At 32.9% G+C, this 288,358-nt stretch overlaps 5 protein-coding genes and 1 long non-coding RNA gene across 23 annotated transcripts; 2 read left to right on the plus strand and 4 right to left on the minus strand.

The window, feature by feature from the left end:
• Positions 1 to 60,824: 60,824 nt before the first annotated feature.
• Csas (CMP-sialic acid synthase) lies at positions 60,825 to 78,612 on the minus strand. Of its 6 annotated transcripts, none has more exons than XM_076470060.1 (5): positions 78,465 to 78,612; positions 74,305 to 74,457; positions 72,696 to 72,848; positions 62,442 to 62,580; positions 60,825 to 61,029 (listed from the first exon to the last, which is right to left on the minus strand). In XM_076470060.1, exons 1-5 carry the CDS (start codon positions 78,478 to 78,480, stop codon positions 60,909 to 60,911), a joined length of 582 nt encoding a protein of 193 aa, XP_076326175.1. In that variant the 5' UTR covers positions 78,481 to 78,612; the 3' UTR covers positions 60,825 to 60,908. The 6 variants fall into 6 exon arrangements, with proteins under 6 accessions (XP_076326175.1, XP_076326173.1, XP_076326172.1 ...); XM_076470058.1 differs by having other exon boundaries at positions 74,305 to 74,487; positions 78,465 to 78,594; XM_076470057.1 differs by lacking the exon at positions 78,465 to 78,612 and adding an exon at positions 77,735 to 78,120.
• Positions 78,613 to 92,775: 14,163 nt separating this feature from the next.
• Mnat9 (microtubule-associated Nat9) lies at positions 92,776 to 109,677 on the minus strand. 6 transcript variants are annotated; one of them, XM_076469257.1, is made up of 7 exons: positions 109,251 to 109,677; positions 107,330 to 107,439; positions 102,071 to 102,124; positions 98,696 to 98,776; positions 96,721 to 96,780; positions 94,711 to 94,805; positions 92,776 to 93,134 (listed from the first exon to the last, which is right to left on the minus strand). In XM_076469257.1, the coding sequence occupies exons 1-7, from the start codon at positions 109,268 to 109,270 to the stop codon at positions 93,009 to 93,011; spliced, it is 546 nt and encodes a 181-aa protein (XP_076325372.1). In that variant the 5' UTR covers positions 109,271 to 109,677; the 3' UTR covers positions 92,776 to 93,008. The 6 variants fall into 6 exon arrangements, with proteins under 6 accessions (XP_076325372.1, XP_076325371.1, XP_076325373.1 ...); XM_076469256.1 differs by having other exon boundaries at positions 108,885 to 109,285; XM_076469258.1 differs by lacking the exon at positions 109,251 to 109,677 and adding an exon at positions 108,739 to 108,870.
• A 3,109-nt stretch (positions 109,678 to 112,786) lies between these two features.
• On the plus strand, positions 112,787 to 124,579 carry LOC143235396 (uncharacterized). The gene is made up of 3 exons (XR_013019157.1): positions 112,787 to 112,856; positions 113,328 to 113,523; positions 124,399 to 124,579. It is a non-coding gene; the product is annotated as an uncharacterized LOC143235396 (long non-coding RNA).
• On the minus strand, positions 122,912 to 188,736 carry LOC143235395 (uncharacterized). 3 transcript variants are annotated; one of them, XM_076473524.1, is made up of 20 exons: positions 188,504 to 188,729; positions 181,046 to 181,209; positions 173,552 to 173,691; positions 171,007 to 171,075; positions 169,208 to 169,368; positions 164,535 to 164,639; positions 162,461 to 162,643; positions 161,637 to 161,738; positions 160,158 to 160,298; positions 152,857 to 152,953; positions 152,254 to 152,320; positions 151,237 to 151,320; positions 148,398 to 148,516; positions 146,029 to 146,233; positions 141,385 to 141,460; positions 132,451 to 132,598; positions 131,987 to 132,051; positions 126,378 to 126,517; positions 123,827 to 123,880; positions 122,912 to 123,222 (listed from the first exon to the last, which is right to left on the minus strand). In XM_076473524.1, exons 1-19 carry the CDS (start codon positions 188,608 to 188,610, stop codon positions 123,867 to 123,869), a joined length of 2,187 nt encoding a protein of 728 aa, XP_076329639.1. In that variant the 5' UTR covers positions 188,611 to 188,729; the 3' UTR covers positions 122,912 to 123,222; positions 123,827 to 123,866. The 3 variants fall into 3 exon arrangements, 2 of the variants coding, with proteins under 2 accessions (XP_076329639.1, XP_076329640.1); XM_076473525.1 differs by lacking the exon at positions 122,912 to 123,222 and adding an exon at positions 186,281 to 186,461 and having other exon boundaries at positions 123,711 to 123,880; positions 188,504 to 188,615; XR_013019156.1 differs by lacking the exons at positions 122,912 to 123,222; positions 141,385 to 141,460 and having other exon boundaries at positions 123,711 to 123,880; positions 188,504 to 188,736.
• Positions 188,737 to 188,859: 123 nt separating this feature from the next.
• On the plus strand, positions 188,860 to 201,364 carry LOC143235398 (guanine nucleotide-binding protein subunit alpha homolog). Of its 2 annotated transcripts, XM_076473527.1 has the most exons (3): positions 188,860 to 189,345; positions 193,762 to 193,812; positions 197,630 to 201,364. In XM_076473527.1, the coding sequence occupies exons 1-3, from the start codon at positions 188,866 to 188,868 to the stop codon at positions 198,203 to 198,205; spliced, it is 1,107 nt and encodes a 368-aa protein (XP_076329642.1). In that variant the 5' UTR covers positions 188,860 to 188,865; the 3' UTR covers positions 198,206 to 201,364. The 2 variants fall into 2 exon arrangements, with proteins under 2 accessions (XP_076329642.1, XP_076329643.1); XM_076473528.1 differs by lacking the exon at positions 193,762 to 193,812 and having other exon boundaries at positions 188,861 to 189,345.
• A 6,047-nt stretch (positions 201,365 to 207,411) lies between these two features.
• Positions 207,412 to 274,756, minus strand: LOC143235397 (leucine-rich repeat-containing protein 45-like). Of its 5 annotated transcripts, none has more exons than XR_013019158.1 (23): positions 274,560 to 274,756; positions 271,104 to 271,222; positions 269,365 to 269,504; positions 261,331 to 261,392; positions 255,027 to 255,097; positions 253,499 to 253,586; positions 247,226 to 247,316; positions 233,962 to 234,090; positions 231,059 to 231,171; positions 230,050 to 230,108; positions 227,880 to 227,957; positions 227,313 to 227,448; positions 226,024 to 226,101; positions 223,750 to 223,861; positions 220,924 to 220,994; positions 220,354 to 220,446; positions 219,808 to 219,900; positions 216,152 to 216,217; positions 213,846 to 213,953; positions 211,891 to 211,984; positions 210,032 to 210,233; positions 208,085 to 208,160; positions 207,412 to 207,541 (listed from the first exon to the last, which is right to left on the minus strand). XR_013019158.1 is itself a non-coding variant. In XM_076473526.1 (22 exons), the coding sequence occupies exons 2-21, from the start codon at positions 271,187 to 271,189 to the stop codon at positions 210,040 to 210,042; spliced, it is 1,962 nt and encodes a 653-aa protein (XP_076329641.1). In that variant the 5' UTR covers positions 271,190 to 271,222; positions 274,560 to 274,756; the 3' UTR covers positions 207,412 to 208,160; positions 210,032 to 210,039. The 5 variants fall into 5 exon arrangements, 1 of the variants encoding a protein (XP_076329641.1); XR_013019159.1 differs by having other exon boundaries at positions 209,945 to 210,233; XR_013019160.1 differs by lacking the exon at positions 226,024 to 226,101.
• Positions 274,757 to 288,358: the final 13,602 nt, after the last annotated feature.

The raw sequence follows: 288,358 nt of genomic DNA on the forward strand, positions 1-288,358 counted from the left end.
CCAAATAAATGCAAATATATACGGGAAAAGTGCGATTTAACTGGGACCTGGTCACAAGCTTGTGACGAAAAAGAGCGAGTGTCACTTTATTTTATCAATCGTCCTAGAGGCAGAATGTAAACGTGACAAGCACACGTTCGGTAAATCGTGGCTGAGGAATCTCTCAGAGTATACAGAGTATATCATTGTAAAGGCTACTAATCTTGAATACGATTGGTAATCAATTAGGTAAACCCTGTCATTCTCTCGAGGAAGCAAGAAGAACAAGTTTCTTAGACTAACCTCTAAACCGGAAATATTCTATGTCCATGCTCAGATCAAATTGTTAAATATATTTTAGGTCTACGTTTACAGTGACAGGTTTGGCGTAAAGCCATATTTGTTTTTACTAAGTAAATTCATAAACCAGAAACTTTAATTTTAAATAATATAAACATGAGCAGGGGTAGGGATTAATCATGTAAGAGTACCATGAATATTGTGCTAATTGTTTTACACACAAACTTTGGGGCAAATGAACAAAAATAATTAGACTTGTTTATATTTATTTTCGATAAATAAGCAAAAATCAGACATCAAAGGATTGACAAAGTTAACAAACCAGCTAAGTATCGAAAACTAATGATGAACTGAAAACGATCTAGAATTTGAAATCTAGACCAGTGGTGAAGGGTGTCCATAGCTTTCTTCTCTTTTGTATGGAGTGTTACAACAGCAATTTATAGTTTTATTGAGGTCTAAGATTCATTTGCTGGTTTCGCTAAATGGAAGTCACTGATATCTCCTGAAAAACTCAAATTTATAATGTGGTTTACTTTTTTATTTTAATGTTCACAATCACAGTAAAACAAGTAACCGCAACTTGCTTGCCCAACGCGGACTCAAAACCGTCCATACTTTACACTGGAAATCAGAGGAACCTCTTTTGTTGGGTCTTGAATTGCGTGCTAGTTTCTAGCATCACTGTAGATTCATGGATTTTTCCAGAAAGTTATAGGAGATTGATTCCGAAATGTAAGGCTTCTTATAGCGAACCAGTAGTGTCGGCAAGATTTGAATCAAATATAGTGAGGATTCTGGAAGTTCTCGTAGATCAGTACCTCAGGATTTGCTATAAATCGGTTGTACTCTTTAGTAATGTTCTACTAACCTTGAACTAATGGTGGCTCAATGTGTGTGAAGACAGAGCGGATGGTATCAAGCTTCACGTGATCCTCCTATTAGTGTAAGTTTTTCCCGTATAAACCTACCCATTAAATGAGATAGATGTCGCTAAACTACCTTCAGGTCAGAAGAGCACGTTTATACCAGATGACTAGATGCAAAATTTAAAATCTCGCGCAGCACGAGTCAGAATACCTTAATCCGGTTTCCTAGTTCGACCCATGCTGACATTGTTGTTTGTGCTGCATTTAGATAATTCCTAGACCAATAAACTAAACGTCTTAAAATGCTGCCTTGCACTAGGATTCATAACAAGCACAAGAACACATTGATTCGCTCCTGTACTTGGGCATACAAGGAAGTGTTTAAAATAATGGTACAACTCTCAAATAAAAAACAAAGTCTTTCAAGTTTCATACATGCATATTTAGAATTACTGCTTAACTAGTAAACGAAATTCTTCTAGATCTACCACGAAAATTATAGAAATATTTTAAATCGAAATTTTCTATAAAACATCTTTTTTGAAGCCAACAAATCAATTAGTAGATTGAAAATTATCGTATGAAACATTCACTTGTTTCTAGAATGAATCACAGACAAATTTATTGCGTAAAATTAGAGACAAGACTGACAAAATATCGTGTTTTTAAATAACCAAATATACCAGAACAGAGTGATACTGTAGTGAAAGTAGCTATGAAGGAAAACTTCGTAATCACAAGACAAGCTAAATAAAGGTTTGCAAATAAACCAAAAATTATTATAGAGAGAAGTATTTTTCGTTTGTTAAAAATCCCGGAACGAGATACTGTATGGTTCAACAGAGACTAGTGAGTGGTATTTTATATTTGTTGTGAATCTCAGTAGCGAGGTATTGTATGGTTCAACAGAGACTAGTGAGTAGTATTTTATATTTGTTGTGAATCTCAATAGCGAGGTATTGTATGGTTCAACAGAGACTAGGAGTAGTATTTTGTTTGTTGTGAATCTCAGTAGCGAGGTATTGTATGGTTCAACAGAGACTAGTGAGTAGTATTTTATATTTGTTGTGAATCTCAATAGCGAGGTATTGTATGGTTCAACAGAGACTAGGAGTAGTATTTTGTTTGTTGTGAATCTCAGTAGCGAGGTATTGTATGGTTCAACAGAGACTAGTGAGTAGTATTTTATATTTGTTGTGAATCTTAGCGAGGTATTGTATGGTTCAACAGAGTAGAATCTCAATAGCGAGGTATTGTATGGTTCAACAGAGACTAGTGAGTGGTATTTTATGTTTGTTGTGAATCTCAGTAGCGAGATATTGTATGGTTCAACAGAGACTAGTGAGTGGTATTTTATGTTTGTTGTGAATCTCAGTAGCGAGATATTGTATGGTTCAACAGAGACTAGGAGTAGTATTTTGTTTGTTGTGAATCTCAGTAGCGAGGTATTGTATAAATCAACAGACACTAGTGAGTAGTATTTTATATTTGTTGTGAATCTCAATAGCGAGGTATTGTATGGTTCAACAGAGACTAGTGAGTGGTATTTTATGTTTGTTGTGAATCTCAGTAGCGAGATATTGTATGGTTCAACAGAGACAAGGAGTAGTATTTTGTTTGTTGTGAATCTCAGTAGCGAGGTATTGTATAAATCAACAGACACTAGTGAGTAGTATTTTATATTTGTTGTTAATCTCAATAGCGAGGTATTGTATGGTTAAACAGAGACTAGCGAGTGGTACTTTATGTTTGTTGTGAATTCCAATAGCCCCACAATGTCAAACATATCTTCTGCCTCCATTTGTATTTCGTCCTCCGCTGGTACAGCGGTAAGTCTACGGATTTACAACGCTAAAATTAGGGGTTCGATTCCCCTCGCTGGACTCAGCAGATAGCCCTATGTGGCTTTGCTACACGAAAAAACACAGAGAGCGAGATAGCTGATCACGCGGTACCTCTGGAGTTATAAAACACATATAATTTCGGTGATGAAGTGCGCGTTATGCCGTTCCTTGGGCCCCCCGCTAGTACAGCGGTATGTCTCCGGATTTACAACGCTAAAATCAGGGGTTCGATTCCCCTCGGTGGGCTGAGCAGATAGCCCGATGTGGCTTTGCTATAAGAAAAACACACACCCGTTCCTTGGTGTTGGTCTACATTACGGCGATAGGTGTGTGCTGCAAGACATATCATGGCTGCTATTGTTGCTCCATGCTCAACCTTTAACATCTTAATGCTCCACTGTGTTGCGAATCTCAGTAGTTTATTAAAATGCTAGTTGCGAGACATTATATTCAGTATAGACTAGTACGTAGTATTTCGGTGATATTTAACATTTGTTATGAATCTGAGGAGTAACCTTGTATAGCTCAATAGATATGAGTAGCATTTCATATTTGTTATGAATGCAATTTTAACAGGGTATTGTATGGCTCCTGGAGACTAGTGAGTGTATTTCATGTTCGTTATGAATCTTAGTAGTTATTAGGTATCATATGGTTCAGTACAAGCCGTTAATATTATTTCATGTTTATTATAAATCCTAGTAGTAACATCGTACAGTATAGTTCAATCAAGATTAACAATTAGTATCTTACATTCATTACTAATCCACTAATAATGAAAGAATGATAAGAATTCAATGAGTTATATTTGGTGTATGTGTTTATATGTACTCTTCTTATAGCAAAGCCACATCGGGTTATCTGCTACGTCTACCGAGGAGAACTGAACGTTTTAGTGTTGTAAATCTGTGAACTTTCCGCTATCCCATCAGTGGATATGTTGTAAACCATTCAATGACAGACACAAGAAAGTGTAAACAAATAACTTGACTCAGCAAAAATCAGTAGAGAAAATTATACACATGAATAAAATTAATATCAAAATATTATTGAATGAAAAACAAACAAACCTGGCAACTGTCATTCACAGAAACATAGCAATAAATGGAATTTTAAGTAGCTTAAATTGAAAACAAAAGATTAAGTGAAAGAGGCTTGTCTTTACACCTGGATTAACTGCATGGATTAATTCAAAGTCACTTAGCGACAGAAACAAGAGTATATTAACAGTAGCTTTATGAATGCAAGTTGTCAGGGCTTACACTCAAACCAAGTATTACTGCGACTTCAAAACTGATCATTATAAAACATTACTTCAAATTACGTTAGGTGCTATCCACAAATAAGATAATAAAACTGAAATGTTTCTAAGAAAAAATATTTTTTGCCATTTAATTTGAACACGTTGTATCAAGGGCAGTTGATGTAACGCCTGAAGACTTCACTAGTTTTTATAAGGTTCTCTCCTTCATTTGAGACAAAGAGAAACAAAAGTAGCACCTCCTTGACAGAAGGAATGTCCAGAAGAACCTGAAAGGTCGACGTTACTTTTTAAAACATTGTTTTAGGAAGCTGATGAAAGTTGGCTGTGTTATAACCAGAGGATTGTTTCCAGGAGAAACAAAGGCTGGAAAATGCTAGTCGGTGGGACATTGTTAAAAGTACTTTCCTTTGTTAGTTGCTGAACATAGAAGAGAAATGGAAATAAACAGAAGTGAAAGAAGCAACTGACATGAAAAGTTTGTATTGTTTTAGGGCACTTCAAATGCACAACTAAACACGTAATTGTTTAATTACCGAGTAAAGAAGCTATTGGTAGAGGCTGATCCATATAAAAACTGGACTTTTATAGAAAAATAAAGGTTACCATAAGAAACTTGGATATAAAGTTGAAAAAATAAACATCTTGTCATTGCTGAGTTGACTGGACTTTCCTTTATTGTTTTTTCTTCGAATAATCACAAGATCCCACTCAATAACAAAATCATCACAACAGTAGCGCCTGGTATAAGTTTATTTGGATGAAGTAGAATGATATCCAGACTCAACTTCAAGATGACGAAGAATACTCGAAGTAAGATTAAAAATTTTATTATGTAAAAAAAAAGTGGAAAGAAGACCAAAAAGAAACAGAAAATCATAACATGATCAAGAAGATTTGTTTGTTTGTTTCTAATTTCGTGCAAAGCTACACAAGGGCAATCTGCGCTAGCCTTCCCTAATTTAGCAGTGTAAGACTGGAGTGAAGGCAGCTAGTCATCACCACCCACCGCAAACTCTCGGGCTACTATTTTACCTACGAATAGAGGGATTGAGCGTCACATTACGGCTGAAATGGTGAGCATGTTTGGTGTGACGGGGATTCTAGCACGCGACCCTCAGATTACGATTATAGCGCTCTAAACATCTGGTCACCTCGGCTTATCAAGAGGAAAGAAATAAAAAAATTAAAGAAAGATCAAGACGTTGTTCAATTGATAATTGAACTAAAATAAATTAAAGTCATAGGTAACAAATTAAAACTACACTCCAAAAATACTGTGGAAACAGCAATTTCTTGTGATAGCAGTTTGTAACATATATCAAAGGATCAATTAAAAAAAGTGTTTGATTAGAATGGAAAAGTAAAACGCAGATCAATTGGTGTTTCAGTTGTAAATTAAAAAGGTATATGGGCAGAAACGGCAGACAAAGCATTTAAGAAGCGAAAACTGCTCTCAGTAGATCACGAGAAAAGGAAACTGTTGTCATTGTGGAAAATACGGATATCTCTACCGAGAATGGAGTAAGAAGGTGAATTGATGCAAAGAATAAGTGGATATAAAATTCCAGCAAAAGGAGAGTTAGAAGCAATCTCGCCTATAGAAGCTTCTTCACACAACATGATGATATAGCGGAAAAATGCATATCTAAGCAGAAACATAGATTTGAGGTTAGGCTCACTTCAAATTGTTTCGAAGTGTGACCAAGATACTCCATATACTATCCGACAATTACATTTGAATTTTTAGTGACAACAAGGACGGATGCAGAAGCTAAAAAAATCTAACTTAAAGTACAATAGAGCAAATTATAAATAAGCAGATGATTTGAGCCACATTTTATCCACTCTTTGTTTTTAGAAGATATTATCAGGAAAATGGCTAACTATGCAGCTTTAGAAAAGACTTGGCCAAAGGCAAATAAACCTGTTGAAGATCCTAAGATTTGCAATTGTACGTAATTCCAAACAAACACTTTACTTGATAGGAATACTATCTAACTCTATTCTTCAGACGTGAGTTTTACCCAACGAAAAAATCTAATGCTCATGTAGAAATATTAATGTCCGAAGTTAATTCACTGAAGTTTGTAACGTTCGAAATCTTTAGAGAAGACTTGGCCAAAGGCAAATAAACCTGCTGAAGATCCTAAGATTTCTGTCTTAGTCACTTCCAATGCATCAACAGATGTGGAACCATCAGTGGATTCCCTTGAATATCTACTTGAAGAGAATTTTCCCTGTGATAAAATAGCACGTGATGATTGTTAGAAAAAGTTACTTTTTTCACTATTATATACTTACTAGTATAATGGGTAAGTAAACATATGGGTATGGGATAAGACTTCTTCTCCAGTAAGGGTTTTTGACTTGTTGGTGATAAATTTTAAAAAAGTAAACGAATATCACACACTTTACTTGTTTCCAAAATAACATATATATATTCAGAACAAGTTAAATGTATGTAAAAAAAGTCTTTATACTACGTAGATCATACTTATATCTTAAACACTTGTTTTCCAAAGTCCATTTAGGCCTAAATAATGGCTTTAGAATTCAGTTCAAATGCCGAACTATATTTTCTATTTCTATCACAAGTCTATCAGTACATCATTCATTTATATTATCATACAACTTTAGTTGTATCGCGTACTTCAAAAAATCGTCATTTTCCTTTTTTGTATATCCAAGAATCATCTGCCTTTTGTCATGGTCCACTTAGATAAATTCAATTACTTTAGAACATAATCTGACAAAAAATGTTATTCTCCTTATCGTTTATGAAACTCTTAATCTGACTAATACAGGGGCCACCAAACTATGGCCCTCGAGGTCATTTTGTCCGGCCCGCCAACAGCTAGCGGCTTGGAAATAAAAAGTGACATTTCATCAAATGTCCGACTGTCATAACAAAATAAATCACACTGATGGTCGCTTTAAGCTGGCAAACACAAGACGTTATGATAAAAAGAAACAAGGCTGTCACGCGCATTTTTAACCAATAGGAAAATTCTTCTTTCGTCCTTGCTGCCCGTTTATTCATATCGAGGCACGTATCTATGAAAGCATTGGGATTTCGAAAACAAGTACAGACTGAACCCTCGTCCTATCGACTCGTCTTGTAAATTCAGCGGCCTAGGTTACCGCTTCAGCAAGCTCATTTCTCTTAGTAGTCGGGTTAAAAGAATAGGAGGTAACATTCAGTGCGTTAATGTACACATATGGACATAGTTTCACCAGATCACCAGATGTTATTGATTTGGCCTCTGATCAAAAAGCTTATGTAGTTAGAGAGGAATTTAAACCTTTTTATGTCTGTTAGTTCTGTGTCTTTGACAAATGACACTGGTAATCCCATACCCGTTCATAATTTACGTGATACTGGAGCGACTCAATCATTGATGTTAGATTGCGCTTAGATTTGAGATCTGCCACTAGTGAGTCTGTTATTACTCAGGGTATTGAGAGTGGTTTTGTTAATGTTCTTCATAACGTTTGTTTAACATCAGATCTAGTTTCGGGACCAGTTCTGGTTGGAATAAGACCTACCCTGTCTGTTGGGAAAAGATTTGGTTGAGGAAAAAGTTGCCGAACCCAAATCCCAAATCAACTGTTGCTGAGGAGAATCCAGACTTGTTTCCTTCTTGTGCTGTGACTCGAGCTCAGGCTAAGAAATTAAGCCAGAAAGAATTGACAAACACGTGTTCAGAGGACGATATTATGGATTTGTCTCAAACATTTTTTGGATACAACGAGGATCTTGTTAATAATTGTCCTACTAACAATTCATTGATAAGTGACAATAATGAACGTGAGGAATCTGATTTAGCTGAAAAAGTTCCCTTTTCCAGAAGCAAAAAGACTGAATGATAAAAAGATGAACTGTAGAAAGTTCAAAATGGTTATTTTTTCAAAAATTGTGCGTTCATGAGAAAATAATAGAGACAATTAAATGTACTACCAGCTCCAGAGGACTGGGCCGTAGTTTGCCAAGTTGTTGTTTCAAAAGCATATCATTTTGATATACTGAAATTTTCCAATGAACTTCCCATGGGAGGTCACCTAGGTGTCAACAAGACTTGTAAGAAAATTATGAGACATTTCTTTTGGCTGAAAATTAGGCAAGATGTTTCCCAGTTATGTAAAAATTGTAAGATCTCTCAATTGGCTAGAAAACCTAATCAGAAAAGTTCCGTTTCTCCTTTAAAATCTATCTCAGCTTTCGAAGAACATTTCAGTCATGTGATTATTGATTGTTTCTAGCCAAAACGATAACATTTTTATTTAAACACTTTCACGTATTACATAATGGTACTGTCATATGATTATTTATATTAATTGTGTTATATATTGTCGTGATTTTTGCAATTGTATAATTCTTTGACAATGTATTGTATTTAATGCATTTCTATCAACATATATATATATTTAGTTTGTTATAACGTAAAAACAAGCCGAAAAAAATATATTAAACAAAAATCGCTACACTAATTGAAAAGATTCAAGTGTAGAAACTATAATGTGGAATTTTAAAATGTACCCCTAGGTTTAGGAGGTGACTCCGGAATAGGACCTACATTTTGTTGGGGATACACCGTTTATCAGTCTTAACCTCCATTCGCCAGTCTCACATAAGAAACAAAAGAGTAGCAACAGATATAGAAATTAAGAGATTGAGATGTGGGTACTCAAGCCCACAACGTCCCACATCTATATCAATATAGATATTGATATAGTCAATATATCAATTGAACTATATCAAAAGAACGCTAATACATTCTTAACCATTGTTTAACCTTCCTTATCTGCATACATTTGTGGGAAGGTGACTGCTCTCCAAAGTAAAGAAGAAAAATTAAATGGAATAAATATAAGAATAAGAAAATAAGGTAGTACCATCTGAGGGTACGTAAGTTGAAAACTTACCTCTTGAAGTTAGCATTCCAGCCCCCAACATGTTAGAAAGACACTAACTGACAGCACAGAAGACGAATTATATTAGTATGGAGAGTCCCATCTAGTTATCTAAACAAATTAGTATAGCTCCCAACCTCCACCCATTTATTAAGTCTACTAAACAAGCCTTTATGTACGGCAAGGTGTATATCTGCATAAAGTGTTAAGTTGGTAAATGACCTTATTCACAACTAAAAATAGCTATTAGAAAATTTAAGTAAAATTTCTCTAAGTTTTATTTCTTTATATTTATTTAATACATTCTTACATATATTTATATATATATTCTTTTAGTTAAAAATTGGCGTTAGAGGATTTTTAACTATCTTAGAAGAGAGGTGTATCAGATTCACCGTTATACGTTAATTTTAATATCTAAGTGTGATTCAGTTTAATGTATGTCACGTATTTTGTTGCATGTGAATTAAATATCTTCGCCAGAAAAACCTTGTAACCGCTGTGAGGCCAGCCAAGAAAAGACAAAGCTAGCTTAAGCTAGGTGTAACAATATCAATTCAGAATTAATTTGTTCGTCATGGACCTGGATCGTTGATAAAATATTCAGTTCTATACCGGGTATAAGATTCAGTATTATCTGTAAGTTTGTTTGTTTTTGAATTTCGCACAAAGCTACTCGAGGGCTATCTGTGCTAGCCGTCCCTAATTTAGCAGTGTAAGACTAGAGGGAAGGCAGATAGTCATCACCACCCACCGCCAACTCTTGGGCTACTCTTTTACCAACGAATAGTGGGATTGACCGGACATTATAACGCCCCCACGGCTGGGAGGACGAGCATGTTTGGCGCGACAGGGATGCGAACCCGCGACCCTCAGATTACGAGTCGTACGCCTTAACACGCTTGGCCATGCCAGGCCGTGTAAGTTTGTGAAAAGGTTGTATATAAATCATTATTTGTAATAGCTATTTGTAATAACCGTTATTATAAATTTTATTGTTTGTATATTAAAATATGTTTGTGTTAAGAAAGAAGGTTATGTGTATCATTCTTACTGGCAAATATCATAAATTTGTTACACATTAACATATAATTAACTTCTAAATTCAAAATCAGTTCTCCGGCTATTCGAAATCGTTAACAATAAATCGGAGACTTATCCGAGATAAATTATATGTAACAATATTTTGTTGTTAATTATCGAAAACTACTTTTTTAATATGCCATTATTTACTTTTTATATAGAATTGTCTAAGGCAGTTCACAATTCAGGGAGGGGTCAGTTTTATAAATTATGTTATTAATGAACAATTTTCTAAAAATCTATTTTATTTTTTTAACCAGAAGTTTAATATAACATAATGGATGTGGTCGTAATGTATTTTCTTCAAAGCTCAAAAACTATTTGACCCACTTATAGAAAAAGAAAAGTGAGTTAGGCTTGTTATTTTCATATATGCCCACCACAAGTACAGCGGATTTACAACGCTAAAATCAGGGGTTCGATTCCCCTCGGTGGGCTCAGCAGATAGCCTGATGTGGCTTTGCTATAAGAAAACACAAAATATTTTCATATGAATCGCGCTTTCTAGTGTTGTGATGGCGAAGCATGATTATAATTAGTTATACTTTTCGTAAGAAGGTAATATAAGGCCTGTTATATTTCTAAATAGTAAATTATTGATCTAGTACCTCGATAATTTCAATAATTAGAAGAGTGTATAATGATAGTATTTAAACCACACTGAATTCATCGTATCCACTGCTAACGACTCGTTTCGATTAATCCAGGGCTCTTCGAAGAGGCTGCGATACATCATACGTCATTTATATTAGCCATTTATTACAACAACAATACTGACGCACTTTCCACCCGTATTTATTATCAAATATTCCAAATGAACTCATTCAAAAGCAGACACCATTTCAATACTAGTGTTTTGTTTCTTATGGATACCAGTACGTGTAATGAGGTTGTTGTGAGGCAAACTGAAAACAAACTATCAAGAATATTATCTGGTTTTACAGACTTCTACAGATAACATGTCTAAATGTTTTGTTTTTGTTGAATTTAGTGAAAAGTTACACGAGGGATACCTCCGCTAGCTATTTCTAATTTTGTAATGACAGCTAGAAAGAAGGCAATTAGTCTACATGACCCACCACCAACCACTCGACAACTTGTCAGACCGAAGAGTGGGAACTTGATAATCACTCTTATAGTGTCTTGTACCTCACGGCCAGGTGGTTAAGGTACTCGACTCATAATCCGAAGGTCGCAGGTTCGAATCCCCGTCACACCAAACACGCTAGCCCTTTCAGCCGTGGAGGCGTTATAATGTCACGGTCAATCCTACTCTTCGTTGGTAAAAGAGTAGCCTAAGAGTTGGCGGTGGGTGTTGATGACTAGCTGTCCTCCCTCTAGTTTTACACGGCTATCCCTCGTGTAACTTTGCGTGAAATTCAAAAACAAACTTGTTAACGGCGTTTATTCGTTCATTGTTAAGGTTAGCATGTATATGTAGACAGACATTAACTGTTATAAATGCATATTTTAGTATAGGCTAGTGATTCGATTGTTTTAATTAGATATTACATTCATGTAACATTTAAATCAAAAGACCTGCTTCAGAAGTAAATGAAAAGACGTAGTCGACAAAACGTTAAGCCATGATGTCATAAGTATTTGAAGTTTATAAAATAGAAAAAAAACCGTTTAAAATTGTACACTTGATATTTTTGGTGATAAACATAAAAATAAACGTTTGATTCTTTTACTCGATCATCACGGTAAGCCACAAAGCTTACTACAGATTGCTATTGCTATGAGCTAATCAACTTTACCAAGACATGAAAAAGAACGGTCACTTTATGTGTATTCCCCAACAACCTGGCAAGCATCGTAATTCCAAAAGAATAAGCTTAAATAAATATAATTTAAGTTGCAGGGTTTAAATATGGGTAGGCAACAGAGAAGAGAAAAAAAAGTTAACCAGTCATCAAGCCATCAAGTCCAATTAACGAGTTTCACTCACAAGTTCTAAAGTTATAACATTCAGCACGAGCAACTTGACGTTGTTGTAACATGAAAAAGTCAATGACCTGAAACATGTTCAAAGACTGAACTTTCAAGATGACTTAAATTTCTGTAAACTTCAGAAAAATGAGAAACAAAGCACGTGGTGTGATTCATCGCTTCTCTGCTGACAGTTTTCAACTATTTAATGTGAAAAACACATACACACAATGTTTATGAGCAGAAAACGTTTACTAGAGGAGCGTTAGTGTGTTGAATAAAACATTAGTTTTAGTATTAAACAATAAAAAACCGCTATAATTCCAGTCGTCCTTTGTAAAATAAAATTGAGTAATATAAACTTATAGTGGCATTTTTAGTATATGCACTCCTGTTCTATCTGAATAAGTTCAAATATGATATGGTAATAAAAAATTAAATTTACATCGTTTCTTAACTATGTAGATTATAAGCAAAATGTATACTAAAAAACTAAAACTTTGAGTAAATGAGATTTAATTTTCATCTCTTTTAATTTCATTTTAATAACCATAATTGCCTGTCTCCGGATTTATTATTTAATAAAGTAAGAAATACTGAACATATGTTGAGCATTAATATGTGTCTTTGTTAGATTTGTGTGTATTGGTTTAAATTTGTTCGTGTCTGATAGGATGTTCTTCATTTTTTTGGATGTATTCATTCGTGTTCATTATGACTATAGCATTGCCTTTATCTGCTTTTAGAATTTTATGTTTTTGTCTTGTTTTAGGTTTTTAATGGAATTAATGTCTCTTTTTGTGAGATTGTGTTTTAGCTTTCTGTTATGTGAAATTATATTGATGGTTTTGTGAGAAAATTTTTTGAAAAAATCGTTTAAGAAGTTGTTTTTAGGTGTTTCTGGAAAATATTAATTTTTAATTTTTTCTGGAAAGTTTGGCTGTTGGATATCAATAAAATTGTCTAAGTTGTCTTCTTTCTGTTGGTTGTTTTCTTGTTTTTGTTTTCTGTAGAAAGTATCACAAGTCTCCTGGCTAGATCTTCTAAACATGCATTGATTTCCAAGGTTGGAATGTACCTAGGTGCTATTGCAAAGTTGAGTCCTTTGTTAAGTAGATGTATCTCGTCTGTGTTTAATTGTCGGTCGGATATGTTAATTATGAATTTAGTCAACAGTTTGTCGTGATATTTTTTCTGTTGTTTGCATCTTAGTTTTTCTAGTTTTTTGTTGTGGCAGATCTTTTTGTCTCTATTATTCTTAGTGTTGATTTGGTTTATGTTTCATTGTATAAATCCGTAAATCTCTGGTTTAATGCAGCATGCCAGTTGATGGTCTAGGTTCATTTTTTTGTTTTTGTAAGCCATATAGTTCTTTGTATTTCATGTTAAACATGGCTTTAAGTAGCTGTCACAAAAGTGGAAACACACTTTGGAGGGACTGAGAAATGTGAGTATGCATACTGACCTTAAAAGCTTGCTTTAGTGAATTCTCCAGTGCTTGCTTATCTCTTATCTCTTGGACACTAATGTCATTGACAAATGAGTCGGAGCAGTGTTATCATAGCTGCTAGATGAAATAGAATGTTTACTCACGTATGCTAGACATATATTTATTATTTCTGCACACAGCTACTGTATGATAAAAAGAGAAACTGCTTGCTGTGATAAAACAGTATCACCACTTCTTGTATGGTAAGAAGTGTACCATATGGATGAAGCTTCATGGTTTGTAAACTTTAAAAAGTCTGAAAGAGTTAATAGGAAATTGGATAAAAATGTTACAAGAATATGACTTTATTATGGTTTTTTGCTCGATCTAACAACACAAAAATTCAAATGGACTATCTCACTACATGGTCAGATATTGTCCATTTGTCCTGATCCTGAGCACTTTATGAGGGTTGAAACCATAGTCAATTAACCAAGCAAAAACTGATGATGAAGTAGGTGGCTCCACCAAAACATAAATGTTGAAGTTGTTGCAAAAAGGTGTGAGGCAGTAATATTACTAACCTCCAAGGTGTGGTACTCTGCCGATGTTAGAACTAGTGGTCCTTAGAACTCTGGGCAGGAAATACTAAAGACTTTACACAACAAAATGTCTGGATGATGGTGAGATGTAACCTGCATTTGTGAGTAATTCAAGATGTTTAGCTCTGGCGTTAACAGTGTATGGTGGGTGCTGTCCAAAGAAAAAATGGCAGAGGCAAGGTAAACTGAAATGGAGAATTGTGATAACCCTGGATATTACTGGTCCACTTCTGCCAGTTGAAAGAGGTTCCTTACTACATTGTCATCAATTTTCATGAAGGGACAAAGCGTTGGTCAATATTCTAGTACAACCATTGCAAATGTGTTAGCTGAGAATAAAATAGCATAACTAGGAGAACTGGAGACAATTGACATGGACTAGGAAGCTACCTTGAACAGTCAACTTTTTGCTGATTGCTATTTCTTTATAAATAAAGCAGGCCTATCTAATGTTCATGCAACAATCAGTTTCACCTGAGTGTCAGATATAAAAGAAAGACTGTTTAGTGTAGGTACTAGTATTAATTAATTAATTTTATGTTTGTGATTCATTGATTTTGAGACCATCAAAGACAGTGCTTTTGCAATCCATTGATGTCAAGGCTAAAGAGATCTCTAAAAGGTCTAAGTGATAGACCAGACTAATGGAAACAAAGTATAAATAAAGTGAGGTGAAATATAAGTTCAGTCATAGAAAAATTATAAAACATAAAGTGAACTGTTGTGGGAGTGCGTGGCCTAATGGTGGATATGTTAGAGCGAGAATAATTGTTTGAAAAAAAAAATAAGGAGAATAATTTGTTTTGTCAAAGATCATCATAAACTAATTGAACTTGCCTATGTGGACTTTGACAAAGGGAGACAGTAAGTAGGAATAAATTGTTTGTGAAATTGTGTTGGCTTTTCATTTTTAGTAGTATTTTGTTTAGTTGCGTCTTGTGTGTCTTTGTTGGATTTGTGTGCATTGGTTTACATTTGTTTGTGTCTGATAGGATGTTCTTCGTTTGTTTTTTGATATATTCATTCGTGTCCATTATGACTATAGCTTTTGTTTTATCTGCTTTTAGAATTTTAATGTTTTTGTCTTGTTTCAGGTTTTAGCACATGAAACAAAACAAAAACTCAACATACTAAGAAATTAAATAAAGAAACCACAAAACTATGCTTACCAGATAAAATTAATGATGAATTAGACAAAATAAAACAATACTTCATTAATATCAATAAGTTTCCTCCACAAACCGTAGAAAACATTATACGCACACACCTAGACACAAAGCAAAATCAACTAACAAAAGTAAATATACCCCACGATTTAAAAAATCACGAAACCATATACTGCTGCATACCATATATTCCCGACATCAACAGAAAAATAACCAACATTTGACAAAAACTAGTAACAAAATATGACATTCCAGTTAATACCAAATTCATTCAAAAACCAGGCACAAAACTAAGGTCTATACTATGTAAAACCTTCACTGACAAACACCACACCAACCTTATTTATAAAATACAATGTGATAACTGCCACGACTTTTATATTAAAGAAACGAGTAGAATAATGAAAACCAAATTCAAAGAACACAAATAATCACCTTCACACGTTTTCGAACACTGCAAATCAAATAAACACAACATAGCCATAGCAAACACTCAAATACTAAATAAAGAAACAAACATAAACAAACGCAAAATTAAAGAAGCCTTACTTATACAACAACTCAACCCAAAAAATAAACCAATACAAAGAAATACCTTTATATCTATATTGATAAATATAATCCAACATCTAAACACGCCCTCTACATTCCTACACTCAATTACACAATCGCCTTCAAACATGTGATCAGCTATCGGTCAGTTACCTCTTTCTTTCTTTCTGAACATGACGGTGACCGAAGAAAGTCGAAACGTTGTTTGCTCTTTTACGTAGTGCTTTCTCTATCCATACCAACCGTTTTTACATATATAAATATCTTCATTATAATTATAAGCAACGATAACATTGAAAACGTGTTTTGTATTCAAATATCAACATACTCTTTATCAAATACATTTTTATGACAAAAACTAACAGATACAGCGCAAATTATTTCATATGTTATAATATTTAACATTTAAAATTCCCAACAATCTTTTATTGTTGAAATGTAAATATAAAACTGTGTACGACTCCTAAACTCAGATAACAACCGGTACATGAAACCAAAACAAATTAGAACATTTACTCAAAGTAGATCATTTTCAAATAAGGACTGGCAAAATCAATGACCAAAAATCGAGATCATAGTTAATACTGAAGCAGTATCTGACTCAGATAAGTGGAATAAAAGTTCGATTTTTTTAACATTGATTTTAAGTCAACGTTATCAACATGAGCGATATGACAAATATTTGCATTTTGTTCAGAAACATCTCTAAAGTGAACTAAATAGGTTTTTGCATATTAAAATAAGAGGGTTATTACAAATGACTCTAATATGTTTGATGTTTTGTCCATATAGTCTGGATTCCAGGAACTCGACAGACAATTTTATTTTTATAAGCAGAATACAAAGGCTCACCAATACCATAATATATCTCACCCGACGAGAAAAGAGTTGTTATTTTTGTAAACATAATACATAGATTCACCCGTACAGTAATATATCTGACTTGATGTCTCAAAAGTTACTTTTATTTTTCTAAGTAGAATACGTAGATTCACTAGAACAATAATATATCTTAACCTGACGAACACAATAATTGTTGCTATTTTTGTAAACATAATACATAGATTCACCAGTACAATAATATATCTAATCTAACGAGACAAAAGCTTCTATTGTTCTTGTAAGAAAAAAACTAAATAAAATCACCAGCTCATTAATATATTTAACTAACGAGGCAAGAATTGTTGGCTCCCGCTAATACAGTGGTAAGTCTACGGATTTACAACGCTAGAATCAGGGGTTTGATTCTCTTCGGTGGGCTCAGCAGATAGCCCGATGTGACTTTCCTGTAAGAAAACACACACACACACAAGAGTTGTTTATATAAGTAGATTACATTGATTCACCAGTACAGTAACATATCTAACCTGGAGAGACAAAAGTTTCTATTGTTTTTGTAAGTAGAATAAATAAATTCACCAGTACAATAATATATCTAACCTGTCGTTGTTAATACGTACATTTATTCTTTTAGCAATTGTTATTTATATTGCTATAGATGACTTATTAACATAGAATATTATGATAGGCCGGGCATAACTTATAGGTTAGCCAGCGCAGACTATGAATGTTAAGATTCACGATTCGTGTCTCCTAGCCATAAAATTCGCTCCGCGATGGGTTTGCTAAACAAGTGACCATGAAATCCCACTATTCAGTCACGGAGAAATGTCTAGAAGACTGATGGTAGGTGTTGTTGACTAGTTGCCTTCCCTCTTGTCTGACAGCTGTAGATAGAATAAAAAAGTTATACGCAGATAGCCCTTTGTGTGGTTTTGCGCGAAAAACATTTTCATAGAGAAAACTAATACATCTACATAATATCAGACTAACTTAAGATGCTTATTGTTAGCTTGTTTAACATTCGGTTATGATACTATTGTAAATAGTAGATTTTGTGTGTACAGCATTTTGAGGCAAACCAGACGCGCCTTACCGAACCAGTGCTGAAGTTCATGTTAAGATATGCATAAGCTTCGCGACCAGTTTTTCACAAACATAGTTATATATATGTGTAACATCTTTAATAAATTCTATAAAATCTATAAAGCCAGAGGCGATACAGTAATTGTATGGTATCTGTATGACACTATGCTGAAATAACTGGAATGTTGTTTAGTTGTAATTAAAGAGGTAATTTTATGCTTCGTTGTTATTGATTGATTATTGAAAATGATTTAAATAATAATGATCTCACAGTCGATACATAAATACAACTTTAAAAAGCGAGAAATGGAGTATAGTGTCTTCTTTATATTTTCGCAAAGAAGGTGTTGTTTAATAGATATTCATTTTTGTAGCTGCGTCAAAACAGCTCTTAAAATGGCTCTGCGTTTTTTAAATACAAACTTCTAGTTCATAAATCCATCACCTCTTGACAATTGAGATATAATTACAGTTTTGGACTGAAAATGTCAAACTCTTTCGATTGATGCATCTGACTGCATCCAAGGTATCATAGATTTATTCTAATCCTGCCTAAAATAATTTCAGTTTAGGGTAGGCTGATAGAGATGCTGATGAGTAATACATTTGAATAGGATATATGCGCGACCCAGGCTAGGTTTTGTTGACGCACAAAAATATACCTAATAAAAGGGCGAGTGTTTTCTTATAGCAAAGCCACATTGGGTTATGTGCTGTGTCCACCAAGAGGAATCGAACCACTGGTTTTAGTGTTGTAAATTCAAATACTTACCGCTGTCCCACCAGGAGACAATAATATACAGAGGAAAAAAGGTATCATAGATTAATTTACTGTAATCCTACCTAAAAGAATTTCAAATGTCGTGGCTAATGAGGATTCCCTCTTGGTTCACAAATGGGTCACTTAAGCTTAATTAATTACGCTTTTTTTGTTACTGATTGCTTTATGCTTTAATCTTCTTCGAAAAGTAATTTAAAACTGTTTTATATTAACATCACATTTATTTATGTGTTTAAATTTGATTATTTTAAATCTTTCATTTTTATTGCTTACAAAACAGCGCAATGCACTGAGTATTAAAGACGCCTTTCTGTGAGATAATCCTAGGAATTTTTCCAACACGTAACTCTAGTTTCCTGGCAACAATCCTTAGCTAGTCCTGAGAATTGGTGGATACAAATAATCTATAATCACCATCTGTTGTATCATGGCTGATTTCCAGAATGAAATAGCCTGACAAATACCAGTGCTTGCTGTATTTGTCAAGCACAAAAGCTCAGCTTTCGTATGTCATTATCTTTCTATTTTTACATACTATGATTGGATAAGTATTTAAATACAAGTAACTAGCAATAAGAAACAGTAAAATCTCCCAAAGGACTTAATCTTCATTTTTTATCATAATTTGGTCATTAGTCATGGGATGTGTAAATGAAGAACATAGTACAAATTACTTGTAACCTGTTACTATAAAAAAGGTGGAACCATTCCTTAGTCTTCAGTTTCACAATGTTTTAAGCTAGATTTTTTTTGCTATGTATTCCATATGCTATAAAAATGAATGTTATACTTCTTTATGTTGTACTGAGTCTGATAAAGTAATTTATATTTCAGTTATTTTTAGAAAAACTTCTACACAAGATAAAAAAAAAGGGCTGCCACATCCCTATCGAAACCAGAAATGTTATTCCTCCCTTTAAAAAAAGAATGGCCCGGCATGGCCAGGTGGTTAGGGCGCTCGACTTGTAATCTGAGGTTCACGGGTTGGAATCTCTGTCAACAAACAAACGTGCTCGCTCTTTTAGCCGTGGAGATGTATATTCAACTGTAAATCCCACTATTCGTTGGTAAAAAAGTAGTCCAAGAGTTGGCAGTGGGTGGTAATGACTAGCTGCCTTCCTTCTAACCCAACACTGCTAAATTAGAAAGCCCTTATAAAGATAACGTTCGTGTAGCTTTGCGCGAAATTCAAAACAAAAAAATTGCTCCAGCGTTCAAAGTGATGATGCCTAAGTAACTAACGCGTTTGAGATTGAATAAAGAAAATGTTTATATGAAAAAATACTTTTCGAAAAAAAGAGTCAAGTGTTAAAGCAAATCTCTAAAAAAAAGATCAACGTAGGAAAAAAGTCAGAAAAGCAGCCCAACTTCAAAGAGCAGAAAATGATACATTTCCACATAGAGTTGTTTTGTCACTGCTTCTTCTCGTTATTCAAACAGCTAGTGTAAGAGTTGTGATAATAATGTTTATGGCATCAAGATAGCATTGATGTTACGCCTGTACACTTGACGTGCAATCGTTTTGGCTCAGAAATATGATGCGTGGTTTACAGGTATTGCATCGAATGATTAGTCTTTCAAAACGCCAGTGCAGTTCTTTAATTTATGTAATTATTATTATGTGATATATGGTGCTTCATCTCCTTAACATCCCTGCCATGATGTATCTTTTAAGCATGTGTTGTTGTGGTATAGGAAAAAAATCCTGTGCGAAACTTCTTATGATATTGAGTATTGATAAGCAGCTTTGCACAAGGCACTTCTCATTATATTAATAAACAGCTTTGAATATAACACTTTTCAGGATATCTGTTTTGCATCACAGGCATTAGAGGGTTTGACCTGTTTCAAAAATTAACATTCTGAGGGAATTAAGACAATAATCCACTAAGAACATAAAATAACTCGTGACTGGTAAAAAATAGATAAAATTGTTTTGTGATTCTACTCACATCGGTAAGCAAAATATACATCTCTTCTTACATGAACTAAGATAGTTTCGCAAGTGCACGCCATTGTATTTCGTTACAGGCCGTTTTACAAGGATATTTCTATAAGCATCCTTGATTGACCGAGAAAACAACGCTTACCACGTTTATCTCACTTTTTAACAACTCTGATACTTGTTTTTCACGTTAGAGGAAATTAAATTCGCATAAAAATTATGATTAATATAATCTAAAACAAGAATGACCTAAATTATTTCTAAGAATCATCTGATTCGAAAATGTCTCATTATACGTGTACTTAAGCACAGTTGCATCCAGAGAGTCTTAGACTTTGTTTCAGCAAGGATACTGTAAATAAATTTGAAAACAGAATGTATATTAGAAAATAATTACTAGGTTTTTCTTTCTATTTTAACATTCGCTAGATGCTAAAATTATCTTTCTGAATGCAGTATGAATTCCCAAGTGGTTCAGCGGTAAGCCTGAAGGGTTATAATACTAAAAGTCGAGGTTCGATACCTGTGGTCAGTACAGCACATGTGGCCCATTGTGTAACTTTGTGTTTAGAAGCTTAACAAGCCCATACGTATTTACTTTTATCTAACTTTTAATGTTATACTTATTCTATATGAGTTTAAATTAGGATGTTTATCCTGAACTTTAAATGACCATGGGCTAAACGGCAACGTCAGAGACACTTATAGTTCACATATAGCCTTCATTTATTTTGATTTACTGACCTGAAGCAACAGCAACTGTCTCGATTATACGAAACTTCTCTAGATCTTTGAATTGAACATTAGATTTGTTTGATTTTGAATTTCGCGCAAAGCTACACAAGGGCTATCTGCGCTAGTCGTCTCTAATTTAACAGTGTAAGACTAGAGGGAAGGCAGCTAGTCATCACCACCCACCGCCAACTCTTGGGCTACTCTTTTACCAAGGAATAGTGGGACTGACCGCCGCATTATAACACTCCCACTGTTGAAAGGGCGAGCATGTTTCGTGCGACTGGGATTCGAACCCACGACCCTCAGGTTAAGAGTCGAACGCCTTAACCCATCTGGCCATCTCAGGCCTCGAACACCCTGAATATAGAGTGTGTTTTTTTCTTATAAAAGAAACCACATCGGGCTACCTGCCGAGTCCACCGAGGGGAATGGAAACCCTGATTTTAGCGTTGTAAATCCGTAGTCTTACCGCTGTACCAGCGGGGGATCACTGAAAATAGATAATGTGAAAATTGTAAAAAACCATTATAACCATAAACACTCAAGCAAAACAGGTATGGGAATACTCACTGGCGTGCTTAAGTTACGGCCTCCCAGCGTCAAATGGCAACTGCTTTTGGTATTTATCAAAGATTAATCAGTAGAGTCGAGATCGTTGTTGTTAACTAAAGAACATAACAACAACAACAACACAAGACTGGTGCCTGACAATAACTGCTGAGCGTAAAAGTTGTTCACTCGCAAGATATTCCATAACAACTCTAGCAGGCAGATGGAACTAACGATAAAAAACAAACAAACCTGAAGTTTATGCGCCAAAACACCATCAAATGTATACCCACAATTAACCTTACGACATCGGCTAAAAGTCTTAGAACGTGAATATGTAGAATGTACAATGAATCAACAGAGTTGTGGGAAAGATTAACCACAGTTCAAATTTTCTAGATGCTTTTAGGAGACCATTTATAGGCGCGGTGGAATATGTTCCTTCATAATGGTCGACAATATAAATATGTCATTAGAATACCACAACTCTGTGGCACAGTGGTAAATATGACGACTTAAAATCGTTTTTCGATATCCGTGGCGGGCACAGCAATAAATACCCCATTGTGTAGCTTTGCGCTCAACTACAAACAAACACGCAATAAAACTGTTGGAAATAGTAACTTATGTTGATGTGTGTGTGTGTGTGTGGAAGTTCGTGAGCCTTACCATACTCAAATCCTTGTTTGTTATCTTGTTATCTCAACAAACAGATTCCGGGCACGCTACGCCAAGAAACATGCCCAGTTTTTTTCTGCAATGACGTTTTGGGGATTCTAAAGATTTCATTCGTAACCATAACCATTGCAGACGAGAATATTGTTTCTAAATGGCTTTGGTGTCTGTTGTTCTAAATGCACGGCAATGTATTGTTTTCTTTCGCTTTCATGGATAACATTAAAAGCTCTCTTCAGAATGTTCTGTTTGATTCTACAGCATATAACATCATTAATTCTACAATCTCAAGTCTGTACATGGCGCATTGCACTGTTTAATGGTGGAGAATTCGCAGTGAATTAAGCATATAGATTATAATAAAGTTGATTATAATATTATAATGTTCTTTAATAATAGAGTGGTCCCCTAGTGACAGAATGGTATGGCTGCAGACTTCTACTGCTAAATACCTGGTTTCGATACCTGTGGTGGGCAGAGCACAGATAGTCATTTGGTAACAAAACAAACAATTGAGTGCAGTTGTTAATATACTGTATAGCAGTATAGTCTCTGCCTATCTAAAACACGATATTTTTTTTCAAAAAAGGAAGGTTTTCGAGAAAAATAATTCAAACATTAAAAAATATATACATGTTATTTTTATACTTAATGACAAGTGTTAACCATTTCTAACTATCTCACATTTTTATGTTGCTCAGTCTATGTCTAACCTGTCATAAGCATGAAAATAAAAACATAAGAAAATATATAAATTAATTGATTATTATTGTAAGACCTGGATGTTACATATGTCAACAGTAGGACGTGCCTTCAAGTGAAAACTTGCGTGAACACCGCATGTAAAATTTTCAGATACTGCTAAAACCCGGTTTTTAGCAGTATAAATCTGCAAATATATCGTTGTGCCACTGGGTGGCGTTTGAAATGAAGGAAAAAAAAAAATTTTCTTTTAATTTTGGTTTTATTTACTTTTGAAATAGAACACTTTCATGAACCCTGTGAAAGTAACCCTGTGTAACAATTGAACAGAGTATTTAATTTCTAGGCTAACACATTACAACATATAACATATTAGTTATGTCCCTAATAAAACGAAACTAAAATAATTACTCTTGATAAATATAAATATTATGTTCATAACGTGGCATTCAGTGAGAAATCCTCATTATTGTGTCTGTGCTAGTCACATGTCATTCAAAGCAAAATTCAGCATTACTGTAGTCCTTATAGCAACGTGGCACTCAATGCTTAAATCCTGGTTTCGATACCGTGATGGGCAGAGCACAATTAGCCCATTGTGTTGTATTATGCTTAACTTAAATCAAACAAACCAGAAAATTTTAAGAAAAACGTTTTAGACTATTCTTGTACATTAAAATGTTTTTGATATTGCTGTAATTGAATATTTGATACCTAAAATTTTATTTATTGTGTAAGAATAAAAGTTAACAGTGATTCAGAAACTACTAACAAAACTTGAATGTAACAATAAAATTCAACACTTTAGAAATGTACAATAATATTACCACATTTTATGGGCTTTGACGTATAGTCCTTTGCTCGCCACCAATAACCTAAAATACTTTAGATGTTTGGATAATATGTAGCTGTACTGTAACAATTATTTATTCATTGGTATTGAGTGAACAAACTTGTAATTTATTTATGTTGTTTTTTTTTACTCTATCAAAAGTAGTAAATTCGGTAAAGGAAAAGAATTCTTTGCTATTCGAAGCAATGCTGGTGATCTGTCAATTCGGTTAAACTAGTCTATTACAGAGATCGTAGCAGTTCAAAGAATTGGTTAGGCCCCCTCGTCATTCACGATTATTTCTTTCTCCACTGAAACTACATGCTTTGATAAAGGAAGATAATTCACATATAGGTGGCCTGGCATGGTCAGGTGGTTAATGCACTCGACTTGTAATCCGAGGGCCGCGGGTTTGAAACCTCGTTGCACCAAACATTCTCGCCCTTTCAACCTTGTTGGCAATATAAAGTGACGGTCAATCCTACTATTCGTTGATAAAAGAGTAGCCCGAGAGTCGGTGGTGGATGGTGACGACTAATTGCCTTCCCTCTAGTCTTACACTGCTAAATTAGGGACGGCTAGCGCAGGTAATCCTCGTGTAGCTTTGCGCGAAATTCAAACCAAATATAGATATTTTATCATGTCTTTATAAAATGTTATATGAGAATATTGTTGTACTTATTTATGGCATGCTGGCAACAAGGAATGCTGCTGTGTATTTCTTCCTTAGAATACAATCAGAAGTGATTGTTCCTAATAATAATATCAATAACTTAAATTTAGCAAATGTAAGCCTAATTTGTTATAATATTTCTTCGTGTTATTGCCTGATAATAAATATAATGATCTATAAATTCTGATAATCTTTTCAATAACAACCTCGTGAATTTACCTTATTTTTGATACGCTTTTTAATATATGTAAATATATTTATTTATTTGTTCAAATTGATTCATTCGTCAAAAAACGAGTGTAATCATTAATTTTGAGATATTGTTTTTATCAAAATATTTCTGTTTAAGAAGCCTATTACTTTCAATTCAATGGTCATGAAAAATTAATACAATCAATACAGATATTGTTGACGGAAAAAAAACGATTCTCTAAAACTAAGAAAGAACTGTCTTAATGACATTTAGTATAATACCCGCTTAATTTCATAATATTTCTTTTTGTGTAGTTTTATTAAATTTTGGTGCTTTAATTCAAGATTTTAGGAAACAGTGCAATGCATAACTTTATCAAGTATCATGTCACCGTCGACACAAAAAGTTGAATCGTCGCTAAAAGAGTGTGTTTGTGTGTTTTTTGTATAGCAAAGCCACAAAGGGCTATCTGCTCAGCCCACCGAGGGAAATCGAACCCCTGATTTTGGCATTGTAAATCCGGAGACATACCGCTGTACTAGCGGCGGGCGCTAAAAGAGAGATCTTGTTGGTTGTTATTAAGAACAAAGCTACACAAAGGGCTACTTGTGCTCTGCCCACCGCGAATATCAAAACCCGTTTTCTAGTGGTATAAGTCCACAGACATATCGTACCACTGTGCCACTGAGCGGTGAGTGAGCTGTTGGAGATTTGTCTCCTATTTTTAGTTTGAGGGAATGACTTATTTTATTTAGCTCTTACTTTTTACCGGCATTTTATAACTTATAATTAATACTTTAAGTACGTTCCATAATTTTTAGGAGACGTAAAACTATACCACCATAAATTAGCAGAAAAACTATAAACCCGTCAGACGTTACAGATATATCTATAGTTTCTAACTATAATATACTGTTTTCTCAATTCTGCCATGACCCAAACTTTTATGTGTGCTGGAAATAATACTAACATCAATATGTCTCTGGATGACAGGTAACGTATTGATACTGTAATAACGTTCGATGCTTAAAATTTATTTACACCAAGACATTGTTTCTCAGAAAAGGTATTTTCCAACAGTTAATAAACTACATGCAACTACGTTATGCAGTAATATATGCATATATATATGAATAACCAGTATTTTAGTAATTATATTACCTACTTCCTAAGAGTTAAAAAACAAAATTTCCTGAAGAAATAAAAACATTTTCAAATGTTTTGATTTTAATGTTCAAATACCTCCCATTACACATATATAATGTTCAAACACCTCATCTTAGTTGTATCTAAAGTTCATATACCTCCTCTTACTTATATTTATGGTCTCTAATGGTGGTAAATAGGAATGAGAGACATGTGTTGCTGGTGAGTTGCAGGAAGCTACTTATAACAGCAACGTTCCCCAGCCTAATTATTAACAGCTGCTTTACTGTCAAAATGGCGCACACTATGGGAAGAAACCTTGCTTTTTGAAACCTGTCCAAAACTCCACTAAGCCACTAATGAGTTTAAGTTTCGAAATCCGGCGCGTGACTTTACCCGTAGAAAGCCTCCACGGGTTTCTCCAAAATATTCCTGTTTTTACTCATTGACTTAGTTACGTGAAAAAAACAAACACATTTTTTCCTGTTGTGAAATACATGTGAATTTTGAAAATCTGCTAACATAAGATGTTCAAGCGTATTAGGGGTCGCTCATTAAATGACATGATTTCATGATACAAAAGTCAAATAAAAGTCAATAAAATGCTATTTCTCCATATATAAATCCATAGTGCGGTATGTCAACACAAAAGGTGGCTGTACAAAGTACAGAAGAATCTTATTTAACTCTTATTTAACCTTTTATGGTTACGGTTAATGTGATACCGTGTACCTTCTCAAATTACTAACACGTACTCACTATAAAGACCACAGAACACAAATGACACAAATAGTCTTAAATGAGGAAGAATAAAAAGTACTTGTCTGACAGCCGAATATCAGTTATACTGCAAACTAAAACAGAAATAATGTGGCTTCTGTAGAAATAAGTTTCCTCAAATATACGTTTAAGATAGGCATGATGTAATGCCACTTTCGAATAATCACAAAAACACCATTATTACAGTTTTGGACACCGACAATATGCCGTTTTCGGATCAACAGAGCTACAGAAGAACGGCCAACCCTTCGTTTTTACATTTCAGCTGTCAGAAAACATCTCTACATAAACTTGTCTTTGTATCGAGGTGACGATAAACCGGAATGTTCAATCTTCAGGCTGATGGTGAAGTAGGCCTCACAAACCACTACACAGCTTGATGTGATGACAGAAATCTTATCACTACTTTATCGCAGCTGTTTCAAAATAAAACATCACGAATATATTTGTTGGCTAGCAATCTGACATCTTCATTCAGATTTTAATGTAAATCTGTCTGCTTTACTAGCGAGTTAATATTAGAAACCGGAAATATTCGGTTATAATTTGAAAAATAATTCCATTTTGCTATAATATAAATAAAATGTCTATGCATTTGCAATGCTAATTTAAAGTTATCGTTCAACATAATAGATTACTTACTATGTGTCAGATCAACTTTATAAGCGACATTCATTTCAGTTTTCTTCGGAGAAAGAAAGATAAACAAAATAGATTCGTGTGTTAAAAAATAATTCATAAAGCAGTTGTAAATATTACGATATTAAAATGTAATTTCAATGATTTTACTGGTGGTGAAATGTTTTATAACACTGGTATCACAGCCTAAACACAGTTTCTCTGCTAATATGGCAGACATACGTATATACAGAGACAATGTGTTTTTTCCGATACAGGTGACACGTACAATCACAAAATGTGTAATAGCTACTTTTGTTTAAAGTAATACACTAAATTACATTATAAGTGATAATAAGGTATAACAAAGCAAATGGTCAACTAGGTTAGCTGTGTTAGAGTAAATAAATTATATTAATTACAGTGCAAAAACAGGGTAGAAAACATTAGCTCAAGGGCTGATCTAACTCAACTAAGGGTGTAGCAGAGAAGCTAAGTCGTGAAGTCATTAACTCACCAAGATCAAGGTCTAGTGATTAGCGGAAATTAACTAAGGGAGTTTGAAATAACTATATCGTGAGGTCATTAGGTCGTTAGGAACAATGTCTGATAATTAGCGGAGGTTAATTAAGGGTGTCATTGGTGCATTAATAACTATATCGTGAAGTCATTAACTCGTTAAGAGCAATGTCAAGCAAATAGCAGAGCCCAACTAAGGGTGTCCGTAACAATTATACCGTGAATTCATTAACTCATTAGAATACAATTTCAATAATTAGCAGAGCTCATTTAAGTAGATGCACTAGAAAAGTTAGATTGCTAATCTACAGAAGAAAATCAGCCTGCAGTGGCTAAATGAGCTGAACCAAAAGTGTGCATAACATACGAAGACAAAATGTTCTTTACCATTAGAGCTGGTAGAAAACAAAACAGTTAATTGTCGATACAACTAAAAGGGCCACTTACTTTGGATGCTGCAAACCTAGTAATGTTTTTTTTATAATAAATTGATGGAAATAGCACTACTGAGATTACACATGAAGCATTGGCTTCCCATTACCTTATTGCAGTATTTCGGAACTGGTAAGACACTCGGAATACCCCCTTTGAAATATAATCCATTCAACCAGAATCCACATAACCGGAATGACTACTCATGATCCTTAGTCTGATTGCAGAACCAAAGTGGAACTTTGGCATCATATGTAAACCTGATGTTAATTATTCCTTTAACCCATATTTCAGAGAAATACCACGATGCGTATTTAGTTTCTTCCGTATCACTTCTGTTTTAGGCTCAACAATGTTTTAGGAGGTCTTTCTTTGTGTATATAAAGGCGTAAACATTGTAATAATTTGTAAACCTGCCTGTCTTTCTACATTACGATTTAGTATTTGACCAGTGTCTTGAATGGCATTGCTTCCTTCTAGCTTATTCCTTAATAGCCTCAGTAACGTTTAAGATGCTATTATAGAAAGTTCTCCTCTCTTACATGTATCTGTAAATAGAGACCTGGTACCTTTTTTCGTCCTCAAAATTAAGCACTATTTGTAGCTCAGGATATGCTATAATCTTTTTAATACCATGCCTGAAGAATTCTTTTTTAATTTCGCGCAAAGCTACTCGAGAACTATCTGTGCTAGTCGTCCCTAATTTAGAAGTGTAGGACTAGAGGGAAGGCAGCTAGTCATCACCACCCACCGCCAACTCTTTTACCAACGAATAGTGAGATTGACCGTCAAATTATAACGCCCCCCCACGGCTGAAAAGGCGAGCATGTTTGGTGTGACGGGGATGCGAACCCACGACCCGCAGATTACGAGTCGCACCCATCTGGCCATGCCAGGCCTGCCTTGAAGAAATGGTGCTAACAGATTCTATAAAAAACAAAACAAACGAGGCATAAAGGAAATGATGAACAATAAACAACCACAGCTGTACTTATTTAGTTAGCATGAGTACACAGAAAAAACCACTTTTCACAAGTTTTATAAAATGAATATATGCGTAGAAGTAATTTCCAGTTTTAATAGACACACGTATTGATTAATTTTAAGTTAAATAACTATGTATTCGAAGTATTATATTAAAAAATACCTTTATCTGTATATTTAATACGAAATCAATGAAAGTAAACTTTCTAACAAACATTACTGTAATTAAAAAACTAATAATCGAAAAGAAACTTCAGAAACAAGGTAGGAAATTGTTTGTTTAAGAATTTTCGCATAAAGTTAAACAAAGAGTTATGTGAGTCATGAATTTTGAACTAATAGATTATAAAGAAAGCACCTCGTCACAACTCTCTCCACCAACTTTCAAGCAACTATCATCTGGTCATATAGTGGGATTTCACTGCCACTCTTGTAGCGCATCTATGATCTCCAAGTGCAAAGTCGGCTTTTGCAACAATGAACTTCGATTATTACAGTGCAAAAGACCCAGAATGGCCAGGTGGTTAATGCGTTCGAATCGCAATCTGAGGATCACGACATTGAATCTCCGTAACATGAAATATACTTGCCCTTTCAGCCGTGGGGGCGTTATAATGTTACGGTGAACCCACTATTCGTTGGTAAAAGAGTAGCCCAAGAGTTGGCGGTTGGTGATGATGACTAACTGCCTTTCTTCCAAGTTTTACACTGCTAAATAAGGGACGGCTAGGGAAGATAATCCTCGTGTAGCTTTACGCAAAATTCAAAACAAAAAAAAATACTACAATCTGAGAATGATAACCCATAGGCTATAGTGTACGCAAGAATTAAATAGAAAGACTCTTAAAAGGTGCAAGTATATTGATGTATGTGAGTCATAAGCTTCATTTAACAAATATTTAAAATTAAATAATAGAAAAATTTGTAACTGTACAAACTGAGCCTTAGGTGGTTTGGTGAATTATAAGAGTAACCACTAACTACCTCTATTCGATAGGAGTAGTCCAAGAGTTGGCGGTGAATGCTTTTGTCTAGTTGTCTTCCCTCTAATCTAACAGTCCAAGGTTAGAGAAGGCTATGAAAAGATAACCCTTGTGTAGCTTTGTGCGAATCTCTGAAGAAAAAAAGAATAAATCTCATTGGAACCCCAAATTTTAATTTTAGAGTAATTCAACTTTTACGTATTAGCTACATTTATTCTATTATTATGAAATAACTGCTTAACAAATTGTTTTGGGTGCAAAGCTACATTAGGGCTATCTTCGCTAACCTTCCCTAATTTAGTAGTGTACCAGAGTAAAGGCAGCTAGTCATCACTACTCACGGCTATTCTTTTTACCAATGAATAGTAAGTGGAATTGACCGTAACATTATAATGCTTATACGGCTGAAAGGCGAGCATGTTGGTTGTGATGGGGATTCAAACTCGAGACCAACAGATTACGATTCGAGTGTCCTAACCACTTGGCCATGCTAGGCGTTAAACAAATTGTAGAATTACTAAGTAGGAGGACCTGTGAAATGACAAATCATAAAATTAATTGGAATTCTAAACGACACACACTGGATTGGTCTATACATAAATAAAACTTCAAACGCAAAAGTTTAGTTGTTAATCCATATTAGCTGCAGTAGCCGTCCAAGAACGGTGAAATAAAAAAACCTCATTCCTAACAAAAGATATGAAATTGTGCTTCTATGTTTTTTCCTAACATAATAAACATTAAAAGTACAGTAAAAATACTTATAAAGGTACCGACACTGAAAATGAAAATATACTGTTTGCAAAAAAATCAATCAGTATGAAAAAAGATGTGGTCTACCCTTTCTCCTCATGAGCTTCCTCATGTCATTCTGTATCAAGTTGTGCTAAGTTTATAGTTTTCCAGAAATTAGATGAGGGTTCAACCTCACACCCCTTCACGACCTTCCTCGTGCCATGTTGTATTACTACGTTAAGTTTGATACTGATTGATCAAGGAATGTGGAAACGTATAATGAACGGATAAACACGCACGCAAACACATATTGACGTTTATTTATACAAATTTGTAGAAAGTACTCATCCAGGTTCGGCCAGGACAGTCCATTTTTTCAGTAGTTTGTCCCACTGTCCCCGTCCACTTCAAATTCTTGGAACGCGGAAAACATCCCGATTTTATGGTAAATTCATCAAACTATCAGTCTCATCCAATTACAAATGTAATAGGCCTTAACTGACTTGCTCTTTGTCGTAACACGTACTCTTCTGCCGATAAACTCTCTCAAACGTCTCGACTGTGCGTGGTGAGAAACCCAGATTTTTTTAAAAGTTAGTAATACTGTTGTAGATCTGCAGAAGTTAATGGATGTATATCTGTCACCATAAAACGCTGTTGAAATTAGTTCAAAAACAATGTTAGTGTTAATATATTTGGAAATAGGGCGGAATACTTCAATGAATTTAAAGTAAATTAAATAAAAGTGAAATTATTTCAAATGTGTAATAATCATTTTGAAAGTAGAGGTCAAAATTGTGCTGTCTCAGTTTGGATATTTGGCTGCCCAAGACGATATTACGTCATAAAGTTGTCTCTATCAGTATTAGTGACTGAACTATACACTGTTTTATCTTATTATTTAGTTTTTCAACGTCATGTAAAGAACAAATAAGTTAGAAAACACAATAAGACGAAGGTAAAGTAGCGTTTTATGTATATGTGCCTACACAGTGTAACAGTGTGGTACTAAACTGTAAGAAACAAAGTTACATGTGCACAATACAATATCCTAAATATAAGGAGTAAATTGAAAGTGCTCTTTTAGAAAACTAATCAACTCATTCTTCACTGGTGCAGGATCCTTATTGTTAAATCATTGTGTAAGTCATGTGAAAATACTGTATTTTACCGATATGTATTACTCAGTAAGTACACATAATGGTGTAAGTTATCATCAAGGATTTCCTCCGAGTCTCAGCAATACGTCTTAAGGATTATAGCGCTAAAATCTGGTTTCGATACCCGTGGTGAATAGATTATGTATAACTCCTTGTGTAGCTTTGTGTAACTAATCGATAAATTTTAGAGAAATTTAACTATCTGCTTTATACTATCTACAGTCAGTATTAACAAAGCAATCATTTGGACAAAAATTTATCCAACATATAAAAATAAAAGCGGATGTATCGTGTATGATCTCAAACTTTGTAATGTATGGTGGACAACATGAAATTGGTGATATTGTTTGTTCATAACTATTTTAGTTTTATTCGACGAATCTTTTCTACTAACCAGTTTCTACAAAGGAACTTTATAACACTTTGTGAATGACCGTATAATGATGTTCTTATTTTATAAGTACAAAGCTATACAACGGGCTATCTTCACACACACACACACACTCCAACGTGGGGAATTGAACCTCGGATATTAGTATTGTATGTTTGTAACCGCACTGCTGAACTACCGGGACGAATGGCAATGCAATATCATTAATTTAAAACTCATAGGTGAATTACTATTCTATAATGTGAGATGTTTATAACAGAATAGTTTCTTTTAACACTTAACTCAAATGTAGAGTTTTATTCTAGCAAGTTCTAGGTTTTAAAAACAACTTCAAATAATAAACAAAGGTCAGTACCTGCTGTTTATATAGCAACGAAGTGTAACATTTGTCTAAGGAAATGGCCATTCCATTAGAAACATATAGGTTAACCGAAGCGAGCTTTAGAAGGATGGTTATATCCGATTTCACTTCGTTCTGGATCTGTAAGAGAAGATACGGCCACGTCTGTCTGTGTTTACAGACAAGCTTTCAAACTACTGGGAAAGGGTTATTTGGAGGAAGGTTGGCTGCTTATCATGCGACAGTCGCGAAGACACGAAAATAAAACGTGAAGTACTATCTCTTAATTAATAGTAAAAACGACAAACTAATTAATATATATTATTATTTACTTGTTACAAGATAGGAAGTGACTTAGTGGTTATCTGGCCGACGTCGAATCGAAAAGTCTAAAATTCGCTCCCTGACATTCATGTAAACACTCTACAATTTCTGTTGTAGGTGCGTTATAAGGGTGGCTAGGCAATCCCTTTGTTCGATTTAAAGTCAGACAAAATCATTGTGTGGGTAAGTGCTTTTGACTAGATAACTTCTCTCTAGTCAGTAGCACAAAATTATGGAAAGTGATACTTGAGCCCTAAGGGTCTTTGAACTGGTCATTTAACCCATTCATGCATTTGGTGCCGTTAGGGATGAACATGCTAACACTTTTAATAAATATACAAGTAAAAAGATAGAATGTTGTGGATAAAACTATATAGAACAAAAAGCGTTTCTGAAAAGGTTTATAATCTAACTTTTTTCTTTTCTTTTTGGTTTTCACATCAAAAAGATAAACATTGTCTTTTCACAGTTTCTGTGTACTTATTATATACACTTGTTTCAGGTTTATTTGAATAAAATTTACTTTTTATACGTAGAAATAAGAAAGAATTTTAAAGCGAATACAAATCTACTAAACATATATTCCCTAAAACTAAGTTTGTCTATGAACGATACAATTGTCTGGATAACGGATGTATAGACAACCACAGTCTCGCAGTACAATGCTGAAAAAAGATTTATGCGAAATCGGTGTGTACTATAAATAATTTCTTAATTGTCATGGTTCATATTTATTTGAGTAAATTATTGTTTTAAAAATTTGAACTGGAGTTTTTTCTATTTCTCTACAAACTATTCAAGATCGCAATCCACATCGGGCTATTTGCTGTGTCTACCGACTGGAATCGAACCCTTTATTTAGTGTTGTAAATTCGTAGGCTTACCGCTGTCCCAGCGGGGAACATTCAAAATAGAGTCCACGTTTTTGTATGTTTTCATTTACTTAAGCTGACATCAGTTTTGTATTTTTCGTTTCTAGTTAACATTCATTTTATCACTAAAATAGCATTCACGAGACATATTTATCTATAAATAGAGGTACTATTTTCTCGATCTTGTCGTAACAATTAATATTGATTAGGTTTAGTCGTAATTTCTAATAACTATTTGCATATGTGGGTATACACCATGGTATCACAAGTGACATGTTTAGCACCTTTTTAAAGTTAAGGCTCAAGAGAAGGTGTATTCATACAGCGAAATAAAACTAACAGGAGTATATAAAGTGCGATTAACCTTCATACCTTAGGCGTCCGCAAGGGTAAAATAATCTCTCTACCATATTATCTAATCAAAAGTTAAAGGACAACATAAATGATAAAACAAAAAACGCATTTCCCTAGTTACAGCTTTGATATCATTTTATCATATTCTCCCCCGCCTCTGTAACATAACGTACAAACACCCATGCTTCATACAGAACGTAATACATCGTGTGACCCTATTCGAGTAGGTATGGTCTAGTAGTCAGCGTATGTGGATTATTAATCTCAACAATTTTGGTTCGCATCCCGTTGCCGTGAAAATACACTCCGCACTTTAGGTCGTTCATGCCTTAAAAGAGGGAGAGCTAAGTCCCACTCTTTTGTCAGGTGAGAGTAGCCCGAGATTAAACAACAGGTGTTGTTGATTAGCTGTCTTCCCGCTTGTGTATGAGTTCAAAATTGGAGTCAACTATAAGCAGAAACACCTTTGTGTAACATTGTGCGAAAATTCTGAAATAATTATTAGCGTTTCTGTTCTAGATTATCTTCAGGTGTCAACTTTTTCACTAATTCTGTACGATAGTTTCATAAAACATCAACTCGTTTGTTTGTTTTTTCAAAGTAAATTTTGGTGGCTTTCATACTGTAATTCCTTGACGTAAGCGTAGGACAGGCGGTATCACTGCCTATCTAAGGATGGCTCAGACTGTTCATTAAAATGGTATTTAAAATATCTCCTCTGTATGTTACACTGAATAACAAAGTTTTTGCTTCTTGAACACTGTTGGGTGTTCCTTATAGATTTTGGCTGCTGATCACGAAAATCACATCCAAATTTGCCCATCACCTACCGTTTCATCACGATGAAAGGTTTCACCAGGACATTGCTACAATGGGAAAACGATATAAGGGCAACTGGAATCTGTCAATCCTTGCTGACTACTGTTGAACACTGCAACGTGATGCACCGGACATTGAATACAAACGAAAATCAGGAGTAAAACACTTTTAATTATGTTGAACTTAATAGCGTATTAGAAACATAAACGCAATTAAATACGTTATTGCCGGTAAACAGTTAACTGTCTATTTCTCAGAGTTTCTACGTGATGAAGGAAAACGAAAACTATATTTGTGCATACCTACCAGATACCTGTCACAATCAGCAAAAACTTTTCAGGAAGCAAAACTTTTCAAAAAAATTGTTGTCCAGTGAATTATCAGAACTTTACAATACTATACAGTGATTCCTTTCATAACAGTACCTATGTAAAGACTGAGTCACAAGATCTTTAAATATCATAAAAAAGTTTGAATTTTTTGTTCTTCTTTCTTCTTCTGCTTTTTTTTTTATTACATTCGAGCCTAATTTACTGTGACAATGTAGTTATGTTATTCAGGTAACTAAATCATAGCAGTAATTTCTGAGTATGGGGGACATGTTTTACCCACTTTTTAAAGACTGATAAATCGTCACCTCACCTTTTCGAAAGATGGCAGTGTGCTTTTTTTCGGCTTAATTATTATCTTCTTTATTCTTCTTTACGTAAAATCAGTTGTTGCAATAAAGTCTGCTCTAGGACCGTACGGATATTCACGTTACATAATGGTTGCCTTAGTCTTGGCGTGGCTTATGTGGAGTGTTTGAAACATAGACAGTTGGTAACTGCTGACAACTAAAGAAGGAGAAACAAGAATCGCCAGTCTGTAGCTTTGAAATACTGGTAGAGTAAAACATTGTGTCCATCATTTCACTTCTATAAATCTTAAATGATATTTGTGCGTACAAAAGGACCGTTTTCTAAAAAGTGATTATCTGTAATACTAATCAATGAATCAAGGACATTTTAAAAACTGATTAGAAAACTCAATGTAGAAGCCAATTATTGAGTTTTTTAAATAAATATTTATATTCTTATTTTTTTATAGTGCTTGTTTACAATCAAGAAGTAAATGCAGTTATTTTTGTTTTTTACCATTAAGACATAAAGGAATAAAATGGTGAAAGTAAAAACGTATACATTTTGGAAGGTATTGTCGAAAACACAGTGTTTGATTTGTTATCCAAAGGAAAGAATTCCTTCCATGTGGCCACTGTGGATGTAAGTAAATAAACATGCTATTCTTTCTTAAACTTTTGAAAATTTCACACCTGGAATTATTTATACATAATCTAAACAAAGTGGAACGAAAATGTGGAGCACAATAATAGGATGAGTCGAAATGTATATGCAACGAGGGACTCAGACAAACTGAGAACTTAAGAAATTTATGCAATTGTTTAGTACGAAGAGTAAAACAGTTAACAAGTTTTTACACACACAAATGTTGTAAATCTCCATTATGCTAATATAAGAGTTAGTAAAGTAGTAGCAGATGTTTTCGATTTTCGTGAATTAGGAACTCGTTTAGCTAGTTGTTTTGTGAAATAGCAGATAGTACCTTAACATCTCTGGTAGTATCTTAACATCCCCGATATCTCCTCCCAAAGGACTATTTATTTATTTCGCTTCTGTACAAGAAATGTAGGTTTAAACGGCAATGTGTTCTTTGAATATTTTCAGCTGTATGTATATTTATACTCGTTCAATAAATTTACTCGATATGATTAAATATCTAATCTTAAGGAGATTCAATGTGGAAATCGTGGTCAATATTTATAAGTTACAGATTATAAAAGTAGATGTGTATTTCTACTGAGTCACCAAAACCGTATTAAGTGGACCAAGAGTTAGCCAGCTTAGAAGTTAAATATGTACTTATGAGGGAAAAGCACTGAAAGAAAAGAAACTAAAATAGAAAAATAATTTAAATCCAGTGGTATAAGTTGGCTTTGTCAACGTCTTTTCCTTCTGCTCTACTGGGGATACTGACGGAGGATGGAGAAAACCAGTCTAACTCAGAGAAATGAACCATCCATATATAATTGTTCGTTTGTAATTAAGCAGAAAGCTGAATAATAGGCTATCTGTGCTCTGCCCACCACGGGTATCGAAGCCCGGTCTCTAGCTTTGTAAGTCAGTAAACATTCTAATGCGCCAGTAGGGGGGTAGGGGGCATGTGATATATAAAACAGCTCAATCCTTGTAAGATTAATTGGGCCAGGCGTGGTAAATTATAGTAAATAGACAGACTCCGCACTCGAGAATTCGTGATTCGCGACCTGTTGTTCCAAAAACATACCCCATAATTTGAGATTGTGGGCGAGCTATAAAAATAATGGTAAAATCTTATTGTTCTGTGAGACAAGAGACGAGAGTAATCCAGGAGTTGGCGGTGGGACCTGTTGACTATTTGCCTTCTCTATATTCACCCAATACACGCTGTGTATTGTGTAGCTTGATGCTAAATTCTGAAACAAACAAACAAAAACAATACACTTGGAAATGGTACAAAGCTATACATAAGAGTTTGCTTTAAATCAATTTTTGTGATGAGGTCGTACTCAGTTAGATTAGATTTTTGTAGTTTGCGTTAGTGGAGTTTGCAAATTTATCATTTTCTGTCTAAAGTTTTGATGATAAGTTCTAAGACAAAATCAACGAAGACATTAGAAGCAGGTGGGAAGTAAGATGCATGAACACATTACTCGTATTTGTAAAATTAAAGATCCTTTAAAAATGTTATTTTTTACACTTTAGAAGTAACCTATTATGTAGAACACAAAACTATACTGTGTGAAACGCAATAAGTTGGTAAAATAAGTTTTCAATAGTTGCATGAATGTTTATATCTTCCAGTAGTTTTTATTGTTATTTTACACCGAAGGAAATTATTTTGCATTTTTGCGATAACATATTTATTTAAGAGTAACTCCAATCTTTTAAATTTGCTACGAGTTAACACTGTTCTGATTGCAATCACATAAATAATTAATAGTAAGGATTATATCTGAATGCTCAATTAAAGTTTCGGATTTCTTAGCAATTGATTTATGATATTAAATAATCTTTTTAGTTTATTATACAATATTGTCTTCATTAATGTATTGTTATTTTCAAATTCTGATCCAGTTAGCTTTGTTCACCAAAAAAATCTTAATTTGGTATTAGGGTATTTTTTGAAGTAGATATAAGATCTCATCGGAAAAAATTAGAGAAATGGTTACACACGTAAACCAATAACTCTAATTTTTTAAATAAAAATCTTGTTAAATTACAGATGTTTATTTTTACTTTACACCTTTTGATATATCCTTTACACTAAGTTTAAATTAGGAAGATATAAAAATATCACAGCAGATCTATCGTTTTTTTTCATAATTCAATGTTCGTTTAATACCAGTTAAACTGAATGGCGAGAGATAAAAAGCTTGAAGTAAAAGAATTTTAAAATGGTTGTTTTAACGCGATACTACACAGTGCTATACCACAACAGAGAATCGAGCTCCAGGACTTAGTAAGTCCCTAAACTTCTTGCTTACGAACTGGAAGACAAAGTTTAAAATTAAGATTTTGATGGAGGGAAGTTGGCAAAGGATTATCAAACGACAGGTCTTATATTTGTGAGTAAAATTAAGTTACAGTTTAAATAACGTATATATTTTTTTACAAATGTCTCTTTTTTAAATTATAAAAGTGTAAACATTTTGTACAGTCTTCTTATTCTAATTACATAATCAGAGACTTGTTTATGTTTATATTTTTTATGTTTATGTACTTTAAATTTGACATCAGTTAAAGGACAAACGAAAATAAATACATACATACAAGGCCAAAATTAGAGTTCCATTATACATATCAGATATCAATACATTATTAAATAATTTCGTATATATCAGCTTGACTTACATTGTAGCTATAATAGTAATGTGTGTAGCTGGCATATCCATAATTACTTATAATATTACTCCAATATATTGACGAAGTAGTTCGCACTACAACAGACCACACAGATCTAGTAAGTTGAGTATCGTAGATATCACGGTTTTAATTCTGTAAACACATCATGCTTTTGACGACTGCAAAGCATACAGCTCCAAAGACGCCATCGGACGCTCGTCAGACCATATCTCATAATGTCTGCACTTCTTTTGATATTATATAATCTATTTCTCATAATTGTCGCTTTACTAATACTTTAATTATATAGTTAAGACTGTATGCATTATTCTTTCCGTCCTGTTCTTTTGGTACTAAGATCTAAGGTGTTCACGTTACTTCCTGTTTGGTTAATTTGATGCCATGATATAAGAGATTTAGGTTGTTTCCTGTTTAATACCAAGATCTAAGATGTTCAAGTTGTTTCCTGTTTTGTTACTTCGATATGTATAAGTGTGTAAATGCAATATTAACATTACAGTCTTGTAAGAATAAAATAAAATGTGAATAGCTAAAACTTTGTGTTAAGGCATATTGGCTAATTTGATTCTTGGAAATTCTGGACTTCTTGAGATAACATGGAAGAGTCTTGAACACATACTTGTAAACCCATAGCTAGAGGGGGTTTGAGGGTTACTTACAAATTCCCCAGTCCTCTCGCCTATTAACATTTTTTCCCTTTCTTTGATGATGGCCTCTCATTATATAATTGCTTTTGTAATAACGTGCGTACATACACAAATATTTTTTTTTTATATTTATCAGACGAAATTTAATATTAATGTTTATTTTCAGTGATAATAAAGAAAGCATTATATATATTTCGGGCAATATTTTTTTCATTCCCAGGCATTAAAGTTACACATAAAACGAGTTCCACCTTAGATCAAAGAGAACCAGACCTGGCTACGGGCTTGAATGCTTGAATCTTAGGAAATTATATTTGGTTGTAGGAGTAGAATCGACAAATTAAAGTAGCCATGCATTTAAAAAGTATTATCGACAGCAGAAATAAATTTGAGATATTTAAGTTAAAACATTGTAAGAGAAGTAAAAGAAGGTGAACAGAAACATAGAAAAAGTGTTTTTGGAAAACTGGACTAGATAACGTTACTGAAAGCTTTATAGAAACCGTCTTAAGAGCGAGATTAGAAAATTAAAATATGTGATGAAACTGAGACTATGAACATGACCAGAAATGTGGAGAAAAAAGACTGGGAAAACTTCTACAAATTTAATAGAAAACTGGAAGAGCATGAACAAAACAGCAAGGCCGATAGTTAAAGTCATATAATTAACAATAATATGCTTGAGAAGATGCTATGGCTGTTAAGGCTATATAAATGTAAAGAAAAGTATTGGTGAAATCATGATATGATTCCCATACAACATGAATAAATGGGAGAAAATGTTTTCACATTAAGATAAGAAGTAGGCAGTTGAATAACAATCTTATTGCGGAAAAGAAACTTTGAAGCCAGTAATTCTATCTAAAGGTTACTTTAATCACAACCTAGCAACACAAATAAAGCTACATAACACGATATGAAATAAATAGTGCCTATAACTCCATCCAAAGATTACCCTAATCATTACATAACGACACCAATAAAAATTGTTCGATTCCCTTCGGTAGACTCAAAAGATAGCCTGATGTAGCTTTACTATAAGAAAAGACACACACAAATAAAACTGAAGAAATACTGCTTTTGTGACCAGTAATTCCTTTCAAAGACTATTCTAATCATTATATAACAACACAGATAAACACTATATATTACAATATGAAGAAGTGATGTTGTGACCAACAATTTCATCTAAAGGGTATATAAGAAAATAGATAATTATATAGCACGACTTGTAGAAGAGACTTTTTGACCAGTAATTCCGTACAAAAACTATTATAATCATTGTATAACAACACAGATAAACATTATGTAATACAATACGAAGGAGAGGTTTTGTGACCAACATTTCTGTCCAAAGACTACCTTAATCTCCACATTATAGGAAAGATATAAACTATATAAAGCTACATGAAAAAGAAACTGGTTTTCTAAATTCTTAGAACTTATGAGTGAAAGTAAAGAAATATGTATAACTAAATGTCAACAACATTGTATCTTATAATATGGTCGTTCATAGCTTCTTTCTTTTCGTCGACGAAGTTACACATTTTAGTAAGAAAAATAAAAATTCACAGTTAACTCATATTATAACTTGATATGTTCTATGATAGCTAGCGCCAAGGTTCGTAATTCTTAATGAGATACTGCAGACACAGTCAAAACTGAAATGTTATTATATTAGTTAGTCCGAATGGATCTCAGTTTTTATAATATCACCCCTATTTTGTTTTGAAAAAAAGGAATTTTTAAAAATTCAAGTTTTTATGAAGTTTAAAATCGTTACCAGAACAGTGACCTTTCATGAAGTGTTATCATGAAGTGAAACGTCATGACTGGAAAAATTACCTTTCATAAAGTGCCATCATAATGATGTTCGAAGCCACTGTTGGGAAAGTATATTTTTTAAAGCGTATTCATATTCAAAGTCATTTGCTCAAGTAGTGACGTTACATAACATGTTATCATTGTGTCCAAACTCGTTACTGAAAAAGTGTCCTTTCATAAAATTGTTTCATATTACTATGATGTTTGAAGTCATTGCCCAAACAATAACGTTTTATAGTATTCTCTTATATTACCGTTATCTTTAAAACTATTAGTTTTTTATTTAGTTATCAAGAAAAACTAATTAATTTTTTATACTGGAGATGAAAGTATGTAATATTTTCATTCATTAAATAAATAATTTGATGCTTGAAATATTTTTCGTAATATTTTCATTCATTAAATAAATAATTTGATGCTTGAAATATTTTTCGTAATATTTTCATTCATTAAATAAATAATTTGATGCTTGAAATATTTTTCTACACAGCTGGGTGTAATGAAATATAATTATCAAATCCGTTCATGGGCAGCGCGCTGTATTCTCTCATTTCAGTTTTGTTTATTATTGAGCGCAAAAATGAATAGAGTGCTAATTGCGTTGAACGAACCCCAAATATTAGCGTTATAAGCGTTCAAACTCACCAATGAACCACCGAGGAGGGAGGACTAAATTTCAAATATCTATAACATATGATTGAAATTTTAATTTATATAAAACTGCTGTTATTATAGAAATATGTATATACATATATGTATATTGTATGATTTGTGTTTTAATTTATAAAACGCCTTTTTATATCATCTGAAATGCTATACTTAATTAATAAACACAAAAATGATTGGAAATAATAATCATAATTATATTACTTTGAAGTTTGAACTTGACAAGCTTTAAAGTCCTGTATACTAGATAATTATTCGCGTTTGATGGCACATTCCACAACTTGGTAATCTTTGGGGACTTATACAATGGATAAGTATTCGCTGTCGGTAGCACTTGTCCACAAAGTATTCTGCTATGCCAATGATGAAAATCTGAGCGCCAGAGTGGTGGCTCAAGGCCAAGTGCCATCTATCTTAGAATTTATTATGAAGATAAAAGTCTTTACTTTGTGGAATTTGAATGAACTTGAGGTACAGTCTGGAATAAGTTATCTACAAATTAATATACAATGAAAATAAAGAGACAATTGCATAAATAGAAGATACAGTAAATCAATGTTAAAAGTTTCAATCAAAGTTCTGATAAACAAAACAATCATCTTTATTATCTTACTTAGGATTTCCAAAGCACTTTTTCACAGTTTTGGTGCAATGATAAGACGATCATTTGTCTTTCACTGTTACTTGTTCTTTTTTCACTGGCGGACTTCTCTCCATGTAAATATTTAGTGAAGTAGTCCCATCTCTAGTTAATCTCTGGAGGTGGTCTCTACAGGACAATCGACCTCTTCAGCAAGTTGACTTTTCACTCGTAAAGTCTCTGTTGGAGCTGAGAAGTTTGCAGTTCTCTTGTCTGTTGATGTCCTTCCAAGAACTATCACAACAGAAAACACTGTATTATTGTTACCTGAAGTCCAATTTCTGATGGTGTAGTTGTCATATAGTGCTTAGTGATTTCGTGCTTACAGACTGTGAAGCTATTTGAAGCTACTATAACCTCACATCCACGTTTCTTCATGAATTTTATGGCTACTTGCTGTATGCATCAACCAATCTTTGTTCTTCTTCAATTACCAGATTGGTTCGAACAGCTGTATCCGCTCAACATATTGCAATGCTTCCCATCAATAAAAACATTGACTCATGGACTGCTTTCTCTAAATAACACACTTCTAACTTCCTTTGGGATGGATTAAGTATTCTCGTACTCAAGAATAGTCTCCTTGGTTTGACCAAAATCTCGAACATAATATACGTTTTCCACACAAAGCAGTTTTTCTTTCCTTTGGAAGTAATCTGTCTTTTAAACTTACATTTGAAACACCTTCTACCCTGTGGTTTATTTCTTCTATACTCTGAGTCAACCTTAAAAATCAGTTAAGCTATTCTTGACTTACTACTTGATCCGATGATCCCGTAACTTATAAATGGTGTTTTTCGTCGCTTATCTGCGACTTTAACTGATCCTAGTTTCACCACTAACAGGACAGCTTACTTTAACGACATTCTCCCTCCTTTCCTTTAAGCTAGTTTGTAGATTCTCGTCTTTCATGGCATCTATTTTCTTTTATAATTATTTTGCATAAATATGTATCAAATTACAATACATATACCAACCGTGTCCATTACCACTGCATTTATGGACTATGGTGTTATCTTCAAGGGTCGGCTCCGTGCCAGCTGGCAGTCCACTTGGAGTGAGCAACGTGACAACAAACTTTTTCAAATCAAACCCAAAATTGGACTTTGGCCATCTAGCTTCCGTAAAGTTCGGAAGGAGGAAGTTGTTCTCACTAGGCTACGCATTGGTCACAGTTTTTTAACTCATCATTTTCTTTTATCTGGAACTGATGCACCAATGTGTAATTTGTGTAACACTCAAATCACTATCAGCCACATTTTACTTTCTTGCCATCGTTACAATTCTCAACGACGGCAATATTTTAAACATATTTTTTCCCAGGGTCAATCTGTAACATTGGACAGAGTTATTGGTGATGGTGACTCTGTCCACCTTGATAATGTTTTTAATTTTTTAATGGCCATTAACCTTTTTAATCTCATTTAAGTGTTGCATGTTTATTTATTACACCTTTTTAATTGTGGTTCCTTTTTTACAGTTTTAATCTCTCATTCAATTTGACATTGGACAATAGCCAGAACATTAAATAACTCGACACCGGGACTGGAAAGGCCAACTTCAGGTGACTAACGCTCCTGTTTGAACTATCCGTTTGAACTACTCGTTAGTCATCCTGGCGAGTTGTTATTATACTTTACTGCATGTCATTTCACACTTTTACTAATTAACTTTTTAGTACTGGCCATATTGACTCATAACCCGGAACCAGGACTGGAAAGACCAACTTCAGGTGACTGACGGTGGTTTTTATACTTACTTGTTAGTCTTCCTGGCGGGTTACGATCATTACCATTCTGCTACAGGTAGTTCTTTACAACTTTGTTGACTGGATGTCAACATTGGTTTTTACGCCATTTTCTGTCTTAATTGCCGTTTTGCTTTTATCTTCAATTACTTCTACAAATTTTACTCTATTTACTTGACTTTATCCTTTTACTGGACATTTGGCTACTCATTATTACGATTTTGCGGAGTGTCTTTTAAAACTTTTACTTTCTTTTACATTTTGATAATAGCTGCTATGACACATAACCCAGAACCAGGACTGGAAAGGCCAACTTCAGGTGATTGACGGTGGTTCTTGAACTTACCTGTTAATCTTCCTGGCGGGTTATGATCATTACCTTTTTGCTAGAGTAAATACCTTACAACTTCTTATACTCTACCTTTTATCTTAACATTGTAGACTAGGTGTCAACATTGGTTTTATACTTTTTTGTTTTACCTTCAGTTCCATTTATGTCTGTTACTACATTTATTTATTTATTTATTTTTTTACATTTTTACCGAATGTCTGGCGCAGATAGCCTCGCTGCTTTGTGCCATAAAACACTAAATCAATCAATCAATCAATCAATCAAACCACTGCATTTAAATGCTGAAAACTGCGTCATACAGTTAATGACAGTCGCCCTGTGTAATGAATATTACAAATTCGTTCCGATCGAGTTGCGATTAGTTTGACAGATTACCCGTTTTGTTAATCATTCATAGTTGTACTCCATGAACTTATTTTAGCTGAAATACGTATTTTTGTTGAATATCTCATCACATTGTTACAATGTAAGTCTGCTAATAATCAGCCAGTCTAAAAACAAACCAGTTAATAGCACAATATGAACAACTATTTTTTTATTATACAGCATACATACTGTTCAAACTACCGTTCTCCGATAATGGCTTATAAACAAACAATAAAAATGGAACCTAACAACAATTACAAACTGTTTAACTTTAAGTAAGGATTATCTTCTTCTTTGTGTAGGTACATCTGTATGAAACTAGCTCAGTTAGATTTAATGTCTTTAGACTTCATATTTAATACTTCCTCTAAAGTGTATTCTAGTAAATGATGTTTATTGAGTTAAAAATCCAAATGTTAAAATATTTAATATACAAGCAATTCACGAACTAGGTGAAAGTGGTCCAGGGTAATCCTGCATGTCTTTCATAAAATATTAATGTAAGCTGAATTTCATACAAAGCCTGGGAATTTGTTATGCTTAACACTCACTGATAAGAATAAGAAAAGGTTGCTAATCGTTGTAAGGTTATATTGAACAAATTTAACGTCATATGAAATTCAGATCTCTTGAATTTTGATGTATCTTAGTTCTAGGGTATGCTCAAGGTTAACGCATAACGCTTTGAAATACAGAACTCATACAAAAAAGTCACTGAACTCACTTGTAAATGGTGGAAAACTTAAGTGTTACCTATTTAATAAATGTCATCTGGCTTTTAATTATTTTTTCCACTTATATTCATTAGATATGAATGACACCGCGGGCAGATTTAAAACCCACGAAACACTTTATAGAGCGGAAATGAAATTAATTGTAATTAGTTTTCAAATATTAAACAAATAAATACTCATCTCAGAACTTAGAATCTGGTGTGTTGCCCGTATCATATCGCTAGATTTTTGTGACTAAATTTTTTGAATGCAACTTCTCGTTTCTAACATTCCACTGGGGTCTAAGAACAACATAAACTGTTTATACACGTGCTAAAAACAGTCTAATGTATCAAAATTATTGTTTATAGAATATTTGAATTATTACGAAATAAAAACCTTATGGCTAAATAAAGGGTGAGTTAATATTGTGTCATGGCCAAGCGTGTTAAGGTGTGCGACTCCTAATCTGAGGGTCGCGGGTTCGCACCCCCCTCGCGCCAAATATGCTCGCCTTCTCAGCCGTGGGGGCGTTATAATGTGACGGTCAATCCCACTATTCGTTGGTAAAAGAGTAGCCCAAGAGTTGGCGGTGGGTGGTGATGACAAGCTGCCTTCCCTCTAGTCTTACACTACTAAATTAGGAACGGCTCGGTGCAGTGGGCTAACAACCTACTCACTTAAATACCTGTTGAAGAATCCGCAAGCGATTGCGGCCCTATGTTCCTTGATGGAATCTAATGGTGATAACTAACTAATATTGTGTTATGGCCAAGCGTGTTAAGGTGTGCGACTCCTAATCTGAGGGTCGCGGGTTCGCATCCCCCTCGCGCCAAACATGCTCGTCCTTTCAGCCGTGGGGGCGTTATAATGTGACGGTCGATTCCACTATTCGTTGGCAAAAGAGAAGTCCAAGAGTTGGCGGTGGGTGGTGATGACTAGCTGCCTTATCTTTAGAAGTCTTACACTGCCAAATTAGGGACGGCTAGCACAGATAGCCCTCGAGTAGCTTTGTGCGAAATTCAAAAAAGAAGAAAGAAAGTAATAACAATTTCTTAGTTATTATTGTTTTACGTGTGTGTGATATCTAATTGAACAACTGGAAAAACCATTGGAATTATTTAAGTTTGCTAAAATATAATTATCAGCTAGTTTGTAATTTACCGCTCGCGATACACAGAAGCTGCAGCTAATAACTAGCAGACGGTAAATGTCACACTTCAATCTTCCTTTTAAATTGTAAAAAACGTACACTGGCAAGAACCAAAAACTGGGAGACGCTCAGCTATTCCTCGGCTGCCGCCAGACTGCATGCCTGCATTTGTTTAGACTGTGTAGTGTATTTATATCCTTAGAGGTAAATACATAATGAGCTTGACATTAAGATTTGTAACCTGAAAAGGCCAGAAAATAATTTCGAAAAATGAAAATCTACGGTCTTGCGTTCGAGTTAGTGATTAAACACGCAAAAAATATATATAATATAAATTATCCTTTCAAATGCACTATACTATAATGTTTTATATTATATACATCGGCCCCAAACTGGTTTATGTTGAAAAACTATTTAATAAATACGAATAAATTCAATTTTTAATCCGCCATGCCACAGTAACTTCAAAAAGACGTAAAGTTAGCACGTTGTCCGTCGAATGTGACAATCGTATGTATGCTGTATGTTCAGCATAAAATCTATTGTGATACTACCTATGTTATTAATAACAATGTAATATATTTTATAATAAATAACTGTATTCACGGCAAAACGAATCCGATGATGAAAAAATGACGGTTTTCTCAGTTGTACTCAAAGTGAAACTTAACTTTCTTATTTCAAGTACAGAGAAATGCAAACGTCGACTTTTCAGTGTTTTGTCTTTACAACTGTTCACTGATGATATCACGACACATTATCACAACAGGATCACTTCCTTACATTATTGTAAGTTTAAAGATGTTCTAATTAATTACTGTCACACCCACACACATAAAACAATCCGTAAGAGATAAGCTTCACTGAAAATCTTGTAAGAACAAGACATGGAAACGTCACGGACATGGACATCATATATATCCTCCTGTATTATCAATATTATTATGTTTATGAACAATATTTGCATCATTCTATATTATCAATATTAAAATGTTCATGGAGAGAATTTGTATCCTTCTGCACTTTCAGTTTCTCATGCTATTATCATGTATTATCTTTGGAGTAAAATGTTCGTGTAAACATCAATTAAAAGTATAGACTAACATAGAGTTAGGTGCAATGCAGACAGCATAAAGTTTTTTGTTTGTTTAGAATTAAGCACAAAGCTACACAATGGGTTATCTTTACTCTGCCCATCATGGGTATCGAAACTCGGTTTTTAGTGGGGGGAGTTTGCAGACATAACGCTGTGCCACTACAGGGGCTAGTCCAAATATCCGGTGTAGTTTCTAAAATTTTTATTTGCTGATTTAACGTTTTGAGATACTTCATTTTATTATTATTTTTTCCATAATGCCCTTTATCACTAACGACTTCTTTAAAAAAAAGCCTTAAATTTCAGTGTATAAAGAGGAAGTGATTTGGTTTGTTTTGAATTTCGCGCAAAGCTACTCAAGGGCTATTTGCGCTAGCCGTCCCTAATTTAGCAGCGTAAGACTAGAAGGAAAGCAGCTATTCATCACCACCCGCCGCCAACTCTTGGGCTACTTTTTTACCAACGAATAGTGGGATTGCCCGAACATTATAATGCCCTCACGGCTGAAAGGGCGAGCATGTTTGGTGTGACGGGGATTCGAACCCGTGACCCTCAGATTACGAGTCGAGTGTCTTAACCACCTAGCCATGCCGGGCCAAGAAAAAGTGAAACCTTTCTGTAACGCAGTTTTACCTGGTGGAGTATAATACTACACAAAACAATGATTTATATGTAAAAACAGCTGGTATGGGTTGAGCAAATTTTTTATATAAAGATGCGAACAACTTCGACAATTTTATTGACATCCAACAGCTAAATTTCCCAGACAAAATAAACAATTTATATTTTCCACAAACATCTAAAAACAACATCTTAAACGATTTTTTCAAAGAAGTTTCTCTCAAAACCATCAACACAATTTCACAAAACAGAAAACTAAAAAAATCTTACAAAAAGAGACATTAATTCCATTAAAACCTAAAAAAGACAAAAATATAAAAATCCTAAAAGCAGATAAAGGAAACGTTATAGTCATTATGAACACGAATGAATACATCAAAAAATGAATAACATCCTATCAGACACGAACAAATTTAAACCAATACACACAAATCCAACAAAGACACACGAAACGCAACTAAGCAAAATACTACTAAAAATGAAAAAATCCAACACAATTTCACAAAACTTTATTCCTACCTACGTAAAACCGACTCACGCACACCACAAATATACGACATCCCCAAACCTCATAAACCATTACGACCAATAATGTCCATATATGAATCGTTTAATTACAATCTTGATAAACACATAGGAGATAAAATTAACAACGAATTAGACAAAACAATACTTCATCAACATCAATAAGTTTCCTCCACAAACCACAGAAAACATTATTCGCACACACCTAGACAAAAAACAAAATCAACTAACAAAAGTAAATATATCACACGATTTAAAAAATCACAAAACCATATACTGCTGCCTAATATATATTCCCGACATCAGCAGAAAAATAACCAACATCTGGCAAAACTAGTAACAAAATATGACATCCCAGTTAATACCAAATTTATTCAAAAAACAGGTATAAAGCTAAGGGCTATACTATGTAAAAACTACACTGACAAACACCACACTAACATTATTTATAAAATACAATGTGATAACTGCCACGACTTCTATATTGGAGAAACAAGTAGAAAAATGGAAACCAGATTCAACCACAAAAACACAAAAAGTCACCTTCACACGTTTTCGAACACTGCAAATCAAATAAACACAACATAACCATAGAAAACACCCAGATACTAAATAAAGAAACAAACGTAAACAAACGCAAAATTAAAGAAGCCTTCCTTATATAACAACTCAAGCCCAAAATAAACCAATACAAAGGAACACCTTTATACCTATATTGATAAATATAATCCAACATCTAAGCACGCCCTCTACGTTCCTACACTCAATTACACAACCGCCTTCAAACATGTGGTCAGCTACCAGTAAGTTACCTCTTTCTTTCTTTCTTTTTGAACCTGACGATGACCGAAGAAGGTTGAAATGTTGTTCGCTCCGCTACCTAAAAAATTTTCTCAATCAATACCAGCCGTTTTTACATATATATTTTTTTATACAAGTGGGTTTTCTCGTCATCACGGAAAACAATGATTTGTGTCTGAGACTAGATGTCTTCATTACATTTCCCTTCGGTACCAACACCTATCAACTTTTATACGTTTTACATAAAGGCTTATATTTGAAAGCTATTATCGTGGTGACTATTGTGTTGACGGTTAAGAAAGTTTCTTGAAAGTAATTTTTTGTGTCGTAAAAATCACCCAACAGTAGTGACGATAAATTGACCTTTTTATGAAACATTTTTGTCATGTATCTAACGAAGGAAAAGTTGTTCACACATTTAGTATGTTTATGGCTTCTATAGCAACTTCTAGCACTGCAAATCTATTGGAAATAAATAAAATTCTGTATTTAATCTCAAGTTCACTTATATTAATATTAGGTTGTCCAGAAATAAATGTTCGAATTCTCACGATGACATTTAGAAGCTGAATATTATATAACTTATAGTTGGTTGATTGGTTTAATTTAATGTTTGTCGCTTACAAGGTGTCTTAATTGTCTGCTGTTTCAACTCTACTTAGAATAAGTTTCGCAACCCCCCAAGGCAGCATGGACAAGAAGAACTTTTGTCTGACTTTCCTCTACGACTTCAAATTTGGTCGAAAAGCTACCGAAACTACACGGAACATATGTCACTGAATGTACACTTCAGCGTTGATTCCAAAATTTTCGACATGAAGGTGAAAGTCTTGAAGACTGCGAAGGTCGTGAAAGGAAGCTATCCTTAGATTAAAACGTGTTAAGGGAAGCAGTTGAGAAAGATCCTCGGTACGTTAGCTTGCAGAAAAGCTAGGCACAAGCAAGTAAAGCATTGCCAACCATCTGAATGCGATTGGGAAGAAGAACAAGTTGGATAAGTGGTTTCCGCATGAGCTGACTCAAGATCAACCAAATCGGCGTTATGAGACCTGTCAAGGATGACGCTCCAAAAATTGAACGAATTGGAAATCGAGGTTCTGCCTCATCCTACTTATTTCCCAGACCTTTTCCTCTGCAGAAGAAGTTTTTAGGAAGTTCATTGACCATGGAAACTCTGATTTCTACAGCAGGGGCATAAACAACATTGTTGCACGTTGGCAAAAGTGTGTTGAAGCAAATGGTGCTTACTTTGATTAAACCATGTTTTATAACACTGGTTTACTTTTCCGAACTTCGCAGTTCAAAAACGACGTTTATTTCTGGACAACCTAATATTAACACACGTAACATAGCTTAATGTAAGTTTTTATTCTTTATCTTGAAGTTTATGCACATTTTATCAGTGTTTTTTACATGTTGCAGTTATCCACATCGTTTTGAAAATGTTATTTTACTGATACCACAAAGTACCCCTAACTTTAAGTTGTGTTTAAAATGATATTTTACTGATACCACAAAATACCCCCTACTTTAAGTTGTGTTTACATTTCAAGAGTAACAGAGACAACGGCATATAGACTTGGTATCTTGCCATAAGTACAAGATACGAATATTTTTTATTAATAAAGGATCATTTTACTGCTCCACAGATATAGTAGTCATTGTTCAATAGTTATTGTCATTCTTTTTAATCCATCTGACTTATGTACTAACTGTGTTTTTACCACACAAAAAAAACTAAACTGTGTTAGTGTTACCTAGACGTGTGTTATCTACTCCAATCACGTCGATCTTCAGAACTATATGTCTATAACCGTCTTTACCGCTACTTAGCCTAACCCGCTCTGTAAGATGTTACAGCAACCACTGAATGAGCACAGTTAACTTGAAACCAATTTTGAACAAGTTATTTATAAAAGTAACTTTTGGTATTCGTTTGAACCACAATTGTAAGAGCTCTATTTAATTTGTGTGTACTGTTGCCACACTTTTCAAGGGATGGGAAATCTGTGATAGAACATGAAGTAAGCAACTACGTTTTATATAAAAACTACATCACGTTATTACCTTAAAGCTAATTTCATTAAGAGCATTGTTAAAATCTTTAATATTTATTTATTTACCCTTTATTTTTTCTCTTATAAAGATTATTTTGTATTACCAACTTGGTATGTAAATTAAGAACTGACCTACATTTCCTATGCTGGTTGAACTTCATGAAATATTATTGGAATCAGAAGCGTAGATTTTTTACACCCGATGGGGGGGGATGAATTTATAACCACTTATGTGAACTGTTCAATTTGCAAATTGGTAATCTCTGATTACGTGAACCTGAAAGCTGTAAACATGCAGTCACAGAGTAATTTTGTTGCCACGATACTTCAAGGTTTCCATGTAGATTTGTATAAGTGAGATGTTGTGAACAGTTTTCAAAATGTTAATAGAATAAAGACAAATGTGTCACAAATTAACTGCCACATGAATTTATTCCTGCACACTGCACAGTATAAAAGATGTACATTATACTTGACAAGGTTACTAATAGCTTTCATTGCATGAATTACGTTTTTAAATATTAATAAAATTAATAATTACCCTTGATAAGTTTATATATACTGAAAAACTGTTCATGTTGTTTGATAAAAATAATTAAAATGTCTTTGTGAACTCTTGAAAATTACACATCAATACAATGTAGCAGATAATTATTCATACTTTTCATTGAAGTAAGATTCATTTAGTCCTCTAGTCCACATGTTCCCAAACGTAGACCTCCTTTGTGATGATCTGTTTATGAATTCTTTCATAAGCTCTTCTATATTTATCTTGCCGACCTCATCTTTGTGAGTGTGACAAACTGCCACATGGTTAAGGTGGCACTGAGACATAGTTGACCTTAACCACGTCTTCAACCGTCTTAATGCAGAAAAGCTGAGTTCACATTCGCAGTTGGATACTGGACATACAAGCAAAATTTTCATGAGAAGAAACTCTTCACTAAACACCTGCTGGCTTGTTTCATGCATTTTACAGTAAGCATCCTTCGCACCTTTCAGAGATACTGCTTTTGTTGTTCCTTTGAACATGGGCAACTGAAACTCGAGCCGTTGTGCAGAGATTTATGGATAGAAGTTTATAACTGAGTTGTCAATCTTGTCAGATGTGATCATATTATCAAGTGCCAGATATTGCCTCAAATCATTGTTGTAATCTCTAGCTGTTGCAGAATGGTGTGCTGAGCTATCACCTGTGATCCTTCTGGGGGGTCTGTGAATGCGTGGTAGTTCAACAGGCACCAGATCAAGGGAAGTTACCTTTTTCCTAGCTTCATCAAATATCGTGTTGTAATTTTCATCTGTTCGCAATACCCGCAATTGCTCAACTGTCATTGCAGATGCTTCAATCATGTCAGATACTGTCGCTGATTTTGCTTGGAATGCACGGTTTAATTCCTTTAATGCAGCTAATGGATGCTCAGCCATCAACAATCCTAAAACTGTCTTTCCTTTGTTAAATCTGTCCAGCAGACTACGTGCTTTCACTGCTACATCTGATTTTTCATTTGCTAATTCAGACAAAGAATCAACAATGACACTGTAGTGATTATTAGCACATGTAATTGCAGATATGCGACACAACCAGCGTATTGGACACAGTGGGCGGATGTATTTAACTGGACTATTGTGGCTATCTGACGATACAATATTTTCAAAGATTGTCTTGTATTTGCCTGACCTCTGAAGCAAGACACCAAGTTTATGTACCCACTGGATAAAATCTCGAACATATTCACAAGCTTCAACTGCATGTTGCATTATTAAATTAGCCTTGTGTGTGCTCCGCAGTGAAAAACAAAGCTGGCGGTTGCTTCTCTTTTATTTTTGCCAGGCATCCACTGTACGCACCACTCATGTTAGCGGCTCCATCATAAGTTTGTGCTCTTAATCCTGACAGTGGTAAATTGAGTCTAGTCCGTACATCAAGTATAGTCAAGGATATTGTTTCACCAGTTGTATTGGAAACACTGTACAAACCAAGAAATGTCTCATGGACGTCAAGGTTCTCATCTACGTATCGTACACATATTGCTTCCTGTTCGGCACCTGTAACATCTTGAGTGCCATCAACCATTAATGCAAAGATTTTATTTTGCTTCACTTCGTGTGCTATGTTCCTCAGTATTTGATGGCTGAACATCTCCATTATTTCATTCTGAGCCTGGGGTGATGTGAATGTGGTTTTCTTTGACAAGTAGGCCGTCAACTCAGGATCTTCCTCTTCCAGGAGCTTCATTAACTGCAGGAAGTTCCCCCTCCGTATCAGTATATCCACGTAATGCTAAACCTTAACGCAGTAAGAAACGTAAACTTCTAAATATTTTGGCTAGACTTCTTTTGCATTCTTCCTGCTGTTTCTTTTTTTCCATCATGTAGCTGGACAATCACTGGAGTTACATCAAGTGAACCTTCTTGAGATATAGCGAATCTGTGCTGAGAGAAGGATTGGTGTTCGTTGAATTTCTGTTTTGCCTTTTTCCAGTTACAAAAACTGGTGGATATGAAGGTATACTCCACTGGCCTCTATTTTCCGCCCAGGCACAATGAAAACATATGACTTTTTGAGTTTGATTGTCGAAGTGCGGCCATGGGAACTCATCAAACCACTTGCCCTGGAAGTTGATATTTTGAGATTTTGCTTTCTATCGTGGTATTAGTTGTGCATCTGGATGATATGGCTTTCTCCACTGTATCTGTGGAGTGTAAGATTTTTCATTACTGCACAAACTTGTTTCACAGCTATCTGGTGGTTCATGATGTGCAATAGTTGCACAAGCATTTTCAGACTCGTCCTCTGATGAACATGGTATTTCCTCTGTATGGCAAGTTTCTATTCCTTTGTTTGAGGTTGTTGGATTATCCTGTATCTGCATTGTCACTTGTAGTACTAGTAACTGGCTTGCAGAACTGTCTAATATCGGAAAGTTTCAGACGCTTGCTTGTCATAATTGGAATCTGTTTCCCAGATGACTCAACAGGCTAAAATACAGTCTTTATTGAAAAACTCTAATGTACAACGAACAAAGCTAGAACAGAATGGAAGTAGGACTGAACTGTACAATGTATTGAAGTCGAACGCGCGAACCTCACGGTGACTACCGAGCTGACAGACCGCCTGGGCATCGCTGGGACAATAATGTGTGCCAGTTATAACACAAGTAATTACAAGTTTCTCGAAAAATACTTAAACAATCACAAATATATTATATTCCTGTTAAAGCTCATCAAAAGGCAAACACGTTGTGATATAATGTCAATAAGCACATTTATTAAATAAAAACACCTAAACAAAAACTAGCAATACAATTCGAATAGAGGCTTCAGGCCGTTGAAATCGCTTCTTTTGTGTTCTAATTATACAAGAAAATACAATATTTTTCTATCTATGATAAGAGAATATATTGTTCTTTTACCATAAAGCACCAGGACTTTATTAGAGGGCGGTGATAATCTAAAATTTCATGGATTAATGAGGGCCACAAACACAGGTCTAATGAGCACTGTTGTAAAATCAAGGCTCAGACTAAAGGGAGCGGATGGGGTGATGTAGGGCGCGTCTGGATCCGAGCGGCCCGAACCTGTCGTTAACTGTACACAAAACGTACACTATGGTTAGCGACTTCGGCAGCAAAGGAGAGTAAGGCATTCGACAGTAAAACCGGCTAGACATGCATAAGAATAAATGGCGTAGAAAAACCGCACAATATACACATAAGATTGATGCAGCTACAAGTTACAAATGGCCTGCCAGATCTAGATCACAGGAGTTTACGCTTGGGAGTAATATTTTCGAATTTCATGCTCTGTTCAATCTGTTGTGATGAAGATTTTACTTATTTATATGCAAAAACGGCTCGTTTGGGTTGAGAAAATATTTTACATAGAAGAGCGAACAACGTTTCGACCTTCTTCGGTCATCGTCAGGTTCACAAAGAAAGAGGTAACTGACCGGAAGCTGACCACATGTTTGAAAGGGGTTGTGTAACTGAGTGTCGGAATGTAGAGGGCGGTGTTAGATGTTTGAATATATAATTTTATTATATTAATATAGGTATAAAGGCGTTCATTTATATTGGTTTATTTTGGGTTTAAGTTGTTGTATAAGTAAGGCTTCTTTAATTTTGCGTTTGTTTATGTTTGTTTCTTTGTTTAGTATTTGAGTGTTTTCTATGGTTATGTTGTGTTTTTTTGACTTGCAGTGTTCGAAAACGTGTGAAGGTGACTTTTTATGTTCTTTGAATCTGGTTTCCATTTTTATACTTGTTTCTCCAACATAGAAGTCGTGGCAGTTATCACATTGTATTTTGTAAATAATGTTGGTGTGGTGTTTATCTGTGTAGTTTTTTACATAGTATAGACCTCAGTTTTGTGCCTGGTTTTTGAATAAATTTGGTATTAACTGGAATGTCATATTTTGTTACTAATTTTTGCCAAATGTTGGTTATTTGTTTGCTGATGTCAGGAATATATGGTATACAGCAGTATATGGTTTCGTGATTTTTTGATTCGTGAGATATATTTACTTTAATTGGTTGATTTTGCTTTCTGTCTAAGTGTGTGCGTATAATGTTTTCTACAGTTTGTGGAGGAAACTTATTGATGTTGATGAAGTATTGTTTTATTTTGTCTAATTCATCGTTAATTTTATCTGGTGAGCATAGTTTTATGGCTGTGTTTATTTGGTTTCTTAGTATGTTGAGTTTTTATTTTGTTTCATGTGCTGAGTCCCAAGGAATGTATTGTTCAGTATGTGTGATTTTTCGGTGGATTTCTGTTTTGAATTGTGTGTCGGTTCTTTAAATTACAAATTTATATTTTTCCAGAAACACCTAAAAAAAACATCTTAAACGATTTTTTCAAAGAATTTTCTTACAAAACCATCAACATAATTTCACAAAACAGAAAACTAAAAAACAACCTTACAAAAAAAGAGACATTAATTCCATTAAAAACCTAAAACAAGACAAAAACATAAAAATTCTAAAAGCAGATAAAGGTAACGCTATAGTAATAATGAACACGAATTAATACATCCAAAAAATGAATAACATCCTATCAGACACGAACAAATTTAAACCAATACACACAAATCCAACAAAGACACACGAGACGCAACTGAACAAATTACTACCACAAATGAAAAAAGCCAACACAATTTCACAAACAATTTATTCCTACCTACATAAAACTCACTCACGCACACCACAAATATACGGCATCCCCAAACCTCATAAACCAGATTGTCCATTACGACCAATAATGTCCACATATGAATCGTTTAATTACAATCTTGGTAAATACATAACATGGGCATTCTCCAAATATGTAACATCAGCCAGCTCATTCATCAAAGACTCTTTTAATTTCAAGTCTAATCTAAATCAACTTAATCATAAAGCCTTAATGGCCAGTTTCGATATTATATCCATCTTTGCAGAAGTTCCAACCACTGAAGCCTGCAAGATAGCCCTAGAACTCTATATTCGAGACCCTAACCCAACCATAGAAATTCCCAGTAACCAGTTAGCAACCCTAATAGAATTCACCACTATAAAGACGAACTTCATGTTGAACAACCAAAACTATATACAAACAAATGGCCTAAGCATGGGCAACCCAGTATCACCAGTTCTAGCCAATATTTTTATGACACAAGTTGAAACACAAGCAATTAACACAGCATTACATCCACCACTATACTGGTACAGATATGTAGATGACACGGTTGCGGGATTCAAATCTACAGAACACATACTTAATTTTTCAATCACATTAACTCTATACATCCCAACATTAACTTCACATGTGAACAGGAAGAAAGCAATCAAATATCATTTCTTAACCTCAAAATTACAAGAACCGACACACAATTCAAAACAGAAATCCACCGAAAAATCACCCATACTGGACTATACATTCCTTGGGACTCAGCACATGAAACAAAACAAAAACTCGACATACTAAGAAACCAAATAAACACAGCCATAAAACTATGCTCACCAGATAAAATTAACGATGAATTAGACAAAATAAAACAATACTTCATCAACATCAATAAGTTTCCTCCACAAACTGTAGAAAACATTATACGCACACACCTAGACAGAAAGCAAAATCAACCAACTAAAATAAATATATCTCACGAATCAAAAAATCACGAAACCATACACTGCTGTATACCATATATTCCTGACATCAGCAAACAAATAACCAACATTTGGCAAAAATTAGTAACAAAATATGACATTCCAGTTAATACCAAATTTATTCAAAAACCAGGCACAAAACTGAGGTCTATACTATGTAAAAACTACACTGACAAACACCACACCAACATTATTTACAAAATACATTGTGATAACTGCCACGACTTCTATATTGGAGAAACAAGTAGAAAAATGGAAACCAGATTCAAAGAACATAAAAAGTCATCTTCACACGCTTTCGAACACTGCAAATCAAATAAACACAACATAACCACAGAAAACACCCAAATACTAAACAAAGAAACAAACATAAACAAACGCAAAATTAAAGAAGCCTTACTTATACAACAACTTAAACCCAAAATAAACCAATATAAATGAACGCCTTTATACCTATATTAATAAAATAAAATAATATATTCAAACATCTAATACCGCCCTCTACATTCCGACACTCAGTTACACAACCCCTTTCAAACATGTGGTCAGCTTCCGGTCAGTTACCTCTTTCTTTGTGAACCTGACGATGACCGAAGAAGGTCGAAACGTTGTTCGCTCTTCTATGTAAAATATTTTCTCAACCCAAACGAGCCGTTTTTACATATAAATTTCTCAACAAGTGGGTTTCTCGACATCACTGAAGATTTTACTTAATCTTACTCTACGTACAAGACGTAGGTAGATTCTGTGATAGTGCTTGCAAGCCTTGTATGTATACTTAGGCCTACTGATTGATACTTACGAACTATCGCTTAGATCGAAAAGCTTGAAATCACGCCTATATTAAAAATGTACATTTCGGCTACTGAAAAAAAGCCTACATCTAGGCCTAATTATCTAATTTGATTGGTAAGAACACGAGAATCACAAGAACAAACAATTTGTAGGCCTGTAATGCAATAAAACAATTCAACAGACCAAACTGTAGGGGGGGATAATTGTATGCACCATACCCCCTACCTAAAATGAAGGGTGATGTATTCTCCCATCCCCCCAGCATCTACGCCCTTGATTAGAATTAAGGTTGAAAATACCACTAAGACTTGGGGTACTCAACTGATGGCTCAATGCATACTAATTATTTCGAGTCTTTTTGAGGCATGGCAAACTCCTAGTTAAACCAAAAAATATTCAATTCATAATATTGCTTGCTTGGTTACTTTTTAGTTCTGGTCTGTAAGAGCTTGCTTTGGTCAAAAGGTATTGATAACGCTGCTGTATGTTTGTGTGTATAGCTTGTTTTGATCAAAATTAATGAATAACTCTGATGAAATATTTTTATTCAGCCTAATGATGATTGCTGAAAACGTATACACGAAAGACTGGATTTCCTAAAAGACTTGTATACATTCCACACGTGTAATAAATAAGAAAACTGAGCGATATAGTGTAACGAGATAAAACTCTAATTGTAACGCATGCTTGTCGTGGTAAATAAGGAAACTAACTATGTGTTATAATGTGACGTGGTTAAAGTCATATTTGAACCCACGCTTTTCATGGTAAATAAGGGAACTATGTGTTATAACATGACGTAGTAAAATCTTATTGGAACGCACGCTTGTCATGGTAAATTAGAGAACTATATGTTATAATGTGACGTGGTAAAATCTTATTGTATGCACGCTTATCGTGGTAAATATGGAGACTGGATGGCATAATGTAACATAGTAAAAACCTGACTTATAAAATATTTAAAATTTTAAAAATATAAATCGTGGTTATGACGATGACAAACATGACGATCATGAAATAGATATTTTTTTTACTTTCCTTTTTTTTTACTTTTACGTTCTCAAAGGTCAGCATCTCGCGCAAATAAAAATCATACTGATTATATTGTTGTAAAAGCAACTCTTCTTTTACAAACGTCCAGTCATCGCAGCATAATACAATTGTGGTAAAAATCTTAAGTTGAATACTAAATAATGAAAAATATTTTAGGAGTTAAAAATGCGTTGAAAGAATCAGTATAGGGAAAGGTGTATGGAAACCTATATAGAATTTAAACTAAGACGATACTAAAAAAAGATACAAAAATAAAAATGATTTATAAAACTTTGTTGGATTTATTTCTGTAAGTTTTTTCACAGTTATGTATATAAATATTCTTTAAAAATGCATCATTCATCAAGATGTTCCATAATCTCCATAGTAACCGAAAAATTTGACTTGGTGTTCTGCCATCATCCAGTCAAATTCTGAATCTATTTCTATACATAATTCAGCCGGAAGCTCAACATAACCACACCTGTCGTAATACAAAATATATATATGTATATAACTGACACTTAAAGGTTTTTCATATCTACTTGTAATGCAAACTATTGAATAAAACACTACATGAAGTGACTTATTTAATTTTAGTACGTTTTATGTCTTCTCAGAGTAATATAGCTCTATGATTAGAGCTGATGATATATTATTGTAACAACAGTATAAACTCGTCAAGAATCATCACAAAGTTTATTCTAGTTAATGCCAAGGTTCTCTAATAGTTATACACTAAAAATGTGTTTAGTTTCTACATTAGATATGTAAGTATTATAGTGTTATTACGGTAACACTGCAACTGCCGAAGTTATATTCAGTAAATATGTAACACTTTTCCTTCCAATAGTGAAAGACTGCAATGTATTTAAAATTTAATACATTCTTCATGACGATTAGCATATGCAATAAAAAGCAATGAAACTAGATACTATTACCAATATTGGAATGGATAAAACTAAAAGAAAAATCACAAAGGAAAAAGGATGTAGCTTGGCTATGCTCTTAGATTATTCAATGAAACAAATTAACAGGTATGCAAAAATTACGAACTCTGACAATCAAATGTTTAAGTAAAAAGCACGAGTTTTCTTTAAGTTTAGACTGAGCTGAAATGAGTTTAAATGTTATATATCTTTCGCTGCTTGTCCTTTTGTTGTTCTTGAATCAACGGTAAAATTTCACTTCAAGTACGTTTTTTATACTGAAAAATAACCTATATAAAAGTGACGAATTTTCTTTCAAAAGTCATTTTTTATAACTTTATAATAAAATTCATAATGAGTATATTGAAAGAATTTGTAAGAATGGATGAAATTAATACTTTGGCATTATTTAACAGAACATTTATTTCAATTTCTAGAGGTGAAAAAGTAAATCAGCATGTCTCCTTTCACTGTTATTTTTATTAGTTTTTATTCTCTAGAAAAATTTGTTCGGATATTTTCCAGGTATATTCACCGAGGACGAATTTCAGCGCAAATCCGCGATAGCCTCAAATATCATGTTTTCTTTAATGAAAATTTAAATATTAAAAGGAAGGAGATATTTAGAAATTTCATTTGCCCAATCATTTTCTATTATGTCGTTTCGACTTAACTATCCAACGATCACTAAAACACTTATGCCTAGGTAAGATATAGGGGAATATGCTGATTAATATTCTGAAAGCTTGAAATTTAAAATTTTATAGCTTGTATAAGTATCTTAGTACCATAAGTCTTGATAATTGATATTAGAATTTGAAATGGTGTGGGAAATATATCTCATATCTCATAAAACCTCAATAACATAATAACTATAGTTTCAAAAATTATAAATCTAAAAACATTTGCTCGAGCAATTGCTCTCTTTTTTGGCCATCTTTTAAAATTTTAGAAACTGATTACTAACCTTCTTCCCTGCAACATACCACTCATAACCAAATAACGTCGAACGAAATAGAAATGTCCACTTTCAACTAATTCTCCTGGCCAATCTTGACGGCGAGGCCTCTTGGCTGGATCAAAATTCAAAGCTTTTGTGTTGCCACCTATTAGATTAAATTTATGTGTATAGATTTATGAAAGTAGTTGGGGCCATATTTCAACATCCAAAGCATGTCACCTCAATGGGGAGTATGTCATGAAAGATGAAGACGTCATAGTTTTATAGCTTGCCACTAGACAGCGACACAGTTCGTGAACCTCATTTGTGATGTCATCGATAATGTTATAGTATCAAATTTTGTTAACCTCCATGATGCCAAAATTTATCACAAGAGGGCGGGTCGTCAGTGATACGTTGTCGAATGCTCAAATGTAACCAAGAAAGTCATTGTATATGTAGATTGAATATAGGTATATGAGAGGGAAACTCAATATTTGTCTGTTACTTTTACTAGCCTGAAACCTTGAACGTGTCGTTAAACACTCAGCCCCTAATTTTTTCTTAAAAAATGGTAAACATCAGTTTACCATCCAACAAGATCAATGATAGCAAAACTGTTGTTTCAAAGTGTCTTCCTTCTCTACGAGTAACCATTTATTCTTTAATATAAAAACTTATTTCATTTGTGCTAGTTGTAAATATCAAAGATTGTTATGCTGTCAGAGGACTTTGACTCTCAGATAAAAAATTGCCCATATTGTAAGATGGGCGGTACTGATATTTCTGTATGAGCCAAAATGATTACACCTTCAAGAAGTTAGATAATGTTTGTAACGTTGTGTGTTATGTTTAAAGGACAAATGTGTGAGTTCTAGATCAAAACCAGAAAATAGTAACCTAGAAATACAAAATAACTTCCTATTGAACCACCAAATATCGTGAACGTACATTTAGCTTTCTGTAATATTATATAGAATGTAAGGTTATAGAGATTAATTTTGATACAAAAATACTGTCAGAGTTAAGGTATAGTGGACATGCAGTTTCCAAATGTTTTGTATAGTTTCTAAAATAAATAAACTTTGATTACTTGCTCCTTATGTTTCATTTACGGTAATTAATAACACTGCACAACAAAGTTTTTGCTTCTTGAGCACTGTTGGGCGTTCCTTATAAATTTTTTGGCTGCTGATCACGAAAATCACATCCAAGTTTGCCCGTCACGGTGAAAGGTTTCACCAGGACATTGCTACAATGGAAAAACGATGTAAGGGCAACTGGAATCTGTCAATGCTTGCCGACTACTGTTGGACACTGCAACGTGATGCACCGGACATTGAATACAAACGAAAATCGGGAGCAAAACACTTTTAATTATGTTGAACTTAATAGTGTATTAGAAACATAAACGCAATTAAATACGTAATTGCCGGTAAACAGTTAACTGTCTATTTTTAAGAGTTCCTATGTGATGAAGCAAAACCAAAACTATATTTGTGCATACCCATTAGGTACCTGTCACAATCAGCAAAAGCTTCTTAGGAAGCAAAACTTTTCAAAAAAATTGTTGTGCAGTGTAATCTACTTGAACAAATATGTATGGCAGTACGATTACTTTGAGGTGTATGTCAGTATTTTATAAACTAAGAAGTTTTCTTAAATAACATTAGTATATCTTGAAGTATTGTTGACGAATGTTTCAGTGAGCTTGTTAAATACGTGATTTTACATACATATAAAACTACATCAAATAAAGGTTTGTCAAAAACTAATATTCATGGTGTGTAATTTAACCAAACAACTAAGCTTGATATTTATTTATAACCCAAGAAATTTTCGTAAATATTATCCCAGTCTATGTTGAAGTTTTGTAAACAAATGTTTCAATGTATGTAATAACTTAAATACAAGATTTTACTTACGCACACTAAAGATAGTATACTAGTAGATGTAGAGAAATGAGTTCAGTGCAGGAAACTCACAGAACTCTGCTTTGTAACTGATAATTTTATACATTTGATAAAGTGTAAATGAATAATTAATTCATGTTACGGTAACAGTTTTAGAGTTCACGTGAGGTAATATAACTGTTTCGAAATAGTTAACTAATAATAACTTGAATTATATGTAAATGTTCTTTAAGGATTGGCCCAGCATGGCCAGGTGGTTAAAGGCACTCGACTCGTAATCCGAGGATCGCGGATTCGAATCCCCGTCACACCAAACATGCTCGCTCTTTCAGCCGTGGGGGCGTTATTATGTGACGGTTAATCCCACTATTTGTTGGTAAAAGAGTAGCCCAAGAGTTAGGGACAGCCAGCGCAGATAGCCCTCGTGTAGCTTTGCGCGAAATTCAAAACAAACCAAACCAATCTTTAAGGATTATGACTGTCAACTCTGATTTGTGAACGAGTTTATCAACAAAAAATTAACTCTGTTACTACATAGTGTATAATTAAACATCATACATATCATAAATTAGAACTGAACTGGTATTTCATTCTGACAACTATTCTAAGCCGACCGATACAGTCTGAACTTCTGACCATTTGATGTATGTTGAACACAGTATGCAATAATCGTACACTGAATGAACAACTTGTTTGGATTTTAAACAGGATGCATCTTTAAAATGTGAAGAAACAGATATCTAATTTTCTTGTCTTTTATCTTAAGAAGCTTGAAAGATACGAAAACATAATTTTTACTTTGTCTGTTCATTTTGTAGAAATGAATGCAATACTTGTTTTTTTTCAGTCGAAGTATCGGTCAAAACACAGACTCAGTTAGTAGTGTTACATCATTACTTATGGTACTTACGTTCTGATGCGACTTTCCAGCTAATACTACTTTGAGAGATTTACTATTATATGTCTGTTTTAATATCGATGTTTGTTTAAGATATATTTAGAAATGTACATAACTTATACGTTTAAATTTATATTGCAAAACTCCCGTACATTCATTAAACTTGTAGAATATTTTTAAGAGTAAGAATTAACAATACATGTGTACTCCTTGATGACGAGAAACCAACTTGAAATAAAAATATATTTCAGAATAGCTGGTATGGGTATTTGCAAACTTTCTCTTTGTTAATTTGAAGATGGCCTAAGAAGGTCGAAACGTTGTTCTCTGCTTATCAATAAAAGTGTAAATACCCATACCAGCTGTTCTGAGATACAGTACGTGTGTACATAAATACTGGTGTATCGTCAATATTTTTGCATAAACTAAAATTTCGAGAAATTCTCCTCATGCTTATAAGACCTGGAATGGCCAGGTGGTTAAGGCGCTCGACTCTCAATATGTTGGTCACGGGTTCGAATCACCGTCTTACCAAACATGCTCACCCTTTCAGCTGTGTTGGCATTATAATGTGATGGTCAATCCCACTGCATTGGTAAAAGAGTAACCCAAAAGTTGGCGGTGGGTGGTGATGACTAGGTGCTTTCGCTCTAGTCTTTTTCTACTAAATTAGGGGCGGCTAGCACAAATAGCCCTCGTGTAGCTTTGCGTGAAATTTAGTTTAGAAATATAGTCAGGAAGCTATGAGCCTCAGAAACTATAACTGTGATTATTATAACGCTTTCAATCGGGAAGTTTAGATATTTGACCAAGAACATTTATATATTTAGAATACTACAAACCATTTAACTTTGGCGAATTCACATTATACATTGTATTTTTATGAAAATATTATATAACTTCAGTGGTGGAAAAATTTGGCGTGTTGCTAGCGATGAAAGAAGACTATAGAGATACCTAGCTCTCTGTTAAGCAAATGGTATCTATATCAACTCGAAATTAATTTGCTCATCGTGAACCTTTGAAAATATGTCAATGAAGTTCCACTTCATATAAATGATTCAATATTGTTTACAAAACTTTTGTAATTATTTGTAAATTATGCTACTGCTTGCTTTTGTATCAAAATATATGCGTATTAAAAAAAAAGAAAAGTGTGAAAATCAGTCTTGTTGGCAAGTATCATATATTAGATATATATCAACATTTATTTAACTTACAAATATAAATTATCATTTAACTCAGTGTCAGGCCATTCAAAATTTAAAATGCTATATAATAAACTGGAGGCATATCTGGGTTAAATTACGATACATGATACTATAAACTAGGTATTGATCAACATATGACTAAGGAACAAGGGTCAAAGCACTGGTCACTCTTTGGTTCTCTTCTTAGAAAATTCCTTTGTTCTATATGTATGCATGTGTGTAAAATAATAAACAAAAATAGATAAAGCCATGGGTTATGACTGTATTCTTTGAAGAATATTTTCTAAATATTCAATCATGTGATCAGCATCTCTGAACAAATCACTTTGGTGAGTATCCAGTTTGATTTGTTTATGAAAATGTATTTTATTTATGTAGTCATGTGATTGAACATTAAATACTTCACTGGGCCATTGGTGTTTTCCAAAATAAGCATAATGTATTTCAAATGAGTATTTGAATGGAAGGTAAAGGCTATTCTTCTTCTAAATGAAAAAATTTTGTTTAAATGTATGAAAAGTTAAAGGTCTTTTTCAGGACCATCACATTATAAAAAAGAGAAAGTTAAAATTGCACATGTCACCTTTATCAATGAAAATTTTCTCACTTTTTATACTTAAAGTAAAAATCACCATTATTTATTGTCTGACTTTTTTAAGGTTTATATTCTTAGTGAGATCAACTTTGTTAATACTATTTATGACTATGAAGTATGATAATAGAATATTTGGTTTGCTTGTCATTCTGTAGAAATGATCACATTACTTGATTTTTCTCTCAAGTAGTAGTTGTGTCGGGCACAGTACATGATAACTGATGCTAACAGAAATGTCTCAAATACACAATTGTACATGATAACTGATGCTAACAGAAATGTCTCAAATACACAATTAATGTGTAGGATCACTGTGTAATGAACTTACACAAACAGCAAAACTGCTTTATCATTGATAACTACATTTTAGAAATATACAGTTTAGTTAAATACAATTTTTGTATTTAACAAATATGAGTCATTACATATTTACAGTTTTCTGAAGTGAACCATGTATTTTAAGTTTATTGTAAATACATAGATAACAACAGTATGTTATAATTTACTTTTATTTTAATAGAAGATCAAACAAAAGTGTTTATATGTTACAAATAAATAACAATAAAGATCATGCTATACATCAGTGTTTACTCTCTCTTAACTTCAGTTTGAGATCATGTGATGAATCGATTTTTCATTTTAAAAACTATTATAATGGGACTGAAATACTCTAATAATTATGTAATAATCATATGCTGAGTAATAAAATAAATATTTACAATAATAATTACAGTAAGTGATGTTTTGTTAGAGGTGGATAATAATATATGGCAAACATTGCATTGTATAATTCATGTTACCAAAGACTTTAATCACCTGTACCAGCTAGCCAGTTTGATTGTGTTTTGTCAAAGAGATGTGGTCAACTCAGAATTGGCCTTTGTTTTATTAACCAAACTTGTCTGACCTACAATGTGTCAGACTTTATAAACTATGTGTTAAGGGTTTGTGATGTCAGTATACCCAAAGTACTGCAAAAGAAAGCTTGACATTTGATCATATGTTGTCACAATCCTTTCTTCTGACAGTAATCCTCTATATGCATGTTCTGGTTTGATATCAGATGCTATTATGTTAGTTTTGTGAACTTACAGAAAATGATGAAACATGTACAATCAACCAAATCTAAGTAACTTGTTTATGTGCAATTTCCTGGTAGTGTCTGAACATTAGAGTCTGAAAATTCTGGTATTTTAAATAATAATCATCCTTTGTTGTATTTAGTTGAAGGGGTATTATTGCTTATAATATATGATTTGTGGAAGTGAAACAGTAAGTACCCAACAGAATATTTTCTGAAAGAAGTTATATGATCTATACTTTTACATGACTTCTGTTCGTTTTCCAGTAATCAATGGCTATATAGAAAACGGATGGATACACTGTATGTCATTTATTATTTTTAGTATAGACGTTAAAATATGCAAAATGATAGTTTTAATATAATTATATCTAGACACTGATGATGTGTAGAAGTACCATCACAACATATTTGTTAAAATCTTACAGGCAGTTGTTAAAATAACTAGTAATCAAATATATACATACGTAAAAGTACACCTTTGTAAAACATGAGACACAGTATCGTGTGTAAAATATTATGTCAAGTTATAAGTTCAAATTAGTAAAAGTGTTATTACATAAGAAATATTTTATTTAGTGTAAATTGTTGTATAAAGTTAAATTAGTAAATGTATCAGTTTTAATTATTGTATGATATCATCCTTTCTAGAGCAATTTAAATCTATAGTTATGTATCATGGCCACCTGACATGGTGATCTAGCAACATGTTATCTGTTTCATGGATGGTCTAGCTATACGTTCTGATTTGTTAAAATAGACAGTTATTAAAATAATGGTAATTAATTGATGTTTCATGTAAATATATCCTTAGCAAAAATGAATGTAAATCAGATTTCAAAATTGAAAAATAAAAATAACTAAAAATTGTGTTAAGAATTTAATATATTTATGTTACTGAAAACCTTTACTCACTTGATTTAGTAAGATAGTCCTTTCAGGACACAAAATGTAATTAACTAATAAATTAATACTGAAAATCTTTAAACACTTGTTTGAATAAGTTTTAATTATTCTATTGTCCTTGTAACATTAAATAAATGCGAGCAAATGTAATGTCCTTTTTAGGACTTGACTTAATTATGTTTTAATTAACTAAGGAATTAGTGCTAAGAGTCTCTTCATATAATTATTTGATGAATTAGTTATAAATGATTTAATTATTTAGTGTATGTGCGTGTTTTTTTTTACAGCAAAGTCACATCGGGCTATCTGCTGTGTCCATCTAGGGAAACCAAACTCCTGATTATAGACTTGCCGTTGTCCCAGCGGGACACTAATTATTTAGTGTTTAGCATCTTTTTTTTTTACAATGATTATAAATTTGTTATTGAATTAGTGTTAAGTGTCCTAAAAAACGATTTAATTATAAATAATTTAATTTTTAATTAGTGGTTAATTGTAGACATGTATTGTATGAGTCATGGCAGCCTAATAATTCATCCTCTACTTCGTGGTACTATTATGTACTCGTACATAATAGCAGCCTAACAGTGTGCCCTTTGGTGACAACTGAGGCTGAAATGCTGTAGCCTTCTCTGGTGGCAACTTGCATCTTTGATGACGTAGTCCCCCAATTCCCGTTAAAGCGGTATGCTTTGGATGTTGAGGTAGGACCCTAACTACTTATGAAGCCATCCATTAGTGTCAATGATTTGATGATTTGTAATTTTTCAATCTATTCGTAAAAAGTTACCGTTATATTTTGCTACATAACCAAAATAACCCGTATAAAAACTAATAGATTACCGAGCTACGTCAACAGTAACGAAAATATTATATTAAATGGGCAAGAACTTATTGACGAAAAGGGTAAGGCGCTTCTGAAGCATCCTAAGACAAGCTTTGAGAAGGGTGGGATGAGAGAGAGAGACTGTAAAGATGAGGGTTAGTTACCTCTGGTACATATAGGGTAGAAAGCCATAAAAAGCAAACACGTCCTCTTATATTCCTATTCAATTGGGTTTATAAACACTTTTAAAATAAAAAACTAAACAATGAATGTTTACGAATTAGGACTTAAAATAGTACATCATAATTATTACTGATATTGTTTTTGTAAATGCCCGCAAGTCCCTATACGCCTAACATTTAAAAACTGGAGTTTTTTTGTCCTTTTTTTCCTGATAATCATGCAACCATGAAATAAGGCACATTTTTAGTAAAGCATGACAATTATTTATGACTTACAGAAAGTGCACTTTGGAAGCATAAAAACGGCCATGGCCCCTTTTATACATCACTGATAAACATGTTATTCAGCTAGTATGAGCTCATGTGTAAAAATCGTTTAACGCCAGAGGATATTGTTTTACCATCTTCTCAGAAGGTTTCAGATTGTTAAAGATAAAGGAACTGACAACATATATATATTATACTGTAGTTTTGTTTATTTTTAATTTACTTTATACTATATGTTTATCTCCAGTGTCTGTTTGTTAGATGAGACGTTTGAATATGCAGCCTCAACAACAGATATAATTTAACACCCAATAACAAGCATGCACTCAAAAGGAAAAACTAACACTGACTCCCTGTGATACACATGAATCTGGCAGTGACAAGCAGTGTTAACACAAGCTCATGAATATCTAACCATGGATTCCTATAATAAAACAAGAACTCGAAAGGAAGGTTCAAAATCGCCTCCCTCTAATATAAACTCATTAATAAGGTAGACCTAGATTTGTTTCCTATAATAAACGTGCATTAGTAAAGAAGACCTAAAATTATTTCCCATAATAAATAAACATTCATAAAGAATATTTAACAGTTACTTCGTATGTGAACACACTATTATTAAGAAAGAACTAACAAATTGCTCCTTATAACAAACATTTACTAGTACCAAAGGCTTAACGACAGCTCCCTCTAATAAACATGCAGTAATACGAAAGGCATTACAATTGCTTTCTCTGATAAAATGTACTAATAGGAAAGGCTTAGCAATGACTTGCTATAATTAACATGCTTTAACAAGGAAGATCTAACAATGGCTCCCTGTAATAAACATGTACTAAGAAGAAAAAACACGGCAATATTTATCTATAACTATTAATAAGTTAACAAAGGCTTCCTATAATAACGTACTAATAAATAAGACGTAATAATAAATCCTCATAACAAACATATACTAATAAGAACATACCTAACAACGGCTTTCTATAACACTATGTAAACACAGATTTTGTTCCTGGACAGTACGAGTTATTTCTTAATTGCTTGTATTGTAAAAGTACAGAAAATGGCCATTATTCCCTTCAAACATTGTTTTGTGACCTGGATAACGAAATTTAGAAATTAACCTATTTTCTATGTAAAAACGGGCAAATTTGCACATTTTCATTTACATAAAGTCTCAATAAAACCACATATAAATCAAGATTTACATGTATTTATACTAAAGTTATACAAAAATGAACCAAAATGTTTAGAAGCGAGTAGTTTTGAGAGATTTGCGACTGTAATGTAAATCAGTTTCACGTATCAGACCCCAAATATTGTCTCCCATCAGGTTTTCGTTATACGCTCCCAGGTCACAAAAGCAAAGTTTGAAGAGAAAAATGGGTCTTTTCCAGTTACTTTAGGCGCAAGCAACTGGGAAATAACACTTTCTGCCCAGGAACAAGAAAAAGTAAAAAAAAATTTGTTACATAGTATAATTAACCTGCACTAGCAAAGAAATCGTAACAATAGGTTCCTAAAATTAATAGGCAAAATAAATTAGGTCTTCCAGTGGCTTCCTATAATTACCATACTAAGAATAAAGTTCTAACAGTAGAACTAAAATTAACTAGTACTAATAAGCAAGATCTGTCAAGGATTCATAAAATTAACACGTACTAATAAAAGACTTATAAACAGCTTCCTACAACAAGCATGCACTGATAAGCGAGATATAAAAATGACTCCCTGTAACAAACATTCACTAGCAAGAAGAACCTAATGGCTTTCTATAATTAACATGTACTAATATGTAAGCTCTAATAATAATTTACTATAACAACCTTTTACGATTTATCACAATAACCTCTTTTTATAGCTAATAAATCAAAGTTCATTATAAACACCAAGTACGTAGTATATCAGTGTTCCATAACCTTTCACAAAGTTCAGTACAGTCTGTCAAGTTGAAAAAAAAAAAAATGATAGAAAATTGTATGTATACTCACACACACACACACACACACACACACACATTGTTTGTATACGAGTATGAAAGGATCTTTCCTGATGTTGCTTATGGTATCATTAGTCTAAACAAACACCTAACTATCTGTGTTGACTAATGATACTATGAGGAGATTGGAGGAGGGAGTTGTATAAAGGATATCCTAATTCACTTTCATTAATGATTTTGTATCTACAACTAAGACTATATAAACTTTAGTTGTTTAAAGCTGTGGTATTTAATATTAAATCTTGAGAATGATCGTATCGGTGATTGAAACACCGTATTGTTCTATAAACAATCACACTGACTGTAAAGCCGTAACTTATGAAGTAATGTTAAATATTGTTAATAATATTTAAATAACATATACGTTAGAAATAATTAGTGTATTTTCAACACAAATCTTAACCTTCGAAAACTTCGCTCCACCTCAGTTTACGCTGACGAGTGACCGAGAACACCGAATCGAAGCAGCTGTTTATGATCATCTCGTGGGCATTCTTTAAATAGTTCGGATGAATACACGGAGATGTACACTGCACTAACGCCACCACTGTAACTTCTGTAAGCACCAAATATCAAATAGTTTGTAAGTCCTTTATTTCCGACATTTAAGAAATGCATAGATATTTCAGTAAGTTCTAAGGACCAGAAGTTTTTAGATAATTACTAAATATTATTTTTCATAGACTATCCAAATTACTGATGTCGATAATTAATTTATTTTCAAAAATTGGAACCGTTTAAAATATATTTTAACATATATATTAGTCTATAATTCAAATTCCGCTTTAAGGTAAAACTTAATATGCAAAATCACGCATTTATAATTAAACATGCGGGGTTAGTTTGTAAAGAATCATACATCTAGTACATTTGTGCTAGGAGAAAAGTATCTAGTTTGCAGATGAAATGTATGAAGAAAGTGAAAAAGATTATTTCCAAAAAAAATGCAATAAAAAAGAAAACACTTTCATGTTTCATAATTGAAAGATGAAATTATTAGGGTACATTTCAAAATGTGATGTTTGTGCTTTGCGTCCTGCCACACGAAGCTTTGAATGTAACTTGCAGAAAGAATAATGAGTAGGAAAATTACTAATTTTTAAACACCCCAAACGGTGAAACACCAAAGAGCAACACAAAAAAGCATGCTTAGTAAATGATTAAAAAGCGTAAACCGTGTTGTAAAAATGATGTAACGGTTGATGGAGTAAGTGCTAATGATAATTAAGTTAACGATAGCTCAACCTCGACCATGTTCAGTGAATATAACTAAAATGTGTCAAACTGTTAAAAATTGTTAAAAATTCTTATTTGCTAGAATGTTATCCTTTACAACAGTAGCCTGATTTATGTGTAAACAGAAACAGGCCATGGTATAAGCAGTTGAGAACATGTAGCATTTATGAAAGCTGCTGTAAATAATGATCTGCAAATTAGATTTACAAACACAACCGTTATCCACCTTTCTTAATTGTAAGATCAGGAGAATTTTTTTTCATACATATTAACTCGTGATGAAACAAATGGTTAAAGAAATTGTTAATGTCTTATTTAAAAAAAAAAGAAAGAATGTTTATGATGTCATTAAATCCGCAATAGACTGTTTGTTTGTTTGTTTTGAAATTTCGCACAAAGCTACTCGAGGGCTATCTGTGCTAGCCGTCCCTAATTTAGCAGTGTAAGACTAGAGGGAAGGCAGCTAGTCATCACCACCCACCGCCAACTCTTGGGCTACTCTTTTACCAACGAATAGTGGGATTGACCGTAACATTATAACGCCCCCACGGCTGGGAGGGCGAGCATGTTTAACGCGACGCGGATGCGAACCCGCGACCCTCAGATTACGAGTCGCACGCCTAAACGCGCTTGGCCATGCCGGGCCATCCGCAATAGAACAGAAATCATTGACAGTGTGTAACCAGATTTAAACACTTTTAAAGTTTTTCAATCAATATGTTTAAGTTTAAACCAAAATAGTTTCAAGTGTATGAATAACAAAGTAACCTATCTACCTGGATGATAAGAAAGGAATTCTTGAACTGCTTCGACGGAGGTAGCACGATCCTGAGACGTACTTGGGGAACGCCAAAAAATACTTGCTCCCCAGTTGCTGGCTACTTCAGCAATATCATTATCATCAGTAGCTACCCACAGAGAATCGAATCCTGAGTAAGAGTACACACAAGACGCTTCAACTATACGGATACATTAAGAGTAAGAAAAAACAATGTCACAACAAATAGTAGATTATGTTGTTATAATTCTAAGAACATATAAGAAAAAGTGAAGAAGAAAGTATAACAAAATCTCCTTCGCACTACATATACTATATTCAATACCGAATGAGGCCTTTCTCTCAATATCAGGGCTCATCAGGCTGGGTGGGATACGACAGACAAAGTAGTAGGAGAAATAGTGCTAATATTATCAAATTGCATGAAAATCAACAGTTATGAAATAGCACAATGTTTAAGAACAAAAAGGGACCTCCATCTCGTCTGTCCCATCGTCTAAACTAAACCAAAACTTTTTTTTTTTAAATCTTAAAGCCAACCCTTTTCATTCATATAGTTATCAAGTTTTCTCTTATTTTATTAAATTTGCTGCCTTCATAACATCTGAAGACAACCTATTCCAGAGGCCAACCACCCTGTTGGAAAAATAAAACTGTCTTACCTAAAGGTGACTCCTACCTAGCCAAAATTTATATTGGTGTCTCACCGTTAAGTAAGAAAAAAAAGATGATGCATCAGCACTATCAATTCTCTTTACAATATTAAACATCTCAGTTATATTCATCTAACTCAAGAGAAAACAAGTTGACAAATCTTAAGCTCTCCTTATATGGCAGATCCTCAATCCCAGGCATTATTCTATATGGTAAGGAGCCCAAGACTGGACACCATATTCCAAATGTTGTCTAACCAGTGATCTGTTTGTTTTTGTTTTTAAATTTCGCGCAAAGCTACTCGAGGGCTATCTGCACTAGCCGTCCATAATTTAGCAGTGTAAGACTAGAGGGAAGGCAGCTAGTCATCACCACCCACCGCCAACTCTTGGGCTACTCTTTCACCAACGAATAGTGGGATTGACCGTCACATAATAACGCCCCCACGGCTGAAAAGACGAGCATGTTTGGTGCGACTGGAATGCGAACCCGCGACCCTCAGATTACGAGTCGCACGCCTTAACCCACCTGGCCATGCCGGGCCACCAGTGATCTACATAATGAAATTATAAACTCTTTAGACTTGACTTCAGTATTTCTGTAAATATAACCTAAAATCCTATTCGTCATACCACTAGCAAAAGTATACTGCTTCAATGGCTAAAGAGACTGATTCCTTTCTTTCATGACACTGTTAAGGTAATTCCCATCGAAATTATAATTATCATTCAAATTACGATAACCAACATGCAATATCTTGCATTCATTATAATTAAAACCCATGTAAAACAAAAAGAGCAAAGGTCCTAAGATTGAGCCCTTGTGACATTAATCCAGTTTGGCTGAGCTCCATATGTAACAACCCTCTGCTTTCTTCTATTCGATTAGCTATCTTATCCACACACCTAAAGAGATGATTTTTTATAAACCTTTTCTCTGACACTTTGTCAAAGACTTTATGAAAATACAGATACACCAAATCTACACTCTTATCCTCATTACATAAGCACTAACATTTTCAAAGAATGTCAAAAAGCTTGTACGGCAAGATTTTCACTTAGTGAAAAAATACTGGTTACCCAATAAAATTCTAAACTTTGTTAAATTACTTTGTAAAGCATTTTTATCATATTTACAACACGTTTTCCACAAATAACGTAAAACCAATAAGCCTATAATTACTAGGACAATGTTTATTACCTCCCTTAAAAACAGGAGTGACATTAACTTACTTCCAGTCCTTTGGCACCTGCCTTTTAATCAAGGATGTAGCAAACTTAGTAGCTAGCAGCTTACATATCCAGTCCCTAACCCTCGTAGAAATATCATCTGGTCAAGGAATCTTATCATTTTTTTTAAACTTCACAATCTTTCTTCACAACATCAGAATTAGTGCAACCATATTGCCGACCCTGTCTCCATCTCTCAACTGTTAAAGATGAGGAATAGTGCCTAAGTCTTCATAAGTTAAAAACCGAGAAAAAAGCAGAATTTAATAACCAAGCCATTTCACAATCATCGATACAATCCTTCTTTTATCATCCCTCAAGGGTCCTATCTCGATCCTAACAGTTTGTTTACCTTTAATGCACTTAAAAAGATCTTTACTGTCATGTTTTACATTTTCAGCTAGCCTTTTACATACATTCTTTTTGATGTCTTAATTTCCTCTTTTACCAACTTTCTCGATCTTCTATAATATTCTAAATTGTCCTCCAGCGGGCAGAGCACTCAGAGCCCATTGTATAGCTTTCTGCTAAACTCCAACCAATCTTCTAAATCTCCTAATCATATCAGTCAATTTAAATTTTTTAACTTTGTAATGCTTTTCTTTAATTTTACTCTGTTATATACTTTGCGCATCATTTTTTTTCTCGCAACTACCTTTTTCTTTCTATAAGGAATATTTTTATCTCGATTAAGTAGGTGAAATGTGATATTTATTGATTTTATATGAGTCATTTACCAATCAAAATTTGGATAAGAATTAATAAAACAGCTTTCTTTATTTATTTTAACGTCAATTCTTTATTCATTATCATATGATATGTATATAATCATAAAATATCATGACCTTTATGAGATATACGATATCGTTCCCTATTACTTCTTCAATGTTATTTTCATTAACGATTTTGATTAGAATCTTTAATTATTAAGTTTAACCACTTACTGTGGGTCTAACTACGACCATAAAGTTAGATCGGAGAGTCTTTTTAAACAACTTAAAAATAAGCCATAACAATAATTTCACAAATAGCGAATTTTGCTTAGAAGTACGTGAATGAGATTATGTACCTCCTTCTGTTGATGTCATTCAACACAGTATCCTAAAGCGTGTTTTCTTGATTCTACAGATTTACCTTCAATGATGCTTTAATTTTATCATAAATAGTTATAAGTCCATATTCATTTCACTGGGTCTTGGTGTGTTTATTGCCTTTATGACAACCTTAAATGAACAAATGATTGTTGCAACAGAATTTCATATTTAAGAAAATGTAATTTGAAATCCATGAAGTAAGCATTTAGAAACATATGTCACCATTTGAAACTATAGAATATGCAAGAAAACTGTTAAAACACTCGTAATAAAACGTGCAGTTCTCATGAAACCAAATATATACATATTCTTAGCCCCTCAATAACACAGCGGTAGACTTACAATGCTAGAAACCGGGTTTCGATATCCGTGGTGTGCAGAACACAGATAACCCATTGTGTAGCTTTGTGTTCAATTGCAAATCAGCAAAACAAACATATTCTCCACATACTTTTATAATCTTTCATCGGCCGTAACGCCCAAGCCAGGAGTGGAATTCCATTTAGAATGCGAATGTTTTTCCTGGGAAGCTCACTACTGTTTCCTCGTGCGAGAACTAAACCGGCTACATGCTCTTCCAGTGATGTGGCGTTTGTGATCATCGTTCAAACAAAAGAGATATCTCGAAAGTAATCTGCTTTATCAGTAACCGTCTCCTTTAATGTAGATTATGTGACAGCAGACATTTACGTACAGCTGAACAAGGGTAATACTTTTTGGAAAAAATTATTATAATACTGCAGTTATTCCAAACCGAAATTTCAACACCGCTTATTACGCAATATGTCTAAATTGGCGTCACCAAGTTATCGATCGATAAAAAGAACATTCTGCCATCTAGTGGCGGTGTATAACATAGGCGAAAATTGGACGCTTTCATGCAGCTAAAAATCAGATGAATTAAATCAAAGACAGATAAAATATAAATATAAACATCTGTTGTAAATTTTTAGAAAACTATCTCTGTAATGCAAGAACCATTTGCCCATCAATATATTCCTTTCCCCTTCCTGTACTTTACAAGAATTTGAACGCAGAATAAACCAGCTGCGAAACGGAATGTATTAGTGACACTTCGGTTTATATTATACTGGTCCTATTTACGAGGCATTCTACATATTAGCGCTCTTACCACATACTCTATTTTCGTACTTTTTGCAAATCTTTTATCAAATACTCACCAGATTTAAACCCCATCGAACATCTTTGGGACGAGCTGGACCGACTCTACCTCAGCTTGCAGCAGCTTTGCAGGCTGAGTGGACAGCCATTCCACAGGATGTGATTCGTCATCTCATCGCTTCCATGGGCAGGAGAAGCTAAGTAGTTATTGATGCTCACGGGGGGGGGGGGGGGGAAGGGGCATACTCGTTATTGACGTTGAGTGACGTTAAACTTCAACTAGTAAGCGTGGACTTCGCCTCTGTAGACTTTGGATGTTCAGCAGTGAATGTGCAAAGTTACACACATGTCATACAGAACTACCCGGACTAAACTTGTTAACAATTTGTCTCAAATTTTGCCTTTTGCGTTTCTTTTTTTGAAGAGTATATATTTGTAGCAATTGAATATTTTTGCGTTTTATACATTTTACGGTTGTTACTTTCCGATTATAGCTGTTTTGAGATTTATGATACATTATAGTCGTCATTAAATTTGCTTTAATTAATTGTGTGTACAAATGCGCCAGTTAACATCATCGTTGAAAAGTTTCTTCTGTACGATACAAGTTAAACCATGTAATTTGACATGAATTTTGATAATAGCAGTCTTGAAACTAATGACTACAAATCATCTTGACCTACCGTTGAGATATGAAACTTACTTGGATAACATTAAAATTCTGTTTCATTAACCTAGTTCAGCTAATGAGAGATATATAGCTCCAAAATCCATTCTTTGTTGGCTATGGAATGGTATTTGGTGTTATTCAATTTCAGTAAACATATATTTCATATTTTATTTAAACAACAGTTTTATCGAGCACATAATCACAACTCTTACTGCAATATCTCACTAAACTGAACCTTATTATTATTATTGTAAAATAGCATGACAATAATTGTGTCAAATAAATTTAAAATAAGATTTTGTCACACTGTGGCTAAGAGTTACTGTTTATGGACACAATATTTTGCACTCACTGTCCCATCAGTAAGCATACACAGGCATACCTCTCCTTGTCATCTGATCATCAGATACTAGACTAGTCCTCACTGCACCCAACATCTCACATATTTTTTGCATGTTGACATATTATGATTTCTATACCTCTCTCAATATTTTTAATCTGTTCTTATCGCTACTGATACTGTTGATCCATCTGCTAACTTGAGCTAACCATTAGTCATTCACTGATCAATCATAGAATTAACACTTGTGATTAATCTGACATTTTCTTGATCCTGTTTCTTTTGGCAGTAGCATTCAAGGTGCCAGTCACTTTTTTCTTGTTTCTTACCAGCACTATCTTTGTAAATAGCTCCAGCTGCTTCATACTGAGATTTTTGCTGTTGCTTGCTGGTAATAGACATGTATTCCTTTGCAATGTGTTCTATTTAACCTCCTGTCACTTTGGTATATTCTTGCTTTTGTCCAGCTATAACTGAATGTTTTTGAGCTTGCCAGTTATACTCCCCTCCGTGTGCTTCCACATATTTTATTATATTGTTTTGCTAACTCAGTCATCTCCTCCACATCTTTTGATGCTCTCTCCTTTAGGAACAGTGACTTGTCAGTTGAACATATGATCATGAACTGCTCCTGTACTAATAAGTCTGCCAATCAGTCAAAACTATTGCCACAGACTTATCACAACCTGAAATAAAGTTTCTCCTGTGTCAGATTTGACTTCTCTAAACTTCTGGCAAAAATATTCTTCAGTAAATTCATATTGTTTCAGCTAAGACATTTTTAACTTGTCCATAACATCTTCTCATATCATGCATGGCAAGACTTGTAGGCCTTTTCCTGGGAGAAGCAGGCTAAGACAGAGTGCCCTGTCACCTTTGTCTCAGTTCTGTCTTTCATATCTCTCCAAGAAAGCATCCATGTCATCTTTCTGTTCATGAAATTTGAGCAGCTTAAGTCAGCTGGCCCTGACACCATTGCCATTCTTGGCAATCTCAATTTGTGCTCTTATTCTCTCTATTTCTAGTCTCTTCTCTCTCTGTTTGTATCCTCATTCTCTCTAGTTTCTTTTATTCTTTACTTTTATTTTCTTCTTTTATTCTTTCTTCATCTCTTCCCTCTCCAGTTTTAACAAATTCTTAGTTCGTCGTTTTTAAATCCAAGACACACTCCTTTTTCCATCCACTTGTCAAAATTTGACATGATTATACAGCATGGTTGTAATCTCCACACACAGGCTTACTTATTGTCGCTGTTCTTCACATCTTTTTTTTTTTTTAATACCACCATTTACCACCTCATAACTCTGGCTGGTTTGCCAGATGTTAGAACAGTTTAGTAGTATATATTGTAATATAAATATATGAATGTTTGGGCTAAGGATTCTTCTACAGTAGGTGTCTGTGACTTAGCAACAGGTTTGACAGTTAACAAATAGCATGCACTCCACTTGTCTTTAAAATAATATAACACATACATATTTGAAGTAAGTTAAATGTATCTACAAAAGCTCTTTACACTATGTAGAACGTAGTTGTATCTTAAACAATATACAGTTTTTTTTTGTTCTTGTTAAAAGTCCACTTAGGCCAATTCAATTGCTTTAAAATTCAGTTGACAAGCCAAACTGTTTTTGTCTATTTTTTATCACATTAGTATCTGTGTATAATTGATTTGTGTTATTGCATGAGCTACCACAGTTGTATCCTAACTTCCAATAATTGTCTCCCTTTGTCAAAGTCCACATAGACAAGTTCAATTAGTTTATGATGATCTTTGACAAAACAAATTATTATCCTTATTTTTTTTTCAAACAATTATTCTCGCTCTAACATATCCACCATTAGGCCACGCACTCCCACAACAGTTCACTTTATGTTTTATAATTTTTCTATGACTGAACTTATATTTCACCTCACTTTATTTATACTTTGTTTCCATTAGTCTGGTCTATCACTTAGACCTTTTAGAGATCTCTTTAGCCTTGACATCAATGGATTGCAAAAGCACTGTCTTTGATGGTCTCAAAATCAATGAATCACAAACATAAAATTAATTAATTAATACTAGTACCTACACTAAACAGTCTTTCTTTTATATCTGACACTCAGGTGAAACTGATTGTTGCATGAACATTAGATAGGCCTGCTTTATTTATAAAGAAATAGCAATCAGCAAAAAGTTGACTGTTCAAGGTAGCTTCCTAGTCCATGTCAATTGTCTCCAGTTCTCCTAGTTATGCTATTTTATTCTCAGCTAACACATTTGCAATGGTTGTACTAGAATATTGACCAACGCTTTGTCCCTTCATGAAAATTGATGACAATGTAGTAAGGAACCTCTTTCAACTGGCAGAAGTGGACCAGTAATATCCAGGGTTATCACAATTCTCCATTTCAGTTTACCTTGCCTCTGCCATTTTTTTCTTTAGACAGCACCCACCATACACTGTTAACGCCAGAGCTAAACATCTTGAATTACTCACAAATGCAGGTTACATCTCACCATCATCCAGACATTTTGTTGTGTAAAGTCTTTAGTATTTCCTGCCCAGAGTTCTAAGGACCACTAGTTCTAACATCGGCAGAGTACCACACCTTGGAGGTTAGTAATATTACTGCCTCACACCTTTTTGCAACAACTTCAACATTTATGTTTTGGTGGAGCCACCTACTTCATCATCAGTTTTTGCTTGGTTAATTGACTATGGTTTCAACCCTCATAAAGTGCTCAGGATCAGGACAAATGGACAATATCTGACCATGTAGTGAGATAGTCCATTTGAATTTTTGTGTTGTTAGATCGAGCAAAAAACCATAATAAAGTCATATTCTTGTAACATTTTTATCCAATTTCCTATTAACTCTTTCAGACTTTTTAAAGTTTACAAACCATGAAGCTTCATCCATATGGTACACTTCTTACCATACAAGAAGTGGTGATACTGTTTTATCACAGCAAGCAGTTTCTCTTTTTATCATACAGTAGCTGTGTGCAGAAATAATAAATATATGTCTAGCATACGTGAGTAAACATTCTATTTCATCTAGCAGCTATGATAACACTGCTCCGACTCATTTGTCAATGACATTAGTGTCCAAGAGATAAGAGATAAGCAAGCACTGGAGAATTCACTAAAGCAAGCTTTTAAGGTCAGTATGCATACTCACATTTCTCAGTCCCTCCAAAGTGTGTTTCCACTTTTGTGACAGCTACTTAAAGCCATGTTTAACATGAAATACAAAGAACTATATGGCTTACAAAAACAAAAAAATGAACCTAGACCATCAACTGGCATGCTGCATTAAACCAGAGATTTACGGATTTATACAATGAAACATAAACCAAATCAACACTAAGAATAATAGAGACAAAAAGATCTGCCACAACAAAAAACTAGAAAAACTAAGATGCAAACAACAGAAAAGATATCACGACAAACTGTTGACTAAATTCATAATTAACATATCCGACCGACAATTAAACACAGACGAGATACATCTACTTAACATACGACTCAACTTTGCAATAGCACCTAGGTACATCCCAACCTTGGAAATCAATGCATGTTTAGAAGATCTAGCCAGGAGACTTGTGATACTTTCTACAGAAAACAAAAACAAGAAAACAACCAACAGAAAGAAGACAACTTAGACAATTTTATTGATATCCAACAGCCAAACTTTCCAGGAAAAATTAAAAATTAATATTTTCCAGAAACACCTAAAAACAACATCTTAAACGATTTTTTCAAAGAATTTTCTCACAAAACCATCAATATAATTTCACATAACAGAAAGCTAAAACACAATCTTACAAAAAGAGACATTAATTCCATTAAAAACCTAAAACAAGACAAAAACATAAAATTCTAAAAGCAGATAAAGGCAATGCTATAGTCATAATGAACACGAATGAATACATCCAAAAAAATGAAGAGCATCCTATCAGACACGAACAAATTTAAACCAATACACACAAATCTAACAAAGACACATGAAACACAACTAAATAAAATTCTACTAAAAATGAAAAAAGCCAACACAATTTCACAAACAATTTATTCCTACCTACATAAAACTCACTCACTCACACCACAAATACACAGCATCCCGAAACCTCATGAACCAGATTGTCCATTACGACCATTACGTCCACATATGAATCATTTAATTACAATCTTGGTAAATACATAGCATGGACATTCTCCAAATATATAACATCAGCCAGCTCATTCATCAAAAACTCTTTTAATTTCAAGTCTAATCTAAATCAACTTAATTATAAAGCCTTAATGGCCAGTTTTGATGTTATATCCTCTTTACAGAAGTTCCAACCATGAAGCCTGCAAGATAGCCTTAGAACTCTATATCCGAGACCCTAACCCAACCATAGAAATTCCCAGTAACCAATTAGCAACTCTCATAGAATTCACCACGATAAAAACAAACTTCATGTTCAACAACCACAACTATATACAAACAAATGGCCTAAGCATGGGCAACCTAGTGTCACCAGTTGTAGCCAATATTTTTATGACACAAGTTGAAACACAAGCAATTAACACAGAATTACATCCACCACTACACTGGTACTGATATGTAGATGACACGATTACGGGATTCACATCTACAGATGTTCGCTCTTCCACATAGAGCTTTCTCTATCCATACCAGCCGTAGTTATATATATATATATATATTTCTCTACAAGTGGGTGTTCTCGTCATCACGGATCAATCAAGATATCTGTTTAGTTGCTTATAGTTATAATGAAGATATTTATTTAGTTTTCAGCTGTGTATATGATCGTCACGGATATATCAAAGGAAAAAGAAATTGCAATGCAGTTAGATAGTTGCTATTACTATGGATCAGCCTAACATGTTATTTCTACCCAGTATGTAAAAAAGCCTCATAATATATATGTTCTTATCATTATTTAAAAACATACTGAAAATTATTCTTAATATAACGTCGCAAACATGTCACGGTTTCTAGTATTTCTGTGATTTCGAATCTTATATTTAAACAAATAATCTTATTATAAAGATGATACATTACGTGTGTGTATTTATGTGTTTTAGCATCAATTACTCAGAGTTGGCTAGCTTGAATTACCGTATTTTTTAGTATGGCAGCTGAAAACTGTCAGACAGTATGGACTGAGTTTTTGTTCAAAGATTTTTATTCGAGAAGGTGAATTTGAAATAAGGCACATTACTATTTTTTGTTAAATTTTGGTTTAGAAGTTAAAGACATAAATACTTAATCAGTTAAATGAATCACATATTACCTTTTACAAAGTGAGGAGAGAATGTTATGTCTTTATACAGTTTTGTACCACTAGCTAATAATAATAATAATAACAGAGTTACAAACAAGTACCTACCTAATGTGAAATGCTCAACATATGTTCAGTATTTCTTACTTTATTAAATAATAAATCCGGAGACAGGCAATTATGGTTGTTAAAATGAAATTATAAGAGATGAAAATTAAATCTCATTTACTCAAAGTTTCAGTTTTTTAGTATACATTTTGCTTATAATCTACATAGTTAGAAAACGATGTAAATTTAATTTTTTATTACCATATCATATTTGAACTTATTCAGATAGAACAGGAGTGCATATACTAAAAATGCCACTATAAGTTTATATTACTCAATTTTATTTTACAAAGGACAACTGGAATTATAGCGGTTTTTTATTGTTTAATACTAAAACTAATGTTTTATTCAACACACTAACGCTCCTCTAGTAAACGTTTTCTGCTCATAAACATTGTGTGTATGTGTTTTTCACATTAAATAGTTGAAAACTGTCAGCAGAGAAGCGATGAATCACACCACGTGCTTTGTTTCTCATTTTTCTGAAGTTTACAGAAATTTAAGTCATCTTGAAAGTTCAGTCTTTGAACATGTTTCAGGTCATTGACTTTTTCATGTTACAACAACGTCAAGTTGCTTGTGCTGAATGTTATAACTTTAGAACTTGTGAGTGAAACTCGTTAATTGGACTTGATGGCTTGATGACTGGTTAACTTTTTTTTTCTCCTCTCTGTTGCCTACCCATATTTAAACCCTGCAACTTAAATTATATTTATTTAAGCTTATTCTTTTGGAATTACGATGCTTGCCAGGTTGTTGGGAAATACACACAAAGTGACCGTTTTTTTTTCATGTCTTGGTAAAGTTGATTAGCTCATAGCAATAGCAATCTGTAGTAAGCTTTGTGGCTTACCGTGATGATCGAGTAAAAGAATCAAACGTTTATTTTTATGTTTATCACCAAAAATATCAAGTGTACAATTTTAAACGGTTTTTTTTCTATTTTATAAACTTCAAATACTTATGACATCATGGCTTAACGTTTTGTCGACTACGTCTTTTCATTTACTTCTGAAGCAGGTCTTTTGATTTAAATATTACATGAATGTAATATCTAATTAAAACAATCGAATCACTAGCCTATACTAAAATATGCATTTATAACAGTTAATGTCTGTCTACATATACATGCTAACCTTAACAATGAACGAATAAACGCTGTTAACAAGTTTGTTTTTGAATTTCACGCAAAGTTACACGAGGGATAGCCGTGTAAGACTAGAGGGAGGACAGCTAGTCATCAACACCCACCGCCAACTCTTAGGCTACTCTTTTACCAACGACGAGTAGGATTGACCGTGACATTATAACGCCTCCACGGCTGAAAGGGCTAGCGTGTTTGGTGTGACGGGGATTCGAACCTGCGACCTTCGGATTATGAGTCGAGTACCTTAACCACCTGGCCGTGAGGTACAAGACACTAAAAGAGTGATTATCAAGTTTCCACTCTTCGGTCTGACAAGTTGTCGAGTGGTTGGTGGTGGGTCATGTAGACTAATTGCCTTCTTTCTAGCTATCATTACAAAATTAGAAATAGCTAGCGGAGGTATCCCTCGTGTAACTTTTCACTAAATTCAACAAAAACAAAACATTTAGACATGTTATCTGTAGAAGTCTGTAAAACCAGATAATATTCTTGATAGTTTGTTTTCAGTTTGCCTCACAACAACCTCATTACACGTACTGGTATCCATAAGAAACAAAACACTAGTATTGAAATGGTGTCTGCTTTTGAATGAGTTCATTTGGAATATTTGATAATAAATACGGGTGGAAAGTGCGTCAGTATTGTTGTTGTAATAAATGGCTAATATAAATGATGTATCCCAGCCTCTTCGAAGAGCCCTGAATTAATCGAAACGAGTCGTTAGCAGTGGATACGATGAATACAGTGTGGTTTAAATACTATCATTATACACTCTTCTAATTATTGAAATTATCGAGGTACTAGATAAAGAATTTACTATTTAGAACTATAACAGGCCTTATGTTACCTTCTTACGAAAAGTATAACTAATTATAATCATGCTTCGCCATCACAACACTAGAAAGCGCGATTCATATGAAAATATTTTGTGTTTTCTTATAGCAAAGCCACATCAGGCTATCTGCTGAGCCCACCGAGGGGAATCGAACCCCTGATTTTAGCGTTGTAAATCCGCTGTACTAGTGGTGGGCATATATGAAAATAACAAGCCTAACTCACTTTTCTTTTTCTATAAGTGGGTCAAATAGTTTTTGAGCTTTGAAGAAAATACTATACATTACGACCACATCCATTATGTTATATTAAACTTCTGGTTAAAAAAATAAAATAGATTTTTAGAAAATTGTTCATTAATAACAAATTATAAAACTGACCCCTCCCTGAATTGTGAACTGCCTTGGACAATTCTATATAAAAAGTAAATAATGGCATATTAAAAAAGTAGTTTTCGATAATTAACAACATTAATATTGTTACATATAATTTATCTCGGATAAGTCTCCGATTTATTGTTAACGATTTCGAATAGCCGGAGAACTGATTTTGAATTTAGAAATTATTATATGTTAATGTGTAACAAATTTATGATATTTGCCAATAAGAATGATACACATAACCTTCTTTCTTAACACAAACATATTTTAATATACAAACAACAATAAAATTTATAATAACGGTTATTACAAATAATGATTTATTTTGCATGGCCAAGCGTGTTAAGGCGTGCGACTCGTAATCTGAGGGTCGCGGGTTCGCATCCCGGTCGCGCCAAACATGCTCGCCTTCCCAGCCGTGGAGGCGTTATAATGTGACGGTCAATCCCACTATTCGTTGGTAAAAGAGTAGCCCAAGAGTTGGCGGTGGGTGGTGATGACTATCTGCCTTCCCTCTAGTCTTACACTGCTAAATTAGGGACGGCTAGCACAGATAGCCCTCGAGTAGCTTTGTGCGAAATTCAAAAACAAACAAACAAACTTACAGATAATACTGAATCTTATACCCGGTATAGAACTGAATATTTTATCAACGATCCAGGTCCATGACGAACAAATTAATTCTGAATTGATATTGTTACACCCAGCTTAAGCTAGCGGTCTTTTCTTGGCTGGCCTCACAGCGGTTACAAGGTTTTCTGGCGAAGATATTTAATGTCCTCAAAGAAATTTTAACGTCCAAGTAATTCGCTGAAGTTGAACAGTTTGTATTGTTCAAAATCTATAAGTGTTGCCGGTCAAATTCTGTAGTTTTCCGATTAATTAGCGTTAATCACATTATATCCTCTTTACAGAAGTTCCAACCACTGAAGCCTGCAAGATAGCCTTAGAACTCTATATTGGAGACCCTAACCCATCTATAGACATTCCCAGCAACTAATTAGCAACCCTCATAGAATTCACCACTTCATGTTCAACAACCACAACTATATACAAACAAATGGCCTAAGCATGGGCAATCCAGTATCACCAGTTCTAGCCAATATTTTTATGACACAAGTTGAAACACAAGCAATTAACACAGCATTACATCCACTACTATACTCGTACAGATATGTAGATGACATGGTTGTGGGATTCAGATCTACAGAACACACATTTAATTTTTTCAATCACATTAACTCTATACATCCCAACATTAACTTCACATGTGAACAGGAAGAAAGCAATTAAATATCATTTCTTAAACTCAAAATTACAAGAATCGACACACAATTTAATACAGAAATCCATTGAAAAATCACCCATATTGGACTATACATTCCTTGGGACTCAGCAAATGAAACAAAACAAAAACTCGAAATACTAAGAAACCAAATAAACACAGCCATAAAACTATGCTCATCAGATAAAATTAACGATGAATTAGACAAAATAAAACAATACTTCATCAACATCAATAAGTTTCCTCCATAAACCGTAGAAAACATTATACGCACACACCTAAACAGAAAGCAAAATCAACCAATTAAAGTAAATATATCTCACGAATCAAAAAATCACGAAACCATATACTGCTGTATACCATATATTCCTGACATCAGCAAACAAATAACCAACATTTGGCAAAAATTAGTAACAAAATATGACATTCCAGTTAATACCAAATTTATTCAAAAACCAGGCACAAAACTGAGGTCTATACTGTGTAAAAACTACACTGACAAACACCACACTAACATTATTTATAAAATACAATGTGATAACTGCCATGACTTTTATATTGGAGAAACAAGTAGAAAAATGGAAACCAGATTCAAAGAACATAAAAAGTCACCTTCACACGTTTTCGAACACTGCAAGTCAAATAAACACAACATAACCACAGAAAACACCCAAATACTAAATAAAGAAACAAACATAAACAAACGCAAAACCAAAGAAGCCTTACTGTGTGTTTGTGTGTTTTTCCTTTAGCAAAGCCACAAAGGCTATCTGCTCAGCCCACCGAGGGGAATCGAACCCCTGATTTTAGCGTTGTAAATCCAGAGACATACCGCTGTACTAGCGGGGGGCGAAGCCTTACTTATACAACAAATTAAGCCCAAAATAAACAAATACAAAGGAACACCTTTATACCTGTTAAAAATAATAAAATAAATAATATAAAATTATATATTCAAACATCTAACACTGCCTTCTACATTCTGACACTCAGTTACACAACCCCTTTCAAACATGTGGTCAGCTTCCAGTCAGTTACTTCTTTCTTTCTTTGTGAACCTGACGATAACCGAAGAAGGTCGAAACGTTGTTCGCTCCTCTGCGAAGTTCTTCGGTTTTGCTAGTTCTCAATTAAGTGTTTTTACTTGTAACATTTCTTTTTAATGGGATGGGACAGGAAGAAGTATGTTGGGATTTCAATCATAAATGTTTAGTCTTAAACCTGATGTTTTATGTAAATTAATTATAAATATCACAGTATATTTTAATTTATCAATTTTTCTTTAAAGAGGAATTCTTATTATTTGTAATCACAGTAGATTCGGTATACATAAATCTGTTGCAGATGAAAAAACATTAGTTTTGGAATCATACTAGACACACCTAAATGGTCTTTTTGTACATTGAATTCAGGAAGAAAACAAAATAAATGGTTAAAAGTGCCTTAAATGTAACAAAGCCACTAAAACATAATAACAGCAGCAGCTAAGACATAATAGAGATAGTTGCTACACAAAACTTCTGAATCCTTTAAATTACAGAAAAACATGTAATCAAAGCCTAGATACAAAGCACTTACATGACCAACTCAGATTATGAAAATGACAACCAAAATAACATTATTGCTCAAAGAAAGATGTTTGGTTACATTAAAATACATTCCCATGAATCTGCTTTTCAAAGGCCCTAAAGTCTATGCCTTTAATAAAAATTAAACACAAAGCTACACAATGGTCTATCTGTGATCTACCCACCACAGGTATCAAAACATGGTTTCTAGCAGTGTGAGTCTGCAGAAATACTGCTGTGCCACTGGGGGCAGTAGTAGTTCTAAGCTAGTTAAAAAGTAATGTCAGGTCCAACATCCTTGGGTAAAATAAAATTTCACTGCTTATTTATTATTATATTTCAAAAATATTTCCACAGCTTTCTTTTAGCTCATTCATTTTTATTAAGATATCTTCAGAAATGGATAAAATTTTCCAAAAACATGGTGTATGTGTTACTTAGTGTAGTTAAGAGGAACCCTGACCAACTATTTACTTTGTAATTTAACATGTCGATGTAAACAAGTCTAGGCATAATGGATCCTAATCTGAATTTACTTGTCAGAAGTCAGGGTGCCATTAATTTTGTGCAGATAACTTACACTGTCGGCTGAGATATGGTCCCAAATTTGTATCTATCTTCTACAATTCTGCACTTAGATGTTATACATTAGGTATTCTTCATTATGCTGTCTAACAAACTGAACCTGACTGTTGACAAATAATTTGAGCTTGGATCCATCTGTAAAAACACAAACCTAAAGCTTTGTTTCATTCCATTGTATTTAGTATAATGTCCATTTTCAATCTCTTTGTTTGGTTTGTTTGGTTACCTCTTTTGATTAGTGGAGTTTCAGCAGCTACATATTTACTGAAATCATTTCATGCAAATATGTATCTTATTGTTCTCAATACAATATTCGCACCACCATTTCACAATCCTTGCATACAACTCCTACTAAAACACAGATCCTTTCAGTAACTTTTTTTTGCATGGAGCATCTTTGATCAGTCAAAACAATGATTTCAACACATTTGTCATGTAGTATTTTAGTTACAGAAGCCATGACTAGATTCACACTACAGTTACTACTGGGTATAGTAGGACTGCCCGTACTTTTATAGGCTTAATACTACTGTGACACTTTTATTGGTTGGACAATAAATCACTGTATAAACTATCAACAAATAACTGTATTCTGGTGCATTCTTGTGACAGTTACCTTTTACAAAATTTTTCTTTACTGTTTCCATAATTATTTCTATCTCTGCATATTTATTAAATTTTTAAAAATTAATTTTTTCACTATTTTAGTAGTTAGCAACTTCTCAAGTAACTTTTGGCATTAATATCAAACTAATCTTTTATATAAATACTACAAAAATTCACTGAACAGGCTTACTTATCTTAAATTTACTGCAAGAGAGAGAGAGCTGGTTTGGTTTCTTTTGAATATTGTGTAAAGCTAAACAAGGGCTATCTGCAATATCCATTCCTCATTCAGCAGTAACAGACTAGAGAGAAGGTAGCCAATCAACACCACCCACCACCAACTCTTGAGCTATGCTTTTAGAAACAAACAGTGGAAATAATATTCAGATTTAAACACCCCTATGTCTAAAAAGGCAAACATGTTTGGTGATGGGATTTGAAGCTGCAACCCACAGATAATGAGTCAAGCACCTTAACCATCATGCTATGCCAGGCCCTAAAGAGCCATAACTAACACAATATGTAAACTGATTTTAACTCCCAGAATTCATACAGATTATCATACACATGATAGCCTTTCAACTGTTGAAGATATTTACCTTCTTTTCTTCACCTGTAACAAATGATGTGAGAACCAATAATTACTGTTTTTATAATGTAAATTATTACTTTTAAAGAAACATGAATGCACTTGTTGAATCCAACTGCAGAAGCATTATCATATTTTCTTCATATGATTTTTAAGATGTATTAAATTTGTAAGTTGAGAAAATGTCAGTTTACTCCATAGTTATCTTTTAATAAATATTCATTACAATCAATATTCATGAGTATGAAAACTTTCTGAAAAACATACATTATAATTAAGACTGGGTAAAATATATTGTGCATTTTTACCTCTTTTGTAAGATAAGACACTTTTGCATAAATTTCTAACTGCCAATATATAATGAAAGTAGATCATCTGTTGAGTTTTTTGTTTATCTTTAAAGCCCAAATCTACACTGCAATTATCAAAATCCAATTTTTAGTATTATATGTTCTCAGACTTATTGTTGAGCCACCAGAGGGTTATAGTTTCGTGTGCGTGTTTCTCTTATAGCAAAGCCACATCGGGCTATCTGCTGAGCCCACCAAGGGGAATCAAACCCCTGATTTTAGTGTTGTAAATCTGTAGACTTATTGCTGTACTAGCAGTTTGGTAAATGAAAAGATAATTTGCATCTCTAAGGCTTGTAACAAAATTGTTTTGAAGCTACAATTTATAAAGGTAAAAACAATATCCAATATAAAATGCATTTTAAAAATATTGTTTAAAGTATTTTTGTCAATTTTAGATGCTGATAACAGAATCAGAGCATTCTGGGAAAAAGGGAGTATTTTTTCTGTTAAATTAGAAATACATTTTGCCCTGTTTACAAAGGTGTTGATGTTTTATTGATTTCTAATGTTTCATCATTCCAATATCAACAATAAGTAAAAACTTGTATAACGAAAAATCAAGTGTACAAACATTTCAACTGACTGCAGTTTTACATAAGTTAAAAATTAATAAAACCTGGGCTAAATAGAATCAGATCATTTTAATATTTTAAAAGGCTTTTACAATTTACTCAAAAGCTTTGAATTTTAAGTGTCATAAATCTATCACAAATCAAGTTCTCCAAATTGTGTACATGTACAGTTAACCATGATTTCTCTCTTTCTTGTAGAATTAACTTCTGAAAAAAAATCTTAAGTTAGAAAACTAAACATACTTTATGCACAATAAACCTCAAACAATGAAATAAATGATTTTACTATTCATATAGTGGATTATATACATGAATGTGGTAACAATTTGTTTGAGATAACAACCACAAGAACCATTCTTCTGTTACAACCAGTTGTAAAGTAAGTTCTTCAAAAATATCACTTTGAGAAACCTATATAAAAAGAAAGAAAATGTAAAACCTAAGATTTAATATAAATGCAATCCCAGCAGTACTGTAATTACATACACACTTGTTTTTCACTGAGACTCAAGTGCCCATCTCATCTATTTACTCAATGTGACGTAAACAGTCCTTTAATCAATGCCTATTAATTTCTGAATTCTTTCTATATTTAAAAAGAAGTGTAATTTTTATTAGCTTTAACTAACATTAAAGTTTTAGTTTTCTTTCAAATGTGTCAAAGATATCTCTTAAGGCAAAGACAAGTTTCAGTAACTAATTTTGATTATTTCTGACAACTTATTACTAAAATAATAATAGTAATCAAATATGCTACAATTTTTTATCAATACACAAAAGTTCTAATAATGTTTAACAGAAACTTCTTACTATAAAGCTTTATAACACTACTTTGAAATTTTATATTTTAATGCTGACAACAGATGTTAGCATTTAAACTGTATGGTTCACCTTTACTGTGTGGCAACTACATTGGTAATAGTATTTAACTAATAGTTCAACATCAAATCCTTGTGAAGAAGTTTAATCTAGGGTGTTGCCTAAAGCTAAGCAATTAGTTGAATTTACTAGTTGATGAGTTGTTAGTATCACTGATTGATTACCATCAACTAATTGACTCTCTTCACGAAGTGGCTAAAAACAATCTTATAATGCTAAAAATTGTAGTAGGCAGAGCACAAAGAGATCACTGTAGAGTTTTCATTGATGATGACAGAACTTTCTACAGGGTGTTTGGAAAGTCACTGGGTAGTTTTGCCTGTTAATAAATATATAAGTGCACAGTGACTTTCCGAACACCCTGTATAATGTTAAACTTTTAATAAAATTTTCCTCATTACTCATTTGAGCTCTCTTCATATTTTATAAGCTGAACATACTTGAATTGACTGAAAATGATGAAAAATAATAATACCAATAGTAGCTATTTGAAATGATTGTTAATGCTAATTTTGATCACTGGATAGTTAAAATAATCAGCTGTAGTAACTGAAAACATCATACTATTATTTTCATGAAAGTAATCAATTTAATCATAATTTTGATTAGCTAGTTTATATAATATGAATCAATCTAATCAATACTCACCAAATATCAGTGTCCTGAAACTATTACAATTTAAATACATAAATACATATTATAATTTAACTGGTTTTATAAACAAGCTATATGTGCATTAAAAATATTTTCCCTACTTGACTGAGATAATCTCAGTAATAAAAAACTGTGAAACTGACACACAGTAACTTAACTGATTACGAGAATGAGCTAATCTTATAATGAAACAAATTATCTTAAAACCTTCTTTTTGTATTGGTTATAAGTAATCCAATAGCAAATGTCAGAATTATTCACAGTTTATAAAATCTGCATGTGCTAAAAGGAAAATGGCAATTGGGTTTCAGTTTATGGTATATAACTCATTAAAGCAAGGGCAAATGCTACAAGTTTTCATTTTAGCTCAGGGATATCTAACATACAAGTCCTCAGAAACTTAGGATGTAATATATGAAGAACAGCTAAAAATTAAAATAATTACTTAATATACCTCTTTAAAACCAATCTTTTCAAACATATTTTTGCTAGGTAGATTTTTCATTTTCACTTTTGCAATAAATGAGGTAACTTGAAGTTGTTCAACTCCTGCAAGATATAAATAAAACTTTCAATGGCAAATAAAAATATACTTTGTTCCATAATGCAGAAAAACATGTAATCAAAGCTTAGATACAAAGCACTTACATGACCAACTCAGATTATGAAAATGACAACTAAAATAACATTATTGCTCAAAGAAAGATGTTTGGTTACATTAAAATACATTCCCATGAATCTGCTTTTCAAAGTCACAGTTATTAACAAATGAAAATACTTTCTTAAACTAGGCATAAGCAAAATAGTTATGCACTACTATTGCAAACATAAAAAAAGTTCTTTTCTGAAAAATATTTCCATAATCAGAGTGATTTATGTTTTTGAAATGTTTCCTAAGCCATGTAAATATTTGAACAGTATATTATATATATATTATATATATATATATATATATTAAATTTACAGGGATGAATTTTACAAGAAAACAGCAAATATATCATTGTCATATGTAAACAATTACACAGAATTACATGTAATGCTTGGTAAAAAGAATGCTCTTTCTCAATACCATAAAACATATATATATCTAATAGTTTAAATAAATATAAATCAAATCTGTAAACCATCAATATTTCAAAGAAAATGCAACTTGTTTGGTGTCTTAAACCATTCATTTTTTTCATGAAATTTCTTGATCATGGATCAGTTTCACTTTATGCAAAAGATGAAGAGCCTGAGTCTGGTTTAGCTTTTACTGCTACATCAATAGTAGTGCTAAAACAAAATAATGAATACCTTCAAAGATACCAGTCTACAAGAAGGATGAAAACAAGCATGCATTTTAAAACATAACTATTGAAGTATATGTTTTACAATATAATTTGAAAAGTTCAGATTGTATAAAGTGGTTTGTTAAATAATGGAATCAGAACTAGCTGGTCCTCAGATAGAAGAAGTTAGGGAACTTCTAGACAAGACTATGTTTAAACCAACTTACGTGGAATAAACTATGTACAGCATAAACAACCCCTGAAGAAGAAAGGTCTGTCTTTTGAAAATGCTTAGGTTATAAGATATTGTATTCTTGTATTAAATTAATTTCTTGAACCTATTTGTTTTTCTAACATCACAAATACATCAAAATGATATTTAAACTCATTTAGATGGAATAGACTATGTACAGCATTAACAGGATACTCAGACTGACTTAGGTAGACTACAGTATATACAGCATTAATATAATATTTAAACTAATTTATGTAGTTTTAGACTATGTACAACATTATTAGGATATTTAAACTGTTTTAGGTAGACTAAGTATAGCAACAAGAAGATGTGTAAACTGATTTATACAAATTAAATATGACAAAAACACAAAGAAGAATCTTTTAGTTCCTCATGAACACCTGCATATGATCCAGGTTGTTCAAGCACTTTGAGTGACAAATCAATTTCTAAGGAATTTTAACACTGTACATAAAGAGTGAAACAATTCTTACCAAATAAATAGTCACATTAATTTCAAGTAATACTGGATTAGTTATATAAGTAAAATAACTTACCTAAATCACCTATAACAATAAGAAAAATTATTATGAAAAAATTAAAATCCCTAACTATAAAATATAAATTTACCTTTTTTTTTTAAAGACAGTTTTACTATAGAAACACTCTCAAAGTAGAATAGTTTGTTCAAACATTTGCAGTCATAAGGTTCAATTTTAGCACAAACAGTAAATAGTAATTAGATGTGATGTATAAGGTTAGTTTTTTACCAGTATAATTTTCAAATACCATACTCATAATTAAACAATATTTTGTAAATCATTTCTACATTTCATAAAAGCTTTTCCAATATTAAAAAATCAACAATGAATAAGCTTTTACACTATTCTTCTATCTAAACTTGACACTTGTGAGAGTACTTCATGTTCTGCAAATTTTCTTTCGTCAACAGACTCACCATATCGTAACATGAACAGTAAAGCTTCCTTCCCTTTACCTTGGCCACGTTTATGCTCCTCTAGTGATAAAAAAAAATTGTTTTGTTCAAGAACTAACATGTTAGTCTATATTAATCACTTGTAATATGTAATAAGCTGGAATCAACAGCCTTGTAAAATATAAATTTTGATGTAGAACTATACATCTTTAAAACCTATAGTAGTATATTAGTTTTAAACATGAAAATTACTATTTATAGTAAAGTTAAAGTTTACCTACAAAAGTAAGTTCATTACTGATTATGTATATATATATTGGCAATACAAACACCCCTTTCTCTATAGGAACAGCACATACGTATGCTAATTCTCTTTGTGGTTCTTATAGCATGAATGTATAGACTAATATGCACAAATCTATGCAAGGTTTACTGTTAGCTTTCCTTAATTTTGAGCTGACTTGAAAAAAAATAGCTAGTCAACAATGCCCACCACCAACTTTAGAGCAGTATATTGTAATTTCAAAACTGGTAATTTGTCTGTCACTTTTAAAATACATCCAAAAGTGCAATTTTGTAGAAATGGAACATCTTTAGATTCATGGTTCAACAGGCTAGCCACTATGCCTCACCTGGCTTAAAAATTTATGTGAAAATATAAATGACTATTGAAACTTTTACCAAAACATGTTACTAATGTAATTCATGTGTACAGTCAGTGAAACATGAAATGATGCTGTTAAAAAATAAGAAGAATATAGACATCCATAAAACATGTTTTTCTATAATAAATTAGACTGCAATACTTTTAACAGTCCCAATAAACCTAACTTCACATGTCAAAATTATTATGAATATTTCCATTCTTAAAATTCCAGATTACATTGTTAGACATATACATGATCAGCCATACATATCATATATCAACATAACTAGATTCATAAGGAGAAAAACAAGGTGTACTAAAGGAATGTTGAAAAATGAACTAAAGTATATTTGTAAAATGTAGCTAGTCTCATACCCTTCCTACTTACTGCTTAAAATATGAAAATGTTTTACTCAAATTAATGGTTACATTTTAAATTAACAGTTTTTAATTTAAATTTCAAAATTAAGGTGAAGAGCATTTTAAAACATATCTGCTTTTATAAAGATATACAAGTAATTAAACAAAACATTACAAAATATATGCAATCAAAAATAGTCTTACAAAAAAAAAAAGAGTTGCTTGACCACTTTTAGGAATGCGTACACACCTAACACATTTTACAAATTACAAAAAAAAATTATTTCTTAAAATGTTACTGTAAAATTTGGGTACAGTAGAAAAGTTTTAATGTTTTACAAACATAGATTTAGGGCTATTTGAGGAAGAATAAAGTGAACATGGACAGTTCATGAAAACAGACTATCACAAGAGTAGTTTTAAACACAAAGTTCTTTATTTAACAAACACAGTATTAAGTTATCCAAACTAGCCAAGTTGCTGCATTGTCAACAAGAAAAAATTTGAGAGCACTTAAAAGCCAGAAAGACTTAAATTCCCTGGGAAAAATACAAATTTGTGTATCACAACACAAGTCCACAGGCTACATATTTCATGGCTCCATACACAGTCTTAAGCAAAGTCAGTTGTACAAGTTTTTGTATTGTCTGTTTGAATAAGTTAACCTCCAATTAGTCCATACAAAAATGTATACATGTTAGTTAGAGACTTAGGAAGAAAGCTGCAGTATATGGCCTTTACCTGTTAAAAAAGAACAGCACATGCTTATGTTCATGAAACTTGTGATAAACACAAATAAGAATAACTACAAGTTGAAACTATAGATATTTAGAAAAGTATCAGATGAATTTACCTAAATAAAAAGACATTTGATGTTAATTACAGAATGGTCAAATTCATGACTATTTCAGGAAATTACACTTCTAAACAAGTGGTTAACCTTCCACTGCTTGTTCTATAAAAGTAGTTTGAAGATTCCCATGATATTACCTGCAATCATTATTTCAACTTCCCCTTGCTTGAGATTTTCAGGGTTGTTGAGGAATAAGTTAACATCTCCTATCATTGAATCTGTAGCATGTTAATAATACATAATTTTAAAATCATTACAGCGTACTCATAACAACTACATACTTCAATTTTTGTGTTACCATAAAAAAATAAGGGTCTTAATTAAACAGACAGTGATTAAATCCCAATAAAAAAAATTCACATACATTGATAGAGTTAAAATTTTAATTAATCATGTATAATGGTTCCTATGCCTATGCCTTTTAAAGTAAACCTTCAGTAAACATTAAGTCTTTTGTAGACAAAAAATCATAATTTTTATTTAAGGATGTTTTACTAAAACTGTAACTGTACAGTGTCAGAGCATTAACTACTTCAAGTGCAAGGTGATTTTTATGTTAAGACTAAAAATACTTTTCTTCTTCTGTAAATTTTAAAATTTTATTTGCATAATCCCTAAAAACTTCCTAAGTAAATATCAAATAGTTTTATTTCACACAAACTTTACATTTTATCTGTTATTTTCTATACCTTTTTTTTCATTTTGGGATGAATGCAAATTATAACAGAAAACTACAATTGTTTATTCTAAGTAGGTTAAAACTTGTAACAGCATACATCTGTTTCTACTTAAATGTTATTCTTTTATTGCTCTTTGAACTGTCTCACAAAAAATCCCACCATGAGTTGCAAATCATTCAGTAAACTCATAGCTCAATTACTTTATCAATATAGTTCATGTATACCTTGTGAACAATTTTTATTCATTTTTTCTCTTTATTTTATCTAATCTCACCTAATAAGTTTCTAATGTTTACATTCTGTTATTTTTATTATAATAAATAAAGAATACATATGAAAAACAAAACCTAAAGTACCTAAAGCTTATCCTTTTATGCTAATGGTGCTATCACACTAAATATTTTATTTAACGAAATAATACACCTAAGAATACAAAATATAACAAATTAAAAGCAGACAATGTTCTACAACTACCGTACTTTTTCTGGCTTTTTAACTAAGTGATAAGAATCATTAAAAATCCAGCTAAGGTTCTCCATGTGTTTTGTGGGGGAATAAAGTTAGAACTGGAAGCAAAATAGACAATTTTCCATAGAGAAAACAAAGTTATGTAATATATCATTTAATAGATTAATACTTTGGCTTTCTATTGGTTATAAATAATACAGTATTAAATGTCGGAGGGAACTAACGTCAATTTGTGAAAAGAAGGATGTGACAAAGGGGTTTTGATTTTCTAGTTTATGGCTCTGTAACCAATTAAGATTGAAAGCTATGAAAATTATGCTTTGTGTAAGCAATAACAATGTTATAAAGAGTATTTTATTTTAAATTACATATTTTTCAGAGGGGTGCTGAACAAATTAGAGAAAAGACCTAGACAGTAAATGTCACAATTTTCATACAAAATGAGATTAAGGATTTTTTAAAGTATTTCCTTATAAATTAAAACAAAGAACTTATCTAATATTAAAATTTGACTTATTAGCCAGGCTTTGATTCCAAGAGTATATTTATATACATTGATAATAAAACAGTTTACTTAAGTTTTGAATGTAACTCTGTAAAAGGCTGTGACATGCACACTTTTACCTACCTGATATGGAAGAGTTAATGTGATTGACATCTTCACATACAACAATTTGCAATGAAGTTACTTTTTAATCCTAAACTAATGTACAAAAAAGTGTATAATATATGCAACATAATATGTAAACTATATCAAGCTGATCTGAATATAAGATTAACACCATTTTCATGGGCTTTTCATAAATATATTTTGCCATTTTTTACACAAAATGTTTAAAAGACAAAAAATGTTTTGTTATTAAATATGATACAACAGGTAGATTCCTATAATAGTGAATAATATAAAAAACAAATAAGTACTTTCTAGTTGATAAATTCACAAAGCTACTGAAAATCTGTATGTTTATACTAACTGTTACAACTGATTTTAGTGATTGCACAGAAATGAGTATAGTTTTTTACTGATGCTGCTTTACACAACAACTACATTAATGTCCTTGATAAACAAGGTTAAAATGTAAAATCAAATAAGAAAAGTCATGGGAAATTGGCTGTGTATATAGTTGTAAAAAAGTATAGTTTCTTATGTGCATTTTAAAAATACAAAGTTGTACATTTGAAGATTAAGAAACATGAAACTAAAGTGTTTCATGAATAAAATAATTGTCTTTAATACAATAAAATAAACAAAATGTTTAATAAAAAAATTCACATTCTAATGTGAATAACTCCTGATAACACAGGCCTATGATGGTTTTATTGGCTGGAAATATTTCCATGTTCTACAGCACTTCCTGTATGCTGAATCCAAAAACAATATTCATTTTTCTAGCATATTCAGGGATTTTATTTCAAATCCACAGTTAAAGTTAAAATGAGACTTTAAACAGTAGTAAATAGTGAAATTGATGATTAATGTCAATCAAAAGTAAATGTAGAGAAAAACAACAAATAATTACTGGGATATACCATGTTAAAAAACAAAGGCCAACTAAGAATATTTTATCTAATGTAAAGTTGAACATGGAAAAGGAAAAATTCCAAAGTATTTTACTTTTAGTGTCTTCAATCTTTAACAATTTGCTGATATAAAATTCATTAAATGAATTTAAAGTTTTAGAGTGATGATTCATAAAGATGAAGATATTTGTCATTGTCAGAGGGTGTTCAAAAGTAATTAAACCCATCTGTCTGAACTCTGACAAAAAAAAGAAATATTTAAAGTCCTAGATACAACTGTGACAACCAACAGTTATAGTGTGATTTTCAAGTGAGTTTCATAACTTGTACTGTCAAAATATGGACGGAGAAGAATGATTCATTTTTTGGTCAATAGTTTTCTTGAGATAGGTTCAATGATATGACTAACACAAATACTTTATTTAATGGATTATATGTTTGTTTCAGTAAATAAGTTCAGCAGCCTAAATGTTTGTCCCTAATAAATCATACTGTTTTACTAGATATATAACCATCCAAAAAAATTTTTTATAAAAATCTAAAAAAGTCGTTCATCACCAAAATATCTAATTTGTACTTGTTTGTATTCAGGACACAAAGTTACATGAACATTCAAACAACTATTAAGCATCAATAACTTTAATGTTAATATTGTTGACTAAGACATTTAGAGAGGGTTAAAAAATAAAGCATACTCTGGCATATAAACTGAGAAAAACTTTTAACCTTAATGTGTTAAAAACAATTATGTAGTGGTTTCATCTCTGTAAATGTTTAGTGAACTTTGATTTATCTTCACAGTTTACAATGAATGGTAAAAAGGTATAACACTCCAACACCTACCTACTTCACTTTTTTGTTCCATATCCTTTTTATCTAGAACTATGAAAGTGCATTCTGTAAATAAAAAGAAAACAAGTTACCTTTATAGTATTTAAAATTTGATTTCAAACTAAAACTGTTAAATAAAACTTCCCTAAAATACACATGAAACTTCAACATTATATACACGATATTTTCAGCTCTATTGTTTTCATCACACTGAACCTTTATTTATACAGGATTTGAAGAACTATGTAACAATAATACATACGTAGAAACAGCTTATTTGGGTTGAGAAAATTTTTTACGTAAAGGAGCAAACATATATATTTTTCTCTACAAGTGGGTTTTCTCAACATCACTGATTATGTAACAATAATGATACTAATTTATTTTTCTGAATTATCCAGTTAATGAGCTGTTTCAGACATTAGACTGGAATTCATATTTATTTTTAATAAACTTCAACACATTTAGATATTCCTAATACTTCAAAAATTAAAATATTAATAATACATTCTTGGGCACAACTACACATTACAAAGTAAAATGGCTACATATAAAAAAAACAGTATAGCTAATTTTAAAAAGTAATAACCACCATTTCATATAACTGTTCTTTTTTACTTTCAACAATAAGAAAATAAAAGATCAGAATATTACTATATACAAGCAGTGGCAATTTTTAAGAGAAATATTTTCAAAAGCAGCAGTGAATAGTTTATGTTCAGCTATAAACATCCATATCGTACTCTTAGTAGAGGCTTTTATACCATCAACATTATTAGTCTGGTCCAAATACTTCTGTTCCCAGACTAGAATGTTCATAAAACAATAAAAATTTCAATAATCATTATCCAGATAAAGGATTGCATTATTTCAATTACACATATGAGTCCTGAATAAAGTAAAATTACAATGATTGCTGGATATACAAGACTATTCAGTTTAAGATTTATTATTTAGTTGATTGAATCTTTAATGATTTAGTTCTATAACAATAGCATTAAAAATTAATTGTTTTAAAAGTTATGTAAAATTTTGTTATGTAACTCTGCACAATTTATACATTGTATATGCAATTTAATTGTTGCAGTAGGCTTTTGTAATACTGTTGACACCATCTTACTCGAAACTTTTTTGTTATGTTTAACACTGTTGTTATTAGAGGACTAGATATTTCTAAATTGTTTATGTTATAAGTTATAAATATGTCATGTACAGAAGTAAGTAAAAGTGAAGTTAGACTATGTGGTTGGCAGTTTATCCATAATGGCAATTTATAAAGTGAGAGTGTCACAGTTTATAATGTAACAACCGAGAGAGTGAGAGAAGAATTTGTCTTGCCAAAGGGTGTTCTAAAGAAGTTGAACCCATGAATTCTGATGAAAAAGATATAATTATTTAAAGCTTTGAATACAAGTGTGGCAACCAATAGTTATAGTGGTGATTTTGAAGTGAGTTTCACAGCTTGTATTGTAATAACATAGATAGAAAAGAATGATTCATTTTGTCAATTTGATTCTAAAGTAACTGAATGAGCCTGTGTGAACTTTTAACAAAAAAAAAGAAGAGAATTATTTAAAGCTCTGGATACAACTATGGTTAAACAACAATGAAATGAATTTTTGTACATACATGTGGCTTGATTTGAATATATATTATTTCAAAACAAGTGGGTTGTATACCATCTGTTTATTGTTGAAATTTATCACCAAAAAGTCACAGACACAAGTTTTAAATAAATATGAAAAGCATACTATATGCAAAAAACATAATTTTTTTTATAAAATATTTTTTCTAAAGATTTTTTCTGTGAACTTACTGAGTCAGCCTAACTCAGATGCTGTTATTCTCCTAACAAATCTCATGAAGAACAGTCTGCTTTTTCTATCGGTTATAAATAATTCAACACTAAATGTCAGAGAGAATTATTGACATTTCTAAAAACAGAATGAGAAAGATAAGGCATGGTATGTTAATTTGACTTTTGTTTTTTTATATGTGAGTAAAACAACTCTGAAGGCTAGAAATTTATATTTCAAATTGTCAATATTTATACTATGAATGTGTAATTGGCAGGGCACTCATAAAATCTTATAAGGGTAAATAGAAAATATAAAAGGGGCAATTTGGAGCAGAGATGCATTAAGTGATACACAGAAATGAAGACTAGGGATTTATTTAAATAATATAAAAACTTTGGATTACAAACTACATTTTTATGTCTAGTTTACTAAAATATGTTGACAACAAAGTTGCTTAATTAAATTTAAAATTTAACTTTGTAAAATGACCTTGGCAAAAACACTTTGACCCTCAGGTACACATAAAATGAATATTTGTGGTAAGGTTTATCCACTTTTCATGGTTTAATGATAAAGCCCATTCATTAAAAGATTATTTTAGTGAACAAAACTGATAGTAATGCATAAAGCTGTATGCCCTGATGTTATAAACATGGTATTTAACCTATACAAATAGCATTTTATCACATTCTACATCACTTTGACAGCAATAGTCTCATGTTATGAAGCTCAATGAGTTAAAAAACACTCACTTATGTCAAATCAGCTAAACATATGCACTTAAGTGTTACAATCTTACTACTGAAAGTAAGAAAAATAAACAAATGTGATTTTGTACAGAAGCATCTTCTATAGCACTGAACATCAAGAAACATTATAATCGAGAGATAAGATAGTTTTAATGCATATTTTTCTTATACTAATTTTAGCATGAAGTACCTTTTATGTAAATTTCAAAGGAACTTTATTTGGTTTAACATATGTCTGGATTAACTTCATCTGGCTATAAAATTTGTATCAAGTAGCTAATCTGACCAAGATAGTGCATTATTAAAGCAACAGTTCACTTTTCCAGAGTGTATTTACAGTATACTGCATGTGTAAAATAGGCCAAATTGTACTGAATAACACACCATTGTGTTTAGTGATCCAGCCAATTCTCACACATAATAATAAGAAAATATCCATTTTATTCCTTTTGTGCTTAAAACCCAATATTATAATAATAATAACTATATTATCTTTATTATGTAAAATTAGTGATTGAAGTGGAATGGGATACCATCTCCCTTCTTTTCAGGAGGATCAAAAACCACCCCTCTACCTTTTAGTAGATTTGAAATCTCACTGCTACTTTTACAGTTGCCCAGGGCTATGTCAAATATCTTATCTCTGCTTTCCTCTCCCTTTCACACCAGTATGGGCAGAAAGATCTGACACTAAGAAAAAAATAAAACAAAGTGCAACACAATGAGTCACATAAGATTTTGTGCACTACTACTTTCCATAAACAGTATAGTTCACTAACTCACTACTCTGAAAAGTTGTCATGACTGTAGACTTCTGAAAGGGAAAATGTTAAGTAGATGAAGCAATAAATATTTTCATTTTAGTGTCAAGAGACTAGACAGATGATCTATGTATTTTTTCTTAAAATGTTATGTAAGGGTGAGGTAGGAATGAGACAAATATTTCAAAGTTTTTGTGATTTGAAGCAAAAATAAACATGCCTAGATTTATGCACAGAATGAGTAGGTTTCACAGCAGCCTACTAGCAATGAGTTGAAGGTTAAATCTGTACCTATAGATAAACATGTCATTAAGTCTCATGTTCCTCAACTTTGTTGGTCTTTGGTCTTCCACTTGAACTTTTTTTAAGCCATGACTAGGAAAAACCTCCTACATATTGAATACACTTTCTGTCCTGCCACTATAGTTACAAGAATATAAAAATAAAAATTCAGTTAATAATCAATGCATACCTCTCATGCAGTGTTGATCACATTTGGCTCTAAAAAATATGAAAATATGCAAGTCAGTATCAACTGACATGGAATATTTTTAGAAGAATAATTTTCTACATAAGACCACCAAGTTTCATCAAAATCTGATAATTTTTGACTGAGTTATAGAACACAAATAATGTGAACAATTAGTTCCCATGTTAACAAGTTAAAAAGATTTTTTAAATTTTTGTGACCTTGACCTTCCAAAAATTAACCACTTCTAAGTTGGATCACAGTCTGAATGTATACCAACTTTTGTCCAAATATATTCACCTGTTTTCAACTAATCTTGCTGACAAAGACACACACAGGACTGAAAATGTAACCTCCATCCACCTTTGGAAGTGGAGGTCACTTTAAAAATTCATAGTAGTCATTTCACACTGATACATGTTAACCTAAACAAAAATTACACAAAAACCATCCTGTTTAAATACCCAATTTAAATAAGCCTCTTTAAAAACACTCACTGAATCATCTTGAAACCAATGCATCACATCATGTATTTTTCATAAAACTTACACACTTTAAATATTAAAATACAGAAACAATACCTGTATACTAATTGCATAGGAAATCACTCACTTAAAAACTACATATAACAGTGTACACAAGTTGTTGTTCTTTTCATTCTTTTTTTTCTGATGCCTTGGACCTTCCATAACTACATTTATGAAACATTTTTCGTAATCCCAATATAGTTTCTTTATTAAGTTATGTTGAACTTATTTCCAAATAAAAGAAAATAAAACCACATTTCAATTCAATAAAAATAGTATGATTTAACTTTTGATTAGCTCAACATTATAATTCTTGACATTGTTTCCTAACAGTATTTTCAATGTGTTATTTCAAAAGATATTTGTTTTACAGGCTAATATTCTATATTTATACTACTTAACTACATCTTTGAGTAAACTGCTGTCAGAAATTACTTCTTAGGTATTTCATTTTCTTAACCAATGGAACACACAAATAGTGACTCTACAGACTGAGATTTAACAGTGAAAAATTTGAGGGCACCCAGTAAACATGACAAAAATCTTGCATTTTTTCCTAGAGGGCAAATTTTAAACAGAGTTGTTAAATTTCAGAAAGCTATCAGAAATAGCTAAACAAATGTAAATATTATAAACTACACAGAGCTCTTTCTACTTTTAAAGTTTCATATGAAAAAATACTTATATTTTGCACTTCATTCATTAGAGCTTTGTATTAAGTAAACAAAACAAATTCTATAATAATTAGTTGGTAAGTTTTATATCTGATTATTTTATTTTGTTTTGTTAATTGAAAAAACATGATTGAAAATGCTTAAATACTGTTCTATTATAACTTCTTCAGCATTTAAAATATTTATATGCATTATATAAAAATTACAACTATCAGAAAACAAAACAACTAAACAGCTATATCAAATTGACAGAAAAAATTAAACTATTTAAAGTTAAAAAAAAACACACAACTGTCATCATCTTCAAGCCATGATTGCTGCATTTCATATTCCTGTTCTAAGGTTAAAGGTTCTGATGCTGTCAACTCCTGTAGTTTTTGATCCTTCATCCACTGATGATATCTGAAATTGCAATATGATATTATTTAGTTAAATATTTCAAAATATGTACAACTGTTTATATTCAACTCAGTAATACCATTATGGCAAAATTTGTTTTTGAGGGTATACAAAGTTGAACCTTAATTTTAACAAACTATGTGATCTATTTGTAGAGGACACAGCATACTTCAGAGTCCATACACCAACTATAATAACTATGTAAGAACTAGATGGTTATGAGGAACATTCAAAAAGAGAATAGAAACTTCAACTTAGCACTTTGTATATAATAATATTAGTAATTTCCTATAAATGTAGCTTATTAACTAGACATTTTACACTTCTCAATTAAAAAAATAAAATTTCAAGAAAACTGGTATCACATCTATAGACAAGGTTGACTTTTGCCCATTTTACCTCTCACATGTCCCTATCTATATATCACAAATATCTTGTTACTTGGTAAGTTTATGAACAGACAGAAGTGAATATTTCTTATTTATTGATGCTGATATTTTCATTGGTGGATGTTTTACTAATATATTTTGTGAAAAAGATTGAATTTACAAGTCTTAAGCTACCTCTGAAATGAAAGAAATAAAGTCCTCATAATTCATTAATTCCCTTAAATACACCAAAACAATCAACATCCAAAAAAGATCATAAATACACTGAGTAGTACTGTAGTAAAATAAAAAATATTTTCATAATACAAGTTTTCATTTGATATAAAATATAAAGTAGTGTTACAGAACCATACATCATTTATTAAATGTTCACTGTAATGATTTGCATTGTTTATTTTAATATTAAATGACAAATATACAGCTCACTCAATTACAAAAATATTAGTTTGTGTACCCTTGCATTATTATAAACCAGTAACAATGGTTAACACACATTTATCATGCTTCAAAACATTATCATTAACTTTACTAGTGGACATAATTTTCCTATATATGCAAAAACGGCTATATATACAAACGACCCGTTTTTGCATATATATTTCTCTACAAGTGGGTTTTCTCGACATCACTGATAATTTTCCTAGTCTTTCAATTTTCAAGCCTTAATTGCTACCTCACAATTGTTGTATTTGCTACATCGCTGGAAATTTTTTGGTCCTTTTTTTTAATCACCAAATGATTAAGATTTTAACCTTCTTATGGGATCTAAAGTATATTATTTCTACATGCTACATTCTATTACGATTTCAAGTATTTGTAGCATCTGAAGCACTCCTCAAGTAGTAGTACTACTAATAGTATTGGTGTAGCAGTAGAAAAACTAAAACTACACATAACAACATTACATGCTTACACAGTTTCCATTACAACTGTTCACAGGCATAATCATTTATTTTTCTTTCCCTAATACACCAACTCATGCACATTGTTCTAAAACCATAACAGTGTAAGCTTTACTTAACTGAAAAATAGTCTAAACGTTAGGCTAATAATACTCACTTCACTACATGATAAATCTTGTACGGAACTAAAATAACCCTCGATCCCCAAAGTGAAATATTTTCATTGACTTTCATTACGTATATATCACAGGTATCATGAAGTATCTCAAATCTTGATAAATTTCAAATCCTATTTAAAACTCCACACTGAAGTTCGTAGTGTTTCGTTTATTATGACCATATTATATCAGTCCAACTTAACATTAACTCATTAAATTTCAATCACTCTGACTTTCTGTAGTTCGAGCAAAACTAAATAAATAATAAACACTTTTTGAAAATAAATGTATTCTGTTTTCTAGTATATAAAAAAAAAAAAAAATTAGTTCAGTGATGGAAGTTTCGTAAAACCCATATGGCTTACATGATCGCGATTGTCGTCATATCCTTTACTTCCCAAAGGCTGCGGGTAAAACAAGTCACCAGGCTCTAAGTTCACAACTCAAGCAGTCAAGATAAAATGATAACTTCACGCAGATATCAATTTCCATGTCTTTTGAAAAATTGGACACTAGTATATGCAAAACATTATATAATTAACCTCAACTCGTCTAGTGACCAATGAAACCCATTAAATGGCTCCAACAATTTGACTTTATTAGAACAGCTTAACATAGTTATGTTTAATTTTTAAGTTGATTATATTTGAGCATTAGGTAGCAACTTCGGAACTGTCCTTACAGTCTCTGCTCCTTACGTTGAGATTGACTTCTGCACAGAAGACAATAGAGAGTTCTTTCACTAATGCTACCAATAATCTACTGCAGTGGTGCACAAAGTCTGTCCGGCGGGCCGGATCAGTCGTCGAGTGGCCCGCGATGTCCAACGGGAAAGTCAAACATAGAGAGTTCTCCGCCTGCGCGGAGATTAAGCGCTATACAAGAATATGCATTAGATTACATACTGGATGGTTCCATATTTGTGTCGAGCAATAAAGAAAATTTAATAAGCAAATCTCGTTAATGTATAGGCATTTAATCATTGGTGCAATGACGTAATATTTCCGTAATTACGAAATCTCACGCGTTCCAATTGTTCTTCGAGATTTACTTACGAGCCCTATTTTGATATTATTTCGTAACAAAAATGGCAGCTAATCGTAAAAGAAAAGTTGACGACGAAAACCGGCAGTTTCATGATGATTGAACTGTGCAATACTGTTTTGTTCAACAACAGAAGAATGTGATTTGTCTGCTTTGTCATTCGACAGTAGCAGTGGCGAAGGTATCCAATATAAAGCATCATTATGAGTCGAAGCATAAAGATTTCTTCAACGTTGTCAGTGATGAACGAACAGCTCGAACTGAATCTCTGCGGCAGTCGCTGAATCACCAGCAGAACGTTTTCTCAAAGTAGTCAGGAGATTTAGGTGCAGCATGTGAGGTCAGTTACGATATTTCCATGATGATAGTGAAATCTGGCCGACCATTCACTGATGGTGAATTTGTCAAGCAATGTATGATTACTGCATCGGAAAAGTTGTGTCCGAAAGCATTTCGCAAACTACAGACAGTGGCTTTGAATCGAATGACAATTCAATGAAGAATTTTACACCTCTCAGCAGACGTAACAAGGCAGCTTACAAATAAAGTAGCCAACTTTGTCTACTTCTCTTTGGCAGCAGACGAGTCGACTGACATCAGTTCAACAGCACAGCTACTAGTTTTTGTTCGTGATGTGTCGTCATCGTTTGATATCACAGAGGAACTAATCGGCATGGATTCCATGAAGGGTCAGACAACTGGGTCTGCTTTATTCGAGGAGACAGTACGACTGTGTAGTAGTGTTTCATTGAATTTCACGAAACTGGTAAGTGTGACAACTAATGGAGCACCAGCCATGATCAGAGAAAGTAGCAGGCTGGTAGCACTGTTGATGAAGCATCGAGGAAAGCAGAACATACAGTTGGTGAAGTTGCATTGTATTATTCACCAACAGAACCTGTGCAGTAAAGAACTTGGTTTTCAGGCACTGATGGCATTAGTGACGAAAACCATTAATTTTATCAAATCACGAGGGTTCAATCACTGTCAGTTTCGAAGTCTTCTTGAAGAAATTGATTCAGACTATGGTGACCTTGTGCATCACTGTGAAGTTCGCTGGCTGAGTTGAGGGAAGATGCTCAGAAGATTCTGTGAGTTGATTGATGAGATGATAGAATTCCTCAGAAGCAAGAACAAAGACACAGAAGTAATTTCGATGACTGATCCAGCATGGCAAGCTGATTTGACCTTTCTGGTCGACATAACACAACACATGAACGATCTAAATTTGAAGTTGCAAGGCAAAAATCAGCTTGTCTGTCAGCTTGCAAATCACGTCTCAGCTTTCAGGACAAAGTTGCAGTTGTTCTGGCAGCAAGTAGCATCACGCAACTTTGTGCACTTTCCAACTTTTCAGTCACAGCTGCAGAAGAATCAGGACATTGACACACAAGTTTATGTTGAGAAGCTAGATACCTTGATTCAATCCTTCAACTAACGGTTTCATGACTTTGACCAATGCAGATTGTTGATGAAACTTTTTGCTGATCCATTCAGTGTGTCAGTGGATGACTTGTAAGCAGTATATCAGCTCGAACTTACTGATCTGCAGGCATCTGATGAACTGCGTGCTATTTACCGAGAAGAGAGTTTGCTTGACTTCTACAAAACGTTGCCTGATACATTTTCTAATCTGAAAGAGAACGCACTTGTCCACACCAGCATGTTTGGCAGCGTGTACTGCTGCGAACAGGCTTTCTCGCATATGAAACTGAACAAAAACAACACTCACAATCAACTGACTGATGATCATCTGGAAGCAGTCTTGCGTCTTTCAACGTCAAACATCAAGCCAGATGTTTCTAAGCTCGTAGATGACATGCAGCTCCATCCATCGCACTGACTTTCTGACAGTTGACGTATCATAACATTTCTTAGAATAATGTGCACACTCTTTGATGTAATCATTATTTTGTGTTCTTAAATGTGATGTATATCTTGTGTGAAACAACTGTGGGACGATTTTAATCTTCACTTTTTTGTGGCCCCCAACAGTTACGAGAAGTCTGTTTGTGGCCCCTGTCTCAAAAAGTTTGTGCACCACTGGTCTACTGACTTTATGCTTTTCTACTGAATACCTATCTTTTGTTTTCGTAGTTACACTATACAATACTTAGATTACAATATTTTCATTTCCTCTCTTTCAGTGTTTGGGTATGATATGTTTGTACCATAGAGGGCCAGATTCTCTTTGACCTCTTCCTCCTTCCCGTACTTATGTGGTCTTGCAGTATTTGATATTGATACTTACTTGATTTTTGGGTCAAATTGAACTAAATATTTATCGGACCCTTTTCAGGGCAATGTCCATGTATTGTGATACATATATGGGTATTATTTTGCCCTATCAGCAAGATGTCAAGTTTGTTGGTGGCACTTTTTAATTTTTTTAAATTTATTATATGTGTGTATATATATACATTTATATTTATTTATTTATTGCTATTTATTTATTATTTATTTATTTATTGCTATTTATTTATTTATTTCTATTTATTTATTTATTTATTATTTTTTATGTATAAAATATATATTGACCAATATATATTGGAGAGATGTTTAGGACTAACTTCATCATGTATGACAGTGGTTCTTTTTTATGCCCCGTACCCCTAAAAAATTTTAATATGTTCTCGCACCCCTCACAGTAATTATTTATTTAAGAATAAAGGTGAAGGTGGCCAAAACAAATTTTTATAATTAGTTTTTAATGATATATAAACAAAAACGAAACATTTGGAAAAGAGAAAATATTACAACCAACTAAAAGTTGCATAAACTAAATTTTTTCTCGCACCCCCTGGAACGCGGGTGCGAGAATCCCTGGTTGGGAACCACTGATGTATGAGGTACCTATCTAGTTCGCATAGTAATTCGTTTTTCATAGTACGTTATTGTACTATGTAGGAGTTTATCTGGTATTGTTGGTATGTTCGAATATTTGTGTATGAATTGAAATGATGTAGTTCTTGGAACTCTGTATGCTGTTGTGAGGATTGTATTTTGGATTGTTTGTAGTTTGGTTTTAATTATTTTGTCGTTTACAGTTATCCATGCTGGAGCTGCGTACTCTATTATTGGTCTAATATATGTTTTGTAAATTTTTAGTATGTTGTCTGTAGATGCTCCATTGTTATTGCCAGTTAGACTCCAAGCATAGTTGGTTCTTCGCCAGACTTTGTTTTTTATTTCATTTACATGGTTAATCCAAGTTAATTTTGAATCATAGGTTAGGCCTAAAAATTTTGCCGATGTAGCAGTGTGAAGTAGCGTGCCATTCATATATATTTCTGACTTAGTTTTTTGTGTTTTGTCAATTTTGTAAAGACTACAAGTTGTGTTTTTGTTGTGTTTATTTCTATTCTATATTTTTTACAGCATTCACTTATTCTATTTAGTTGCGGTTGGATGTTTGTGGCTGCTATTGTTGGTGTTGCGGCATTTTTCCAGACTGCCACATTATCAGCGAACTGTGAAGAGAAGCCATGTTTAGGATCCTTCAACGGTATATTGTTTACATACATGATGAAGAGTATAGGGCTAACAATCCCTCCCTGAGGGACACCAGCTTCTGGAGTAAAGTACTCGGAAAAGGTACCCTCTACATTCACTCTACACTTACTATTTTCCAAAAAGGTAGATAGCCATCGAATAATTCCACGCGGTAGTCCCATTTCATTCATTCGGAACCTTAAACCATCGTGCCATACATTGTCGAATGCTTTCTCGATATCAAGGAAGCAAGCGACAGTGCATTCTTTTTTATTGAAGCTATTTATTATAGTTTCGGTTAACTAATTAAATGATTTGTTGTTTGTCTGAATTTCCTGAAAATCCGTTTTGTTCTTCTGGTAATTTTGATGTTATCTCCAAGAATGTGGAGAGTCTATTACTGATTATTCTTTCGAGAATTTTACCTATACAGCTGGTTAGGCTGATTGGTCGGTAGCTATTAGGTTTATTTGCTGGCTTTCCTTCCTTATGGAGCATTAATATATTAGTGAGCTTCCAAGAAACTGAGATGTATCCTGAGGATAGGGAGAGATTAAAAAGTGTTTTTAGGTGGTCAAACAATTTCGGAATGCCCTTTTTTAGAAGGATGGCTTGCATTTCATCTTCACCTGGAGATTGTTTTTTTTTTGTGTTTCTTGTTGCTTCAATAAGTTCTTATAGGAATATTTCTTTCGTTAGTATCGTGTCTTCGTAGTTTTCATAGTTTGTGATTTGTCTTGTTTGTCTCAAATATGCTCATTGAGAAAATTGGTTCAAAATATTTTTTTATTCTTTAGTATATGGTTGGTGACTTTATTGTAGAAATATGTATTCGTATCTGGATCAGAATGAGTTTTAAATATACAGTGGTACCTCGGTTCTTGAACGACTCTCTTCTCGAACAATTCGGTTTTCGAACATATTGTTTGAGAAAAAATTTTACCCAAAACATTTTACCCGCACCTGTCGCTCAGTCCACACACCCGCTAAAATCTGCTGTAAACGTTCTCGTTTTTCTTTTTGTTTTTCTGTTGTTTTCAAATATTCTGATTAAATAAGTCACCATGAGGTCAAAGAAGGATAATGAAAGCAGCAAACCAAAAAAAAAGTTGTTAGAGCCACAATAGAGGTGAAAAAAGATCTCATAGCGAAGTATACCATACTGAAAAATAAAGAGGTCATCAAAGGAGCTGACTTTGCAAAAGGAGTGACAGTGCTCACGAAACAAAAATCACAAACAATGGAAGAGGTAGAAAAACTGTTGTTGATTTGGGTAAACGAAAAACAGTTAGCTGGTGATAGCATTTCTGAGACCATCATTTGTGAGAAAGCAAAGCAGTTGCATGCTGACCTCCTGAAAAACACCCCTGGAACGAGTGCTGATATAAGTGATGCCTTTAAGGCTAGTAGGGGGTGGTTTGAAAAATTTAGGAAGAGAAGTGGCATATATAGTGTGGTGAGACAGGGGGAGGGTGCCAGGCAGAAACAAATCTCATTAGACAAGTTTTTAGTGAAAAATAGGTCCAGTGAGTCTCAAGCAGGTTGTAGCAGTGCAAAGAGATAGAAAAGAGGAAAAACCCCAGAAGGAGAGTTACCTGACGTTTTTATGGAAGGTGACTCCCCTTCCAAACAATAATAACCCTCCTACTCTCCACGTTTCTCACAACCTTTCACTTACGTCATCAGCTCTCCTGTGCAGTTAAATTTTTTTTTTTTTTATTATGTTTGACTTTATGTATGTGAGTATTATTATACAGGTATAAATAAGCAATATTTGTGCTTAAAATGCTTCATAATGCGTTAGTTTTGGGAGTTTGTAACGGATTAATTTAATTTATAGTATTTCTTATGGGAAAAATTGATTTGGTTTTCGAACAGCCTTCTGGAAAGGATTAAGTTCGAGAACTGAGGCACCACTGTATTTTGAAGTTGAGCTTTGAAAGCGTCATTTTTTTCTTTATTTGTGTGTGCTGATGTATTATTGTGTTCAGGTGGAGGATGTTTCTTTACGGCTGTATTATCATTGGTGAGTCTTTTAAGATGTGTCCAGAATTTTTTCGGGTCAGTTTTATCATTCAGTTTTGAGCAGAAGTTATTCCATTTTTCTTACTTTTGTTGTTTTATTTGTGCTCTGATGTGGTTTTTTATATTGTTTATTTGTGTTTTTGTTTCTCTGCCTCTTGTTATCATGAACTATCTTCTTAATTGTCTTCGTTTTTTAATTAGGGAATTATTTCGGTATTGGGTTTCCATGTGTTATTTGTTGTTTTGGTATTGTTTTTGGGCTGCTTTCTGATGGCACTCCGTTATTGTTTGACAGTAGTTATCCAATTCAATATGGGTTTTAACTTCTTTTATGACGTTATTAGGTAATAGATTGTCTAATTCCTGTTTATAATTTTGCCAATTTGCTTTACTATAATTAAATTTTTCTTTCTTGTAGGTTATATTTTTATGGGGGGCGAGATCGAAGACGCAAAATATTGGTAAGTGGTCACTATCAACATCTTTTCCCACCTGGAATTTTACTAGTTTTTGGCTCATGTTATATGTGCAGAAGCACAGGTTAAGTATGTCACTGGTGTTAGTGGCATACGCTGTGTGTGTAAGGGTGGTATCATTTAGTAGGATTATATTGTTATCATCTATGAACAGTAGGAGACTTCTTCCATTGTTGTTTGTGTACCTGCATCCAAAATTCACATTTTTACTATTTAGGTCTCCAATAACTATAGAGTTATGGTTGTGGGAAAAAATGTTGAGTTATGCTATGTCTAGTTGTTTATTTAGTGAGCAGTATTCAATAATGTCGAGAAAACCCACCCAAACGAGCCGTTTTTACGTATATATGGTGAGTAGTATATTCCTGCTACAGTTACTTTTGTATTGTTTCTTTCCACAGTAATATGTTAGTTCTCACTTCTCAATCTAATTTCTGTAACTGATAATTCCGTTTTGTAAAGCAACATAATACCTCTATTTACATCATTTTTGTTAATTCTATCTTTCCTTATTGATGTGTAATTTGGTATTTTAAATCTATTGTTATTTATATTAAAGTTTCGCTTACTATTATAATACGGGGGTTAGTTTTTTGTATAAGGTCTTCGATCTCGTGTTTCTTGGAAGCTATTACACCTTGGATGTTGATATATACAATTGTGAACATTATGTTGTTAGCATGTATCCGGTAAGTGTTGTTATTGTGTGGTATATCAGGTGTAATGTGTTTTTTCATGATGTTAATTAACATATCGATGCAGTTGGTTGTTTGGTTTTGTGTATTCTGTTATAACTTCTGTTAATATGTTTTTGATTATGGTTGTCATAAGGCTTGTTTTATCAGGTGTGTTAGCGTTTGTTTCTGGGAGTGTGGTGTTGTTTTCTTGTGGCTTTTGTGTTTGTGTGAAGGTGTTATTTTCTTGTGTAATATTATTTTGTTCTGGCTGTTTTTGAGGTTTGTTTCCTTTCCACATTTGGACATATGTGGTTTTAGTTGTTTTGTTAAATTCTGTTGTGTTTGTTTTTTGTTGTGTATTTGTACTTGGTTGTTCCTGTTCTGACGTTGCTGTTCTTATCTGATATATACGTTGTTTTATTTGTTTATATTTGTCGTATCCTTTGTAGTTGGCTGGGTGTGTTTGTCCACAGTTACAATATTTGGGTGTTTCTTTTTTTCTTTTTACATTGGGAGATATAGTGTTCTCCGCCACAGCCGCAGAAACATGTCCATATCTTTGACAATTGTAGCATTGAGTTACTACAACTGCCGGAGTTTTTAGTTGTTCCACCTGGTATCTTTGATACTAAAGCATTATTCCATTATTGATAAGATTTAATGTTATAACTATCATCAATGTCGATTCGTATTAGATTTGTGGGTGCTTGTTTTGTTTTGGAAATTATGCGTTGTATATTCGTATGTGGTATATTTTGTTCGTCTAATGCTTGGATAATTAAAAAAAAAAAATTCATGGCAGGTATTTAGTTTTTAAGGAAGATGATCTTCCCAACTGGGGTGTTCAGGGATATTTATATCCCCCTTCGCGTTAGAATTTTGTTATAGATCATGTTTAATTTCTCCTGATGATTCAGTATGCCGGATGTTTGGGAAGTTAACATATTGAAAATAGCTTCAGAGAAAAGCAACGAAAAAGGCCGGACGATTGAAGCCAACAGAGCGGGCGTAGTCCAAGCTGATATGAAGAAGAACGAAAAGAAGCGGCAAACCAACAACATACCAAATGCCCCCTGTTTAGGGCCACCGAGTGGCTGGGATCTATAAATCCAAATGCCTCTGAATTTGATGTATGGGGAAACGGGAGTACCCCGAGAAAACCCACTTTCACAAGACAGGCGCCGAATAATCTACCTGCCTTGTGCCCAGTGATGGAATTAAAGAAAAGCATCGAATTTCGATTAGACAGTAAATTTAAAAAAATTAGTTTGACTAATTGGGGTCTTGAAGGCTAATCTTCTTATCTTGTGACCAGAGCTGAAATAAAGAGGAAAAAGCTTGGGTAATTGTGTCAAGGTTAATAGTTTGGTGTACTCCTCTTACGACTATGGCTTTACGCTGCGGCTTACTTCCTGGCAGGTGGATTTTAATTTTGCCAGGTTTAAATGCATCTGCTGGCCATTCTTTCAATAGCCTATTCAGGTCAGCAGCCTCTTGCCCTTGAACAAGGACACCGCCTCTGGGCAGATGCTTAATACTGACAATAGACGCATGTGGCTTTTAGCTTTTGACCACCTGTCGCAAGTAGCGGTTGGCAGTAGTGACCTGAAATACCTTCTATTATAACTGAATATTGTGGAGGTTTTTTTTGTTTTTTTTTGCGAAATATGATTACTTACTGTTTTTTCCTTTTGTGATGTATTGTGTTTTTGTCTTTTGGATGTAACTGTTATAAAGCCTTCTTGGTCATCAGAGTCTGGTTCACTGTCTGTAGGGTTTTTCGTGTTATTTTTTGAACGTTTACAGTTGTTTTATCAACAGCTAAGGTGTTAGATTTTTCTGCTGCTACATTTATTTTGTTAATTGCAGGAGAAGCTACCTCTACCTCGGTATTGATTGCTACGCCTGCTTCTTCCTCATTTTCGGAATTTTCCGTCGAATTTGTTAGTTTAATAATTTTTCTTTGGACTTTACGTCTTTTTCTTATGTTATTTACATTAGTTTTGTCCACTGTACTTAGTTCTTTTTTTTGCTATTGTACATAACGCTAGCAAGGGTGAGCTTGTTTCATTATTTATAGTTTGGCCACCAACAAAACTTGATTTACTTTTTCCGTGTTACTTGAACAACTTAGGTAGTTTTTCCGTCTGCCATGGCGTATCTTGGCCCAGTTGTAGCCTCTAGGTGCGAATTTATCGCGGTTTCTCGCTCTATCGTGGGAGATTTGTACAGGGGTCCCCGATGTAGTTTTAATCTACTTTCCTCTGTTTAGTCGTTCGCCCGGGTAAATAAGTACAAGTCTTTTATATTGTATTGGTCAAGGAAGCCTACTTATTCAATCTTTCGGTTAAGAGTTGCGAAAAACACGTCTGTATCCTTTCTCACTCGCCAAAAAAAAAACAACCCATCCTTTCGTTTCCTCTCAATGCCACAGAAAACTTTCTATAGTTCCCGCTTTCACCTTAATGTTGTTACTCTTCTAGATTACGAATGCTGTAACGGATTTAATATTTATTTTAACATATATGTTTGTTTTAGTTTAATATATATTTAGAAACGCATACAATTTATATTAAATATCAGAGAAGACTGATATTCTTTCAGTCGAGTTGTGCGAATTTTGATAAACAAAAAAGGGTTGACTCATATATCCAGGTAATTATATTGCAATACAGTTGCTCTAATTATTTTTTGCCATCCATCTGGATACCAACCAGTATAAATAGTATGCAGTATTACCTATGAGTCACACACAAATATTGTATTGGTGACAATATCTGTTTGCAGTTCATTGCTTTTAGGAAGCAACTGGATATCCTGATTTATAACTTTCAACTCTATCCTTGTGCTGCTTATTGGAAGCTTGAATACTCCACCACCCTTATACAAAATGTTGGCCAGGTAGTTAAGGCACTCGACTCCTAATCCGGTAGTTGCGGGTTCGAATCCCTGTCACACCGAATATGCCCCCTCTTCAGCCGTGGGGGCGTTATAATGTGACTACCAGTCCCACCCACCACCAACTTTTGGGCTACTCTTTTACCAACGAATAGTATGAGTACCTTCACTCTAGTATTATATACTGCTAAATTAGGGACAGCTAACACAGATAGCCCTCGTGTAGCTTTACACGAAATTCGAAAACAAACAAACACACACACAAATGTTGCTGAGGATATAGGGAACACTCTGTGGGAAAGATCTGTTTGGGATGAGAAAGATGATCTGTTAAAGAAATGAATGTACCCTGAACATTATACACAATAAAACATAAGTGAAAACCATTAAGTACAGACAAAAGAGTATGTCTAATGTTTAAAAAGAGAGCAAACATGAACAGGTACTACCATGTTCATTGATGTAAGAGACAACTATCAAACTGTTGGAATAGAACCTGATCAATGTGGTTTGTACGTACAGAAGGAAAGAAATGATCCAAAGCTTGATGAATGTCCAGTAGTTTCAAAGTGTTGATATGCCTGGTTGTCTCAACAGGAGACCAACGACTTGAAACCTCTTGATGCTCTAAACACACCTCATAATTCATGAGTGAAACATCTATGAACAGGTGTTACTCGGAAAATTTAGGGACCATGTGAAAACAACTAGGATGGATAATGGGAGATGGAAAATAGAATACAAAAAACCCCTGGCAATGTTCCATCAGTTGTATAGCATTCATTGAAAGATCTACAAGTGATTATATCCTAAGGGCATAAGAGCTTCCATGGAAATCAATTCCCCAAAAGAGAAAGAATCTCACAAACAGTAAGTGTAGGAGACGTAATGGCTTTGGTGACTAAAAACTCCAAGAAGGCTTGGCTTGGCTTAGGAGTACCTGAAAAAAAGGACTCCCAAGTGGACAAAGTGTTGGGTAGGTTAAAGGAAGGATTTCTTAGTGATCCAACCTACATGAGCTTCTTCTGTTAAGAGTAGCTACGTGTGTTCATGTGATATTAGTTTGGATGGAGCCAATTGTCCATGTAATGATAAAAATGCAAGTACTGGGTATGGAGTAGTCGAGCAGGATCCCTGACTACTCAACAAGACACACTAACAACAGAAGAAGGGAAGTGAATGAAATGGCCCTTAGAGAGCACCTGAAGAACTTAAGAATCAGAAGTGAACTCTGACCAAATGTAAATAAATCTGGCCAAGCAGGCATCTACCATGCTAGATACCAAAGGATAGTCACTGGTACCATAGTCAGCATGTGTTTCTGTGGCAAAGAATATGATGACACACCATCAAAACCTTGGAGAGACAAACAGGAAAAAGTTGAGAGGGCATGGCATGCAAAATGGGAGTAGGAGTAAATGAAGAAGAAATAGTGGAATGTTGCTCCACAGACTCCAATCACAACTCAAAATGATTGTGATACCTTCCTATATATGGATCCATTCTCAAATTGTGCTGATGGGTAGCAAGTAGGCATACCTGATACAAAAATGCATCCATACCCAAACAATCCCAGCAGCAGAGGAGCCATGTTTATAGGGAAAGGACTAAAGAGAATAAACAGATTAGCATGGAAAATATGAGAGTGTAGGTTTCCCTCAAGAAATCCTGCAGAGGATCATTGGATAGCCTTAGTTAGGAGGTGCATGGTAGACAAGTACTTAAGGATAGAGGTTAGGATCAATTGGAGTCTGGAAAACTGGGCCTGGAAGAACCTAAATGGGTAATCAGGATTGGCTCCCACACACTCATATCAAATATTCCAAAAGTTGTGAGCCAAGAAAATTCTACTAGGTGGTAAGTCAAAGCAGAAAACTTCAAAGATCTAAATTGGATGCAAACAATATGTAGCATATCTGTGAAATGATGTTAAAAAAGGCTGAGGGTGGGTTAGCTTTCCAAACCTTCAATATCAAAACCATATTACTCCAGTGGAGGAGGATTTTTGCATATTCTGGAGAAGCTGGCTGTGTCATGTTGTGGTCAAGCTCCTGTCGAACTAAGGATGAAACCTCCTCAGACAAAAGTGTAGAACCTGAAACCTGAAAAACAACAGATTAAGTGGAAGTAATCACAACAGTGGTTTTCATGACACAGAATTTAGAATCCACTTTGCAACTCTGGTAATTCCACAAAAAATAAAGAAAATGTTTAACAGTTGCAAAAAAAAAGTACTTCAAGAAAAAAATGCAAAGGAAAATGAAGTGAAAAGTTAAAAAACAGGAGCAAAATTTTGTATTGTCCAAATATGACTGTGCCTAGACAAGAAGTGAAGGTTAGACAAAATAGTACAAAGGAAATAGCTTGCATCAGAAAAGTGCATCATGGTTTTATTGGTGAAGGTTTGCTTCATGCAAAGATACAACAGAATGACACTAAATGCGAGTAGGTAGGAGTTTCAAGACTAGTAGTGAGCAAAAAAATGTGTGCATAAAGAGAGCAGCACTGAACAAAAGGAGCTATTATGTGAGAATAGGTGCAATACTGCATCAGAAACTGTGTTTATAGTTAACCTTCTCTCTATAATTTACTGATAAGAAAATTCTGTAACAAGAATACAAATGTATATCTGTTCCATGATCAGACCTTGCTACAAAATGTATCACCTCAGGATTTAGTACATTCGATATTTACAAAAAATTGTAAGTTTTTGTAGAAATGAAATATGTATATAATATGATGTAGTAAGAGATGTCATAGTTGTATTACATGGTGAAAATAATAAAAATATATTTTTACAGTTTTCTATTGTGCTAATTGGAACCTGGAGAGACACACAGCCAGAATATACATCATATGAAATTCTTTGTCAGCTTTTATAACATAAAGAGGTTGTGCAATTTTGATCCAGTTTTTAGATTACTCATTTTGAAAAATTTCAAAAACAAAATACATAAAAAAAATTATCATTTTTGTCTCCCGAGTTCTTTTAATAAACTTTCAGCCAATTAGCTTTCTGTCACTATTACAAATACTCTTTCAAACCACTGGTTATACCCTTCAAATTAACCCATAGTTAGAGAATAATTTTTACTCCCACCCCCTTTCATAAAATGTAATTATAACTTGAATAAATATTTAACACTCCTAAATAATTTCTTTATTTTTTAAAAACTGAAACAGAAGTAATATAATGAAAACATTTTCTTGCTACAAACTCAAAAATATAATTGTTATACTTGTATTCAAATTTAACCATTTCTGAAAGCATTAAGGAAAATCAAGTTTCTGTGAAAATATATGTAAATCAAAGCAACCAGATGCCAGGTGGTCAAACTCTTACTCTTCAGAAACAAACTTCCACTAAAGAAAACCAAAAACTTCTACCTCAACCAATAAAAAGACATATACTAGTTGTTCTTGAAAATGTTATTCTTTTTAATGTTAACACTTTAATAACATTTGTTGATTTATTATCCAACATACATGCATATGAAAGCACAATTACAGATTTACACTCATGTGGTAGTATCATGAGTATGTAGCAACATTAATATGAAATTTTATCCACCACACTATATTTTCTACCATCTTATAAAATCTTTTGTCCTACCAACCTCCTCATATATTAGCACATTCTGTTCTCTTTTTTGATATGCTGCTTGTTATCCTCAGTAATTGAAGGCCATATTTCAATTATTGAACATTCAAAAACCTCATTTTATCTGTAAAAAATTAAGTTTTATAGTACAGAAATTTTTTAATAAAGTGAAGTACTAGTATTGTGTTTTAAAAGTTAAGTTGTAAGTTTTTACTGTAGGTGAACAGGTTTATTGACAAAAGTATAAAATTAACCTTATAATACAATGCAAAATCAAGAAAAAACATTAGTCATGGAAAAAAAACCAGTCAAGATAGTATATTAATTTTTCAAAATTAATTTAAGAAATATCTTATAGTACATTTCATTGTAGACCAATGTTAATTAATGATTCAGAGAAATCTGTCAATTTAAATATTTTTATAAAGAGGTTTAATTACAATGTTTTTGATGTGTTACAATGAATATTTCACTGTATAAAAGAATAACACATTTTTAGAAATTTTAAGTAAAAAGTGCATTATGACTACATATTTGTTTTTCTAAATATTAACTTTGCATATATTTACACATTATCCTAGATTTCTGCTTTTCTCAAAAGTACCACAACTATTTCATAAATAATATTTATTAAAGTACTGCAGATTACAAAAATTCTTATTAAGGTAAAAACTTTGGTAATTCTTTAATTCATATCATCTTCAAGGGTGTTGACTGTATGTTTTTACCTGTCTTTTCTAGGCATACTGTAGCCTATCATGTCAACGATCAATGTCTGGTAGCTGTAATTAATTGAAAATTTTTAAATAAGTGAATTTAAAACAATTTCCGTCTAGTAAATGAAATCTATGATTTGTCATTATTACATATTAGGTAAGACAATTACCATACAACAAACAAAAACTAAAAAAAATATACACATGTACTTAATTCTGAAGACTAAAGTTCAACAGCATTTGTATTAAACTATTATCAAACTGTTTTTGCCATATAACTTGTATTGAATTCAATATATAAAAATACCTTCCTAAAAGGAAACAGTTCAACATAATGTAAAAAAATAATGATTACTTAACGATACTAGGTACATAACTATGCATATGTATATCCACAGTCTCTTGACTAACTCTTTGAATAGCACTTGGTTTATATGGTATCATACTTTTGTGTTAAACTGATTTCTTGAACCTATGTATTTTTCTAGTATCATGAATGTACCACTATTTGTTAAGACTAACACACTATAGTGTTAATATTGTAAGTACTTTCATTTTTTATTTATTCTTTATATCATTTACAGAATCAATGCATATTTACCATCTGAACTGCAGCCACAAATTTTGGGGTTTGAATGAGCCCTTTGAAAAGAACCACTACCCAGGAATGCATTTGGTAGGATTTAACTTCTAAAAACACCCTCCTGATTATAATTTTTTCCCGTTTTTATGAAAACATTACGTATCTCATAAATAAGTCTTGATTCAAATACAGTAAACCTATTTCAATATCTTATTTCCTAATTATTTAGATGTATACATGTTATTTTATGTGATATGTTCTCTATAGTGATTAATTGTCGATGTAAAAGAAGCAAAAACAGTTCATTTTTTGTTTATGCAGATACACATACAGAGTTGAACACAACAAACAGCCTTAGCATAAATACCTGATATTATGGACAATACCTATTTATTCTCACAACAAAAAACATGATTCTTAATGTTACTTGTGATGGATTTACTACTATATATTTATTTTAATATTGATGTTTGTTTCAGTTAAACATATATTTTGAAATGCATGTAACTTATATTGTTATATGCATATTGTGAAATTCCCACCTATTCCCTAAATTTGTAGAAAATTCTAGAACATAAGAATCAATAACGTATATATGCATGTAAATACCACTATTGTTGCAAACTGAAATTTTGAGATTCTCACCTAACAATCATAAAAGGTAGCCATCGCAAGATGCTGAGAGACAGTATATACTGGTGGCTTGTTACAAGTGGTATACTACTAATCTCAGAAGCTATAACTGCCTTTAACACTTATTAATCAGAAAACTACAGATATTTGGCCAAGAATGTTTATAGATTCTGAACATTACAATACAAACTATTTAACTTCAGTGGATTAATTTAGGATGTAGCATTTCTACGAAGACATTGTATAACTTCAACTGTGAAAAATGTTTATGTGATCAGGGAAAGCTAGCTAGTCAGCTGTTAAGTAAGCTGTACTGATATAAACTCAAAATTAATTTGCTTATTGCAAACTGTTGATAAAATATTCAGTTCCAGACCAAATAGAAGACTCAATATTGCTTATAAGTTTGTAAACCTTTTGTATATAAATCATTAGTTGTAATAATCATTATTACAAATTGTATTATTGTTTGTGTATTAAAATATATTTGTATTAAGAAAGCAAACTGAGCATAAATCTTGTTGACAAACATCATAAATGTAATACATCTCTACATTTAATTAACTTTTAAATCTAAAATTACAATTTAACTCAGTTTCAGGCTATTTGAAATTGTTATATGTAACATAAAAAATCAGAGACTCCTCTGAGATGAATTATAATACGTAACATACTGAAAACGTTTGTTTGTTTATTATTAACACAAATTTTTACTACTGTTTTAAATACACTTTTATTCTGTTTGTTTGACAACTACATGACTATGTATTTGTAATTTTTCCTATATCCACACTGTTACTTGGCCTATTGAAACATTCTCCTACTGAAAAATGTTGTTTTTGGTTTTGATTTGAAGGAGTTACAAAATACATAAGAACAAAATGAAAAAAAAGCTTGTAGTGTACTGTAAGACTTAAATGCAAACAAAATAATGGTGTCAAGCAAGAAAACAGAACAAGTTTTTTTGTCAATATAATAAGATAAAAAAATAGTCCTTTTCTCTTAAATATTCAAATTAACACAACCACTATGTTATCTTCGTAATTATATAACCACAGACACATATAAACCCAGAAAACTTCATGTAGTTTACTTTGTACATAAATTAGGTTTTAGCAAAGTCTAGTTTAAAATTTCATATGATTCTTGAACATGCTTACTATCCTCCTATTATTTTGGAATGATGGTAACTTGATAACCCATAATATATCATTTATTATCAGAATGTTGATTCTCCCTACAATATTAGGAAAAAAAGTTGGGGATACAACAGAGATAAAATACATAAATAACAAAGACATATATAAGGTTAAAAATACTAACATCTTGAATAAAAAGTTTGTTCACCTTTTTCCTTTTCTATAGCTGGCTTCATTAGACCACAGGCTGCTAAAAGAGCATCAGGAGAAGGGTCTCTTCCACGAAATCTTCGAAACACCTCACTTGGATGACAACCTCCTCCCAGAGATAAGAAAGTATCTCTGAACCTGAGAAAAAAGCAATTTTATTCAACTTATTTATACTTTTTTATAATTTATATACAAAAAACAAAAACAGTCAGAGTAGAAAGTAACACTGTGATTAACCATTTTTCCATGATGTGGCCTGATTTTATCATATTCTCTCTATATTTTTTTCTTCAGAATATGGATGCTTTCCTGTTTTGTCTACATATTGAACTATATCAACAAGTAAAAACACATAAATATATGTGTAATTACTGTAAACTTGGAAATAAAGAAAAAGATTGAGTTTATTCTTTATCACATCAATAATTAATCAGAAATATCAAACATTTTATGAATACATTCAGGAAGCCATGTCTACAGACCAAACAACTTGTGTAACAAGACCCATTTGGTAGATGCTACTGGGTTAATGTGGTGACAGTGCTAGATAACACAATCCAACATGCTTAATGGTGTCCCATTGCATACACCAACAGTAATTACTGTAACATTTATGAGGCAATAATAGTTAATCTACAGTCTAGGATAGTTCATGATATCAAATTTTCTGCACCAATAGAAGCTACTTTCATATAAGTCTATATTACAATAAAGTTTGCATTAATAATAACAGATCATTCAGCTCAATATAATAAAATATTCACTATAACACTTCACTGACATTATTTAATCTGACAAAATCATGACCACTTTTGATGTGAAAAATTCAGTTTAACTGATCAATTAGAGGGTAGGGAACTAATCAACAGCATCAAGCACTATTTCTTGGGCTACAGAGGAACCTGACAATAACTCTTAATAATGCACCACACCAATAGTTTCACTAGGCCATTCCTGTCCTAGTGATGTGAAAAGCTAAATTCAGAAATTATTTAAGTTTGAAGTTAAATCGATATTTCCAATTTCCTGATAAATTTTATACACTTGGCTCTAGACTAGGTGATCCAACATTACATCTTTACTTTAGGCATATTATACCTACACTCACAATAATCATAAGGTTTCTTGGCACACAAACACATCTTATGACCCCCTTGCACCCTGTCACTAAAACCATAATGAGCAGAAAGTGATCAAACTGTTCAATCTGGATAAATGCATTTTAGATTTTATGACTCCTATTTTGAGAAATTAAGCATGTTGTGATGCACATTGGCTTTTATACAAGTTAGATTACTGTGAATTTTAGGTTTGGTTTTTCTATCATTGATTATAGAGTACTGCTTACACCATATGTATTTGATACCAACACATACAGAGGACACTAATTCAACCCAAGTGTGAATGAATCATGAAAAAGCAGATATAAGGGTACTTCTGCATTTTATCAGCTTTAATGCTGAAACCTTGGTTGTTTATGCAAGAGGCACTGTGTCCTTATATTTATCGCCCACTTTCAAATAATATATGAAAGTTATGGATAGTGGTTGGTACTTCAAGAAAGCAAAAGCAGATTCCTATGAAAAAAGTATTATAAAAGTTATCTCTAGGATCTATATAACCACTTCCACCATTTTATGCACAGTAAAGATGGGCTCAAAATTCAGCAGAAGTGGGCATGGAAAGTGTTCTTACAACACAATTTGTTTTCAAATCTTGATAAACAGGAAAGAAGGTGAAAGAAACCAACTGTTTACTCTTCACAAAAACAAATATTCCAGAAGCTCTCCTGCCATCAAGTGATGCCCCAAGTTTCATATGTAGGTTCATTACCATGTCAAAGTATGGGAAGAAAGACCAACCAGCCAGTACTTTTCACCCCAACATAATGGGATGGCATTAAAAGACCAAAAGTCAAATACCATTCCTAATGTTGTTTGTAGCCATCCTAGAAAGATGCATAGAGATTAGAACTTGTAAGTGAAAAACAGGATGTAAAATCCTCACCTCTACTGCAATAATTGAGAAACAGGAGACAAGTTCATCAACTAGTAAGCATGTATGCATAAGGGAAGAACATACGCTTAATAATAAATGTTTATACTTTGGAGTACTATTGAGAGTTAAAACTTTTGTGTACATTGTAACAAATCTTGCCTTAAAATGATGTGCCTTAATGAGAGTTAAGATGCATGATGTAATACAGACAATATTCAACATTTCTCGTATTGTGATAATACAGTGAATTAGTTGTTGCACGCACATAACGTAATAAGAGATTGGTGAAAAATGTTAATTTGTCATCTTCGTATTTAACTAGATGTTTGTTATATTTCTTCAAGTTACTCTGAGACAGATATGAATACATTTAGCTTTTATTTAAAGCTCGACCATAATATCTTTACAATTATTTATCCTCAAAAGCTCCAGACTTGTAAAACATTATATCCATTTCATTTAATTTTATGTGTCATTGCTCATTGAACTACACCTAACTACCTCAAATAACATAAACCATTCAGTGGGAATATGGATAACTTAGGGAAAACAAAATTTAGGGTTTCATCATGCAATGTCTGTGTACATTCCTCATGCACTACTTGAAATGAAAAATATATTTATTTTTTAGTTATGTAACCTAATAAGTGTATAATTTCAACATTTTAGTTGCTTTGTCAAAAAATAAATTACACGTAAAAAATACAAAGCTTTCAAATATGTTTTATTAAACCAAAACAGTAAATCAGAATGTCCCTAAACTACCATAATTTATGTAGCTTTTTAAATTACGTGTACGAAGACTTTGAAATTTTATTAGTTACAAGAGCACCAATTTCAGTCTTCATTTAATAAAACCTGTTTGGGGAATTTTTTACTAAAATAAATTAACATAGACTTCATAATCAATAATCAGTTAGTTCACAAAATGACTTTTCCAGTGGTTATACAAATGTATCATTGAGAAGACAGATGGATAAATAACTTCATAAGAAGGACGAGTTCAGAGAGGTTTCTGTAGCTGATGTAGCAAATATAGATATCTTAAAAGAATAAAGAAGATGGACAGCCTGTCAATATTTGTAGTTGGTGTGTCTACTTGGTGGACACTCTGAAACTCATTTAACTCCCTTAACATGGGCTTGGTTGATTTGACCAATTCATACTCATTTAAAATCTTTAGTTTTGATACTATTAACTTTTAATATACTATTTCTACAAGATTTCTCAGACTTTCAGTAAATGTTGTAAGTCTTTCACATACAAAAAGTCATAATTTTAGCGAAGCATTTTTAATAAAATAAAAAAGATTTGTCCATAGATATATTGAGCATATTTTTTACTAGTCCATGTTTAAAGTGATTTTTATGTTATGATTAAGAATACTTTTCTTCATCTCAAAAATCTCAAATTTCATTTCGGTAATCTCTAAGACCTCCTAAGTAAATTTCAAATGTTCATTTTCAGTAAAACTTTATATTTTATCTGTTACTTTTCTACCCTAACTCTATACAAGGTTTGATAATTTGATTGACCATGTAACCACCATAAAAAATACAAAATAAACGTAAATTACTTTTTTTTTTCTTTTTAGAATGACTTCAAATTGTATCATGGAACCACATTTGTTTATTCTTCAAACTCATAATAGTATACATCTATTTTCTCTTAAAATTTATTGTTTTACTGCCCTTTGAACCATGACTAACTACTATTTGTGTCATTGTAAGTTATAAATCACTTAGGAACATAGAGCTCACATCACACTAACAAATTACATTACCCATATGTTGCTTGTGTGTGTGCTTCAAGAAACAATTTTATTATCTTATTATTATTAATTTTACCTAATATAACTTAAAGAGGTCTATATTTTTATATTTTGGTTATTTCTATAATAATAAATAAAGAATTAACATGAAAAACAAGAAATAAAGTACTTACCTGAGTTGTTTTTTTGTTGTTGACCACACAACTCTACTTTTTTTAATGTTAATGGTGGCAATTCACTAAATAATTTTTATTTAATTGAATGATGCACCAATGAATATACACTAACAACGTGCAAAAATCATTAAATTTTCCCTATCACACTTTTTCTGGCTTTCTAACTATCTGACAAGAGCCGTTACAAATTCATCAATGCTAGTTATTATCTTTCCCATGGGAAAAAAGCTTGTACTAACAGAGAAATTGACAATTTTCCATTCAGAACACGACATGGTATTCATTTGATAGATGAAAACCTTGGTCTTTTATTGATTATACAGAATATAAAACTAAATGCAAAAGAGGACTAGGAACAAGTCCTGAAATATAAGATGTGACAGGTGGTGTGCAAAAGGGAGGTCTGATTTTTTATTTGTTGGCTCTGTAATCAAATAAAATTTAAGGCTATTTAAGAAAAAACAATTTTACAGTGAGTAATTTATTTTAAATTTCGTACTTATTGAAGGGGTGAAGAATGAAACAAAGAAGATGGGATGTGTAAAGAAAATACATCACATTTCTCACAATAGGGGAAATTCAGGATTTTTTTAAAATCTTGTCTTAAAAAATTAAGAACTTAAGATGTATACTATTAAAATATGAACTATTAGCTACAATTTTATGTTATATTGATTGGTATAATATGAACAAAAAGAAGTTTAATAAAACGTTGAATACTTTTAGTGACATATATTCAAAATTTTATAAAACTACTTTTAGTTCATGTTATACCAATCAATGTAGCATAAAATTGTAGCTAAAAAACCTCATGACATGTGCAGTAAATGACACTTAGGAAAGAGGGTTAAAGGAAGAAATAAAATCTAAAAACGGAAATTCAGAGCAGAAAGGCATCACATGACACAGAAAAGTGAAGTACGAGAATTTACTTAAATATTTCTTTCTTAAATTAAGAAATTAGAAGTTGCATTAAAAGTTCAATTATAAACTACAATTTGATGCCAAGTTCATTAACATATATTAATAACAAAGTGCTTAATTATATTTTGAATGGAACTCTGCAAGAGGTCATGATGTGCATTTTTATACCCTTATCCTTGCACATAGGGTTAATGGAATAACATTAAGTAGGGTATTTGAAATTTCAGATGTATCACCTAAATATAATCATCATAATTATTTATTAACAATGCAGTCTTTTTGCTGGTTACTTACACTTGTAAATGTGGATGCATTGTATTTAAATAATGCTACTCAAATTACAAAGGAAAGAATTTACTACTATAATTGTTGAGAAATAAACTTCAGGTTATAAGTAATTTCAAGTGGCACATCCACCTGCCCCATAGAGTGAGAAAAGTGTATAATCATAATATTTCTAGAGTATGCCATTATACTGCTATAAAAAAGAGAGTGAGAGACAGAAAAAAAAGGTTAAGCCCTCTCATACAACAATTATCAAAACTCAATAATAAATAATAAAATGGTAAAACTGAAATTTAATAAACAAGAAAAAAAATCTGACCTTACTATTAAAAAAAATATATACCAAAAACATTGTAAACAGCTCTCATGGAGGTTTTATGTGTATTTCTGAAACTGGGGATATTAGAAAATATGTGAAAGTTTCTGCTAGTCAATCAGAAAACTTTAACAAACCTTTGACCAACTTCACTGTCCAATCCTGCTTCTAAAAAAGCACTGAAGGCATCAGCTGCTATCATCTGGAGCAACAAAAATACCAAATATTACAAATTTTCAAATATATATTAAACATATTATAGACAATACTGATTTCATCAATAGCATTTCAGACTAATTATAACACATAACACCATTAGTGTTTAACAAATAACATCACATAAAACTATTTTCAAAATTATGAGCAATACAATTTTAACAAGGTCCTTGTTGTCAATTTTACTAACTGAAAAAAAAAAGTTCCTAATTTTTGAATTAAAAGATTCCCATAGACATGAACTTATATGTTAAATAACTAAAAATATATATTTTTTAGACAAACCAAAAACAAATGAGACACTTGTTTTAACTGACAGATGAGAATCATTTTTTTCAAAACTTTCATACTTATAATAAAAAGCACTGCCTACAAACAACAATACCTCAGCCCATTTGAAAGAAAAGTAGGAAGCAGGGTACTCATCACAGAAGATTTCTGGAAAAGAGCAAGGGTGAGCATCTTGCTTTTCCAGAGGAAAATTCATATACTCTGGCCAGACACGTTTGGTAACATCTAACCAAAACTCTTTGCTGTAAAATACAAATTTTTCTCAGACATTATCATCACATGTTAAGTTCTTATATCAAAGAAGGCTTGTTTTTATAGTCAGATTTACTGAAACCAGTGCATTTTTATAGCAACCTAATGATAAAATACTCTCCACTTATTTGTTTGATGAAAAAAACTGAATGGTATATTTCAGCTAAACACACTAGAAAAACTACACTGAAGTTTAAATTTAATTACTTTTTTTTAATGACATATAAAATAAAAATTTTAAATCCCAAATAGAAAAATATTTACTTTTGCAAATTATGATGTAAATACTAAATAATAAATGTTAATATTTTCTTAAACAAAAAATATATTTCCAATAATACTTATCTCCCCTCACACTAGTGCTATTACTTGACTGTCAAAAGTCTCTTTCCCTTGCCCACCTAAGCATTGGTTCAATTTTTTCTTGCTTGCTCCAGTCTTTTCATTCTCCACTCAATGCCCTTGGCAATATGTCTTATAATGCTCTCATCTATGTCAATGTGATCTCTGTCCTGCTACTGTATATAAGCACCTTGTTCAGATAATAAGATCCACTTTTTTTAGACTGACCCCTACCGTAGTCTCTAATGCTGCCTCTTAGTAGGGAGGAAGCGTAGGAGTGTGTGAATGGAGATACGTAATATTGGAAATACATTTTACATTTAAGAAAATATTAATACTTATCTCCTCTCACACTGAATCAAAGGGAGGTTATTATAAAATACAGAATGTATGTGCATAAATCATCTAGAACCTAATTCATGCACTATGGATGGAATTTGACATGATCTGTCATCACTGTTGGCCAGCCAAGTATCTGAGCTTTCACTGCTTACTGTTTGTAGGTTGGAATTATAGGGCCATGGCCCTTAAATCCATGTTGGCGGTTAGGGTGCATTTAGATTGCAACATATATACTTGTGACTGGATCTCAACCTGCAGCTACAGAATGATCTGTTCTGAACTACTGGAATCATGAAAAGAATGTAAGCAACAGTGAAGTGGACAAACCCTCTTCTCAACTTGAAGAAGTCTGCAAGGCAACATAATAAAATCAGAATGACTGGATCCTGTATGCTATATAATCAATCTGTGGAAACACTATTCATCTGGTATGGTATTATGACCACTCATTCTTGCTCCCAAACTGTGTGAACATGGCAAATTCCACTTGTACCCAGAATTATGGCAATGACATGAAACAAACTATGCTTAACCTAGGACTTAGGATAAAACCACTCTAAATGAACTATTAGGACAGAAGTCAATGAAATCTCTTCTACAAACAATGTACTGAGGTAATATTGATCAAAAAATGGTCACGTTCAACCCAAATAGGTAGCTGATCATCAAATCTGAACTGGTATTATAAGTAGGTTTGCACACAGGTTCGTTCCTCACCTACTAATATCTGGTAAAAAATATCCAGGGTTCTTTGCCATCTTCTGTAAGTGTGGGGGAAATTCACTCAAACACTCTGGAGGACTAATCTCTGTCAACCACCCCAGTGACTGGAAACTAGGTGTGGTATGAGCTCCCTAGCTCAATTAGTTGAATATGGGAGTGAGGGGTGTACACATGGGAGCCTTAAGGAATAGTTGTTTGATTGGCTGGTTTAGTGTTTTATGGCACAAAGCAACTAGGCTAACTGCACCAACAATCTGGTAAAAAATTAAAATTAAAGTAAAATTATTAAAATTCTAAAAAGGAAATTAAGATAACACAAAACAAAGTTTAATTTTTGACTTAAAAACATAAATAGCATTAAATCCAATTTTTATATATAGTCTACAGCAGTAAGAGAAAAACTACAGTCATACAAGTTGTAAAGGATTTTCTGTAGCATAACTATAATTATCATATCTCACCAGGATGACTAACAAGAAAGTTCAAAAATCAGCATTAGTCATCTGAAGTTGGCCTTTCCAGTCCTGGTTTTGAGTTATTTGATGTTATGGCAATTTTAAGAAGGTAATGTAATACAAGTTTTAAAAGACTTGTAGCAAAATGTTAATTATTATTACTTGCCAGGATGACTAAGGGGTAGTTCACATATCAGCATTAGACACCTGAAGTTGGCTTTCCAGTCCTGGTTTTGATTTATTTACATTATGACCATTTTCTAATTTCAAACTGAACTAGATGTAGTTTGATTCTTAAAAGGGAATCACATTAAAAAAAGGTCTAATGTATCAATTGAAAAACTTGAATAACATTAAAAAGATTAATTGCCACATTGGTATTTGCAGGAATGGGATCGCCAACACCACAACTAGATCTGTCTGCTCTGGCACTGCCACTGCTGTGCCTGTTCCATACATGGACTATGGTCCTGTATTCAAGTCTCAGCTCTGTGCCAGTTGGCAGTTGGCTTGGAGTGAGCAATGTGAAAATAGTCTTTTCCGAATAAAGCCCTCTATTGGACTTTAGCCATTCTGTTCATGATTATGGCTTTTTTCTTTACTGTCTTTATTTGAGGGAGGTCTGTCGACTTCCATGGATCATGCCCTGGGTCGATTGGGCTGGTCTTTGTCATTGGAAGAGGATTCCAGCAACTGAGGACGTGAATGAATGATTGTTTTGCATCTTGGGGTGGGAGAAAAAGATGCAATACAACAAAAACACATGAAAACCAATTAAACAAAATACTACTACAAATGAAAAAAACAAACACAATCTCAGAAAACATTTATTCTTATCTACGAAACACCAACTCACACACACCACAACAAACTTCATAAACCTGATTGTCCACTACAACCCATAACGTCGACTTATGAATCATTTAACTACAACCTCGGTAAATATATAGCATGCACATTTTCTAAATATGTAACATCCTTCTGTTCCTTTTTCAAAGGCTCTTTTAATTTTAAATATATTCTTACTCAACTAAATCATAAAGTCTTAATGGCCAGTTCTGATGTAATCTCCCTCTTCACAGAAGTTCCAACAACTGAAGCATGCAAGATAGCTTTAGAACTTTATATCCAAAACCCCAACCCACTGATACACATCACCAGCAACCAATTAGCAAAACTTACAGAATTTACTATCACAAAAATTAACTTTATGTTCAATAACCAAAACTATCTACAAATAAATGGCCTCAGTATGGGGAATCCCTCGTCACTAGCTCTAACCAACAATTTTTATGACAGATTGAATCTCAAGTGACCTTACACCCACCACTATACTGGTACAGGTATGTTGATGATACAATTGTTGAATTCACATCTACAGATCACACACTTAGTTTCATCAACCACGTTAACTCCATACACCCCCAACATTATGTTCATCTGTGAACAGGAAAAAAAACTAACCAAATAGCATTTCTTACCCTCCAGATCACTAGAGCTGATACACAATTCAAAACAGAAATCCACAGAAAAATCACCCACACTGGATTATACATTCCATGGGACTCAGCACATAAAACAAAACAGACACAGCCACAAAACTATGCTCACCCGATAAAATTAATGATGAAATCAACAAAATATAACACTTCACCAACATCAATAAATTTCCTCAAAAAATCGTGGAAAAAATTATATGCACACACCTAGACCAACAACAATAAATCCCAAGATACAAAAAAACTACAAAACCTTATGCTGCTGCATACCATATGTTCCCGACATCAGCAAAAAAATAACCAACATTTCAAAAAACTTATAACAAAACACAACATTCCATTAAAAACCAAATTTGATGAAACTTTGTAGAATGGACAGCAAATGCCTACAAGTGTAAAGGACGACGTTTTGAAAGTCTTCCACCTTTCGTCTTCAAGTCAGTGTGTGTAAAGGTGTTGTCGGTCTTTTATAGTGTCCTGGTGGTTTGTGGAGAGTGTGTTATGATTGATTGGAATATCACTGTTTCTGATCAAAAAAGAGATTTCCTGTAGATTCAACCAATGGCTGCCACGGGTTACTAACCTCTAATCTGGAATCTCTGTTTAGTGAAAGTTTAATAGTGTTAATATACAATGATTCTTTGATTTTTCTTGTCTTCCAAAGTTTCATCATGAACACTCTGCCTAAACAATCTATCAAAGAATACCTAAAGAGCTGTTATGAACCAGTCTCTATCTAGGAGATCAATGACTACATTAAGAACCTTATAAAGCTCGCACGTTGCTCTAATCACGTGACCTTCCTATTATGCTGCAAGGATTCCAACGTCATTCCAAACTTTCTAAGACTCAAAGAAACTACTTTCACTAGAACTACTAAGATAAAATATGTCCTCGGCAATACCAGCAGACACCTTCTGAGACTACAACATATAAAAGAACAGAGACGGAAGAAACACCATCTACTCAACAAAACTGGAATACAATATACTGAGCTTCAACAACTTTTCTCCACAAACATTAGAGCACTAGATATCCTCACCTCTACATCAAACACTATACAGCCAACTTAGAAAACATCAAGAAAAAACAAGTTCAAAAAGTCAACAGACTGATCAAGATGGATAATCCTATATCTATAAGCATAGATATATCACAATTACAGTTCGAGAGTACTATGTGCTACAGAAAATAAGTTCCTTAACTGAAGTCTAAATTTCACCATCCAACCTAGCACAGCTCCAACTGTTGATATAGCTGCAACCTTAGAATCTGCTGCACATAGCCTCTCAAATCCTATGGCTGAACAATTCCGGCATCACACTTGCACCATCCTCTAAAATGCCAAGAAACCAAAACCAAATATAAATAAAAAATGAATGCAGCACACTGAGCCATCTAAAATGAGACAACAACATTAAGATTCTACCAGCAGACAAATGAAACAGTATAGTCATCCGAAACATCAACGATTATGACACGAAAATCAAACAGTTACAATACAAACACTAATATAAAAAGATCACCAATGATCCTACAGAAAAGACAAAGTCTCATCAATAGAATGCTGAACAAACAAAAGAAACAAGGCTCAATCAACGAAAAACTAGCCAAAGACTTAAGATTCAAAGAAAATTTCCCTCCTTAGTTCTACGAACTACCTAAGGTACACAAACCTAATATACCTCTAAGGCATATCATCAGTGTTCAATACTCACCTTGTCATCAACTGGCTACTTTCCTAGTACCTATCTTATCTCCACTCTGAGGAAACACTAAACATCACATTCAAAACTTGAGAGTTTTCACAGGGCAACTTGGAAAGCTTCACCTCAGAAACCCTTCACATCACCAGACAACAACTTCTGAATAACAACTCTCTACCACACAGAACAGATATGAAAATAGATGCTATAATGGAACTAACAACTATTTGCCTACAATCAACCTATTCCCAATACAATGAGGAATTCTATGAACAAACGGATGGTCTAGCCATAAGATCACCACTTTCTCCAATCCTAACAGACATTTTCATGGAAGACTCTGAAGAAAGAGCCCTTTCATCCACACCTACAAAACCAAGTTTCTACAAATGTTATGTCAACAACACCGTCGTTATTTGGCCCCACCATCATGAAAACTTACTAGCCTTCTTAGAACATCTCAATTCTGTAGACAAATAGAGGATCAAAACAGTTTATCATTTCTTGACATACTTATCAGCAAACAAGCAAGATAAATAACCACAACTGTATACAGAAAGCCCACCCATACAGTCAGGTACCTACACTTCCAGTCCTATCATCCAACTTCGATAAAACGTGGCATAATCCAATGCCTAAACAAGAGAACAGAAAACATTTGGGATAAGACATCCATTAAAGCAGACAGCCAAAAGATTTTAGAGTTTTAGACAGAATCATTACACCTCCTCCTTCATCAAAAACTCCTTGAAGAAGACAACAGAGAGAAAACATCAGAAGTTACCACCACTACCACCATTTATCTACCATACCTATAACATTTAAGTGAAAAACTCAAAAGCATATCCAAAAAATTCAACATAGAAGTCTGGTGGAAATTCTACAATACCTTAAGGCCCATTCTGGTAAAAAACAAACAGCGACCTACCAAAGAGAATCTCAGAAACATCGTCTATGAAACTCAGTGTTCCTGCAATGATATGTACACTGAAGAAACAGGAAGGAATTTGCAACAAGAATAACAGAACAAAGATAGTACAAGACTCGTGAAAACACAAAATTCAGCCATTGCAGAGCACACCACATCAACTGGACACAGAATAAACTGGGAGAAAACTAGAACTATCAACACAGACACATTCTGGAAGACAAGAAAAATCAAAGAATCATTTCATATTAACACTATTAAACCTTCACTAAACAGAGATTCCGGATTAGAGGTGAGTAACCTGTGGCTGCCATTGGTTGAATCTACGGCAAATCTCTCCTTCGATCAGAAACAGTGATAATCCAACCAATCATAACACATTCTCCACAATCCACCAGAACATTATAAAAGACCAACAACACCTACACACACACACTGACCTGAAGACAAAAAGAGGAAGACTTTCGAAACATTGTCCTCTACACTTGTATCTCCACAACAGGCAGTTGCCATCCATTCTTCAAAGTTTCATCATGAATACTCTGCCTAAACAATCTATCAAAGAACACCAAATTTATTCAGAAACCAGGTACAAAACTAAAGTTCACACTATGTAAAAACTACACTGACAAACACAACATCAACATAATTTATAAAATACAATGCAACAACTGCCATGACATCTGTATTGGAAAAAGAAGCAGAAAAATAGAAACTACATTTAAAGAACACAAAAACTCATTCACACGTTTTTTAACATTGTAAATCAAATAAACACAACATAACCATAGAAAACACTCAGATATTAAATAGGGAAACAAATATCAACAAACACAAAATAAAAAAAGCCCTAGTTATACAGCAACTAAAACCAATATAACTTTTGTACCTATACTAATTAATAACCTAACATCCACCTCCAATGCCCCTGAAATCCTGTACTCATTTATATTCTCGTCCCTAAGACATGTGTCCAGCAAAGGTCACTTTCAAACTCTCTCTTTTGTAACCTGAAGATTACCTAGTTAGGTTGAAAAGTTGTTCTCTCCTTAGCAATTAAAGTGTTAATTCCCATACCAGCTGTTCTGAGAAACATTTGTATTTCAAGTGGGTTGTCATCAAGAAAGGATGCTTCACATAACTCATGGAAGATGGTAGCCAGTAGACGAATGCTCTCCAACAATGCATCTCTACCCAACAACATATAAGCCAAAAGACTAGTGAAAGTGCAGAAGCTGACAACTGAATCAAGGTAGGTGCCAACAGTGGTCCAAACTTATCATCACGTTGATGTGGTAATCATTGAAAGGCTTCCAACAAAAGTTGGAGGCATGATAAATATCTCAGAACACCACTTAGGGTCAGATGAATCACAGAAAATAGTGATCTATTTAAGTTAACCACAGACTCCATTCTGGAAACCCACATTGCCAGGAGAGGGTCTATTCTTTGGGAGTCTAAATACATGTCTACCTGTCAATGGTAGGCGAAAGCATGTTGTTCCAATAAATGTGGTGGACAGTACATAGCTATCCGTTCATGTAACTGAATAGTAAACCTCCTTGTATGAGCATGAAATATCAAGGATGGAGAATGAACTAAGTATTCACCCTCAGACCTTTCTGGCATGAAGTTAGATGTAGACCTAAAACATCACATTCTCAATTGACCAAATGAAGAAAAGAAGCCAGAAGTGGCTGATCCAAACTTGTCTCAGAAGAAGTCAAAAGGGTAAAGGAAGATGCTGGAAAAAGCAAACCTGAATTCTCTCCAGAATGGCCAGAATCACCTGAAAGTGCAGCCTCAGAGCTCCCTGGAGAAACACACCACCAGTCTAAATGTATGTCTCTATCACACTACAAATAAGGTCATAAACAACCTCAACTTAGAGTAACTCCCACTCAACTTTTGAGTAATGCTAGATATTAGAAGTGGGATTGGAGAACCTGATTTGTCTCGATGCTGGAAGCAGTAATCTGGGAATTAATGGCATATATAGCTTGCCATAATGAAAAAAACAACAACAAAGAAACCTAGGTCACAGTACCTTCAGTGAATCTTCTGTTGAGAAAATGTGATAATATTATCTGAATGAAATGTTTATATACAGTACCAGGATAGAAGGTTTGCTGACATGGATCAAAAGTGTCATGAGACAGATATCACCAAGTGCAATTAAATAGGAAATAAAAGACTGGAAAAAGAAAGAAAAAATCACTCTAATGTTTCGATAAGCAAAGGAAGGAAACCCTAGCAGTTTCAGTAATAACTGTAGTGTGAGATAAGGTAAGTACGTTTTGGAAGTAATTTCTCACATATCCACTCTAAATTTTTACCATAATATGCAAAGTGCACAGCACATCTCATGCTGAAATTGTCAGAAAACATTTAAATTTGACCAAAGCTCTCTATTAAAACAGAGAAATGCTCTTTTTACAAACAGTAAGTGCCAATGATAATTCTTTCTTCAAGATTAGTTTGTTAGCATACGATAAATATGTTTTTGGTGAAGGATGTCAAAGAATAATTGTCTGATGTAACTCTGACATTTAAATTAAATCCTGATAATGATAATTCTGACCTTGTTAACACGTGAGAGGAACACTTTTCTACTGAACAACTTCAAGGAACAGTTCTACTACCTAATTCAGATAACCTAATATCCTCCTCTCAAAACAGATCAAGGATCATAAACCATGCTGATGTGTGAAGAAACATGTTTTTATTAAAAGATGTCAGGTAACAGTTACTTTTTTCATAAAAATCTAATATCTTACAAACCTGGAATACAATTCTAAATCCAAAGCACTAAGATACAATTCCTTAGTAAGATCATATCCAGCCATGTGACACTCGGCTGTGTGGGAAAAAAAATGTCAATAAAAAATAAGAAATTAATCACAGTGTTTAAATGACCTATAGACACTCGTGTTTTTAAAACAGTATGAACCTTTTCATGCTTAATTGACCACAAAGCATGGTAGGAAAACCAAAAACATTAAATATTTATTTTAACATAAATTAGTGCTCTATTAAGAGAAACCAAGGTCTAATTTCAAACTCAACATGAAATTTTTCCATAACCATAATTATTTATTAAATGGTATCTTAGTGAACATAATTTTAAGCCTGTGAGCACCAGCTAATCTTAAAAGTTAAACAGCTTATGCAATTCAGAAATTAATTAAATTCTAAAAATGTGTTTTGTATACACACGTTAAACCTGAATGAAATTCACCCACAGTCAAAAGTTCCTTAAACATTGAATAAAGCACTGGAAAACTGAATTCAACATTTACGAATAATTAAAGTGATCTCAAAATATCATAGAGGGCAGTGGTTGCTAACTTATGTTGTGGGGTATACACAAAAACTCTTGAAAAACTCTAAAAGTAAGCCCTAAACCTCAAAATTGTACAGCAATTACAGTGAATTACCCGTATTCCATTAACTCCTACTTAACATTCATGTATTGTTGACTCACCTTTGAAGTATCTCTTACTAACGTTTTTATTTTATTAACAAATTATTCTTCATAGGTTTTTTAATGAATGATATGCAACAGGAATAACCCACTGTCTGAGGGAACACAACATAAAAAGTGAGTATTATACAGTTACCTTTACGTTAACCTTTTCTCCGCACAAAAATAGTGATTGACAGAGTAAATAAATCTAGGTTAGCCTACAGGTTAAGAAAAGCAAAAATTTAACCATAAAATCTCCAATGCAAAATATTAATAAAAATAATATTGATCAAAAAGACGTAATAACCTAACCCCCCAAAAAATCAGCTTGGTTTCAACATTAAACTTCACTGGTTAAATGAAGTTTAATAACATATAAACCAGAGCAAGGTGTTTCAACTCTGAGAAAATAAAATGTACCACAGATACAGAAGAAGATCACTTAATAAACATAGGCCCGGCATGACTAGGTGGTTCAGGCACTCAACTCATAATCTGAGGGTTGCGGGTTCAAATCCCCATCGCACCAAACATGCTCACCCTTTCAGCAGTAGGGGTGTTATAAAGTTACAGTCAATCCACTATTTGTTGGTAAAAGAGTAGCCCACTTCTAAATAAGGGAGAGCTGGCACAGATAGCCCTCGTGTAACTTTGCATGAAATTCAAAATCAAACAAACAAGCACTTAAATCTATATGTATAATTAAAATGAATTTATATCTATTTCATTCAACAATGTAGAAAGGAACAACTAACCCCTAATTTTGTAAAGGTAAAACTTTCAAAAAATGTTAATAAATACACAAACATTATCCAAAATTTACAGAAAAAACTACTTAAAGCCATGTTGAACACAAAATACAAAGAACTACATGACTTACAAAAAAAAAAAAAAAAGAACCTGGACCATCAACTGCCATGCTGCATTAAACCAGAGATTTACGGATTTATACAATGAAACATAAACCAAATGAATACTAAGAACGACAGAGACAAAAAGATCTGCCACAACAAAAAACTAGAAAAACTAAGATACAAACAACAGAAAAGGCACCAACACGACAAACCGTTGACTAACCTCATAATTAACAGATCCGACCGACAATTAAACACAGACGAGATACATCTGCTTAACAAAGGACTCAACTTCGCAATAGCACCTAGGTACATTCCAACCATAGAAATCAAAACATGTTTAGAAGATCTAGCCAGGAGACTTGTGATACTTTCTACAGAAAACAAAAACAAGAAAACAACCAACAGAAAGAAGACAACTTAGAAAATTTTATTGACATCCAACAGCCAAACTTCCCAGGTAAAATTAAAAATTTATATTTTCCAAAAACACCTAAAAACAACATCTTAAATGATTTTTTCAAAGAATTTTCTCACAAAACCATCAACATAATTTCACAAAACAGAAAGCTAAAAACAATCTTACAAAAAGAGACATTAATTCCATTAAAAACCTAAAACAAGACAAAAACATAAAAATTCTAAAAGCAGATAAAGGTAACGCTATAGTCATAATGAACACGAATGAATACATCCAAAAAATGAAAAACATCCTATCAGACACGAACAAATTTAAACCAATACACACAAATCTAACAAAGACACACGAGACGCAACTGAACAAAATACTACTAAAAATGAAAAAAACCAACACAATTTCACAAACACTTTATTCCTACCTACATAAAACCGACTCACGCACACCACAAATATACGGCATCCCCAAACCTCATAAACCAGATTGTCCATTACGACCAATAATGCCCACATATGAATTGTTTAATTACAATCTTGGTAAATACATAGCATGGACATTCTCCAAATATGTAACATCAGCCAGCTCTTTCATCAAAATTTCTTTTAATTTCAAGTCTAATCTTAATCAACTTAATCATAAAGCCTTAATGGCCAGTTTCGATGTTGTATCCCTCTTTACAGAAGTCCCAACCGCTGAAGCCTGCAAGATAGCCTTAGAACTCTATATCCGAGACCCTAACCCATTAATAGAAATTCCCAGTAACCAATTAGCAACCCTCATAGAATTCACCACGATAAAGACAAACTTCATGTTCAACAACCAAAACTATATAAAAACAAATGGCACTACTTCCACAGAAGAGTGCAAAAAGAACAACAAAGGTTATGACTAAATTAATTTCTACCTATTTTATTGGTCAAGCTAAATTTCAACACAACACAGTATAAACTCATTTGTATAATAGGGACTCTGTCAGATCTATAAGACTTTTTAGTTTAAGAGTTATTATTTAATACAATTAGCGATTTAATATTTAATGCTTATTTAGTTTTCCTAACAAGAGTATGAAAAGTAATTATTTTAAAGGCAGTAGTTATAACAACTGTTGTAACACAACTCAGTAAGAGTCACAGGTTTTGTGTGTGTGTGTGTGTGTAGTTCAATTATTGTAGTACTGTTGATGTCAACTTTCTCAAAACTCCTAACTTTTTCTCCATATGCAGGTATTGTTACATCATAGCATCTTCTAGCTTGTAGAATGTTCAAGGCCTCAGTTAGACAGAGTATATATATACAGGGTGTTTGGAAAGTCACTATGCACTTATATATTTATTAACAGACAAAACTGCACAGTGACTTTCCAAACATCCTGTGTATATACACATACATACACACATATAAACAACAAAACAAGCACAAGTAAAGTGACATGATAACACTCAGATAAAACTTATTAGTTAAAGAAAATGCAAAGTTAGTTGGAATGTGAGTGATTAACTTTAACATGTGATTTCTACAGTGTGTTTCACAGCTGTATTACAGCAACTGAGATAGGAAAAATAATTTATCTTTTCAACTGGGTTCTACAGTAACTGAATCAGCCTGTGTGGACTTTTGATACAAAAAAAAAAGACAATTATTTAAAGCTACGGATACAAATGTGAAAAAATTATTTTAATAAACATGAAGTTAGACTGTGCAATTGTTAGTTTAACTATAATGGGCAATATTTCAAAGTGAGTTTCACAGTAAACAAAGAAGATAATAAGTTGTCTTATCAAAGGGTGTTCAAAAGTAATTGAAACACTTTGTAGACTCTGATGAAAGGAGACAATTGTTTAAATTTTAAAATACAACTGGGGTAGCCCACAGGTTAATATAAAAGAATTTATCATAGACTGTACAGTAAGAAACTGTTTATTTGGAAATAAGCACAAAGCTACACAATGGGTTATCTGTGCTCTGCCTATTACAGGTATTGAAACCTGGTTTCTGGCATGGTGCATCCACAGATATATATGGGTGTGCCACTGGGGAGCCAGTAAGAAACAGACTACAAAAAATAATTTGTCTTGTCAATTGCGATTGAGTTCTAAAATAACTGAACTCGCCTGTGTGGACTTTTGAGAGAAAAAGAGAATTATTCAAAATTTTAAATACAATTGTAATATACCATAATGTAAAGACTTTTTTGAACATACAATTAACTTGTTTTGAATATATTATCTTAAAACAAGTGGATTGCATGCTGTCTGTTTACTGTTCAGATTTATTTCCAACAAGTCACAGACACCTCTTGTAAAAGAATCCTAGTCTCTATTCATTTATCAAAACCTGACAGACTTATGGTATTTTTATTACGATAATTGTGTAGGATTTTACATTTAACACCAGGTAACTTAAGACCTTTTAAAAATTAGTCAAACATGCTTTGGAAGTTAATACAATATTAAAAAGAACAGCAGTGTATAAAAGTATCTAAAAATTAATCAAAATTTGGTAAAGACATTATAAGAATCATTTATATTTAATTTGTTCATAATCTAAATTTTCTTTGTTTTTTTCATTTTCTGCACTTGATTAGAAACTCAGACTTTCCCTATTATATAATCTGTATTCCTGCATTATTAAATTAGCTCAGGAAAGCTTCCTACCTTTTTATGATTTAATTAAAAATGACTCCTCACCTTTTAGCAGTTGATTATAAAGATCTTCAGAAATAGCATTACCATTCTCCACGTGTGAAGAACAAGAGACTATCGTATTGTAATCTTTTAGCCAATAAGACATAAAGTGTGGACAGACATCTACAACATCCCATTCAAGATTAGTCAAACCAGACACATCACTGTAAGGTACAGTTGTTAGAGAATTTTGCAAAAGGTGGCCAAACTAGGAAGAGACAATCACTTCTTAATGAGAACAAATCTTTGAAAAGTAGCCTGAATGTGGGTGACAGAATAACAATAAAAAAAAAGATATACACTGAAAAAAATGTAAATAAAATACAGTTTTAGAAAAATGAAAATGTATATTATTATTTCATTTATATAAAATCCAAACAATGTCTTATACATCAACATTTTTGATACTATTCCTCAAAGTAACAGAAAAAATACAAAAAAAATTAAAGGATGTTCCTTGATGTATAAAACAATATACTCAATTAAAACCTTCTCTACAGGGAAATAATGTAGTTTTTAATTCAGGAACCAAAATATTCCTTAATACAGAACAACAGATACTATACTATAGGTTTCCAATTACACATTTTAAATTGAAATAATCTATGTTTGCTTGTTTCTCATTAAGCATGCAACAATTTCAAGGTTATGCGTGGATACAGTTATTTGAATCTCTGCAAAAATGAAAAGTTTGTGAATCTAATATGTATAAGAACATATGTTGCAGGTAAAATGAAAGAGACAAAACTCAAAGCTGAAGTCAAAATAAAAATAAGATACTTTAATTTCTACCATAAGGGAAACATTGACAAACAGTTGAATGTATGTGATCAATGTAAGTGGTAGCATTAATGGAGGTGAAATAATTGTGAATTACAAGGTCAGTAAGCAGAAATTTAGTGAAACAAGAACAAGAATTTCACAAACATATCTGGACTCTGGCAGCTTAAAAATAAGATACTTTTCTTGAAAGTCAGAGTGAATTTGTTCTAAGATTGTCAAAAATGCATACATAGTACACATTTTCTCTGCAGCTAACTAATCATGAACAGAGACACCAAAATGTGGAAGCATCTTTGATCCTTGTAACTACTGCTATCCCCTAAACACAAGATCAAGAAGGGTATAATACAAATATCCTATGAAACAGTACATCAATTCATTGGTCAGTGAAGCTGAAAAAAGCAACAGCCAAAGATGAACTCTTGCATACAGTCTCAACCAGAATTTAGTGTTCCAAAATTTGGACTTAAGAAACTTTGTAGATAAAAAGTATATACAGGGTGTTTGGAAAGTCACTGTGCAGTTTTGTCTGTTAGTAAATATATAAGTGCACAGTGACTTTCCAAACACCCTGTATTATGGGAGAATGATACATTGCATTTACATGCTACAAGAACAAAGATGACAATGTGATGTGCACAACACAGTCTCCAGTATCAAATTTTAGCATTATACATTCTTTTAAACTTATAGCTGAGTCACTGGGATGGAACATTACAGTATGTAAAGTAATTTACATTAAGAGTAACATCAAACAAAATGAAGTATAGGAAACATATTTTTGAGGGTTTTGTGTATAACAAAACTTTTAAATAAAATCTGTATTTAATAGCAACATTCTTTTGCAATAACATTTTATAAAATAAATTTTCCAATTTTTTTGTACTTACTGTATATGTTTCTAACAGAACAAGGAGTAAACTGAGCTTTTATTAAAGGTTTTACAGTTACTGAAAAAGATAATGTAACATTTAATTTTGTGTCAGTGACATAGTTGAAAACCTTACTCATATTCTTCATAATAGTTATAACTTAAAATATTTACTTTTCTGCCTTTGCTTAAAACAATTATCTGTTACAGTAGATTAAAAAAGACTGCTGTTGCCAAATGGAAACTATTTTAATTTAATCAAGTTAAGTTAATTCAAGCTACTTGTATGGATGCATTTTAAACAAATTCAGACAGAAAAAGATAATACAAATTGTAACTCACTGTGGTTTTGGAACAATTATTTAATACAGTTGTATTTATATTTCTCTCAATTAATTGAACTTTAACTCTTGTGACTCTTTATACACTGAATTTCATTCATATTTCATTATATGGAACAGTACTAAATGTTAAAAGATTGACATTTAATATTATATCTCAGAAATACAGTATCAGAAATGTTACAAACTACATACAACTTTTCCATGTCAGAGGTTTAACCATAGAACAGAAGCTGTACATCAGCAAGTGACCTAAAATGTTGTCAAATTTAATCTAGGATCAATAATTTATGTTAATTTTTTTTACTGATCTATCTTTATCCTTAAAAACAAATAGTTACCGAAAACATTACTTTGAGCAATAACAACATTAGTACCTTTTTAAACAGTGCAACTACATCATGAAAGGATAGAAGGGATGGTTTCTGATATAAAGGTTTTGAAAAACTGAAGATCATATAAGAGAGTGGAGACATCCCTACTGCCTCACTTCTATCTGCAAGGAAAAATTCAACAATTATTTCATTAAAATACATGCTGAGATAAATATTTATAATATTTTTCTACTAAATTTTTTCACAAATCTCCATTACATGCAAAGGCCTGGCATGCCCAGGTAGATTCAGGTGTTCAACTCGTAATCCAAGGGTCAGAGGTTCAAATCCCCATCACACCAAACATGTTTTTCCTTTCAGCTGTGGGGGGCATTATAATGTGATGTTCAATCCCACTATTTGTTGGTAATAGAGTAGCCCAAGATATAGTGGTGGGTGGTGATGACTAGCTGTCTTCCCTCTAGTCTTATACCCCTAAATTAGGGACAGCTAGCGCAGATAGCCCTCGAGTAGTTTTGCACAAAATTCTAAAAACAAGACAAACCATAACATGCAATAAACACAAACTGCACCATAAAGGCATTTGTAAGAAATATTTGAAAGTTTTCCAACACTGAAAATGTATGCCTAACATATACTTACCTCCATTTCAGTAATGCAATAAATATGCACAATCTTCACTGACCATAAGCTTTGAAACTTCCATCTAAAATCATGAAATTTTGTGTGATATCGCTGTACTGCTGAATGTACATTAGCATGTGATAACTATCCACCAATATAGGTATGACATACCTTACTAGTGAGCTGATTCTTTCTATATTAATTGTTCAATCAACACTTCCAGATTAGCAAGCAAAGGAGCACTGGAAGTGGAGAGGATGGTTGGGAAGTGTGAGTAAAGATATCCATTAAAAATATCCTTTCAGATTTGGAAGGGAAGGTGATCAAAATTAGAATAAGCAAAAGGGTGAAATATAAATAGGAAGAGAAACAGAAGTAAATGAGCTGCCCCTTTATGAACTGCAGGTATTTTACAGAGATAAATGAAATTCGGATAGAGATAAACAGAGGAGTGATGAAAAAGGAGATGGAAAATCTGATGGCATACATGTTAGAACAGCATTGACCACAGACAAGAAAAGAAGAAGGAAATAGGGTTTGAGTGAGAGATGGTACAAGGATCAAGAGGCCAAAGGTTCAGAGGAGAAAGGGTTAGAGCACAAATGAAAACACTCAGGTCAAAATGAAAAGGAAAGAAGAAAGAAGGTGTTAGAAAGAAGAGAACAGCATAGCTAAGACTAGAGAGGAAAAAAAATGATGGTAATGGTAAAACTGAAAAGTAGTATATAGAACTGCTTAGTAACCAACAGTGGTTGATAATGATAAATCTTGGTCAGAGAGCCATGTAAAGAAATACAAATGATGAGGAACAGAAGAATGAGAAGGGCAGAAAGAATGATAAAACGACCAACAGTGATAAATATGCCATTTCTGCTGATTTACAAAGATAGAGGAAGGACAAATAGAATGAAAAAGAAGTGATGTTACTTGAGAAGACAGCTCAGAGGATTTTGCAAGGGACTGAACAAAGCCCAAATGTGAAGTTGGAATGAAATCACAGCTAGATGGGGAAGAAGGAATGAGGTCGAAGAAGAAAGAACAACTGAGAGTTAGAGAGAGAAAGGTTTGGAGACTCAAAGAATGTTCAACAGAGGAAACCAGAGCTGAACTGACCAACACACAGCAACAAGAAGTATCCAACAAGGATTATCCTGAACAAGGGATAAAACATAATAGAGGAGGAAAATATGATAGTTAGCATAGAGAAAGAGATCATTTCAGTCCTGACTGAATATATTCACCACTAGAGCTGATGGATGCAGAAGAGTAAATGATTGAGTTTTAAGCCAAGAGGATAAACAAGATAATAAATAAAACGTAAAACATTTTATTTATATTGCACAGTATAAAAAGTATGTATTCTTGCATAAGACACAGTACTGATCAGTAAATCATTAAACAGATCCAGTCTCACAAGAATATATTTCCATCAACCAATTCAAATTAAAAATCAAGGAAAACTGTGTTAATCCAATGCTCTTTACTTACTCATAATGCTTAGTACTTCTCATGTGACTGGCTGTTCTCATGCAACATAATGAAGGCTGTAACCTATAGATACAATCTACTAAGCCAGTGAAAGACCTGCTTGCACAAAGTACACAAGTGAAGCAATATCCTCACAGGCAAAGTATGTATTATCTGCAAGAGAGCAACAAAGAAAAAAGGTAACTTAAAATGACAAACAATTCAGTGGTTTTCTGGACCATGTGTTTATGTGAAAACTGTGAACAGGGGCTTCTATGCAGTAATGTAATGACACATTTTCACTGAGCAAAGTAGGTTTTCAATAAACATCATGACACAAATGCACAATAACTTTATTCGTATAATGTTCAAAAACATACTCTACATGTTTCAGTGGACAATATGATCCATATATCTTCAGGAGACAAAGAAGGTTGCAAGTTTCATTTATGTACTAGACTAAATGTACAATTAGTTTACTGTACAATGGCATCATTTACAAAATGGAATTCCAGAAATTTACTTTAGTGGCACCTGTACCTAAATCTATATTCAAAGTAATAATTAGATTTCTGAGAAAAATGTATTTTTCAATATGTAATTACTTTCGAATAACTGAAGTGATTTAGCTTCACTTGGTAAAGTTACACTGTTGCTAATAAACATGTTACTATATAAATAATGAATTCTAAGGCTCATAAGCAGTTAAAGGTTTAATGATGTTACACATTTTCTGATAACAGGACAGAACCATCATATTCCAGATAAAACAGAGGTATTTGGTACTTACTACAAGCTGCCTCCATCCAGGCACCTGGAAGTTTCTGCTCTAGTCTTATGTATGGATCTATATAAAATGATGCCAAGTGGGAATCTGTAGGCAAATATTAGAATATATTGCAGTTTGAGATTCAAACATCATTCATGGTGTTTCTATAACAATTTTAATGTTACATTATTCACAAACTCCAATAAATAGTATAAAACATATAGCAAAAGACTAACTTAGAGTATAAAAAACCAAAAGATATCATTAAAACGAATATGAAAAGAACATTACTTCATGTTTTCCTTCACTTTTTCAAATAAAAAAATTCAATAAAACTCATTCAGCTTGAGATAAAATCACTGTCTGGGCAACAGTTATAAAATTACCTAGTCTTTGCCAAGTTTAAAACAATCACATGTAGGTGAGGTGTAATCTACCAAAACATTAATAATAAGTTAGGTTAAATTCTAACCAATCACTATAGTTAAACTTAATGGGCAGAGCCTTAAGAAGTTTGCCAATTCATGTCAACTGTTAAGAAAAATTGTTCTTAACATACTCCTTCAACATAATAAAAAATAAAAGCTACAAAGGGAAAATCAAGCTATAATACATTTTATTTTACAAAAATAATGAACATTGAAGAGCTTGAACAAAGATCAAATTTATAAAACTATAAATAAGAGATAAGTCAAGTCATATATCCACAACATGTAGTAAATGATTCCACAGGAGGCTATATATTAAAAGCATGAAGCAGATAAAGATTCTGGGAAAAAGCAAATATGGTAATGTTTGAGTTCCAAAATTTTATTTCAAAATTAAGAACAGGTACCTAAGTATAGCCCCCATCAAACTTTCATACTACCCTGTTTTATTGTATTTTCTTAGATGTAATTAAAAAAGTAAAGAATACTAAATCAATGTCATCTTATACATCACATATTAGAAATTTTCTCCAGTAATTAAAATGTAGAACTAAAAAACATGATTCATTTATTGCAAGTTCTTTTACTATACTAGCTAATTTAATCTTACCATTTTCATCATATATTTTGAAAAACTGGACATCTGGGTGCCAAACATCAACTTCTGAGGTTGCCTCCTAATTCAAAACAGGTTAATTAAAGATTGTAATGAATATAAAATGTGCTCAACTTATAAAAATTACTTTAGTTTGAAAAACACAAACAACTTTATCAAGTATTGCACAGTCAGTAACTCAGTAAAATCTCACGGATGAGATAATTACTTGTAACTCATATTCCCTGGCATCAATAGCTAAGTGATAGATTAATTAATGGTAACCCATGTTCTCAATCACACACAGCTAACAGATGTGCCAATTTCTGGTAAACAATGTTCCATTGACAAACAACAGATGCTATGATTATGATAGTATGTACATATATAAATGGATCATTTGCATTCTAATTACATGAATGATTATCAGGTGCCTGATCTGTATGTTTATGAACTAAGAGTGGGGTGTTGGTGATTACTATTATAACAGTAATGATTTTCATTACAAACTCTGACTATTCTTTGTTGAATTTGAGTAGGTCTGTAATACCAAATCTAATTCAGAATAAAACGTTCTAAGTGCAGTTACAAAATACTGTAGAGAGATCACTACACTACCTTGAAAGTTATTCCAAAGATTTCCTTGCAAAAGTTAAAAAGCCCTTGCATAACAACTGGATATGGGAAATACTGTTGAATCTCTGAGTAGTCTATTCTGAAACATATACAAGTTATTGTACCGTATCTAAGGACTAGAAAATGGTGCTATTCAATAGTTTTTTAAATTGATAACAACATTTATAAATGCAAGATTTCCGAGTTATCTCAGCCTGTATTCAAAAGTTACAAGTTAAAGGTAAGGTTCACAAAATACAGCCAAAATTATGATTGGTGGCAAACAACAGCTTAAAAAAAAAAAAAAAGTCAGCATCACATTCAGACTACAATTTGTATAACAGCACTTGTTACATTGAAAATTCAATTAAGCACCTTTATTATCAATGTATGCAAATGAATTTAACACTATATTTTAAGATTTGAAATTTAATGTATCTAAGTTCTTTATTTTAAAACAAACCTTTTAAAACTACTTAAAACTTCAAATGTATCATCATGACCCACGAGCTAAGAAAATTCTCTTCTATGGCACTCTGTATCTTCAATAATATAATGTCAATTGTGCAGATACACATGTAAACAATAAAATATTTACTTAACCTATTATCATGTACATTTCAAAGTTCTGACCATGAATGCATTTAAAACATGTATAAATTTCATCAACACAACTTGTGCCACACCTAATTTCGAGAGATTTGTTTCAGCTTTATAGCCAACATGTAAAAGTTACATAAGAATATATATAATCATTGTAAAAAGTTCATTTTACACTACAATCCAACAATAGTTATTTTGAACTGGTTCACAGTTTTCATCACAGGGTACATGTGACTGCCTATATAGTTGACTGCTTGACTGATTATAGCACTCATGGTTGTTTATTTGTGTGTGTGTATTTCATGTAGCAAAGCCACATTCAAAGACTCTTTTAATTTCAAATATATTCTTAATGTTCATGATCATGGCTTTTTTCTTTACTGTCTTTATTTGAGGTAGGTCTGTCGACCTCCATGGATCATGCCCTGGGTCGATTGGGCTGGTCTTTGTCATTGGAAGAGGATTCCAGCAACTGAGGACGTGAATGAATGATTGTTTTGCATCTTGGGGTGGGAGAAGAAGATGTACCAATACAACAAAAACACATGAAAACCAATTAAACAAAATACTACTACAAATGAAAAAAACCAACACAATCTCAGAAAACGTTTATTCTTATCTACGAAACACCAACTCACACACACCACAACTATATGGCACCCCCAAACTTCATAAACCTGATTGTCCACTACAACCCATAACGTCGACTTATGAATCATTTAACTACAACCTCGGTAAATATATAGCATGCACATTTTCTAAATGTGTAACATCCTTCTGTTCCTTTTTCAAAGGCTCTTTTAATTTTAAATATATTCTTACTCAACTAAATCATAAAGTCTTAATGGCCAGTTCTGATGTAATCTCCCTCTTCACAGAAGTTCCAACAACTGAAGCATGCAAGATAGCTTTAGAACTTTATATCCAAAACCCCAACCCACTTATACACATCACCAGCAACCAATTAGCAAAACTTACAGAATTTACTATCACAAAAATTAACTTTATGTTCAATAACCAAAACTATCTACAAATAAATGGCCTCAGTATGGGGAATCCCTCATCACCAGCTCTAACCAACATTTTTATGACACAGATTGAATCTCAAGTGACCTTACACCCACCACTATACTGGTACAAGTATGTTGATGATACAATTGCTGAATTCACATCTACAGATCACACACTTAGTTTCTTCAACCACGTTAACTCCATACACCCCAACATTATGTTCATCTGTGAAAAGGAAAAAAAAACTAACCAAATAGCATTTCTTAACCTCCAGATCACTAGAGCTGATACACAATTCAAAACAGAAATCCACCGAAAAATCACCCACACTGGACTATACATTCCTTGGAACAAAACAAAAACTTGACATATTAAGAAACCAAACAGACACAGCCACAAAACTATGCTCACCTGATAAAATTAATGATGAAATCAACAAAATATAACACTTCACCAACATCAATAAATTTCCTCAAAAAATCGTGGAAAAAATTATATGCATACACCTAGACCAACAACAATAAATCCCAAGATACAAAAAAACTACAAAACCTTATGCTGCTGCATACCATATGTTCCCGACATCAGCAAAAAAATAACCAACATTTCAAAAAACGTATAACAAAATGCAAAATTCTAGAAAACACCAAATTTATTCAAAAACTAGGTACAAAACTTAAGTCCATATTATGTAAAAATTACACTGACAAACACAACACCAACATAATTTAAAAATACAATGCAACAACTGCCACGACTTCTATATTGAAAAAACAAGCAAACAATTGGAAACTAGATTCAAAGAACAAAAAACAAAACACCTTCACACGTTTTTGAACACTGCAAATCAAATAAACACAACATAAGCACAGGAAACTCCCAGATACTAAGTAGTGAAACAAATAAAAACAAAGGGAAAATCAAAGAAGCCCTACTTATACAGCAACTAAAACCAAAATTAAACTAATATAAAGGAATACCTTTATACCTATACTAAGTAATAACCTAACATCCACCTGCAACACCCCTTATCCCGCACCTGTTTATACTCTCATCCCTGAGACGTGCATAGCAACGGACAAGTTGCAAATTCTCTTTGTTAACCTGAAGATGACCTAGGAAGGTGAAAATGTTGTTCTCTGCTTATGAATAAAAGTGTTAGTACACATACCAGCCTTTCTAAGATACATTTTTATTTCAAGGAGGTTTCTCATCACCAAGAATTTCATTGCATTGTAGGTTGAAGATAATAAATAAAGTTTGTGACATAGTAGAGAAAATGAAAAATAAAATGTAAACATTGAACTTAAAAAACTTTTCATATTAATTTATGAGGTTTTTGACTATATGTAAATGAAATATAAAGACTATTAGATGAAGAAATGTATTTTTATACTTAAAATGAAAATCACATTGAACTTGATTTATTAATAATTTGAATTCAAGTAAGTACTATAGAAAATCATAATATTTTTAATGAAAACACCTAATTATAACATCATTCTTGGTGTGCAAGATACTTATAATCTTTAAAATATCTTACCAGTTTTTGAAAGAATACATTAAGAAATCTCAGATTACAGTATGTATTGTTGCACATGCAAAATTCCTGATATGGCATTCTGTAAGTTACTCAAGACTATTGCAAAAGGGTTACTGCAATATTAAAAGTTGTTCCATATACCTGGATTAAGTATCTTTTTCTGAAGCTAGTTATTCTACTTAACCTTCTAAAATTCTTTAAGAACTGAATACAGAAGGGCTGCTATGTACTCTCCTCAAAAACAATCTTTCATACAACACAGCATTAGGCCAAACAATGTTAAAATGTAGCTCTAGTACATATCATTCCATCACAACTTTATACCATCTGTGATTACCCTGCAACTTTCTGATTTGCATATTCAAAATTAATTTAATATACAGGATGTCCCAAAAAATGTATATACACTTTGAATTATTACAACTCACTCAAACTATCTTTTTTTACAGGTGCAACTGATTTGAAGTAATGGCAAAAGCAAGACTAAGCTTTGAGAAAAGGAAATTTATCATAAAGTGCTACTGGAAGTGCGAGAACGTAGCTGAAGTGCAAAGATGGTTTAGAAGAGAGTTTCAAACAGATCCACCAACACGACTCACCATTACTAGCATCAGATATAAATTTCAAACAAATGGAACTGTTCAAGACATCCTTAAAGGGCATTCTGGAAGACTGATGTTGTCCACCAGACCCACACGAGAAGCAGAGCTGTTGGAAAATCTCCACCAATCTCCAATAAAATCTGTTTGGCAAACAGCCCGTGAGACAGGAGTCCCAAAATCAAGCGTCCATTGCATGTTGAAGTGTGTTCATTGGAAAAATTTTATTACAGCATTAGTCCATGCCCTCAATGAAGATGATCCTGACTGGAGAGATGAATTTTGTGAGTGGTACCTGGCAAAATCTGCAGAGGATGCACACTTTCCACACAAGATTGTCTGGAGCAATGAGGTCACATTTAAGTCAAATGGCTCAGTTAATTGCTACAATTGCACTTACTGGGCACCTCAGAACTTGTGTATTACGGTTGAACACCAAGTAAACTTACCAGGGGTTACAGTGTGGTGTGGATTACCAGTGTTGGGCATAACTGGACTATTTTTTTTCGGAAATAGTCACTGGTCTCGTTTATATGAACTTGCTGCAAGAATCTGTCGTGCTATGCATTCAAGAGCAATTTAGAGATGAAGAGTTCTATTTCCAGCAAAATGGAGCACCTCCCCACTACCATTGTAATGTGAGGGCTTATCTTGACAAAATTTTGCTGAACAGATGGATTGGGCGAAGAGGTAGCACTAAATTTCCCCCACATTCACCAGACCTCACATCTCTAGACTTTTTTATGGGAATATGTCAAAGATATGATTTATAGCACAAAATCTGCAACAATCAATGAGCGGAGAGCAGCAATTGAAAGAGAATGCACCCAAATACCAAATGAAATGATTCACGAAGTTTGCAATTCCATCTGTCCACGTTATCACCAGTGCCTGGATCAGAATGGTCATCGATTCAAACACCTGTGATAACTCAAAAGATTCTACACTTGTCTTTTTAATCTTGGATTATAAAACCTAGATATATCTTAATAAACATTGTATTTACAATCATTCAAAGTGTGTATACATTTTTTTTGGGACACCCTGCATACACACATCAAACTCTTTCCTTAACACTGCAATTAAGCACAAGGTGTATCTTTAGGTTAGAAATTCTAAATATGCAATATGAACACAGTTTTATAAACTGAAAGTAATAATACTGTACAGCAGAAAAAGCTTTTACATACCCTTCCTAAAACTGATCTACGTCACACCACCTACAAAATGCCCAGCAATATCAAAATGTAGTTCGGATATACAATATTCTATCATGCCTTTATACCTTCTATGTGTCATGATACTGTCTGGTTTGTACATTCAGAATCATTTCAGTATAATCTACTTAAACCTTTGTACACACACAAATTTTCCTTTAACAAACTGGAAAGTAATCACAATAAAAGTACCTAAAATATCATTCTGCAAAAATATCAAAAAGTTTCAAAATTAAAAAAGTTTATGATATGATATCACTGACTCACACACACACACAGTGTCACATGATTCTAAGCAGTAACTAACCTGCACAATAAGTCTACAACTGTGTGCTTACAAAGACAGTTTGCTGTTTGGGTTGAGTTGACATGCAAAATATAATAACAGCACACAAACAGTACTACTACATAGACATTGTGTGAAGTATCAAAATGTTTAAAAAATCAGGATTATATTCTAATACAACAACTCTTTTCCATAATTTTAAACAAAGCTTTCTCAAAACTTCGTGTACAAAATGGAACCATTATTTTATATACCAAGCAGATAAGATTTTCAAAATGAGTTAAGAAAGTTAACATTTTCCTAAACTGAAAATGTTTTCCAACAATACATACTTCCATTGATAATATAGTTATCCTTTGACATCAGCTTTGCCTACCTTAGCATTGGTAATCTCTCACATGCTCCAGTCTTTTATATCCCACTTAAATGCTCTTGGCAATATTTAATTTTCAAATTTCTTTCCCCCTAGTCACTGCACCCTTTATCTCAGTATTGTATATGAGCACATCTCTTAGCTAATGTAATCACTTTTTCAAGACTCATACTGGCTTTTAGTGGGGATGCATGGCAGGAGAGTGTCAGCAGAGGTAAGCTTTATTGGAAATACATTTTAAAGTTAGGAAAATGTTAACTTCCAAAACATACTTGCTATCTGCTGACACTGTAGCTAGAATCCTACATTGAGAAGATAAAGGAGCTGGTGCAGGCATAATCCATGCAGAAAGCATTTGTATAGAACAGTGGTGTACCAAGAGTTACCAGAGAGTTAAAATGAAAAGACTTATCAGGATATAGCAGAACTTAAAAGGAGATAGAAAATCCTACAAACATGCCAACAACTCCAACTTATATGTCACTAGCCAAAAAAAAAAAACTTCTTCCAGGAGGCAGAAAACGAAGCCAAGCAAACAGACAAGTACGAGTACAAGATCCATCTATCCTGTCATGTAATAAAACAACAAATCTCTCAGCTTGAACCAGAAAAATTAGGAAGAAGAAGAAACTAAATAACTTCCCCCAACAACAAGGAAGGAGTAGATTCAAAGAGGATAAGGAAAACCCCACAACCTCACAAATCTAAGTGATTAATAAAAGAAAAGGAATAGGATCCAAATAAGACTAGTGAGAAGTTGACATAGGAAAGAAAAGTGTAACGAAACAGAATACAAATTCTCCCCAGGATCAACATAGGAGGCAACTTCAGAAGCTCCAGGCCAAATGAATGTCTTCATCTCTCATAAGATAAAAACATGGACAGTTCCAGCCAAAAAAAACCCTTCCCTACCATAGAGAGATGCCAGATAGCAAATGAGAAGTACTGCAGGTTGGATTAGCCACCTTGCTGACAATAGTAATACAGGAATTCATGCCTGTAATTATCACATCTAATTTACTTTTTTCCTTTGAAATTATAACTTTACTAAAATCCACAAGGTGGTGCAAAAATCACAATCCATAATTGGACAACGTGTAAAATTTCATCAAAAAATAAACCATGACCAATGCCTTTTTCAGAGAAAGTTATTACATTATCTAATTGAGGTACTTATATACAATACTGGGATTGAGGGCACATTGACGAGTGGAAAGAAATTTGCAAATTAGATATTAATAAGGGCACTTAAATAGTGTATAAAAGACTAGAGCATGCAAGACCAAGGCTTAAATAGGCAAAACTGATGTCAAAGAATAGCAACATTGTAAGAAGATGGCATAATTTGGAACTTGTTTAATTTTTGAATGCACTTCACTTTTTGAGGAAAAAAGTGCTGAACTTCCCTTACATCTTTTTGTTTTACAAAATATGTACTGCAGTTATGTTACAGCCACTTGTGTTCTTGTGACACAATGAAAATGCGTAGTTCAAAAATACATATTTCTTACTTTTCTGATAAAAAGCTATGAGCACGTTATCACAACATATGTAGTTACTTATAACTCATAACTTTAGCCTTTCACAATTAACAATCAGAGCTACAAATCTATAATGTTTAACCTCATGTATAAGTATTTATAATTTTTCTATAACAGTTAAACATCCTAACTGAAAAAGGCTCTCTTTTTGTCTCCGTCTCCAAAAAGGAACATCCCATAACTCTAGCTTAGCTTCAAAACCACATTCAGCAGCAAATTCTTGGAGTTCAGATAATTCCCTTTCTGTGGCTGCTTTGCTTTTTAACCTCAACCTGTGTAAAAAAGTTAACCTGATCTTCTATTATAAATACTAGAATAAACATGTTAGTAAGGAAATAAATACTACTTCTATTGTAAAAACTCAAATTACCACAATAATCAGTATTATATACATAAACAGATGTTAAGAATAACAACACAAAAATGGGTAAACTGGATTATTAAAACAGATTTTGAAATAACTTACAATTTGTAGTCATTATATTTGGTACACTAATAAGGTTCAAACACATTCCAAAACACACAAAACTACCTATTTATCACAAATTTTAAAATATTACATTTAATCTAACAAAAAGAATGGAGAGCTAAGGTAGAATGAAAGTTTATACTTTATTATGCTTTCAACACAATCTTAGCTTTAATATTTGCTTATAAAATATAACTAGAAAATACTTTTGCTTATTTACAAAAAGCAAAAAAAAAAAAAAAAATTCCCACATTTTTTTGTTGTTGTTACTATTCCTGGAACTAAAATATAAAAATAATCATCATAAATAATTTTATAAACCAGGATCAAACTGTTATTTCCCCAGGCCTAATTTAACAAAATATTAGCTCCATGATAACAGATCTTTTATTATACTTTATACGAAATACTGTAGCAGTTGTACAAAATGTTCCAGCACTAACAGTACCACCTGAGCCATCAAAACTACACTTATTCAAACAAAGGAAAGAAAAAGATAATGAATAAAATTGTCAAAAGAAATTCTAAATGTTCACATATTGGTGAACATAGTACTAACTAGTCCTTTATCATTCACAAATTTTAGGCAATAAAAGTTCTTTGAAGAACTAAGGTTAGAGGTGTTAATAATTTTTGTAGTGTTTATACTGAAAAAAGAAATTCTGAAATATTTATGCTCTTTATCAAATCAACAACTTTTATAATTTAAATTTACACTAAATGAGTCTTGAGCTTATTTTACACTTGCAATATCATTCCAACAGTGGTCATGTGACACCTGATTCACTGCAGTTCAAGGTATGTAATTCAAAACCTGTTACTAAGCAGTGTTTCAACTCAGTGCATTTCCTATTTAAGTCATATTTTCTGGATGTTATTTAGAGCCAAAATTGAGAAATTATGACATGTGTCAATAAAAACAAGGAACTGATGGTGCTGAACCTTTAAGGGCTTTTTTGAAACCTGCTGATAAAAATAACATAAGTTTTACAGAATTTCTAGTGCTGAAAAATGTGTTTACAAAACTTTGTCTCTCGAAGATTTTCATGATCTATGCAAAACCTGATCAACAGCAACAAAAATATCATCAAATATGTTATTACTAGCAAATAAATTTTATAAAAAAGAAAATGGTACACACGTTGTTATCATTGACAAAGCATTTTCTACATTTCCAGCCATTTTTGTTTCCATAGACATTTGAGCAAAATTATTGTAACCAAGAAGTTTAGCCTGTTCTCTCCTATAAAAGAAATGTACTTTAATTACTTGAGTAAATCTATGAGCAAGATAAATATATTTATATTATGAGCACATTGTAGTACATTTAACAAAATCATTAAATATTCCATTTTTTATGTTATCAGTGAGGTACCCAAAATTCATTGGAATTTTATATCAGCCACAAAAAATACAGGTATCTTAATATGGAAACAAAAAAGAATAAAAACTTTTAAAAAAGAGTGATAATCATTATATTAAAACAAAACCTTAGTCTTATCATCATTTAAAAGGAGATTTTTACATTAAGTGATGGCCATAAGCCTGATTCAAGTCCAGGATTTTTTAGTATGCACACACACACACACACACACACACACACTTAGATAATGAAAAAAAATATTATTTTACTGAACCCAATAATCAGTACTACATCCATTTAAGAGGTTAACTCATAAGAAACAGACTGAATGTTCAGTCTTTATAAATTTTGTATAGTTCCAAACAATTTGCAAAAATTTATACCATGTATTATTAAAACGCATTGACTTCAAAATCAGTATATATATACAAAGTTTTATCACTTACCACTTCTGCCTTTGAGCATAAATTCTAGAAGCCAAAACCAGATCTTAACTGCTATGCTGATTCTACTGTCAACTTATATGATAAGCAGCCTGTATCAAAAATACAAGCTTTAGTAGTGTCTTTCATAGATATGCCTAATTATCACTCATCACTTACCTTACAGAACGTATTTCTTCTATTTCAATACTATTATTTACATCTTTACTGGTTGCTGAGGCCAGAGTCACATTAGCATTCCATATGTTCCACCGAAGTAGTCTGTCACTGCAAAACTTCATGAAAGGGTTATAGATATGTGGTTCCAAGGTAACTATCCAGGGACCTCGAGAAGGATTAGTTCTGCCAAGTTGAAATTGTATGCTATGCTCTTGACAGTAAATATTTTGCAGATTTACATGATTTATAAACAGATAAATAATTTTACCTATAAAACTAATTTTTCACAAAATTTTACAGAAACAAGACTCAGCCATTCTATCTTTGAAAAACTGCAAATATGTTTTTACAAAATAACAAAATTAGTATTTTAAAGAAACAATATACATTTGTAGTAGTTAATTTGTAGTTTGAAAACATAAAAAACTAAAAGCAAGTTTGGTTTCCACTTATGAAGCTTCACTGTGTTTGTGACATTTCAAACCAGGATTATCTGTTAGTGCACATGTGACTGAAAATGGCAAAACATTCTCTCATGCATTTATTCACTATTGTAAATGAAAATAATGAAGTAAAACTTTGTGAAGGTACTTTTATACTGATCATCAGATAAAGATTTATAATTTATTAATGATACAATATTGATTATATGATTAAACTTATCGTCTGCACTTGCGAAATTAATTCCAAACAGAACTAAGCATAAAAGGCTAAATAACTGTGAAAAAGAAAAACAACTTCTAACCTAACTGATGATCAACAAAACAAAACTTATGAAAATCATGTTTTAATTCTTTCAGTATGGGCTTGGTGAACTTAACTGATAATGTGACCTCTTTGTACTCATTTAACTTCTTTACAGATTTAATACCACTAACTTCTAAAATAGTGGCAGTCTTTCAGTTAACATCATAAGTCTTTTACGTAAAAATTAAAAATATTTTTCTTAATCTCAAATTTCCTTTGTATAATCCCTGAAACCTCCTATATATAAAACTTTTGTTTTACAGTAAAATTTTCTATTTTATCTGTTAATTTCTCTACACTATATCTCTTCAGGGTTGTTCATTTTGAACAACCTCATAACCACAAATAAAATCTAAATTACCTTTTTCTCCTTCTAGAATGACTTCAAATTATAATATGAAACTACATTCACCTTAAGTAGCTTGAAGCTCATGGAAGTATACACCTATTTATAATTAAATTTTACTACTTTATTATCTTTTGGACTGTGATTAACTACTATTCACATCATTATAAGTTGTAAAACACTAGAGGAATGTGCAACTCACATTACACTATCGAATTACATTACCCATAAATTGCTCACGTGAATGCCTCGTGAAATATTTTTTATTTATTTTACCAAATTTTATCTTAATTAACCTAAAGAGATCCCTATTTTTACATTTTATTTACATTTACAATAATAAATAAAAAATAAACATGCAAAACAAGAAATAAAGTACTCACCCAAATCATTTTTTTTCCTATCATCAACTGTTGATGACGCTTAATCCTACTTTTTTTTATACTGATGGTAGTAATGTACTAAATAATTTCTATTTAACTAAATAATTGCACCAAAGAACATAGACCAATAACATGCAAAAGGTAGACATTTTTCCCAAATTCTCACAATTTTTCTCAGAGCCATTCTATGAACCATTACATCACTGCTAAAAATACAGATGATGACCTAAATTTATTTTGAAATGGAGATTATGACATTGAATAATTGATGTAGCACCACTGGATGACATCTTGCAAATACAGATAAAATGTAAATTGTATATAGGTTGGGTGTTTTCTCAAAAATTATTCTGTTGGTTGTCACTAAATTTATAGTTTTGATACCTATTTTTTTTTGGTAGAAGCCAAAGGCTTCTAGATAAAAAAAAGGAAATATAAGTGTGCTTGGTATTTAAAGAAGTAAAACTTTCTTATCACTTGCTAGCTTTCTTTCTTACCAAGCAATTAGAGATAACAAAACATTGCACTTTTTTTAAAAATAAGTTTTACATTTCAGCATATGCTTGAGAGTGCAAACAGAAAAAAATATCTGTCTTACCTATCAATTGCCATTTTCTTGATAAGTTCTTCAGGAAAATCTGCTATAATTCCAATATCTGTAATAGTATGGCTAAATGCTGATCTTGCTCTAGCTAACTTGTCCCTTTGATTAAATAAAACATTCTATTTAATATATGTCTCTTAAATATAATTATAATTTTACACCGAATAAGAATGGTTACCAGAATAATCATTTGACGACATTAAATAGTGAAAAAAAACCATTTTCTCTAAATCTATTAAATAAAAATTACCTAGCCTGAGATTTTATGACACAGATATAAACATTTATTTGAAATATTTAGACACCATGATGATACTTAACAAAGTAATGTTTCAAAAATAATAAAACAAAACAGCAGCTACTGCCACTTGCATGTTTTTATATACACAGATTACCTTAGCACACTGCTGAATCTTAATAATTAAACAAATTCACTGAAATAACATTAAAAGTACTCCAGGTAATACATTTTAATACATTTCAAACTTATTTATCTTTTCAAAATTAATTTGTCACTTGCATTAGTCCTGAAGTTAATGCAATACACTATAACAAACAAACAATATTAAATGTGCTAAAAAAACTTACTTATTTATCGAAACTACATTATTTCAAACTTCAAACAGCTGTTGTATAAATTAATTTTATTCTCACTCATTCAATATACAGAATGAAGTAATCAACTGTACAAGTAGGCAAAATAAGTAACAAGAGCAAAAGGAAGGGAGAAGGTTTATTTTTACAAAGTTAATAGTTTCCTTACTTGAAAATGTATTTCCAATAGATACTAATCTTTTCACACAGTTAAACTATTTTTTCTGCATGTTTGCCATAGTGACTTGCATGTTACTAGTCATGAAGCAACTCTCTTCTAATCTCATATGAATTGTGCAGCTGTAAGGTGAAGTAATCCTGCAGCAAATCCTATTGGTTGATGCCACACCTCCATGTGCACTTATTTCTTCTATGCACTTTTACTTGTGAATCTTCAGTCTTTAATGAGGCAAGTACGAAAATGTACATAAGAAGTGGGTAGTATGGGAGGAAATGTGTGAAAAGAGGTATCTATTGGAAATACATTTTAAAGTGAGGAAGATGTTAACTTTCAAGATAAAAACCACACATCTGCATACAGTTAAACTTGAATCACATGTTTAAGTGGTGGAGGGACCAGCATAATGATTTATTTAGATTAACTCCCTTCAGAAAGCACTACATGGAAGCTTATGGAGTATGACACCTGATAGCAGGGAATCCATAGAGGCACATCCATGGATAACTGCATCTCATTTCTTCTAGGATATACTTTTCACTCAAGAAGAAATGGAGGAAGAAGCTGTCTGAATATTTGCACACATAAAGTTGAACAACCAATTATGTGTAGCACAGTTGGGTTGTATTCAGACTGTACCTTGTGTGTTCACCCTCAAATCTACCAACACACTCTGCTGGACAAACTCTAGCTGCAGGTGACATCTGCAGGGTTGGTTGGTTTGGTCTTTTATGGAGCAAAGCAATGAGGCTATCTGCTCCAAACAAGCAGTAAAAAATTAAAATTAAAGTAATATTATTAAAATTCATAAAAATGAATTAAGATAAAACAAAACAAAGTTTAATTTTTGAATTAAAACATAAATAACATTAAATCCAATTTTTATATCTAGTTGACAGCAGTAAGATAGAAACTACAGTAATACAATTTTTATAAGACTTTCTGTAGCAAAATTTAACTATTATAACTCACCATGATGACTAAAAGGTAGTTCAAACATCAGCGTCAGACACTGAAGTTGACATTTCCAGTCCTCATTTTCAGTTATTTGACGTTATGGCCATTTTCTAATTTCAAATCGAACTAGTTGCACTTTAATTCTTAAAAGGGAAACACATTAAAAATTAGAAACTTAAATAGTATTAAAAAGATTAATGGCCTTTGAAAAACTAAAAACATTTATAAGATGGGCAGTGTCACCATCACCAATGACACTGTCTAATGTTATGGATAAACCTTGGGACAAAACATGTTTAAAATGGTGCCGTCCTTGATAGTCACAACAATGGCAAGACAGTAAAATGTGGTTTATTGTGACCTGAGTGTCACACAGACAACACATTGGTGCATCAGTCCTAAATAAGAGAAAATGATGAGTTAAACAACTGTAACCAATGCGTAGTCTAATTAGGACAACTACCTCTTTCTGATCCTTATGAAAGCAAGATGGTCAAAGTCCAACATAGGGTTTTATTTGGAAAAGCTTGTTTTCACATTTCTCTTTCCATGTTGACTGCCAAATGGCACAGAGCTGAGCCTGAAATACATGACCATAGTCCATGTATAATGCCAGAGCAGACAGATTTAGCTGCAGTGTCAGAAAGCCCATTCCTGCAAATACAAACGTGGCATGGTATCAAGAAAAACTGGAATGTTAAAGAGAAATGGGCAAGTCGGTTTTGAATATCGGTAAAAACAAAATGAGAACAAACATGAAGCAATTCCAGGGCCACTAGAGGACTAAGCGAGTCAGTATAAATAGTGCAACTTGAATACTGCTTAGCTTCTGTGTGATCCAGGGTAAGAGAAATGACATACAGTTCAGCAGTGAGCACAGAAACTGTAGAGCGGATTCTGCGAGCAATCACCAAACCACAACAAACTATGGCATAGCCCACAGAGTCACCTGATTTTGAACCATCTGTATAAATAGGAATGGAAGGATGGTTTAAAAGATGTTCAGCTAATAACAGTCAGTACTTCCAATTGGGAGTAACTGCTTTTCTCAACTGACTTAAAGAAAGGTCATATTTGGAGATTGTAATGAGCTATGGTGGGATGGGCTGACCAGTGGATACAGTAATGTTATTCAAGAACAGACCTAATTCATCCAACTGCATCTGGATAAGAAAAACAAAAGGAAAAATGGCAGATCATCTGTTCTGAAAAAGCGTGGCTCACTGAGGAAGGAAAACACAATCCCAAGTGGGATGCTGTGGTAAGGATTGAAATGGAAGAGATGACACAGAGGATGTTCAGTGCTCTTGTACATTTGAATCATAGCTGCTTGATGTGTGGTATAAAGGTCAGCTTACGGTCAAAGATAAACCTCAAAAACTTTGTCTCAGAGACAACAGGTAGCACAACTTCACCGATATAGAATTCAGGATCAGGGTGAATATCCCGTCGGCAGACAAAGTGCATGCAAATGGTTTTAGAGAGAGAGAAGTTAAAACCATTTCCTTTGGTCCATTTCAGTAAAGGATTGAGAGCAGTCTGTAACTGCCGCTCAATACACTTCATGTGTATGAGATGTGAATCTCGTTGACATAGAGCCCACTTGCAACAGTAAGAGGAAATTATTCAGTGATGGCATTAATCTTTATACTGAAATATACTGTGAATATACTACCAAGGAGAATAATGAAGAGTTGCAAGAACAGATACATAGAGGGAGTTAGTGTGCATAGAGGTGTGTTACCCTCCAGCTGGTGATGGGTTTTGCTACATGATTATGTCATGATGCAGCAGCAAAATCCACATGAGAAAGCACTTGGGTTATAGGGTTTGTTTTATTTCACATGAGCTTAGGTGGGAATTGCTCCAAGACTAGTGGCATGTAAATCTCCAGGGCAAACACATGGAGAAAATAGTTTAACTGTAAGAATAGGTGTAGTACTGTCTTCAAAAGGACAATAACTTTTAGTTATGTGATCTATTTGAAATTCTATGAAAAGTGCATCAGTAATTATAATTTATATATATCAAGAGTACAAAAAATAGTTTTATTTATAATTTAAGAATCCTCAATAATTCTTACAAGAAAAATGCCAATTCTAATTTTATGTTGAGAAAATTTAGATTCACTATTAACACAGTTTTTCATCACAACAATAAAAAGATATTTATGTCAGTTCCTATTGAGCCAAATGCATAACATTTTATTCACAATAATTACAAGAAATATTTGATTTTCTTTGTGAACAAAGTGCTATTAAGAATTTAAAAGTCATTAAAATCATATATTACAGTCCACACTTATGAAATACAATATAACAATGAGAAAGTAATAATATTATATGCTGCTATTTTTAATGTTAGTGCAATATTATTTCAGTGGTGCAATTTTTCGTGCCTTTTGCTTGAACTTTCCTGATTCTATTACTTTCACACATGTCATTTAAGGTGCATTATTTAAAAATATTTTATGCAGTCAGATAAATAAATTTACACAGATGTCTTTATTTAATAAAACCGTATGTAAAGTTAACAATAAAGCATGTGTGTTCAGTGTACGATGCAGCTTTATAAGTTGAGAATATTATGCACGGATTGTTGTTTGTGTGAAATACTTTGCAAGTAAAGAAATAAAGTTGAAATAATCACATGATGATACTGTGCCAATGTGTTTGACTAAGTAAAAAAAAACAGATAATGTGAATCTAAATTGAAAAGCTAATATGAAATCTGGACTCCTAGGACAAAGGAAAAAGTTCCAGACAGGCAAACACAAGTGCATTATTAACATAGATTAACTACAAAAATGATTTTTTTTAAAACACAGCATTTCCATTCTTTATTTTGTTAGAGTTATAAAGAGAACTGAAGTGAAACTGGTACTTGTATTATGTAACATCATTCAAAACATTACCAAGAAAAAAGGAGACAGCCCCACCTGTACTGGTTCTTGTACTTTGCTAAGTTGACCAATGTGTTATTAAAATGTTTTCGTTCATAGCCCCAAAGTTCAATACCATCTAGTCGAGACTCAAGTAAACATTTGTCAATAACTCTTTGCTGTACTTCTGATAACTTATCTCTATCAGCATTAATCTCCTAAAGAAAGCAAAAACAATGACTAAATTTTGTGGCAAATACAGTGATAAAAATGAAAACAAAAAAATGCATTCTTTACCACTTATGAAAATTTATTCCACTTTGATGAAAATAAAATTAACATTTAAGCCTTGCAATACACATTTTAAACGTGCTTTCTTATTCATGTTATAGTTCATAACACTCCATATGATACACATTTTAATATTATAATACCATTGGACTATAAATTATAAACTTTTAGTTACAAAAATATTCTTTATTTCTGTTTTTTTTATCATGGAAAAGAATCAAAATGTAACTTTCAATTATATGCTACAAGATAATAGTAAAATATCTGGAAAACTTCTAATAAAAATCAAGAAAAATACAAATATGAAGCAAGCTACAGAGCATTACTCTCACAAGGCAATGGTATAATACCATCAAAACTTCAAGTGAAAGCAAAGAAAAATAAAGACATGCAGCATACTACAGTGTTATTCTCACAAGGCAATGTCATAATACTGTGAAATCTCCTAGTGAAAACAAGAAAAATACAAATCTGAAGCAAGCAACAGAGCATTATTTTCACAATACAATGGGTTAATATCATCCAAAATTTGAGTGAAAACAAAGAAAATACTTAAATAGGAATTTATATATATATATATATGTTTCAAGATTTATAGTTACTTAATGTCTTCTCCTGTGAAAAGTTCAAATGTTTTATGTTAGAAACATTCATAATATTTTTTTCTTTACAAAGTTAACAAATACAAAGGATATTGTTCAAAAGTTTGTGTAATATTCATAGTGTTTATTAGTCCACTGTTGTGAATATAAAAATATTTCAGTCTATTATTAAGAATATAAAATATTTACAGTTCAGATTACTGATAGTGTGTCATAATAGTAATAATTGTTTTATAAAAATAACTTCACATTTGAACAAAAAGGATAGAATAATAAATGTAACACATAATTACAAACAAATGGTGAAAAAGATATGGTGTGGTTTGTTGGTGTGTATTGACAAAAAGTCATGATATCTGATCAGAAAAACCTTGAATGGGAAAAAAATGATTGAACATGTGATTCAAAGGAATGAAATCAAAATTGTTGACCAAAAATTAGCTACACATATAGCTTTGATAATATTTAACACCAAATATTCATTCATTAGCTAGTTAGTCTGCATATTTTGTTTTACCCATTTTCATACCCCAAGTTGAAGAAAAAATGGAGCATAGATAACTAATGAATAAACATTTGCCATAAAATCTCATCAATACTATTATTGTAGCTAACAGTTTGTCCAACAATTCTGATTTCATTCCTTTCAGTCACATGTTCAATCCTTTTTTGGTCACATCTTTTTTTTCAAACCTAAGGTGTTTCTGATTAGATGGTGTTTGCAAGATTAAACTTTTCATGATAATAAGCCTATTCACTTTAAATTGAGAAATATGTATTTAGGTAAAAACAATTTTTTTAAATAAAAAGGGGGAGTTCAGTACATTTTACAATATTTTTAATGATCTAGAGAAACTTTTAAGCATTTTCAAGTTGTTTAAGGTATAATTTAAAATATTCATTATTCACATATAAATGTATGCTTATATTTAAAAAATTGCTATTAAAAAACTCACTATTCACCTTCATTGCATGGAAAATTGGCAGACTTTGGAAACACTGAGCTTTGGCTTTTTTAACACGAGGATGAAGCTGGAAATAAATAATTACATTGACAGTTTTAAGACAACGCATAGTTTACTTCAACTCTGTGCATTACTACTTTACTGCATTTATAAGATAAGAGCAGGTTATCTACAACTCCTAAATTACAAAATACACCATAAAAAATTATCATTTAGCACATTTTCAACATAAACAGAAATCAGATTCCTGTGCAAAATACATAATATAACAACAAGTATACACAACAGTTATCAACTCAATGAAATCTAAATGAAAACAATAAATAAAGGTGGGGGAGTAATGGAATCAGCCATTCTAGTTATATTCTATACATGCATTCTGGTTATAACTATTCTATACATGCATTCTAGTTATAACTATTCTATACATACATTCTAGTTATAACTATTCTATAGATGCATTCTAGTTATATTCTATACATGCATTCCAAATATTCTCTCCATAGAACTGAATAACCTGAAGTTTTAAGATTTTAGGTGCTTGATCTTTAAGAAGTTATTTATTTGTTAATCTCATTGGCTTAAAAATTGTATTATTTTCACAATATTTTTCTTGTATTTCAATCTTATAAGTCTGTCAAGTGTTATACATGTATATTCCAAATGTTCAAAGGTTTACCATTTAAAGTTTAATTTTATGCTAATCTTTCATAATCAAAATAAGTTTTTTGTATGTCAGAAATAAGTAAAGGTGTCACATTTTGTACACAGGCTCAACCAATGAAGCTCAAATTATAAAGTTCTGATTCAAGTTACAACAGCAAAAGTATTTCATAGAAATGAAATGCAATAAGTTCTATCTTCAATTTCTGTTTCAACACAGTGGTTGTTTAATTTTAATTTGATTCTATGTTCTTCTACATAACTTGAAAGACCACAATATAAAAGCAGAACATTAACAATGTTTACGTCAACACAATACTTGAGATTATGTCAAGAAAAAATGCAGCAAAAAGTTGAGTAATGTGTGTGTATATATATTCAAATATTTAAATATATTGCTGTACAATATAGCATTAATACATAGTATTTTAAGTAATACAAAAAACTGAAACTATCGCTATGCCTTGAAAAGGAAACTGCAAAATAGCAAACTGTCAATGCAAAGTATCCAAAATGATACAACACAGATTCTATAAGGGAACCTATGACATTTAGTAGTACATTTCTATACAGATTTGTTTCTTAAGTCCATTAAGTGTTCAGTTTCATCTTTATCTTATTGCTAAATCACTGTAGGGAATAATCTACTAAATGTTAAAAAAATGAACTGAATTATACTTTTATAAGATAAAGAAAAACATGAGGTCTACATATCTGGACATTATATCTTTCTTTAACAGTGATAAAATACTATGGCAGTGTACAACATATTAAAACCAGCTTTAATGAATAATAACACTCACTGGACTATTTTTTACATCACACAGACTGTCTTAGCAAGACAACGATTGTGAAAGATTATTATAGCTGTTGAAATCTGCTCTTACTACTTGAATACCTCCACCAAAATTGGGTGACTAGTAGCATTTGCTAACTGATTAATTGTTGGGTTCAATAGTTGAACTTTCAACTAATAAATTACTTACATACAAAACTAATCTTCCTTCTTTCAGTGTTATTGATGGGTAATATTTAAAACAAGTATGATAGTGATCTCGAGGTATGTTTGTAGCTTGTAATAAATAAGTAAAAGATGAATGAAAAGCTATACTATTGTTTAGTCCAAACAAAGTAAATGTGAACAACAGACAATATTATTGTTAGTTACATAACCAATGGTCAGTGACCACACCCTCACTTTAGTAAGTTTTGTGCATATCATTGCATTAATGGAGTCATGCTCAGTTGGTACGTATCTGACTTTGAACAAGTTTGAGTTATGGCAAAGATATTAAACCTATTTAAGGAATTATAATGTGATAGTTAATCCTATTTATTGATAAATTGTAACCTAAGAGTTGGTAGTGGACGTTTCTGGTCAATTGCCTTTTCTTTGATTGTCAATTCAAAACTAAGGACTGTGGCAAATTGTCTTAGTAGCTTTGCCAAAAGTAAAGAAATATATATAATTTATCTACAGCTGAAAGGGCAAGCATAGCTGGTGGCAAGAAAATCTAACCTGTGACTTGAATCACAAGACAACCATCCTAATCATTGGCAAGCTGAAGAAATTTGGAAAAGAGTAATGAAAATTATAATGACAACATACGATTACTTGAATAGTTTGAATAACTGAAAACAGTAATAATTGGAAACATTATTTCTATGGTGTTAAATGATTTAATTGTAACTCCAATTACTTTTTGTGAACTAAATGATGTAAATGATACAAAACTTTACTTTTTATTTTACTTTACTAGCTCCAAATATATCTTTCAAGTGGTTAATGTTTTGTCCACTAAAACATTACAGCAACACAATCATATCATAACCTAACACATTAAAAACAAACATTAAATATTTTTCAAAAAATGTGGTACCTTTTTATAAGCTCTAGTGATCTCTTCATTTTGGGTAACAATACACAAGTTTTTCATTGTACTCCAAGCATAGTCCAAGGGATTAGTTAACTTCTCAAGTGGTTCAATGACTGTGGTAAAATTCTTCTGCTGTCCACCATCTTCAGTATGAAAAAATGGCAAAAACAACTCATATTTGTTGAAGAAAAATGTTACTGTAATGTTAACATATCTGTTTAAAACACTTTGCCATACATATGTGTACTGGAGCTCAAAAATCATGCAAACTGTTATCACAGGTGGAGCCAAACTTTCACTAAGACAAAAAATCATGACAGCTTCATTGTGATAAAATATTTTTCTGAGTTACTAACTTGCTGATTTGATATAGAATCTGATTATGTGAGGATGTCCCATTTATTGTTAATAAGATGGCATAGGAGAGAACTTTCAATTTTTAACCTGAAAGCACATTATGCATATGTGGGCTAAATAGCTAGAACAGAGGTTATTCCTAGGGTTCAGGTATAGCTGTCCATAATTTTGAACTACTAACCAGTAGGAGAGCAACCAGCCAAACAGCACTAACTTCCACATGAGTTTGTCACTTTTATAACATATCAACAGTTGAAAGTGTGAAGTGTTTTTAGATACTTTTATTTGCAGGCCAACATGTTAACTACCAGGCCATGCACAGATTGCATAAAAGACACGACTTAAAATAGAATACAAGAAAACTGAATGAAAAGTTATTAATTGGATATAAATTTTACTTAATGGAAGGAAACAATGGATTTTGATATAAGTAGAAAAATGTGAAGGTGATAAAATAAAATAAACGAGATTTATGAAAATAAGCAACTTAAAAAACAACTATGGGTTCAATTTATTTTCTTGACAACATTTTTAGCAAACTGCTTTTTTTCAAGCTAGAAACAAGCTTGTCAGTTGACGTCAACTAAAGAAACATTTTAAAATAAAACAATACAAGAAAACAGAATGTAATGCAAGAAAGAACTATCAGAATTAAACAATATAAAAAAGCAAGTGATAAAAAAAGTATTAAAAATATAAAACTTTTCACACTGAAAAAAGAAATAAATATTTTAAGTTAATAAATACATAAATAAAATTTTGTAGATAGCTGAACCATCTACTAATATCCAAAGGATTTGAAAATGATAAATTTTCTGATTGTAGTTCTTCGATTGTTGGATGGGGAGATTTCGTAGGGCAAGTACTTTAAAGTGCTCATGGGAATGATAAGTTTTGGAAATGCTTACATATACACACTTCTGTCTATGATGTATGAATAACCAATCAAAAGTTCAGAATATCCCCTGGAGGCATTTTCAGCCTGTCTGAAGTATTTGGACAACAAATTCTTTCTTTTCATGCTAGAATTCAAACAGTAAGGTAAGACTTTAGTTTGCTTGAAATTTCAATAGTTTTTTAAACCATATTCAGCTTAGTTACTGAGCTCAATAAATTACAGTGGAATTCTATGGTATTGATATAGTAATTTATGATTTTTTTATTATTTCAAAATGTATACATAAAACACTAAAGTAACTTTTCTGGGATTTACTGTTACTTTAGTACTCTAAAAGTTATTTTACTTCTACTTAAGTAAAATCAAGAAGAAACTATCTATTTTACTCCACTACATTTCTTTTATAAAGTTATCATTACATTTGAAAAAAATGTAAGAAAATCACACTGGTTACCAAGGTAATAATTTTTGTTTACATCAGTCAGAAAATGCCTACTCTTTCAAATAAGACAGTTACAAATAGTGGTATTTAGAACTAAATGCAGCTATTTTACATCTACAGGGTGTTCGGAAAGTCACTGTGCAGTTTTGTCTGTTACTAAATATATAAGCGCAAAGTGACTTTCCGAACACCCTGTAGTATTGACTGTGATAACTTCATTCCACTGTGATCATCATGTCACCTATGGTCTTGTTTGAAAGGTTTATTTTTACAAAAAACAACAGTGGGAAATTCAGTGTAATTGTAGCATGTGAGCATTTATTTAATTCTGCAGGGATCTTGTACACACTGAGATGAGCTAATCTGTCTAGTAGGAACTTTGAAATAAGCTGCTGCTGAAGTTAAATAATAAGTGTAGTGTGTGAAGAGGGGTGTACCATAGACAAGTTTGTTAGCGTATGCTACACGTGAAGTTAAGTTGAACATATTTCTCAATACTCTTCTGAAACTTTATTGCTACTTTAGTACTGTGTATATTCAGTACCTTTTACTTTTACTTGAGTAGTTATCAACAACAGGTACTTTTACTTTATACATTGGTGAATATTTTCTAAAGTAACAGTACTTTTATTCAAGGAAATATTTTCAGCATTTTACTGATTACTAGTTAGGGCAGGTGAAAAAAACTGTTAGTTAATGTTGTAAGAGAGAGACGATAAAAACTGTATTAGTCTTATATAAGTGGTGGGAAAATCTTTAGAACTTCAATTAGATACTTCCCAAAGTCAGTTAACCAATGTTAAAATTTTTTTGAATAGGTTTCACATAAGAAATCTTGCCTTGCTCATATTTCACTATTTTCAGAGAGTTTACTCCTTACATTGATATGATTAAAGGTGAGAAGTTGGAATATCTAAATTTTCAGAAAGTATATGATAAAATGCCAGATAAGAGACTTGTTAGAAAAACATCTCTATCAGTGTGAAGGATAAGTTAGCTTGTGCTGATTTGTAAAAATGGCTGGAGATAAGCAAACAGAGTGTTGTTCTAAATGAGGTTCAGTCACGTTGGATTAATGTCACATTTGGGATACCTCAGGGCTCAGACTTGGGTCTTTTGTTCTTTCTGATTTATGTAATTGACGGATTAAAGAGGATGGTATGTAAATTGCTAAAATTTGTTGATGATATTATGGTCTTAAGTATTGCTGGCTATGAGAAAGATAGTGTTGCTACATTAAAAGATTTAGATTATTTGTTGAGTTGGGTGAATAAAGGTAGCTTGCTCATAATTACAAAGCAATTCATGATGGTTATGATAATTTAAATTATAAGTATAATTTTGATAAGAATTACCTAAAAAGAGTTATGAAAGTTAATAATTTCTTAAATTGAAAATGTAATTCCAATAATGATTACCTCTTCTCACACTACAGCTATTACTCAACTCCTAGGATTTCCTTGTTTTCTCCATCTAAGCATTGGTCTGATATTTTCTAACTTGCTCCAGTCTTTTATTTTCCACTTAAATGCCCTTAGCAATATTTGTCTCATGACACTCTCACCTGTGTCAATGTACCCTCTATCCTGTTGCTGCATATAAGCACCTCATTCAGATATTTTTTAGACCGACAAAATCTGTAGTATGTAATACCAACTGTTGGTGGGGAGTGTGCACAGAGATAAGTTTTATTGAAAATAAATTTTTAATTCAAGAAAATATTAACTTCTCAAATATATTTACCTCCTCTCAGACTATAGCTAGAATCCCACATTAATAAGATGGAGGGTCTAGAAAGGACATTATCTATACAAAAAGCAGCTGCAGAGATCATGGGCATGCAAACAAAAGACTAGCATCTTAGTGGGGGAACTACATTACATCCATAACAAGTAAAATCTTCATCTAGAACTTAAATCATGCACTATGGATGGAATTTTACATTATCTATCATCACTACTGGCCAAACTTCAACCAGATAGCTGAGGTTCCACTGCTCTGGGTCAGAATTATAAAGCCATGGTCATTAAATCCCACATTGATGGCTAGGGAATTTGGACTACAGTATATATACTTGTGAGTGGATTCCAACCTGTAGCTATAGAATGATGCATTCTGACCCACCAGAATCACAACAAAAACATTAGTGACACCAAAGTGGACAAACATTCTTCTTAATCTGAAGAAGTCCAAAATGCAACACCACAAACTTGGAAAGACTGGATCAAATAAGCCATACCCAACCTGAATAAATAGCATTCATCCAGTCAGGAATTATGAACACTCATCCTTACTCCCCAACCATTTGAGCAAAGTAAATTCTACTTGTCCCAGGACAGGACCACCCTGCATTTGAAATTACAAGAAAATAGACCCTCTTCCATAAACAATGTACTGAAGCAATACTTATAAAAAAGGAGGGCCACACTCAACCCAACCAGATAGCCAACTATCAAATCTGAACTGGTATTATGAGTAGGCTTCCATGTAGGCTGGTACCATTCCTACCAACGACTGTGAAAAAAACATCCAGAGTTCTGGGGAGGAGGGCCCCACACTTTGCTCTCTTCTCCAAGAGTGGAGGAAACTCACTCAAACACTCTGGAGGAATAATCTGTCTACCACCCCAATGAGTAGAAACTGTGTGGTAAGAACTCCCTAGTTCCTTTGGTAAAATCTGGAGAGTCCTGAAGAACAATGCTCTGGTTCCCTAAGTTTGTAATAGTAAACTGACCCCTATTTATTCAACCCAATGATTAGTATGAAAAAGCAAGATTCCCTTATGTTTTACTCATGATAGTCTGTCTCTAGGTGGTATTATGGAAAACATCATTGTTACAGAGCCAGTTGTAACCTATATAAAGTATATTATTTTAATGGTTGCTAGTGTGGATTTGGTTTGATAAAAACATACCTGCTTGGGCAACACTCACCACAGAGGGAATATGGTGAAAAAGAAGTAGAGGACCTTGAACAATACAGCATAGACAATGTTAATAATGAAGATATTCACATATCCTTATAATCTAGCAGATATTGTTAAGATAGGTAAAGTGGGTAGTTGAAAATCCTCAGATACTTCTAAGTCATGCAAGCAGTGTGAGGTAAAAGTATTGGAAGAGGTCCACATATCAGCAAGTAATTCAATTGGGCCACTAAAGAAATATAAATATAATGAATATGATGATACAAGACTCACAGAAGTCTCACCACTCCCAAAAAGAACTCACACTCAGCAAGAAAGATCAATTTTAACATCCACCTTGACCAAGTAACAGAGGATCAGTCCTGGGAAACTGAAAGATACCAATGAATAAAAAGTTACTGTCTGGCACCCCTAAAGGTGTTATTGCAGACAACCCTACACTTCAAAGCTCTCACTAGACATAACAAACAATCGGGATCTGATTAGTGACAGAGGTGAGAAATAGCAGTCAGATGAATCAGTAAAAAGTGGCATAGGTAAAAAGGATCTCTTTGGGTATAGGAAGATATAGGTAGAATGATAAAGTGTCTTGTACACATGTAATGCATACAGCAAAAGATAAACCTCAAAGGATAGGTGATACATGGTACATGATGCTAAAGAATATTGGGAAAGAGCATGTAATACAACCATTAGATAACTGGAAAGGTCATTTGGGACAAAGAACCCCAAAACTGACTTGAGGAAGTCAAAGAGCAATGGGGACTCAAAAAATAATTTTCTTGACCATGGAAGATATAAAACCCTTGTCCAAAAGCTAGATCTAAAAATAAGTTAGCACTTCTGGATGAAGTGGGTTTAACCTCCTTGCAATACAACACTGTAAATACTTGTGCTATTTCCAGTGATAAATGTCCATCATGGGACTACACAAAGACTGAAACAGATATGTGGCAACCTTAAAAGTTAGATCCCAATGCTGTGCGAAGGGCTACATAGCCTTATGCATGAAGCTTGTGCTTTGGGATGGCTGGGTGTGCAATGTCAAATTGTGGCTGTCATAACATATCTGGTTAAAGAGTAAGTGGAAGAAGTGTGCACATGTGAAGGTACTGTAGAAGTGGAAGCCAAAGTTTAACCAGCCAATTCAGTGCTATCAGCACAGCCCAACAAGGGGTTGAAGAAATCATAGCTAGTATTCTAAACAACATACAAACTGGTGAAAAGATACAGGGGTACAATCCCATCCAATCCTGATTGAATGCATCTATTTCCAATGACTAAAGGAGAGGTACAAGAGACCAAAATTCTGGTAGTTTAGTGTTCCAATGAGTGGCAAATGCATTAATTAACAGTGTCTCAAACCAAGAGCAAATCCAATGGAAAATCCTGCAATGCAGCATTAATTCTGTTAGAAGAATTATGCCATCAAATACATCACACTCAGAACATGGCAAACTAGTAGGACATTGTGATGGAAGTAGGCCCAAAAAGAAGTTCAAAGGTTCAAAAACAAAGAGACCTGGAGTGAGTGCCCACTTGACAAAAAATGTGAGACATCTCTGTGATTTGTTTTCCTGTCAGTGGAGAATGCTAACAATAACTCCAATGGAGTACAAAAAACATATTAGTGAAAAATGCTATTATTATCTTATGAGGTGCATATGTACAGTACTAGGATAGAAAATGCATTGATGTAGGTGAGAGTTTCATGAGACAGATATTGTCAAGGGTAATTAAATGGGAAATAAAAGAAGACTGGAGCAAGTGAAAAAAATTAGAAAGATGCTTAGGTGAGCAAAATAAGGAAATCTAGCAATCAAATAATAGTAGTCAAGTTATAATGTGAAAGGAAGTAAATATGTTTTGGAAAAAAGAAACTCGAAATTTTGGTTTATCATTCTCTTAAGTCATCTAGCCAGCATTCCATTGTAGATGGTAGTGCAATAGGAGTTTAAGTTGTATTTATAAAAACATTGAAAGTATGTCAAAATATGTTATCACTACATTGCACAGGTCAATGATTAGGTCTTATTTGGAGTATTGTGTTCAGTACTAGGTTTCTTACCTTAAGAAGAGCATTGAATTGTTGGAAAGGAAGGCTGCTAGGATGATACCTTATTTTGAAGAAAAAAAAGTTACAGGAAATCTGATTGAGGTGCTGAAAGTTATTAATAAAGTTAATAGTTTAAATGTATCTTTTTGGTTTTGGTATTTAATGGTAAGAAAGTTTTCCTTTTCTAAAAGAGCAGTTGTATTTGGAATGGTTGCCTTGAGGTGTAGTGGATGCAGTAAGGTTTAAGACAATTTTAAGGGAAAGTTTGATAAGAACATAAATTGTCAGGGCTGGATTTGAGATTTTATTTTTATGTAGATGACAACATTAATGGACCAATAAGTCCTCCTCTGTTGTCTTTAAATGTTATATTTTGTAAAAAACAACAACACATGTAAACAGGGATGTCATGCAGCTAAATATTTTTTTGTGGGAAACACAGTCAGAAAACAAAGTACTTTTGTTATCAATGGTAGGTTGATAGTAAAAATACAAATCATAGTTAGTCAGGTGCTTTTTCTTCATATGATTACATTTCTGCTGTTACTTTTATTAATGTATTGGTTTCCAATATAGAAAATTATTTTGAACATAGTTAATCAAGTAAACATACATGGATATGGGATTATAAAACAGTGGGTGAAAAGTATTTGGGGAAGAGGTGTATTCACAGCCTGTGACTATGATACCATTTCACACATAGTCGAATAGATAAAATATTGGTAAGGATAGAGCAAAAAAACTAATCTGAGGTGTTTTTATACAAATTTTGACTAAAGTGTAGTAATGTAACGAAACAATTCAAAGTAATTTCATACCTTTTAGCTGTTCTTCAAGTCTACAGATTCCTGATTCATATTCAATCACAAGTTTTCCAATAGCATTAATACACTTCTCAGGAGTAAGCTGGGAATACTGCGGCAGAGCACTTCGTCTAAGTAATGGATTTGTCTCTGGAGTGTCATCTGGTATCTCTGGAACTCTTATATAGATTTTTATAAAGTAGGTTGTAAAATACAATAAAGTGTGCAAAATAATGAAACTGATACAAATGTAAATTTACAATAATTGACTTTTTCAAAATAGAATTTAAACAATCTATTTTATTATTAAACAAATATTATGACTAAGTTATAATATATCCAACACCTTAACACTTCTAATTATTGATAAAACTAATTTTATTTAAATATTTTTATAACTGTCATACTTTTACACTAAACATACAACAATTTACTTAAAATATTATACAAGACCTTTAAAATACATTCAAGTTGCAATAACTCAGTCTAACAAATGTTTGTTTATACACATCATAACATGCTGTATGAAGTAGCAAGGTGACAGAAAGTGATTCAGTCCATAAAAGTCATCTCTTACCACCATAACAACAAAACAAACAAAATCACAGGTGATCCTTCATACATCTTTGAATTATATTTGTTGCATAAAGCTTAAAACTGATTATATAACATCAATGTTTCAACTAACATTTTTATTAGTAGTTTTTATTGGTAAATAATTTTGGAAAGAAAGAAAAAAAAAGACTTTTTTCACTAACAAACACAAATGTGGAATGTTCAACAAACTACATGTACAGGTATTTATAATTCAATAGTTGAGAGTAATGAAAACACATCAAATTATTATTTTTTTTGGTGTAACAAGAATCATTCTAAGCTACCTCATTTTCTATTAATACCATTATCCAAGCAACTTACAGACCACGTATAGCAACCCTTTCACTCTCATCCAATCTTGGTATTTTAAATATTCATTCAAACAACTCTTAAACTCCTTCAATTTTGCAGCTTCTACCACAACTGAAGACAACTATTTCATATAAAAATTTATTGTTTTCCTTACCTGAAAATGTATTTCAGAAAAATACTCACCTCTCTGCAAAAGAATGACCTATTATACTGAACTACTGCCACAAATATTTTCGCACATGCCATAAACTTTAAACAAAGCTCCCATTCCTAAACATTTTAACATATGCTATGGCAACTTATGATGTGCAGATCATAGCCCTCCATCAGTATAATGGATTACAATCTCCAACTGCATTAATCTTTGTGAGCATTAGCAATGGAACAAAGGGTGGGAGGTGGTGCAGAGAAATGAGTAACTATCTGTAATATGTATTTATTCAAACAAAATGTCAACTTTAATAAAAATGTTTTCTCACCTCTATGCACAACAAAAATATAGAATCCAATACTCACATGACAGTGGAGGGGTTCGTGCAAATAAATAATTAAATGATGAAGATAAGTTTTAATCCTAAGCAGTATGCCACCCACTAGTGGAGGAGGAGAGCCTAGTAAAACATTACTTGGTGGGTGACTGCATCCATCTTGAGCAGGAAATATTCTTTCACCCAAAAGGATGGTACAACAAAAGATATTATCAGATAAAAACATTTTTTTTTGCTTTAGGTATCTCCTGTGCTATTTATTATAGGGACATGTTAACCTTTTAACCCCAACTACTACAATTTTTCCATCACTTGAAATGCTTAGGAGAGTTACTGGACATTTTCACTATTTATCCATCCCCCCTTCTCTGATTGATCATTCCAGCCCAGATCATCATCTTTTTTCTTAACAGGCTGTTTGTTATTAATTCACTTGTATTATGTTTTTTCACTGGAATTGACAATGCCTTTGGTTAACATGGTATTCCTCTTCTAATAATTTACTCCCTTTTACTTTGACTGGTTGGGTTACACACCTCATCTAGCTAGTTTACTCTTCTATGAATGACAGCACTTTTCTTATTATTCATATCCCCTCCCACCAAGTTTAATCTTGTGGCTTCTATTATCTCTAGCCATCTATGTAACCTGTATGAGGTTTTGCAAACAGGAATATGAATAATATTACTGTCACATTATTTATGCCACACCACAGTTTTGTCTCCCACAAATCACCATTCTCCATTACTTCTAGAATATCAAATGATTTTATTACTATTTCTTTCTTTACAACTCTATTGTAACCATAATTATACGAATATATACTAGAAAAGACAGAACCTCTCAACTGGTTGTTGGTGTCTCACAGAGAATACTTCTCTCTCCCAAAAGCTGAATTGAGTGTGGGAGTACATAAAGTGTTAGGCCCTCCTGCTCCATGTTCACTGTAGAGATGAGGTTTTATGCAAGACTGCTTTGGCAGTGTATATATTTTATATTCCATGTCACACTTCACAAGAAAAAAAAAGAAATAAAGACAACACTAGGAGTGTGCCTATCCTCACACATAGCTAGAACTTATTATCTATATTTGTAGGAACCCATTACACACTCTGTAACTGTGGTACCTTAAGATAGTTGTGATATTGTCTGTTCAATCATTTTTCCTGTGCACTCCTCACACAATTTTTGTCTCTTCTAGTGTAGTGAAAGGGATTCCTTGTTTCCCATGCCACAATTCACTGAAGAGCTCAATGTGGAGAGTCCTCTACTCAACAGCTGTAACCTCACTGGTATTAACTTGAGTGGATGTACCCCTTGTAGGTCTGGGGTGTTACCCAGAAAGGAAACATAGGCCATTCCACTATGCTAAAAACCATGCCATTCCCAGTGCTATACCAATCAGATAAACCTTTCATTTTCCTCAGGATGTAGGTCTGGAACATTTTCTTCTTGCATATGATTATGCTGGCATTTCTCTAATATTAGACAGTCTAGCTTATTGCCCTAGCCATTTTATACACTCATAATTAGTCGATCACCTATGTAATAATGACCAGTTGAATAACTGCACATTTGATTCACCTATATGACACCCACATATCAGAAAAGTATTTACCACAGAACAAGAAAACTGCTTGTCTTGACCTGAGAAAAGACCAAGGTTAGTTTAAAAAGGACAGATTCAACTTTTTGTCTTTGTGGAAACAACAAATGGGAGTAAACTCACAGAATAATATCAAGGAATTTATTCATGACATACTAATCAGGAGAGTATAGTAACAGGAAAATAACCTCAGATAAAACACCCAGATAACTCAGTATTCAGTAGACTCCAGCAAAGGGAGTCCACAGACATACAAAGTGGAAGAGCTGAGCCACCACCAGACCAGAACAAAGATGCAGCACCAGAAACTAGTGATCTCCAAGATTCATGATGGCAAGCTTACAAAAAGAGATGGGACATTGGACAGTAACAAGAGAAGGGAGACTCCACTAGGCTGTAGAAAATAAGAAACTTGGTGGGGTCCTCTTGTCCAAAAAGGCAAGAGACCAAAGTGAGTATGGATGACTGCAGATGAGCTATATCAATTTATGATTCTTCCCACACTCACACACACACTCTCACAAAACTGTCATAAAAAAAAGGTATAACAAAGAGGTCCATTCAGAGAGTGTTGACCGAGAGAAACAAATTCATAAAGTAAGGTAACCCAATAAAGCACATTTTAAAAACAAATAAATCAAGTTAACTGGAAGACAATGTAAAAAATAAAAAAAACTTTTTACTGTCAAAGTGGTAAAGCTGACAGGGTCATAATGCAAAGCCAATAAAAGTAGATGAAGTGTAGATATACAGAAAAAAAAAGGTAAATAATAGACAAAGACAAGTAAGGCAGTGAGAGAAAGAAAAAGAAGAAAATAGGTTACCCAAGTTGAAAAAAGAAAATGAGGCTCATGTAACAAGTTAGTCCAAGATTCATCCAAACACAACTAGAGAAAGAGAAAACAAAAGATACATACTTGTGTAATCCAAGCAGTAAATGATGAAGGTTAGATTATCTGATCCTAATCTGAAATTGGGAACTAGAAGCAAAAGCAGGCATGGAAACATCAGTGGTGAAACTTGCCAAATGATGAGATGAGCTCAGGGTGAAGTAACATAATCAGGAATCCTGGATCAAAGATCAGAATGGAACAAACTACCTGGTGCACAATAGCCATAACATCACTGACCACCAGAGTGCATCCAGTCACCATTAATTATTTTACTGAATGAATCCTGTTGAAGAGTGTCAGAGCCTTTGGAAATATGCACTTACTATAGCAAAAGGCCAATTATATGCCCAACTTACCAAGTGATCCAAGTCCTTCCGTAATACTCAAACACCTTTGTACAGCTAGAAATACTCAAGAGTTTAATGCCATTAAAAACTTTACTAATTTAGACCTGCTGAGGCCCTCTACTAGTAACAAGGATCCAGTTTGACTGTACTCTTTTAGTAACAATTTGTTTTCTTTCTTCCATTTACCCACCTAACAATCCAAAAATCCTTCCTCAAGCCATCTCAATGTGATTTTGTTAGCTAATATTTTAGTATCACACCTTATAAAAAGTTTTTGAAAATATAAGGTACATAGTCCACATCCTATCCATCATCCTTGTCGCTCTTTTCTAAATCATCTTCAACAATCCAATATCTTTTCTTAAATAAGATGACCAAAACTGAACAAAATGTTTCAAATTACATTTAACCAGGATTTTATAGAGTGAATTGATGACATTCTTTGATATGTACTTAATGTTTATAAGTATTCAACTTAAAATTGAACTTTTGTTTACCTAATTAATAGCTAATGCACATTATCAAGAATACTAAAAAAAGTTTTTAAAGCTATAACCGAATCTTATTATGAACTTTAATAGTGAAGCTACATGCATAGAATAATTAGTGTTGTAATAATCACTGGGAATAAACTTACTTTTATTATTAAAAAAGCATCTCCAATTCCAAGCTACCAAATGAGATAAAGTTATTTGACTTACCAATTATACCATTAAAATTATTACTTAGAGAGTTCTATCTCTGATAGCAACCAATTCCTTTATACATCAGTTCTAGTTTAACATGAATTTTTTTTTCCCATGAGTCAAAGTCCATTGTTATCTGCATATTAAAGGTGTGCAATGCATTGTTAAAGCTCTACCCCATGAAGCATATTTTCATTCATTAGAATCATTTTTTTCTCAATTTGATTTATCAAAACAAACAAAACATCTTACATGTAATACTAACAAAAAAAAAGTATTAAAAAATACTTATTACGATACATTCAAATAGTTATTTCTTACTTGCAACATTGTTTTCTTTTTTGTATAGTAGACAAAAGGTTGCATTCATCCTGTTTCCTCACAATAAAATAGTTTGCACTTTAAATTCTTCAAACAAATTTGTCACGGATATTATAGGTATTTTTTCATACATCACCAACTCTTCATGTCGGTGTCAGGACTGACATTACAATAAACATATCTGTAATAGAGAGCTGTTGGAGTATTGTATTTAAAAAAAATTGTACATTACATATAAGCAATGGTTGTTTGAATGCATCATAATAAATATTTGATAGTTTTATGAGTAAAAAGTTTGCAAATGTTCTATCTGATTTAACAAATCAAATAGAAAATTATTTGAAAGAACCAAATAAAAAAAGTATCTTGGAGTAGTATTATCAACCATATTTTGAATCCTTTTACTATTATAGTACTTTAATACTAGTAGATGGTGAAGCAGCTTTATTATAATAACCCTGTAGTATTTAATTACAACCACTTTTGATCCAAAAATCCTAAACAAAGTGACAAGTAATGATATAAACAAAATAATAACTCATCATGATTTTTCTGCTATAAAGTCATATCTCTCATCTCATTTGACAAATATATCACAGAATCAACAATTTAATTAAACATGCAGTAAGAATGTAAAAGTCAAATAGAAGAAATATTGTATTAAACTATTATTTTCATAATGTACAAAACTGTAGTAGAACTTCATTTAGGATCATGTTCAGTTTGATATTATAATTAAAAAAACCATAATGATTTGGTGGAAAAGTGTTAACAATGATTATCAAAATTATTTCCTTTTGAAACATTTTTTTTCTAATTAAGCTATGAAGAGTCACACAAACTTCAAAAGTTTAAACATTTTTCTCATGATGAATAATAAAACCACTGAAAGGTTAACAATGAACAACAAAATATCTGTTGCACATTTCAGAATAAATACTTTTTATCTTCAGCAAATTCCTACAGTAAACACAAACCTATGATTATAAATGTTAAGTAAAAGATTACATACTATGCTGCAATTAACATTTGTAAGGCCTATGTAAAGATATAAAGAGTATGAAGAGAGTTGTAGAATCCAACAAGTGAACTTAGATATATAGGCCCACACCAAATTAATTAGAAAATGTATCTATACAACTAATGAGAAATTTTCTAAATAAGCTTAACTCAACAGAAGTTGTTATTCAAGTTAATAATATTTTATTGTAGCCCATACAGACTTGTAACTTCTCATTACAGAGAGTTTACTTTGATATGGAGTTCTAAATCTGCATGGCCAGCAGCTAAAAATGTTAAATTTAGTTGAGGAGATTCTGTATGTAGTAGTATGAATGTTTGGGTAAACAAAGTGCAAGATGATAACCAATGACTGGTTCTGTAGAAAATGCTCATGTGTTCATTTATATGTACTGTTAAGCTGCATTTAGTAAGCTTTGTGGCTGCCAAAACTATACGAGTAAATGATCCATGAATGAAGTGAGATTAGAATGCAATTTTTGACATGGAAAAAAATGTATTATCTGATTTGTTTATTTAAAAACAATTTTCAAGTGAATTAATGCGTGGTATTTACATAAGAACTTTGTGACTTAACTTATAAGAAGTAAGCTCTGCTTATTTAAACAAGAAAGGCATAAATATACATAGCATTTAACTCCAGTCATCCATTCATTATTATTAAAGGTATTGAGTTTTGTATTAAAAACTGAGTAATTTTTTCAAAGAATACACATTCCTTCTCAAGAAAAAAATAAGTAAAATTTTATTTAATTACATAGAAACGAATAAGAAAAACAACAGTCTGCAGTTCTAGTAAGTAAACAAGCGATTAGATTGCCTTTTTTGTTAAAAAGGAGAGAAATTGTCAAAACAGGTACAGAGGCCAGTGGTTCTCTGGCACTGAACTGCAGTGCAGCAGAATCTGATTCTGGTGTATAAATTGTCATGGCATATTTTAAACATATACTACATAAAAGAGTCAATCGTGAATGACTGCGACTTTTATGGTGCTATAGTGATTAATTGTAATACACTGGTATTATTAATAATATTACTAGTAAGGAGTACTCACTAGTATCATTGATAACCGACTAAATTAGTGAATGTTCAAACTACAAAATAAGAAAGAGAATAAGTTCACATTAACTCCAGCTAAATATGTTTTAATTACAGCAGATACATTAGAAAGTGTAACTTGGAGTAATTTTCAAAGTTACTTACAACACAATATATTTACTTCTTTTAATATTCCTCTGTAATGACGAATAAACTCGTGATCTGAATATTCGGCACAATTTCCATGAACTTACAACTGAGAGAGCAGCCATGTTACTGTACTGTTGCAATAATAGAGGATAAATCTTATACAAATTCTAGCTAAATTGACAGGTGACAATTTGATAAAAACTAAATAATCTAGGACATAAAGACGGTTATGTGAAGCATATTTAACATTATTAATAGCTATTTTTGATATATTAAATATGAGTTTGGAACACTAATTTATTCTTTATTTTGTTTATCATACTGCAAATTTACCGGATATGACGTTAAATATTTAAGGCGTGGTTAATTTTCTAAAGATGGCTGCAGTGCTGTCATCTTGTGCGTGCTTTTTACGTTTGAAATATGGTCCAGAGGAGTTAGAACAGTTTCAAAGAAGCAAAAAGATTGATAAAATGTTAGAAGAAGACAAGCATATTATCCGTCGAGAAGTTAAACTACTACTTCTAGGAGCTGGTGAAAGTGGTAAAAGTACTTTTCTAAAGCAAATGAAGATTATCCATGGTCATAATTTTGACGAGGAAACATTAAAAGAGTTCAGAATTGTTGTTTATCAGAATATAGTTAAAGGAATGAAGGTATTAGTAGATGCAAGAAATAAGCTGAATATTCCTTGGGAAAATGTACGCAATTCACAGAATGCTAGTCATATTTTAAACTTTGACAGTAGTATGACCTTGGACCCACAAACGTTTTTAAACTTAGCAAATATAGTAAAAGAACTATGGCAAGATAGGGGTATAAAAACTGCTTTTGATAGGAGAAGAGAATTTCAACTGGTAAGTTCAATTAAAATTTGTTTAAATTGTGACGCATTGTATTGTAATACCTTTGATTAAAACAGATGCATAATGTGTAACAACTTCAGCAGTTAGTAAAATTAAAACTTGGTCATACAAATCAGAAACTTGAGAAAAAGCAAAAATATAAATTAATAATAGGTAAGCAGTTGTATATACATATACTTCTTTCACATTATGTGATATTTATCAGTATATATTTCAATGTAACAGTGTGAGTTTAATTAAACTTCCCTATGATATTAGCATTATTTCTGTTTTAGTTATTGTGAAATTCAGCATATGAAATTACAATATTCTTAAAATATGTGTACTCATCTTGTACATATTAATAAATTAAATAAAAATTACAAAATATAAAGACTTTTCTGTGGCTAGAAGTTCCAAAGCCATTGTCATTTATGTTTACATCAGTCATATGTAATGACATTGAACAGTGGGGAAATCTGATGTGCAGCAATGAACAAAATGATGGCTCAGTGCATAAACCTTCATAGTTTATGTAATGAAGGAACTGCAGTCTGTTAAAATTGGATTAATAAGAAGAAATGTAGTCAACAAGTTGAATGTATATGTGTTATAATCTGGTATTTCAAACAAAGTTTCTAAATGGCAGTGTTTGTAGACTACCACATCATACAGAGATAAAGAGATCAATAAAGAGATAAGAGTTTCTAATAATAAGAATGTTGTTGAGATAATTCATTTTAATTTTATTAACATTGATTTTAGACATGTTGGTTGGAATTGTATGGAGTCAAATAGTGAAAAAGAGAGGTTTCATGAAGTGATTCAATATGCTGTCTATACCAAACAGTTTGAGAGCAAATCTTCAGAGATGCAATTTTAAATTTATTTTAACCACTAATGATGATATGTTTAAGAGTTGAAGTAGGGGAACATTTGAAGAAGAATGAACATTGCATAATTAAGCTTGGTGTTTTGCTACATGTTAAGATTAAAGAAACGGTTTTAATTCCCATGTTTCAGAATGCCAATTTTGAGGGCAGAAGACAAGATTTGCCATTCATTATTTGGGACAGTAAGTTAAAATATAGTTAGGGACAAGCTTATGAAATTTCAAAACATTAACTGCTTTTAATTTGAAATAGGGAAGTTTCTGATAGGCTTAATAAAGACAAAGAAAAAACGAGGGAAAATATTAAAAAAAAAGTCAAGATTGATAGACATCTTAAAAGGTCTATATAATTGTAGGAAGGCTCAGGATTTGATGAAAATGAAATTAAGGAATCAAGCAGAACTTGTAAGAAACAATATGTTGATAATGTTAGAACTAACAGCAAAGATTTATGTAAAATACATTGAAGGAAACCAAAACATAAGTATGAGGATTGGGTCTTTAAAGGATTTTGATGGAGAGGCTTTTGCGAATGACTGTAAGATGTCTTATCTTTTAAGTGTTCTATTTTCACAAGGGTAGATGTTAGCAACTGGAGTCCAGCCTGTCTTTTTATAAGTAATGAACTTGTGTTCCTTTACTCTGTTGTATTCAAAATACAACACAAAGAATTCAGCAGCCTTTATTGTATCAATCAGTCCAAATGATTCTGTAAACTTAAATAAGATGGCTTCTTACCTTTTTCTGGAAAATACCTTAATCTATCTCCATAAGGTAATCTTTCTGTTTTTGGAATCATACTAGTAGTAGTTTTTATCTGAACCTTTTCCAATAAGTCAGTGTTATTTTCGTTTATTAGAAGTCCTTTGAAACCACGAAAATCCTTGGAGACTGGAGAATTGTTATTGTCATCCTTATATGTATCAATGAGAAGGAGAATTCAGGAAACTGTGTCAAAGGCTTAGTCTGATTTCTGTTTGTCTTTCAGAAGTCTTTTGACATGAAATTTATTTTTAGATACTAGAAGATTCAGTATCATCCTTATTTGTATAAAAAAAGGGTATAAGGAGAATTCAGGAAAGAAATGCACAGGTTTATTAATCTGATTTCTGTTGTAAATCAGGTTTTGGAATGTATTGCAGGAGTCATTTACAAAAATATATATGGAAGAATATGTTTACCTTTTCTTTCAGAAAGCCTCTGATAAGATGTCTTACAAGAAATAAGTTGGTAAGTTCTATGCTTATAGTATTGGTAGGAAGAATAAGTGGATTAAAAAGTGAGTTTGGTTTAGTGGTAAGAATCAAAAGGGTAGTGATAAATGGATATTTTCTGAAATGGGAAAATGTAACGTGAGATTCCAAAGAGGTTTGACTTAAGACCTTTGTTGTTTATTATTAGTCTTAAGAGTTTGGATGACTTTTTGGCATTAGCATTTCTAACTTTGCTGATATTAAAATCATGGGAAGAGCAAGTTCTGTTGAAAATACTTCTTTTGTAAAAAGAACCCTAATCTTAGTGAGGATGTCAGAATGATAAATGCGAGTTTTAGGCAAGATGTCAGAACATGGAACATGAGTTTTAGCAGACAAGTCAGAATATAGAAGATTATATATGTAAAAGTGGCTAGTATGGGTAGAGAAAGCACTATGTAGAGGAGCGAACAATGTTTCAACTTTCTTCGGTCATCATCAGGTTCACAAAGGAAGAAAGAGGTACTGACCACATGTTTGAAGGCAGTTGTATGATTGAGTGTAGGAACATAGAGGGCGTGCTTAGATGTTGGATTATATTTATCAATATAGGTATTGGTTTATTTTGGGCTTGAGTTGTATAAGTAAGGCTTCTTTAATTTTGCATTTGTTTCTTTGATTAGTATTTGGGTGTTTTCTATGGTTATGTTGTGTTTATTTGATTTGCAGTGTTTGAAAACATGTGAAGATGACGTTTTGTGTTCTTTGAATCTGGTTTCCATTTTTCTACTTGTTTCTCCAATATAGAAGTCATGTCAGTTATCACATTGTATTTTATAAATAATGTTGGTGTTGTGTTTGTTAGTGTAGTTTTTACATGGTATAGACCTTAGTTTTGTGCCTGGTTTTTGAATAAATTTGGTATTAACTGGAATGTCATATTTTATTGCTAGTTTTTGCCAAATGTTGGTTATTTTTCTGCTGATGTTGGAATATATGGTATGGAGCAGTATGTGGTTTCATGATTTTTTAAATCCTGAGGTATATTTACTTTTGTTAGTTGGTTTTGCTTTTTGAGAATAATTCCTGGTTTAAGTTAAACTATGAGAAGCTTAGAGTTTTATATTCATTTTCTCTGGAATGCATAAGAATTGCAGGGAGATTTGAGTTGCATGTTTAAAAAGTTTGAGCTTAGACATTTTTCTTTTATGGCTGACTATTGGAGCAGCCAAGTGAAAAGTTTGAGAATATGAACTATGATATTAGAATAATGAAATTAAGTTTTAGAACCTGGATGAAGAATTGTTTTTTGACAATATTCTTTTCAGTTAAAAGTTATAAACACATGGATTTTTTCTTCTGGAGATGTAGTGTTTATAGTTTGAAATGCTTTAGAAATTTGTTGAAGATGCAGATAGATTTGAAGGACTCTATTTAAGTTGGTTTGAAAATTAAACAGAAGATTTGTAACAGGCATCTCTTGAGCCATTGGTGGTCATTTTTTTCCATTCGAACTGAAATTTTTTGGACATTTTATTGACTAAAAAGAAGGCATTTTTCACACACTTTTAGTATTTGGACTGAAAAGTCATAAATTGATTGGAATTTGTTAGCAGATCACAAATTTAACAGCCAAGTACCAGAAGCGTGGAAGTCTTCAAATGACATGCAGAGGTATTCAGGAATCATTTAGAACTTCCTTGGAAGATATTAATAATATGCCTATAGAGCTTTCAAAGTGTTCCTGTTTGCTCATTCTACTGACGACTGTTGTGATGCTTCAATCTTCCCTACTGAACTGCAGGTGAAATTATTTCATCTCGATTGAAAGCTAAATATAAAAAGGTAATAGCAGAAGCATAAAAGGTTGGCAGTGGTTAAATTAATGATGTCCGATAATGTGGCTTTATTGATAAATACTAAATTTACTTCTAGCAGTAGATCTAAGTACTAGCTAGTATGGAGACTTGAGGGTACTGTATTTCAATTAACAATTTATCATTTAACAAACAGAAACTTCTCTCAAAGTTGTTTGGAAAAAATACATCCAAAACCACAATTCTGGGAGTTTCCAGTTAGTACTCTTAATGTTCAACAAATTGTATAAACACCCCTTGGCTCCTGATGGACATGTTAATATTACTTTTTTCTTGAATAAGGAGGTGATCTCAATGGTCTTCTGTTTGATTTTTTTTTATGAATTTATGCCTTATTATATTTAAAACTGATTGTGTTATTTGATCTTGAAGGCTTATATAGATGCTTTGATGAGTTTTTAAAATCAAGTTCTATTCGAATGTTGTGAGAATAGTTACATACATAGTTTTTTCTTTTCACTTTTAGGGAGACAGTGTACGTTATTTCTTTGAGAACTTAAATAGGATAACAGCACAAGTAAGGTAGTTTTGTTTGCATTTGAGTACTAAGATATAATGATTTTAATGTAAAACAGTGCATTAATAGATTTAATACTTTATGATCATGGGATCTTGAATTGGAATGATATTTTTGTAGTTATTTATAAAATGTGATAGATGAGGCATATAAGTGGAAGAAACTTGTTAATAATTATGAAAGTTCTTTGCATGAATTGTTATTGGTTTTAATCTATAAGTGATGGCTTTCTCTTTCAAAATATTTTTGAGTTAAAAATTGAAAGTTTTGTGAGTGACTTAATAATTACTTTAATGTTTTTGAAGACATTAGTGTATGAGAACTAACTTTTATGGCAATTCAAGCTAATCACCCCCAGTGTGGATATCTGTATGTGGTGAGGGGACCTCCCAGAGAAGGTTCTGTTCTTTCACTTTACCTCATCTGGGATCTAAACATTGACTCATGTGTTTGCCATAAAGGGAAAAAGAGGATCCTGATAGTTGAGGGGTCAAACCTTAACACATCACTTTGGCCATGAATTCCTGTAGATGGGTGGTCTTGGGGTGGCCCTTCAGAGTCAGTCGGCTGGTCAACTTGGCCTAGGGTCAACCAAGTACCAGTATTGGACGTTCTTAACAGGTGTTGTGGACATTGTGTCTGATGGTGGTGTTTGGGTATGGTGGTCACAAAACCCTGGCATTGCTGCAGTGTCCTTGTTTGGCATTGTAATGAGTTCCTTCATAGGGCTTTATGGGGGCTGGGGTCAGTGTGCACCAAAATATTCCTTCTTTATTATGGATCTCCAAAATAAAAATAGAATAGTGAAAAAAACAGACCATAGGTAAATGACCACATCTTGAAGATTCTGAGCCACAGTCTTCAACCTCTTCAACACATGTACCTCATTTTTTATACCACATTCTCTTTCACACAAATCTTTAGGGCAAATGTCTCCCTCCTTAATTGAGAAAGGATTACAGGAGCTTGCTGGCTCTCCATAGTAAGTTAAAAAGCTTCGTTCTGGTGACATATTGGTGGAAACATCCACTCCTATACACATTGAACTCCTCCTGCATTGGAAGACCATTGGGGATATACCCATTGAGGTGACTCCCCATGCTACTTTGAATTTGTCATGAGGAGTTATTGTTGAGAGGGATTTGAAGAACATCCCTGTGTTAGAAATCCTTGCTTATTCCTCCACCCAAGGAGTTTGTGCAGCGAGGCATATTTCCACTTGTAAAGATGGAATTATGATATCGACCAGTGTCCTCAATTTGATATTTACATCACCATGTCCACCTGCTACCATCAAAGCAGGTTATCTTAATTGCAAGTATGGTCATACATTCTGAACCCTCTCAGATGATTCCAATGTCAGTTGTTTGGTCACTCAAAAACATGTTGTGGTTCCTTGATGTGTGCTTATTGCAGTGGCAAGGACCATGATGCCTACAGTGTGAAATGGATTCTTATTGTGTTAATTGTAGTGGCTCACACCCAACTTACTTTTGTTCATGCTCTAGGTGGGTGGAAGAAAAAGAGGTACAGCATTTAAAATTGGTTCACAACATTTCTTACCCTGAGGCTTGAAAGTTACTGTCCATCACTACATCTCGTACATCTGCTACTGCACTCTGTTCTACTGCCACAGTGGGAGTGTGGACAGATCTCTCCATGCCTCCGACAGAATTGTTTTCAAACTGCATATAAAGTATTTTGCACTCTGTGGTTAAGAAAGTTGATGAGTCAATGTCAACACCTATCTCTGTGCCCACCATTCCTTCCAGCAGCTCCTCAGATCCGCTTCTCTTGGTTCTGGGTTTGGGCGTTTCTTCAAGTTCATCTGCTTTTCTGACTCCAAGATGCAGAATGATTATTTGTTCACTCACTCATTTGCTGGGATCTTTTTCCAATGACAGAGACCTGCCCACTCAACCCAGTGCAGTATCCATGGAGGTCGATAGACCTCCTTTCAATAAAGAAAAAAGATGTGGTTTAAAACAGTAGGGCTCTTCACCCAATTTGCCTATACATAAGTAACAGTAGCTGCTTTGATACAAAGGAACTGTCAAGGTTTACATTCTAATCTGGATCATGTCAGAGCATTGATTGATTTCTACTATCCTGTGTGTCTTTCCTAACAAGAAACATTTCTGAAACCTGCCAGTACAGTAACCTTTCTGCAGTTTTCTTTGTACAGAAATGATGGGTTGTGTGATGGATGAGTACATGGAGGGGTGGCACTGATGGATGATCAGCATGTGCCGACCCTGTCTTTGCCTCTCGACCATAGTCATCTGTGTTTTCTTGGATTGTAACAACACTGTTTGTTCTCTACCTGTCTCCTGAAGAGACCTTTAATCAATCAGACCTTGATGCTCTCATTGAACAGTTGCTGTCTCCCTCTTTAATCCTGGCTCTGCATGGGGGCTTTCTGCACTTCCCCAGTTCAGAGGTTGTACACAGAGTCTCATGAACCTCCTTTACACTTCTGCCATTTGCAACTGTCTTTACTGTATGCTTCAAAACTTCAATCCTTACCACATTATTCCACCTGGGGCTATGTTTTCCTTTCTCAGAACAGACAATCTGCCATTGTTCCTTTTGGTCTTCATGTCCAGGCAAAGCTGGATGAATGGGGTCTGTCTTTGCACGACATTGCTGTATCCACTAGTCAGCCCATCCCACCATGGATTATTGGCATCCCCAAGTCTGACTTTATTTTCGGTCATCTGAGAAAAGCAGATACTCCCGATTGGAAGTACTATCTTTTATTTGCTGAACATCTTTTGAACCATCCTTCCATTTCCATTTATATTATATGGATAGTTTGAAACCAGGTGACTCTGCCATGGTTTGTTGTGGTTTCGTTGTGCACTGAATTTCCCCTACAGTTTCTGTGTTCACTGCCAAACTCTACGCCATTTCTTTTGTCTTGGATCGCATAAAAGCTAAGAAGTACTTGAATTGTACTATTTATACCAACTTGCTTAGCTCTCTACTGGCCCTGAAATTACTTCTCACCCTGTTTGTACTGATATTCAAAACTGACTGGCCCATTTCTCTTTAACATCTTCTATCCAGTTTTTCTGAATACCAGGCCACATTGATATTCTTGGAAATGAGCTCACTGACACTGTAGCTAAGTCTGTTTGGGCTATCACAGCTGTGCATGTTCCATACATGGACTATGGCCCTGTATTCAAGGCTCGGCTCAGCTCTGCACCAGTTGGAGTGAGCAATGTGAAAATAAGCTTTTCCAGATAAAACCCACTATTGGGCTTTGGCTGTCTTGTTTTCATAATGATTGGGAAGAAGTTATCGTAACTGGTTACACATTGGTTACAGTTTTTAGCTCATCATTTTCTTTTATCTGGGACTGATGCATTGTGTGGTCTGTTTGACACTGGGGTTACAATAGTCCACATTTTACTGTCATGTCACCATTATGACTCTCAGTGATGGCAAAATTTTAGATGTATTTTGTCCACAGGTTTACCCCTGATGCTGGACAGTGTTATTGGCAATGGTGGCACTGTCCACCTTACATGTTTTTAATTTTTTAAGGGCCATTGGCCTTTTTAATGCTATTTAAGTTTTTAATAAAAAAATTACTCTTTGTTTTAACATAATTCCTTTTTACAAATTCTAATAATTTTACTTTACTTTTAAAAATTTTTACCGGTTGTTTGGCACAGATAGCTTAGCTCTTTTGTGCCATAAAATGCGAAACAACCAACTAACTAATCAAACTAATCCTTAAATTTCAAACACAAGATTATGTATTTTATTAAAAAGAGCATAATACCAACATTTCAAATTTTTATTACAGAATTATCTTCCTTCAAACCAAGATATTCTTCATGCTAGGAAAGCCACTAAAGGAATAAGTGAATTTCTTGTCCATATCAATACCATCCCATTTCGTTTTGTGGATGTTGGTGGGCAACGTTCTCAGAGGCAAAAATGGTTCCAATGTTTTGATAGTGTGACTTCTATCCTGTTCCTCGTAGCAACTACAGAATATGATCAAGTACTTTTAGAAGACCGATGTACCAACCGCCTTGTGGAGTCAAAGCATATTTTTGAGACTATTATCAACAATAGGTGCTTCTCTGAAGTGTCAGTTATTCTTTTCCTTAACAAAACTGATCTTCTTCAGGAAAAAATAGAAAAGAAAGATTCAAATATATCTCATTACTTTCCAGAGTTCAGTGGAGATCCTCACAAACTGGAAGATGTGCAGTCATTCATTCTTAGTATGTTTGACTCTGTCAGGAGAGACCAGAAGAAACAGCTCTTTCATCACTTTACTACTGCTGTGGACACGGAAAATATTAAAGTTGTTTTTAATGCTGTAAGAGATACAATACTGCAAAAGAACATTACCCAACTAATGCTTCAATAGTTGTTTCTTTGTATAGATGTAAAACTATGGTTTATTCATGCTGAACATTCAGTGTTATGAAACAGATAAAAAGAATTAAAATAATTTTCTGTTATTAAACTAGGAAAACACCTGTAAGAGCTGGTCACTATAGGTAATGATTTTTATCAAGACTGAATTTTTTTTCACCACTGACATGTTTATCTACTAAGCTGTTGAAACTTGTGTATTTGTACTTACAGACAATTCATGAAATAATAAAGAAGCACTAAACTTAGATTTAATATATATAACACCTAGTATTTTTGCAGAAATTATTGCACATAAGAGTATTAACAAATTATCTTAGTTTTAGTAAACACAGCAAAATTACATATATGTAATGGAAGTTTTGTAAATTGCGTGAAGTAAACATACTGGTTTAATTTATAATGATTATTGCCAATTGGGTCTTTTACTGCTGGAGTAGAATCAGTTTTTTGCCACTGGTGAGAAACTAAAGATATGTATATGAATTCCTCAGATATGAACCACAGATAAAGATTTGTACATAGTTTTTGTTTAACATTTTCAGATTTGTATAATAGCAGGTTACGAATGTTGCTGTTACTTAGGTATTAAACTTATTGTTTGCATATGCAAGTTTTAGTACTACTGTACTAGTAATTAAAAAATGTATTTTATATGGCTACTCACAAGAAAGCCATTCCATTAATTTAAAAAAATGCATATGCACATGTATATTACTTCTGTGGGAGCTACAATTACATTTATTACAGAGGAAAGACTGTGCATGTATGTGTACTTACATTTATAAGGGAGCTACACCTACATTCACTATAGAAGAAGAACTGCACATACATTTAGTAGCACCTATGTGGGAGCTACACTTATATTTCCTGCAGAGGATGAACTGCATGTGTATGTTTATTTACACTTAAGTTGGAGCTAGAGTATCTATACTACTGAAACAGAACTGTCACTGATGTACAACTGCATGTTTTTGGGTGATACACTTACACGTAAGACTGATGAGTATCTACACATTTATCTGTACTATTAATACTGATAGAGAACTGCACCATTGTTGCCATTTGCATTACATGTATGTATGTTAGCCCATATGTGAAAGTTATACTTACCTCAGCAACTGATGAAGAACATCTTGTGTATGTGTTAAATCTTGGTTGAAACATCATATCTTTTTACTAAAGAACTACACAAGCGTGCAAGCACTTGTGTGGAAGCTGTGTTGATGAGCTACCAATGTGTGTGTATGTTAATACTAGTACAGAATTTATATGCACTCTTTGCATGTACCTGAGAAACAGATAAAGTTGCATTGTTATTGATTCTATGTTGAATTTAATGCCTGATTAAGATCAATGTATTTATAGTGTTTGTTTTTGTTTTGTATCTAGAGCTTAAACATTTACATCTTAAACTGCCTGTACATGTGTTTGTTACTATTTATAATATAGAACCACACTGATATGTAAAAGTGATGAAACCTGACTTGAAATATTGTTAATACATGTGTGGGGCCTACTTTACCTTGATTTATCAATAAAGAATTGCATGTGACTGCTACCAGTTTTATGGGAACTCTATTGTTATGTGCTCCAGGAAGAAGTTCAAATTAAGGCTGTTGCTGCATGTCTACAAGTCACATTAACTTGAATAAGTTATTATTATTAACACTTTTTTTGAAACTAATATTAACATGTTTCCACTAAGGTACCACTGATGGAAAACTACTCTTGGGGGGAACGATAAAATTGCTGAGGAAGGTCAAAGAACATAGAATGTGTCAGACAAGAGTTTATTTCAAATGGTTCAATAGTAATAATTTCCTACATTTGAGTGTTACTTCCTCCAGTGACTAAACATATTACAGCTGAAAGATAAAGAACATTTAATTATCCTGTGTGTTTACACAACAATAAGTAAGCACTAGTCAAAAGTACGTTTTGAGGAAGAATTTGCTCATATGACAAACACAAACCATCTTGTTATAAAGTTTTATCTGTTGGAAACCTAAATTAGCACAGTGTCTCACTTTTCGTTATTTTTTATATTTTTACTTTCAGTAAATTGCATAATATTATGGCATCTATTTATACCTTTTCTGTAATGCAATGATAATGTTTATTACTGTTGTGAGTCTCTCAGACAGTGATTGTTCACACGTTATACATATTGTGTATCACTGTGCTCTCTAGAAATTCAGAAAACAGTGTTCTTAAGATTCTGTCAATGACTGAAGAATGATTCGTCTAGAACAAACAGGAAATTATTCGGTTAGTCAAAATAAATTGTTAGAACTTTTCAAGTTGAATATTTTTGTCATTTTACCATAAATACATTTCTCTAGTTGTACAAAGTGCTTGTTAAAATTAGAAAATGATCAAAAACCTGAACATTTTTTATTGTTTTTTTGGAATTTTTTAATACATATTTTGTACAACTTTTCCCATGACTTGACTGTCAAAATGTGATTCCAGAACTTTTTTATTTCTCATAAAAATGTATGAGTTTTGTGTCCAATGTTTTTACACAAATAGGATTGAATGAAGGAACATGTATGCTAATGTGCTATTATACTTACTTTTGTAAGTTTTTTGTACAATTTTCAATTTGTGTTTTTATTTACCCTGAGCTACTTGGAATTATGAATGGTTGGATGAGAAAACAAAGAAATAATTTGATGTATATAGCTGATATAACTGTATTATGAGTAATTATACACGTGGAAATTCTTTTGAGAACTACCACTGGTGGTTTCTTTCCAGTATAGTGATGTATGCTTATAATTTTTTTACTGCTATAATTAAACTGATATATTTTTATTATATGTGAAGCATTTTGTTATTGCTGTATGGCTTGATGAATTTTATCTTTTGTAAGGATATTTGGGAGAACGAAAAAGATGTTGTTGTTTAAATATTCATAGGTAAGAGAGTACTGAAATGGTTTTTGTAAAAACTGATGTAGTATAAAAATGATCTAATTTACCTTTTGTTTCTTGCAAATAGGCAACAAGGAATTTCTCTTGCAAAGTGTTATGTGAACAAAAAAAATCTTAGTCGTGTTAAAGTTTTTAATGCATTTTTATAAAGACATTGTGGCTGTAAGAAGCCCAGTATACACTGTAATCTGTTTTATTAAAAATATTTTGGATAATTTAAATGTGTTCAAATGCAAGAACAAATGAAAAATTGATTTTTTTTAAGGCAGCTCAATTTATGTGGTATAGTTATAAAAATGGGAGCAAATCTTGTAAATGAAATACTTTGAAGATATTGAAATTTCCATTTACATAATTTATTTTAGTATTGTGCTTTTATTTGATATTTACTTTTTGAATAATGCTATGGTGCATAAATTAAATGATATCTACTTAAACACAGTATTAATGGCCCTTAGATGAATTAAGTTTTATTTTTTTTAAAGATACATTATGGGTAAACTGTGAGAGACATTTATTGTGAATGCAAAACAACTTGGAAATACACTTCATCATGATTACAATTACAGAAAAATAAAATATACTAATGTTAAAATTAATATAAAACTAAACAGTATTACTTTTATTTCTGCTTTCTTAAGATGGACAAGGTAATTCTATTAATACATTTTAGTTATTACCACATTATTTTGGCTATTAATAATGCATAATAACTTACCTTTTGGGTTTTGAGGATGCTGCAATTGTTTTTAACCTATGTTTATAATAAACCAGTCTTTAAATTATACATATTTACATTTTGATTTTTATCATTTCTGTCAAGCTATTTTTGATAAAACTAGATGTCTGAATCAAGATGTTTTTATAAATTTTTACAAAAACTAAACCTTTTTTATCAGTCATTGAGACAAGTATTATCATCATAAACATATTATCATATGTTTTCCAAGGTGAAAAAGTATGTTCAAAAAATAAAAATGATTGAATAACATAGTGTTTGATCGTAGACAAATGTACATTTTTAATTAATATAAATTCTCAAGTTTTTACAAACTCACTATTTTATTGTAACGATCAGATAATGAATTGTTTACAGCTAAGCTTATTGTTGTTTGTGTGTGAATAGTATTTTTTTTTACAAATTGTAAAATTTTCCATGATTATTTGAATGCAGATAATAATTATAAGATGTTATAATATGAACCTGCCATCTTAATTTTGAAATACCTTTATTTAGTTAGTTTTGCAATTACTTCTAGAGATCACTTTTGAGCTAGGTTCTGATGACCTAAGATACTCTTCTCTGTTTATTAGTGTTATAATTTTTCTTTAAAAATTAATATAGTACTAAGAATATGCTGATATATCTTATACTCTTCTGTGTCACTGACTTTTTTGAAACTTACTCTTTACAAAAGTGCCTTCGGATGATTTTGGCAAAAGAATTATGGCACTTAAATAGTTACAACACTGGTCAATATATGTTTTTAATAATGGTACAACTTCACAAAAGTTAAAAAAGTATACTTTAATCCAATTTTTAACAATGCTGTGCTCATTACAGGATAAAAACTGTTCAGTTAAGAAAAGAGTATATAGTTAAGCTTACAGTGTATTGTTAATATAACTGTAATGAAATGCACTGAATGAACTAACTTAAATAATTTATAAATTACTGGTACACTGTATTTTGAGACATAGCATTCAAATAAGTAATTTACCATAAAACTGACAAACAACTGTGCAGTTAATTAGTTACAGTAACATAACATTCGATAATGTGTATACCAGTGGGAGATTGTTTTAATATTTCTTTATAAGTATACAGTTTCCAAAATGATGTAATACTCTCTGTAGGTAGCAAGATGCAACAAAAACTACATCAGTTGCAAACTTAGAATCAACTTTAACATTTACATATCTGTAAAAATAAGTTTCATGGAAGTAATAAGTTGTAGTTGTATATATTTTAAATCCAGTGATTTTAAAGAATTATCAATATTTCTTACCATAAGAATATAAAACTGATGTAATTCAGAGGGAAGTACAATTAAGCAAGATTGGTCGCTCTTGCTATATTCACGAGAAATAAAACAATTTTTAATTATTTGTGTAAAGGAATGTCCATGGATTCTTGTTTAGCACCAAAGCAAAGAAAACTTTGTTCTTTTCTGTCCTGTCTTCCATAATGGAGCATAGTTTGTTTCCTAGTGTATGAACAATGTAATATTTGCTCTGGAATAATATTTCATTAAATCTTTTTCTGTTGTAAATGTTTTCCCTTTTTTAAAATTCTTACCAACTTGTGTGATATATTCAAGAAAAACTGCAATTTTTGTATTCTTTACAATAGGTATTTGTAATGGGCTGGCCATAAATTTCAAGTATAAACAAAGAGAAACACACACCACTTGTTTTAAAGTAATATATCAAAAACAAATCAAGCATATATACAGATGTTCATTACACTGTTGGTTATCACAGTTGTATCCACAACTGCAAATGTTCTTTCAGTCTTTTTCTGTTTGGTTTCTCCAAACATCTACTAGCTGGTATATTGCTAATCACCAAATCATAGATGGGTGCCTCCATACACATGGCCTTAAGGTCTTCCAGATAGTACAGTGTTATTCACCTTTATTTTTGCTTAGGGAAGCTTTATCACTATCCCATCAATTAGTAAACACAGATGTGCCTTGCCCATCATCTGCTCATCAGATAGTAGATACGTTCTCACTGCTGTACCAAGTATCTTGTAGAACTTTTATTTTCTTGTCCATGACAAAGTCTCCACCTATTGACATGTTATGGCAAATTGGCATTGCTCAACCATTTGCTAAGTTTAATTGACCATTGATTATGCACTGTTTAATCATGGTGATAGCAATTCTTTACTTTAGTGAATCTGACAAGTTGTCTTCATTCCGTTTCTTCTGGCAGCAGCACTTATGATAATGTTCACTCTTTTCTTGCTAGCTACAGCTCCTTTATTTTGAGATTTCTGCTGCTTCTTGTTGGAACAGACTTTTATTCATTCACAGTGTGCACCATTTGTGGCAAGCATAACATCTCTTCTCCCTTTTGTCTATTGGTTTCTAGTCACTTTTGTGCTTCACGTTGGTTCACACCCTGTTCTTGCTGATATTCAAAACCAACTGGCCCATTTCTCTTTAACATCCACTTCTATCCAGTTTTTCTGGATACCAGGCCATGTTGATATTCGCGGGAACGAGCTTGCCGACACAGCAGCTAAGTCTCTCTGCTCTGGCACTATCACCACTGTGCCTGACCCATACATGAAGTATGATCCTGTATTTAAAGCTCGGCTCCGTGCCAGCTGGCAGTCGACTTGGAGTGAGCAATGCGAAAACAAGCTTTTTCAAATAAAACCCTCTATTGGACTTTGGCCGTCTTGCTTCCATAAGGATCGGAAAGAGGAAGTTCTTCTATCTAGGCTATGCATTGGTCACAGTTTTTTAACTCATCATTTTCTTTTATCTGGAACTGATGCACCAGTGTGTAGTTTGTGTAACACTCAGATCACAATAAGCCACATTTTTCTTTCTTGTCGTCATTAGGACTCTCAACGACAGCAGCATTTTAAACATGTTTTGTCCCAAGATTTGTCCATAACGTTAGACAATGTTATTGGTGATGGTGACACTGTTCATCTTGGTAATGATTTTAGTTTTTTAAATGCCATTAATCTTTTTAATACCATTTAAGTTTTTTTAATTTATACATTACACCTTTTAATGTGGCTCCCTATTAAAAATCACAGTTCATGTAGTTTGATTTGAAATTAGAAACTGGCCATAATATTAAATAACTCAAAACCAGGACTGGAAAGGCCAACTTCAGGTGACTAATGCTGCTGTTTGAACTACTCAGTCATCCTGGCGAGTTATTATTATAATCTTGCTACATGTCTTTTAAAACCTTTTTATTACTTTCCTTTTTGAAAATGGCCATGGCATCAAGTAACTTGGAAACAGGACTGGAAAGGCCAACTTCAGGTGACTGATGGTAGTTTTTATACTTACATATTAGTCTTCCTGGCAAGTTATGATTATTACAGTTGTGCTACAGAAAGTCCTTTACAACTTGAATTACTGTAGTTTTTCTCTTGATGTTGTTGACTAGATGAAAACATTGATTTTATGCTATTTATGTGTTTTTAAACTTTGTTTTGTTTTACTAAATTTACTTTTAACTTTTTACCAGATGTTTGGTGCAGATAGCCTAGCTGCTTTGTGCCATATAACACTAAACCAACCAACCAAACAGTCTAGTTACTTTTGATGGTATCCTGCTTCTGGTCAGCTACACCTGTATCAACTGTCTCAGACTTGCTAGTTGTACTACCTCCATGGACTTCCATATATTGTTCTGACATATTGTTCAACTCATTCATGCCCTTTAGGAACCTGTCAGCAAAGCACATTATCATGAACTGTTAACATCTGCCAGTCCTTGAAATCTGTCTTCAGACTTGGCCATATCAGTCTATTGCTGTAGATGTGCTACAAACAGAAATGCAGTTTCTCCAGTGTCAGATTTGACTTTGAACTTCCAACAAAAGCTTTCCTCAGTAAGTTCATAGTATTTAAGCAAGGTCATTTTTAACTTGCCATAGCATCTCCTGATGTAATTCATCCCTCACATACACTTTTAAGCCTTTCCCTCTGAGAAGGGGACTGAGACAGCTTGCCCAGCTGCCTTTCTTCCAGTACTAACATTGAGCAAATATTTGATACCTCTCCAGGAAAGCATCAATGCCATTTTCTGTTCATCAGATTTGGGAAGCTAGGGTTGGCTGGCCCTGATCTCATTATCATTATTGGGTCCTCTATTTTGGTTTTGGGTGAACTTTGCAATCTCGGTTTATGTTCTTATTGTTTCTATTTCCAGTTTCTTCTTTTCTTTCTCGACTTGTGTTTCATGTTCTTCTTTTCCATCTCTCCTCCATGTTAACACTTTTCTCTTTAGGTCTTTATCTTGTTTAACAAACTCTCATAGACTGCCATTTTTGAGTCCAAGCTGCTCATCCCTCTGTATTCACTTATCAAAGTGAGATGAAATGGTTTTATAGTGTGGTTGTGACTTCTACAATATTTTGTGCCACCACAACAGCTGTGTGTATGCAGACCTCTCTACTGCTGCTGTTGTTTATAATATTTTGTTACCATTTACCCCTGTACACCTTTGATGACTTACCATTGTCAGGTTTTGTAAAACTATTTTTATAGTAGGTGCATGTGAATTGTTGGGAATAAATTTCAACTATAGAAAAACAGCATTGTTGTCCACTTGTTTTAAAACTATATTAAAAATAAATCAAGTGTGTGTGTGTATTCATTACACTGTTAGTTACCACAGTTTCATCCAGTGCTTTAAATAATTCTCATTTTTATCAAAGGTCATACAGTTCAGTTACTTTAGAACACAACTGACAAGTCGATTTATTCTTATATACGCTATCATAATTCCACTATAAATTTTTTCACCATACAATCTTTATCATTAAACTCATGATCACACAGTCTAGAACATTTTGCATAAAACTAGATATTCTGATACAATAATACTCAATTGAACAAGACAGTTTTTATAATCTCACAATAGTGAGATTAAATTCATAAACTGAACCACATAACATATGATTCATAAATAGTTATGTGAACAAGCCTGCTAAATAGCTAAATATGCCACCTGCACTATACAAACAAGATAATTAAAAAGTGTTAACTTAAAAAGGAAAATAGTGATTATCAAAAAAGTTTAGAAACAAATTGAATCAGAATGCAAAGATTTGATTTTCAAGACTACACCTAGGATTTTTTTTTAAAAGCAAACTAAGCTGGAAATAGTATCACGTTATTTTTTCAAGCTATAAATTCCTATTTTGACACAATGTCTACAGTAATTATCAAATTTAGTGGAGTCAAATTCCCCTTTTTAAATTTAAAAATTTTAATTATTTTGTTTCTGAAGTTTCTTTTATGAATAGTAAATTTTAAACTAATGGTGCATATCCATTCAGTTGAGTGTGATGTTTTTAAACTGTTTACTGCAACATTGGCTCCCCCTCCCCATCCAACCATTATTTACTGAGCCAGTTGATTTTCTGCTTAGGGTTTCAGTTAACAAGAGAAGTACAGAAATCAGTAGAATAAAACACTACTCTCAAGAATATAGAAATCTTCTATGGTAATCATCTACTGTTAGAAAACTCACAGAAAAAAAAATACAACAAGGACCTCAAGAAATGATGAATCTTTAATGTGGTAATTTCCAAATCATGCACACTATAAGCTGCATAAATAATTTTCACATAAATTGATATTTTTCAATGGCAGAAAGTGAAGGGCTTAGAAAATTCTTCAGAGCTGAAAAATGAAGATACTCCAATTAATGTCAAAATACCTTGTAACATACTCAATACTGCATTCATTACTATTGTCTATAAGTCGGTAATATGTTCATAGTCGTTTTTTATTTAGTGGCTAGTAAAACTATAAGCAATAATAATAAGGCTGAATACATCTTTATAAATATACACATTGTTTACTGTAATAATATGAAGAATTACAACTAATATAAAAAGGAATATTTTCAACAAGTAAAAGAGTGTTTGAATGGCTTTGAAGAGCTTACATTGGTAGTGAGGAAGATCTTAGAAATTTTTATAGGATGGAAAGTTCGACTTTGCAGGAGTTCATTTAGTAGCTGTACATGTATAAATGTTAGCAAAACAAATCTAGTCATCTTTGCTGTAGGCTTCAAAGAGAAATTTGGTCAGTAGCAACAACAAAAAAAAACTGATAAAATCATTAATAAATTTTGAATTTTATCTAACAATTGGAAAATCAACTTCTTTCAGTCTTAGCTATTAAGATAGGTCTTGAATGTTGTTTCAAGAACAAACTTACCTTTTTAAGGTGGTTTCTGCCTGTATGCTCTATTAGGATTTTTGTAAAATTCCTGGGTGAATCCTTTTATGAACCACTATATTAATCATAAAGTTCACATTAAACATAAACTGTTGTGTATGTCTCAGAAAAATATATAACAAATGTCCTTTACCAAAGATTTATCATAGTTAAATATCAACTCTATTACACACTATAAGACAATTATAACAGAAAACTGAAGATAACCATCAGAACAGTAATAAAATGAATTATTAAATAACCCTAGGAACACAAGTAAAATCACAAACACAGAATAAACTCTTTAAAAAGAATCATGAAATATACAAAGTCAACTTTTTAATAATATAACAAAAATTACAGTGAAAAAATAATTTAGCCAAATTCAGAATAAATCAAATTTAAGAAAAATAAAATAACTAAGAAATTCAGATACAATACAAATGAAAGCAAACAAACACTTTAATCACACACAAAAAAATTACAATGAATTGAAATACATTGTTTGTTTTTGAATTTCACGTAAAGCTACTCGAGGGCTATCTGCACTAGCCATGCCTAATTTAGCAGTGTAAGACTAGAGGGAAGGTAGCTAGTCATCACCACCCACTGCCAACTCTTGGGCTACTCTTTTACCAACGAATAGTGGGATTGACCATCACATTATAACCCGCCCGTGGCTGAAAGGGCGAACATGTTTGGTGCTACTGGGATTCGAACTCGCAACCCTCAGATTACGAGTCGAACGCCTTAACCTACCTGTCCATACCGGGCCAATATACTATGTACAACTATTTTTAACATTAAATAATGTTTTATGTATTAGAATGGAAGAAGGTGCAAAGTCGATTTTTCAGTTAAAATAAAAGTTCTTTTAAAATTACCTGGACTGTGTCATTCTTTTAGCTTTATTTTAAAAATTCACGTAACGTGCTGCAAAATACCTTTTAACATAGATTATGTTAGACACAATTATCATTGTCAATACCCTTTAACAATGAAAACTTGTACCTAAGTAACAGTCACCTCAAAATTCATAAGTAATAACAATAGTGATATCGTATATATCAAAATATTCAATAATTATTTAAGACTTTTTTTTTAGTGTTCTCAATGGAAAATTAATGAATTCCTATAAAATGTGCATTTATGCAAACATTGTTTTATGCAAAGTGTTTTAAAAAATATATCAAATTATTATGGATTAATCCTGACACAGTATTAGGCAATGGAAGCTTTCAGGTACCAATTTACTAAATAGTAGTAACTCATGTTGGTGCTAAATACCAAAAGAACAATAAAATTATCTATATTTAAAAAAAAATGTTTGTTGATTGTTTAAATTCCAAAATGTATTTGTACAGCAAAAAATTAATTGCAAATTAAATCTTTTTCATATGTCAAAGATAGATATAAACATAAAACATAAATTGAAGAGTTCAAATTCAAATTGACTCCTAAAAATGTATATTAATTTATATTCTATTGCTCTTTTATTTCAAGAGTTTTACAGACTGTAATTCAGTAGCTTTCAAGAGGTATACCTACCTCCATTGAAGTAGTTCTTAAATTTCTGGCATAAGAACCTATGTACTTGGAACCATATGGCTCCAACATCATTATAGATATTGTTGAAAACCATTTTTCTGGTATACTGAATGAAACAAACTTAGCATAACAAGATTCAAGTATTATTGGCAAAATTAAAGTTGACATTCATTTTAATTTTCAAACTATTACAACTACCAACTGTATTTTAACATTGTCAACTTCTTTGACTCACACCTATTAAGATGGACCACAAAGATTTAATATTATCAGATCTTTCAATACAAATTGATTAGTTGATTTGACTCAAACCTTAGCTGCTAACTTTCGTCATACTACTTTGTAGCTACTGACTGATCATTATGATAAAGATCCTCAGTGCCAGTGAATCATGATCACCTGTTGGGTCAGTGGTGTGGATTTAATGGATCTAACCGTTCACTAAAATAACTTTTTAATGCTGATTGCAATACTGCAGCTCTCTGGACTTCATTATCCTGGATATGTCTGATCTGGTCATCCCGAGCTCTCACTTGTTTTGCAAGACTTCTGATTTCTTGTTCTTTTTCTGTTACCTCTTCTTGATGTTTCCGAACATTTTCTGAAAGGTGAATAAATTAGCTCCTAAATTTGTTTTTACTATACATGGAAAAACAGTAGAAAATAAAAACCTGTAAATCAATATACATCTTTTTTAACCAAAAAAATGTAATTAATTTAAAATGGTACTGTTTCTATGTAAAGTATAATAATTTTTTTTGTACTATAATACACTATCTATTTGAGATGGTTTATTGTAAGAAAAAACATGTTATCTATATCAAATCTTTTTGTTTAATGCAAATTCCCATGGATCCTCAAACTCCACCTGACGAATTAAAAGTTTTATATAGAACTTTTATATGTAGAACTACATATAGAACTTTTAAAACCAAATACACCAATAATGAATCCTTTATACAATATAAATTTTATGTTATAGAATTTATATAACCTACTGTTTTCAGATGTTTCAAAAATGGCAAAAACCTACCAATAAGCAACAAAAACAATATGATTCCTAACGTCCCTACTAAAACTTTATTAAGGATTAAGCTGTACAGCAAAAAATGAATCATAAATTAAATCTTTTTCATATGTATCATCATACGTCAAAGATAGATATAAACATAAAACATAAATTGAAGAGTTCAAATTCAAATTGACTCCTACAAATGTGTATTAATTTGTATTCTATTGCTCTTTTATTTCAAGAGTTTTATAGACTGTAATTCAGTAGCTTTCAAGAGGTATACCTACCTCCATTGAAGTAGTTCTCAAATTTCTGGCTCAAAATTATCTTTGGCTATTTTAAAATCTAATAATTAAATAGTTAAGGAAGCATAACTATGCAGTTTTCAATATCTTATACCCCAACTCAAATATATTTTATTATCTCTTTTTTTTTTCACTCCGGTGAGTAGTGTCACATTGTAAAAATAGCAAAATATGTGCAAGAAAAAGCTTAATCAGCCATTTGGCATTCAGAAACCAACACAGTTGAGAGTAGTGCAGCATAATTACAACTGCCAGTTCAGTAAAAAAGAAGAAGAAATGCATAATAGGTATGTCTAAACAAAACCAGATATTTAAACAATCAACAACACATTGATACATTATATAGTTTCTACCATCACATCATTAAACTACAATCAGTTATATTCTCAACAAAAATACTTAAATGTAGATGTTAATTTGCACTCAGAGTGATATTACAATGCTATTACATATACATGTGTCGAGATTAAAAGTATTAACATTACGGCCAAAGTTGTTCTGAGTTCATTATAATAGTTACAGAAACTACTAATATAAATTTAAGATAAATAGCAATAAAACTGGAGAGCTCTAAATACAGCTTGCAATTTAATGAAAATGGGTGTATAAAAAGGAATTACACCAAATCAAATTCTCTATCTAAAGTAATATTGAACAAGTAGGTTTATAAACTAAAATTTCATGTTCGAACTGAGCCAAGATGAGAAAAATACAAATCCTCAACTTTTTATATAATTTTGCCACATTGTATGATATATTTTGTGATGTGCCAATAGTAAGCACATAAACAATAAAAAGAGTTGGTATAGAAGGTCATAACAATAACAATAGTGTGTTAACTGTAGCAGTAGTTATAATTATTTCAATTTCTTACATGAATCATGTACAATAATTGTATTTAGATACTTTATTAATAGTTTTAAAAAATAAGAAATACTTACCCTCAATCAGTTTCTGTAGTTGGAAGACTTCCTGAACGTAATGTTTCACTTTAGTAGCTGCAACATGAATTTCCTCTTCTTTTCCAGCCAAATCCTATAAAGTATAAAACTAAATTGCACTGAAATGTCTCATTATTCTTACTTCCTTCCTCATTAATGTGTCTTTATAGGGCTGATACACAGACATGCAAAGTTTTAAAGCAGTAAAAATAGTAATGTTTCATGAAACATTTGTCACAATGGCCAACAATTTCACCCTGCCCCCATCCTTTTAAATTTTATTTCCCAAGCACTGGGACATTTTAAATATTTTTATATATTTGAAATTCAATGCCTTTTTCTTGCACATTAATACTATCATATTGTACTAATTATTACCAAGCTATTTACTGTAGAACAAGCATTCTTGCTATGTCTATCTAAACAGAAAAAATTCAAGATAATTTCTTACATACTACAGGCTATATCATCCATACAGATAGAAAGAATCAAAAGAAAGCTGCAGTTACTTTTGTCTCTCATCGATTTTAATATTGCTCATATCTGTTTGATCTTTAACTTGAAAGGGTTTGCCTTTTCTAACAGAGATCACAGTTGTGTAGGTAGTTCAACTGACCAACTAATGAACATGCACATAAAGTTGCATTCAGACTAATATCATGATCTAGAATTGGTCATAAAAGTAAAGATGGACAATAATTTATTCTTTGAAGTCTTCTCCAAAATAGAATAGAAAAAAACAACAACAACAACTCTAGTCTGTGCTGAAAAACTTTTGTCACAAACAAAGGTAAATGATGATAAAGAAAAACACCCAAACCAGAGGAAGATATTTCCTGGTATAAACAAAGAAACCCACGGGGCCAAGCCTTACAAACTGCAAACAAAAAGAGTCAATTCTCTCTGTAATTAAAAGAAAAGAAATTAGTCAAATTCCTCTTTAGTGTCAGGCACCAGACTGATCCCTCCAATGCTGAGACCTCTGAAACCAGATAAACTTCTCTACTTTATCAAGAAGATTAACATCATAAGCAGAACAGTTAATGCCAACAGAAATAGTAAAGCTCAGAAATAGGATAAAATGTCTATTGTACTTAGACTTGCAATGTTAGAGACGAGAAACTTAGAATCAAGGTAAAACCTTAATTCAGTAAAACACAAAAAGATCAAAGTAATAGAGACACTAACCTTTTTTACTTTGAAATGAAAATCTCAATAAAATAAAAAAATAATTAATTCAAACCAATAAATTAAAAACATTTAGAACTGGTACAAGGTGGTTCATGATTAAACTAGGCTCAGAATTAATACAGATGGGAATATACAAGTGGATAAAAACAAGTTAAGGGCAAATAACCACATGAGGTTTCACAAGATAAGGAATAGCAATGAAGGAAGAGAAAAGCAGTAGAAAGAGAGGATAAGAGTCAGTTTGGAAAAATGAAGAGAAATAGCTAGAGTAATAGAAATGAGCATATTTTATTTGAAGCCCTTATTACTTTAGTAATCAAATTTAGACAATTTTTCTTAAACACATAGTTAAAAGTTCTGCAATATTTGTATTTTCTTTTTTACAACGCCTTTCTTCCTAACACAGAATTTGTTCAAAAATAATTGAGGTGAGAAGAATCATAACTTGAAAAACAATATAGTCTATTTACTTGTATGCCATTCTAAAAAAAACATCAACTGTTAAAGTACATAAACTAGATTTAAAATATTTCGAATATCAAGGTTTCAAACTATTATTGTAAATTTACCTAACATGATTTTACTTTCTAAAGACACTATAACCGTGTCTTTGAAATTTTCAATAATTTTACATTTTCTCCTTCTAAAAGATCAAGTTAATACTTAAAGTAATATATATTACTGTTTTACTTTTGACAATTTTTTCTAAAATTCTTTTTTTTAAGATGTCTTAACAATCAACAAAAACTGTATTGAATAGTTACTTCTCTTTGTTTCTCTACAATTTTCTTCAGATTTTCTATCTCTGTAGACATAGTTTTCTTCTCTAACTGAAGTTCCTTAATTGTCTGTAACTGCTGCTGTGCATATTTCTATTTGAAAATACAGTTCACCTACTTTTATTAAATAATAAATTTAAGGTAATTTACTATTAATTTAGGTAAAGAAACATACAATTCATTTAATTAACTTTTACACTAGCTAATAAAATATGGTTTAAAAATATTTACATTGGAGCATATTTTAAAAAAAACTCATTTCACAAAATTCACACTAATAAGGTTTAGTGTCATTTCTTGTTCCAATAAAGAAAACTGTGAATAATAAAAATAATCTTTTTTGCAAGATAGTTGTAATTTTTATATCATATTTCTTACAATTTTGCACACACAAAAAAATCACCTATCATTTAGTGACATTTCCTATGTACTTATATCTAAGTTCCTAGATCTAGAAATAAACATCACTTTCCATTTTCAAAAACTGTGCCACCTTGTATATTATTAATTATAATTACACAAAATGCTAGAATTATTTTACTCTATTCTGATTTCTGTGCTTATAACATTACAAATCATTGTGAGGAAACTATATGCAAAAAGGTTGGTCCTTCAATAGTACTAATTTGCATAATTCACAGATGCATTCATTATAACCACTAGTTTATGATTTTAAACCCTTTTATTTTATAGGTTATCCATATGAAAGAAATAAAACATTTACATGTAATTTAAACATTTGCTCTACAGAATAGCAATCATGATTTAACATTTTAAATGTATTTACTATACTTGCTGTTATTTTGATTGTACTAATACTGTTCAATAATTAAATTTGTGCCTTGAAGAAAGTGGGCAGGTTTAGATTCATACCTTGTTCAAAATCAAAATTACTAGCATCAGCATATATTTTATACTTAACCAGCCAGAAAACTTCTTTATGTCTTATACATTAGATATCAGTATGATTTGCAGAAACAATGATTTAAACAAAAAATGTTTCTTTTGAATAGAATGAAACATGCTGCACTAAAAAATTTTTGAAAAATCTTAGATTTCTAAAATTTTAGGGGAGGTTGACAATAATTGCTAATGAGCTAAAAAACAGTTGAAAATTCCAAACAGTACTGTAATAGAACAACCAATTGATAACATTACCCAGAGATATTAATCCATTACATAAAAATACCACAAATTACTCAAATTGTTTTGTTAAACAGTCTCTAACTGGGTTAACAAAGGCATAAAAGATAATTATATATACAAACTAGTACTCACGCTTGGATTACTTTTCTATATTTTTTTACATTAGCTCTTTTCTTGGATAATATATGTAAATATTAAATGTTAAGCAGAAAAAAATAATTACCAATTTAATTCATTCTGCTGGATTTAAATTCTAGTTTATTAAAATGTCATATTTCAGCCATACAAGACAAGAAGAAGTATATCAGTGAAATATTCTTCAATTGTACTTTCTCAAGATATTAATAATCCTTCTTTAATAAATCCAAACATGCAATTATAAAATAAATCTTTTCATCAATTAAAAGTGCACTGCAATATTTGGTAAAATATTTTATAAAATATATAATATATTTGGTAAAATATTCTATGCAAATCTGTTCCATTCTTTAATAACTTAATAAAGCTAAAGGTTTAAAAATAACTAATTTTGTATTTTTATGATACGAAATTTTTAATAGTACTACTTAAAATATGTACAGGTAAAATATTATTTTGTCACTTGAGTTCACCTTTCTTTAATAGATATATTAATGACAAAGATTTTGATACATTGTTCCTTCATGTATTTTTTAACATTGCTATAACTTGAAAGCCCTAAGAAAATAAAATCCAACATATAATATTCCTGAAAAAAAGCAATAGATTTGATTAACATTCTGTTTATTTTTATATAGGTACTTGACTCCATTATTATTATGCAATGTGATTGAACAAATTGATTGCAGAATCATCATTTTATAATTAAAGCTAACAAGGTGAAATAAAGACGAGCTAGAGAGGTGAAAAAAACAAATATTGGATGCTATAAGAGTAGTTAAGTATTAAGCATGAGATGAACTACAAAAGTTTGGAGGTAAAATAATAATAATAAATATGAATCAGCCCATTTTAAGCTAAATCCTTTCATGCTTTTGTAATGTGAAATCAAGTATCCACATTTATTTTTTTTGAAGTTGAAGAATTTTTACATTATATTTCTCAACAACAACAAAATATTGATGAAGAGTCTGTCCATGATTTTAAAGAGACTAAGTGTTATGTACCTCCTGATTTTCTTTTGCTTCTTCTATCATTTTCACTTTTTCTTCAAGCCAACTGACACGTTGTCCCTGAAGAAAAATAATGGCACACACAACATGCAAATTTGTTAAAACATAGCTGAATAGAAAGTAGAGTGAAATGTAATAAAACTGCTACAAAACACTCCAAAAATTTATTGCTATAAAATTTTGAGAATCACTACTCTAAGATTTTAAAAGATAACACAACATTTTTATAAAAGAGAAAAAATATAAATTACAATAAAAAATCTAATGTCCCAAACTTCAAACTGCATGGTATCTTCAAAATTATAATACATTTTTCATCTGTGACATTCAGGAACCAAGGAATGCCATCCACACAAAATCAGAATCATAAATAATTCACTGAGTCATTTTGTGTCAAAACCTATTCAAGCGATAATTGGAATAACGATCAAAATGCATTTTGTTGCTTGAATAGAAATAAAGATCAAATACATTTTTAAATCACTTTTTAAATAAGAAAATACTGCATTTAAATTCAATGTTACTCAAACACAACCTAATTCTTAGAATTATAAACATAGAAGTATGAGAGGAAATGAATAAATGCAATTTATTCAAAAATGAGAGATGAAAGGAAATAAATGGTTCTAATAATCAAAATATAGGACTCTTTAAAAGCTACAGCAATTGGAATGAGAAAACAGCTCAAAAAATGGCAACAGGATCATTACTGCAGTTCATTTCCTACATGAAGGAAAAGAGAAAACATTCAGAAAATGACTAGAGTACTACTAAAATAGAAGATATTATTCAAGATTTTTATTCACTGTACCTTCTTTCTTCGATCCACATTAGACATGTTCAAAAGTATGAGGATTTGGAAGGAGATTATTCTTGATGATGAGAAACCCACTTGAAATAAAAATGTATCTCAGAATGGTTGGTATGGGTATTAATACTTTTACTGATAAGCAGAGAACAATGTTTTGACCTTCCTAGGTCAGCTTCAGGTTGACAAAGAGTGTGGAATTACCTCAATAAGTATGTCCTGAGTAATTTCTGACTATCTTTGTGTTTGTAATGTTTCAACCAGTAAGTATCCATATCTTAATTTCTTTTATGAGCTTAAGATGTGGCAAACATTACTAAGCCCTTTAAAATGTAAAAAACAGAAATCTTAGAAAATAATGTATTTGAATAGTATGAGGCATTAACTGTGTCTATTGGCTTCTCTTTGTGGTTTTTATTTAAAAAAATATAAGAACAATTAAAAATAAATTCAGTGCCCATTATCAACAACTCAAAAGGATAGTAAAGGAACGTCAAGATTTTATAAGCACTATATTCAAACAATTGTATCAGAAATACTGTCCACTATACCTGCTGAGGATATGCAATACAGGTGCACATTTGACCATAACCACAAATAATCACATGAATTACCCTGAGAGAGCCACACTAGAGCCTCCTACCTACAGGAGTTTAAGGCCAACATGGTCTATTGCATTCAACCATCAGAATCCTCTTTTGCCTTCCACAGGATGCTACACATTGCAAATAAATGGATAGGTTTTTATATTACAGAATAGGTAAGCTGCCTCAGAACCTACAGGAATCCCCATCAAAGGGCTTGGTTTAGAATGTGTATCAAAAGATGAAAGCCAGCATAAGTGCATAAGAATCTAATGGCAAAGAAATGGCAGAGATGTTTATTAGAATCCAAATGATTCTGTCTCAAAAAAAAGATCAAACAAATAACTGTGAATATTAGAAAATGTTTCTCTTTTAAGCAGTCCACATCTTTGAGAGAATGGAACAATTAGGAAGCAATGACCTTGTCAATAGAGCATGGGAAGATCTACATCACAGATATCTATCAAAATCTTGAACCAAAAAGATTATAAAAGAAATAGTACAAAAAGTCAACAAAAGAAGTTGAAAGGAAAGAAACCAGTTTTTAAAAATAGAGGTTAATATCTTAGTTTGAAAGTTTAATGATTAGATAGGGTTACATACTTTGAAATATCAAACATTTATTACCCCCCAAAAAAACAACAAAAAAAAAACAAAAAAAAAAACAACAACAACAACTCTGAATCTCCTTGTATGTAAATGCTATCCATATAATTCTACCATAGTATTAGTCTGAATTTGTAACAAACTAACTCTGTTTGAGATTATGTGTCAAATTCAGCCTCAGATATTACTTTCTGAAGCAATCACTCTTAGAAGTTATGTAATTTTTCCTGTAATAATTATATTGCATACTAATTTACTTTATGTACAAAGTACTACTTTACAACTGTTACATGGAGCAAATGTAGTTCTAGATTCTTGTGGTCTAATTTATGGTTAGCCAACCACAAGGAAAAAGTGAAATGTTAAAACAATTTTGGCATTTTCAGACATGTTTCTAACTTGGAGAAACGAGACTTGCTGTTCATGTTTTAAACTTTTATCCATTACTTTTGCTAATCATGTGAGTTATCTTTACTTCACCCTTAAATATGGTTAATATTACTTTTTAACCGAATGCATCACAATGCAATAGTCATCAATGTGTAAGATTGTTCATTATTCTGTTTTCTCAAACAAATAAACTGTATATTTTTGTTTAAACTTCATACTGAGTCTTCTCTCTTTCATTCCCTCATAACAAGTCACAAACTATGTCCTCAAACTAGATTGTGTAGGTCAGGAAGTGTTTGTTAGGTTTATTCTTGAAGTACCATAAATGATAACCAAAAAGCACAGTAAAAAACAGCAAGTTGACATAAATGCTAAACATAGAGTATAAATCACTGAAACATTAATTAAAGAAATGTCAATTGTATGATTCCAAAAGTGACAGAAGACCTTCAACTTAGCATGGTATACATCCCTGGTAGAAAAGTGCAGCAAATTAAGAGGTTGGATCTTAAAACACAAAATACTTGGTATAGAAATAAATGTGTTGAGTAAGTTACCATGAAAACCTGGCACCATAAATAATGTAATTTTTAAATATGTCAATTAAGGATAAGAACAAAGTACACAGGAAAGCTTGGAGACATTTATTTGAGTCTTTTACACCTGATCTAGTCACAGGTTAAGGAAGTAGAAAGCACTTGTGTTTTGTTTTTTTTTCAACTGATCTAATCCTTCTTAATACTTTTATATACTTGTTTTCTTTCTTAAACTCTTCTATCAAATAATACAATCAATAATTTAGTGATGGCAGTTGAGGCAGCTATTGTAAACACTTAACTTAATGTAAATTTAAAATACTATGATATGGTTTTAGAATAGCTCTTAACTTCTTTTTTTGCAAATTTTGATGTTAAATGATTCACAAAATATACTTAAAAAAAGCAAACAAAACTGGATTACAGCTGATCTTGAGACTGGTAATTAAGTCGAAAATATTTTCAATAACTACTGACAAGAAACACCAACCCTAAATAAGGTAAGACAAGAGTATAGCCAAAAACACTGAATTTAGTAGGACCAGTGCCAATATTTGTCTAGAACATATGAAGGGAAACACACATACAAAAAGACATATGTATAAAATTTAGACCATATTAATATATTATGAAACAAAAAAAAATGAAATAAAATAACAAGCCTGGATACTAGAAAGTACATTTGTATACATTTGAAGGAAACAAAAATCAATTATGTACACATACCTCTTCTGATTTCCAGTGGAGTTTTTGCAAAGCCAACTGATCCTCAGCTTTACTTCGTTCTGCCATAAGTTGAGTGTTGAACTTTCCAACTTCCTGAGAACATTTGCAAAATTATATATTAATATATTACAGATAAGTATCAGTAAACTAAATGAATTCAGGAAAATACTGGAAATGCATTTAAAATATAGTGTTCTTGTAAACCTTATTGTAATACATGCACATTTACCTTTATGTGATTTCAACTATTGTAACTTAAAAGTTCTATAGTTAATTATCTATGTAGTGTCATTAAGGTGGTTTGGTTTTTCCGTTATCTTGTTTGGAGTCAAATTTTTTTCTCAAGCGAGTGGGTTTCTTTCAGTATTAATAATTATAAAGGTAACTAATGAGGTATGAAACTAATAAAAAGAAAAGTGAAACTGAAAAGAAGTAACTATCTTTCAAGCAGTGACTTAAAAATTAATCTCACACAAGTTTATTGCACAAAATTCAAAATATTCTATTTCCCAAGCTTTATAGTATACGAAATTTTCCAAATCTTACCTCTTCCAAAGAAGACCTCTGTGATATAAGCTTCTTAATATGTTCCCTTAAGCTGCTCTCCATAGCCTCAGCCTCAGTCCTAACTTTTGATAGCTGTACAAATAAAATATGATTAAACATTTCTAGTGACCATTAAATGTTAAGAATTCTTCTGTGACTGCATTACCAATGGTTCCCACCAAGTTACAAAAAACAGTTAAACGACTCAAAGAACCATTACATGTGTAACATTCTTCTGTTACATACATTACATATTTCACATAAAAGGAACCAAAATGGTTGAAATAGCTCAATGAATCATTACACACACATAACATTCTTCCATCACAAACGTTCTTCGTATCATATGAAACAAGATAATCAAAATTACTCAAATAATCATTACAAATGTATGACTGTCCTTTATGTGAAGCTCATTTCTTTCACTAACTGAAACCTAAACAATGCACTTCATTGACATTTGAAAACAAAAACACATCTATGCAGATGCAACATATCACTATAAAATATCCTTGTTCTTATTAAACATAATATTATTCTAAAGTATAAACCATTAAATAAAACAATTACATCCTTTTCTCTTAGTTGATCTGCATTCTGCAGCATAACTCTGTGCTGTTCTTTCAAAATTGACAACTGATCTAGAAGAAAAACAAAGAAAAAGGATATAAAACCAAAATCTAAGTGTTTCTCACCAAACTTTTCTCAGACCATAGATATGAGAAAAGAGTGTCATAAGTTTATAAATTATATTAACTGAATACCTTCTAAATTGATCTTATAAATATAAAGTTGTAACAATTACTCATATCAAATTAATCCTTTCTGAACCAAAGAGGACAGTCACAAATATTCTTTCTTCACAGCACAATAAACTTTGAACAAGCTTAGTAAATAGTTTCAGATTACAAAACTAACTAAAATCTGATTTAGTTTTTCTAACATTTTTATTTTGTGAACTTTTTTGGAATGTTTTAAAAACATTCAAAATACTTTCTTTAATTTTATAATTTCAATATTTTAATGTTGATCAGAATGTTGGTTGGTTTGGCATTTTATGGCACAAAGCAACTAGGCTATCTGCACCTAACATCCAGTAAAAAGTTAAAATTTAAGTAAAATTATTAAAATTTGTAAAAGGAATTAAGGAAAAACAAAGTTTAATTTTTGAATTAAAAACATAAATGGCATTAAACCCAATTTTTATATCTAGTTTACAGCAGTTGGAAAGAAGCTACAGTAATACAAGTTGTATAGGACTTTCTGTAGCTTGACCTCATGTCTCATGCATTAATTACTGTCCAAAAACTAACAAACTTCAATATGAAACTTTACCACATCCACCTTATTCACCAGATCTTTCTTATACAGATTATCACTTTTTTAAACATTTGGATATTTTTTAAAAGGAAAAAACGTTTGCAAACTGAAGGTCAATTAAAAGTACTTTCAAAGACTTCTTGCATCAAAGGATGTCCATCTCTATAAAGATGGCACTTATAAACTTACAACTCGTTGGTGGAAGTGTACTGAGTCTAATGGAGCCAATTTGAATAAATCAATTAAACAACAAAAAGATATACTTGTTTCACATTTTATTTTAAAAAGCTGACATTTCATATGCAACATCTTGATGGTTGACCACAAGTGCAACATGTCTCTTCAAAATATTTTACAAGGCCCTCTGCAGATATTATGCACACTTATTATATTCTTTGATAGCTGCTTTGGGTATTTCATTTTCTTGTGTAATAGCATTTCACTAGTCCATCTCTGCAAATTTGTGAAGTTCATGTTGATTGAATGAGCTACAATGTCATCAATAGGTCCATTCATATCTTTGGTAAATAAGCAAAACATGTGACAAGTGTTGCACTTGTATCCACATGATTCCCTTGAAACTCATGTGAAGTTTTATATTTCTATGCCACACTGTTTGTGAAATACGATGTGTTCAGCTGCAAAACTTTTTTTATAATCACCCTGCAAACTAAAACTCTATTACACCTGGCATCAAGGCTGAAATGAGATTGATTAAATTAATAAGCAATGAAGATTTTTGGGTCCTTTGACTTTTGATTAGAAAACAATAATTCATAATATTTTTTTTAAATAAAAACTTACTGTAATGAAAGTTATAGAGCCCAACATATAATCATAAAGTTATGTAACTTCTATTCTTACTAGCAGTATTGTCCATATTTGCATCATAAGTTAATCATTCTGGTTTCTTGAAAATATTCGTACATGTATTCTGTTATAAAATTCTGTTTAAATACTACATGATAAATTTATATAAACAAATTCCTACTTTTTCTTTTAAAGTTTTCCTATTTTTTTATAAATCACAACATTTTTGATAAATGGAAATGTATAATGCTTAAAATATCAATATCTGTCAAAATATAAACTGTGTTTTGTTTCTTTTTTTAGCATACAACTACACAATAAGTTATCTGCACTCTGTCCACAATAGGGAGCAATATAAACTAATCAGTCAAAAACATGCAAAAAACATTCATGTATAATATTTTTATAAAAAACAAATACTGTAACAGTTGATTTTTTTCAATGCATTCACTTGAAAATAGTTCTTTCTACAAGCTCTCCTTGTAAAAATATTCCTTTCTTCCTGATACAATGTTCTACAGGGTGTTCGGAAAGTCGCTGTGCACTTATATATTTATTAACAGACAAAACTGCATAGTGACTTTCCAAACACCCTGTATGTTGAGCCCTTCTTTATGTCTTTGAAAATTTCTACATGAAACCTGAAATTTTTTCTCAGGAAGAAAGAGAAACTCTAGGCAGGAGCACTCAAATAGAATTACTTTCATAAAAGATAACTGTCTTGATGAGTTTTGCTTATTTTACAGTTAAAGACAAAGATACATAATAGATTGCATGGCTGTTCTACCAAAGGTATCTTTTTATTGTTATAAGCCTTTAGAATTACAAGTGACCTACTAGAGGAGCTCTGATAGTACGAAAGATTACGTCTGAACAAAAACAAGATATTAACAAGCATCTCCTCACCATTTATTGTTCTGGGCTGTAAAGTTTAGCAACTTGTGTTATTTTGATGCTAAAACAGCAAAATGTAAACTGCAGAGTTGTATGTAGTACCTGAGCTGTTTTTGCTTCTATAAAATTCTCTATCTTATTATATAGTATTAGATTTATATAATAGGAAAAAGGAAATAGAATAAACATTTGCTAGTTAGTTAGATAGTTAGAAGAAATTTTGCATGATCAATCATATTTGGAACCCCATGAATTCAGGATAACTGCTTGAATAAAATAATCACACTAGTTATAAAGATTTTAATTAACTGAAAGTGCACCTGTATTCTGTATATTAGCTGTATATTGCCACTAAGCAGTTTAAAATCTTACCTTGGTGACTTTCTTCCATTTCTCTTATCTTTTTTTCATAATATTTCACTTTTATTTCCAGTTCTTGAACTCTTTCTTCAAGATTTTTTTCTCTCTGATGAACTTTAGTTACCTTGATGTAATGAATGAAATATACATCCCATCTCAAAAGATGTTTCATTTATCTCTTAGAAACACTTTCTCACATAATTGGAAAAAGTTTAATGCAGAAAGTTAAAATACTGATTGAATATTAACGTCATAATTTTTGTCAAAATATTAGGCCTCTTTTATAAAGTGTTTTGATCAAATATCCAAAAATGAAAAACAAAAATTTTAACTGTTGTAATACCATTACCCGAGATACATAAATGTAAGTATGAATTATACCAGTTAAGTGCTTTTCTAAAGTTTGTAAATCATTTATCAAAACAAAAACATATTATTTTCCATCTTTTAATCTGTTACTTGAAATAATGAGTAAATCACAAAATGCTTAATCTAGAATAACTGTAAAGTTTTATTTCTGATTTGCCATGTAACATGTTTGTTTGTTTCAAAATTTTCACGTAATGTTAAACAATATTACATGTAGCCTCCCTAATTTTGAACAAATACGCAAAAATGGAAGGCAGTTAATCGACAGCATCCACAACCAGCTCTTGTCTGAATAAACAGCAGGATTTGACCATCACTGTTATAGTAGTAACGTTGTTTATTGATAGCTAAACAGATTGTATGATGGTGCTTATTAAGAAGTTTAAATAATACAAAATAAGTTTGGAATGTTCACAAAATCTTGTGCCAAAAAATACAAATTAAAAAGAAAGAAGGAACAACCAAGCTTTTCATGCATGATGGTTGTTTTATAAATGGAATTAAAAGTTTTGACTGAGTTGTACATGTCAAACTTCAAAAAAGGTATACATTTCTAAATGGCCTGCACATATATCAAGATAAGAGTTAAAATTTCAGTTATATTGAATTTGCATAGGCATCCAAGAAAGGAAAAGAGCATAAAAATTCTGATGAACAATAAAAACATATTCCTCATAACACAATTACTTTCATAAAAAAAAAATAGCTAATTTTAGAAATAGCATGCAAATATGCTTAAGTTAATTTTAAAAGTTAAATACATTTTTTTACATAATTTATTAAGATTTTTTGTCTTGATAAAATCTGGTAGATCTAAAGCTATGATAATGTTTAGCAGGTAAAAATGTATGAGAAAATTGGTAACAGAATGTAAATAGCTTTAAGATACTTTTGGCCAGTAAAACTATGAAAAGTTAAGTATATGTATCCTTTTTTTAGTATGCTGAAGCATTTGTGAATGACTTCTGATCATTAAATAAAGTGGAATTAAAGTCATTAAAATATGTGCATGCATTTACATAAATATATATATATATATACACTCATCCTGGACATATCTTGACAGCATGACTGGATGATTTAAAGCATATTTCTTGTCAACATGATTAATTGTTTTACAGCATGTTTCTGTGAGGACGATTAGTTGTTTTATAACAAATTTCTTGTCAGCATGACTTGTGTTTATAGAATCCATGGATTATTTAAGGGACATGTGAACACTGTTCACAAAATCCTTCACTTAACTATTAGAAATGAGATTAAGAAGCATTATTTATATATATATATAACTGAATGCTCTTGGACATAAATTTGTCTTGTAATAAGGTTAATGAAAAACAGTTTTTTTTCTTTTCAGCACATCATATGTCTTATTAAAACATCCAAGATATCTCAGATATACCTTTTGTTAATAGAATTAAAAATTTTACAGATAATTTATTTTTGTTATTTTGTCAGCATACATATGTCACTCAAACATATTTTTGTCAAAGAAGACTTCATGAAGTCTAATAGTTTCTTCAGTATGGCTAAAAATATTGGATAGTCTTGTTAATTATCAGGATAATTGTTTCTTGTCACTTTCAGGAAGACAGAGATAAGTTTAGGATCAGTAAACATGTTCAATGGTATATTCTAATTATGACTGAAGGAAGTTCAACATGCTGTGCTGCTGGCCAGCATATTATCCATGAGCTTTACTTTTTACAGATAGGCTATACATAGCATGTAAACGAATTTCGTATTTTACTCAACTATAAATTCTGTAAAAATTAGACTGATAAAAGAAACACTTACATGGTGGTTAAATGGTTAGTTTAATATGTAACACACAATGTGTTGATTCAAAATGTACATTATGTTAAGTCATCATAAATAAAAAAATGGAACAACATACTTCTTAAACAATTCTCTTACCTCTTGTTCTAATTGTAATTTCTTTTCTTTTAAACTATTGAGATCTTCTATTATTTGAGCTTCACTGTTAGCTCTCTCCTTCAAATATAAAATATCACTTATCATGTGTAAAAGTTAACTTTTTAACAATAAGAAACAATGTTAGTATTGTCCTTTATAGAGCATATTAAACTGATAAAAGTCTGGAAAAATGTCTTTTATAATTTCGTCAGATATTTTTATGCCATATTGCAAATATATTTTTTTAATTTACCTTTAACAGTAGATCTGACCACCAAATTCTAAATTTTGGAAATTGATATATCATGCAAGTTATATTGCCTACTCTTTCTTTGCATAACAAAAGTACTACATTAGTATGAGTATTAAACATAAATACATTAAACTTTTAGAAATATTAAATGATTTTTACAACAAAATATCATATACTATAGTCATATATAACTTTTAATTGGATATTATAAAAACATTCTGCATGCTAACAAGCTTTCCAGCCAAAAAAACATGGTTTTAGGGATACATTTAGGACTGTGTATGTGAAAATATTTAGAACTGTTCTGAAAAATACATTGAAAAAACTGTTCATTGAAACTTATATAATAGCAATAAAGATATTTTTTTAAATAAAGTCCTTGTTAGTATTGAATATAACCTCTTAAGACCATAAACCTTCCCTACTGCTGTACAGGAATCAGGTCTTAATTGTTTTTTATTTCTCATTGCCAATTAAATTAAATGTTACAAATTGATAAAATATCAAGTCAACATAATTCTTGAGTTAAAAATTGTAGAAACAGAGTTATTATTTTATTTGAGCTTTAATATGCCCAGTGGCCTCAATACTTAATAAATGATATTCTATCTTTACATAAAAGTTATATTCTTGCATACAGAATCCAAAAAAGAAACCCTTGATTATGAAAGTTTAAATAAGCTTTTATTGAACCTACCATCTAAACAAAGGCATCAAAAGTGCATGGCAAATGTGAAGATACCCTCTAAAAAGCAGTCTGGTGTAAAGGTGCTAAAGTCTGGTTTCAGAATCTGTTTCTTTATATTTTTTCATGTCTTGTACTTGCTAATTATTGACGCCATTATAAACTTCTGATAATTATCAATTTCTTATAATTACTATAAATACAGTGTCTATTCTCTAAAATAACTTGTATATTTGATGAATTGAATCTTGCACAGTTTTAAAACTCTTGTGAAATTTTCATATTTTTCGTGGAAAACTGTTAATAAAGAAAAAAAATATATATATATAGTTTACAACCTATCTGTTATACCTTCCTTTCTTGAGATAGAAGGTTGTAATGCTGTTTTCTTAAATCACTGTTGTCTTGTTGTGCCTGAGACAGAATTTCAGACAAGTCTTTGTTTTTCTGTTCAGCCATGTTAAGTGTTGCTTGAAGAGTTTCCACTCTATAAATTAGGTCAAAATGGCATATTTTGTCAAGGTTATATGTCAAGAAACTTATGCTAATTCACGATTTGCAAAGTAAATTGCTTATGTTAAGTTCAAATACGTAAGTTCAGTAGTCTTGTTAACATAGTTTGAGTATTTTCCTTTAATACGTCAGATTTGCACAAAGATTTTACATATTTTATATTAATATTTCTATTGTGCACTCTATCTCATAAATTCCATGTATATTCTTTTGTCTTAATCTTATCTTATAATCACCTTTTACAAATGAAATTATTTTGAAATATATTTTTTGTTATAGGTGTAAGTGTTTTCAGAAGTGATCCACTGTATTATATGATCCAAGGAAACAACTCTTCAATCTATATAATGCAAAATACTATATTATATATAAATAGCAATGACTTCAACTGCTGTCAAAACATACTTAGCTGCAAGGTTTCTGAAGGCATTTGTTCTCTCATCCAAAGCTTCCTGAAGCTGTTTTATTTTGGTTAAACTATATCTATGCAAAATACATTAACAAAAGAGATTTAGATGTCAGTGATGTCAAGAAAACCCACTTGTATAGAAAAATATATATGTTAAAACGGCTCGTTTGGGTTGAGAAAATACTTTACGTAGAGGAGCGAAAAACGTTTCGACCTTCTTTGGTCATCGTCAGGTTCACTTTTTTTATGAGCCATTTTTCCATATATAGATTTAGATATCATAATAAAAATATTTAAGTTAAAGAAGAAAACTAGACAATCAAACTACCATTTCTACAAACTAACTGTATAGCAAAGATGAATCATTAAAAAATACATAAACATACAAAAAAAATATTTTAAAGGTATATACATAACCAAAATAAACAAAAAGAAGATACCAAATCTATTATTATAATAAAAGATTTACAAGGTTTTTGTACATTTCAAAAATGACATCATTAAAACATCAAAGTAACAATGGTTGAAACTTAAATACTGGTGTACAATAAGTGTAACATCCAAAACTGTCGTCTCTGTTACAGGAAGAATTTCTTTTCATCCTCCAATGCTCTAATATTCAATAAATCTTTTCATTTTTTAATGTGCTAAGCAGACAAAGAGTTTGGCTTGCATTTCCGATTAGAAGTTTTTTGTTTTTTTTAAGTACATGACAACTTCCAATCAGAAGGACAGTAACTCACCAACTCATTAGAAAGTTGTTACAATAGGGCCTCACTATAATGCAGATCTCTCATTGATCTCAAAATTCCAGACATGGCTAAAAGTTAGTTAACCAATGTGTAATGATTGTTTAATCCAGATTTCCGAGTATTTACTAAATTAAAATATTTAGTAACTGAACAATGAAATTTTCCCACCTTAATTAATCAAGCAAATTAACCAATGAAATCTGTCATAGCCAACATTAAAATGGGCTGAATCTTACAAAAACTCAACATCTGTTATGATTATCCACCTATGAAACCTCTCACAAAACTTAATCCCATAATTATGTCAAAAATTTCTCCTTTTGCAATCTTTAACACATTAATGAACTAGAAACAATTTGTTTTAAATCTCCAGATTATCTGTGTTTTGTTCAGTAGGAATTTGTTCCCAAACTATTTATATTTATTCTTGATATCACTGATCAGCCCTTTGATTCATGTGCATATACAAATTTTACACTTTTATTATATTTACATGTTATTAATAAATTGTAATTTGTATTTAAATCTGAATAAGCTATTTTGTTCTTTGTGCCATTTATTCATGGTTTCCAAAAAATTTGAATATTTCATGGGATGTACTCTCACTATGTGGCAGTTTGACAGAAAATCACTATAACATACCTCATTTATAATGTGTTCTGTGATACAGACCCCAATTACTGTGTTATAGTGAGACTCCACCTTACTTAGTGTTAGCAACTAGGGTCATGTTTTTAAAAGTATCAAAATTTCTGGTTAAAGTTTAATTTAATGTAACTTAAATATTAATTTGAAAGCTAAAGGATGTATTAAGGTTTAATTCAGTTCTCCCTAACAAAAGTGTTTTGTGTCTATAAACTAAGAACTCTGAACACTTTTACTTTAACTGACACAGCACCATGCTATTGTCATGTATAAGAGTTGACCACAAGATTAATTTTTAATTTGGAATAATTGAATGGAGGAGTCTTGTGTAACGAGAATGTGTGGTACTGTCATTGGTGGAGAGTTGTCACACAAAGATTTGCATGAGAGACACATTGGAATGAGTTATTTCCAATGGAGGGAAAGCAAAAGGCTTGTGGCATGCATACAAAAAAACTTTTTGCACATGGAGGATAGCACTAAATGAGAATAGCTACTTATATGAATGGAGGTGAAATACCATATCAGAATATAACTTTTCTCTCAGAATGATAATTATCATTCTGTTTATCTGGTTAATTGTTATTACTATACTAGTTCAATTCACTGATGGCTAAAAACAAATAATGTTCATTCAAGTACCTCCTTACTGTATTACAATTTACCAGTTTTTAAATTATCACTAGCTATCAGGAATTGATATTACTTAGAAAATGACTTAATATTCTTTATTCAGAAAAGTTTAATATGTCTATGTACATTCACTTACTTTTGAGTGTTGTTCATTTCTTCATCCACCTGTTCAAGTCTGTCCATTAAATGTGTTACCTATAGATAGTAAGCCACATTACTAACACATTATTTTTGCTTTGGGTACATTTTGTATGTCATATGGAGGATGTGGATAGAATCAAACACTTGTACACACCTTAAGTTTAGTCTTCTAACTGTTAATCATAAATGCAACTTAAATATATCAAAAAGAGAGAAATTATTTTTGTGTAACACTAAGTCTGAAATATTATATCAACTCAGGGATTTTTAATCTGAATAAAATAGCAAGTGATGGAAAACTTTAATACATTTTGTTTACCTTGAGATGTTAAGAATATTCTAAAAAATGAATTATTATCACATTTTTGATAACAGAAACACAATATTGGATTACAGATTTGGATAATTTGGATTACATGTAAAGATTATGAATAAGGTCAAGGAAATATTCAGATTTTGGTTAGGCTAAATGTTTGGCAAAGTTACTACTTATGTTCAAGTATTTTGATGTTGTCACTATATAGAAGTAAAAGAAATATGATACTGAATTGCTACCATCACCATATATAGTGAGACTGGTTCAGAAGCAAAAACTCTGTCACAATACTTGAAAAATGCTGCTAACTTATGAAAATCACTATATGTACATAAAGTGTGATTGGCTGAATGGCAGAAATGTCACAATACTTAAGCTGATTCCTCAATCTAGTCCAATTTAAGTGCTTAGGTAACTTATGTTAAATCTGATATTGAGACAATTATTTAGCTACTTTTGTCGAAATAATTTTATTGTCATATATTATTTCAGCCAAACTCTATTATAAATCAACAAGATCACTCCAGAATATTAAACATAACAGTAATAACACGTTTTGTACTTTCTAAAAGATTGTTTGATTTAACATATTGTTTTTGATTTTTCAAGTCAAATATATTTAGTTAACTTACAGAATTTTCTAAAAACAATCAGAAATATTCTAGCCTTCTACAATTATAAAACCAACCTCCAAATTTTTGTTGTGCTCAAGCTGTCTAATTTCTTCAGTAAGTCTCTGTGTACGTTCAAACCATTCTGTTGTGAAAAGTTTTCTCTCTGCATTACTGGAAATGGCAGTTTCTTTAATCAAGTAAAAAAATTTAGTGTTGTTAAACAACATAATATGTAGCATTGATGACAAGCAGTCAAAATAAATTTAAATTTAATTATGAAATAGATATGGTTTATTCAAAACACAACTTTTCCACAGAAAAAAAAACAATGTATAGCACAAATATGAAAAGAGAAATCAATCTTAATCAACACATTAATTTGATCTTTCTCAACTGAAAATCTTTCTAAAATGATTTTTCAGTGTTCTTCAAAATAGATATACTTTATTACTTTTGCACTTAGTATTACACTCTTAACCAGATTGCAGTGAAATAAGTGTACATGCAGTAATCAGTTCAGTTATCAACCACTACTTAGTTAACCTTATCTCTATGGGTCTTCCTATGGTCATGGGTCAAAGGCCTTGTCATCACATTTGGAGACTTGCATTCAACATTTTATGGAACTACTATTTTATAAATGTGTTTCAATAAGTTTGGTATCAAACTGTAAATTATAATTCAAATTTTAGTATTATACAATGGTTAATTTTTTAATTTAAAAGTAAATAAAATAACCAATCATTTATATCACAATCACAGAAAATACCCATAATTTGGCAATTGTAAATTTTGTATTTTTCTAAAATGTTGCAAGCTGATAAAACTACATTCTAAACCTATCTGTAACTGTGTTAAAAACAAAAAACTGTTTTGTATACTGTGAGAGAGAGTGTGTGTGTGTGTGTTTTCTTATAGCAAAACCACTATCTGCTGAGTCCACTGAGAGGAATCGAACCCCTAACTATGAAAGAGAGAGAGAGAAAGGTTAATATATTTCTTTTTTTGTGTATACATACATATTTAAAACTAACTATGGAAACTTTGAGGGAAAAAAAATATTAAAAAACAAATACTACAGGAATGCCACCTCTTTACCATTTGAAAATTAGTTGTAAAAAGTGTCAAACCAGTATAAACTATATAAAGCATTTTGAAATGCATATGGTCATTGTACTTTTAACAAAAGTAGTACTGCAAATTCAGTCATTGCTCCCAGTAGTGAAATACCATATGATAAACGTGTAGAAATCAAAGGTCTTGTTGGTCTAAAATATCCTATGAAAGAAAATTACAGCATGACTCCATGTTTATGTTGCAAGACTCTGAAGATGATATGTGAAAATGGCAACGACTGGCTGAAATAGAATACTGAAATCTCCAAAAGCTAAATTTAGTATTTCAAGATATGTTCTTTAGGAGATAAACAAGATTCAAGAACAGATCATACCAACGTTCTTACTGTGAAAATAAGCATGAATGTTACTCAGAAACAGGAAAATACATATTTGTATAAAGTAGTTTCAAAGGATGTACAGCTGAGATGAGGTAATTAGACCAAAAGGTTGATATATGCAATGGTCTACAAAGTGAAAATTGTGGTATTTACATATGTCATTAAACTTTGAATTGTCTGGTAACAGTTAATGACAGTTTGTTTGGCAGAGAGAAGAAAGGTATCATGGTTAACATACACATGTACTGAAATCTGGTAGGGGCTCCCAGCCAATATTATCATCAATTTACACAAAACTGATGGCATCCTATGTAATGACAAGTACAGATAAATTGTGATCCATCCCATCATTTTCTCAGGAACATAACTCATTGTGAATAAAATTATTCCAAGCACACAGCAGATAATCTAGTGGTATATTATCTTGATGGTAAATAGGCCAAAGGAACACTAACAATATGAACATTCTTGAGGCCATACGACATTATATAAGAAGTGAAAAGGTTAAAAAGTGAACAATAAACTGGCTGAACTAAAAGGAGTAATATAAGACATTTGGAACAATATTTCACCATCATATACTGATAAATTGTATGGTAGAATGAAAATATTACTGTATGTGTAATATAATTATATGATGATAATTTGTTTTGCAAATATAGTTTTCAAAGACACATTAATGACAATTTCTTTTTTTAATCTGTTTGCTAACAGAAGTAAAAATAATGATTGTAGCTTAATAGTTTCTTACAAGTTCAATTGCTACTGACTTTAAATTTAGATAATTCTGAACATGTGCTCAAAATTTATGAATTCCCACTGGTATAAGATAGATTAATCACAAAATTTTATGATAATTATTCTCAGAAGAACAAAAACTCACCAAGTTTGATATCACTAGAACTAATGGAATGAAAAATCACTAACACATGACATTCTTAATACAAACACTTTAGGTAATGATAATGTTATTTTAATGAGATCTTTCAAAATAATGTTTTTCATGGAAAACACTAAAAAATTGACAAATACTATGCAACAAGACTCTTTATGTCATAAGAAACAGTCAAATATTGAATTCTAAGTATTTTTCTCATAATATTTTGTAATTTTATCAGTTTTTTTATTTTACATAGACAGATTTGCAGACATACGATAAGCAGCTGCCTGAAGTAACCCCACATCTAAACAATCCAAAATATCAGACATATGATTAATTTTACTATGTGTGATAGGAAACAGTCTGTTGTTTTTATGCTGGTGCAGCTCTCCACTTGCTACATGTTTTAATTCAAACACTTAACTGCTGTTTTAACATACATGTTTTCAAATAGGACCTGTGGTGCTTTTTATAAATGATTCAATTATACTGTACCATAGATGAAGAGAAAAACATTCTGAGCTATTACTTGTAATAGAAAAATTACAGCTACCACCTTTTTTTAAAATGTACAATTATACTTGTTGCTTTCATTAAAATACAATAAACATCTATTCCATGGGATCCAAAATGAGACTTACCTATAGTCTTTACAATATCTGCAGCAACACCAATTCCTGCAAGTTGCAGTTCATTTAAAGATTTATTATACTGCACAGACTCCTGTACTGCTCGACATCCCATAAGACCCAAGTTATTCCACCTCAGATCTTGTTTAAGAAATGTAAGAACAATGAAATAATGCTGTTATTAATTAAATCACCAACTACAGAATATTTTACTACTCCTATATAATATTCAATACATGACACCTCAGAATGTTTGACTCCACATTTTATACAATACTAGGACAATCATTTAATTTACTTTCCAGAAAGACAAAGGGTAACTTTCATATTTATTGAAGGAAAAACACAAACTTTATTCCAAAGCTTTTACTCATTGCTGGAACAGACTGTTCCATTCAATAAAATCTTGGGTCCAATGGCATAATATTCATTCTTGAATATGTTTTGTTTGGAAAGGAGACTGAAGCAACATATAGTACTCCTCGTTCTAGTACTGAAGTTGTAGCAGTATTCTACATTTTATGCTCAAATGATGAAAAATATTTTTTGTTTGTAAGGGAGAATGTATTATTGTATTGTATTACATGGTCGAGTGATAAAACCACAGCAATATTTTGCATTTTAACGTTTAACCTTTTCTCCATGGACATCTTTGTTTCCGAGTGTATTGTGAGATTTTAATGAGTTAAATTCAAAATCTAATTAAACTACTTTCTTTTCATGGTGTACCAATAAATGTGGTATAAAAATGTAGTTAATAATCCATATTTTCATAATATAGAAGTTTTAAATTCTAACTTTTATCATGCAATTAAAAAAAAAGTGTGAGAATTGTGGCATTTGTTCTCTAAACATCCCTTCTTCTGTAATTAATTTACCAAGCCTCCTTGAAAAAAGAAATTTAATGTAAATCACTTATTATGATATTATCATTGCTGAGGCAAGGCATAATTCTCACAGCCTTCAATATTATCTGGTTAAATGCCACAAAATAGACGACCAGACTCCTCTTGCCATGCCAACCTGTTACATCTTCTTTTTTAGATCAGCTGGTTGGTTTTTTGGCACTTTATAGCACAAAGCAACTCGGCTATCCGTGCCAAACAACTGGTAAAAAATCAAAAATTATGAAAATTCATAAAAAAGAATCATGTTAAAAAAAAGTCCAATTTTTGAATTAAAAACTTCACTAGCATTAAAAAGGTCAATGGCTCTCAAAAAATTAAACTTATATGTAAGGTGGACAGTGCCATCATTGCCAATGACACTGTACACTGTCAGGAGTAAACATGTGGACAAAACATATCTGAAATGGTGCTGTTGTTCAGAGTCGTAACAACAGCATGACAGTAAAACATGGGCTATTGTAACTTGAGTGTCACAAAGATCACATATTGGTGTATCAGTCCCAGATAAAAGGAAACAATGAGTTGACGAAACTGTGATCAGTGCACAGCCAAGTTAGGACAACTTCTTCCTTCTGATCCTTACAGAAACAAGACGATCAAAGTCCAATACAGAGTTTTATCTGAAACAGCTTGTCATCACGTTGCTCACTCCAAGTTGACTGCTAAGTGGCAAGGAGTTGGACCTTGAATACAGGACTGTTGTCAATGTACAAAACAGGCATGGCAGTGATAGTGCCAGAGCAGACAGACCAGACTTAGCTGGAGTGTCAATGAGGTTATTCCTGTGAATATCAACATGGTCTGGTATTCAGAAGTACTGGATAGAAGTAAATATTAAAAAGAAATGGGCCACTCGGTTTTGAATATTGGCGAGAATAGGATGAGAACTAATGTAAAGTGATTTCAAGGCCAGTAGAGAGACAAGCAAGTCGATATAAATAGTACAATTCGAGTACTGATTAGCTTCTACATGATCCAGGGCAAGAGAAATGGAATATTATTCAGCAGTGAAGACAGAAACTCTAGAAGGAATTCTGTGTGCAATAACTTAACCACAGCAAATCATGGCAGAGCCAGCAGAGTCGAATGATTTCAAACCATTCGTATAAATTGGAATGGAAGGATGGTTTGAAAGATGTTTGGCAAATAGAAGATAGTACTTCCGATTGGGATTATCTGCCCTTCTCAGATGATTCAAAAAAAGGTCACATTTGAGGACGGGCCATGTTGGGACAGGCTGACCAGTGAATACAGTAATGTCATTCAACTGTGCCTAAATATGAAGGCCAAAAGGAAAAATACAGAAACATCTGTTTTGAAAAAGTACAACCCACTAAAAAAGGAAAACACAATCTCAAGTGGGATGTTGCGGTAAGGATTGAAGTTTTGAAGCATATAGTAAAGGCAGTTGCAAATGGCAGAGATGTAGAGGAGGTTCATGAGATTCTGTGCACAAACTCTGGACTGGGGAAGTGCAGAAAGCCACCATGCAGAGCCAAAGCCCCTGATGATGAACAGGGTCCAGCATTTACAAGGTCGACGAGGTCCTGCCAGAGCCATAGACCAGGGCCCCATAATTCAGTTTTGATTGAATGAATGCATGACAGATCTTTAGCATAGAATATCGATCCACTCCCCAAGAAGTGGAAGAGAGGACACAAAGGTTGTTCAGTGCCCTTGTACACTTGATTTGTATCTACTTGATGTGTGGTATAAATGTCAGTTTACAGTTAAGCTCCAAGAACTTTGCCTCAGGTCCCATGGCAAGTACAATTTCACTCACACAGAGTTCAGGATCAGGGTGAATACCCCAATGACAGCAAAAGTGCATCCACACAGTTTAAGAAAGAGAAAAGTTTAAAGCATCTGCTTCAGTAAATGATTGAGGGCAGTTTCTAGCTGCCACTTGATAAACCTCATGTTCAATGACAGACACAAGATGTGAAACTCATTGACACAGGGCCCGTTTGCAATGGTAGGAGGGAATTATCCAGTGATGGCATTAATCTTTATGCTGAAAAGTGTGAGACTCAAGACACAGCCCTGATGGACTCCAAATTATTGTAGGAAGGAATGTGAAAGTATCAACCTCGCACAAACTTGGAATTGCTGGCCCATTAACAAATTTTTAATAAAATTGGGCAAATGGCCATGCAAACCTTATGAGTGGAGGTCTAAAAAAATGCCAACCTCCACATAGTATTGTAGGCCTTCTCAAGGTCAAAGAATATTGACACAAGATGTTGTTGCTTGAGAAAGACTTCTCTGATTGATATTTTAAGTCGAATCAGGTGATCCACTGTGGAGCCCTGTTGTCAGAACCCACACTTGGTTGGTGAGAGGAGGTTGTTTGATTTTGAAGGAATCTTGGGATCAGTCCCAGGCTTAGAAAAAGGTAGGACAATAGGCTGGTGCCAACATCAGGAAAACTATTTTCCTGCCAGACCCAGTTAAAAAGAACCAGAAGAGTATTGATGATTAAAAAAAGGTGGGGGTGAAGCAGAAGTGCTGGATACCTGGCAAAAGCTTTCTCTGAGAGTATTGGTTATACTCTGCACATCAGCAACTTCCTGGTCATTGGAAAGGAAGATCAAAAGGGAGATAGCAGTATACTGCCCACTGACCTCCCAAATCTTGTTCCATATGACTTTGGAACTGCTGGTAGAAGAAATGCTTGCTGTAAATTTAATCCAAGATTTCTTCTGGCTTTGACATCTAAGAGGTGTTGAGATTGTGCATGAGCACCAACGAAAAGTGATGCAGTTCAAAAGTGTGGTATATGTATGAAAGGTATCCCAGGCCTGTTTTTGAGCCTTTCATGTCATGTAGCAGGTAGGATTCCATCATGGACAAGGATACTGCAGAAAACGTGTCAAGATTTTAGGTATATACTGAGCAACTGCTTGGACAATACAGTCAGTTACTGCTGCCACACAGTTGTTTATCAACGGCAGGATCAAGTTGGCCTGGTCCAGCTTCCCCAGGGTACATGGGTCAGGTGGCATCAACCATGGTCAGCCTCTCTCAAAATGATAGGAAATTGATTGCTGCCTCATGGATCACTTCAACACTCCAAGTAAGGTGAGGAAAAAGTGAAGGGGAACAGACAGAGAGATCAATAGCAGTAAAGGATTGACTAGGTGCATGAAAATAAGTACAAATATCTGAACTGAAGAGAGAAAGGTTGTGACCTGAGAGTATATGTTCTATGGAGCAACCCCTTCAATCAATATTAACATCTCCCCAGAGGGGATTATGTTCATTAAAGTTCCCCAAGATTAAAAGGTGAGACAGAAACTGATCAATAAGAGCATCAAGGTCTGATTGATCATAGGTCTCTCCAGGAGGCAGGTAGAGAGAACAAATAGTGATGATACAACCCAAGGAAACACAGATGGCTGTGGCCTCCAAGGTTGTACCAAGTGGCTGATTGAGCAGGTATGTGCTGGTCAACCAGCAGTACCACACCTTCATGCACTCATCCATCACATGACCTGTCATTATAGTTTAAAGAAAACTGCAAAAAGGTGACTATGTCATGAGGTCCCAAAAATGTTCCTGAAAAAAAAGACAAACAGGATGATAGGAATTAATCATTGCCTTGATATTATCTACATTATAACAGAAACCTTGACAGTTCCACACTGTCAATGTGGCCATTTTTACTTATGTGAAGGAGAACTTGACAGAGAGCCCTTTTGATTTTCAATCATGTCTTTTCTCTTTATTCTCTTTATAGAAAGAGGTATAGCAACCTTCATGGATCCTGCTCTGGTTTGAGTGGGCAGGTTTCTGTCATTAGAAGGAGATTCCAATGACTGAGGGCATGAATGAATAATCGTTCTGCATTTGTGGCCAGAGAAGAAGATGGACCTGAGGAAATATCCAAACTCAAAACCAAGAGAAGCAGATCTGGGGAGCTGCTGGAATGAATGATGGGCAGAGATGGAAGTTGACTCATCAAAGTTCTTAACCACAGAGGGCAAAAGACTTTTCATGTGGTTTGGAAACAACTCTGTCAGAGTCACAGAGATTTGTCTGCACTTCCACTGTGGCAGTAGAATGGAGTGCAGCAGCTTACGTCTGCAATGGAATGATGGACAGTAACTTAGGAGCCTCAGGGTAAGAAATGTTGTGAACCATTTTCAAATGCTGTACCTCTTTTTCCTCCACCAACCTAGAGCATGAAAGAAAGTATGATGGGTGAGAGCTGTCACAATTAGTACAATGAGGGTCCATTTTGCATAAAGGCATCATAGTCCTTGCCACTGCAGTGAGCACATGTCAAGGAACCATGACATGATGTTCTTGAATGATCAAACAGCTGACACTGGAAACATCTGAGAGGGCTTGGAATATATGGCTGTACTTTGCAATTCCAATAACCTGCCTTGATAGTGGCAGATGGACATGGTGATGTAAACGTCAAAATTAAAACACTGGTTGCCATCTTTGTGAGTGGAGATATGCCTCACTGCAGAAACTCCTTCAGCAGAGAAATCAGCAAGAATCTCTGACTCAAGAATGTTCTTCAAATCCCTCTCATTAATAACTCCTCATGATGAATTCAAAATAATGTGGGGAGTAACCTTAATGGGTATATCTCCAATGGCCTTTGAATGCAAGAGGAGTTCAATGTGTTTTGGAGTGGTGCTCCCACCAAGATGTCCACAGAATGTAGCTTTTTGACTGACTTTGGGATCCAGCAAGCTCCTCTTGTCCATTCTGAATAAAAAAGGGAGGCATCTGCCCTAATGATTTGTCTCATAAAGAATGTAATATCAGGAAATGAGATACAGTTGTTGAAGAAGATTACTGTTCAGAACCTTCAAGACATGGTCTGTTTTTCAATATTTTATTTTTATTTTGGGGATCCATAATAAAGAAGGAATATTTCAGTGCACACTGACCCCACCCATTATGGAGTAAATGGAGGGAAAGCAATACAATGCCAAACAAGGACACTGCAGCAATGCCGGGGTTTTGTGAACACCACACCCAACACCAGCATCAGACACAATGTCTACAACACTTGTTGAGAACATCCAGTACTGGTATCTGGTTGACTCTAGCCCAAGTAGACCAGCCGACTGACCCTGGGGGCCACCCGTGAGAGGACTTCACAGGTCACCACACACAGCAAAAACGTGGGTGAATGTTTAGATCCCAGAAGATTAGGAAGTGGGGACACTAGAGTCTTACCCTAATACTTCATCAGACAATAAATCATCATGAACTAGTATTTCAACAATATGGTTTTTAGTTCATTTTAATCCTTAATGTCTTAACATCTAGTTCTAAAACTTTGGCAGTTTCAAGCAATTCACATTTGTGAATTAGTTGTTGAAGAGATAAAGATTCAAGAAAATCTTGATAATCAGACATAATCAGATCTCATTGGCACTGATAAATATAAATTGAATTTTGATTTGAGTTTTAACATATATCACATTTTATCTCTGATTCAAATCTTGGACATAAGCCCCCAATTTATTATGTTACATATTACAATTTAAAACAGCCTGAGTTAAATGATAATTTGAATTTAGAAATTAAATAAATGTTGACATGTATCCAATTTATGAAACTTGCCAACAAGATAGATGAACATTGTTTCTTTCGTATTTTAATACAAATATATTTTAATGAACAAACAATAATACAATTTACAATAACAGTTATTACAAATAATGATCTATGTAGAAAAATTTTACAAACTTACAAACAATATTAGGTCTTTTTTTCTTTTCTGAAACTTTCTTGATGTCTTATAAAGGGTTCACAATGAGCAAGTTAATTTGGACTTCATGTACATAAAAATTCATGTAAAAGGGAACTAATTAGCTCTATGTTCTTTGCTCTTCATTAAATGCCGAGTTTTTCACCACTAAAGTTATATAATGTCTTTGTAAAAAATACTAATATCTGATGTGAATCTAATAAAGTTAAATGGTTTGTAAAATTTGAATTTATTAATGTTCTTGGTCAAATATCTGAAGTTACCAATTAATAAGCATTAATCACAATCATAGTTTCAAGAGTTTATAATAAAACAATTACAGTAAGCAAATAATATATACTGTCTCTTGATGTATCTCAGAATGGCTATTATGGGTATTAACACTTTTATTGATAAGGAGAGAACAACGTTTCAACCTTCCTAGATCATCTTTAGGTTAAGAAAGAGATAATTTGAATGTGACCAGTGGCATAGTGGTATGTCTGCAAGAAACCAGGTTTCGATACACATGGTGGACAAGTTGTAAGTGATGAGGAATGATCCTAGTCCTCTTGTTATCATGTGCAGTGTTATCTGCTAACTCCAAAACTTCAGTGGCCAGGTACTCCAAGACAGCAGTGAGATAGATGGGTACTCCAGCTCCTACTTGCTCGACACAGTTTCCTTTTCAAAGGAGATGATGCATACACCTGACTGGAAACTGGAGCCTGGCTCTGCTTGAATGGGATTTAACCTTGGCCTTCACTTTGCCTCGCCCACATATTTTCCCTTACTTTTTCTCTGAAACCAAGAACGAAAAATAGATGCTAAAACAAGGTACTCACTATGTGGAATGAATGCATATTGTGATATCACACAAAAATGGAAAAGAAGTAGCTTACTTATTTCTTTCCTGCCACCTTCTTGGGGCCTTTCAGTTTACTGGCTGTGAGATTCTTTGCTGGCTTGACCACTTTCTTTGGTTTTGTCTTTGCCTTGGGATTTTTAGCAGTTGTCTTTGCTTTCTTCTCAGCTACTTTCTTGGGCTTACATTATTCACTGCTGACTGAAGATACTTCTTGATAAGGGGGTTCTCATCCACTCCATGTTGAGTGTATGGTTGGCAGCAATGTACTTTTTGATAGCCTGGAGAGAAGAACCACTGCATTATTTGAGAGAAGTAATGGCAGTGATTACCATTTCAGATACCTTAGGATGTATGGGTGCTGTTCATGTTTTTTTTCACTTTTTGCTTGCTCACCTTCTTAGGAAAAGGAGCCATGGTAGATGCTGTTACATCAGGCATTTTTTAAAGCTGTTTTTTTAAATCTTTCTACTCGGTTGAAAAAAAAATGGACGGCACTTGAGCCTCGAGCCTACACCTGGTGACCGAGGCAAAGAGGTGGAGACTTATGCCTCAGCGAGTAGGAAGGTCACAGCAGCAAGTGTTGAAGGTGTAGGGCGGGATCCTGCCTGGAGCCACTGCTGGTGCAGATCTTGGTGGTAGTAGCAAATACTCAAGTGAGAACCTTGAGAACTGAGCTGACCAAAAGAAAATTAGGTTAATATTCCCGAACCCAGGCACGGAGAGAGACCTTTGGCCCAAGTGCAACAACGCAACCAAACTCGGAGACATCGACAGGAGTACCAGAAAGAGTTGTCTTTTCTTTTTAAGGGATCAGCTTGCCTGAAGATAGGGATGCTGTATCTGTAAAGCACTGGTCGGCCCTTGAAAACTGAAGGAGAGAGTGTGATTTTCATGCAGGAACATACCCATATCCACAGCAGGTCTCCAAGGTGAACAGTCTCTAGTTGATAAAACAATGTAAATAAGAGAAGTAAGCAAAATGGATCCGTAAGCTTGGGACAAGGACTGGCTCTGAGGGCTGGATCTGGTTGGGCTGCAGTCCAACGCAGGTGTGGTAGTGCTCCGGGACTGGGCGAGACTAGCCTTTGACAGCTCAGCCAAGCCCAGACCAACATTGGGACCCTCCCGTGAAAGACCTTAGCTATGCGGCGTGCCGGGATTCCACCTGGTGGAATCATTTAAACCAGCAATTAACAGCCGACTCAGAACTGGCACAGACCAAAGGAATCTGATTGTCTAAGGACTGCAATGGCTGTTGGACAGTGCTGATGCAATGTGATTTCTGCCCAGTGCTCTGAATGTCAAAGTGAAGATATTCAACCAAATGTGGATAAATGGCAGGAGTAACTATGACTCTCTTAAGTGGGTACTTTACCTAAGAAGGTAAAGTTCGTAGAGCATTACAAAGTTTCTTCCTAAGGAGGTATTTCCCAGTGGTACGGCCGGATACAGGACAGCCTGTAACTTAACCTCCACACGTGAAGGAGAACACTAAAAACCCATGTGGTGAACTCATCATCCATCACATGTCCACAGGCAGGGGTAGTATACCCCATATCAGGGATGCCAACCCTTTAAGCCGTGATGAGAACTTACTGCACTCATCAGCTACTTGGCTACCCAGTAGGGGGTTGCAGCCCTACCCTGTATCAGCATTTTTTAGGAACCTGGCCGACCCAATATCAGAGCAGGTCATTTTATGAATATGGATAAAAGTACATTCAATAACAGCTAAGGTTTGGTGTCCATGGGGTGCCAGGGTGGCAGCCAAACCCAAGCTACTTGGCACCGACCAGGAATGGTAGCTTCCAAGCGATTCCCCAGCAATGAAGGAAAGGATAGCCTTCCATCAAGAATAGAGGAATTGAGAAATACCTATTCCAACACCACTTCACATATCCAAGATAAATCTGGTGCAATTGACATTACTACCACTGGAGGTAGTAGCCAAACCACAGAGGTGAACGGCACTAGTTATATTTCCTTGCATAGCGAGGCAAGTGACGACCATTCCATTCTGGTGGATGGTACAAAGCTGACTAGTGACAGTTGCTGAACCCTGCAGGTGGATGGCTTAAGTTATAATATCTCGTTTAATGAGAGAAATGGCAATTCTGAACTAAAAGAAGGAGCAGATATCTCCACAAAAAGGGTAGGCAAAACAGTGTTTGTGAGCCTACCCCTAAGGAAAATGGCACGTGACTTGTGTCCACATGAGTTTACAGCTTTTTCTAAGTTTGCAGCCCACCTGGCAAACAAACATAATTCGTTGGCATGTTGTAAATTTTGTGGAAAAGATGATGGCAACCATCACGCTATTGCTTGTTCCTAAGTGTCCCTACTTGGGAACTTTGACGTTCGAGGCAGAATCTTACAGCTTCAGCTGCGAGTTCTGTGAAATAAGATTTAAGACAAGGTCAGACTTATCTAAACACAAGAGACATAAGCATCCCATCATCAGAAATGCCGAGAACATACTATCACAAGGAATCAGTGTGCCACCGGAGCACCCCTACCGGGTAGTATAGTCAGAGGAAGAAATACGAGCTCTCCGTGGAGTGGAAGTAGTATATTCAGGCTGAAAGAACATCAATGTTCTCTGTGCAGAACATCTACCCAGTAAGACACCTAAACAAGTCTCAGATAAGTGCCATGACCTCAAACAAATTCAACCTCCCGTTCGTACCAATTCAAATACCACCCTGAGTTGTGAAAATCCTGTTGATGTTATACAGTTTGAGGAACTTAACTGGGAAGGGATACTTCTCCCTGAACAAAGCTCCAAATTCTTTCTGTACTTAAATCAGCTGAGATATCAGAAGGAACTTGATAAAGCAACATGGCAGGAGGTTGAAATAGTGACTAAAAATGGGTTGATGAGCTCTCCCATTCACATGCACCTTGAACAACAAAAGATCTTTGAAGCAGGCAGTTAAAGTCCTTAATCCTGCTCAAAAACCATATAAGAGGTGTCTCCATTGAGTGGAACATTTTAAAAGTGATTTTTAACACAAACACTTAACTGAGGAAATATTAGATGGCCGGGATGCTGTCTGATGTAGCCTCAGTAAAGATCAGATGAAAGACCACTATGACCAGGTCTACAGTGTTGTAAATGATAATGTCAATTTTGACTGATATCCATTACCACTGAGAGCAAACAACACTGATATTCTGGAGCCAATAATACCAGAGGAAGTGAGGGCAGCACTTCAAGGAAAGGGGCTGCTGGTCCCAATACCATCACTCTTCCATTCCTACTCAAATATCTCAAGTATGGCATTAATGTTTCCTTGGCAAATGTGTTTAATCTAGTGGCAATTCACTGGTCACATTCCTGAATGCATGAAAGTCAATAAGTCGATGCTCATTCCCAAAGAAAAGACTAATCTGCACGACGTCAAACACTGGAGGCCAATCACAACTTTGTCCATTGTGCTTCAACAATATTCCAGGATGATGGCTCACTGCCTCGAGCAGGCAGTGCAGATAAATCCTAGACAGCACGGATTTATTCCTCAGGCTGGTTGCAGAGACAATATCTTCCTGCTCCAGTCTATCATAAGAAGGGCCAGGCAACATGGGACATTGACTATGGCTTTCCTTGACTTGTGTAAAACCTTCTATACAGTTTGCCATAAACACCACTTAGCCAGCCTTGCTTGATTCAAAGTTCACCCACATTTCATTCAGATTGTCAAGAACACGTATCAAGGTGGTACGACAAACATTTAGTAGGTATGCAAAATATTAGCCCAATAAGCCTACTAAAAGGTGTCAAACAAGGGGACCCAATGTCTCCTATTCTGTTTAATATTACCCTGGACCCTCTCCTATGAAAACTTAAAGAGGAAAACTAAGGCATATTGCTGGGTAAGAAACTGGAACCAGTCTCAACCCTAGCATATGCTGATGACATGACAGTCTGGCAAAAAACCATGCCAGTCTCCAGACAATGTTAAACATAGTGAACGAATACTGTTTGGGTAACATCCTCAGTCTGAACATCTCTAAGAGTGCCAGAATGCTGATTAGGAGGTCCAATAAGACCTTCACTGTTAATTATGACCCTCCATGGTCAGTTAACTCCCAATGATCGGACACAAACAGTCGTATTGATATCTTGGAGCAAAAGTTTGTCCATGGACAGGGGTTTACAGTGAGACTGTAAAACCAACCCTTGAGAAGTAAATAATATCTTGAACACACCCCTCAAACCACACCAGAGGGTGATATGAAGATCTAACACCTCAAACAAAAGATCTCACAGGTGCTACTTCTGTAGTTTTTCACAGTCTCCTAGTAGGTGTCCATGGTGCCTGGTTGTCTGAAAACATGGAAGTTCCAACAAACCTGGACATTAAGTCCAAGCATTTCAAAGTGTTCTTGTGTAGGCGTACAATCCTCTATACACTTGACATCCTATGGAAAATGAATAACGAAGAACATCTTGCTTGGTAGGAATTGTCGACTTCATTAAGCATTCCCACACAAAGTCCTTTCATGTTTTAACATCTGGCATTTGTCTGTATCATCGATCATGACGTAAAATTGGGTAATTTGAAATTCGATAACCAAATGCCTCATCACCTAATTAGTGATGTGCATGAATGGATTAACAAGATTCTCACTGTCTCTATCTACTATCTAGTAAAACCACAGCCAAGGGAATAGGCTTGGAGAAATCAGTGGGGAAAGAAGACCATGCTGGGCTTCACTCTAGTCTAACTCTGTGAAGAGTCATGAGAGGTGTAGCATAAGTGGGAGGTCGCTCTGCAGCTGCTGTTGAAATACCACTACTTTCATCATTTCTTTACTGACTCAGTCACATTCAAATTCTCTTTTTCTTAACCTGAAGATGACCTAGGAAGGTCGAAACGTTGTTCTCTCCTTATCAATAAAAGTGTTAATACCCATAACAGCCGTTCTGAGATACATTTTTATTTCAAGTGGGTTTCTCATCATCAAGAATTGTCTCTTGGTGTGTCGTGTTGGTTATATTTATAGGTGTGAGGAGAATTTCTTGAAATTTCAGCCTGCACAACAATATTGACAATTCACTAGTGTTTACATACACTGATATACTATTGATTCTTACACTCAAGAATCTTCTACAGCTTTAGTGAATAGGCAAAAATTTCACAATACAGATTTAACTTAAACAAGCATTTATAATAAAATAGATATATGTTATTAAATCCATCACAGTGTCAACACATATATCTTGGTTAATATACTCCAAAATGCACAAATTATATACCAATGAGATACTTCTCACAATTATTCACTGCACTTTAGCAAAAATGATTAAACTTATGTTCCTCTATTTGTATGCAGATAATAAGTTTCTAGAAATCGAAATTAAACAATATACAAAAACTGGAATATCTAATATCTTTAGATTTCAAATTTAGATGGAAGACATCATTTATATAAAAAAATTACTTGCAAAAAATTCTAATTACTAGTTTAAATCTTATTATTACCATTATTTTTAGATAATAGATTTACACTTGATCACCAGTTGTTTTTATACTAATAGGTTTTAAAATAACTCATACAAATTGTTGCTATTTTAAATATTACGTAATGTATGACAAAAAATACAAAGTATTGGAGAAAAGCACATTTAATAAAAACCTTAATATATTATGTACATATCATGCTGTAACTGATTATAGATAGTTTGTATAAATATATTACATTAACATTTAATGGAAAAACAAAACTAAACTTCATCTTCTGATTTCTCAAGCACTGTAACATAACATTTTATTTTACCTAATTTCTCTAAATATCCATTTCTCTTGATAGCTGAGGCAAGATACTTAGCTCCCGCATGGTTAATCTGGTTATTCCGTAGGTCCAAGCTCTTGGATATAAAGAATGCACTATTTTAAAAATAAGTTTGTGTACTGAATAATATTACAGTTTTAGAATACTTAAGAAATTGCATATCGTATATACCTGTACAAGTCAATCAACTGAATGATAAATATATATATATATTTATATATTGTTAACTGACTGCTTATTATCTAACTTATATTAGTAAGTGTCAGAAGTAAAAATTTAACCAAAGAAGAAGCTTCTAGCTTACTTATTTTTCTACCATAGCTGAAACCTTGCAGGTAGGTTGAATGATTATTACTTTAAGGTGCACAAATATGGCCTACATTAACATGATTAGAAATAAAAAAACCTTATCCCTGATATATTGGTTTCTATTTTAAGATTTTAAATGGGAATTGAACCTCAGTTTTTAGTACTATAATCCCTCTGGCTCACCACTTGGCCTCAGAGAGAGAGGAGAAGATACTGACACCCATCAAGATACAAAATGAGAGGAAACCAAAGCTGACCCAGCCAAAGTGGTGCCACCAGAAGAACTCAACAGGACAAGAAGAAAATTGGTGCAAAGACCTTGTATAACAGAAGAACCAGAGGAAATGTATAAAAATGAAAACCCATTCATTCCTGGCTGTGAGTATCTACTCCCAAAGCCAGAAAATTAGATACAGGAGATAAGCATTCAAGTGTGTGGCAAAAGCATCTATCTGAGGGGTTCTGAGATGAGAGCAGATCCAATGAAAAACTTAGAGGTAGCATCCATTCCATGGGAAAAGCTATGTGGGGATGAAATAATTTGTTAGCCACAAACTTTTTACTCCTGGAATATGGAGAACCAGAATGAGTACCCTGTTGCTTTGAAATGTACCAGATTACTGAGTCATAGCACATTTAACTGCTAGAAGTTCTAATAAACTGATGTGAATAGAACATTTCTGTCCAAAGGCCTGTGAATTCCATACTTTCCATACAAGTGTCCCAGTTCTGGAGAGAAGCATATACATAAAAAGATGTATCTTTGGAAATGAGGGTAGTAGAGCAACACTGACTGTCACGTTGTCCTTGTCCAATCATCCACAGACTGGGCGAAAAGAGCCATTGAAAGAAATAACTCCATTGTAAACTAAGTAGGCTGGATGAAGCAACCGAGACAAGAAATGTCAATGAAATACTGTCAAACACCTGTCTTTGTTGGTACTACAAATAGCCAGGAATAAAACCCTTAAGAGAGAAGTTAACTCACTCTATAGCCTCTTGTGCTGAAGATCCTAAATAGATTGAGCATCACTGCTGGATATAAAAGGGTCTTTGAAAAGTGAAAAGCCATACAGTATGAAAGATAATAGAGGAGAAATGAATTGAATGATCAATCCTCTCCTGAAAATTTGAATTTGCTCAGGAACTCTGTGACAATTTGAATGACCCACTGATATGTGGCAAAAGTCTTTCACACTGATACAAACCCTCTAAGTCAAGAGCCCACAGGACCTGACCCTGTAAGGTAGCCACTGATGGTTAGTCTGCATTCCACTTTTTCGATACTAATACCATCCCAGTTAATAACACCAGCTCTCATTGGGATAGAAGGGTGGGAAAGTGTCAGGGAGGTATGCATTATTGGAAATACATTTCAAATTTAGGAAAGTTTTAACTTCCAAAACATACTTACCTCTGCTGTGACTTATAGCTAGAATCACCCAGCCATAGATCATGGGTGTACCAAGAAAATAACGGCACCCAAGTAGGGGAGCCACATTACATCCAGAACAGGTATGTTCCACATTCTGAACTTAGTTCCTGTATCCAGGATGGAATTGTGCATGATTAATCATTACCACAAGTCAGTCTCAACCAGACAGCCTTAGTACCACTAGTTGAGGTTGGAATTAAGGGGTCTTGGTCCTATATTCAATATTGGTGGCCAGGAACATTAAATACAGATATGCTTTTGATTGGATCCCAAACTTCTGCTCTAGATTGATTAATTCCAAACCACTAGAATTACCAGGCTTGGAATGACAGGATCATGTATGTCTCACTCAACCAAAGAAAGAAAACATATCCAGTCTGAAATTATGAACATTCATTCTCATTCCCCAAGTGAATGGACAACAAGCCTTCCACTAGCCCCTGGAATTATGTGAAGTATGTGGAAAAACTGTGCTCAACCAAGAATACAGGATGAGCCTTGTTCAGAATCAGAAGGAGATAGGGGACCTCCTACCATGAACAGTATACTGAACCAATATTGATAAAAAAGAAGAGCCATGCACACTTCAACTGGATAGCTGAGCATCAATCTGAACCTGTGTTACAAGTTCACTCCCAAGGAGGCTAGTGCTGCTCCTACTGACATCTGTGTAAAATATTCAGGGAGTCTGGGTGTGAGACCCCACAACTTTGCCCTTCTCTCCAGTGTGGGGAAATTCACTGTAACTTTCTGGAGAAAAACCCTCTTTTCACCACTGCAGTGAATGGAAACCAGATGTAGTAGGGACTGCCTAGCTCCACAAGTAGAACCTGTGGGGTAATAAGCATTGGAGAGTCCTGAGGAACAGAGTTCTGGAAACAGTGGAACAGGTGAACCAAGTTCTATAAATGTTTAAAAGCAAATCAACCCCAATTTATTCAATCCAATGATTGGCAGGGATGGGCAGGATGCCATTTAACTTTACTCATGATAATTCATGAGTGGTGGTACAGCATAGTATGTTAATACCACCTGGTAAGTTCCTACACGATCTGATGGAATACCTCATTTCTACAGAGCCTGTTGCAACCAGTAGTAATTATAGTGAAATAGTGGTTGCTAGTGTAGAACTGGTTTCATAAAAGCACACCTTTCTGTGCAACACTTGCCATAAAATAGGATCCTGTGAAAATAAGGCAAGGAAAGTAACACAAGACAATTACTGCCAAGAGCAAATGAGAGGGATATAAAATACTGGAGAGGGCAAGAACAAATCAGGCTAATGCTTAGATTGGCAAAGAAGAAACCATAATGGTCAAGTAATAGCTATAAGCAACAATGGAGGTTAGTATGTTTTGGAAGTTAAAGTTTCAACACTATTTTTCAAGTAAATTGGTTCAACCAAATCTGAGAATGACATAAACCTATTGATCTTTTTTTCTGGAACAATCTTAAAGACTAAAAGGGTCAAAATTTCGAGATATAATGTCAAAAATTGTATGAGAAGTTCATAAACCAATTACATATATATGAGGTCTGTTCAAAAAATACACAGACTGACGTCATAAAACAAAATGTACTTTATTTAGAAGTTCCAGGTCTGGGACTCCTTCAAAGTACTCTCCTCCCCAATGCACACACTTATCCAAACGGTGTTTCCACTTGTTGAAACAGTCCTGGTACGCTTCTTTTGTAATGTCCTCCAGCTCATTCGTCGCATTTGCCTTAATCTCGGGAATTGTCTCAAATCTTCTTCCTTTCAAGAGTCATTTGAGTTTGGGGAACAAGAAAAAATTGCAAGGAGCAAGGTCAGGTGAGTAGGGGGGGTGGGGAAGAACAGTGATCGAGTGTTTGGCCAAAAACTCACAAGTTCTGAGGGCTGAATTTCGCAGCAACGAGGTGCATCTTCAATTTTTTGGTCAAAATCTCATAACAAGATCCAACTGATATCCCACACTCTTCAGCAAGCTCCCTGACAGTCAGACGTCAATTTTCCCGCACCAGGGTGTTGATTTTGTCGACGTGTGGGTCGTCAGTTGACGTCCAAGATGCTCATCATTTTCAATGGACTGTCCACCATCCTTAAAACGTTCATGCCACTTGAAACATGCCGTACGCTTCATAGCAACATCACCGTAAGCCGTGTTAAGCATAGCAAAAGTTTCAGTCGCAGATTTTCCAAGTTTAACACAAAATTTCATAGCAAGTCGTTGCTCCTTCAGGTCATTCATTCTGAAATCTGTCAAACAAAAAAATCGCACTTCACTTAAAACCGCGTAGCTAATACACAAATGAAGATATCTGCAATCGGGAAATGGCGTCATAATCAGCTGATCTGTGCGAACCTAGCAACACCAAGCGGATTCCCCTGGAACCAACTAGAGCCGCGCAATTCAAACAGTCCGAGTATTTTTTGAACAGCCCTCGTACATACAAACAGCTGAGAATTACCATATCTGTGTATATATTAGCTTGTTATAACTCAAAAACAAATAAATATGCTGCATCAACTGAAAAGATTTAATCTTTGTTTTAAATTCATTAAAAAAAATTATCCTTTTATAGAACTGGAAAAAAGAAAATTTAACTCCCAAAACATACAATATATATTAAGTTTCTGCATTTATAATAACTACATATTTTTCAATAAGCAGGTTTTTAAACAACAGGAGTTCCAATGGGAGCTAATTATTCTACTTGTATAGCAAATTTATATCTATATTATTAAAATATATTTATTGAAAACTACACAAATCTAGTTTTTTTTATCTCAACTTACAGATATATAGATGATTTAATTGGTATAAATAATATTGAAATAAATAATGTTATTCACACAATTTATCCAGCAGAATTAGAAATTCAAAATACTTCAATATCTAATTCAGAAATACATTATTTATATTTAGAAATTAAAATAATTGATAAGGATATCAATGTAAATATTTTTGATAAAAGGAAATACTTTGCCTTTCCAGTTTATGGTTTACCCTCTTTTTATGGTAATGTATCATACCCTTCTGTTATAAGCATTCTAACTTCACAATTATTCAGATATTGTAAAATTTGTAATAAATTACAATATTATATCAGTAATGTTTAAATACTCATACAAAATTCAATAGTTAATAGACTTAATAAAGAAATTTTAAATAAAATTATTAAATTATTCTGTAATAGAGTACAAGAATGTATTAAATAAATATAAAGAAATAAAAATTAGAGAAATTTTACTTAAAATTTCTAATAACTATTTTTATTAAGAATAAGGTAATTTAACAACTTGGCACTACTTTATATGGATGTACACCTTGCCATATAAAAAGGCTTGTTTAAAGCATGATAGTCACAGTAGACTTTGTGAATGTGTAGTGGTTGGGAGCTATATTAATTTGTTTGGACAGCTGGATGGGATCCTTCATGCTGGTAAAATTTTTTTGCTGTGCTGTCAATTAGTGCCTTTCTACCATATTGGTGGCTGGAATGTTAACGTCAAGAGATAAGTTTTCATCTTACTTACCCCCAAATGGTAGTACCTGATTTCCTTATTATAATTATTATTTTTTATTTCAATTAATTCTTCACTTGAGAAATCAGTCACCTTTCCATAACTGTCTGCAGGCAGTGAAGGGTGATATAGATGTGGGACATTGTGGGCTTGAGCAACAGATCTTGCTCTCCTAGTTTCCATTTCTAATTCCATATCTATTGCTACTCTTTATTTCTTATATGAGGCAAGCAAATGGAGGTTAAGACTTGTAGATGGTATATCCCCACTACAATGTGGGACCTACTTCCACAGTCACCTCCATAACCTAGGGTACATTTTATAATCCCACATTGTAGCTTGTACCCTGAGATCTTTTTAGTTATTGCAGCATTATTTGTTTAGTTTGTTTTTGTTTCAGCTTGTTTTTTAAGTTATAACAAACTAATTTCAGTCAGAGGTTTGGATTTGCTGTTTTTAATGCAGTCCTTCATGTGATTTTACTTATTTTACTATTTAACTTCATTAAAATGTACTTATTTTTACTAAAATATAATATATATATATATATATCAATGCTTTGAAACCCTGGTACTAGTAAAATTACAAAAATTTACATTTAGAACTTGAAAAACATTGATACTCATAATTAAAGACATTCTCAGATTCACTTTTTAAATGAATAGGCCGAGACTGGAGAAGAGTTTAACAAGAGAACAAAAAAATTATTAAAACTTCATAACATACAAGATTGAAACAAAACTAAAATTTTTAATGCTTGCTGCATATTTGTATCATCACTGTAGTTAAATAATACTTGAGTTTCCATCATGACGAGAAAACCCACTTAGAGAAAATTATGTATGTAAAAACAGCTGGTATGTTTTCTCTACCCTTACCAGCCATTTTTATAAACATCATACTCAAGTTTGACTATTGTTTGGTGGTTAAATAGCCATTCTTTACAGTGGCAGAGTAGAAAGAAAGACATGTTGTGCCTAATGAGACACAGTAAAGTGTATATTACCTTTAGGGATGTATTAACTGCCAAACCTTCTGCAAGCAGGGCAAACTTATCAGGAAGTAGACCCAACGAGTTCCATTCTAAACAAAGACTAAATAAAGCAAACCAAATGTACTTATTTGTGCTTTGCTACATGTTCAACACATACATCATAAATAACTGCAACAAATGTCTTAAAAATCAGTATTTGCTTATGATTAAGATGCACATACAATTAATGTCAACAAAGACATACATGGTATACAAAATACATGCAAGTTACTTGCACCAACTTGTTTAAGCTATACAAAGACAACTGTATGAAAACTGGGTTTATAATAGCAATATGGCTATGAAAAGTAATAGCCATATTATTTTATAAATTAACTGCAACACATAAAAGTAAGTATAGGGTTACTAGTTACAACACAAGAAAAAAACAAGGAGATACATGAAATAATGCATAACATAGTAGAAAATATTAAATGCATAATATCCTAAGTGTTGCAAGTGCAATGATACTAATAAATTGTACAAACAACAGTATGTACAATATACTTTTCAGTTTATTATATGTCATCAACAATTATAGAAAGAATATAATCATATTGACATATTATGCCATTACCTTCACATAAATCACAAAGTTTTGCTCAAACTTACTTGTAGAACATATATCATATAGTAAATGTATTGCTTTTTCATATAAACAAATATAACACTTAAATGATGCTGATAATTCCAAGTGTCTTTGTTTCTGGAACACTGCAACTTCACCTAAAGTTAGCATAAGTCCCTCTGATAACTTCTCATCACTTTTTATAGTTCATACATATATTCATACTGTGATGATCATTCTCAGAAATACTGTCATAAACCTGCACATACTATTAGTGTCAATGTGTTGTGGTCAGTAATTATCACCTTGCTTCCTGTTCAAATTGAACCTTTCTTGACTTTCATGAAGTCATGTACAGATTACTGAATAATGTATCCATACAAAATGTATGTTTGTTATAAGAAATAGCTGTTTGTATTTGGAATATCAATATAACATTGAGCAAATTTCTGTTCTGAATGTTTTTCTATATCAAAATATCATATGGATTATTAATTTCTGAACTAGTAAAGTTTCAATATATAGATGTATCTGCAAATTTATAGAATTTTCAAGATTTTTTTGTCTATTTTGAGCAAAAAATAAAAGTGTTTATCTATATTTCAAAATTTCACTGGGAGGTTTGCAATTTTGTCTCAAGTACTATTGATTGTAAACTGTAAAAAATGTTTTGTAAGATTCATTGTATCACAAATGTTTGTGATTTGTTCAGTATATCTTTTCCTATTTTTTTTATTTGTTTTTTTAAACTTTTGTTGTAGCCACCTAGTGAACTGCTTGTTCTGTCTGTGCTGATCTCACTTTTATAATTCATGAAATATATCTAAACTGTTATATACCTCATTTCCCTCTTGCATAGGTTAAATTGTTTAAGTTATTAAAAATTTATAGCATTACAGCTTGTATAATAAACTACTCTATATGAGCAATCACTTTTTAACATGGTGATTATGACGAAGAAGACGTCCAACCGCTTCAGCACCTGAACCTCGCATATTATTTCCCTAGAGACAAAAAAAAATCAATCTTGAGTTATGTAAGTTCACAACAGTTTTTTTGTATTCATAACATGTATGATAAAAGTTTTATAGGAAAAGCTAAAGAATTCAAACTTTATTTCTCTCAAATTAAGTTTAAAAAGTTTTTCCAATATTTAATGATAATATCAGTGTATATGAAAAACGTTTCATACACCCAGTTGGAGTAAGTTTTTAATATTTTTCATCAACAAGAACTACAATATCAATTTATGTTGTTGTTTCAATCAATTTCCAGTTACTTGAAAGGCCTAAACATTTCTAATTACAGTAACAACAAAATACCTTGACTTACACATGAACAAAGTAACAGGAAAATTATTTTCAAGACATAGTTGTGAAGAATGTCAAACATATAAATATGTACTATTACTGCAATAACTTTGAATAAAAAATAAATAGACAACAATATTTACACAGTAGGCAAAAAAGCTTTGCCATATGGATTTTATTACAACATAAGTAAAAATTTTGATGGTGACCTCCAAACTTAAGACTATTATAACTTATTGTAAAGCAGCTGTATTTTTTTTTTTTTTTAATTTTCTCAGTTTTCTAATTAGTCATATGCAATAGTCTCTACAGTTTTGGCTTAGATGATAACTAGCTTGAACATATTAGAGATCACTACACACATGTATATGATTATTTTGTTATTAAGTAGTAATTCAAAGTAGAGCCTAAACTTCCACTCTATACTAGGGTCAAACCTAATCAAGGATTAGCCAGTAACCACACATCCTGGCATTGTGATACAACCACAATGATATTTGGTGAACAGACAGTTATCCCAGGCCTCCCATGGTGTATGTGCCACAAGAAATGTAGATGATGACTCTTCTGAAATGTCTAGCTAGCTGATTTGTATGTTGAATAATGAGTCATTCTGCTGCTAAGTACTTTATGGGCAATTCACTTGACAATGACTCAACTTGGGCTCTCTATTTTGCTATAGCTATGACACTAGCAATGATTATTATATCTCCAATAAACTAGAGGAGAAAAAGTTGAACCTGGCTATTGAATTGGAGAACAGCAATGAACAGCTTGTACCAAAAGTGTGGTAAAACTAAGCTCTCTCACTCTCTCAGGGTTGAGTAGTCTTGGTATGACCCTGTCAGAGTACAATGGCAAGAGACAAAGTTCCTGTTTGACTCAAGAGTTGCCAAAACACTGGTAGATCTTAAAGTATATCAGGTATTCCATTTTGTCCAGTTGACAAACTATTCTGTTCTGGCAAGTGGTAATAAACTAAACATTAATGGAGAGGCCACACTCCAACTGTGTTTAGGAGGTTTCACTTACAAAGCAAGGATAACTTACAATAACCTTTGACATGGTATTGCATTCCCAAAATAGGTCTATTACAAAGTTTATCAGCCAATTTTGCTTGTGCATCTAGTAAACTGATGTTCCACTTTAGAGTAATCCAGTGTCAGCCGGAATGACCTCACAAACAGTGCACTGCATCAATGTATACAAGTGGTGTTCTTTGGTTTAATATAAACAAATTTTAGTGAGTCAGTGTTGTGTATGTGGTTATAGAGCCCACACACAAAATAAGCTGTGTCCAGTCCAGAAAGCATGGACCACTAGCTTGATCAGTTATCTGTCCAACAAAGGCAGAAAGTCTTGTTGTTGTTCCTCAGTTATGGAGGATTTCTTATGTGGCTGCATGCTGAAATTGGGTTTTGGAAAGTAAGTGAAGTGGAAGCAGCCAACACTAATGATAATACTTGGATTTCAACCATCACAACATATCTGACAGTAAATACAGGAATACACCTGATATTGCTAGCTGAGTATTGTACAGGAAGATTAAACACAATGCAGCAACTTAGTGACCTAAGGCTGGAATAAGATGATTTGCTTACAGGTGAGGATGGCCAATTGAGTCAAACAACATCAAAAAAATATTGTAATAGACTCTCTCTTACCATTGGGTTTGACATAAACTTCTTACAAATATATTTGTCCCGAGTTTCTTCATGGTCTTAGTTAGCAACTCAATTTGCTTACTTGTATAATCATTATTCACATGCTTTCTATTACACAGTTTAGTTAATTAATATGTACAGTAGTTTTTTTTATGGTATTTCATTCTCCATAATTATTACCAACCAAATTTTATACTAAACATTTGCTAATAAGCTACTGTTTTAATACAGATGATGTACATCCAATTAAAAAACTGTTGTACAGTCTTTCCCATGGCAATAAGGTTGTAGCCAAACTAAAAGTACAGAAGATGTTAAAAGCTTGAATAATATAACCTTCTAAAGGTGCTTGGTCATCTCCAACAGTGACTGTCAAGAAGATATACTCAGAATTTGAAGTGATTTTAGACAGGTGAATACAGTAACTTACATGTACGTATTTAGATTACTTCAAACAGATGAATTTCTAAGTGTGTTGAAAGGGTCTATTGGTTCAATAAGCTAGATGTGACATCCAAATACTGGCAAATTTAACAGTTTGACAAGAGCAGACTAAAGACTGCTTTTGGCACAAGAATTGACTTGTTTAAATGTGGATAAATCCACCATTAAATCACTTGCACCTGAGGCCTGAGAAAGAACACTGGTTACTGGTGTGACCCCCAAAGTGGTAAGATGTACTTTGAAATTCGTAGTGAAAGGCTATAATGCATCTAGAACTAACTAATAAAAAACTTAATGTGAAGAAACTGTCTGAATAAAACTAAATAAAGTAAAGAAAATCATTTTGTAAAAAAAACTTAAACTGAACATGAATTGCGAAACAAACAAGAAGCATGTCTGAATAAAAGCATTACAAAACAATAAGTGATAGTTTAGTACAGGAAAAGAGGGGAAGTCAAATATATAACATATGCATGTCATACTCCTATTTGTGGAGAAATGACATATGATGATTTGCATGAGACATGTTGGAATCTTTTACTTGCACTTGGGGAGAGAAGAAAGCTTGTGGCATACGTATAGAAAAGATTTGCAAATACAGTGTGGGTTTGATTCAAAACAAAAACAACAGATAGGGCTGAAGCAGGCAAGAAAAACAGGAAGAAGCAATCAGAAAGAACTGCCACACAGTGGTGTATGGCACATGTGATCTCTTCAGGGGATGTTGCATGACCCATAGAATCTTAATAGGATTCTTTTGAATTCCCCTCTTAACTTTCCTTCTTTGTAGATGTGCATTGGTGGTTGAACAAAGCCCCCAAATTTCTCCTCTTTGGCTGCTTTTGATGGAGCTTCCAGTTATTCATGCCATTATTGTTAACTATCTTATTGATAGTGAAGTTCTATCATGTTGGAGAATGTGGCTCCTGCAGAAGCACTTATCTTCCTGGGTTTGGCACATGCACTTTCTTAATGGAAGCTGCATGACTCATAGAATCTTAGTAGGATTCATTTAGATTCTCCTCTTATCTTTCTTCCTTCTTTTTTCACCAATATGCATTGGTGGTTGACCAAGCCTCTTCATTCCCCTCTTCTCGATTTGTTTTTTTTCCTCTATGTTTACATCCAAGACAAGGGGCATGGCTCAATCAGCATGAGGCTTCAAGAAAATGGTATACAGCTGACAAGTCTTACTCTCTTCATACCCTGGAACTTCCAAGAGTCCAGTATGCTTTTGTTCTCTTTTGTGCTTTTTCAGGATTCAGTTAATCATGATCTGTTCCTACAATTTGATAATAATCGTTTATATTGCTCACCAAGGGGGCACCTGTTCTAGTTCCCTTTGTGATCAACCTAGGATATCTTTTTTTTTAGGCCCACACACTTAATGTATGTCTCCTTGTGTGTCATATTCCATATGCTTTCAACCTTGTTGAGGATTACCTTTCCAGTTCCAACACACTTTATCCCATGGACCGATCTCTTGATCCTCAAAATTTTCAATGATTCTAACTGGTGGGATACTCCTCTGCAAGATGTATTTCTTTCATTGATTCCAAGTTATCTTTTTATCTCTGGTTCCTCATCTGCATATCCAGGCTGTCTATGCATTTGAACAGGATTGGGACAAGTCTGTATCATTATTTTATGATCCTATCCATCACATTCCACAAAGGACTTCACTTACCCATACACCACTGTGTGGCAGTTCTTTCTGATTGCTTCTTCCTGTTTTTCTTGCCTGCTTCAGCCCTATCTGTTGATAAGCACTTCCATAGAAATAGCATTTCCCAATGTGATAGAACCTCACTATCAGTATGACAGTAAACAGTAATAGTGTAAATAACTGAAAGCTTTACCAAACACCAGTGAAGAGGAAAAGTATGGGCTCGATGTAGTTGTATGTGGAAAAAGAAACCACCAAAGGAAAAAAACGTAAGGTTATTAACGGGAAAGATTTCTCCAACAGGGAATTTCAACCACCCAAACTGCATGAGTAAGAAGCAAATGCGTATAAAGAACAATACAGTAAAATAAGAAAGAACCAAGAAGTGATTGAGGCAGTATAAATTGATAGGAAAGTGCCAGACATAGAACATGAATAAAGAATGCAATGAGCAACCAAAAGCGAAAAATCAAATAAAGCAAGTCAGAGGCGTAACCCCCCCCCAAAAAAAAAGAGTCATCCATAAGTCCTGAGCAGAGGCAAACAGTAAACACACTTGGCACAACACAGTATCCCATCTCAGAAGATTCCAAAAGCAAAGAAGCCATGTGTGTAAGAAAAGATTCAAAGATGGCAATCATCCCAACATGGAGGTAAGGAGGGGGAAGTACCTGACAAAAATTTCAAAAAATTAAGTGGAATGACTCAGAAAGGAGGAAAATGGCAAACTACTCCTGTAGGAGAATTGATAAAGAAAGACATAGGCTGGAAACTTGAAGGTGAAAAAAAGGATCATGCACAGCTCACGTTATAGTATCGAATCACATGATGCAAATTCAACTTACATGCAAACCTTGCTTACGAATGTTTTTATTTAACTCTTTTTTTCATGTTTTCTTATCTAACCTTTTCAGTTCTCAATTCTTACATTTTAGTAATTTTTGTAAAAATACATAAAAAATACAAATAAATACACACACACACACAAAAAAGATCTTTAGTAATTAGATATCCAGCCTCTTGTTTCTTTGCTCTTCGTTCCTCAATAAATTTAACCATACTTTTTTGTGATGATGGTAGTAGTAGAGGAAGTAATTTTTACATATTTCAAATGTGCAACTAAGTAAACAAAATACTGATATACAAAAAGCATACAATATCCTATAATATAACTACTATAATTTAACTAGCTTCTAACTGAGATACAAGTGCCTTAAAGTAATTCACTTACAAAGTCAACTTGAACTCAGCAATATAGATTGGTTATAAAGTACTTTAAATATTGAATGAGAATTAAAAGGTATTTTTGAAAATTTTGATTATGTAATAATTTTCTTTAAGGGGTGTGATCTCTATATGGCATACGTAATTGTTTTCGATGGTGAAAAAAAAGTTAACATACTTTTTTACCAGAACATGAGTCTAAAATTTACTGGTTTCAAAGATAAAAATTAATTTTTGTTTGGAGAACAAACCTGAAGTAGGGAACACAGGAAAGTGTGGCATCTGGATATTGAATAAACCATGTACTTCTATCTTCTTGTAATATTATGGTATTTATTCTGAATTTGTTTTTTGTTTTACCAATTGTTGTTCTTGAAACTGACAATACCTGTTACTACCCAGAAGGGTATCATTCAATATAAGACATTGTAAAAGGATGTCAGCACCAGTCTCCCTTAATGATAGTTCAGGTGATATTTAGAGGTTATGGCTACCAACTAAATTGTAATGAGAATGATCAGTAGTAGTGCTTGTTGCTGTGGATAAATAAGAAATTTCATGCAAACTATGGAATGTTGCATTTAAACAGTCTTGAACAGTACGCCCCTAAAAGTATTCAGTAAAAGCAATAGCCTTTCACATTCTAAAGCAGGTACACACACTGTGTTTTTGTTCAATAATGATTGTGCATTTTGTGTTGTCACTTCGTGTTCAATCTCATTATTCCACATGAATTTGACTCAGAAGTTCAGTATTACTTCATAATCAATATTTTAATTAGATCTTTTGTTACCAAGAAGACTCATTTAATACAACTTGACAAATAATTAATTCTCATCTGAATATACCACACTAAGAGAACTAGTGACTACTGCAGATAATTCCTATGTTTACCATTAAAATATATACATACACAACACAAAGTTTACCTTCAAGTCTAAGGATGTTACTGTTCTGTTGCTACAAAGTCCAAGTAATATAGCCTTCATTCCTATAAAAATAATAAACACTTAATAAACTGAAGATGGTTATAGTATGTTAGGAATATAATGAAGAAAAATATATATATGTGAACACACTGTTTGTAATATAAATTTGTAATACCTTTTTAAATTATATGCATGAACAATTTAGATAGCAATTTAAAATTCCTTCTTTCCACTTATTTCAACTTTGTTGGTTTTGTACCTTCCAAACTAGTTATATTACATTCCTGTTCTTTTCAGTGTAATTGTCAAATAATTACCACAACTAAAAGAAATTTTAATACATTACTATTTCTATCAGTTGATTTGACATTTGCTCAATATATCAAATCAGCAAGGGAATTTCACAGATTATTAAGACATTAAATTTTTTAAGTCTTAATATTTTATTTATTTATAGCCCTATTTATCTACATCAGTAGTGGGAAAGCTTTATAAAATTGGAAAACAGATTATTTGCAAAATCAGTTAACAAAATTAGAATTTTGTTGTATAGTCAGAATCAGTTCACTAAGGGACAATCTTGCCTTCCTAATCTTTTGACATTCGTTGCAAATGTTACTTGGTTACATAGATGATGGTACAGATGTGTATTTGGTGTATTTGGATTTTTGGAAAGCATTTGAAAGGGTGCCACAAAAAAAAAGATTTTTTAAAATTAAAATGTGTGTGGGGGTGATAAGTAGACTCACTAGACAGAAAACTGACTAGATGGAAGAAAGTGGAGGATTGTCATAAACAAAGTTCAGTCAAACTAGATTAATGTCACCAATGGATTACCTCAGGACTCAACATAAGGACTTTTGCTCTTTTTGATTTAAGTCAATGACAGATAAAGGAATGATCTATAGAGTATTTACATTTGCCAATAACATTAAAGTTTTGAGTGTGACAAGGATGTTATTGCTTTACAAAAGGATTAGAATTATTTGGCAAGTTAAGTGAATAATTACATTAAATGCAAGGTACTGTATGTGGAATATCACAATTTAAATTATCAGTACAGTTTGGATAAGAATAACCTTAACAATATTATGGAAGGAAACAATTTTGGTGTTTTGGTTCGTCAATCTTTTAATCCATCCAAACAATGTGCTGTTGCTTATGGCAAGGTAAAGAGGATTTCAACTTGTATGTTGAATACAAGTCCAGAGAGATTATTATGTTATCATATAGGTCATTGGTTAGGCCACATTTAGAGAACTGTGTTCACTCATAGGTTCCTTGCCTTAGAAAGGATATTGAAATGTTGGAAAGGGTTTAGAGAAGAGCTACCATTATTATATTTGGAATGGAAAAGTTGTCAAATGAAGGTAAGTTAAGATTTGTGAACTTGTTTTCTTTTGAAAAGGGTTAAACAGAATCTGGTTGAGGTGTTTATGATTTTTTAGGGAACTGATAGGGTTGATACATCATCTTTTGTTGTATTTAATGATGAATATTGTAAGGCTAGGGAACAAATATAAATCCTGGCAAGTAAGAGTAATCTTCAGTTAAAACAGCCTTATTTTTATCACATTGTTGTTGGCCTTTGAAATGCAGTTATTTCACATAGTTTAAGGATAAGACCTGGCTTTGAGTGTGTGGGTCAGTTTAGTGTTTCATGGAGCAAAGCAACTAGGCTATCTGCAACAAAAATCCAGTAAAAAATTAAAAGTAAAGTAAAAGTATTAAAATTCATAAAAAAGAATCAAGGTAAAACAAGACAAAGTTTAATTATCGAATTAAAACTTAAACAGCATGAAATCCAAATTTTACATCTAGTGTTCAGCAGTAAGAGAGAAATTACAGTAATACTAGTTTTAAAGGACATTCTGTAGCATAAGATGAATGGTCATAACTCACCAGGATGACTAACAGGTAAGTACAAACACCAGAGTTAGTCACCGGAAGTTGACCTTTCCAGTCCTGGTTTTGAGTTATGTGACGTTACGGCCACGTTCAGAAACTAAAGTAATAGAAATTGTAAGACTTTCTGTAGTATAATTGTAATTATTATAAGTCACCAGGATGACTAACAGGCAAGTTCAAACATCAGCTTTAGTCATCTGAAGTTGACCTTTCCAGTCCTAATTTTGAGTTATTTGATGTTACAGCCAATATCTAATTTCTTATCTAACTTGTTGTACTTCAAAAAGGAATCATAGAAAAAAGGTCTAAATTATGAATTAAACACTTAAATAGTATTAAAGAGGTCAATGGCCTTTAAACAACTAAAAATATTTGTAAAGTGAACAGTGTCACTGTCCAATGTTATGGGTAAACCTTGGGACAAAACCTGTTTAAAATGGTGCCGTCGTTGAGAGTTGTTATGACAGCAAGACAATAAAATGTGGCTTATTGTGACCTGAGTGTCATACAGACAACACACTGGTGCATCAGTCCAAGATAAAAGAAAAAAATTAGTTAAAAAACTGTGACCAATGTGTAGTCTAGTGAGGATAACTTCCTCTTTCCAATTCTTATGAAAACAAGATGCCTAAAGTCCAATAAAGGGTTTTATTTGGAAAAGCTTGTTTTCACATGCTCACTCCAAGTCGACTGCAAACTGGCAGGGAGCTGAGCTGTCAATACAGGACCATAGTCCATGTATGAAACTGTGACAGTGCTAGAGCAGACAGACTTAGCTGGGATGTCGGCGAGCTCGGTTCCGCGAATACCAACATACTCTGCTATCCAAAAGTACTGGATAGAAGTAGATGTTAAAGAAAAATGGGCCAGTCAGCTTTGAATATCAGTGAGAACAGGACGAGAACTGACGTGACACGATTGCAGGGCTAACAAACAGCTAAGTGAAGCAGTATAAATAGTACAGTTTCTGTATTGCATAGCTTCTATGTGATCTAGGGCAAGAGAAATGGCATACAATTCAGCAGTGAACACAGAAACAGTGAGGGGAATTCTGTGTGCAACAACTGAATCACAGCAAACAATGGCAGAGCCCACAGAATCATCTGATTTCAAACCATCTGTATAAATGGGAATGGGAGGATGGTTTGAAAGATATTCGGCAAACATAAGGCAATACTTCCAATCAGGAGTATCTGTCTTCTTCAGATAACTTAAAGAAAGGTCACATTTGGGGATAGTAATAAGCCATGGTGAGATGAGCTGGTCTGTGGATACTGCTATGTCATCCAAAGAGAGACCCAATTCATCCAATTGCACTTGGAGAGAAACAGTGGCAGACTGCCTATTACAAAAAATTGTTGCACACTGAGGAAGGAAAGCACAACCCCATGAGGGATGCTGTGGTAAAGATCAAAGTTTTGAAGCATACATTAATGACAGTTGTAAACAAAAAAGGTGTATGAGGGGATTCCATGTACAAACTCTGGACTTGAGAAGTGCGGAAGGCCCCCTATGCAGACCCAAAACTCCTGTTGATGAACAGGGTCCAACATTTTCAAGGCTGAAGTCCTGGTAGAGCCATAGACCAGAGACCCATAGTTTAGTTTTGATCGAATAAGGGCATGATAGATTTTTAGCATGGAACATCGAACCACCTCCCCAAGAAGCGGAAGAAACAAACATGAATGATGTTCAGTGCCCTTGTACACTTGACATGTAGCTGCTTGATGTGCGGAATAAAAGTCAGCTTATATTCAGGGACCATGGGAAGCACAGCTTCACTGATATGGAGATCAGGACAGGGTGAATATCCTGCTGACAACGAAAGTGCATGCAAACAGTTTTGGAGAGAGAAGGGTTGAAACCATATGCTGTGGTTCATGTCAGTAAATGATCGAGGGAAGTCTGTAGTTGCCCCTCAATAAACCTTACATTTTATGACTGACACAAGATGTGGAAATCATCGACAAAGAGACCATTTGCAACTGTAGGGGGGTAGTTGTCCACTGATGCCATTATTCTTTATAATGAAAAATGTGACACTCAAGACACAGACCTGAGAGACTCCAAGTTCCTGTGGGAAAGAACAGGAAAGTGTCAAACCCACATGGACCTCGAATTGCTGTTTCATTAAAAATGTTTAATAAAAATCGGTAAATTGTCACCCAACCCATACGGGTGGAGGTCTTGCAAGATATCATACCTCCATGTTGTATCATAAGCTTTCTCAAGATAAAAAAATACTGAAACAAGATGTTGTCATTTGAGAAAGGTTTCCATGATTGGTGTTTCAAATCAAATCTGGTGGTCCTTGGTTGAGTGCTGTCTTCTGAACCCAAATGAGTGAGTGAGAGGAGATTGTTTGATTCGAGGAACCAAACAAGATGGGTATTAACCATTCTTTCTACGATTTTACAGAGACAGCTCATCAAAACAATTGGGCAGTAGTTCAGAGGAATCTTGGGATCTTTCCTAGGTTTAGGAAAAGGGAGTACAATAGCATGATACCAAGCATCAAGAAAACATTCTCCTGCCAGATCCTGTTAAAAGCAATCAGAAGAATAGCAAGAGAAGCATGAGAGAGAGATGGCTCACCATCTTGTAATGAATATCATCAGGTTGGACTGATGTATTGCCAGAACAATGAAGAGAAAGTTTAAGTTCCTCCAATATAATGGGGTGATTATAGTCATAGAGACAATCAGCCTGAAAGGAAAGAGGTGATCATTCTGCTTGTGTTTTGATAGCTAAGAAAATGGGGGATGAAACAGAAATGCTAGATACATGAGAAAAGCTTTTGCTGAGAGTACTGGCAATGCTCTGGGCATCAGCAACTTCCTGGCCATTGGAGAACAAGACTAAAAGGGGGGCAGAAGGATACTGGCCACTAACCTTTCGAATTTTGTCCCATATTACTTTGAAACTGGTGGTAGAAGAAATGCTAAAGGCATATTGGATCCAAGATTCCTTCTGGCTTTGATGTCTGAACTGCTGAGTATGTGCATGGGTCTGCTAAAATGCAATGTGGTCTAAAAGTGTGGGATATCTACGAAAGGTACCCCAAGCCCGTTTTTGAGCTTTTCTTGTCATGTGGCAGGCAGTATTCCACCAAGGATGAGGAAACTGTGGGAAACGTGTAACGCTTTTAGAAATACATTGAGTAGCTGTCTAGACAATACAGTCAGTTACTGCTGCCATGCAGTCATCTATCGATGGCTTACATACGATGGCAGGATCAAGTTCTGAGAGAGTAGGAAAGAAGACCAATTAGCCTGGTAAAATTTCCATTGAGGCACACAGGTTGGATGGCAATGACCACGGCCAGTCTCTCTCAAAATGATAGGAAAATGATCACTGCCCTGTGGATTACTGTCGACTCTCCAAAAAAAGTAAGTGAAAGTAAAGTGGAGCAGATAGAAAGATCTATAGTTGTAAAAGACTGACTAGGTGCATGAAACTAAGAATAAGAACCAGTATTGAAGAGAGACAGGTTGTGGTCCAAGAGCATATGCTCTATAGCATGACCCCTCCAATCAATACTAGCACCACCCCAAAGGGGATTATGTCCATTAAAATCCCCCCAATAGTAAAAAAGAGGATGGTAACTGCTCAATGAGGACATTAAGGTCTGACTGATTATAGATCTCTTCAGGAGGGAGGTAGAGAGAACAAATAGTGATGGTATGACCCAAGGAAAAATGGATGGCAACAGCCTCCAAGGGTGTATCAAGTAACAAGGACAGGGTGGGCACATGCTGATCAACCAGCAATGCAACCTCACTATGCACCCTTCCACCACAATGACTTGTCATTTCTATGAAAGGAAAATTGCCAAAGAGTGACTGTATCAGCAAGTTTCAGAAATGTTTCCTGTAAAGAGAGGTACATGGGATGGTAAGAATCAATTAAATCCTTAATGTCATCTAAATTTGATCGAAAACCTCAACAGTTCCATTGGATAAGCATGGCCATTGTTATTTTTGTGGAGGAGAATGTGGTGAGGAGATCTGTTTGCGACCACGTTTTTTTCTTTACTGGACGAAGATCTATCAACCTCCATAGATCCTGCCCTGGGTCAGGTAAACAGGTCTCTGTCTGTGGAAAAAAATTCCAATTACTGAGGGCATGAACAAATGGTTGATTTACTTTTTGGGGCTGAAGAAGAGGATGGACCAGAGGAAACATTTGAATCTGAAAGAAGTGAAACTGGGCAGTCACTGGAAGGAGTGGTTGGGACAGAGATGGAAGTAGACATAGATGCATCAACTTTTTTAATTATGGAGGGCACAAGATTTTTAAGACGTTTTTCAAACAACTCTGTTGGAGGCACGGAAAGATCTGTCTGCACTCACACTGTGGTAGTGGAATGGAGTGCAGCAGCATATTTCCAAGATAAGAGTTGGGGACAATAATTTCCAAGCCTCTGAGTAGGTGACATTATTAACAGTTCTTAAGCATTGCATCTCTTTCTCTTCTACCCATTTAGGGCAAGAAATAGAGAGTAAGGAGGGTGTGGGCCACTAGTTAACACAGTGTGGTTCCAGATTGCACATACCAAAGAGCCACAACATGATGTTTTTGAGTGACCAAACCTGTGACACTGGAAATATCCAAAAGGATTAGAAATGTAAGCCTGTACCTTACAGTTCAGATAACCTGCTTTGACTGTGGCAGGAGAACAAGGTGATGCAAACGTTAGTATCAGAACATTGGTAAAGTCCATAATTCCATCTTTAGGGGTGAAGATTCGGCATACTGTAGTAACTGACTTTGAAAAGCCTGCATATCCCTCTAGTCCTTCCTGAATAAAAAAGGGAGACATTTGCCCTAAAGGTTTGTCTGAAAAAGAATGTAATATAAGAAAATCAAGTACAGGTCTTACAGATGTTGAAGATTGCTGCTCAGAGTCTTCAAGATGTGATCATTTACCTATGGACTGTTTTTATTTGGAGAATCCATAACAAAAAAAGAATGTTTTGGCACGCACTGACCCACCCACCATGAAGCCCTATGAGGGCCAAACAAGGACACTGCAGCAATGCCAGGGTTTCATGAGCACTATACTCAAACACCAATATCAGATACAATGTCCCCAACACCTGTTGAGAACATCTAACACTGGTACTTGGTTGACCCTAGCCCAAGTGGACCAGCCGACTGACTCTAGGGGGGCCACCCCAAAGCTGCCCGTCTACAGGAATTCAAGGACAAAGTAGTGTGTTAGGGTTGGACCCCTCAACCACCAGGATCCTTTCCTCCCCTTCACAGGTCACCATGCATGGTAAAGCTGGCTTTGAGTTTTTAAGTGTTTAATTTGGTGGATAGGAAGGCCTAAATGTAATAAAAGGGCCCTCAATGTTCTTTATGTTAAATACCTACACAAAACACAGTAGTGACTACATAAGTTGTTCAATACAAGATGTGGTTCTCTAGCTGTGTAAAGTTGTTTTTTCTGTAGTTTTCTTGAGTACTACTGATATAAATGGCCAAGGAAGGCATACAACATTGATCTGTCCAAAATCATGTCTAGTTATCATTGTTTTCTTGTAATGTTTTAAGCTCTGAATCACAGGCAAATGCTTGCTAAGTCAGTTGGAGAAGCTAGTCTGGTGAGTGGAGGATGAATTAGTAGCTCTAGTAGCAAATATTTTTGTAGCACAGCAGCATGAGTAGCAATATTAAAAGAAAAACAGTAGCAGTAACAACAGGGCAGCTATATCAGCGTATCATATGAGAATATACAGATAAATCAATAGCTTATCCCTCTTTTACAGGATCTAATATTTATAAGTTTTTACTTGGCCAATTATTGTTCCTTTATTGGAGAACATTTCTTTTTGGTACTGACTTCAATACAAGAAGCTGTGACATCTCCACTCTCGTCCACCCAGTCAAACAAATTCAATATCATCAAGTTGCATACTGGGTGTTAAATAACTAAGAAAAATCATTGATATTACACTCTAAATACACTACTAATCATCTCACAAATTCTATAATTGGCTTCTTTCATAATGAAACAAATTTCGTAATGTTATCTTTGATGCTGTTGTTTAGATAAACTAACATATTGTATTCTGCAGTAAACAGTTTCTTTTGTGTGCTATTTTCAATGTTATAACTTACCTTCTTCTGAAAGCATGCAGTCAGCTAGAGAAAGTTGAGTTAGTGTGTAATCAATGGCAAACAACTTCCCTAATATAGAACACATTTCAGTTGCCATGCTACATGTTGATAAGTTAAGAAGAGTGTTTTCTGGATTTAATCTAAGGAATAAATCATATAAGAACATTTCAAAATAATTCAGATTTTGTAATAACAAACATGAACAAATAAATGCACCATAAAAAAAAAACTTTCCTTTTATGGTCCACTATGCATTATTGTTGGAATTACTAATGAATGTATCATGTTGTCACAAATCTTTGTGGTTATAAGGTGAATTTATTTTTATTCTTACTTTTTAATACTTATAACTCAGATGCACTTATAATACTACTAAATTATAGGTAATTATTTCATATTTTAACTTTTATTTACTCAAATGAATTACAATGAAACAATTACAAACATTTACTTTACCAATACTGTTGCTGAAGAAGTTTTAGAACTACAAATTCTGAAACAATGGAAGCTTATCATTTTCACAAACTAATGTACAACACACAAGTTGGGAAAAAAAAACAAAGAATTTCTTATCCACAATGCAGCCTAGTGACCAGATTGTCCAGTTGATCAAAGGTAAAAAGAATATGACAGTTAGATCTGTATGATGTTGAGTATCCTAAAATATCAAGCTTCTCTTATAGCTTACACAAATTTTTGTTTCTTACATTGAATACAATAAAAATAACAGTACAGTCCTTCTTAATTTGATTCATATTAGTACATATTTTAGTAAGCTAAATAAGATACTTTGGTATAAGTTTAGAATTAGTTTTCTCTTTGGTAAAATTATGTAACCTTCTTCAAAAAAATTATTATTTGTAGAGGTACATTTGTTGCTTAAGAATGATCACTCTTGAAATCATTTAATGGATATTGATGTGCTTCCAAGTAGAACCCAAATAAAACAGTCAAATTGTTATAAGTTTAAATGAGTTGTATTCATTATAAGTGCTTAACTCAGTGGAACTATATTACATTAACATTTAACACAACTTTCAAACTAGCAAGTTTCATAATCATAATGAATGGAAGGCTCAATTAAGCAAACCAAATTCAGTGTTTTGTTTAGTAAGTATATATTTACATATTAAATCCAATAAGATATGAAACATATTAGAAATTAGAAGTTACTGTTACTTTCTTCTCAATTTACTATTCTGTTCAGTAGATTCTTAACTAGATATTAAAGATATATACTATGTTTATCAAACATCATTTATTCCAAACCTATATTTTAGATTGTGAAATACAATTCAACAGTATAACTTCTTCCAGATATTATGATCAGGATAGAAATCAAGAAAAGCATTTCAGTTTGGAGAAATCTATACTAGTTTAGGTCACAATGCAGTCAGTTTACTCATGTTTAAAGGAAAATCTTCATTTATAACCAACAGCTGATAGTCCAGTGAAGTCCAAATTCTATTTAGTGCTTCTGAGATATGTAAACATTACATCTTGTAGAGTACTTTTCAGCCTTGTTTTTTTCATTATATAACAGTCTAAAAAACTCTTAATATACACACCAAAGACACCACCACTTTTCATGAAGAAACTTATCAATCATCCATGTGAAGAGAACCAATTTTGCAATTTTATGTTATTCAAGGTTATGCATTTAGCATGTAATCTATCAATCTTTTGTTTCATACACACTAATAAAGTATTCTGTTTTTTAATGTCAATTTAGAACCTACCTTTTCATTTCTTGTATTAAACTTTCCTGTGGTTCAATTTGAACATCTTTACATAGCCTAATATATGTTGTCCTTGTATCATTCATCTTGGAATTTAGCAAGTCCTTTCCTTACTGGATCTGTATTCACATTATAAATTATTATTAGTATTACTTATGATGGAACACTCAACATCAATGAATAATTATACACAGACATTGTGTCCTATTGTTTCAAAATTCTAGATATTTCTTTCTGTATGGACTATTAATATGGTGAGGTCTTACACACCTATAAATTTACAAAAACATTCTTGGTAATCTAGAGCAAATATTGGTGAAAATGAAACAATAAACAATGTAATTCCACTAACCAAAAACCCTCATTTTGGTTCTATGCTATTGCCTAGAATTACATGCAGTGGAGTCAAAACAGGGATTTGTAAGTTGAGTAAATAATATATATATAGTGTCTCCAGTCTTGTTTCCTGTTTGCAGTTTTCTAAATTCAAAATATTTTAAATTTTCTTTGCTGGCTTTTTTATACTCAAACATGTCCAAAGAATTACTTGAATTGGTAGCCAACTTTATACATTATAATGTTAATAAACACTGCTAGAAGCTAGCTGATACATTTTTCATTTCATACATACCATACATGTAACATTCATTTATTATTGGCCAGTAAGTCTCATTTCACCCTGTACTTAAGCTTTGTAAGGGAACACTTTATATTTGTAAAAAAAACTAACTTCAAAGGTTAATAGTATTATTTACACAAGAATTGGGATGTTTTTTAGCTACAGATACAGAAGAAACAAATCAATTTTTAATTACATCTACAACCTCCATAGTACTTTATTTACTATTCTACAAATGGTTTGGGTACAATAATGCTAAGAAGAAGAATTTTAAACAGGCTGTTTCAAGCAGATTTTCTTTTCCTTGTTGTCTAACATGCATGTTTTTGTATATTTTATATGTGTACAACCTTAGCAATTAATAGTAAAGGTTTAAAGTGTTGTTTAAATTGAACCTCTAATGCTCAAGCTGCTTTTTGCCCAAATTTTCTTTTAGGGTTTTGTACAAATTTTTGCTATCCCCATTATGAACCACTATTATGGTTTGTGATAAGGGCTGGGTTTTATAGTTTTTTTAGTAGTTTTAGTTTAGTGGATGGTACAGTCTAAATGGACAATAAGGTCCCTTGTTATCCCTAAACTTTATGTTAAACCAGAGCTCATTGGGCAGCTTGATATACATCTAAGAGAGTAACTTACCTTTAACTAAATACTTCCAAGAAGAATGCAACTTAATCACTGATGTCAATGAGAACCTCAAAAGCATGTGATAGTTCTAAGGCTATTTGACAATCACAAAAGTAAATTAAAGTACTCCTTATGTTCAAATACAAATATATTTTAACACATTTTTAAAATAATCACAACCAACATAATACGTATCACTACAGAGAAAACTATTTTACAAGTTTATAACAGTACTGAAAATGAATTGTATTCAGCAACATGACTCTGTACCCCATCTTCTATGACTGAAACTTATTGACTGTGAGGTACCGATATGGTTTTACATGAAAACAGTACAGACATTTACAACAAGGGTAGAAATAAGTACAAGTATGGAAAATATGTACTGTTGTAAAAAAAAAAGTATTTGATATTGCATTTGTTCATATATTAAACACTTATTAGCTAGATTAAAATGAATGCATTTCTTTGCTTCAGTTTACTAACATAGTAATAAAAGCAGCACATAAATGAATGCCCCAATTGTCTATTACAGACACAGGCACAAAATTATGTGTACTATAGAAATTGCTTTCAAACTGAAATATATATATATATGTTAGTATGCTTCATTTCAAGGTTGCATAATAAATCGTCCAATAACATTTCATCTTCACAATTGCATTTTGCCACTACAAATCATGACAGAAGTAGATAACTACAAGTCAACAGGAACACTTTTTAATCTATTACTTGAGGCCTTTTAGTTTCTTTGTTTTGTACATTTTCAGTTATTCTAACCTCCTTTTTTTCCCTTCATTTTACTAGTGATAATTGAAGCATCCTTCAAGAATTGTAGCTACTTATCATAAACATAATGCTTAAAATTTAATTAAAATTACCTAAAATAAATGAAATTATACAAATGTTATTAATGTCTTCTACAGATTAAATCACAGATGGTTTCCTATTCAGAAAATTATGATTCCTCTACAGTTTATATTGAAAAATGAATAAGGTGGCCTTCCATTGTACCTTTTGTTTTCATCCATTTATCAAGTTAAAATAATGAAACCATACACTATCACTATCAAAATGGCTTAATACTTTACTTTTAAAACTTCTATATGGCAGAGGATAAACATAGATATCAATTATGGGGCATCAATGGGGATCTTGAACCAATAAAAGATGTCCTGAGTCTCAACCTCTTTCAATAAACAGAAAATGAATCACGAAATCCAGTCTTGATTCCCCCTCCAATATTCATAAACCACTTTCTTAAATCCTGTTAATATGCAACCTCAAACACTCTTGAGGGTAGGCTTACAATCATAAAGAAATATTAAATGACTTTATAAATTATTAAAAATACTTTAATTTCATCTGTGGTAAAAGTTGATACTATAAATATATACACTAAGTTTTACATTCAAACAGCTATTCCAACAAAGTTTTTCTTGTTTATTAAAAACTGAAATCACAAGTTTAGAATTTATATGTAAAAACAGCTGGTTTGGGTTAAGAAAATTTTTATGAAGGTCAAAACATTGTTCGCTCCTCTACATAAAAAAGTTTTCTCAACCCAAATCAGCCGTTTTTATTTTATATATATATTTTTCTCTACAAGTGGGTTTTCTCGTCATCACTGAAGTTTAGAATTTGTTTATTGGCATTATTACTATTGTTTTATGTGATGATTATAACTTAAGTTTCATCGTTAGCACTGTAATTTTTCTTAAGTGAAAGGTATGACTGTTACAGAATCACAAGTTAGAGAGATAGTGTACATAATATTTAAAAAGTTAGCTTACTCAAGTCAGTTTGTTTTAATTGAAACTGGAACATTTAGTGTCACTGTTACTGTTCATAACAGTTAACACTGTTTAATGATTGCATGTACATATATATTAAAGATTTCTTTTTCACTAGATGTAAAATTGAAAAGAGAATCTGCGGCCTAAAAGTATTTCAACGAAATGTCATGACAACGTATTTACGTATCTAAATCAGGTTACTATATCAATATACGGCGAAATAAACGTGCTCAAAACTCCATATATATTAATAACACCGTTAGTTGGACTCTCAACTTGTCAATAATTGTTGACGCATCTTGAAGCTTTGTTTTCTCTTAAGTAAATTTAATTTAGAAATAACAAATAATTATTTTTTTATAAAATAGAAAAATAAAAAGCTTAAGAATAAGTTATATTTAAAACTTAACCTACTCAATAACTTGTTTCCAAGAAACCTTCACAATGCTGCAACGAAGCGACCCCAATTAACTAAGTTGGTTGGTATGATAACAGTACCAGCTGCAAACAACTAAAAACGTGGAATAGTAATTTAAGTGTGATGTGTGCGCGTTTTCTTACAGCAAAGTCCATCTGACTGTCTGCTGTATTCACCGATGGGGATTAGAACCACTGACTTTAGCATTGTAAATCCGAAGACGTACCGCTATCCCACCGAAAGATTTTAAGCGTTATCGATATTTTTAACGCATCAGTTTTAATACTGAATAATATAACATTAAATTATTATGCTATGAATAATTAATATAATTCTTGTTTGCGAGATATACATTTTTCAGGTTTTTCATTTTTATTGATAATTGAACGATTAGATATCAAACTTGAAAAGAGAAGAAACGAAATTACCGTAATGTGATTTTGTATTATTTAAGGAATTCAAAAGCATAGAGAATCAACAGAATAAAGGCCCGGCACTGCCAGGTGGTTAAGACACTCAACTCGTAATCTGAGGGTCGTGGGTTCTATCCCTGTCACACCAAACATGCTCGCTCTTTCAGCCAAAAGAGTAGCCAAAGAGCTAGTGGTGGGTGGGGATGACCAGCTCACGTTCCCTCTAGTCTTACACTAGTAAATTAGGAACAGCTAATGCAGATTGTCCCGTGTAGCTTCGCACGAAATTCAAAGTAAGCAATCAACGGAATAAAGCTAGCGTTAAAGAAATAACCCAACAACCTGTGCATTTTCGGAAAGTGAACTTTCATTCATCAGGGAGTATGCATTAATAGGACTTTCTCATGGTTTTATTGTTATAAATGATATCATACTGGGATGCACTGAGCTTAGAAAAACAAAAAAATCAGATGATTTATATTTTATACAATAACAAGTTTTCATTATTCACAGTGAAATCTCCGTAAATTAAAAAAAAAGTTTTAAAAATTATCTTGGAAGCAAATTCTGAAAAACTTCAGAGACAGACATGGACTTAATATCATTCAAAATTTTATTTTTAGGAAAATATGTACTTGATCTAAATCAAAATTTAAAATTTAAAAAAATAATACTCTTAATTGAAATAAATTGTAAGAATTTAGTTTGAGAAATAGCTTTATGGAATTTATATATTCCGAAACGTTCAAGAATTAAATGTTTCTTACTTTACACACACGTGTCAAATGTTCGTTGTCGCTGTCGTCATGATTTTCATCATTAAGCTTTGATTCCTGTCGAATGAATCTCACACTAAATTATTGTCACGAACAACATAAAGTTTTGCAGTATACTTAGAACAAATATTATATACTGAATCGGTTAGTATGCTTACGTTTTTGAATTTGTATTAGCTATCGTATATATTGAACTTGAGCTACTTTCTAGAGGTTGATTTTTACATGAAGTTAAAGCAGCGTGACTGTAAAAGACGTCTACAACAAGTTGTAAAGTGTGCAAACCTCTAACAAAACATTAAGGATATAAATTCAATTTATTGTTATGTGGACTGGAGATCGAATTATTTCTACAAAATAATTTTACAAAATCTGCCAACGAAAGTGCAACATATACAACATTATGATATTAGGTGTCGATAAAGTAGTACCGTATCTCGAAAAATAAGTCCAATGTTGTGTAAGTTTCATTACTCAAGAAGACAATTGAAAACGCTTAATTTTTAATTCTTTTTGTTGGTCAATAAAATTATTTTTAGCAACCATTATATTGTATTTTTTGTAGTTATTTTATTATAAATCTAACTGCTAATAAGCAGAGACTTTATTAGATAAATACGTCACTTCATTCAGATCGAACTCAGATTGCTGAACCCTAATTAATTAATTAAGATAAAATCACTCGGAATATCTACAGTAAGAGTTTCCCTTTTTAAAAGCATAAACATTAGCGAGTTATAACATGTTCGAGTAACTTGAACATCAGTATGACAACTTTTGCATTTCTTTTTACGAGTAGACAATATCAATATCATATTATTATAAAGAAAAACAACAAATAAAGCTGTTATAGCTCATATCTTTAAACCATACATATCACTTAAAGATTCTAAAACTGGGATTTTAAAGAAATGCTATGAAAATCCCTGTGTAAAAGCAATGTTAATAATCAGTATTGATTACTTTAGTTCAAATACCACAATTTAGCTTCAAATGCAAACTAAAAGTTAGAATGATAATGCTTGGAACAAATCTAAGTCGATCCAAATACGTTACAATTTCAAAAGAAGAAAAATAGGATGTTTTTTTTAGTTAAAATATGCTTTGATATTGACTGTTTTAATTCAAAATAAAATTTGTCACTAAGTGGCGTTTAACCATAATATGTATACATAGTACATCATTTAATAGCCACTTGGTGATCCGTGATGACGAGAATATATAATAGCCATTTGCTTATTTTGCAGTTAGGACAGTTGGTTTAATAAAAAATCAATAACTGGCAGAGCGTTGCCACACTTATTTTTCGAGATAATGAATGATATTTCTTAGTGAGACGTTTCTCTAACGTTTTTCGATAATTTTTATTTATCTAGTTAGTTAGCTCTAGCGGAATTTCTGCGAAACAAACCAGACCATTCGAAATTCTTTAGATACAAATCCAGGACATCTGAGATTCTTAGATGAAAATTCTAGGAAAAAATGCACTTGGATTCAATTGTAATTGATAACCACGGATTTTTACAAATATATTGAAACGACTTTGCAATCCCTGCTTTCTGAACACTCGGGTCATGTTTCATGGAGAACAATGACTCACTTTTGTCAGTTGAATCTACCAGAATGAACTTTCAATCTTGTACGTAAGTTGGCGCAAAGTTATGTTATGCGACTATGCAAGATTGTGGCCTGAGTGTCTGGTATAATATCTCAATGTCTCTGAATTCCAGTAAGGAAACTGTTATCTAACACAGCACGAACAATTAACATCGACTGTGTAAATCAGGCGAAATGCACATAATTTTGCTAAATTTTAGTCTGAGTTATATCTCTTGTTTATCTGATGTTGCGGGTTTTTCTCAACACCCCTAGTCGGCAGCACAGTAGAGAAGAAAAAGAAGAATCTGACTCATTACTATGTTTTGATAGCGAAAGGAATATTTCAGTATTATCTTGTATGCTTGCTACACTGGACTTTGTTTGTACATGAGTATAATTTAAAGTTAGCCCCAAAAGATGTGACCTGAATGGATGTTCATAGCAGAATAGGCTATTATTTGCTTATTGACAAGTGAAAAGAACTAAACAGGACCCCATTTGATTGGCATTTGGTGATCTTTTCTATCAGGGGCTCGGTTGTCTTATACCCACCCGCTGCACCCCCTTAAGAGCAGGCTTTAGTGTTAAAACAAAATTTTTAATTTGTATTACCACTATTTTTGGTTATTGTAGCAATTGTTTGATTCATTCAGTTCCTGTTGTTGTTTGAATCCAAAAATGATACTGATTATACAATGTAATAGCTTTAACTTCGGTCTTTCTGTTTCAACTGCCACTTTGTTACTTTTAGTCACCTAGTTATTGTTAACATTGAATATTTGATTAACGTGATCGAAAGTAGTTTGAACATAATTTCAAATTACATCCGAGAGTGTTTATACTAAGTATGGTGGAAAAGCCCGAGTGATGTTTATATTATCAGACATGACCGCAGTATTGTACATAAAACGTTACATCATAAAAACCAAATCCATTCTATTCTTTATAAAAAAAACAAGGAATATTGTGATAGTTCATTGATCATTCTTAGTGATTATCTACTGTGAACTATTTTCCCAATCACAGATGTAAAAATGTAATAAAATGGGACAACAAAGTAAATTTCTTTCATCCTCACGAACATTGATCTGCGTCCCTAAGTACGAATTTATAACACATACAAGGGCCAAGTGTGGCCTTGTACATAGTGTGCCGTGACTGTGCAACTATGACTCTCTTTAGTTAGCCAAATGCCTCTTCATCCAATTAGTTACGCACATGAATGGATTAACGAGATTCCCACTGTTGCTATCTACTATCTAGCGAAACCACAGCCAAAGGAACCGGATTGGAGAAATCACTAACATTTTATGGTTGTGGATGTTCCTCAAGAGTGACGGTCAAATCTCACTGTATGCTCAGATAAGAGTATCTCTGGTATTAGCGGCGGGTTCTGTTAAGTAGCTGTCTGTCTTATAGTTCAGTTAAAGGTTGGAATCGATCATTCGCGGTTTTTTGTTGGTTTTCATACCTTTGCACGAAGTTCTGAAAGTCAAGAAAAGAGGAACTAAAATACGTCCGATAGGTGATAACTTTTTGTTGTTGTTGCAAAGACATAACAATATTGTGTTGAGCTGTAACAATATTAAAAATTACAAATAATTAGTAACATCTGCTTAATATTATAAAGTACTATCTAATTAATATTATAACAATATTATCTAATTCTTGTAATGCATGTTTTGAATTTTGCGCAAAGCTACACGAGGGCTTCCTGCGCTAGCCACCTCTAATTTAGCAGTGTAAGACAAGAGAGAAGTCATCACCACCCACCGCCAACCCTTGGGTTACTCTTTTACTAACAAATAGTTGGATTAATTGCCATATTATATTGCTCCTACGACTGAAAGGGTGAGTATGTTTGATGTGACTGGGATTCGATTCCGCAATCATAAGATTACGAGTCGAGCGCCCAATTACCTGGCCATGCTGGGCCCTTCTTATAATGAATTTCTAAATTGTAAAAGTATGAAGTCTATATAAATATAATAGTACTGTCTGTTGTCATTGGCATTTCCATGTAACTACTTCGCAGGGTGTGGATGGATCTTCACCAAAATTGGTATTTAAGTATTTTGGTGTATGCAGGAATACATACATATTTTCCGTTTGGTTTGCAGTTTTTAGGGTATTTTTCGTTTTTTACCACTACTTCGCCTTCTGTTGATAGATCTTCATCAAATTTGGTATGGAAGATAAATGGGCCCATATAAAGATAGATGCAAACTTGCGTTTCACATTTTGAGTTTTGCAGTTTTTACAATTACATTTAAGGGAAACAACTTTTCACATCAGAAGATAACCTTTCATTAATCATGAATTTACATAACATCCATCCAGAAGAAGGGTACTCCAGTTGGTAAATCAATAATTTAGCAAAACGAATGTCTAACAAAAATCTCCTGAAAGAGTTTGGGGTTTAAACAAATATTTCTTTACAATAAGATATTATCGTATATCTCTCGCACCGAACTGCGAAGTTTTTAGTTTCAGTTCTACCAGTTTAAATATCACAATAAACACTTGTAAGGGACTTAAAACAAATAATACGCCAGTAAAGAACTTACGTTTCTGTCCTCTCTTTGATCGAGTGTGTTATTTTGATTTTACAAATTAACATACATCTATCAATATTATTAATTTAATTTTTTTGCGCAAAGTTAGCGTTACTTTATATGATATAACATTTCATCCAATATTTAACATCTAAAACATATTGTTTCCATACAACACTATACAGAAGTTTACGGTATAAATATACAATAGCTTACTTAATAAGTAGTATCAGAGGCGTCACTAGGCGCTGGTATAGGGGGTCCATGCCCCGATACTTTTTGACAGTGCCCCGAATCTCCAGTTGATGTTTTGAAAAATCAGAATAGGAAGCCATGATCGATTGACAATGTATTAAAGCGCCGAAAATTCCCGCGCTTTTGGGTCCGAACCCAGAATCTTTTGAGTCCCTCTGTTACATAAAAGGGATTGTGAGTAGCATTTATTCAATTAATCAAAAACAATTTTATTTTGAATATTCAAATAACATGTTCCTAACACACCAATCTCTGTAACCCAAGATAAATTTTATAACCATTTTTTTCTCTTTTTTTTTTATTGCAAATTTGATATATTCCAAAACTCATTGCTGACCCACCTATACGGCCCAGCATGGCCAAGCGTGTTAAGGCGTGCGAATCATAATCTGAGGGTAGCGGGTTCGCATCCCCGTCGCGCCAAACATGCTCGTCCTTTCAGCCGTGGGGGCGTTATAATGTGACGATCAATCCCACTATTTGTTGGTAAAAGAGTAGCCCAAGAGTTGGCGGTGGGTGGTGATGACTAGCTGCCTTCCCTCTAGTCTTACACTGCTAAATTAGGGCCGGCTAGCACAGATAGCCCTCGAGTAGCTTTGTGCGAAATTCCAAAACATAGTCGTTAAAAGAAAAGGAGTGTGTGTTTTCTTATAGCAAGGCCACATCGGCCTATTTGTTGAACCTACCTCAGGGAATTGAATCCTTGATTTTAGCATTATAAACCCCTAAACTTACCGTTGTACTAGCGGGGGGGAAAGAGAAAAGGAAGTCATGCATACATGTCGTGTAAAACACTGAGGAATAAATTAATTTAATGAAATATTGTACGCTAAAAATTAGTTGTTTTAGAACGAACTAAAATTATAGTAATACGCTGTACCAAGCCTTTAACTATATACTATTATGAACTTTGTTACATTGAAACACTTCAAGCTTCAAGTGTAACCAAGACGACAACAACTTCTTTTCACATGATACAAACTAACATAGATAGAAGTCATGTTAGTTAAGATAAAAAAGTAGTAAAAGCTTTCACTCCGACAGTTTGGTTGTATGCGGTTAAACAGAAAGCTACACAAAGGGCTATCTGCGCTCTGCCCATCATAGGTATCGAAACCCAGTTTCTAGCGTTGCAAGTCCGCAGACATACCACTGTGCCACTGGGGGACTACTCCGACAGTGAGCTTCACTGTCGGAGTAGTCCCTCAGTGGCGAATGGTAAGAAATATATACATTTTCCCGATGGGTCAGCGGTAAGTTTACGAACTTATAACACTAAGATCCAGGGTTCGATTACTTTCAGTGGGCAGAGCGTAGATTGCCCAATGTGTAGCTTAAAATTTAAAAACAACAATAGAAACATATGAAAAGTAATATTTTATTTTGTATCGTGAATTTCGAATCCCCAAGTTGTCCGTTCTTTTAGTCTCCCGATGGGTAAGCATTAAGTTTACAGACTTAAAACGCTGAAATCTAGTATTCGATTCCCCGAGGAGAACAGATCCACCATTGTGTAGCTTTGCACTATAAACAACAACAGTAATAGTTCTGCCAGGTAAGCTGCCAACACTCGTAAAGACTAAAAACACTACTCTTATGGTTTTTAGATATCATTTTGTGAAGTCATATATATCACCCTGCTGCCAAGTTTCTGGAAAGTTTTGAGTTTTACAACATTTATGCATATAAATCATTCGATTAACAAGCAGCGCTCTTAAAACTGTGAGATAGCGTCTGCTCCCTTCCTTACTCTCTATTTGCACAAACACACGTTGAAAACCACGTACAAATTATGCAACTAAACTAAACTAAACGGTCGTATGAAAAACAAATCTCTTGTAAACTCTATCACCAGCTAGAAGTGACCATTCTTTTCGAAGAGAAATATTCATACAGCGATTTTTGTAAACGATATAGAACCAAATGACAAGAAGTTTTCAGTGTTGTTTACGGAAGCGGAAAACCTTGCACTCAAGATCAATGCTACCTTTTGCAGAGTCAAGCTTGTGTTTTGGAAAGCTTGTTTGGTTTTTTTTAGACCTTCGCGAAAGTTACTCGAGAGCTATCCGAGCTAGACATCCCTAATTTAAAAATGATAGATTAGAGAGAAGACAGTTAGTCGACAACATCTGTCGCCAACCATGGGATACACTTTTACCAACGAAAAGTGGGATTGATCGTAAATATTATAACGCCCTCACAGCGAAACGACGAGCATGTTCTGTACCAGGAGTCGAACAAGATACCTGCAGATTGTGAATCGAACACCCTAAGCACTAGGCCATGTCAGGCCATTTACGAAATAAAATCCTCTTACTCAAAAAGTAATTACAATGAAGTCAGACATATCTCGTAGTGTCATAACCTGGATTTAAGACAAAGGCTCACAAACCAAAGATCCACAAACTTAATGATGTACTTCAAAATCAAGGTCTGTTGTCATAAGACTAGAATCACATCAAATACCGCTGACTAATTACCCATAAGGTAATTCCATACAGATCCAATGGACTCTTGTATCTTTGGTCTGTTTACTCATGCATTTGGAAGAAGTAGAAGTAAAGCACTGGCAAATTTATGAAACTATACAAGTAGAAGGGATATTGATATCCATACTGTAAATATGGATATTTATAAATATGGATATTGATATCCATACTGTAAATATGGATATTTATAAATATGGATATTGATATCCATACTGTAAATAAATTAATGACCACTCAGTAATTAGCATGTATTTTAATTTTAAAATATGCGTTTGGTTTGCCTTCAAATATTATGAACTATTTGCAATAAAAGACGCTCGAAATTGAGTTTTCATTAAGTATTTAGAAAAGCTTGAAGAAACCTTTTATAATATTCAATGAAAACTAAATTTCTGGCGTCTTAAACTAAGAGCCGGAGTTTATTCTTTGAATTTGGTTGCCTTTGCTGTTTTTTAACGATCAAACTAGTCCTCTATACACTTATTAATATTCAAGTCTGGGCTCTGAAGAGGCCACATTAAACATGCAAGGGTTCCATTTGTTTCCTATCTATTAAGATACTGTATTACTCTGTTATATGTATGTTTGGACCATTATCATGTTGGAGAACGAAATTTCTGTTACCAAACTATGTCCAAAAAGCACAACATGGTATATGAGTTTTGGCTTATATTGGGTGAAAATGAGGACTTCATCAATACGGTAAAGATCATCAACTCTATTTATTGCTAAACATCTTTATATTTGGGTGTTACTCCCAAAATGTTTAACTTAAGCTTGTGGACAAGTTTCGTTTAACCTGCGAAGAACATACTGACTTCCATTGGTTACAAGAAACCCAAAATTTCACCCATCAGATTAAAATATTCTTCTTCATATAAGTTGTCAACCATGTGAGGTTTTCCAAGTTGAAGTCTCTTCTCTTTCATGCCTTCCAGGAAAAAAAACACTGCAAAGCATTCTTTCAGCCCTTCCTCATATAATTTCTGAAGCACTGGGGAAAGATCAAGTTTCAAACCAGTGGTTTCTTGAAGCTCTACAGCAACATAGCTACTAACTCTATGCCTATACCTCAGAGAATTAAGCCCAAGACACTTAATAACTAATCGTCAGAATTTAAAGAGTCTTCTGTGCCTGACATTGTCATCAATGGTATCTGTTTCATTGTATCGGTTGATTTTAGTTTGAGCTCCAATTTTTGCAAAACTTTCTATTAACTATAACCCTCTTTATATAGACCTGCGTTTTGGGGCTATACTTCGTACTTGTAAGTAAACCAGTCTAGTCAGTGACATAGACTAAGACAATTTTACTATATGTTTTTGATTTGTTTTTGTAAAATCAAATGATATCTTTAACGATCGGGGAATACTTGCTTTTGAAAGAACTTTACAGTTGTAAAGTAACAAGTGAATGGAATGCTAATCGATTTTGATGTCAATATAATTATAACATGTAAAATTAAATGCCCCAGTTAACAAATCTTTAGTCAGTTCTGACATTTCTACATTTAATTGTGTAGAATTAATTTAGATTAAACACGTGACTGGGAAGGTATTTAAGTAAATACAAGCTTTACGTTGGAATTATTAGTATACTTCATCCTGAACATTTTCTGTACAGGAAACTGAACAGTGGTTTGTATTATATGTATAGGAGGATCGTTGTTAACACATCAAGATCATAAAGTAAAAAGTAATTTTTATACTAGTATCTCAAACTATTTAACCAATAAATGTCTAAATGACCTTTCGTTAAACTATATGCACGTATATTAATTTTTTCAATTCTGTTAGCTGATCCTAACAAATCTTTCAACTGCCTGGCTGCAACTCCTTAGAGGTAAAGCTACAAAGTAGTTTCAAATTTCTATCTCAAATGAATAGAGCGTTTTTTGTAGGTTTGTTAGAATTCATTCTCAGGAAGATTAAATGCACCATTTGTTAATGATCGGTCATGAAAATTATTCTGAAGCTTTAGCATTGGTTTAATAGCAACAGTGGCAAAGTTTGTTTCCATGTCTTTTGGTGAGTAGCAAGATGGATAACTCTTGCTATGAGATGTCTTGTGTTGTAAGAAGTGCGCTAGGAAGACATGGCTGTTTTAAATGTGGTTCTAATAACTTCTTGTGCTCTGTGGTGTGACTTTAACAGCATGGACATAGGCTGGTACAGAATCAAGACTGACTGTTAAACCTATGTCCTAATTCTGAAGCTTGTCCATTATATCTCTCTGGATGTTTAATTGACACTCCACTGCAATGTTATGTTTCAAATCAACATCTCTTAATATTTTAACAACCCTATCGTTAATAACTTCTTGTCTTATGGCTGTGCAGTATCTCGTACAACTGCAAACCTGATTGAATAAAGATTTGTATATGAATAAATTCGTGTCCCTTAATAATATCCATATTTTTAGTGCTTTCGGCCATCTTAATAAATTATCAAGTTTTTTGTAACATCTCTTCTGTCACACGCCCAGTTTATTGTTAATTTTCATGTCACATATTTTTGCTCTCGTTATCTTTTTTCTGAAGATAAATATGTACCGAAAAATGTATTCCACAGTCTTAAAATTAAAAAAGTTAATATCATTGGAAAACGCTAATGTAGCAAAGTTATATCTAGAAATGATAAGCTGTACGATCCACATTTTTATTTGATGTATTTATTTGTCTTTTTTTAAGAGTAAAGCTACACAAAGTTTAGAAGTCTTATCATACAAATATTATAACCTAGAAAAAACTATAATATACGTATATCTCCAGCCATAACTTAATCCTATATTATAGTATAACTTAGCATTATCATTAATGGATTGAAGACTAGTTATGTTAATTGAGTTAGAATTAGTGTTTACCCCACGTGTGATTTATCATTAAGTTTTGGTTTGTTTTGAATTTCGCGCAAAGCTAAACGAGGGTTATCTGCGCTAGCCGTCCCTAATTTAGCAGTATAGGACGAGATGGAATGCAACTAGTCATCACCGTCCACCGCCAACTCTTGGAATACTCGTTTACTAATAAATAGTGGGATCGACCGTCACATTATAACGCCCTCACAATTGAAAGGACGAGCACGTTTGGTGTGACGGGAATTCTAACATCAAACTTTGTTTCAGTGCTAAACTAATGCTAAATTTTGGACAGCATATAAACAAAACTTATTCTAAGTGAACATAAAGTGTTTCTCATATCTTTTACCGGTTATTTTACAAACGCTTATCACACCGTACACTAAGTGTAGAGTGATCGGTGCAGACATGGGTTCCACATGCTGTTACAGGATTGACGGACTTTTCTGTCCGCGATTCTTGAGCAAAGATAACAAACTTTTTTGTTGCTGGAACACCTTGACCAGTATGCTGTCTTGTGTCATGCAATCATAAATATACATTCTGCATTGCACGGGAATTCTGGAGACGTCTCTGAAGTAGGTTGTGCGCATTACTTCAATTTAGGAGAGATCTAAATACGTAATCACTGTTTATCACAATAAATGGCTACTGTGAGTCCATACACACAATGCCTAATGAAGACACAGAGCTCCAAATCTGTATTTTACATGTGGTCCCGCACAGACCCCATACAACATTTTATTTACAAAAACTATTCGACTGTACAATATCGAAAGTTTTACTATTTTTGTGTCAGTGGATGATAATGTGACAGTTGCATAAAAATATATAAAAGTATAACTGGTCAATGAAAAAATATTTTAAAATATTTATCGTCGGGGTCATATGGAGTCCTGGTGTACTGATGAAGGTTAATAAGTATATAGAATTAAAATAAAATCTCAATAAATCACAATGCAAGAAATTTAATATACCCATATACGAGCGCGTACGAAAGGTAGAACTCTTTTTTTACAGGCTGGATTTGGAAAGTTTGTTAAAATTTCAGTATAATGAACTGCTATCAAAATGTGTCGTTTTACCTGCTTAGTGAACATAATCTACCGCTTAGAAAAATATATTCTCCTGAAGCATTTGGATTATCAGGCTTGTTATATTATAATAACTTTTGTAATACTACTTTAACATGACGTAACAAGAGTAAAAAGGAAATAGTCTTTGGAACTTCATTATCCTTTCTCTGAGTGCCTCAAAGAGGCCCAGTAGAAAAGACAAATTTTGAAGTTTCAAATTTTTCCTCTTGCTCAAACTTTTATACATTATCCGGGATTCCAGTAAATTACTGCCACTTAAATTTATAAAAGCTAGATAATTGTGTTTATATTTTAAGAGAGCTAATTAGCTACAGGAACAGTTACTTAAGTCACTCAGAATGAATTATCACAACCTGTGTTATCAGTGTTTTGGAGAATTAAATTTGTAAATATGTATGATTAAAGACAGTGATCTCTTTGAGATTAATTGAAGCGACAATAGCAAATATAATTTTCTAGTTATAACATGGAATGCACAACGGTTAAACCACTTAAACGTTTCAGTTAGTTTCAAGTGTGTTGGTGCTTTAGTAAAAATGTATTACTTCTCCAAGTTAGTGAATACAATAAGATAAAAAATACTTTCAGACCATTATTTTTAAGTAATTGTGGTTTATCTGAATGATAGGCATGTTTTAAAGCTCTTCATCAAGTGAATTACCTAATTCAACTGGGTGAATTACTCTAATACAGTCTTTCTCAACCAACAGTCTGTTACAATCACCTTGCCTCATGTGATTTTACTAAAATAAACAAACAAACAAACAAAACATTGACAAATTTATATGCAAAAACGGCTCGTTTGGGTTGAGAAAATATTTTACATAGAAGAGCAAACAACATTTCGATCTTCTTCGGTCATCGTCAGGTTCACAAAGAAAGAGGTAACTGACCGGAAGCTGACCACATGTTTGAAAGGGGTTGTGTAACTGTGTGTCGAAATGTAGAGGGCGGTATTAGATGTTTGAATATATAATTTTATTTATTTTATTATATTAATATAGGTATAAAGGCGTTCCTTTATATTGGTTTATTTTGGGTTTAAGTTGTTGTATAAGTAAGGCTTCTTTAATTTTGCGTTTGTTTATGTTTGTTTCTTTATTTAGTATTTGAGTGTTTTCTATGGTTATGTTGTGTTTATTTGACATGCAGTGTTCGAAAACGTGTGAAGGCGACTTTTTTATGTTCTTTGAATCTGGTTTCCATTTTTCTGCTTGTTTCTCCAATATAGAAGTCGTGGCAGTTATCACATTGTATTTTATAAATAATGTTGGTGTGGTGTTTGTCAGTGTAGTTTTTACATAGTATAGACCTCAGTTTTATGCCTGGTTTTTGAATAAATTTGGTATTAACTGGAATGTCATATTTTGTTACTAATTTTTGCCAAATGTTGGTTATTTGTTTGCTGATGTCAGGAATATATGGTATACAGCAGTATATGGTTTCGTGGGTTTTTTGATTTGTGAGCTGTATTTACTTTAGTTGGTTGATTTTGCTTTCTGTCTAGGTGTGTGCGTATAATGTTTTCTACGGTTTGCGGAGGAAACTTATTGATGTTGATGAAGTATTGTTTTATTTTGTCTAATTCATCGTTAATTTTATCTGGTGAGCATAGTTTTATGGCTGTGTTTATTTGGTTTCTTAGTGTGTTGAGTTTTTGTTTTGTTTCATGTGCTGAGTCCCAAGGAATGTATAGTCCAATATGGGTGATTTTTCGGTGGATTTCTGTTTTGAATTGTGTGTCAGTTCTTGTAA

Source organism: Tachypleus tridentatus, chromosome 12 (assembly GCF_004210375.1).
Source record: "Tachypleus tridentatus isolate NWPU-2018 chromosome 12, ASM421037v1, whole genome shotgun sequence".
Lineage (NCBI taxonomy): Eukaryota > Metazoa > Arthropoda > Merostomata > Xiphosura > Limulidae > Tachypleus > Tachypleus tridentatus.

Coding starts and splice junctions, on each gene's coding strand:
- Csas (XM_076470056.1), bottom strand. CDS start 77,885: ATGATCACAAACGCCACATCACTGGAAGAGCATGTAGCCGGTTTAGTT. Junction 74,488..77,734: donor GCCGATGAAAGATTATAAAA/GTATGTGGAGAA, acceptor GTATCCGTATAG/TTGAAGCGTCTTGTGTGTAC. Junction 72,849..74,304: donor ATTCCTTTCTTATCATCCAG/GTAGATAGGTTA, acceptor TGGTGCTTACAG/AAGTTACAGTGGTGGCGTTA.
- Mnat9 (XM_076469256.1), bottom strand. CDS start 108,961: ATGAAAGTCAATGAAAATATTTCACTTTGGGGATCGAGGGTTATTTTA. Junction 107,440..108,884: donor AAGATTTATCATGTAGTGAA/GTGAGTATTATT, acceptor TTGCAATTTCAG/ATATCATCAGTGGATGAAGG. Junction 102,125..107,329: donor ATGGCTTGAAGATGATGACA/GTTGTGTGTTTT, acceptor TTTTATTTACAG/AATGCACTTTCATAGTTCTA.
- LOC143235395 (XM_076473524.1), bottom strand. CDS start 188,610: ATGGCTGCTCTCTCAGTTGTAAGTTCATGGAAATTGTGCCGAATATTC. Junction 160,299..161,636: donor GCTTTGTCAATGATAACAAC/GTGTGTACCATT, acceptor TTTTTTACACAG/GTTGAGGTTAAAAAGCAAAG. Junction 148,517..151,236: donor CTGGATGGAGGCAGCTTGTA/GTAAGTACCAAA, acceptor TTTTCCTTGCAG/ATAGAAGTGAGGCAGTAGGG.
- LOC143235398 (XM_076473527.1), top strand. CDS start 188,866: ATGGCTGCAGTGCTGTCATCTTGTGCGTGCTTTTTACGTTTGAAATAT. Junction 189,346..193,761: donor GGAGAAGAGAATTTCAACTG/GTAAGTTCAATT, acceptor TTTCACTTTTAG/GGAGACAGTGTACGTTATTT. Junction 193,813..197,629: donor TAAATAGGATAACAGCACAA/GTAAGGTAGTTT, acceptor TTTTTATTACAG/AATTATCTTCCTTCAAACCA.
- LOC143235397 (XM_076473526.1), bottom strand. CDS start 271,189: ATGAATGATACAAGGACAACATATATTAGGCTATGTAAAGATGTTCAA. Junction 261,393..269,364: donor CTGCATGCTTTCAGAAGAAG/GTAAGTTATAAC, acceptor TTATTTTTATAG/GAATGAAGGCTATATTACTT. Junction 216,218..219,807: donor TCCACTGGAAATCAGAAGAG/GTATGTGTACAT, acceptor ATTTTTCTTCAG/GGACAACGTGTCAGTTGGCT.